The following is a 271,268-nucleotide window of genomic DNA, read 5'->3' on the forward strand; positions in this document are numbered from 1 at the left end:
TAAAAATTATGCAAACTCCTTAAAAGCAAAAAGCAGAAGGAGAGAGATTCCTAAATTGGAGAGTTGGAGGACACTGGAGTGTTTCTTGAGGAATGTGAGAGAGATTCTGCAGTCCTTGGGGAACTGTGCCCTCTCCACTAAAGTGGAATTTCACTGCATCCATTTGACAAGGAAATGCATTTGGCTTAATAAATACATTTAATATTTCTTTGCCATAGTAATCAGAGTAACTGCATATGATTCAGATTTTTCTAAAGCTTGGGCTCACACCTAGATTGTTACCTTGTCCCTTGAGAGTGAAGCCTACAAGGCCCATGGATTCATCCAGGACTTTTGCCCCTATCCTGTGTCCTCAGGATATTGCACTTCTAGGTCCTTCAGTCTGCCTTTTGCATTTTTTTCCTGTTAAATTCTTTTAATCCTTGCTAAACTCAAAGCGACTGCTTCTAGAAACTTCAATGCACACATCCCCTGATCTTTCTTTAACCTATTGCTGCTTGGAAATCAGATAACATTAATTAAAATTAGCTGAAATATGTGAGGCCCCTGGCTGGCTCAGTTGGTTGAGCACACAACTCTTGATCTCAGGGTTGTGAGTTCAAGCCCCATGTTGGGTGTAGAGTTCTGTATATATATATGAAATAATAGAAAAGAAGCCGTGTGAAGGAAACGTTGAGCTCTTTCACAGAGACAGTTTATGATTCTTTAGAGAGGGTTTCTCAACCTCAGGACAAGTCATATTTTGTCGTGGGGGCGCCTTTGCATTGTGGGATGTAGCAGCCTCCCTGGCCTGTGCCCACTGGAGGCCGGTAGCACCCCGCCCTAGTTGTGACAACCCAGGCTATCTCTGCTCACTGCTGAAATGTCCCTGGTGGGCAAATCACTCCTTTAAGGATACTTTCCGTGATACTTGTTTTAGTCACTCCAGTTTTATCTCCTGCATTTGTTTTATTTATTTATTATTTGGTTCTGTGTAGTTGTGATGAATAGACTTATTTGCTGATTACCCTAACATTTCATGATAAGTGTGTGTGCACATGCTCTGGTAACGGAGGCATAGGCTGGACCCCCTTGTGTCAGGATGCACAGGAGGGAAACTGCACAAATGTCCCCCAGCAGGAGCCTCACGCATTCTCCATACCCTCTCTAGCCTGAGGCTGAGCACTGCTGCCAAACACAGAGTGCCGTCACCCCTGAATTAAGCTGTTTGTCCCCTCCCCCAGGTTCCCCCTCAGCTCCAGTTCTTTGTTGAGCCCGCGATACTCTCCAGCCACTCAGTATAACCAAACACTGTCTGTCCTCCCAGGCCTGGCACTGGGCTTTCTCTGGGGCTCTCCTCCCTCCTGGTGCATCTATCATTTTGGCCAGAGCCAGGCCCTTTGGCACCGAGCAGCCTGGCTCTTGTTCCTGGCCAATCTGGTCTGTGCCCCCACGTTTCTCTCCTCACGGGTCATGTCTATTCCTGGAAGGTAGGGCTGACTCAAAGGAGGAAGCCACTTCCACTATACGACTACCCCCCAGCACAGCCTTGTGTCAGGCACCCAACAGCTCCTTAAGCCCTCTATGTTGAACATGGCATCTAATCCCTGCCCAAGGCTGCTCTTCCCATCTGGTTTCCGAATATTATTCCCAACACCCTCTGTCTGGGCATTTCTCCAACCCTTCTCCACCTGCCAGTTAATATCCTCCCAGATTCAGCTCAAAAAGGTGACCCTAAGGTGCGCCTGGGTGGCTCAGTCGGTTGAGCATCTGCCTTTGGCTCAGGTCATGGTCTCGGGGTCCTGGGATCAAGCCCCGAGTGGGGCTCCCTGCTCAGAGGGGAGTCTGCTTCTCCCTCTGCCTCTCCCCTCCTGCCGCTCATGCTCCTTCTCAAATAAATAAATAAAATCTTGAAGAAAAAAGGTGCCCTTAAGGTGGAATTAAATATTTTCCTCCCTGCCCAGAGCCAACCTATCACTTCTGACCTACACACTCACGTCCGTAACAGCTGGCACACGACCTTGCACCTTAAATTAGATTTAACGTGAGCCTGTCTCATCTCTCCACCCACTCACACCCCGCTATGAGCACCCTGAGGAACGCGCCCGAGAGCTATCCTTGCCCTCACAACCCTCCTTCAACCCCCACGGGGCCTGGCTGCACAGCCTGTATTCTGAGTTTGTTGAACAGAGTAGAAACAGGACGCACGAATGTCCCTAATCCAGACGCAGACATCCCGTGAACGCCCTGGAACGCGTCCTGTAAGGGGCAGCTGCCTCGTCCGTCACGGTCCTTGGACAAGGCGATGTCCCATCTCGGGCAAACTACCCGGCGCCCGCAGCCCAGCTGAGCCGGGCCAGGACGTCACATGATTCTCCCATCACATGATCCCGTAAAAAAAAGAGGGGGGAGGGTGGGAAGAGAGACGAAGGCAGGGAGGAAAGAGAATTGAGTAAGAAAAAAAAGCTCAGCTTTCCAGGCTGGCCCCGCCTCTACGTCGACCAGTAGCCAGTAGGAGCGCGACATCCCGGACACCTGGCCAATGGAAACTGAGGTGGGCGGGCCATCGCGCTGCCAGGCCCTAGTCTGTGAGCTTCCCCGGCCGCGGCTACCCAGCGAGCGCGGAGCGGGTCGCAGGTAAGGAGGGCGGCGGCGCAGACCTCTCGCTTCCTCCAGGGGTCTGGCAGGGCGGACGTGAGGGCTTGAGGTTCTTCCGGAGTTTCAGCCGGGAGGCAAGAGAAGGCTGGCTTAGAGAAGCTCCTTTGGGGGTTTCCGATGGCACTGGAGGCAGTTTTACGGGGTGGGGTGGGGGGAGTAAGCAGTGATTGCAGTGACCCCCAGTATAAGGCGGCTGTCTCCCTCTCCAGCGTCCCCGGAAGCTGCAACCCCTTCCCCCAAAGCAGGGACCACTCCATTCTCGAGCCGGCTTCGCGCCGGCCCAGGTGCTGCTGCGGGTGGTGGTGGTGGGTGGTCCCCGGGATGCCTGGGAGCGAGAGAGGCGCCCGCCCTGGTCCCGGAGCTCAGACGGCAGCGAGTGCGCTGGAGACCCTGCCCTCCTCCAAGGCAGCAGGGGCTTGGGAGTAGTGACCGAACGCCTGGGTTGTGTCTGGCTCTCCCTTACTTCCTCTCGTGGGGGGTGGGACCAGCCAACTTCCGCCTCTCCCTGCCACTTTTCCTGCTCACTCGCAGTTGAGTTTGTTCACCTTTTGGGAATCTCTCTCCCAACTCTGATGCTCGGAGTTGGGGGCTGCCACCCAGTGGGAGATGGCAGAGCTGGGGGCTTGAAGAGGCTTCTGTCCCTCTCTCTACGGTGGCAGCGTGGGGTGAGAGTGAGAGAGGCCGCCGCTCAGAACCCTACTGAGAGGAATTGGGTCCCTTCTTCCTTGGTCCCACGTGGGTGTGCGTCTGTACTTCGCTGTTCACTAGAAGCACACGCTATGCTCCGTAACCTTATGACACCAATGATAGGAAAGTATGCATAAATGTCACTAGGGTGCCCTGTGGACCCAGATTTGTGCAGATGGGCACCCCTTCTGGGCCAACCCAGGACAGTCTCTGGAGGGTTGAGGTTTGACTCCCAAGAAGCAGGTGGGACCAACCTTGCCTGGGAGCTGTGGGTGTAGAGGGGAGGGTGAAAGGGGCTAAGGTCCAGGACCAGGCAGTCGGGGGCCTCCTGGTAATGGTCTTTGAGCTGAGAATGGGGCACTGAAGAGAGCCAGGAGAGGGAGAGAAGGATGCTAGTGACTGGGTGGGTGTAAGTCCTCACCACACCTCGTGTCAGTGTCCACACAGAGACTCATGGGGGAACTGAGCCCCAGAGACAGCAATTTCTGAGGCTCTCACCATCAGTGGTGGTGATTTGAGGACTAGCACCCGAGTGCAGTATCCCGGCAGCCCCCAAGCTTCTCCTTTCTGTCCTCCCTTGTCCACCTGCTCAGAAAACGCTTCTGTCTCCCACCTCTGCTTGGACTCCAGGCCTCTACTCTCTCCAGGGTCTGGGGTCCATTCCCGGGCACTGTCCATGGTGCCACTTGAACATGAACATGCCACTGTCACATGAACCCAGGTCCAGTGTGCTTTGGAGCCCTCAAAGCCTGTCATCTCCATGACTGGGTATATGACATGCGGTGTTACTTCTCTGAGCCTCAGTTTCCTTCTTTGAAAAGTAAATGTATTACAACTACTTTGGATGATTGTTGCAAGGAAGGAAGAAGATAGCATTGTAGTTGGGCCAGGAGAAGCTCCACAAACATTACTAGGCAGGGTAACATCTCCTGGGCCCTTCGCATTGAACTAGTAAGTCTGTGTGAGTTGGGGAAGAGTCATTTAAGAAGTGAGAGACTACTCCCCACAAAGCCTCATAATCGGTTCCTTCTGCTGGTGCGGCGGGGTGGGCTTATATGGTCCTCTCCACGTACTGCTGAGTTTTGGCTTCCAGGTAGGGGGAGAGGCAGAGGTTGGGCAGGGGTTGGGGTGGTATGTCTGGGGAATCTGAAAGAGTCTGGTGCTATTGGGGGGCCCTGAGAACACAAGTGTCTCAAAGGCTGTCCCAGCCTGTGCACCCCTTCCCTGGGTGGTTTGGGGACGGTTGGGGGGCAGGTGTGGCTGGCCTCTGGGGATGGCAGCCCAGATTCCACTGGCTACCACACTTCCCTTTTCACAACTTTCTCAACCCCATGATTTCCCATGTCATCATGTGACACCCCTTCCCCCCAACAGGCCTTGGCAGGTGTGAACACAGCATCATCTGGGGAGGGAAGTGCAACCCTGTGTTTTCTTCAAGGGGGACTCCCCCTTTGCTCCCCACCCCAGTCCTGCCATGGCTCCTGAGGCTTCACCCACCCCCTGGAGGTGACCCATATCCCTACAGACCAGACCCACAAAACCCACAAATTCTCCTTTCACACACCTGCATCTTTACACACTCACCCGCAGAGACTGAGGCATTTGGCCACATTTTGGGGACGCGAACTGACACCCGTCCTTGTGTCTGTGCTCATCACTGCCCACGTGTGGGTGCACAAATGAACACACACAGAGGAAACTGAATCTCGGGCCCCACATCTCTTCCTGCCTGGATCAGGAGGCTCGGGTGGTATCCGCACCTGGGGGAGTGACTGGCCCCCGGATCCGGGATCGCATGGGCTTCAGCTCATCGCCAAATGCCTCTTGGTATTTTGCAGGCAGACCATGTGGACCGTGGTGAGCTGGGTGGCCTTAGTGGCAGGGCTGGTGGCTGGAACACAGTGCCCGGATGGTCAGTTCTGCCCTGGGGCCTGCTGCCTGGACCCAGGAGGAGCGAGCTACAGTTGCTGCCATCCTGTTCCGGTGAGCGCCCTGCAGTCCAGGCAAGAGCTGGCTGGGATCTCCCGAAGGGGCATCTTGGTGCGGCCAGAGGAGGGGGTCAGGCTTGGGTCCTTCATTTTGTCATCTCTCACTTTCCAGGGCCAGTGGCCCGCAGTGCTGAGCGGGCAGCTGGGGAGCCCCTGCCGGGTAGATGCCCACTGCTCTCCTGGCTACTCCTGCCTCCTCACCGTCTCTGGGACCTCCAGCTGCTGCCCGTTCCCAGAGGTGAGGGTGCCATGGGCTCAACGGAGGGGCTCAGGTCTGGGTTTGGATTCTCCCCCGACTCACCCCAGGTAAAAGCTGAGCCAGCGTGGGTGTCTCTGTGTCCCACAGGCCGTGTCATGTGCTGATGGCCACCGCTGCTGCCCTCGGGGCTACCACTGCAGCGCCGATGGGCGGTCCTGCTTCCAGAGATCAGGTGTAGTAGGGGTGGAGGTGGAGGGCAGGCAGATGGGCTGCTGGTGGAGGCTGGTCAGCCCAGGAATCCAGCCAGCTGGGTGACCTGGTTCCTGCCCTTGTGCCCTCATTCCTGTGGCATCTGTACTAAGCAACCCCTTTGCTCGGGACAGAGGAAGACCATGAGGCTAGGAAGGAGGAGGAGAGAGAATGCCAGACTCCAGGCCCCAGGCCAAGCTTTGGGAGGGTGGAGAGAGGCCAAGCTGGGCTGGTTCAAGGGCAGCCTAGTCGGTGGAGGCCCCTGCCTTGTGCCATACTGCTGAGGTACTGAGAGTGGGTTAGGGGGGCCTGGCAGAACGCCGAGCCCTAGTGCTGGACCACCAGCCGCCCGCCCCCTCCCCCGTCAGCTGGGCCTGCAGGCCGTGGTGTCAGCAGGTAATGGGGGCGATGGCCTTCGCTAACTGGGTTGACGGAATCCTGGGTCTTCCTGTCCACAGATACCAGCCCCTTGGGTGCCATCCAGTGCCCTGACAGCCGGTTCGAATGCCCCAACTCCTCCACGTGCTGCACTATGCGAGATGGCTCCTGGGGGTGCTGCCCCATGCCCCAGGTACCGGTCTGGGAAGATAGGGGGTGGGGGGAGCAGTCGGGGCAGAGCAGCAGGCTGGAGGGGGCAAAGACAGAGTCGGAAGCTTCTCTCGGCAGGCTTCTTGCTGCGAAGACAAGGTGCACTGCTGTCCCCATGGGACCTCCTGCGACCTGGCTCATGCCCGCTGCCTCACGGCCACAGGCTCCCACCCCCTAGCAAAGAAGATCCCCGCACAGAGGAGTAACAGGGCAGGTAAGGAGGTGGGAGAGCGTCTAGGGTGCAGGTTGGAAAGGAGGTAAGGCCTCTTGCGGCTCCCAGCCTGGGGAAGAGTTCCTCACCGCCCACCTCTCTTCCCTTGCAGTGATCTTATGCCCGGATGGGCAGTCCCAGTGTCCTGATAGTTCTACCTGCTGCCAGCTGCCTAATGGGAAGTATGGCTGCTGCCCGATGCCTAATGTGAGTGAGGGGCTGCGTGGCCACAGCCACCTTGCGGGGACACCTACCTCCAAAGGACTCCCCAGGGTGGGGCGGGCTGGCAGGCGGGTTAGAGCCTGGCTGCTGAGGACTCATGCCGCCCCCTAGTGGGGGATTGGGGCAGTGTCCACTGTCACCGGGCTGCTCAGAGCTCTAAGGAGACTGGAAGTTCTGGAGACCCTCCCCCATGGCCCTCCCTCCCCGCAGGCCATCTGTTGCTCGGACCACCTGCACTGTTGCCCCCAGGACACTGTGTGCGACCTAGTCCAGAGTAAGTGCCTCTCCAAGGAGAATGCTACGGACCTCCTCACCAAGCTGCCCGCAAATGCAGGTACCAGACGCAGGCTGCTGACCCCATCCCAGCGGCTCCGTGTGCAGGAACTCTCCACCGAATAGTTCCAGGAACACAGGCGGGGGTGGGGGACTGAGGGCCGCATGGAGGGGACAGGGCATGTACAACCCCTTTTCCTCCACACTCGTCATTGCTTTCGCGTCACTGCTTGTTGGGGGTGGGGTAGTGCTCAGTATACCGTCCGTCTTTGGCATTGGTTCTGGCTCTGGGGTGGGGTTTCTCAGGGCTCCCCGTGCCACTGCTGACCTGTCCCCTGTGCCTTTCTCACAGTGCAGGAGGTGAAATGTGACATGGAGGTGAGCTGCCCAGACGGCTACACCTGCTGCCGCCTGCAGTCGGGGGCCTGGGGCTGCTGCCCTTTCGCCCAGGTACGCAGGAGTGCTGGGTGGGCTGGGCTGAACAGGAATCTGCAGCCAGCAAGGACCCCGTGCCCACTGTCCCCTGTGCACCCACCCTAGGCTGTGTGCTGTGAAGACCACGTACACTGCTGCCCGGCTGGGTTTAAATGTGACACAGCGAAGGGCACCTGTGAACAGAAGGCCATTCAGATGCCCTGGGTGGTGCGGACCCCAGCCCGCCTTCGCCTGCCAATCCCCCAGGCCGTGGAGAACGATGTCCCCTGTGATAACATCACCAGCTGTTCCTCCTCCAGTACCTGCTGCCGACTGGCATCTGGGGAGTGGGGCTGCTGTCCTGCCCCAGAGGTGTGTGGGAGGGGGGATAGTATGGAGCGGGGTGGGGGGTGGGGGGGAACGACGGTGTCTTGGTCTGGGCAGGTGGTCAGACTCCTGTTGCTTTGCTCTTCAGTCCTCTGCCTGGCCTGCAGCTGGCCCACCGGCTCGGTCAGGTTCATTCCCAGCTGGAGGAGCTGTGAGCAGGAAAGGGCGTCGGGGTAGGCAAGGGCTCAGCTTCTGTCCCACAAAGCAGCTTCCCAGGCCATCGTGTGCTGTCCCCCGCCCCCCCAGGCTGTCTGCTGCTCAGACCACAAGCATTGCTGCCCCCATGGCTACACGTGCTTGGCCGAGGGCCGGTGTCAGAAGGGAAGCAAGACGGTGACTGGGTTGGAGAAGACGCCTGCCCGCCAGGCCTCCCTGTCTCACCACAGAGACATGGGCTGTGACCAGCACACCAGCTGCCCGGTGGGGCAGACCTGCTGCCCCAGCCTGAGTGGGGGCTGGGCCTGCTGCCAGTTGCCTCACGTAAGTGCCCACCCTGCCTCCTCTGGACAGGGGAACCGAGTCCTCTGTGGGGGCTGGGAGGTGGGTTGGGGAGGAGAGACGTGAAGGCCACCCTGTCCCTCGCAGGCCGTGTGCTGTGAGGACCGCCAGCACTGCTGCCCGGCTGGGTACACGTGCAACGTGAAGGCCCGATCCTGCGAGAAGGAGGCGGACTCGGCCCACCTGGCTGCCCGCCTGGCCCGTGGCCCTGGCGTGGCTGTGGGAAACGTGGAGTGTGGGGCAGGGCACTTTTGCCACGATAACCAGACCTGCTGCCGAGACAGCCGAGGGGGCTGGGCCTGCTGTCCCTATCGCCAGGTGAGTGCCCTCCTCCGGCCAGGGACTGGCTGTCTGTGGAAGCCAGGGTCATCCGTGGGAGCCAGGTCCCACCATATCCGACTCTGACTCCCTGCCCTCCCCCTGGCCGTCAGGGTGTCTGCTGTGCAGATCAGCGTCACTGCTGCCCGGCGGGCTTCCGTTGTGGGGTCAAGGGCACCAAGTGTCTTCGGAGGGAGAGCCTGCGCTGGGACATGCCGCTGAGGGACCCAGCCCCGAGACAGCTGCTGTGAGGCGACACTAAGGACTGAAGACAGTCTGCAGCCCTCGGGACCCTGCTCAGAGGGTCCCCACTGCTCAGGCCTCCCCAGCACCTCTCCCCCACCAAATTCTCCTGGAGTCCCCCTTTCTGATGCCCCACCCCCATCATGGGAGGCGGGGCCTCAATCTAAGGCCTTCCCTGTCTCAAGGGGGGCTATGGCGAAAGCCATGTAACAAGCTGCCATCCCCTCCCCCAATTTCCGTGGACCCTGTGGCCAGGTGCTCTTCCCTGTCCACAGGCGTGCGTGTGTGTATGTGCTGCAGTAAAGTTTGTACACTTTCTTAACAGTGTCTGATTTGACCACCCTGCCCGCCCCAATCCGAGCAAGTGGCCCCCAGCCCCACAGAAAGATACACACGCAGTTCATCTCACCAGTTTTATATTTGCTGTTACCCACAGCAATCCCATCACATCCCCTAATCCCCAGAGCCGCCCCAGCCACCAGCCCTGTGACATCCTAGCCCAAAGGTGGGCTAGTCAGCAGGCAGCACCCCCTCCCCTCCCGGAGGGTCCCCAGAGAAGGCCCCTTCCCAGCCCTCACACGAGCAGCTGAGGCCCGGTCGCCCCTCCTGCTTTCCCACAATAGATCTTTGTATGTACAGCCACGTTTATACAGGCACTGCTTCCCGCCCCCCCAGCCCTCCTTCCCCAGCAACTCCCAGTGGGGGTCTGGACCCCTCCCACCTCCCTCTCGGAGGCCAACATGGGTCCCTCCCGAGACATTACCCAGCACATACCACTGGACAGCTCCGCAGCCCCTGGGCCCCTCTCCAGACGGGGGGAGGGGTGGTCTGGGGGGCTAAGAGCGAGGGCCCCCGCCGCTCCCCTGGGCTCGTACCCTGGGGGCGGGCCCGAGCGGAGGGGGTGGGGGCAGACGTGGGGGAGGCGGTGCCAGGCCGGGCTGGGGCGCTACTTGACGTTGAACACCATGAGCGGCCGCTCCTCCCGCCGCTGCCACGGGCTCTTCTTGTCGCCCGCCTCGTCGCCCACCTCCGCCCCCAGCTCGTCCTCCGGGCTGGTGAGCGAGTCGCGCCGCAGCTCGCTCGCGCTGCTGCGGGAACTGTCCCCGCGACTGCGGCCCCGACCTCGGGGTACCGTGGCCGCCCGGCCTTCGGGCGCCGCCACTTCGTCCAGCAGCGGCGTCAGCGAGTTGTCCTCGGGCGAGCAGAGGCCCGTGCGGCTCTCGCTGCTGCTCGGCTCCGTGTCCTCGCTGAGCGCCAGGCGCGGGGGCGCGGGCGGCGGGGGCGGGGCGGCCGGGGGCGCGCGCTCCCGCTCCTCGCGCAGGGGCCGCCGGCGCGCGGGCCGCGCCTCGTGCACGTCGACGCCCGAGTCCAGGCTGGCGTCGGTGCTGCGGCCGCCCCCGCCCGCCTGCAGGTCGATGTAGGAGTGGCGCACCTGCGAGTTGGAGCGCCCGTCCAGGGACACGAACCAGGCGCGCGGGTGAGGCTTCACGCCCAGTTCGAGCAGCTTCTTCTCGGTCAGCGCCTGCAGCTCCCCGTTGAGCTGCGCCATGGTGGACTCGTTGAACAGCACCGGGATGGTGACCGAGCCGCTGACCGGCGCCGAGCGCCCGCCCCCCCAGCCCTCGCCGCCGCCGCCGCCACCGCTGCCACCACCACCGCCGCCGCCCTCACCACCCGCGCCCGAGTGGCCCTGCAGCAGCGGGCGCTGGGGGTCGGCCGGGGGGAAAGGGCGCGCGGGGCCGGGGCCCGTGCCCTCCGGCGGGGCTGGCTCGTCGCCTGGCCCCGCGGCGCCCGCCTCGCCGCCGAGGCGCACGTAGTGCGCGGGGATCACCAGGGTGGGCATGACGTTGCGGTAGACACTGTCCTTGAGATGGTCGATGGAGCCGCAGAAGATGAGCTGCCCGGCCTGGCTGAGCGACGGCGGCCGCGCCAGCTGGTCCACCGACTGCGACAGCAGGAAGTCGGGGGGCTTGCTCTCGGCCGCCCCCTTGTGGCCCAGGTAGTGCTCGAAGGGCGGCGGCGGCGAGGGAGGCTCCTGCAGGAAGGCCGGGGTCGCCGAGGCTCCCCGCCGGTACTCCTCCAGGCCCGGCTCCAGCCCGCCGGGACCCTCGACGGAGCGGGCGCCCTTGAGCCCCGCGCCCTCGCCCCCGCGGGAGCCCCCAGGCTCGGCTGCCGGACGGCTGGCAGAGCGCGGCTTGGCGCGGAAGAAGTCGTCCCTGGAGGCGGCCAAGTCTCGGGAGCTGGAGAAGGCGGAGTGCAGGGGCCCTGGGGGCGGGGCTTCAGGGTCCCCCGACGGGGCGGGCTCCAGGGGTCCCCCACATATGAGGTGGAGCTGGGACATCGAGGTGGCCTGGTCTCGTTTGTTACCGTCAGAGGGCCCGGACAGCTGCAGCTTGCGGTGCTGTTGCCTCGGCTTCAGGCAGCGCCTCCTGGAAGGTGTTGGGGGTGGGGGGGAGCGACCCAGGACCTCAGGAAAGGGTAAGGAGGCCTGAGCAGCTCCCTAACTCCACAGTGGCAAGATAAGGGATGGACAGTGTTGGAGGGATGGGAAGAATGGCTGGGACTCAGGAATGTTGGGGCACCTGGATGGGCCTTGGGAGAGGTTTGTGGAAAGAGCCTTGAGTGTCTGTGGGAGGGTCAGTCCCCCTGAAGGGAGCTGCACTCCTTCGCATGCAGGAGGTGCTGGGAGAGCCTGGGAGGAGCACGTCCAGCCAGGGGTCCCCTGGAGGGGCCTGGCCTGTAGGTCCTGCCTCCTCTCCCCCTACTTCAGCCTCAGTCTCTCGGGTGCCTTGTCAGTGCCTTGAAGACTGGAATTGTACTTTATGCCTCTTTGGGCCTAGCACCCAGCCCCACCCCAGGCCGAGTGTAGGCCTCAGTGTGCAGGGGATGAGCAGAGGCTGGGGGAGGGGTGGGGGGGGCAGGCAGGGGTGAGGCACTCACCGGCAGTAGTAGATGAGCAGACACAGCAGAATGAGCACCAGCAGGGCCAGGGCTGCCAGGATGGTGAGCAGGAAGATGGTGTGGTATGTGCCAATATCCTGGATGCCCGATGTGATGGTGACCAGTCCTGTGCCAGGCAAGGGGTTAGCTCTCTGGGGGTGGCTGCCCTTCCTTCAGGAATCCACACTCCCAGCCTCCCCTTCCCCCACGGCTCCTGGTCCCATCGTCCCCCTGTCTCTCACCAGCAGTGGGGGAAGCCATGGCAGCTGCCCAGTACCCCAGCTGGGGGGCGACGAAGGTCCAGTAGAGCTGCCGGCCTTCCTTCCGAATCACACCAGTGCCGTTGCGTACCCACAGCCCTGGGAGAGGCAGGAGTTTCATGAAACCCAATGTCTCCCGCCCCCATCTAAGTCCCACTTGGTTTCCCCAAACTCCAGCAGCCGCAGCCCCTTGAGGCACTCACCACTCTTGGGGTCAAACCTCCAGGCTGGAATGCTGGTGCCCGCAGTCAGGGCGCGAGGCTCGGAGGGCACAGGCAGGGACAGGTGAATGGGGCCCGAGAGCGGCACTTCTGTTCCATTGCCCGTCAGCAGATGCACGCTCACAGCAGCCAGGGGCATCAGCTCTAGCCAGGAGCCATTGCCTGGGGGAAAGGAGACACAGGGGCTGAGGGCTAAATCCTGGGGGTGGGACGGGGGGGCGGGGCAGGGAAACGTCCCTTCCGTGCTGGACACCCAGCCTACCTGAACTGGAGGCTTCAGTGCCCAGGAAGGTTGGGAAAGCGCGCATTTCCTGCTGGGTGCTGGCAGGTGTGAGGGAGGCCCAGAGCTGGCTGTAGGTGCTGCTGACGGGCAGGCGGGCAGCCCGGCGCTGGAACTGCACCCAGGGCTGGGAGCGTGCACCTGGACGGAAAAGGGGACTGCTGTGGCTTGCCCAGGGACCAGAGCAGAAAGCAAGTATTTGAGGAGAAGGGGGTCACTGGGTCAGGCCACTTGGGAAGGTCAGGGAGCTTGGTGACTTGGGGAGAGGACTGCATTCATAGAATGTTAACATGGAAAAAGGACTTGGACCTGAAATCTAGTGCTGGCCTTCTGACCCTGAGCAAGTTACTTGCTCTCTCTGAAACACCATTTTCTCAATAATCTATAAAATGATGAGGTTCTGGTGCTCAATGACTATTGCCAGCTGTGTGGCGAGCACTGTGTTAGGGGCTGGAGATACAAAGGTGAATAAGACATAGTCCTCAGTTCCCTGCCTTCAAGTTCACAGTCTTGTGCAGGGCTGTCCCTTCTAGTACCCAGCGGAACTTTCTGCTGTGTTGCATGGAAATGTTCTCTCTCTGTGCTGCCCGTTACAGTACCCACTAGACACCCATGGCTGTTAAGCACTTGAAAGGTGGCTAGTGTGACTCAGACACTGGATTTATTTTTAATTTTCCAAAATTTAATGAATTTGGGGGTGCCTGGGGGGCTCAGTCATTAAGCCTCTGCCTTCGACTCAGGTCATGATCCCAGGGTCCTGGGATCGAGCCCCATGTCAGGTTCCTGGTTCAGCAGGAAGCCTGCTTCTCCCTCCGTCACTCCTCCTGCTCGTCTCTCTCTCGCTCTGTCAAATAAATAAAATCTTTAAAAAAATTAATGTAACTTTTAATTTATTTAAAAGTCACGTGTTGCTAGCGGCTGTTGTATTACACAGCTTAGGGTGTGTGTGTGTGTGTGTGTGTGTGTGTGTGTGTGTGTCTTGGGGTGGAGGGGGCGTATAAACAGAATTCTAATACAACATGGTCGTAGCCAACATGTATTAAGCTTTAAGAAACGCCGGACACCATCTAAGTCTTCCTGTGTTATCCCTTGTAATTAGTACAAAGGCCCTGAAGTAGGTGCTCTCATTATCGACCTTATTGTATACACGAAGAAATGGAGGCCAGAGTTGAGCGACTTGCCCAAGGTCACAGTCTGGAGCCCGACCGGAACCCAGGAAGTGCGGTGCTGGCCCATCTTCTCAGCACCTTTCCATCCTACCTTGCTCTTAAAATGGTGGGGCGCCAAGCGTGCGTGGCCCACCCAGCTGGGGAAGGCCCAATGGAGTCTTTTTTTTTTTTTTTTTTAAGATTACTTATTTGACAGAGAGATCACAAGGAGGCAGAGAGGTAGGCAGAGAGAGGAAGGGAAGCAGGCTCCCTGCTGAGCAGAAAGCCCGATGCAGGGCTCAATCCCAGGACCCTGGCATCACGACCTGAGCCAAAGGCAGAGGCTTTAACCCACTGAGCCACCCAGACGCCCCCCAATGGGGTCTTGCAGGATGAGGCTGAGTAAGACTCCCGCAGGAAGGAAGGTGCAAAGGGACCTCCAAGAGAACGGAGAGAAAGGCCCAAAGACACCGGGCAGCGGGCTGGTCCACGGACACGGGTGACTGAGTAGCACACAGACCCCACAGGGTGCGGTCAGCTTTGTGAAGGACTCGAGGCTTTACTCTGAAAGCCGTGGGCGCCATGGGACGGTCGTAAGCCAGGGGCCACAAAAGGATCATTTGGCCTTTTATTATTTATTTACTATTACTTTTGAAAGTAGGTTCCATGCCCCAAAGTGGGGCTTGAACTCACGAGATCAAGAGTTGCACACGCTACTGACTGAGCCAGCCCCGCACTCCTCACTTGGCATTGTAGAAACCTCCAAAGACTGTTTGAAAGCCTCTGGTTCAGGACCAGGGAGATGAAAATAGGCAAACGAGCACCTTGGAGACAACAGCTCAAGCTAAGAATATAAATTGGGGAGGCAGGTTCTCTCTCTCCCAAGCCCACCATGACTCCCTAGTACTAGCCAGATCAACCAGTCTGCACCAGGCACCCCTCCTGCAGGGCCAGTCAGGCGCCCCCCTGCACCCTGGCTGTCCCCTTATCCCCCTGCATCTTGATTTCTCTCCAGTGAAGCTGTCTGTGCCCCCCTTTAATTCTTGAGCCCACAAGTTCCCAGAGCTCCCTTCCCCAAATTCTCTTGCCCTGCTACACTCACAGGTCAGGCTTGTCTCAGTGCTGAAGCCCGCTGCCCTCTACTCCACTGTTCCGCCTGCCATGTAATTAGTTCAGGGTTGGTAACGATGTGTTTGTCTGTCTTCCTACTTGTCCGTGAAGCACACAAGACAGGGAGTGGGTCTGTTCTTCCTTCCCATTGTTCCCCAGCACCAGACACAATGCCTGGTGTGGTTAAGGATTGGTTTGGTGAGACTGAAGCCGTGAGCAGATACTGTGGTGTTGGTCCAGGCCTTGCACTTGAGAATTGCTCAGTTCCTATGGAATGACCCTCCCGTGGCCGCCTAACATTGCCAGGCACCCAGTAGGTGCACAAGTAGTATGTGTAGATTCACTGAGGAAACAGGTGGCAGGGAACAGGAATGCTAATGGTAGGAGTAGAGGGAGAATAGAAACCACGAGAAGCCCCAATAACAAAAACATTTATTGACCACCTTCCGTGCTGTTTTTTCATACTTGATATTTAATCCTTACTTCAATTTGATGATATAGCTCCAATTGATGAGATTATAGATAATATCTGTATCTTACAGATGAACAAACTAAGGCTCAGAGAGGTTAGGTGACTTGCTCAAGGGCACCCAGCACTAATACGTAGAAGAATGGAGCTCTCTGTACCCAGGCCAGAGGGAAGGAAGAGGAATGGGCATGAGTTGGGGGGGGGAAAGAGGAGCCTTACCAGGAGAGCCCAAAAGGATGTGCACCAGGTCCTCATACAGGATGAGGGTGGCCGGCCGCTCGGGGAGCAGGTAGAGGCTGACTGATGCATACACTGTGGGAGGGGTGGCCCATCAACTCCCGAAAAAGCCCTCCCACCCACCCCCTCAACCCCAGGGCCGGGCACTCCCTCCATCTGAATCCCAGTGACTTCATCCTCCTTCAGTCCCCTCTGCGTACCCCAGCCCAGGCAGCAGCTGCTGGAAAGCCTGCCCCCTCCACCCCCAAGGACTATTTTGGGAAGGGGCTGATCGGGTCAGCTGCTGCCCGCCCCCCTCCGCCTACCCCTGCACTCACAGGGCAGCTTGTCAACACGCCAGGGCACAGAGTTGGTGAGGAAGCCAGGGCGGGCGGCAGTGACCAGCACCCAGGTGCCCAAGCGGTAACTGAGGGGCAGTATGGCCACGCCCTCCGAGTCCGTGGTGCCAGCGGCCAGCAGCATCCGGTTCCCAAACACATCCACGGAGGCCCGGGCCAAGGGGAGCAGCTCGCCGCTCACATATACCTGCACCTTGATCAGGATCTCTGTGGACAAGATGGGGTGAGGAGAGTGAGGAGGGAGGGGGGGTGGGGAAGAGAACTGCGGGGCGACCCGAGATCGGAGGAGGAGGCTGTGGGTTGGGAGTGGCTTTGGGGCCCAGGCTAGACAAGGCTCTGGAAGAGTCAGCATTGCTAGCGCCCTCTTCTCAACCCCACATCAGCCTATGAGACAGGTGGTGCTACTACCATATTTCAAGTCTCACTCACGCACTTTCCCACATTTTTACATTTCTGAACTCAGAATATGCTTCTCACTGAGGATATCATCATCAGGATTAGCAGTATTTTTTTTTTTTTCTTTTCTTCCTGGGACATGAAATAATGGTGCGTCTTACAGTCCATGATGCATTAGACCCCATAAAATAAGTTCTGAAGCCCATTTTGCAGATAAAGCAGCTGAGGCTCAGAGTTTAGGTACCCGCACTGCCGCTGGGGGAGGAGAGCTGGGATCCAGACCTGGGAGTCTGCCTCTAGACCCAAATTATTACTATTTTTTTAAGATTTTATTTATTTGGCAGAGAGAGAGAGAGAGAGCGTGTGCGCGCACTTGCATAAGCAGTGGAAACCACAGGCAGAGAGAGAGAGGGAAGCAGGCTCCCCACCGAGTAGGGAGCCCGATGCGGGGCTCGATCCCAGGACCCCAGGATCATGACCTGAGCCGAAGGCAGATGCCCAACCAACTGAGCCACCCAGGTGCCCCTAGGCCCAAATTCTTAACCACCGGACGCCATGGGGCTGGTGGCAGGGAGGGGAGAGGAAAGAGGGCTGAGAAAGGAGGAATAAGCGGAGGACCAAGGGTCTACAGATGGAGAGGAGAGAGGTCAGAATTCAGCCAATGAGAAGGGTTGCAAGGGCCGCTGGGTCAGAGTTTTGGTTCTGAAGAAAAAGCTGAGAAGGGGACACTAGGGAGCTGGTCTTTCCCCTTATTCATCCTCTTCCCAGAATCCTTTGCACAAGCCTGTTTCCTTTCAGATTTAGGGACTCACCCCAACCCCTAAGCCCAACAAGTACCTCCTGACCCCTCCCCCTCACAGGGACTGCCTGCCCCCTCCCAGCTGGTCAGCTACAAGTCAGTCACCATGGCAACGCCCTCATTCCTCCCAGGAGATGGGCAGAGAGCTGGGGCCCCGGCAAGGGGAAGGAGATCTGGGGGGGCCGACCCAGGCCCAAGAGAAACTGGCGTGGAGAGGCCTGGAAAGGGAAGTCCAGCTGTCTCTGCTCCCGGCCCCAGGAGAGCTTGGCCAGGATGGGCGTGCAGGTGTCCTGAGCTCAGATGGGGTGACCAGGCAGGGACCAGGCCTAGAGTTGTTCTCATGGGTTTCCCCAGGCAGCCTCTCTGATCCACAGCACCATCTACTTCTTCCCACTCAGCATGGCCCCTCCCTCAAGAACCTGCCTCACCCCTACCTTGCTGCTAATGATGAGAGTAGGTGTCCATGCCTAGAAAGGTACAGAGGCCTCAGTGCAGGGCCCGGAGGCAGGTGGGGACGCAAACCTGGGGGAGTCCAGGTACAGAAAGAAGAGCCTGGGGCAGCAGGGCATGGGGTGGTCACGGCGTGGGGCGGGGGGCCTCATGTGTGGAGCCTGACACTCAAAGGAGACAGGTGTCTCATCTCAAGCTTCCAACCCCAAGGCCAGCGCCACGCCTGGCCCTGGCATCCCATCCAGCTGTTCGCCTGAACCCACCTCCCTCACCCCTCCCAGGCCAAAGCCCAACTTGGCAGGGTGGGTGCACACACTTGATTCTTTCCTACTCTCTGGTTTTCCCAGGAGCTGGCAATCTTCCTGTCCCTCCTCCCCCACTACCCAGGAGGAATTCTGAGAAGCTAGAGAGGCCTGGCTACTCCCCACCCCTACCCTGGCAAGGAGCAGCTGGATGGAGCAGCTGGAAAGAGGGGACCCAGGAGTCTGGAATACGGTCATTTGAAGGAATGCTTGGGGTTCAAGGGCCAGAGCCTCAAAAGAGGGGAGGGGGCCCAAGGACCAACACAGGGAGGGCAGGTAGGCCCGAAGGACATGTCCGTGGGAAGGGGTAGGCAGGTGCCCAGCAGATTCTTTTCCCTTTCCCTCGACCTGGGCTCTCAGCCAGCGGCCTGGGAGAGCCCTGTCTCCTGGCTCCATTTCAGCTAATTCTCTGGACCCCCTCCCCTGGAGAACAGGACTTGAAGGAAAAGCTTTTTGAGAAACCAGGGCCTTTTTCTACCCATCAAAGCCTCCTCTCCTCCTGCAGAGAGCAGGGAAGACTGAGGCGGGAGGTGAGCCTTCCCCATTTCTCAAGCCTGACATTCCATACTGTATCCGCCTCTCCAGGCTTCAGCTCTGCCTCATTCCAGGAGGAAATCCGACCCCCTCCCTTCATCCGGACCCCACTTCCCTCAACCAGACACCCCCCCACACCCTGCTTTTCCTGTCAGCTCCTTGGTGGAGAGGAGTGGAGAGCACGGCTTCAGGCAGGGATGGGGCCCAGAGGCGACAGAGGGAACGGTAGCTGGGGTGGTGGGCGCAGGGCTGGAGTGGGCGGAGGCCCCCGCGAGAACCCAGGAGTCAGAGTCTACCTCTCCCACCCTCTCCCGCTGCAAGAGCCTCCCCCGCCCCCCCCTCACACACCCACCTGGGCCCGTGAGGCGCCGGGAGGCTCTGCTTCACGGCTACCGAAAGGTTAGATGAGGAGGGGGTGACCGGGGTTTGGGCTGGGGATAGGAGCGGCCGGAGGTCTGCTGGACGGGGACCCAGGCACCTGCCCTCCCAGCCGGCACAGCCCACAGCCAGCTAGCCAGCTCAGCATGGCTCCGCCACCACAGCCCTGCCATGCGCTTTGGCTGGGAATCACCACGTACCCCTTTTTCCAGAGCCCCCCAAACTGCAGCCCCTCCCCCCTCAAGGGCCGACAGCATTTCTTCGGTACACCCCCAATTCTGAACCCGGGGGGAGGCGGCCGGGGGCTGTCAGGCTCCAGGGCGAAGAACCCCATTCGAGCAGTCAATCCGCCCACCGCCTCACCCACTCCCCCTCCCCCCCTTCCCCCTTCCAGCCCAGCACAAGGCGCCCAGCCCCCGTCCGGGTCCAAAGTGGCAGCCGGTGCTGGCGCCCCCACCCAGTCCGGGTCGGGAGCGAGGAACCCGCAGGGGGCTGCGGAGCGGGCGCCCGCCCCAGCCCGCCCCTGGGCGGGTGTCTTCGGTAGACAATGGCTCAGGCAGCAGCGCCTCGCGGACCCGGAGAGAGAAAAACAAGGCGAGAGGGGGCGGCGGCGCGGAGCCCGGGGACCCCCGCTCTCCCCATTGTGTCTCCCCAAGACCCCCGCCCCGGCAGTCGCCCTCTCCCTCCCTCCTCTCCCCCGTAAGCGCCGACCCGAAGTCGCCGGGCTCCCCCCACCCAAACCCAGGGAACAGAGTACCCCCAATTCACGAGCGCCGCGAAGAGGGGGCTGGAGGGCGGGGGCCCGATCGAGGGGGCGCAGGCCCGCGATCGCTGCCCCTCCTGGCCGAGACTCACCCTGCGGGCTGGGGGGCTCTGGCGGCGACTTGCCGGGAGCCCGGGAGGCGCCGCCGAGCAGCAGCCCCAGCAGCGGCAGCAGCCGCGCGAGGACGCTGGGGCCACTCGGCGGCGGCATCGCGGGGCTCGGCCGGGCCCTAGCGGCCCATGGCTCCCGCCCGGCCCCGCTTGGCCGGCCCCGCTCAGCCCCAGCTCTGCGCCGCGCCGCGCCGCTCGGGCTCCCGCTCTGGCTGCGGCGGCAGCTCGGCGCGATTGTCTCCGCCCGGAGCCGCCGCCAGCGCCCCCTGCAGGCGGCGCCCCACCCCGCGGACCTCGGGGCGCCGCCCCCTCACAGCCCTGCTCCGCGCTCCGCGAGCCGGCCCTGCTGGCCCTCCGCCCACCCTGCAGACCCCACCCCGCGCGTCCAGACCCGAGCTGCAAGAGAGTGCAACGGGCTGGGTCTAGTCACCCGGGTTCTTGGAGGTCTGGAGTCCTCGAAATTTGGTGGAAAACTTGGGAGGGAGGAGAGGCTGCTTCTTACAACACACTCAAAGAGGTAGTACGGTCAGGAGCGTCTCCAAAAAGTGTAGGAACTGCCCGGTTCTATCCGCACAAACACCTACGCAGTGGGAATCTGTCAGTCCCAGTTTAGCTTCTGCCTCTTGAGCCGTGAGCAAGTTACTTCGCCTTCTGGTCATCGGCCTTCCTTTCAAGTGAGAACTGTAATAATCTCTACCTCGTGGGGCTGTTGTAACAACGGTTAAATGTGATGATGATATAAAGGATTTGTCATATGCCTGACAGGAGCAGGGACGCCATCAATGGTGTTCCTGTCCGCCCAGGTTGACATGGAGGCTCACCTCTGCTCAGGTAATGAGATCATTGTTGGACGGTCATACTGTTTGGGAATTTCTTCTAGAGATGCAAGTGGCCTTTTCCTTTCCCCGAGAATCAACCGTCGGTCCCACTGGTTCTGGTTCATGAGCGACAGTCTTTTCCTTCTTCCTCCGCCACTGAACCCCACATTTTGAACCCCACATTTGAAGCCTGACCTAGGCCCAGCCAAGCTCACTTGCTTTCCAGTTTCTGGTTGTCATCCTCATTCAGCTTCTGGGCTGCCAAATCCTCATCTAATTTGATATTACGCTCTTGCTTTTCCCTGGCTTTCACCTGCTTCTCACAATGTGCCCCAAAGAGGACTGGATACCTAGAGCAAGGACCTTGTCCCCCAGAAGACAGCAGGCTTCTCTCTTGGTTGGGTCCCCTGGTTGGCTCTTCTGACTTAAGGGGACCTTGTTGTAAGTTTGTGATACCAGATTCTTTTTCTCTTCCTCTCCCTTTTTCCTTTCCTCCTTCCCTTCCTTTCTACTTTCCTTCCCTCCTCCCTCCCTCTCTTTCTTGTCTTTCCCTCTCCCCTTCCCTCCCTCTTTCTCTCTTTCTTTCTCATAAATTTCCATCTAACCAGATTTCCCAGCCCTCTTCTTATGTAACCAAATTTTCACAATCGCAGCACAGGATTTAGCACTCATCCCTGGTGAATTTCATCTTGTTGGTTTCAACCCAACTTCACAATCTGTCCAGGCTGCCTTGAATCGGCTGCAGTCACCCATTGTGTTGGAGTTCCCTCACAGCCAACAGCCATCTGTAGGGTGGGAGAGAGGCTTCCCTGCCTCCATGGAGGGGACTCAGGACAATGCTAGGCAGCTCAGGGCTGGGATAGAGCTTTGGAACAACCTCATAGGGATCTCCTTCAGCTTTATCAAAATTGTTCAGTTTTAAATCCAGCTCATGTTTCTGTTTTGTCTATAAGGGCAAATGCCAAATGCTTTGCTGGATCAAGATCGACTGTCTGGCGCTATCCAGTCGCGATGGTGGGGTGGAGAGGGAGTCTGGCTGGCATGTAAGGATCACAGCAGCTTAATCTTTTCCTAGGAAAAGTCACCCAACTAAAAACCTGTTCTGGAACTTGCCGTGCATGGATGTCAAATTGTTTTCTTTCAAAATTTACCTTTTATCCCTTTGGGTAAAATCAAATACCAGCCGTGCTTGTGAGATAAGTCTGTTCTTCAATGGCCTCCCCCAACACCTGGCATCTAGTCCCAAGTCCTACCCATGGCCAAAAGCTGCTGCCCTTCTGCCCCCACCCCTGACCTCTTCTGGACCGTGCCAGCCTCCAGTCCATGGGTCTCTTCGTTTTCACTTCAACACCTCAAGCCTGCTCCCACCTCAGCGCCTTGTCAGCTATTGCTCTTTCCATCCAGATCACGCTCTTATTCTTGAGCAGCCACGAGGCTCATTCATCCCTCTCTTTGCTCCACTCATCAGAGAGGCCTTCCCTGACTGCTCTCTATCTAAAATGGCAGCCCTCTCCCACGTAGTTCCACCAAAATCTCCTTCCCTTGACTCTTACTCCCAGTACTGACCACCACTGACCACACATTTACGTGCTCATTTATTCTTTTTTTTTAAAAGGTTTTATTTATTTATTTGACAGATAGAAATCACAAGTAGGCAGAGAGGCAGGCAGAGAGAGAGAGGAGGAAGCAGACTCCCTGCAGAGCAGAGAACCCAACGTGGGGCTCAATCCCAGGACCCTGGGATCATGACCCGAGCCAAAGGCAGAGGCTTTAACCCGCTGAGCCACCCAGGCACCCCCATGCTCATTTATTCTTTACCTCTGGTTGAATGTAAGTCTCACAAGGGGCCAGAACTTGGCTCTCTTCACTGTTCTATCTCAGCGCTGGGAGAGTCCCGGGCACATGGGAGGGGCTCAATCAATATTTACTGAACGCATCAATCAACACATTTCTCAGGACTCCAGGTGGACCCCCCTTCCCGTCTATCCTGGGACTCCAGTCTTGGCGGGCAGAGGAGGGAAAGTTGTATTCTGCTCCTAGCACCCCTGCCTGGGGCCCTCTTTCCTAACCGAACAGCCTTCTCCTTGATGGGGAGGAAGGGTAGCTGGACAGCAAAGCCTGCCCTCCTCTTCCTTCCTCAGGCTGAGGGCTTAGTCAGCTTCCCTCTGGCCCCTCCTCACTCTGAAGCTGGCTTTAAAGGCGTTTTGTTTGTTGTTGTTGTTGTTTTAAGATTTTATTTATTTTTTTGACAGACAGAGATCACAACTAGGCAGAGAGGCAGGCAGAGAGAGAGGGAGGAAGTGGGGGCTCGATCCCAGGACCCTGAGATCATGACCTGAGCCGAAGGCAGAGGCGTAACCCACTGAGCCACCCAGGTGCCCCTGTTTGTTTGTTTTTTTAATGGGAGTGGGGAGTGCAGGTTATGTTCCCAAATCCCAGGTCCACTTGAGAATTATCTCTCCAACATCATGAAAAAAAAAAAATACTGTTTAAAGCTGTCCACCAGAGAAATAAATAAATAAACAAACAAACAAATGAAGCTGTCCACCAGGGACCAGCCTGCCTTCTCTGATGCTCCCAGCCTCCGCTGCACCCAGCCACCCTCGGACGCCCCACCCCCCTCCAGTCTCTCTTGGAGGCTCTGCCACCCTTTCTCCTCTGTTCTGCCCCGACTTTTTCCTCCCAGAAACTCCCAAAGGCAGCAATGGACAACTTTTGTCTGTAATGGGCAACTCTCTGCTCACACTTCTGCCAGCCCCAACCCCTCTCTCCAAGTATCACCTGTCCCCGGTCCCCTTCTCTTCACTGACCCAAGAGAAGACAGCATGCTGGGGACTGGGGCTCTTTATTTGGCAGCAGGGAAAGGAGTGGCCAGCTCTCACCAGAGGGGGAGAATACCAGGAGGCCTCCATGAGACAGCTCCAAGCCACGGGTGAGCAGAGCTGGGGGAGGGGGGCGCGGTACACCTTGAAGAAGGGGCAGAGCAGACACAGCTCCCAGCCTTCTTCATAGGACAGGGCATGGGCCGCCCCCTCACTCGTCCTCCTCATCTTCTTCTAGTGGCGGCCGGTTGCGCTTGAAGAAGCCAACCTGGGGGTGGACAGGAGCCGGGGACAGGACGTAAAGATCATCAGTGGGCCCCCGAGCAGAAGCTGTAGAAGCAGGCTAGAAAGCAGCCAGTCACAAGGTCCTCTCCCCGGACCAGCACACTCAGATCCCCCTGCGTGCACAAATGGAGGCCTTCCCCATTCAGAGATAACACATGTCACAAGTTACTTGTTTTTAATTTTTCCCCCCTGAACTTTTTTAAAAGATTACTTATTCGAGAGAGAGAGAGAGAAAGCATGAGCAGGGAGGAAGGGCAGAGGGAGAGGGAGAAGCAGACTCCCTGCTGAGCAGGGAGCCCCATGCAGGGGTCAATGCTAGGACCCCAAGATCATGACCTGAGCTGAAGGCAGACGCTTACCCAACTGAGCCACCCAGGCGCCCTTCCCCTGAATTTTTCTTAAATATTGGCCGTTAGGTCTCTATGTGACTCAAGCTCAGAGTGACATGTATTTGATGACTGTAAGTCTAATGCATGATTTTCCCTAAAAGCACCACGACTTCCCAGGGCATGAGCACTTAAGCGAGTTTGAGAACAGCCCTCTTGGCACAGAGGAGGGAGTGACCCCGCTGGGCCTCCCCAGAGGGTCTGCATCAGATTTAAGGAAGGAGTCTGGAGGTGAGCCCTGTCCTCCTCAGCAACCAGGGAATTCCTGAAGGCAGGGCTCCCTTCCTGGGACTCTTCCTGTCAGTGGGAAACAGGCCGCAAGGCCTTAGGGATTTTAGGTGCCCCTCTCCCAGGGGTCTGTGGCCTGGAAGAGGTTCTCTGGAGAATGGCATTTACTAGCAGAGATGTGGACAGACCCTGGGTCACCATCTCTCTGCCTCCCTGTGAGGTTGGGCAGGGTCAAGCCTGTGCCCACCCAGGGACCCCAAAGTCCTTTCATGCCTCACCTTCCACATGGCCAGGACCAGGAGCGTGAGCAACACCAGGCCGCCGAGCACCCCTACCAGCACCCACCAGATGGGGATGTCCCGCTCCAAGGCGCGAAGCAGGTTCGTCTGCACCTGAGGGCAAACCCACATGTCTTCTCAGTCACCTTGACACCTGCCTCTCCCAAAGACTCAGACTTGCGGGCTGAGGACCCCCAACCGAGCCACCCACCTGTGCCACCCCTCAGACGCGGGGATGCCCCGCCCCCACCCTGTGGGGCACGGACGCTTGGGAAGACAGTGGGTCCCACAGGCTTGTACTCACCAGAGCTTCCCCACTGGGCAGGCTGAGGGCGGGCACAGGGTAAGGAAGGGAGGAGACATTGAACCAAGCTTGCGACTGCAGCACGAACTGATCCAGGGGCCTCTGAACGGGGTGCGGTGAAAGCCATTTACCTGGGCCTGTTGGTCGCAGGAGTCCTGGCCCTGGCCTAATCCCGTCCCCTCAAAAGTAAGCCTTGCGCTCACTCCCTCTTCGCCCCTTGCGTGCCCATCTCGCCCAGAGCAGGCATGGTCCCTGCCCCCATAAAGCCCCGCCCCGGCCCACCCCCATAAAGCCCCGCCCCTGGCATTCTCTCCGCCCCCCCCCGCCCCACCCCCACCTGCTGGAGGCCGGACAGCTGCAGGAAGGCCAGCACCCTGACCATGGCCCGCTGGCCTCGTGCCATCTCCCGCAGCTCACACAGCACCACTGTATGCGGCCCCGAGTCGCAGCTCTAAGAGGATGCGTCATTAGTTCCCAGCCCTTTGCACCCCTCAGCCCTCACCACCCCAAAGACCCAATTGTAGAAAGGGGCAGGGAGGACAGGGAGCTCGGGCCACCCTCCCAGGAAGGGCTTCAGAATCAAGCTTCTGCCGTTATCTCTAAACAGGGCTGCTCACAGGGTTCCAGAGATGCAGGGAAAGGGCGGGAAGAATCATACAGCATTCAACACCCAGAGTTTTTGTAACTCTGCTTTGGCATGTCTTCATTTTTTTTTAACGTACTGGGAATCTTTAAAGATTCAAGGACCCCCCCCCCCCAAGCCGGCCCCAGACACAAGCCCAGTCCCACCCTTCATATTCACCCGCAGTCCACCCTAGGCCTGCCTCACACCGTGGGCCCCTCGCCCTGCCTCCCAGAGCCTCTGCCCCTGTGCCCCAGGGAGGCCCCAGCTGGAGACCACGGAGCCTGCTCACCAGGAGAACTGGATCCTGAGGCCTGGCGGGCTGGTCGGACCCTGGGAGGGACGCGTGTCTGCGCTCCCGCTTGTGACGCCCGGGGGAGGTGGGGGAAGGACTGGGGGTAGGCAACCTCCAGTTCAGCTGGGGAGGCAAGAAGCAGTTGGTCTGAGCTCCACTCACCCCGCCCCCCCAACTCCCAGAGGGGCTCTGGTTGATGGGCTGAGGCCCCACTCACAAGTCTTTCTTTCACCCAGGCTCTCACCTTGGAGGGGTTAGGAGTGGGCTGGGGGGAGCACTGAAGCCCCCCCTGGGGCTGTATGTCCAGGATGTAGAGCAGGTCAGAAGGCTGGGACTGGCCAGGGAGGCAGAGGCTGAGCTGGAGGCCACTCACAGTGCCAGGGCCATTGTTGTGGAGCTGGCGGGTGGTGGTGGTTGGATGTCAGGTGGCGCAGCAGCCACGGCGCAGCTCCTGGGCCCCTCCCCACCCCAGCCTGGGTCCCGGAAGGCTCTTCAGACCTCGTAGGTGTGCTCCACTTTGGGGCCCCAGATGTTGGAGCTGTTCTCCCTATTGTCTTCTTCGGCTATGACCACCAGGGAGGCTGGAAAGGAGTTCCTGCGGGCCCACATCCCTCCGGGTGAGCTTGATCAGCTGAGTCACCTGTAGGGGTTCCCCCAAGGCCCTCTGAAATGAGGGTTCTGCCCACCATCTCCCTGGTCTGTCCCTGGTCTCACCCTCGCAGCTCTACGTGGGCCTCTGCCCGGACCGGGACATCCAGCAGCACAGCCTCGCTATTCGGATTCTGGCTGTTCTTGCTGGAGGGAAAGGGATAAGGAGAAGCAGGTCAGGGACACCAGCCCAGTGGACGTCACAACTCTCTGGGGCGGGGCCAGAATTTCAGGCATTTCGGGAAGCGCTAACTGCACAATCAGCACGCCACACTGAAGTTAGACCTGAGGAAGACCTTCTAGGGCTCCAAGACTCAGAAACAAGTCTCTGGGGAAGAAAGGGAATGGGGAAGTCTGCAGAGCGGAAGTTCCAGAAGATCCTTCTGGAAGGAGCACCTCTGAGTGTCTGCATCAGGATCAACCAGGGGAAGGGTGGTAGGTAGGAATGTTCCCCAGTCCAGTACCTTCTGATCTGCAGCCAGAATGACACATGCTCGCCGGCCTCTTCCAGGTTCTCCACACTCACCAACATTGTGATTCCTATCTGAGAGACGGGGAGGGCCAAAGTCATGGCCCAGATGCCCACTCTGGGCAGCCTTGTCCCATTATCGCAGAAACCCACTGAGAGAGGGAAAGCCAGTAGGCCAAGAACACAGGGAGTGAGAGGACCGGGATTCCCGGTCCTATAGCTCTGGGCGGGATTTCTGCCCAGAGCTACAGGACTCCAAGCCCAGCCCCTAAAACTCGGCTGTGTCTGAGCCCCTGGTGGCGCGGACCCAGCACCCATGCCTTGGGGCCTCACCCGGGCATTCCTCTTCATGGGGTTGCCCAGCTCACACAACACCATCTTGGTCTCATTCTCCTTCTTCTGGTTACAGATGAGTCTCTCAAAGCCCTTCAGGGAGGGAGTTTCAAGAAAGAAGATGGTCGGGATATCATGTATCTGTAAGTGCTCTCAGAAAGCCTAGAGGGGACTTGTGTGCCGGGATGGAGAGGTGCTAACACCTAGTTCCTGAGCCATTTTCGGTTTGGGTTTTAGAACAGCCCTTGGATTTTATGCTATTAACAAATACTCCTTTTCCCAATTAAAAAAAAAAAAAAACCAGGGGCGCCTGGGTGGCTCAGTGGATTAAGCCGCTGCCTTCGGCTCAGGTCATGATCTCAGGGTCCTGGGATCGAGCCCCGCATCAGGCTCTCTGCTCCGCGGGGAGCCTGCTTCCTCCTCTCTCTCTGCCTGCCTCTCTGCCTACTTGTGACCTCTCACTCTGTCAAATAAATAAATAAAAAAAATCTTAAAAAAAAAAAAAACAAAGAAAACCAAAAACAGTTTTTCCAACCATGCCTAAGAGAAGTGGGGGCTCTCAGCTGCGAAAGGAGAGGCAAGGCTCTTGCACCACGCAGGTCCTTGGGAATGCCCCCAAGGTTGGGCCTCACCTTGATGTCGCTGATGGCCCGCATGTAGTGGGCACCTGTGGGCAGGTGCACAGCCAGCTGGGCTTCGTAGGCCCCCTCGCCCTCATTGGCTGCAACCATCCGCAGCTCCAGCACGTTATTGGCTCCGATGAGGAGTGGGGACCCCATCCTATGGGGAGAAAGGAGTAAAGCAGAGGAGGCCTGGCCCGCGGCCCAGGGTCTGGGTCGGGGGACGGGGAGGGGGCGACCCCAGGTGGAGAAGGGGAATCATGGGGCCCACGGCCTCCTCACACGCTGGCAGAGAGCTGGAGCTGGGGCACACACACATCATCTTCCCCACAGTCCAGGATGATGCGGGTCTAAAAGAGGCACAGCGAGGGGTGCGGGTGAGTTGGGGACGTGACTTTGGGGGTCACATCAGGGCCAAGGGAATTAGAAGGTCCGAGCATGAAAAGGAGTTTGGAGCTGACACCACGGCTTCAGGATCTACATCAGGGTTTGGGACAATGTCAGGACAGTGACATCGGGGTTTACGGGTTTGGCGGAGTTGACAGGTGATGTCAACCACACGTGGGGCTTGGAACAGGGTTTAAGGAATTTTGAGACTTGGGGGTTTTCATTAAGGTTTAGAGAAGACATTGGAGATGAATGGTCACATCAAGGTTTTGGGGATCCCGTTAGGAATTGGACACTAACCCTAACCCTGACTTTCTGGAAGAGGTCCTGCCCCTCCACTGCCCGTCCCCCCCTGCCCCGACCTGCTCCTGGACATGGGTGTCTCCATGAAGCACGACAGCAGGGGCTACTCCATCCTTCCTGGGCTGCAAGGACACATTGAAGCTGAGCACGATGGGGCTCAGCTTGTCCCGGAAGTCGGCCTCGTCCTAGGGAGGGGACAAGAGTCAGAGCAGGCACCCTGCCAGACATGTCCCATTAACCACCCCCGTACCCCTAGCCCCAGGCCCACAACCCAGGGCTGGAGGAACAGGCTTGCACACCCAGCCCTTCCCATCCCCCGCCTGGGTGTACTCGGAGGAAGGCCATGGTGGTGTGACAGATGGGGCTCTGTCTCCCGCCCAGGTCCAGACGCAGCATGGTGTCCACCAGTAGAGAATTCAGCAGAAGTACCCGCCGGCCCTGGCGGGGCTTCTGACGGTCCAGCTGCAGCTCAGCGTTTATGGCTGGCAAGGCGAGAGAGGAGGGTCAGGGTCTCCCAGGCCAGCCTCCAGCGGAGCCCAGACACCCCTCCCTTCTGTTCCCATGACGACACTCACGCAGCTGCTGAGGAATATTGTGCCCAGTGGCTCCTACACACATCTGTATGTTAAAGCTGCAAAGATAGGATTTGGGCTCAGGAGCTAGGGCCCCTTAAGGTCCCAGACCTCACCCGGCCCGTCCATGCCTTCTGCCTCCTACCAGGTAACGCGCTTCTGGGTCTGGGGCAGGACACAATTCTTCACAGCAGGATTCAGTGAATCTTGTACCAACAGCTGGACACTGGCCTTCACCACTGGCTGAGCTCTGGCAGAACGGGGGGAGGCTCGCTATTGTGGACCCTCCTGGCCCAGGAGACTTTGATGGTGTGGACCCTCCCCCACGGCCCCCCTGGAGCCAGCACTCACCTGTACACAACCACCTTGTTGGCCCCATAAGCTCCCACCAGTAGGTCTACAGATGGTGGAGGGATCAGAATCACCAGTTAGAGGAGGCTCGGGGTCCTCGGGGGTTCCCACACCATTTCCCCCACTGGAGTTTTCACCTGACTCCCACCCCCAGCCTCCCAGCCTCCCAGCCGGGTCAGAACACTCAGTGAGGCCTAGGCCCCTGACTGTGTCTTTCAGCATCTCCGGCTAATACCCTTCTGAGCTCTTCTGGGCTAGCTGGAGGCACTCCAGGGGCACCTGGGTATCCATTGTCATCGATGTCTGTGGCACCTCGCAGGGAGAAGCCGAAGCCAGAGCCTGCTGGGAAGGGGCTGTCCAGGATCTGGGAGGGGCGTGAGCTCAGCCCCTCACTCCCACCCAGGAACACCAGCACTTGGCCCTGACCACTGGGACCTCCGTAGGGGGCGGCCACTGCAACATCTGGAAGGAGCAACAGAAGGGCAATGGTTGTTTGCTACCATTTTCTGTTTTGTTATCCAGGTGGCCCCAAGCTCCCTCTCCCACAGACTCCAGGAGACCAGCAGAGGGATGCAAAATTCAATGCCAAGGAGGCAGCTGCCCTTCCCTCCAGGAGTTTGCAACTCAGTACAAAAGAGACCCACCAAGTAGGATGATTATAAAAACAGTAGCAGGGCGCCTGGGTGGCTCAGTGGGTTAAGCCGCTGCCTTCGGCTCAGGTCATGATCTCAGGGTCCTGGGATCGAGTCCTGCATCGGGCTCTCTGCTCGGCAGGGAGCCTGCTTCCCTCTCTCTCTCTCTCTCTCTCTGCCTGCCTCTCTACCAACTTGTGATCTCTCTCTGCCAAATAAATAAATAAAATCTTTAAAAAAAAAAAACAAACAGTAGCAGCCCTTGGTATCTATTGAGGAAAACATATTGACATGATTTCATTTAATCTTGAAAATTGGGCACTATTATTCCCAATTTAGATGAAAAAACTGAGTCCCAGAAGATTAAATAACCAAGACCTATTAAGTAGTGGCCCCCTTTTCCCCTAGGGAACTTCATCCATTTCTTTCTCTCCCTCCCTCTCTTCCATTCTTCTTTCCTTCCTTCCTTCTTTCCAGACTTTATTTATTTAGAGAGAGAGAGAATGTGTGTGTGCTAGCAGGAGGGGTAGAGGGAGAGAGAGAATCCCAAGCAGGCTCCACGCCCAGCACAGAGCCCAACTCGGGGCTCTATCCTGTGACCCTGAGTTCATGACCTGAGCCAAAATCAAGAGTCAGATGCTTAACCAACTAAGCCAACTGAAGGCTCCCCCTTCACCCCATTTCAATTCCACCATGCGAACTCAGAGCCACACTAGGGGCTTGTCATCACTAATAACTTTTAAGATCACTCTTGAAAATGTATTTGTTAATCATCATAATCTTATTAATTTGTAAGAATTCTTTACATGTGACAGGGATAAGAACTTTTTTTAAAAATATTTTATTTATTTATTTGACAGAGAGAGAGAGAGGTCACAAGTAGTCAGAGAGGCAGGCAGAGAGAGAGGGAGAAACAGGCTCCTCACTGAGCCGAGAGCCCGATGCGGGGCTCGATCCCAGGACCCTGAGATCATGACTTGAGCTGAAGGCAGAGGCTTAAACCACTGAGCCACCCAGGCGCCCCGGGATAAGAACTTTTATGTATATGTTGTAACTGTCTTTCCTTTGTCTTCTGACTTTGTTTTCTATGGACCTTTTTTCCTTTTAAAAAATCTATTGATTTTTCTGACTGAGTTACATAGAATTCATCCAAATAAGACCACCCTGACCAGTCTCATCCCCAGGCTCTGAGCCTCCCCTCTCTCCTGATCTTTAGCATCTTTTTTTTTTTTTTAAGATTTTATTTATTTATTTGACAGACAGAGATCACAAGTAGACAGAGGCAGGCAGAGAGGGGGGGGGAAGCAGGCTCCCTGCCGAGCAGACAGCCCGATGTGGGGCTTGATCCCAGGACACTGGGATCATGACCTGAGCCGAAGGCAGAGGCTTAACCCACTGAGCCACCCAGGCGCCCTAGCATCTTTAAAAAAAAAAAAATTATTTATGTATTTGACAGAGAGAGACAGTGAGAGAGGGAACACAAGCAGGAGAAGAGGGAGAAGCAGGCTTCCTGCCAAGCAGGCAGCCCAACGTGGGGCTCGATCCCAGGATCTGGTATCATGACCTGAGCTGAAGGCAGACGCTTCATGACGGAGCCACCCAGGCACCCCTGACCTTTAGCATCTTCATCTCTTCCTTATTTCTGACCGTTCGATCACCCCGGTCATATCCTCTGCCACCTTACCCCATTGCCAGTCCTCAGCAAGCCTGGCCAGACCTCGGCAGATGTGGCCCCAGGGATTCCTCGCTGCCCATGGAAACTAGGGATCAAGATGCTGCCCAGCTGTCCTGAGGGGGGTCTGCTCAGCGCCCCCTCCCACTCTGCTCAGCACCTATTTCAAACTTTCTTCGAGCTCCCAGTCCCCTACCTCCTTCACAGAGAGAAGCAGTCCCACTGTTGTGGTATAAATGCAAACCCACTTTCCCCAACTCCTATGCCCCGCCACCAGGCTAAACATCCCAGCCCAGCCTCGCCCGGAGCATCACAGGGACCCTCCTGCAGCTCACTTCCCTCACCACCCTGTTTCCCCACCAGATCACGTCCTCCACATTCAACCTACTTCATATGCTTTGAAATAGAATAAGCTTCTCTCTCTCTCTCTTTTTTAAATTTATTTATCTGACAGAGATCACAAGTAGGCAGAGAGCAGGCAGAGAGAGAGGAAGGGAAGCAGGCTCCCGGCTGAGCAGAGAGCCCGATGTGGGGCTCGATCCCAGGACCCTGGGATCATGACCTGAGCTGAAGGCAGAGGCTTTAACACGCTGAGCCACCCAGGTGCCCCAGAATAACCTTCTCTTGAGCCTCCTCTCCTTTCAGGAATCATTTCTTCCTTCCTTCCTTCCATCCTTCCCTCCCCCTCCTCCTCCTCCTTGTCCTAGTCCTCCCCTTCCTCATTCTCCCCTCCCTTCCCCCTCCTTCTTTTCCTCCCCCCCATCCTCCTTTCTTTTTGTCCTTTCACAAACTGATTGCAAGAGCTGTCTACACTGGCTGCCTCCAGTTCTTCACTTCCATTCCTGACTTTGCCCCACGGCATTCCGACTTCTGTGCCTACCCAGCCCCGAAACCATTTCTTCTCATTGTCACCAATGGCTTCCTTCTTGCTAAAGCCCACAGAGACTTCTCCAAACCCATCTAATGATGTCTTTCAGCGGCATCTGGAGCCGCTGACCCCCTTCCTCCGGCTCAGAGCACTCTCTTCCTTCAGTTCAGGGCCAAGAGATCTCCTGGTTTCCCTCCTACTTCTCTGGACACTCCTGTCTCCTTTCTAGACTCACTTCCTCTAGGAGTCCCCTAAGCACTCTTGCTCCCCAGGGCTTTGTCCGATGCCTTTTCTTACTTCACAGGTGCTGGGGACCTCTGCCACCCTCCTGAAGCCTCCGTCTCTCACTTGGAATTCCCTGGTGCCAGTGGGGAAGGCACACGCGGTATTTCTCTGGATGTCTGCCTAACGCTCCCAAGTCCTTCATGGTCAAACATGCCCAGAGCTGACCTGCTGATCTCTGCCCCCCTGCCCTCCTCTTCCCAGACCTGCTACTTGGCCTGAGTTCCAGGCAGTGAAGGCACCACACCCCCTCAACTTCTGGCTCTCTCTTTGCTCCACATCCAGCCACCCATCAAGTCCTAATAGTCCAGGTACTAAACACCCGTGAAATCAACCCATCTCTAACTCCACCGCCAAACTCCACACCCAGGTGGTCACCTTCTTTTACCTGGATGGATGCAAACAAATCCTAAGTGGTCCCTTTCAACTCTTCTCCCTAAAAGCCCGGTTCCCGGCTCTGGCGGCCCTCCGGTCAAATCCATGATCTTTGTTATGACTGTTAACCATTTCGCAGCAAGTGGGGCTCCTCTCTTCCCTTACCGTTGTAGCCATCCCGGTCGAGGTCGCCCAGGGATGCAATGGCTGAGCCAAATCGCCCGTAGAGCTGAGTGCCGGTCAGCAGGAGGCTGGGGGTGCCCAGCACGTGGTGACCTCGAGGCTGCAGGAACAAGTACACGCGCCCCACCTCGGCCAGTTTGTGGTCAGCGCGGCTCTCCATGTACAGTGGCGCGCCCACCAGCAGGTCGTGCCTCCTGCAGACCAGACGGGCAGCGTAGTGGGGTGGCTTAGGGGGATGCTGCGGGCCTGAGCCAAATCTTGCCCATTCCATTCTCGCCCTCCCGCTCCCCTCGGTGGTTGTCACGTGGGAGTGGGCAAGGAAAGGAGGAGACCAAAAGCAGTCAACACCTCTGACGACTGGGGACCCAAAACGGGTAGGGATGGGGCACCCCTCACCCGTCTCCGTTTACATCAGTGACGGTCACCGAGTGTCCAAAATACGAAGCCATCTGCAGGAAGAGGAGGCGTACTTAATTCTTGCCCCTAGACCGGCAGCCTCTCTTACACATTGCCCTTCCCACTCCTGGAATATTCTAGGGTTCCAATTCCCCAGATTCGGCCACCCCCACCGGGGCGGGCCTCCACCTGCTCTCCATGCAGCTTGTGCAGCGTCTTGTGGTACGAGTTCAAAATTTCCACCTGCACAGAGAACGCAAGGAGCACCTTATTCTTGCTCCCCAGGAGAGCCTCCCATTCCGTTGAGAAAAGGCAGGAGGTTTAGAGGGCTTGTGAGGCTGAGGAGTGGGGTCTGGGACCTTGGGATACCCTGTGGCAGGACAGGGGCACTCACCGCTCCCAGGGTCCAGCTCCAGGTGGGGGCACCGAGGACATACTCTGGGGAGAGCCGGACCCCAGTGAATGAAGTCCTTTGAACCTACCCACCCCACCTCCCACCCGCCATTCTGCAACCCAGGGGAGACTTCGTGCGGGGCTTGTAAATGCTCCTACCCGGGTTGGGGTCCCCAACCTTTGCCCCTAAATGGATTTCTTGCCTGTAGTGTTGAGATCCCCGTCGAACTCTCCCACGGCCACCGAGTACCCTGAAGACACAGCACGAATTACTCTTTCTGAGAGGGCCAAGGGCCAGGAAGAAAGGGTCTCAGGGACCACCCAGGCCAAACCCTGCATTGTGTTGATGGGAAAACTGAGGCCAAGCCCCACCCTAGGCCGCGCTGCGAATCCAGGGTGGGAAAGGTTAAGCACGGGTATATAGGACTTGGCGCGGTGGCGGGGAAGCTCTGGGCGCAGAGGGTGAAGGCGCCTTAGGTGCTGGGTTGGCCAGCAGAGTTGGCCTGAGGGCGCTCCCCCGCAGGGGCAGGACCCAGCCGGCGGAGTGCGCGGCCATAGAAGGGAGGGGCCGGGATTACCCCGGTAGCCGTCCTCGTACTCCGGCTCATAGGAGTCCAAGGTGAAGCTCTGAGAGGCCACGTGCCACAAGAGGGTGCCTGGGCGGTAACTCGAGAAGATAGAGGCAATGGGAGCCCGCGCCACGAGACCTAGGGCGCGAGAGACAGCGGGTGTGGGGACCCAGACTCCTGGAGTCTCCCCAGGCCCAGAGAAGGGAGGGAGGTGTACAGATGGTCAGGTACCTAAGAAAAAATAGCCGCCAGGGGCCCCAAGCACCAGCTCTCCAGCCTGAAAGGGAAGCCCTGGAAGTGAGAGGGAACCCTGCTTGGGAGCCGCCCCCACGCCGCTTGGGCTCCCTTCTCGCCTGAGTAACCACCGAGCTGAAGCCCGCTTCGCAGCAGCGCCGGTCGTCTATTAGGGGAGGGAAGGAGGAGGAGTTAGCGAAGGGGCGGATCCGGGAGTGTGCGCGGGCGTCTGGGCCGGGGCGGGGACGGGGGTGGGGCCTAGGCGTTGGGGCGGAGCTGAGGGGCCGTGAGTGGGCGGAGACCAAATGGAGAGCTGAACTCACTAAAGCCGTTCTTCAGGTAAACCTGGCTCATGGTGTTAGCCCGACAGGGCGAGTACTCCGCGCGGCCGTTGTTCTGGAACTGCGCCAGGAAGCAGCCACCTACGGGCGTCTTCTCAGCCTCTTCGGTCTTTTCTAGGGCGTTCCAGTGCTGCCAGGGGGCGCAGGCCTGGAGCAGGGCCACAGGAGAGTGGGGAACCAGCCGGAGTCGGGACCGCCCCCCACCCCCCGCACGTGTCCCTGCCCCCGACTGCTCTCGGTGCCCCGTTCCGCAGCGCCCACCACAATGTTGTCCTTCCAGCTGACCACCGACGCCCCCAGTCCTTGGCCGGACTTGAAGGTTTGGAAGGTGTAGGAGCCTACGTGTCGGGTTTCATCATCTGGAGGGCACAAGCAGGGTAGGGCGCTGAAGCACGGCTGTCCATGCCCCCTGTAGCCCTTCCTTTTCCCTCCTTGCGCTGGACTCACTGAGGTCGAAGGACATCGAGGTGCACTGGCTGCCCTCGGCCTTCCAGGGGCACAGGAACACGCCGCCTGTCTCCTTCTGGTTGGGGCCTAGGGCCCGTGGGGCGCCCACCACGATGGTCACTCTGCGTAGGAAAGCTGGGTGAGCACGGGGCGAATCCCGAGGTACCACATGCCCTGGGGCCTGCGCTGAGAGCACTACCCAGAAGGGCTGTGTGCCTTGGAAGGCACCGGATCATCTTCCCTCAACTGGACATCACAGACCATGGAGGCCAGCCTGCTGATGTTATGGCCAGGGAAACTGTCTCCCAGTGGGGAAACCACGTGCGTAAAGTAATTTAGCAAGTTAAGGGTAAAGCTGGTACTATAACCGTTTAGTTTGGTTTGAATATGAAGAGTTTGTCATCCTTGCTGAAAAAGATCTCCTAAGGTCTGCACACCACCCACATTCCACGTCCCACACCCTAAGTCAGGGGTTTACATGCTCCCTGGAATTTAAGACTGTTACCAGATACCTTCCTGAGAGCTAGGTTTAATAGTGATTAGGGAAGCTACTGAGCACCTCTAAAGTGGGGTACTGATATAACTGAGGACCTTAATAGATGTAAGTTCAAGTCATAGTTCTACCACATATAAATTGGGGACAATAATGCCATGTTTTCTTTTCTTTCTTTTTTTTTTGTTGTTTTTTTTTTTGTTTGTTTTTGCTTTTGAGCTCACAGGATGTTTAAGTAATGCCTATGAGGTCAATATCTGCAGAAAGAAAGGGAACGGAATGGCTGGGTGGCTCAGTCAGTTGTGTCTGCCTTCAGCTCAGGTCAGGATCCCAGAGTCCTCGGATCAAGTCCCATATCCGGCTCCTTGCTCAGCAGGGAGCCTGCTTTTCCCTCTGCCTGCTGCTCCCCCTGCTTGTGTGCTCTCTCTCTCTTCCTCTCTCTGACAAATAAATAAAATCTTAAAAAAAAAAAAAAGAAAGAAAGGGAAAGGAACAGGAAGGAGTGGGCAGAGAAAGGAGTATGATGCAGATTCAGGCCCAATGACAGGTATGGCTCAACATCCTAGGAGCTCTGGAGCTAGAAGGACCTTTCAGAACCATCCCAAGTTGAGGTGAGAACATCATACCCTTCCACCTCTCTCCTCCCTCCATACTCCTCATTGATCAGCCACTGGTTGTAGGCCACCTTGGAAAGGGGACTTTGGGGGAGGTGACTCTCTTCAGCAGAGAAAATCCCCCAAGAGGCAGGTACTTGAAGACTGTCTGCCATCCCCAGGGGTGGGCAGTCCAGCAGCTACCACAATAAGTCACTCATGCAGGGTACTTACTATAAAGAGAAGGAACCAGGACTCTATTCTTGGAAGTCTGATTTTGCAGCTGACTAATTCCAGCCATGAATGCTCCATTGTTTCTTTTCAAATATTTGTAATTTTGATGGGAACGAGGGGCATGAAGTAGAAAAGCAAGGTGGGAGTGGGTAGACAGTTTTGCAAGTCAATTTAAGACATGTGCTCCTCTCTGTAGGTCATACAACTGAGCCTTGAGGGAAAAATAAGCCATCAACTTTTGTCTTCCCCTTGTTGGTGCCCACCTCTGCATGTGTGCCCCTCTCTGACACTCTAACCTGAGCTAGCTCCTGCCAGTATTCCTCAAAAGAGCTCACTCTGAAATAGAGCCTAAAAGTCTCTTTGCTCAACCTCTAGGTAACAGATGGGGAGCTTGAGGCTCCCAGAAGTGGTGATGGTCTCTCCCGACACCCGACTTCACCCCAGGCTCACCTCCCATGGTTGTCCTTATAGAAGTCCAGTGAAAACCCAAAGTGGCTGCCATTGGGGCCTGTGTACAAGGTGAGTTGCTTTGGGTCCAGGTTCAAGGCCCAGGCCAGAGGGATGGCCCTAGGTCCCAAGAGCAGGTGCACCCACTCCAGAAGCCAGAGGGCATGAAGTGGACACACAGCTCTGGCCATCTTCCTTCTCCCACAACCTCCTCGGCAGGAATGGACTAGCTCCTTCCTCTTCCTTTCGGTCTCCACCGCAGGAAGGCTTTTCTTATCAAACTGGAACCCACTTGCTGAGCAGTAGGCAGAGGAAGGGGCTACAGGCCCTGGAACCATATGGTTTCTTGGATTGCCAGGAAGGGGGTGAGGCCACCCTGGGGGTGGATGCTAATGGCTGAAAGGCATGACTCCTCCCTTTTCCTGAGAGTAGTTTATCACCGAGTCCTGTTGGTTCTGCCTCTTAACTATGTCTCTTGAATCTTCACATTTCCACTACCACCATGCTAGTCGAAGCCACCATTCCTTTCTGCTTGGGGTGGCATAACCATGAACTGGTCCATACACCTCCACTCCAGCCGCTTTACAGCTCTTCGTCCTGCCTCACAGCTGCCTGCCGTGCTGTGGCCCACTGTGACTTGGTCAGCAGTCGAGGAAGGAAAGAGGAATGTTGTCCCCTGATAAGACGTGAGGCTGCTGTATCCTTTTGGATAAGGCATTTACCCACTTCCTCCTTCCAGGGTCTTGGTCAGCCGTATCGGCGCAGCAAGCTGCTTTACTCTCCCTCCATCTCAGGCCAGGTCTTAGTGCCGCCACCACAGTGCAGCCGGCGCTGGCGACGGGGAAAGGAGATGGGGCCAGAGTGCAGTCCAGGCTATTCTGGCTCACAGGCTCTGGGACCAGACACCAGCTATTCAGCTGAAGGCAGACCCTCCACTGTTTCTTGGGTGACGGAGCTCTTGTCCAGTCAAGACTTGATTCTTGTGGGGTCATTGCCTAGGGGAAGCCTCCCTCGATTTCCCCCGGCTGGCACTCTGCAGTCGACACATGTGGGCACAGCCCTGATCACGCTGTTTAGTCATGGTCCATTCATGGTCCATTCTTGTGTCCGTGACTCACTCCCTCGAGAGCAAGTTTCTTTCTGTGGCCGCAGGGCCTGGCCGGGAGTCCAGCACCTAGTAGGCATTGCTGACCGGCGGACTGAATGGGAGCGCGCACCGAGGGTAGACGATACAAACGTAGAGTCACACGGTGGAAAGAGAAGGAATGGTTCTGAGCAGAAAGGCAAGGTGATTTTCTCGGGTTGATAGAAGAGGAGTGCCAGATCTTACCGGCACTGCAGGTCTTCCCCCAGACAACAGGTTCTCAGGAGGGAAATTCAAGAGATCTGCTCGGGGTCAAGGAAGACTGCTGCATCCTCCTTTTCTATTTTGTAACCAAACTTAACCACCATCTTTATCCCGCCCAAGGATCCCCCTTTTTTTTGCCCCCCTAAGATCCTATATGAGAGAGCGAGCATGAGTGAGGAGAGGCAAAGAAGCAGGCTCCCCGTTGAGCAGGGAGCCCAACATGGGGCTCAATCCCAGGAGCCGGGGATCATGACCTGAGCCCAAGGCACACGCCTAACCGACTGAGCCACCCAGGTGCCCCCTGCCCAGCTATCCTGTGCCATCCCGGAATCCTTTCAGCTCCTCTGTTCCCCTCATAATTCACCACCTCAGCAACCCAGCTCAAAATCCTATCCCTTACTCGATTCGTAACTGGATGTGGTAGGGAGGTGCCCAAGTTAATTCAAAGCTTTGGTGCCTGGCTGGCTGGTAGGACAGTGGTACCACCAGCCGAAGTTGGAAATAGGCGAAGGCTCGGATTTGGAAAGGGAGAGAAGTTTGGTATTCGAGAATTCGGTTTCTCATGGGTGTCCCTTCCAAGCCAGGTCTGGGTTGATCTCCCTTCTGAGACGGTAGCCGAGGAGTGTTGATCCGTTGCTCCCACTTTCCCATCCCATCAACCCTGAGTCCTAGAATTCCTCAATGAATCCAAAGTTTTGTTAAGGCTTCATTAAGTGGGTAATTATTGAATTTCTGGAGCCCCTGGGTGGCTCCGTTGATTAAGCATCTGCCTTCAGCTCAGGTCATGATCCCAGGGTCTTGGGTTCAAGCCCCGCCATTGAGCTCCCTGATCAGCAGGAGGAGGCCTGCTTCTTCCTCTTCCTCTGCTGCTCCCCCTGCTTGTGCTTGCTCCCACCCTCCCTGTCAAATAAATAAAATCTTTAAAAAATTATTGCATTTCTATGTGCCTGGCACTGAGCTAGGTGCTGTGGATACATAAAAATCCTTTATCATCTTTGATGCTTCCTTGCTAAATCCTTGCATAGTCCGCAGTTAATATTTTCTTTGTTCATATTTAAAAATACAGTCAAAATGTTTACTATGTGTTCAACTTTATGTAAAACACTCTAAGGGACTTAGAAAGAATAAAAGAATGACTAAAATAAATAAAAAAATAAAAGAATAAAAGAAGTGTAAGAATCAGTTCTTGTCCTCTCTGAACTTACAATTCTACTGGGAAGCAGGAAATATACAATGAATCACACCCAGATTCTTGAAAGCCAGTACATTCACACGGAATGGGGAGTTAGATCCTGGTGAGCCCAGCCAGGAAAATGCTGCAGTAATTCAGACAAAAGCTGACAAAGGGGAGGTGAAGGGATTTCTGGCAAATAATGGAAATGGTTGACAAGACCCAATTTAGTATCAAGGGTGCAGGAGAGGGAGTATGTCTGTGTTCCAGCTCAGGTGGCTGAGGCAGGGAGCTGAAAGAACCCGCACTGGAATCACAGCCGCACGCACATCTCCCCCTACCAGCGTTCTCTGTAGGCCAGTCTACCTCTCTCACCGCACCCTGCCCGCTCAAAGTCACTTTTATTTCCTAACATGCCTTCTTTCTGGGCAGGGATTTTGGTATTTTAGGAAAACAGGCAGATCCCAGCATCCAACCCAAGGTTCAAACTGAACAGCTTCTCTCCGGTCGAGGGGAGCTATATGAGAGAACCCGAAAGAAACAGACATTGTACTACTCCTTCCTGAAAGGGTGAGGGAGAGGGGAAAGCTTCTTACTGTAAATCTATGGTTAGCTTTTGATGCTTAACTTTGTTAGCTTTTTTTTTTTTTTTTAACAGAAGCGTAGATAGAGGCTTTTATCTGCTCTAACAATTACAGCACATTTCCTTTTACAAGCTAGCCTTCAAGCACTGCAGTTACTATTAAAAGGTTAAGGAGAACAGAAAACTGGTAGGGTATACAAAACTCCGTTTGGAAGCAGGCAGCCAGGCAGGTGACTTGTAATCCCATCACCCTGAAGTTCATCCCAAATTCCAAAAATTCAAGCCAGAAATCCCAAACCCATTTAGTGAGCACCTATATGCCCTACGTTCTACCGCACAAAGATTACAGATCTAAACTGAGGAAAAAAGGAGACACGGAAGAGAATTCTGGTAGGAGAGTGGAAAGGAGGTGCACATTCCAAGACACCCACCTAAGACCGAGAAAAAATTAACCGCGATTATTTCCTTCTACAGCAGTTTTCCCCCTTTACTCGGGCAGCCTGTCGTGAGCAGCTCCATCCCAAACATCATAAGCAACTCATTCACAAGAATCGATTTCCTGATCATTTCACAAAATGTTACTGGGGACCCGTAACGCCATCCCTTCCCAGCTTGAGCGGATGGGACAACAATCACCACAGACTCTGCCATGTTTCCACAAATCATTGGTTTATTAGAAAGTTCCTTTCCCTAATTTTACAGCATATATATCTCTATCATATGTGATAAAGTTAGATACAATCTGTAATGTTTGTAAGTAAGGATAAGTTATTATTTTTTTTTTTTTTTAAGTTTTAAAATCACTGTTCTGAAAGTTACAGAAAACTGCCCCCTGGAAGGGAGAGAGGCAGCCAGAGTATGGCTCCATCTACAAGCTAATGGGAAGCAGCACAAAAGTGTTAATACTGTATTATTTAAATATTTACATGGGCTGAAAGCAAAGAAAAATGAGTCCCTTCACTTCAAACAGGTGATTTCATCTTTCCAGTGCTAGTTATCAAGAGTGAGGCTTCTGATCAGACGAGGAGCCTGAACAGGCAGGAGGCTCAGTCACGAGCTTTGTTTGCCCAGCACTTGCTTCTCATAAACTCAAAACCTTTTTTCTACTGGGAATCTGAGAAGAAAGGCAGAACACAGCGCCTCGGGCCAAGTAAGCAGGGTTTGCTTCTTCCTGTCCAGTGACCACCCAACCAATTCTAGCCACAGGAATACGGAGGGAACTGCTAATTGCGCCAAAGATGAGACCTGCAATACAAACGGGTTGGTGTGTTAGGTCTGAGAGCCCAGGTGAAAGGCAAGAGGAGGAAGAGGAACTGAGGTGGTACTTCCTCTGGTAGGTGTCATGGAAGGAAAAAAAAGTCTTCACTGCTTCAGCTAGCCTGGGCAGAAGGCATGGAAACTATGAAGCAAAAGAATCTGCAGTATTTATAAATGTGCTCGCCTCCCCACATGGAAGGAAGAAACTGTCCCAACTCTATCGTCCTCAAGTCTACTTCTACTTCAGTTTCTAGCCAACCCAAAAGGCACATTAAAAAAAAAATTGTTAGAGGGGGCTAAGTACTAGGAAGGCAAACAGACTGCCTGGAGCAAGGCACCCAGGAAACCCAGGAAACCCCCCCCATCCCCGGACAATCACTCTGAATCTCACTGCTTCCGGAGAAAAAAGCTCTCGAATCTCTCCTTCCTCCTCTGTGGGTCTTCCTGTTTCTCTGTACAAAACTGCAAAGCACGAGGGAGATGTCTTAACTGAGGATCCCTCTGACACCCCCAGCTGGCTGCTGCCCATTAGTTCAAAAATCCCAGTGCTGGGGGCACCACTTACTGCAAATTAACTAAACGTTTCGTCCCAGCAAAAGATGTTAAACAATGTTTTTTTGTTTGTTTTAACATTTTTATAGTTCATAACTTCAAAAAATACATGAGCTTGATAAAATATACATGCTTAGTCATTTTTGCATCTAGCAGAAAACAGATACTTTATTTTTTGTTTTCATTTTATAACCTTTAAAGTTTCTTAATTCAACTAGGGCAAACATATTTACACAAAGCCACCAGAACAAGGATCACTTAAAGAGCTGGATGTAAAAAATATTATTGCAGTATACTACAAATATGGAACCTTTTTGAATATGAGCTACAAAAAGCAGCATTTACGTTTATAGAGTTCAGTGCAATTTTTTACATTTAAAAAAAAATCCTATAAATTAAGAAGGAAACATCAACATGACAGAAGAAAATACACCCTTCAGACACATGAGCTCCTCTCTGGGGAAGCACACGGGCGACTTTATGTTTCGCACAGCTTCTATTCATGATAGGGTCTTCTTTTTCTGGGATATGCAGGTATCTCTTCTGGGATGAGGGACATGAGGACAACAGGGCCAAAAGTGTGGCTCTCTGTGTGGGAAGTGGATTGAATAAAGCCTGAGTAGCATCTGGTTCCAGGTCAGACTCCCTTTCCACCTCACCCGGGATAGCACAAGGTCACCAAGGGATGGTCAAAGACACTGAGTGGGCAGGACCAGATGGACAAACTGCCGGCCAGAGAGGAAGAGAATGTTTAAAAATTTACAGAAGGGAAGAGCAGAGGATAAAAAGTAGAGGGAGGAGAGGAGTATCCAAACTTGACAGTTTGGAGATGTTGCCGCAGAGGGGTTAGGAGCACTTACTGGTGTTCCCCAGTTTGGAAACACAGGAGAGGAAGGGACAAACAGAAAGGGGGAAGGGGGAAAAATCCCTGATAGTAAAACCCAAAGCAAACCTCAAATCTAAAACCACCCCTGCAAGCCAAAACTTGATTCTTTGGCTGTCAGACACTGCCCATCCCAGCTGGTACTTGCTGGTATTAATGGCTCAACACCCCCGAGGGAAGATACATGGGTCACCTTCCCTGGCCCTACCTGGGCTCCCATCCCACAACTCATGTGCCATGGCTAGGCGGGTGCTGCAGGTCCTGACCTGAGAAGATGGGGTGAAGTAGTGGGTGAAGGTGGAGGGCGGTGGCAGCTGCCGCAGCAGGCCGGGGAGCAAGCAGGGTAGGGTAGAGGGCAGCATGCGGGACAGGATGGAAGGTGAAGGGCCCAGGATGAATGGCTGAGGCAGGAATGATATGGATGGGATGGCTAGCGAGAAAGGTGGCAGGATGACCAGGGATGATTGAGTGAGTGAGGTGGGACAAGGAAATGGGGGTTAGGTGGGGCTGGGGAATATGATGTACTTGGGCAAGTGGCTGGGGATGAGGGTGGGGGTGGATTCCAATGGCAGCAGCAGCCGCCGCCGCGTGATGCTGCAGGATGGCATGCTGAACAGTTGTGATCGAGGTGGCAGAGGCTGTGGCTGGCTGCTGAATGTGGATGGGCTGCAGGGCCGGAGTGGCTGGGGCCAGGGCAGCCGAGGCGGGGAAGGCCTTTACTTGCTTAGCCAGAAGCTGCTGCTGGATGTGCTGCTGTGCGGCCTGCTGGAGCTTGCTGTACTTCTCCATCTCCTCGGGGGTGAAGGTGATGGGCTGGCTCTCCAGGGGGGCCAGGGAAGCATCCTCAGCCCCATCAGCCGACTCAATACTAGGATCCCCACTGGGAGGTGCGTAACTGGGGAAGTGCTCAAGGTCTGGCGCTATAGGCAGCAAGCTGGATTCCACAGGGCCTGGCTGACTGCCACTATCCAAGGACTCTAGGGTGTCCCCGTCGCTGGGGTCAGGGAGGTAGTTATGGGAGATGGTGGGGTCCCCGGAATAGCAGTCCGAGTGCACTGGGGTGCCTAGTGGAGCCACAGGGTGATCAGCAGTAGCCTCCTCAGACTTTGGCTCTTCTGGGGGTGGGTCTGATAAGGGGCCAGCTGTTTCTTCTGAAGGGAACTGATGTCCAAATGGGGCATCGCTACCCCCTGGAGGCCCTTCTTCTGTCTCTGACTGTTCTTGCTCTTCCCCTCTTTCTAAGCCAGACTCTTCACATTTCTTGGTGTTGGGCTTTCGGGTAGCTGGGAGCTTCCCTATCAGTGGAAGGACAGGCTTATTGCCAAGAGACGGGGGGAGCTTGGGCCCAAAGTAACCTTGCGGGGGGTCCTTGAGCTTGAGCCCGGCTTTGTTAGGGGTGGCCAGCACCTCCTCGCTCACACTGGGTTTCCTCTCTACTTTCCTTGACTGGATCTTCTCCAGCAGCAGCTTGGCAGTGACAGAGTTCTTGTCTTCGGGGCTGCAGTCACCTTCTAACCCCCTTCCTGCACCAACACTGCTGTTCTGGGAGGGTGGGCCTGCCCCTTTCCCATCGTCTCCTCTGCCATCTTCTTTCTTCCCAGGACCTTCTCCCCGGCCTGATCGGAAATAGTGGGGAGACTGGGAGCGGTAGATTTTAGAGCGGATGAAGTCTCGACGACCAGAACGTCTTTCCTCTGGGCTTTCGTGACCCCACGACCCCTTCCTGGAACCCGATCTCTGGGAAGGGCTCCTGGTGCTGCGGCTGCGGTCACGGCTGTAGCTTCGGCTTCGCTGCCAGCTGTGGGCTGTGGTGCTGCGGCTTCTCCGCTTGCTCCGGCTGCGGCTACAGCTGCTGCTGCGGCTGCGGCCCCGGGACCGTGAGCGCTCCCTGGTGTGACTCCGAGAGCGGCTCCGGGACGGGCTGCAACTGAGGCTATAGTCATCATCGGAAGAGGAGTATTTGTGCCGTTTGGACCGGTGCTTGGAGCTGGCGTAGTCAGAGTCGTCAGAGTCATGGGAGCGCTTGGAGTGCCTTCGAGATCGGTCACTATAGTCGCTGTAACTGTCATCAGAGTAGCTGCGCTGTCTACTGTAGCAGCTCTGGTCGGAAGAAGCATCTGAGCTACTGGAGTAAGAACGCCGGGAAGAACGGTGTGAGGAATGGTGTCGGCCGGACCGGGAGCGGCTACGGGAATGCTCACTGCCTGAGTCTTCCTCCTCCTCCTCCTCCTCACTGTACTGGGATGGAGACTTTTGGTGTAGCCGGTGCGATGAAGCGTCATCACTGTCCTCATCTCCACTACTGGGGCGACTCCGGTGGCCGGACCGGCTGCTCCGTTTGGCGCTAGCTCTTCGCTGGCAGGATGCAGTCAGAGGCTCACCTCTGTGTTTCCTGCCACCGTGATCCTGGGAGTCGCCACCACCCCCACCTTCATCCTTCTTGCCACTGCCCCCCTCTTCAGCCGGGAGGGGCCTCCGCTGGGAGGCATCTTGAGCTCGCCGCCGTCGTCTGGGTGGCGCAGGGCTACCACTCCCAGGGGGTTCTGGTTTGGGTCCCCGTTCAGAATCTGCCGGAGCTGATGACTTATTCTTCTTTCGTTTTCGTTTCTTGCGCTTCTTAGACTTCTCCCCAGACTCTGTCTTAGAGCTTTTCTCTTCTGGGTCAGCCTTGTGTTTCCGTTTGTGTTTGCTTGACTTTTTGTGCTTCTTTTTCTTTTTGTGTCGGTGGGACTTCCCAGACCGTTCTTTCTTGCTAGGAAGACTCCTCCCTGTGTCCTCTGTCTCTGACCCATGGCTGCCCCCAGGTTCCTGCTTATTCAGACTGCTACAGCCAGACCCTGAAGCAGGTGCATCCATTCTGCCTCTTGAGGAATGTTCTACATTCTCTCCCCTCTCCTTGGTTTTATTTGGCTCACCAGCATCAAGGCCTTGGAGATGGTCCTTTGAGGAGCCTCCTGTATCCTTTGGTTTTTCCGTCCCTTTAGCTCTGGCATCTTTGTTCCTTGAAAGTTTAAAGTCAAAGTATAAAGGGTTACAACTGTATGAAATGGAGGGTTCTGCCTTGGTAAAAATTAAGAGTTCTGATGGCCACTGGAGGGCAGTGCTTTCATCTTTGCTCAAAACTGGAAAGAAGGGACCAGTAGGATGTTTGGGTCCCTCCTGGCTTTCTTTCCCTGCTGGGATGATCTGACAGGTTTCTTTAGAAGGGTTAGATTCGCATATTTGGTTCTCTGAACCCTTCTGACTTGGACTCTCTACATTCTGCTCACTTACATCCCCTCCTGAGGCCTTCTTTGTCTCAGCTTTGCTTCCAGGCTCTGAGGGCTCTGTGACGCTGGTTGCCATCTGTTGCTCGGGGACTTCATCAACTGTCTTCTCTGCTCCTTGGCCTGCTGCCACCTTGATACAGCCTTTAGGCTTGGGAGAACTGCTTTTTTTGCTCTCTAGGGCATTCTTTGGGTGTATACTATTATCACCTTCCATTTGTTCACTGGCTCTCATAAAGAGTAGGAAGGGGAAATTTGGTTTTACTTTGCAGTGTGCTGGGGGAATGTAGTGGTAATACTCTGGCTCTGCAGCCCCAGCTCCTTCTTCTCGCTTCATTCTTTTTAACTTAGATAACGTTGAGGCAAGGGACCCTCCATCCTGAGGGTCTTCGTCTTCTTTTTTACCATCAAGATTACTGTTACTGTCAGAGTCTCCCATCTTCTGCAGTCCTTGGTCGGAACCCTTCTCATCAGCTTTTGTTCCATCTTCAGAAGTCCCTTCCTCTGCATGGTCCTTGAAAACTGATGCTATTGATTCGAGTTTGACAGGAGCCTTCTTGGCAAAGGAAAATGACACTCCCAATTTTTGTAGTGGAGTCCCTAAATTATTCTTAATGCCAAAGCTGATGCCTTGGGAGGCTAACCCAGGGGCCTGTGCCAGTCCAGCGGTATTAGTGATTTGCACTGCAGTGAAGGGGCCTCCTTTATCTGTGGAGAATTCAGATCCCAGGCCGCAAGTGGCAGCAGCACTTGTGCCACTGTTTGTAGCTGATTCATCTTTATCATCCTCTCCACCTTCTTCATCTACAGCCACCGTGGTTGGTCTGAACATGGGACCACTTCCAGGTGCACTACACAATGGTTTAGAAAAATGAAAAAAAAGTTTAGAGGTACATTTCATACTTCTTATAGAACACTTATCTCTGGGGCACCTGGGTGGCTCAGTGGGTTAAGCCTCTGCCTTCGGCTCAGGTCATGATCCCAGGGTCCTAGGATCGAGCCCTGCATCCGGCTCTCTGCTCAGCAAGGAGCCTGCTTCCCTCCCTCTCTCTGCCTGCCTCTCTGCTTAGTTGTGATTTCTCTCTGTCAAATAAATAAATAAAATCTTAAAAAAACCCCAACACTACTTATCTCTTATGTTCCACCATTCATCCACCACTAAATGGTGGTTGTTTCCTAGCCCTGTGCTATAAAGAGAAGTTGCTCTGTGAGTTTAGGCAAAGTCTCATTCTCTTTTTCTACTAACTAGGTGTATTCCCACCACCAGCCAGTTACTACTATTTCTTCTAATCAGTCTAAAATTTAAAAAGTGAAGCTGTATCACACAGCTTAAATACTCTGTTGTCACCACCTAGTAAAGGTGAGTGCCCTATATCTTTTTTTTTTTTAAATAAGTTTGTTTATTTATTTATTTTTAAGTAATCTCTATACCTAACATAGAGCTTGAACTCGTGACCCTGAGGATCAAGTATTGTGTGCTCTTCCAACTCAGCCAGCCAGGCACCCTTGTTCTTCTTCCTTACTAAAACATCCTACCCATCAGTATGCCATCAAACATATGGCTGAACATCTACTCACAAAGGTTGTTATTTCACTCAGCTAAAAACCCTCTAATTTCCTCCATATTTTTTAAATTTTTTATTTTTAAAAATGTGGATATGGGGGGCCTGGGTGGCTTAGTGGGTTAAAACCTCTGCCTTCGGCTCAGGTCATGATCTCAGGGTGCTGGGATCAAGCCCTGAACAGGGCTCTCTGCACAGCAGGGAGCCTGCTTCTCCCCCTCTCTCTGCTAGATAAGTAAATAAAATCTTTAAAAAAATGAAAAATAAAAAAATAAAAATATGGATACTTTGAGTTTAACACAGTCAGAAACCCCCACCATGCTACTCCATGATGGTCCATGGTTAGTTTATCTGTTTCAGAAACTAAGAGTCTGTGCCTATTTCTTGGGTACCACATTAAAACGTCTGCTTTGGTTTTGTGGTAATTTCTGGGCATTCTGTACAAGGATCATGATGCTATAAACGCTTTCCCAGCTTTGAAAACAGGAACATGGAGGAGCCTCAAAGCCAGTGTTTTAAACTCATGCCGTGTCTGAAATTTTTACAGTGTGTGAACTATTCATCTGAGGTATTTTTCAAGCCAAATTCAAGAAGTGAGGAGAATTACTTATCTGTTTGGATGAATTCTTTTTATCTGATCCCTAGCTACTAGCTATCCTAAACTCAGAGACTAAATATATTTGGATAACGTGGTATCCCTTGCTATCTAGACTCTTGCTAATGGAAGATAGGAACCCAAAAGATTTAAATAGCAAGAGACACTTACACTGTATCACAAAACCTACCCCATGGCAAAGAGACCCTCAAGTTGAATAAAAACAGATTTATTTGTTCTTTTGCTTAGTCTTTGCCATGTTAACTGCTTCAACAACACTTACTATGGGGTCATGAATTAATTCTGGGACAATGAAATACCTGGTGATGGGTCAAAACCTTCTTTTATTCTCTCAAGAGATTACCTGGTCATCTTTTAACTGCTTACTTATAAAACTGAGAACTATAAGTCATCTCTGAAGGAAAACATGTATTAAAATATGTCCCGGGGCGCCTGGGTGGCTCAGTGGATTGGGCCACTGCCTTCGGCTCGGGTCATGATCTCGGGGTCCTGGGATCGAGCCCCACGTCGGGCTCTCTGCTCCGCAGGGAGCCTGCTTCCTCCTCTCTCTCTGCCTGCCTCTCTGCCTAGTTGTGATTTCTCTCTGTTAAATAAATAAAATATTAAAAAAAAAAAAAAAAAGTCCCAAATTAGAAAGTGACCTGGTATACACTTTTTATAGAGGTACCCTTGCCCTCGCAATATGCCCAAGAGGAATGCGTTATGATATAAAAAGCTGCCAAAGAAGAAATCAGAACCAGTTTATAAGCAGCTTAACTCAACATTAGAGCTCACTGGTTAATTGTTTCAAAACTCTGTTTCAAAACTCTTTGTTCTCTCCTCCAAAATGCTAGAGAAGTAAATAAGTTAAAAAAAAAAAAAAGGGATCCTGAGACAAAAATGAACTTAGTAACTTAGTAAGTCCAGGAACTTGGCTGTGAACTTTTGAAGGACACAATCATAGTTTCTCTTTCCCCTATAGCCAGTTCCTTCCTTTGGTCCTGGGCAGCCATTAAAAACAAACATGGGGGCTAAGTCTTTCTGATCAAGGCACATACCTCATGAATCCTCAGATGCTCAAAGACTGGGTCCCCCAAGACTAGTTGCTTGGAAATTCAGCCTTAGGTGGAGTAAATTCCACCAAAGGCTAAATATCAGCCCCAAACTGATAATCATCAAGAATCATGAAGGAAGATTAAAAGAACACTCAAGAATGCAGGAAGCTGCAGGAAATAAACTGATAGAATTCCCTAGGTTTCAGCGTTTAGCACAGACTGTACAGGACTTAAAAGGAAGTTGACTTGAGTCTCTGCCCCATACTGTTAAGTTATAAAACAGAATACTGGGATATATGTCCTTTTCTATAAAACATAGGTTGGAGAATGGGAACAATAATATTTGTATAATTTATTGATTCACTGAACATGTTCTACAAGGCACTTTTTTTTTTTTTAAAGATTTTATTTATTTATTTGACAGAGAGAGAGAGAGATCACAAGTAGGCAGAGAGGCAGGCAGAGAGAGAGGAGGAAGCAGGCTCCCTGCGGAGCAGAGAGCCCGATGCGGGGCTCGATCCCAGGACCCTGAGATCATGACCTGAGCCGAAGGCAGCGGCTCAATCCACTGAGCCACCCAGGCGCCCCTACAAGGCACTTCTGATGTAAAGATAATCACTCCTCAAAACGACTGCAACAAGTAAATTGTTAATTATCATCTCCCATCTTACAGATAAGGACACCGAGGCATAAAGCTTAGATAGCTAAAGTCACACAGACAGGATACGGCCTCAGAAGTGTGTATTTATAAAATCAGTGTATTATACTGTAATAACAGATAGGCTTTCAGTTTGAAAGATTTACTAATAAGGATTATAATTCTTAAATCTTAAGGATTAAAACTATCTGTAGAACCCTCTGAGAGAAAATATCCTCACCATTCAGCTTGTTTCCTCTGTTCTGCCAATTCATGAAGCCGCCGAAGGGCTTTTTCCTGTTTCTTCTCATCTTTACGGGATCTTGAAGAGACATTTCGAGCAAACTCTCTCTGCTTAAGATCTTTCAATCTCTGGGGTAACAAAAAAAAGGAAATAGAGGGTGGGTGATTTAGAATCGCTTGGGGGTCCTGAAAACAAGGCCTTTAGAATATTTACCTCAATCAGTGGTTACAGTGCTAGCGTAGAATACACTGTTATATTCTTATAGTAATTGAAAACACAATGGCTGATTACTTTGGATAAGACACTTGGAGTACCTGCATTTCTAATTAGGACAGCATCCCATTTGCTTTATGGGGCAAAATTAAATGATTTCAGAAGCAACAAGCAAATTTTAGAACACTAGGAGGAAAGAAAAGGGACTATTTAATCACCTGCTCCTCCAGGATGCAAAACTAGACAAACAGAACATGAGATAAACTGTAATAACACAAGCCAAAGAGAACAGAAAGGGGTTAGGCTAGTACAGAAAATTACCCAGGTGTAAGATCTTAAAAAGCAATGTACAGCTTACATGGGGAGGTTATTTGAGTCAAAATAACAAATAGAAAGCATACTTTTATTTCACCATAAAAAGGTGCTGTGATTTCTTTTCAGCATGAACAGTTTTCCTTTGACTATCAAACCAACCATCTTCCAATGCTCGCATGTTCAGAGCTCAGCAGTCTGACCACTTGCGTCTGATCAGTCTGCTGAAATGAGAGAGTAATGTGTATTGCTCTTTCATTCCGTCATGGCCCTGAGAGGAATATCCAGGGGATGAGGAGGGAAAATAGAGATAAGTCAGAGAATTTATTGCTTAAAATCCTGATAAAGAATGGGTTTTTCATTCTCAGAAACTATATATAATTTTCCTTAAAAACAAAACAAAACAAAACAAAACAACAACAACCAAAAAAAGAACAGTGCTATGACACACTGGTGACAAAGTCCGGACATATCTGCAATGAAGACAGAACTAAAATTATTTCCAACACACTAGATAATATAGAAAACAAAACAAAACAAAACACACACATTAGCCTATGCTTTTATAACAGCATTAGGATAAGGAATTTGACCCAATATAAAGTGGACATTGCTTTGTGGAAGGGCATGATGTGCAACAGACAGAGGAATTTTTCTTATCTAATATTTATGAAATGTGTTTTGAAATCTTTTGAATTGGGAGGGGGAAAAGGGTGAAAAGACACACACAAAAAAAGATATACAGCTAAAGACACTAGTAGAAAAACTCACTCTTGTGATCTGGGCTCCCAAATTAGAAGGATTTGCTTTCAATACATCAGCTGAAAATGTCACATCACAAAGAAAAAAAAAAAAGTAAAAATAAAACAAGAGTGAAAGAGAAAAAAAAATAAAGCAAGCATTACTACACAGGCTCTCTTAGTGAATCTGCAAACTATTATACTGAACAATCAGGGACAAAGCCATCAACTCTAAAAGGGTCGGGGAGAAGGGAAGCACCTGTACAACACATATATGTGTACATACACACAGACTGACACAGTAATCATCTCTCCTAGATAAACAGACCTATCTGAATTCAGGAAAAACAGTAATAGAACTTCAGGAAAGATCAATGCTACCTAAAAACAGTCAATCTTATTTTCATTTACCTTTATTTTGGGAATGTTCAAATAACCAACAGCCGGCAAACTATTTTACTAAAGCTGGCTATCCAGAATTAAGACTTTTTAAAAACCTCTTCAAGATGGCGAATCAATTATTTTGAATAAGTATGAATTTCAATTTCCTCCTTTCAAGGGGAATGAGGCAGAAAGAGCCTGTCAGGACTATTATACGATTATTTCGGGCTAGAAACCTAGTTTTTCTCTGCGCCAAACATTTACCAAGTTTTCTAGCCAAAATTTAAATAGAACATGTTTTTCTCATATCTGCCATCTTGTCTCTAGCCACCCCACAGGCCTCCAAAATCTCCCTGAGCCTCACTGTTTCCTTCCTTCTTACAAATATTTCATTACTTTTAGTTAGGAGTTATTTCCCAAACTAAAGGACATTGTTTATTTTTATTATTATTATTTTTATTATTATTTTTTATATAAAAATATATTTAAAAATTATATAAAAATAAAAAATATATTTATTTTTATTTATTATTATTTTTTTGATAGGCAGCAAAGCAAGGTTTATTGAGTGATGACAAAGTGATAGTACAAAGTTCCTGAGAAGGGAGGGGACCCGAGAGGGTTACCCCTAAAGGACACTATGTAAAACAATGAGCATTTTATCAAAGCCTGGAGTTTCAGGCTAAGTCAGACAGAGGTTAGGTTTTCCAGTCATTCAGCAACCATTTGATGCAACCTTGAAGTTGAAGGGATAAAACTATGTCCACATCTTCCTGAAGATGCCCTATCTCAAATTCCTACCACAACATAATTGTAGGGAGGGAAGAAAATGCGATATCAGTAAATCAAATCCGAGTTACAGCCCCATTCCAGACAAAGATACACACCTATATGGGGTATAGCAAACATTCCTAAATCACCTCTATTTATTATCTTTTTTAACTTTATTATTATCTTTTTAAAAAGATTTGGGTAATCTCTACACCCAGTGCAGGATTCAAATTCACAACCACAAGGTCAAGAGCCACATGCTCTACCAACTGAGCCAGCCAGGCACCCCCTACCTTTACAATTTAAAGTCTGATGTCTCAATGTAAAACTAGGAACCCCAGAATTCTAACCCAAACCTTAAACATGGGGCTTGGCAACTCTCCCAAATTCAAAATGTGTATTTGAGGTCTCTCAGATGAGGGCATTTTGATAATAAAAATGGATTCCTAATTCCAAGTCTTTCCTTTCTACCCAAGGTCAAACTAAATTCCCCTCACAAAGTCTCTACTCATACCTTATAAAATTTTCTTCTTTCTGAACTGTCTTAGTACTCACCTAGCAACCAAGATACTTTGTACTAACTTTGCTACCTAAAAACAGCCTCATCTAGCAACCAGCATACTTGGCACTAACTATACTCATTCCTGCCCTTCAGAAAGGCAGTCTGTGTGTAGTTTCAGAGTCAGAAAGACTTGTATCCAAATTCATTCATCACCAGCCAAGTGATTTCATCTCTCTGAGGCTCCAGTTCCCCCATTAGAAAAACAGAGCCATTCTGGCAATAGATTTATGAGGCTAAGTGTCAAAATAAATAAAAAGTACGCTGCATGTCAAAAGTGTTTAATACTGTCTCTTCCTTTTTATCTGGGGCAGAGACTATAGCTGATCTTTTTACATTTTATTTTTAAAGTAATCTCTACATCCAACGTGGAATTCGAACTCACAACCCCGAGATCAAGAGTCCCATGCTCTGCCAATAGAGCTGAGCTCCCACTTTTTTAGATTAAAAAAAAAAAAAAAATTTTTTTTTAAAAGATTTTATTTATTTGACAGGCAGAGATCACGAGTAGGCAGAGAGAGAGGAGGAAGCAGGCTCCCCAGTGAGCAGAGAGCCTGATGCAGGGCTCGATCCCAGGACCCTGGGATCATGACCTGAGCCGAAGGCAGGGGCCTTAACCCACTGAACCACCCAGGTGCCCCTAAATTTAAAAATTTTAAAAAAGATTTATTTGTTTGGAGTGCCTGGGTGGCTCAGTGGGTTAAAGCCTCTGCCTTCGGCTCAGGTCATGATCCCAGGGTCCTGGGATCAAGCCCCGCATTGGGCTCTCTGCTCAGCAGGGAGCCTGCTTCCCCCTCTCTCTCTCTGCCTGCCTCTCTGCCTACTTGTGATCTCTCTCTGTCAAATAAATAAATAAAATCTTAAAAAAAAAAAGATTTATTTGTTTGACAGAGATCACAAGTAGACACAAGGGGCAGGCGGGGGGGGGGGGCAGAACGCAGGCTTTAACCCACTGAGCCACCCAGGCGCCCCTTAAATTTAAATTTTTAAAGTAATCTCTACACTCAACATGAGGCTCAGACAGCTGACATTTATGATCAGCCCTAAAGTGCACAGAACAGTAGTAAGTCTACAGAAAGTGTCTGGTAAATGCCTGGTGAATAATTTGGCTTAAACACTGGATCCTTAATTTTTTCCCCCAAATAACTTGTTTACCATTTGTAGAAAAGTCTGACATGAAATATTCTGTCTTTTTTTTTTTTTAGAGAGGGAGAAAGCAGGGAGAGGGGCAGAAATATTTTCTTTCCTTTTTTTTTAAGAGAGGGAGAGAGAATCTTAAGGAGGTACCATGTCCACCGCATAGCTGGAGGTGGGGCATGATCTGAAAACCCTGAGATCATGATTTGAGCTGAAATCACAAGTTAATATAACATATATGGTTTTCCTAGCTATTACTCTCATCCAGTAAAGAAGTCTCATTCTTTAGAGAATCAAAAAACCTAAAATGTTAAGCCCCTCACTTCCGGACAAAATTAGGCCAGGGGTGATGAGCTGGCTCAGTTGGTAGAGCATGCCACTCTTGATCTGGGGGTCATGGGGTCATGTACCCACGGTGGGTGCAGAGATCAGTTTATTACTATTAATTTTTATTAGCGAGAGAAACAGAGAGGGGTAGAGGGAGAGAGAATCTTAAGCTGGCTAGCACACTGTGCGTGGAGCCTGACTCGGGCTTGATTTCACAACCCTGAGATCAAGACCTGAGCTGAAATCAAGAGTCAGATGTTTTAACTGACTGAGCCACCTAGGTGCCCCTAGAGATTTCTTTAAAAAATAAAAAAATAAATAAAAAATTTTAAAAAAGAATTAGGCCAAATAGGAAAAATTAAAAAAAAAAAAGATACAAATCAGAAAGTTCACAATTCCTATATAAAACGTAATTTTTGTAAAGGTAAAAAGTCCCTAATTCAGAATTAGGTTTTCCAAAGTTGGCTACTGTATTCCAAAAGCCTGGCTCATTTGCAACTGAATGTTTGTATGAAATTCTCTCTGTGTCCTATACTTTTACTTTCCTCTTAAATTCTGAAGAGGAACACAACTTCAGGTAACTTCTTCAAGGTGACAATAGGAGAATAGAGAATACCTGCCTGTCAGAGACAGAGCTCACATAAGGAGACCAAATATTACCCATGTGCCATCAATCCAAAACGTTTTGAAAGGCTGAGCAAATTTCATTCCATGCATAGAAAAAAATTCAAGTTAGAATCCAAACTGGGACACAGACTGATCTGAGGGGACATAATTAATCATCAAAGCTAACTTCAACTATGTCCTTATCTCCGAAAATTATAAAGTACGCTTTCTGAAGTATTGCTAATACCATTGCTTCTTCACTGAACTATACTAGTAAAAATTTAAGCTATGTAATACATTTTTAGCTGGACAATATTTCATTCAAAGAAAAGGGAGACTGAACACCATTCAAAATGAAAGAATCTGAAGATCCTGCTCTGAAAAACCAATAGCATGTTTCCAAAAAAGTACACATTTGCAGCACAGAACAAAATGGCCAATTCTCACTGATTTTCAATACATGGTAGCTGGGGGTTTTCATTAAATTTCCCAAAAGACCAACACTGGGGGAGACAGACCTTAACAAATAATCTAGCTCTTGAAATACCCATCGACATAACCATGGCTCTTTGAGCTGAAGACCACTTCAATGTAAATGACATTCCAGTTCTTAAAACACCGCCTGCATAGCACTGTGTTGGCAGCAAAATGTCCACTACAGACAAACTCTGGCTCCACTGTCCAACTCTGAACAAATTAAACCAGAGAAAATGAGAATCTGGTAAATCTTACCAGGTTTTTAATGTGGGTGATAAATTTGCTTACATTATCAACAATGTGCAGTATAACAGCAAGGAGTGGCACTGTGTTTGACCCAGGAATGAATGACACAAAGATACATCTGCACATAATTTCCCCCAGCAACAAAATATGGGTCTGAATTAATAAAATATTTTTTGTATCTTTTGTTGCTATTTTTTTCTAACAAAAACTGATGCTGTAAGTTTTTTTTTTTTTAATATTTGGGTATAATCTATTAGGAATAAATCTATTGTCTTTCTCAAGTTTTTTTTTTTTTAAAGATTTTATTTTTTTATTTGATAGAGAGAGAGAGCGCAGCAGGCAGAGCAGCAGGGAGAGGGAAAAGCAGGCTCTCCACTGAGCAGGAAGCCTGATGTGGGGCTCAAACCCATTGGATCATGACCTGAGCCAAAGGTAGCCACTTAACTGACTGAGCCACCTAGGCGCCCCTCTCAAGTATTTTAAATCTATTACCTCAATTTAAAGAAAAACAGGCTACCGTTTTCAGATTAAGGGTATTTCAGACATCGGAAAACAGAGAGTATCCTATTGCCACTAAAAATCCCATGTTCTAATATTTACTCAACTCTAAAGAGAAAACCTGATTTTGTCTTGTTAGGGTCAAAAGATTATCCAGTTTTTTCCTCTTACCAAACAACCCCACTCTCCCAGAAGAGGGACCCAAACTTAGTCTTCCATTGTACTAACCCTGCAATCACATACTGTTGTCCACAGCACAAAAGAAATAATCAATAAACATTTACCAAACTGGTTTCAGTTTTAAAATGAATTGTTGAGAAAGGGAATACAAGTACTTTATGTATTATTTGTTGGTTATGAACAGAAACAGGAAACAGCAAAGAAATTGTTCCCACCTCAATCTCTTTTTCTGGCTAACTTTAATCCAGTTGTTTTTTGTTGTTGTTGTTTTTTAAAGAGAATTCTCTACTGAGATCAAGAGTCACATGCTCCACCCACTGAGCCCAATTCAGCTTTTTCTGAACCTCAACCACTCCCTTTCCCCTGTGTCATCAATCCTGCATACTCCAAATCCATGCCCCCTTTTCCCAAGTTTCCTTCCTCTTTCTCATGATACAACATCAATCTCTTCTCCCTTCCCAAAGTGAAGTAATCATGCTAGCTATTACTCGTCCAGGTTTCCCGAATGCAAAGTCTTTTGGTGTTTGATACTTCTGAATGAGACCATCCAGAACATCAATCACTACGTGGTGAGAAAAGAAAAAGACCAGGAAAGAACACAGAAAGCCTCAGTACTAAACTACTCAGGGAAAGAAGACTGTAGCTGAATGATTAAGGAAATCCAAGTTACTGGACATTAGATGTAAATTCTTTCTTTTAGCACATGTTCATCAGTAAGTTATGACAATATATGCTTATTAAGTAACAGAGAAAACCAAATGTTTGGTAACAGAGAAAACTAAACGTTAATGCTGCCTGTAGATACTGAAAACATCAGAAGAAAGCAGAGTAGCACACATTCTTTCTTGCTGGCTAAGAGTAGTCCTAGTTAGTCAGTTATGAAATACTTACCACTTATGCCCAATTATTTTGCAACACAATGACTATTAATATAATTTGGTGAATAACAAATTAATATGTCTTAAAGCTATTATTAAATATTCATTTCAATATGTTCAGGAATTCAGCAAAATGCCTTAAAACGTGATCTATTTCTGCAGAACCAGGGTGCTTGCTTTACCGTTTTTTTCACACACCTATGTATATGTACATATAGTCACCATCACCACCACCAAATTTTAAGCTGCATGAAGTTTTGAGATACAATTCACATAGCATAAAATTCACCCATTTAAACTGTAAAATTTAGTGGGTTTCTCAGAGTTGTGCAACCATTAACACTATCTAATTCTAGAACATTTCCATTACTCCCAAAGGAAGCTCCATGCTCATTAACAGTCACTCACCATTACCCCTTTCTACCCAGTTCCTGGAAACCTAATATATGTTCTCTACAGACATGCTTATTCTAAACTTTTTATATAAATAAAATCATACAACATGGGGGGGGTTGTGACTGGTTTGACTTAGCATAACACTTTTGAGGTTCGTGCCTGCTATATGTATCAGTAAGTCATTCTTTCTTACTGCTGAATAATATTCTATTGTACAGATGTACCACATTTTGTTCATCCATTCATCAGTTGGTACGTATATGGGCTGTTTCCACTTTTTGGATACTATGAACAATCTAATACACATTAAAAAAAAAAAAGAATTTATTTTTTGACAGAGAGACAGAGAGAGAGGGAACACAAGCAGGTGGAATGAGAGAGGGGGGAAAGCAAGCTTTCTGCTGAGTGGGGAGCCCAATGTGGAGCTCAATCCCAGGACCCTGGGATAACAACTCAGCTACCCAGGTGCCCCTCCTACGCACATTTACTTGTGCACATATATTTTCATTTCTCTTGAGTATATGCTGGTCATACGGTAAACTCTATATTTAACACATTTTGACAAACTGCCGAACTGTCTCCCAGAGGGGCTACACCATTTTACAACTCTACTAGCAATGTAGGAGTGTTCCAGTTTTTTCATATCCTCTCCAAGGATATGTGTCTCTCCAAGACACATGGTACTGTGTCTTTTAATTCTGGCTATCCTAATGGGTGTGAAATGGTATGCCATTGTGGTTTTGTGGAATAATGAGTATGAAATATTACTATATATGGCGTGCCTGGGTGGCTCAGTAGGTTGGATGTCCAACTCTTGATTTTGGCTCAGGTCATGATCTCAGGGTTATGGGATTAAGCCCCATGTCAGGCTCTGTGCTCAGTGGAGAGTCTGCTTGAGGTTCTCTCTCTTACTCTCCTTCTGCCTGCACTGCCCACCCCATGCACATGATCTCTCTCTCAAGTAGATAAAAAATTCTTTAAAAAATATATATATCTATATATAGATTGATCTACATCTACATAGCCTTCCAGATCACATCTGGAGGCAAAGGTATGCTCTCACCGTAAAATTTAAAGGAGCATAATTCCTAAGAACAGCTTAGGCTTATAGCAAACAGAACAGCAGCATCTCAGTTCAGAGCTCTCTTTTCAGGACTATCACTCACAGACTTATCATTGTTTCTTAGGCTGCTTTACCTTTTCAGACTACAATAGAACATACAGCCCTCATGCAATAATCTCCACCACAGTGCATAACTCTGATAAATATAAACGTAGAGGGGCAGAAAACAGGCTGAAAAGTACAGAACATAAATAGGGTAGAATCATTTTTATTCATACTGGGAAAGTGTGCCAAGATAAAGAATGGAGTTAGAAATTCCTAGGAAGAAAATATAGGATTTACCAGCAAACTAAGTTCCCAAATGCAGTCTGTTTAGGGTCACCCCTGCCTGCTCACAAAAGCAGACAGTTTCTCTAAAGAGAAACAGTTTTCCAAGGTTAACTAGATTGTGATAGCTGGATGTAAGAAGTCTACCCCCAAGAAAAGCAGTGGTAGTGAGTATATAAGATTCAACAAGTGAAAAGGCTCAAAACATGCCCAGGTTTTGGAAGACTAGCCAAATGATGTCAATTCTCTTATATTAAGCAAAATAGTCCCGAAGAAAATAACATACACAGTGGTACAAACTTTCATCTCCCTGCTACAGGTTATTAAAATAAAACTATAATATGCTCAAATTCTTAGATGCATTCCTCTTATCACACTTGCTTTGCTTCTGTAAGCATAATCTCTTCAGAAGTGACATATGCTATTTAAGTCAACATTTGTGAAGCGTTGGGATTCATAAATACTTCATGGTTTTCCTAATCTATTTCACGACTTTATTTTATTTTTATTTTTTTAAATTTATGTGACAGAGAGAGATCACAAGTAGGCAGAGAGGCAGGCAGAGAGAGAGGAGGAAGCAGGCTCCCTGCGGAGCAGAGAGCCCTATGCAGGGGCTCGATCCCAGGACCCTGGGATCATGACCTGAGCCGAAGGCAGAGGCTTTAACCCACTGAGCCACCCAGGTGTCCCAATTTCATGACTTTACAATTACCAATTTATGGTTTTCTAAGGATAAACATTTCATAAACACATGAAATACAGGTATTAGTGTAGAATATCTTCACTGGCATCTAGTCTTGGTGGTTTCACTTCTTTTCTTAAGTTATTTTAAAAATAAATGCGATGCCCAATGTGAGGCTCAAATTCACAACTCCAAGATCAAGAGTTGTATGCTCTACCAACTGATCTAGCCAGGGGCCCCTGTGGTTCATTTCTTTTAGAAGGATTCATTTTCTTTTTAATTTTAGCCCTAGAATTATTTCTCAATTTTACTTTTTTAAAAATTCTTTTAAAAATTTACTTTCGTGTTTCCCTTGCCCTGAATATCAAAGTAGCACCAAAAAAAGAGAACTCAGTCTGAATTTCCTCAAATCTATAGTGGCTTGCCAGAGGTCCAATTGGTTTTGATACGCTTCCTGTCCTGAGGCCCTATGTACCAAGCATACAGAGGATCAAATGCAGTAAAGATCTTGAGAGGCAAAATGCAACCAGTAAACAGTGAATCTTCAAGTGGAAAGTGACTCCAAACTTGAATGAAGGCCACGTGAAGTCCAAAAATGATTATTCCTTCCATCACCAAGGAATTTCTCAGACCTTATTTCAATTGAGAACCTACTTCATTTTTGAGTAATGAGGAAAACTCTAAAATCTCTGTTCCTTAGTAATACATATTACTTGATATTGTCACAGTCAACTAAAAGTAAGCAATGCTGTCAAAAAGTAATTGTAACAGTTTAGACAAAGTTAACTAAATTATGCAGTAGTAGATTCCATTTTGTAGAGCAGTCACTGATGGCTGTTACAGGCTTACTCTGTTTTAGTTCAGCTATTTAAAGCTCATAAAACCGCTACTTTTACAGTTGACACAGACATGGTACCAAATGAGATTTCAGTGTTTTCAAAAAAACGTAAAAGGAGTCTCACACTGAACTGATTTTAGCAGAAAGAAGAGGCAGGCTGAAAGGATTCTCTCCTCTGACCAAGACACTGATTTTTTGTACAAGTAAAAAGAATTTCTCAAAGCTGCTTTACTGTACCAGATTTTGATAGTTGGATCAGACTACCACAGGTAGTTCTCGAACTGCAAAGCTGGCCCCTTAAAGAGGAAGAAGGAGGCAGCTTTTCAATGTGCTACTTCCCCAGTGTCGATTAGAATGCTGTGGGTGGAAGCCTGTGTGGAGAGAAAAGGAAGGTACAGGCCTGGGTCACAAACCCAAATGTCTAGAGGGATTTGACAGTTAATATAATGAGTCATACAAGTTGACGTAAGAGAAAAGATTATGTGGAACCACAGCTAACTGAAGGTTAGCACGTACCTGTCTGAAGAAATAGCAACTATTCAGCTTTAGCCAATTGTTGTATAAAAATGTAGGCCCGGTGTTCTTAGCTATTTCAATTTTTCAAGGTAAGTATGAATTATGTAAAATCTCATTTTAAAAGCTGGGAACCAACCAAAATTAAAGGGAAAAAAATCTATACTGCAAAGGCCAGACAAAATACATCTATGGGCCAATTTGTGATCTCTGGCTTATGCACTGGAGGCTGGTGAGGAGGACCCTTAGTGCCACAAATAAAAGAGAGTAATAAAAGGAGAATCCTGACTAGGTAACAAGGCACCAAAGAAAGCAAAACAAAAATAACAACAAAAAACAGTGTTAGAAATAAGGCACTATTATTGTGTTGCTACAAATGTACTTTCAAGAAAGAGAATGCTCTTTACAGTTTGAAATTTAGGCCCTATGAAAACTCAAGAAAATGGTTTCCATGGTCATATCCACTAGGAGACATGTTTTTAGATATACAAAATAATGAAAGAGGCGAGGAGGTAGAGAAAGAAGAATGTTTAGTTTCAAAGTAATTTTGACTGTACTATAATTAAGCCAAGAGGGACAGAAGATAGATACTAATATTCATTAAGCACTGAGACATATCAGGACTGAGTTATATAAAAAGGAATCACAGACTGGGCTATCTCTTGAGGAATGGAAGGGCCTTCCCTTCAAAATGTATTGAAATTATCACCTTAAAATGAGGGTTAAACAGCTGACAAGAGCCAAAATGTCTCATGAGCTTTTTCATCTTTGCAGATCTGGCTGGGTCTTAAAATTTGTGGATTAATGACCTTCTTCACAAAAATCTTAGAAAATTTGAGAAAAACTAGAGTAGTGAGCATCATATAACAACCCCCCTCCTCCCAAATCACCACAAATGAGGGTGACTATGTAGCCTTCTTCTGAAGCTTCATGAAGATAAGGGTTACGTTCAGGATCCTGTCTATACTAGTAGTTTACCACTAACATGATAGATTATTTCTCTGGAAATTTTTAATGGTGAAAATCTGACGGAAGATGCAAACTAGGGATTACTCATATAGGGTTGAATATACTTACCCATTATCTCAGATTCATAATAATCCTGTGTGCCTTCCTGGAAGACAAGACAGGGCGTCTTTATGATTTTAGAGCATGAATATGGAAAATGGTAGGTCCATTTGTATGGTAAGTTCATGTCCGTCAAAGAGGAATGAAAAACAGGATGCACCTCCTCTTAGGGATTATTTAGCTGTGTTCTACCAAGGGGATTAAAGGCTCCTTAGATATTCTAAGTACGGGGAAGAGTAGAACTTTAAAAAATTTAGTACTGTGCATTTTCTGGTTTATATATCTATAGCATTGCTTCAAGATTCTAATATTTGCACTAAGAGAGCAGTATAAAGAAAGATGAAAAAGCTTACATTTCAACCAAATAAAGAACACTCCACCAAGAGCAAACAGAACAATAAACTCATATTATTGCTGTTCTTTTTTTAATACCTAGGAAGGCGCTTTTGATCATGGTGAAGAAATAAGCTCACATACATTCATTAATCATACCAGCTAAAGACTTCTTTCTAGACCAAAGATCACAGACATATTTCTATATTCATGGAAAGGTAATCCATAAGTTCCCTATAAGATATCCTCACTTTTGTATTTTCATTTTGATGATAATCTAAAAAGAAAAACAACAACAAAAACAAACAAACCTGGAGTAATAAATATTCAGCATCATCTAGATGAGTATTTTATAAAAGTTTAGAACACAACTGGGGACTTAAAATGATAGTGATCTGTTTGTACCAAGCAAAGGCCAAATGATAGCACAATACCATATGTATTTGATAGTTTTTCAGTAATCCTAACAGAACAGAGTTTCTCAACCTCAGCATTTATTGACATTCTGGGCAAGGTAATTCTTTGTTGCAAGGAACTTTTTAGTGCGTTGTAGGATGTTCAGAAGCACCCCTGACCTCTACCTACTACATGCCTGTAGCACCACCCTCCTAACTGTGGTAATCAAAAATGTCTCCAGGCAGCGTTAAGTGTTCCCTGGAGGACAAAATCTTCCCATGTGGAAAACCACTGTAATAGAGAAAAGCGGAGAGAGAAGTGGGTCATCCCAAAATGCAGAGGAGAATAAACATGCCAAATTCAAAAGAACCAGAGCTGCAACAATTACTACTACTCTCAAAAGTTGAAAGCAACATCACTAAAACTTGTTGTCGACCACATTAATGTTGTCAGTAAGAATTTCACTAGTTCTGTACTTCTGCTCAGATTTAACTTGTAAATCTGTTGTTTTGATAGATTTTTTTTCCCTTTAAAGGGCAATATAAACACTGTTCAAGTTTGAATGACAATTTTCCTGATTTTTTCCTAACAGAAACTTTACTCAAGAGACTTCTCTTTAACTGAAAATGTAACCTTTTAAAATTCCTTTTGGTGCCTAAAGTTTCTTCTGGAGTCTTCTAATTTGTCCCAGACAATTTTTTTTTTTTTTAATTTTAAGTAAGGTCTACGTCCAATGTGGGGCTGGAACTCACGGCCATTAGATCGAATCACATACTTGACCAACTGAGCCAGACAGGCACCCTATCACAGTTAATACATTTTTAAACAGATTTTATTTATTTATTTGACAGACAGAAAGATCACAAGTAGGCAGAGAGGCAGGCTCACCGCTGAGCAGAGAGCCTGATGTGGGGCTTGATCCCAGGACTCTGAGATCATGACCTGAGCCGAAGGCAGAGGCTTAACCCACTAAGCCACCCAGACGCCCCTATCACATGACTGAAGAAATTCTCAAGAGCCCAAAAAGGCATTTATGTGTTTAGATGCTAAATGTCCTTCTTAATTCCATAAAAAATAACCCCCCAAATTTGAATTATATATACACTGAGAAGGTTGAGAAGTTACTGGATAAGCAGTATTTGTTGTTATAACTCTTTCTTTCTTGACACATCATTCTTTGAAAAAGTAAGATAATTGCCAAAATAACTTGGCCATATATATCGCAATTTTTACTTCTTCAAATTAAGCAGAACTGAGAGTATAACAATGTCCAAACGTGTATAAAAAGTTCAAAGCTGTGTTGAATACAACTCTACTAGTGGAAGAATCTTAAATTGGTTAGGTGTGGTTAAATGTGGAAGAAACTATTGCAAAAAGTATAAGAGGCACAAACTATCCTTGTGCCGGTAAAACTTAATAAAGCTTGCCCTTTACCTGTGCACTGAAATGTACGGCTAGTTGAAAGACAAAGCAAAGGTCAAAAAAAAAACCATTGGTTCAACAGATCCACTTAAAGAGAGCATTCTAGCAATGCTCATAAATTTTACAAGTTTAACAAATACAAATACCAAATCTCCAAAGACTTAGCAAGTTCTACTAAAATCATCCCAAATCAAATGGCTCAAAATTCTTTAATAAGCCAGAACTGTACTATAAGAAATTAAAGATTCGTTTCTTCCTTCTAAAATCCCCCCTGGGGAATTACTGCTACCTTCTTTATGTGCGTAACTAGTTAGGTACAATTTTATTTTCTAAACCAATGAAAGAAAAAAGAAAGAAAGAAAGAAAGAAAAGACTGCAAAGAAAGTGTAAACCACTTTTTAGCAAGCTCTTCAACATGCAGCATCAGAGGGTTTTTTTTGTTGTTGTTGTTCAAGTTAAGATAGCATCTAATTCTGTTTTTCTTTTCAAGATTTATCTATCTTCCAAGGCATACCAAATAACAAAACTGACTTACCGATAGGAAACAGTAGCCAATAAAGCATGAATATATATATATATATATATATATATATATATATATATATATACAGAGGATGAAGTGATCAGAATCTGGGATAATTGTTCAAAGATTAACATGTTTGGAAAGAGGGAGAAAGGGAAACAAAGCTCCTAGTGATCCTCAGTTGAACTACCAAATTAAACACAAATACAGAAACCACTCAAAGCCAAAAACTTTATGAAGATTTATAAAGCTCACAATTCTTAACTCTACATAAATTCTCAGAGGTCTGTCAGGACTTCTGTCACTGAAAAAAAACCAGGTAAGTCAGATGGACCTCAGATAAAGACTAGAGATATAAGAAACCATAGTCACAAAGTTTTTTGGGTAAATTTATAAAATTCAATAGTTATAACAAAGTTTTTTTGTTGTTGTTGTTTTCGTTTTTTTTTGTTAGCTAGCAATTTCTCACCTGCTTGTGTGCATGATCGTAGGAGTTGATATGGTTGTCAAATTCCTGATGTTTCTGATACTGCTTATCACAGAGTTCACAGTAGAAGTTGGCTCTGAGGTCTTCCAATGCTTTGGCAATTGCCTTCTCTTTGTCAACATAATCCTATAAAAGCCACAAAATACAAACAAAAAATTAAGTGGGTAGAATTTAAATGAATGTTATAAAGAGGCAGTCTTACCTAAAAAAGAAAAGGGGGCTTATTTAGCAGTTCCAATAAAAGTCAGTGGAACATAGTGGCAATCTGGCAGGGTGATTTGTGTGTGGTTGTACTGATAGATTTCTTTTTTTGTAGACATTGTATTTTATCCAGTAAACTTATACTATTAATTAATCCATGTGTTTATCATGTATGGGATCCCATTAATGATAAAGGATTTCAGGCAACTTACTGTATTATCTAAATCAATAGCTGTCTTCAGGGACATCTGGGTGGCTCAGTCCATTAAGCATCTGCCTTCAGATAAGGTCATGATCTCAAACTGATTGTGGGTGATCTTTTTTTTTTTTCCTGGATATTTTATGGGTCCGGAGATCGAGTCCTGCATCTTGCTCCTCATTTGCTTCTCCCTTTCTTCTGCCCCTCCCTCTACTCATGCTCTCTTTCTCCCCTCCCCTTCTCTCTCAAATAAATAAACTCTTAAAAAATTAGTTGTCTTCAATAGTCTTTTTAAGATATATTTAAGAGAGCGTGCATGTGCACGCACACACATGCATGCACACAAGCAAGGGGAGGGGCAGAGGGAGAGAAGCAGACTCCCTGCCGAGTGAGGAGCCCAAAGACTCAGGGCTTGATCCCAAGACCCTGAGATCATGACTGGAGCAGAAACCAAGAATGAGATGCTTAAGAAACTGAGTCACCCAGATGCCACCAAAAAGAATTTAATTTTTACTTTGCTTTTTGGCATTATGGTGTCATCCCCTACTCCTACTCCTGGAAAACAAACAAACAAATCAGAAATAAACAACACAAATTTTTTTTTTGAAAGTAGGATCCAGGCCCAGCATCAGTAACATCCAATGTTGGGCTTGAACTCACAACCCTGGGATCAACAACTGAGCTGAGATCACAAGTCAGACATTTAACTGATTGAAACAGCCAGGTACCCTAAAAAACACAATTTTTATGGCATTGTAGAAACCATAGAAATAAGTATAATCCCCAAAAGAAGCACTACAAAACAAAACAGAGCAACTTATCATCTGAAACTCAAATCAGGGCTGTGATGTGCAAGGTCTCTTCTTAGGACATGTGGGCAACACTGGAGCTTGGTGTCTCAGCAAGATGGGGGTGCTAGATCAGAAAAGCCTCATTAATAAATGAAAGAACCTATAACTGGGCTGGAGAGTAGCCAAGGACCTCTGCATTTTGGCAGAGGGAATAAAATACACTCTCAGAAAGCATCCTCCAGTTTAGCCCTTTAACATTTTCCTAGATTAAGATCAATAAAACAGGGGTTACAATCAAAGATTACTGGACACACAGAAGAGAAAATAAATCTATCTAAAGGGGCCCTGGGTTGCTAAGATGGTTAAGCATCTGCCTTTGGCTCAGGTCATGATCTTAGGGTCCTGGGATCGAGTACTACATCAGGATCCCTGCTCCTCGGGGAGCCTGGTTCTCTTTCTGCTTCTGTCTCTCTCTCTCTCATGAATAAATAAATAAAATCTTAAAATTTAAAAAAAAAGAAAGAAAAAAAGAAATTTTTTTTTTTAAAGATTTTTATTTATTTATTTGACAGGCAGAGATCGCAAGTAGGCAGAGAAGCAGGCAGAGAGAGAGGAGGAAGCAGGCTCCCCGCGGAGCAGAGAGCCCGACGCGGGGCCCAATCCCAGGACCCCAAGATCACGACCCAAGCCGAAGGCAGCGGCCCAATCCACTGAGCCACCCAGGCGCCCCAGAAAGAAAGAAAATTTAATCTGTCTGTAAGTGAAAGTCACTGGAAACAAGCAACAGATTTAGGCACCCCAAATCTCAGATACTGGAATAGTCTGTTAGAGAATATAAAGCAATGATAAAATGTTTAAAATATAAAATGGAATTAAAACAATGAGCAAACATAAAACATATTTTAAAAACTAGGCAAACTATAGGGGCACCTGGCTGGATCAGTTGGTAAGAGCACATGACTCTCAATCTTGGGCTTGTGAATTCAAGCCCCATGTTGGGTATACAGATTGCTTAATTTTTAAAAATATAATCCTTAAACAAAAAACTGGGGTGCCTGGGTGGCTTAGTTGGTAGAGCGCGTGACTTGATCTCAGGATCACGAGTTAAAGCCCTATGTTGGGTGTGGAGTCTGCTTAAAAACAAAACAAAACAGAAAACAACAACAAAAACCTAGGCAGACAATAGAAAGAACAAAATGAGACTTACATTATAACTGAGAAACCTAACTGTAAAAAATAAACCAAAAAATTAATCAGCTATTTAGAGGATGGATTAAAAAAGCAGACCAGATACAGCTCAAAAAAGAAATTGGGGGGTGGGGGTGGGGTACACAGGGTGGTGCCTGGATGGCTCAGTTGGTTAAGCATTTGTCCAACTTTTGATCTCAGCTCAGGTCTTGATCTCAGGGTCATGAGTTCAAGCCCTGCACTAGGCTCTGTGCTGGGCTTAATAAAAAAAAAAAATTAAAAAACGTAGTAGGGAGGTGAAAATGTTCTGGATTTAGATGGTAGCAATGGTTGCACAAACTTACAAAATATATTAAAAACCAATGGACACCTTAAAAAGGTTGAGTTTTATAGTACGTAAATTATATATCAATTTAAAAAAGATGTAGTAAACAAAAAGAAGTAAGGACTGAAATTACTTAGAATGTGGCAGAGATAAGCAAACAGATAATGTGAAAAAGAGGTCTAGGATTCATGAAGAATATAATAAGAATATTAACACGTGTATAACTGGAATCCCCAAAAAAGAGAACAGACAGCATAGATGGGAAAAATACCTGAAGATTGAAAGGCTAAGGATTTTTTCAAATTAGTAAGACAACTCCAGATACAGGAAGCACAAAGTATACCACAAAGGCTACATAAACAATATGCACCTAGACACGCTGAGTGAGACTACTACAAAGGGAAAAAAGACCATCAAATCATAAAATATCCAGGAAAAAAAAAAGATCACCCACAATTGGTTTGACAGCAGTTTCAAAAGCAACAGAAGGTAAGACAGTGTGCTTCAGCGGGCTGAGAAAAAATACATGTCATTCGTATAACAAATGACCTATTTTTCACAAATGAAGAAATGAAGAGTTTTACCGCCAACAGATTCATTAAAAAGAATGTTTCTAAAGCAGTATTTCTGAAATCACAGATTGTGACTCACCAATGGATCACAGCATTAATTTAGTAGATTGTAACAAGCATGAAAAGGGGAAAAAACAGCAAAACAGAGTGTATTTCACATAAGACTAAATACTATCTTGTAAAACTTTTGTTTCAGGGGCGCCTGGGTGGCTCAGTGGGTTAGGCCTCTGCCTTTGGCTCAGGGCATGATCTCAGGTCCTGGGATCAAGCCCTGCATCAGGCTCTCTGCTCAGCAGGGAGTCTGCCCCCCCCCTGCCCCCACCCCTGCCTCTCTGCCTACTTGTGATCTGTCAAATAAATAAATAAAATTAAAAATAAAAAAAACCTTCTGTTTCAGTTTTAAGTGGTGGCAATAGTAAAGGTATTTCTTACTGTGGGCCTGAAAGTCCCGACTTCCTGAAGCATATGCTTTAGGGAAGGAAAATGATGCCAGTAAAAAGGTCTGAAATCTGAAAGTAAATGTTAAGCAACAAAATATATAGATATAACAACAAAAACAACACCTAGTTTGCAGGACTGAAAAAGGATAAAAGTTAAATGCTAGCTATAATGGCCAAGTATAACAGAAGAGGGCGTTCAAAGTTCAAGTGTTCTAGAGTCTTTCTACTAATTGAGATACAGTTAACTTTGGACTTTGTTAAATTAAGCATATTTACATTAAAATTCCAAGGATAATTATTAGAAGGCTAGAAATAGTAAAGGGGGGAAAAGTAAGAAAACTTCAATTTTATCAAGGTAAACAGGTCAGAAAAATCAGGAAAACAGAAGTTAAAAAGACAGACTGATAAATAATCGCAAGAAACGTAAATGTACTAAGAAGCTTCCAGAAAAACAGAATCCAACTATATGCTGATTAAAAGTGATACCCCTAAAACACAAGGACTTAGAAAGTTGGAAGTTAAGGGATAGAAAAAGATATGCCAGGCAAATACTAACCAAAATAAAGCTAGAGCAACTATATCAATACTCAACTTTTTAACTTGGAAAACATTTTTTTTTCTTTAAGTAATCTCTACACCCAATGTGGGGCTCAGACTCATGATCCAGAGATTGAGAATCGCATGCTCTGCTGACTGAGCCAGTCATGTGCCCCATCTTTTTTAGACTTTAAGGCAAAAAGCATTACTTGAGACCGCAGCCAGTTAGAAGCTATTCTCCAAATAAGTTGCACAGTTAATCTGAAAAGCCAACATAGATACATTGCTTATCCATTGGTCTTTATGAGGTTTTGGCTAAAAACTACAAGACTGACCCAAAAAGGTGGTCCAATTTGCCTTACCAGTTCCATTTAAAAACTAAACATCAAATGACATCTCAAAACAAAGTAAGTACAGCTGAAATTTGAACAACATGGTTTTGAACTGCACAGGTCCACTTACATGATTTTTTCCCAATACAAAGTTTGAGCAATTTGCAAGAATTTAAAAAAAAAGATAAACCACACAGACTAGGAAAAAAAAAAAAAAGAACATTAACAGTTGTTAATGAATAAAATACATGTAGATACCAGTTTATCATTTACTACCATAAAAGATATATAAATCTACTATAAAAAGTTAAAATTTATGGGTGCCTGGGTAGCTCAGTCAGTTAAGCCATCTGACTCTTGATCTCAGGGTTGTGAGTTGAAGCCCTGCATTGGGCTCCACACTGGGCTTGAAGCCTACTTGAAAAGAAAAAGATTTATAATTTATCAAAACGTAGGTGCACACTTACAGACCTTCCATGACACGCTAGCAGAAAGAAATGTAAACGAATATAAAGACAATGTATTAAGTCATAACTACATAAAATTAAAATGTAGTACATGCTGTAATATTATGATTTCATAGGCATCTCTTGTTGCTACTGGGGTGAGCTCAAGTGTTACAAGTATTCACTTATAGCCATGTGCAATGCTAATCATCTCTGCATGAGCAGTTTGGCTCTCGGGCAAGCTCGGTATTGCAGTAAAAAGTGGTATCTCCCAGATCTTGTGTATTTTTCATTATGTTTAGTGCAATATCGTAAACCTTGAAGAACACAACAGGACCCATACAAAGTGCCACTAGTGATGCTTTAAGTGCTCACAAGCAGAGAAAAGTCATGATATTCTAAGGAAAATTTAAACTGCTTGATATAGACCACAGATTCACATCTCCAACAGTGGCTGCTTGCCATGTCAAGATTAATGAATCTTGAAATGTAAGTGTAAGGACCATTGTAAAAAAATAAAAGGAAATCCATGAAGCTGTCACTATAGCTATATTAGAAGGTGCGAAACGGTTTTTATTTTTATTAATCAATTAATTTATTGAGAGTTAGGTGGAGTAGAGGGAGAGGATTTTTTTAAAGTTATTTTTATGTCAGGAGCGAGCCTGTGTGCAGGAGCGAGCATACACACACACAAGCAGGAGGAGTGGCAAGCAGAGGGAGAGGCAGGTTCCTGGCTGAGCAAGGAACCTGCTATGGAATTTGATCTCAGGACCCTGGCGTCCTGACCTGAGCCGATGGCAGGTGCTTAACTGGCTGAGATACCCAGGTGTCCCACAGAGACAGAATCTTAAACAGGATCCATGCCTAGCGCAGAGACGGATGTGGGGCTCAATCTCCCAACTCAGCCAAAACCAAGAGTGGGACGCTTAACCATCTGAGATACCCAGGTGCTCCATTTTGTGCAAAACCTTTTAACCTCACATTGAAAATGTAGTTTTTTAACTACAGAGCGTGGGTGGCTCTGTAGTTAAGCGTCTGCCCTCGGGCTCAGGTCATGATCAGACTCCTTGGTTGGCGGGAAGCCTGCTTCTCTCTCTGCCACCCCCCGCCCCCCCCGCCCGCTTGTATCCCCTCTCTCACGGTCTCTCTCTCTCTGTGTCAAATAAGTAGGTAAAATCTTAAAAAAAAAAAAAAGAAAGAGAAGAAAATGCAATTTTTGTGTGGGTTTAGGATTGCTGTAAGAAAGGAATATGTACAGACTGAACAGTCTGTTTAAAAAAAGGTTCAAAAAAAGCCAAAGGGATTATATGACAACTTAAAGCAAAAGGTGAAGGATCTAAAGCTGGAGAATTAAAAGCCAGCAGAATATCACTTGGTAATTTTTTACAGAGGTTTGGCTAAAAAAATGTCAAGATAACAGGAAAAGTGGCTTCTGCCAACCAAAAGGAACAGACAATGCCTAGACACCATCAAGAAAAACACTGAAGAGAAAGGTTATCTGCCTGAACAAGGTTTGTTTGTTTGTTTTTTTTTTTAAGATTTTATTTATTTATTTGACAGAGAGAGATCACAAGTAGATAGAGAGGCAGGCAGAGAGAGAGAGAGAGAGAGAGAGAGAGGGAAGCAGGCTCCCTGCTGAGCAGAGAGCCCGATGCGGGACTCGATCCCAGGACCCCGAGATCATGACCTGAGCCGAAGGCAGCGGCTTAACCCACTGAGCCACCCAGGCGCCCTGAACAAGGTTTTTTTTTAAGATTTTATTTATTTGACAGACACAGATCACAAGTAGGCAGAGCAGCCGGCAGAGAGAGAGAGAGAGAGAGAGAGAGAGAGAGAGGAGGAAGCAGGCTCCCTGCCGAGCAGACAGCCTGACACGGGGCTCGATTCCAGGACCCTGGGATTATGACCTGAGCCCAAGGCAGAGGCTTTAACCCACTGAGTCACCCAGGCGCCCCCTGAACAAGTTTTTAATGCAAACAAAAGTACCCTATTCTGGGGAGGGGGAAATGTTAAAAGGACATTTATTAGAAAAGAAGAGAAGCAAACACCAGGATTAAGGTAGGAAGGGATAAACTAATACTACTGTTTTATGCAAATGCAGTGGGGTTTATGATTAGGATTGCCATTATCTATAAAACTGACCCCCAAGCCTTGAAGGGAAAAGATAAGCATTAGCTGACAGTCTTTCCGTTACAAGAAGAATGCTTTTTCTTGATTAGTACCATTGATGACTTCAGGGGAAGTCAGGAAGTAGTCCTTTTGATATTTATTTGACAATGCCCTTGGCCACCTAGAACCGGATGAGTTCACAGCAAAGACACTGAAATGGTCTATCTGTCCCCAAATACAATGTCTCTAATTCAGTCTCTAGATCAGGGGGTCATTACACAGTACACTATAGAAAGGACTGTCAACACTATGGAGGAGACCTCAAACGGAGGAGAACCTCAAAAAGGAGGAGTATTCCACTGAAGATGCCACTGTTGTTACAGAAAAAACCATGGAAGCCATAAAAGTTGAAAACAGTAAATTCCTGCTGGAGAAAATGGTGTCCAGAAGTTGTGCATGACTTCACAGGACTTAAAATACAGCCAATCAAGGAAATCACAAAAGAGATTATAGATACGGAGGAAAAAAAAAAAAAGATGGTGGTGGGGAAGGGTTTCAAGATATGGATTTTGAAGAAATTCAAGAGGTGACAGACACCACACCAGAGGAATTAATGGAAGATGAGTGCTTCCCAAACCAGTGCCAGATAATAAGGAAGGAAATGTAGAAGAAGCAATGCCAGAAAACAAACTGATGTTACACTATCTGGAGGAAGGGTTGGGATAATTCAAGACTGCTTCTGACTTTTTACCACACGGACCTATCTATGATATGGGCACTGAAATTAAAGCAAAGGATAGAAGACGATGTATAGAGACTTTTTTTTTTTTTAAGATTTTTATTTATTTATATGAGAGAGACAGAGAAAAAGCATGAGCAGAAAGAGGGAGAAGCCAACTCCCTGACAAGCAGGAAGGTCAACCTGGGGCCAGACCCCAGGAACTTGAGATCACAACCCCAGGACCCCAAGACCACAACCAGAGCCAAAGATGGATGCCCAACCGACTGAGTCACACAGGCGCTCTAGAAACGTTTTCTTAAAAAATGAAAAAGCAAGGAAGTCAGACAGAAATAATGTTATTTCTGTAAAGTTACACTAAGTAACTTCTATTTCCCCTTCTACATCTTCCACCCCTTATAAGAGAAACCAATCTCTCCTCTTCCTTCTCAATGTGATGAAAGTAAGGATGAAGACCTTTCTGATAATCCACTTCCACTTAATGAACAGTATATCATCATTATGCCATATAGTTAATAAACCTATCTCTTGTGTGTGTCTCTTTGTGTGAAAATGTAGTAACTATATGGAAAGACTTGCATGAGACTTTTTGTGTCATAATCATTGCCTAAGTATTCATTATGAAGGACATCACGTATAAGACTAGTATGCAAGTGGGTGGACTATTCTTACATAGGAATAAGGTTAAGTGACATCTGATAGGAAATTAATAATGTATTGGTTTATCTGCGATGGAACTAGAGGGTATTATGCTTAGCGAAATAAGTCAATCAGAGAAAGACAATTATATGATCTCCCTGATATGAGGAAGTTGGGAGGCAACAGGGGAGTTTGGGGGGTGAGAAAGGAATAAATGAAACAAGATGGGATCAGGAGGGAGACAAACCATAAGAGACTCTTAATCTCACAAAACAAACTGAGGGTTTCCAGGGGGAAGGGGGTAGGGAGAGGGTGGTTGGGTTATGGACATTGAGGAAGGTATGTGCTATGGTGAGTGCTGTGAAGTGTAAATCTGGCGATTCACAGACCTGTACCCCTGGGGCTAATAATACATTGTATGTTAATAAAAAAAATTTAAAAAAAAATAATGTATTGGCTTTCTTACTATTTTATAACTTTGCTTTCAAAGAATATTATGGTACGGTATGGCTTTCTCCCTTGTAACTGGAGAAGCTGAGTATAACCTCAGATAAAAATATATGTATTAACGGGTGCCTGGGTGGCTCAGTGGGTTAAGGCCTCTGCCTTCAGCTCGGGTCATGATCCCAGGGTCCTGGGATTGGGCCCTGCATCTGGCTCTCTGCTCGGCGGGGGGCCTGCTTCCCCCTCTCTCTGCCTGCCTCTCTGCCTACTTGTAATCTCTGTCAAATAAACAAATAAATCTTTTTAAAAAGATATGTATTAAATATAACAATGTTTCTACTACTTTATTATGAATATGACTGCTGTATGTCATAAAAACTTCATAACCATTCATTAGTGTATAGGCTAGACTACTGTGAAGCAACTGTATTGATTACATTAGACTAAAATGAAGCAATCATACCATTGCTTCTTCATTATCAATGCATGAACTGTTATACTTATAAATTGTTTCCCATATTATTTTTTCATTTTTGATGTCTAGTATTAGTAATAAGTATAATACCTACAGTGTTTTGTATCATATAAGACAATACTGATGTAGGTACTGACAGATGGTTCATCTTATAAACAGAGGAGGACATGGGACGCCTGGGTGGCTCAGTCAGTTAAGCCTCTGCCTTTGGCTCAGGTCATGATCCCAGAGTCCCAGAACTAAGTTCTATCAGTAGGGAGGCTGTTTATCTCTTTGCCTGATGCTCCCCCTGCTTGTACTCTATTTCTGTCAAATAAATAGATAAAATCTTTTAAAAAATAAAACAAATAATAAAAAATGATAAATAAATTATAAAAAAAATAAGAGGGCATAACATAGTATCAGTAAATACAGTACAGTATTGTAAATATATCTTCTCTTATTTTAATATTTGCTTTTTGCTAGCATACTTTATCATAAGAAACTATATAACACATATACAAAATATGTGCTAAGCAACTGTTTCTGTTATTGGTAAGGCTTTTGGTCAGCAGTGGGCTCTTACTAGATAGTTATTATGCATTTTTGACCACGTAGGAACCCCTGTGTTGTTCAAGGGTCAACTGTGTATACATTTGCTGTAAGGGACTACAGAGGAATGAGAAGAGGAAAGAAATGATAAATGATGACTTGTGAGCCATTTACAGCAGGGTTACATAAATCAGTCTCATAATTAGTAGATCCTTCCAGTTAACAGATCTGAAATTAAGTCTCATTTCCAAGGCTTCTAAAACTGGCTTTTCTTCTATTCAGTTTTGTATTTTCTGGATACACTTTCAGGGCAGTTCTATCATCTACCATTTCTCACATAAGCTATATAATCAGTAAACGAGAAAATGTTGCTGTATTTTGTGGAATGCCAGGATGAACCAGTTTGGATAAATTTATTAAAACTAAAAAGTGATTATACAGCACATGGTAATTTTTGCCATATTCAATCATTCACCTAATTTTTAAAAAGATTTTATTTATTTTAGAGCTAGGGCGAGCACAAGCAGGAGGAGGATCAGAGGAAGGGGACAAGCAGACTGCTCTGAGTGCAGAACCTTGAAATCATGACCTGAGCCAAAAATCAAGAGTCAGACACGCAGGAGCCATTCAGGTGCCTCTCACTCACCATAATTTTTGCTAAGCACCCTGGGCAGTTTCATTTTGTCTGGCTATTAAGTAACTTGTGGATATTCTTATCAGTGCTGGTTTTCTCAAGCTAGAAGTCAGAAAACTCACTTTCTCAACTTCCCTTAAAACCAGGGTTCAGACATGTGATCTTCCCATAAAATGTATCTGCATAAGACTTCGATTTAAAAGTGAGCAGCATATTGGGGCGCCTGGGTGGCTCAGAGGGTTAAGCCTCTGCCTTCAGCTCAGGTCATGGTCTCAGGATCCTGGGATCAAGCCCCCCATCAGGCTCTCTGCTCAGCAGGGAGTCTGCTCCCCCCCTCTACCACCTGCCTCTCTGCCTACTTGTGATCTGTTAAATAAATAAAATCTTAAAAAAAAAAACCCAAAACTTCTCTTATCTTAAAAAAAAACAAAAACTGAGGTTCAAAGAAGCAGAGCTACTAGCATGTCAGATCACAAGGTACATCCTATATCCCCTCATAAAACAGAAATGATAGTATATTAACTGCTATAGGACAGCGTAGGTAGAGACGGCAAATGGGAATTAGAGCTCTGCCTATTACTGCATCTGTAATTAAAGTAACAAGAATTTTATTCAAAACTGAAAATCAAGTAATATAAATACTATACAACTATATTTAATTGTATGCTACATACGAAGTATATTTACTAATATTAGGTGGTAGATGAAATGAAAGGGAATAAGACCTGCCATTTCTAAAGTAAATAATGGACACTAAAAGACAAAGAGCACAAAGGGTTATTTTATTAAGTTAAAGGGAAATACAGTCCCTCTATATCTACCTCTATCCCTATATTAAAAAAGAAAGAAAAAGCACCTAAATAAAATAAACCAAACCTATCTGTCACATAAAACGTAAAAAATTGGGGCACTGGCTGGTTTGGTCAGGTAAGCATGTGACTTTTGATCGTGGGGATGTGAATTTGAGGTTACTTAAAAATATAAATAATTAAATCATTAAAATTTTTTTCATATTGTAATGCAAAGCTAAACCCAACTCCATGAAAATTATAAGATGCACATCCAAAGCAAAGTGATTCAGAAAGATTGAACATAAAAAAACAAAGATGGGGCACCTGGATGGCTCAGTTGGTTAAGCATCTATCTGCCTGCCTTCCCCTCAGGTCATGATCCCAGGGTCCTGGGATGGAGTCCCACATCGGGCTCCCTGCTCAGTAGGGAACCTGCTTCTCCCTCTCCCCTACTTGTGTTCCCTCTCTCCCTATGTCTCTGTCAAGTAAATAAATAAAATCTTTAAAAAAGAAAAAAAATAATATTTAGGATTAAATTTAACAAAAGAAGTACAAAACTTAACAAATATTGAAAGAAATTAAAGAAGATCTAAAGATGGGGTGCCTGGGTGGCTCAGTGGGTTAAAGCCTCTGTCTTCGGCTCAGGTCATGATCTCAGGGTCCTGGGATCAAGCCCCGCATCGGGCTCTCTGCTTGGTAGGGAGCCTGCTTCCTCCTCTCTCTCCACCTGCCTCTCTGCCTACTTGTGATCTGTCAAAAAAATAAATAAAATCTTAAAAAAAAAAAAAAAAAGAGGAAGATCTAAAGAGGGATGCCTGGGTGGCTCAGGTGTTAAGCCGCTGCCCTCAGCTCAGGTCATGATCCCGGGGTCCTGGGATCAATTCCTGCCTCTGACTTCTCCCTCTGACTGTCGCTCCCTCTGCTTGTCCTTTCTCTCCCTCTTTTTCTGAGAAGTAAATGAATAAAATCTACAAAAAAAAAAAAAAAAAAAAGATTTGAAGAAATGGAAAAACATCCTGTATTCCTGTATTCATGGATTGAAAGATTTAACATTGTTAAAATGACAATACTCCCAAAACTGACCTACAGATTCAACATAATCCTTATCAGAATCACAGCTGATTTCTTTGTAGAAATCGATCAACTGATTCTAAGAATTGGGAGAGATCAAGACTAGCCAAAACAATGCTAAAAAGGAATAAAGTAGGAAGGCTCACACTTCCCAATAGCAAACCTTACTACAAAGCAACAATAAGCAAGATCGTGATTTTCTTTCTTTCTTTCTTTTGAGATTTGCTTATTTGAGAGAGAGAGAATCCAAAGCAGACTCCCTGCCAAGCAGGGAGCGAGACAGATGCAGGGCTCAATCTCAGGACCCTAAGCTGAAACTAACAGTTGGACGCTTAACCGGCTATGCCACCCAGGTGCCCAAGACCATGATTTTCAACAAGGTTCTAAGACCATGTGGTGAAGAACAATCTTTTCAACAAATGGCACTGGGACAACTGGGTAGCCATACACAGAAGAATGAACTAGAACACCTACCAAACATGACATACAGGTGGCTCAGTGGGTTAGGCCGCTGCCTTCGGCTCAGGTCATGATCTCAGGGTCCTGGGATTGAGTTCCACATCGGGCTCTCTGCTCGGCAGGGAGCCTGCTTCCCTCTCTCTCTGCCTGCCTCTCTGCCTACCTGTGATCTCTCTCTCTCGCTGTCAAATAAATAAATAAAAATCTTAAAAAAAAAATGTACTTCAAAAAAGAGATCAAGACTTAAATATAAGAACTATAACTTGAACTTCTTAGAAGGAAACACAGGTATAAATTTTCATGGCCGTGGATCGGGCAACGCGTTCTTAAATACAACACCAAAAACACAAGCAACAAAAGGATAATGGACTTCATCAAATTTTTAAAATTTGTGCATCAAAGGACATTTTCAAATGAAAAGACAATAACAAAATGGGAGAAAATATTTGCAAATCATGTATCTGACAAGGGTCTCATTTCCAGAATTAACAGAGAGTTGCTATAACAATAAAGGAACAGCTCAATTTAAAAATGGGCAAAAGATCTGAATAGATATTTCTCCAAAATAATAATAAATGGCCCAGTAAGTGCAAGAAAAGATACTCAACATCATTAGTCAGGAAAATGCAAATAAAAATCATGATCAGATACCATTTCATACCCACTAGGATGGCGATAAAAAAATGTAAGTGAGGATGTAGAGAAATAAACTCTCAAACACTCCTGGTGGGAATGTAAAATGGTGCAACCACTTTGGAACAGTCTGGCACTTCCTCAAAGAGTTACACATAGGAGTTACCATATGCCCAGCAATTCTATTCCTATGTAGATACCCAAGAGAACCAGAAAATATATTTACACAAAAACTTGTACAAGATGGTCACAGCAGCACTATTTATAGTAGCCAAAGAGCAGAAAAAACCCAAATGTCCATTAATTGGTGAATAATTACATAGACTATAATATATTCTTCAATGTAATATTCAGCCATAAAAAGGAAATGAAGTACTTACACATGCTATTAACATGACTGACTCTTGAAAACATGCTTAGTAAAGAAGTCAGATATGAAAAGCCACATATTGAATGATTCAACTTATATGAAATGTCCAGAACAGGCAAACCTAGAGACAGAACGTGGCTTTCAGGGAGAGAAGGCAGGGTGAGGAATGACTGCTGAAGAGTATGGGGTTTCTCTCTGGAGTGATGATAATGTTCTGGAATTAGTACTGATGGTTGTACAACACTGTGAATATGCTAGGGTCTTTAAATTGTATATTACACAATGGTAAATGGTAAATTTTATCTCAGCCAAAAAAAAAAAAAAATCTGAAAAAATGGAAGGGAATGATAAAACACAAAAATACAGTGCTTACCCCGAACAAGGAAGAAATGGAATACAATTATAGAAATCACTGATTATGTTCTTTTTCTTAAACTTAGAAGATGACACACAAGTATCTGTAGTTATTCTTTATTTATTAAAGATTTTCTTTATTGACAGAGGGGGAGAGACAGAGAAAGAGGGAACACAAGCAAGGGGAGTAGGAGAGGGAGAAGCAGGCTTCCTGCTGAGCAGGGAGTCCACCCAAGGAGGGGCTTGATCCTAGGACACTGGGATCACAACCTGAGTCGAAGGCAGATGCCCAATGACTGAGCCACCCAGGCACCCCTGTAGTTATTCTTTATATCTTACACATTTTTTAAAAAGATTTTATTCATCTGAGAGCCAGAGAGAAAGAGAGCATGTGCAAGCAGGAGGGGGAATGGGGAGGAACAGAAGGAGAGGGACAAGCCAACCCCACGCTGAGTGTGGATTCCAATGCGGGGCTTGATCTTAGGACCCTAAGATCATGACCTGAGCCAAAATCAAGATATGGATGCTTAACTGACTGAGCCACCCAGGTGTCCCTTATCTTACACATATTTTTAAAATAGCTTATGGGTATTTAATAAAATACTTAGGGTGTCAAAAATGGGACTGCATTTCTTCCCTGTTAAAATTTAAACCTATTTAAATTTAGAGCCAAACAGCTCTACAACCATCTGCAAATAGAATGGAAGGTGACATAAATGAGGCAGTGAATGTAGAGACTACCCTTTAAGAAGTTTAGTTCTAAAGACCTGTTAAAAGAGAAGATAGTAGCCACAGAGAATGGGAGTCAACAGAGGTTTTTTGTTGTTGTTTTTCCCTTCAGTTAGTGGTTCTCCTCCCCCACAAATGTGTGAGCATGTTTACTGGTGAAAGGAAAAGAATGAATAATGAGAGAGGCTGCCAATGTTAGGCCTTTTTTTTTTTTTTTTTAAGGATTTTATTTATTTATTTGACAGAAAGAGATAGAGAGTCCAAGCAGTAGGAGAGGGTGAAGCAGGCTCCCCGCTGATCAGGGAGCCTGATGTGGGGCTTGATCCAAGGACCCTGGGATCATGACCTGAACTGAAGGCAGGCCTTAACTGACTGAGCCACCCAGATGCCCCAAAGGTTACACCCTTTACAAAGATGTAAAGTTCTTTTATAAGATAGAGAGAGGTCTAAGATCCAGAATTCATAGGTAGGAATTATCCTTTAATGGACAGTGAAAAGGGGAGAAAAATTTAAGGACAGGAATATTTGGGCCCAAGTTTGATGGTGGTTATTACAGGCAGATGAATATACTCTGACCTGATGGTCCACATTTTGTTAAATTTTCTATTAAGAGTAAGGAAAGATGGAGGAAAGACAAGGGCAGTTGAAGAAAGATGAGGGCCTGAGAACCAATGCTTAAGAATGAAAGCTGAGGAGACTAAGCAGGAAATGACATATCAAAGATTACTTGGCAGTTCTGAGCCCAGTGAATCAGAACCACTCTCATACTGCACTACAGTAAAGATGTAGAAATGCAAGTATTTGTATTGACTGGAGATAGGCTTTGGTTAAATAAGTAGCTATAAAGGGGTGCCTGGGTAGCTCAGTGGGTTAAGCCTCTGCCTTCGGCTCAGGTCATGATCCCAGGGCCCTGGGATTGAACCCCACATCAGGCTCTCTGCTCAGCAGGGACCCTGCTTCCCCCCCTCTCTCTGCCTGCCTCTGACTACTTGTGATCTCTCTCTCTGTCAAATAAATAAATTAAAATATTTTTAAAAAACGAAGTAGCCATGACACAAGGATCAGGAAGAAAAGAGTTGGGGTCAAAATGTTGAGGAAGTAAAAATCTGTGGTGCTTGACAGGTACAAATTAAGGAGGGGCTAAGTTACTAAAGCCAAAGTTCCAAGGTCATAGGAAGGTGAAGAACAAATATAGTGAAATAAATGAGTGACAAGCAGGAAGGGGAAAGAGTTTCACAAAGAGTAAAGATCTGACAAGATTTCTGTGCATCTGATCAATAAAATGGGGATAAGTAATTCTTGCTTAACCCAATATGAAGAGTTCAAATGAGAAATAATTTCTTGGGCTGGGGGACAAAAAGAGCCTCAAAATATAATGCATAATATTAAGAGGCTGTGAATTATTCGGCTATTTCATTTATTATTCACTTGATAGTGTAACTGTTACTTGAAAACAATAAAATGTATTCTTCAGAGTATTTTTTCTTTAAGATTTCATTTATTTACTTGAGAGAGACAGACCACAAGCAGGCTGAGGGTCAGAGAGAGAGAGGGAGCAGACCCCCCACTGAGCAGGGAGCCCAACATTGGGATTGATCCCCAGACTCTGGGATCATGACCTGAGCCAAAGGTAGATGCTTAACCGACTGAGCCACCCAGGTGCCCCACTTTAGAATATTTCTATTTCTGACAGTAAAAACAAATAAATCTGGCTCCTCCCCTTATTTCAAAGAGTATGTTTGTTCAATTCATATTTATTGAGCAATTATGTGCCAGGCATTATGCTGGATATAGTATTATTACCAGCAGACAAATAGACACAGTCTCTCTTCTCACTGCCATTTCTGCCCAAACAGCAGTCAGACTATAAACAAGTGAACGAACAAAAATTTATAATTATAAATGATAAAAGACAGTGTTGGAAGAGAATAAGGCAGAGTGGAGGATTTATTTAAACTAGGTGATAAGAGAAGGTTTCAAAGCTAAGTTCTTTTTTTTTTTTAAGATTTTATTTATTTATTTGACAGAGATCACAAGTAGGCAGAGAGGCAGGCAGAGAGGCAGGCAGAGAGGCAGGCAGAGAGAAAGGAAGGGAAGCAGGCTCCCCACTCAGCAGAGAGCCCAATGTGGGGGCTCGATCCCAAGACCCCGGGATCATGACCTGAGCCCAAGGCAGAGGCCTTAACCCACTGAGCCACCCAGGCGCCCCTCAAAGCTAAGTTCTAAAGGATAAAAAAGAACCATGTGAAAGATGATGAAACATAGTATTATAACCATTCAGGGCCTACGGACAACGTTTAGACAGAAAAAGAAGGTCTAGGTCTGAACATGAAGAACTCCAACATCTGAAGTTTAGGCCGAAAAGAAGGGACCAATGAAGGAACCTATACAGAAGCAGCAAGGAAGATAGGAACAACCTAGGAAAGTATGAAATCTTCAAAAGCAAGAGAAAAGAAAATGTTTTAAAGAAAAAAGAATGGTCAATTGTATTCAACAATGCCAAGAAACAGAATATGGAATAAGTTTTAAAAGAGCTACTGGATTTAGCAAACAGAAGTATTCTGTGGCCTTAAATAAAGTCGTTCAGTGGAAAGTGCGAAAGCCAGCCTAACGGGTAGAACAGTGCATTAAAAAAAGGGCAGGGAGAAGAGAACAGGGAAAGAAAAAAGGAACAGAAGGAAGAGGAAAATTTCACTACATTATAATTCTGAACAACAGAAAATAAAAAGGGGCACCTATCTTGGACTCGTGGGATCAAGCCCAGAGTCAGGCTCCTTAGCAGGAGCTGCCTTGTCCCTCACCCTCTACCTCTCTCCCTCACTTGTGTTCTCTCTCATTCTCTCTCAAATAAATAAAATCTTTAAAACACACACACTTTAATATATAGTTGAGCTCAACAAGATAAGGCAATCCCTAGATGCCTGAAGGTGAGCCTTCAGGACCTTGATGACAGAAAGCTAGTAAGCACTCCCTGTGAAAAGTTCAGAGACAGGAAGAGTTGTCTCCATGGAGCCCCTGGCTGGCTCAGTTGGTAGAGCTTACAACTTCTGATCTCAGGGTTGTGAGCTTGAGCCCCATGTTGGGTGTAGAGTTTACTCAAAAAAAAAAAAAAAAAAAAAAAAAAAAGTTGTCTCCATCCTTGAAACAGAAACTAGAAAAACTGCACTACCTCATTACCTTCTATCCATGAAGACACCAAGAAACTCACCATGTATCAGTGTGTAAATAGAGTCATGTATAAGAGGTTGGAACTTCAGACCCGTCATTGGTGGACTTAAAGGATTTACACTTTCCACTCACAGCAGGAACGCTTACTTTAGGTATTAACATTTTAAAAAACCAGTCCATTAGCAGTTAAAGACCCTATATCTTAGCAAGGGCACATATGAAACTACCTCTAAGCACTCCCTCCAAAATCCAGGATGCAAGAAATTTCCACAGAATGATGAGATTACAATCACAACTGTAAGCCACCCAAAGAGACAAACCACTGTGAAAAAGTCAGCAGATGCAACAAACTATAAAAACATATATCATGTACTACAGTTAATAGAAGATTTGAAAGAAATTATAAAATAAAAACATTAAAGTGTTTAGAAAGAAAAAAAGGCACAAACAGCACCCCAAATACAAAACCTAGACATTACTAAAAAGCCAAAAACAAATTAGAAATAGAATAAAAGAGGTATTTCAAGAATTTAGGAAGTAATTTTCAGTGAGGCTGTTTTTTTAAAAAGTCAGACATCTGGGGCATCTCGGTGGCTCAATCAGTAACCGGGTCTTAAGCGTTCAACTCTTGGGTTTCAGCTCAGGTCATAATCTTAGAGGTTTGGGATAGAGCCCCACATCCTCTGCACTCAGTGGAGAGTCTGCTTCAAGATTCTCGCTGTCTGCGCACCCCCCCCAAAACAAATATATCTTTTTAAGATTTTATTTATTTATTTGGCAGAGAGAGAGAGAATGAAGAGCACAAGCAGGAGGAGAAGCTGACAGAAGAAGCAGGCTCCCAGCTGAGCAACCCTGGGATCATGACCTGAGCCGAAGGTAGACACCTAAAAAACTGAGCCACCCAGGCGTCTCTCAAATAAATAAATTGTTTAAAAAAAGTGAGACATGTAATAAAACATATTTACAACATTAATTATGGAGTATAAGTGGTTGGTATATGGGTATTAACTATATAGTTCTTTCCCATTTTTCTGTATGCTCAGTTTTCATAATAAAACATCAAAGAAAGTACCGCTGAAATGAAAAACAAGTACTTATCTAAGTGAGACACAGCTAGAAGAGAGAATCTTCTATAAGCTCTATATTTTTTCCTTTTACACAGATTATTTATGGTATGACTATTGTTATTGTATGGTATGGCATGGCATACATGGTCAAATATATAAGTATCTGCCTTCTAATTCCTAGGTGTTTCATAAAGTTTTTTGCTATTACAAATGCTGAAATTTTTGTAATGTCCATTTTCTCTTTGCTGATATATAGATATCTAATTTTAATTTATGATTCTGAAAATAGCATCCAGCTAAACTTACTAATTTATATAATTTATCTGTAAATTCTTTCAGATATCTGTGTACGTAATCATACCTGCAAACAAAAACAGTTTTGTCTCTTCCTTTCATCTCTTATTTGTTTGTTTGTTTCTGCCTGTCTATCTTAGTGTTGCTTACGACCTCCAGCCCAATACTTAACAGAAACAATGAGAGCAGTCCTCCTTGCTATCTCCACATCCCAAAAGGAGAGTCCTCAAGTTTTAAATATGGTATCTCGTATATGGTTTTTGTAGGCTTTCTATCAGAAGATTCTTTATCAAGATGGACAAGACTTTTCATCATGCATGAATGCAGAACTTTATATAATGCTTTTTTGGCATTTATTGAGATAGTCAAATAGAACTTTTCCTTTATTTTTTTTAAGATTTTATTCATTTATTTGAGAGGAGAGTGAGAGAGAACATGAGAGGGGAGAAGGTCAGAGGGAGAAGACGACTCCCCATGGAGCTGGGAGCCTGATGCAGGACTCCATTACCAGAACTCCAGGATCATGACCTGAGCCGAAGGCAGTCACCCAACCAACTGAGCCACCCAGGCACACCCAGATTTTTTCCCTTTAATCTCTTAATGCGGTTGACTATATGCATTTGTAACATTAAATCAATCTTGCATTGATTTTAAACCACTAGCAAATACCACTGGTATTTGCTAGTGGTTTAAGATTTGCATCTGTGTTTTAAATCAGAGTGTCATTAAGTATCCTTCTTGTCAGTATTTAGAATTAAGGTGGTACTAATCTCTCATGAAATGAGCTGGGAGTTTTTCTTTTCAATTCTCTAGAAGATTAGACATTGTTGGTTAAGATTGAAGTTATTGGGACACCTGGGTGGCTCAGTGGGTTAAGCCTCTGCCTTCGGCTCAAAACATATCTCAGGGTCCTGGGATCAAGCGCTGCACTGGACTCCCTGCTCAGCGGGGAGCCTGCTTCCTCCTCTTTCTCTGTCTGCCTCTCTGCCTACTTGTGATCTCTTTCTCTCTGTGTCAAATAAATAAATAAAATCTTAAGAAAAAAAAAAGTCTGAAGTTATTTATTTTATGAATTTTGATAGAACTCACTAGTGAAGTTATTTGGGCTTTATCGAAAGACTTTTTACTATAGATTCAATTTATATAATAGGTACAGAATTCCTGAAGTTTTCTTTTCTCTTTTTTTCTTTTTTTAAGTATACTTTAGCAAGTTCTATTTCTTAGGAATTTGTCCATTTAAACCTAATTTTTGCATTTGGTGGCATGAGGTTAATCATAAGATTTTTATCTTTTAGTGCTGCCTACTGCACCTACGATGCTATCTTCTCACTACTGACACTAGTTTTCTAAGTTCTTTTCTTCCTTAAGTATTACCATAAGTACCTAACTTTTGGCTTTGTTTTTTGGTTCATTTCTGTTAACCTTAATTATCTTTTATTACTTCTTTTCTTTTGCATTCTTTGGATTTACTTTGCTATTCTTTTCCTAACTTTCTGAGAGAAATGTTTACTTCATTTTCTGCTTTCTCTAAATAGCATTTAAGGATATGTATTTGCTAACACATATGATATTGCTTTAGGTTATCCTACAAGTTTTGATACGTAGTATTTGTATCTTTCAGTCCAAAATATTTTCCAATTAGCATTGTGATTTCTTCTTTCACTTACTGGAAACTAAATTTTCTCATAACTTACAGGGGATTTTTCTATCTTTAATTTAAAAAACTGACTGCTGGGGTGCCTAAGTGGCTGAGTCATTAAGCGTCTGCCTTCAGCTCAGGTCATGATCCCAGGGCCCTGGGATTGAGCCCTGCATCTGGCTCCCTGCTCAGCTGGAAGCCTATTTCTCCCTTTCTCATTTCCCCTGCTTGTGTTCCCTCTCTCGAGGTCTCTCTGTCAAATAAATAAATAAAATCTTTAAAAATAAATTAATTAATTTTTTTAAAAAACCTGCTTTGTGGCTTGATTTCAGTTCTTGAGATTTGTTGATACTTTATGACATGGGTTATTATGGTAGAAAATTTTGTTTAAATTAATGTTTCATATATTTTCAAAATTTCTGATTTTGGGCCACCTGGGTGGCTCAGTTGGTTAAGTAAGCAACTGCTTTTGGCTCAGGTCATGATCCTGGCGCCCCAGAACTGAGTCCCACATTGGGCTCCCAGCTCAGGGGGGAGTCTGCTTCTCCCTCTGACCTTCTCCCCTCTCATGTTCTCTCATACTCCTTCTCAAATAAATAAATAAAATCTTTAAAAAAGAAAAGTTTTCTCATTTTCAAAGTGACTGGATTCACAATTCTATATAACCAGCAGGTGAATGTTAGTCAAATCTTCCAAATGTCTTTGCTGAATGTCTCTTCCACTTTTAAAATCAATTATTGAAAGAGATATATTAAAATCTCCCACTATTGTGGTAGATGTAACATTTTTCCTTATAGTTCTGTCAGTTTTTATATTAGTTTTTTTTTTTTTTACAGTAGAATAGATTTTTAAAAATAAACCCCTTTTCCATCTTCCCACTTTAAGGTTCATGATGAAAATCAGTTTCTATATGATAATCTTAACTAAGCCTATCTGTTACCTTCAAATTTACCTATTTTATAGTAGAGACTGGGCATAGTACGTCTTAAGAGGCATGTTCCCTGGTCAGTCTATTTGAAAGCTAACTTATAACATGGTCTAAAACTGCAGTTTAAATTAATCCCTTAAAAAGGAAAATACCGATGTTCTCTCTCTCTCTCTCTCTTTTTTCTAAAGAGAGAGAGAGCAAGGGGGAAAGGGAGAGGAAGAGAATCTTGAGCAAGCTCCATGCCCAATGCAGAGCCCGACATAGGGCTCAATCTTATGATCTAAGCCAAAATCAAGTGTTGGTTGCTTAACTGACTGAGCTACCGAGGTGCCCCTCAGTTTGTTACTCTTAAAATACCCCATCCACTGAAAACAAAAGTCCTGTCAATAGGTTCAAGTTCCCAAAGGACTCTTAAATAACAATTTTTACTGCTACTACTCCCTACTATGTACAGGCACTGTGTTTCCAAAGACGAATGTGATCATTCCAACAGACTTATGAAGCATTAGCTCTCTAGGTTTTACAACAGCAATACAGGAAACTAACAGAAACCTGAGGCCTACTAGTAATCATCACTGAAGGTTAAACAAATCCTGTCATAAATAGAGATTCTTTTCACCAAAATGAGTACCACTTTCAGTGTGAGCACCCAACACCAAAGAATGGCTTCATTTGGTACCTTGTACTTCTGTCTTAATTCTTCTGTGTCTTCTTTTTCTACTTCTAGGACACGGCGCCGTTCGGTAGCATCTTCAGCATAATCGAGCTTAACAAAAATAGATATAATTAGTTGTAATTCCTAAAGTACCCCAACTAGCTATTAAAAATTATTTACACAACCACAGTATTACATGAAAATAAAAACCTCGCATTATACTCAGCTACCTCTTACTTCATTCTCACCCCACAGAGAAAAATGTGTGCAAAATAGCTAATTAATCCTATCATGCTGGTGGTTCCCAACAGGCATATTTTTTAAATGATAACAGACTTTACTTCAATGTTCAATGCCAAAGAATTAGGAGTAAATGGAGAAAATATTTTAGGCAATGAAAAGAAGGTATCACAGGTGACAGCTGTACACAGGGGCAAGCTTCTACCATGGCAAATATTTTCAGAGTTGAACAACAATGCCTAATGAAATAATCACCAGGATGTGGGTTTTAAGTCTGATCTTGCCTCATGGCATAACCCTGTGCAAAACATTCAACTTCCTTAGGGGCACTGTCTGTCATCTACCTGCCTCAAAGCCAGCAGTAAATGAGAATGTAAAATATATTTTTTAATTTCCTAAGAAAGATATTAAAACTACATTCTATCTGATAAGTGTATTTTTGTACTGGCATCTGAATTTGAATTAATATCGATTTTAAATACACCATTTAAAAAAATTTAGCTAACAAGATCAATTCACCTCCATTTCCATGCGACCCATGCCCATGACATCATACTTGACAACAATCGGAATGGGATCTGTTCTCCCTGTAACAGAAACACATAATCAAGGTAAGAGGCAAAGCTAAGCCAACAGTTCACTTTATACATTGGGTTTGGGTGGTTAGAGATCTTGCCTTGGAGTGCAGAGACCAGAAAGCTACAGTGAACCAAACACAAGCCATTCTCACAGCTTACAACCAAACCTACCTCTCCCAGTTTAAGCCCAACTAACCACCTTAGCTAACATTCCAGTTGGGGAAAATTCCAGATTACTATGACAAAATTAAATAAACAATGCAAAGCATTTCTAAGCAATGGCACCAGGAGATTTAAAATCAAAAACTTTAGAAACTGCTTTTTTAAAATGATCCTCAAATAACTTTCCATCAAGAATCACTCTTTCTGTCGACGGACACCCTCCCATACAGACTTTTTTAAAACTAGTAATAAATCTCAATTGATATGGTTAAATTTTAAAAAATGCACGGTTTCAAACATGATACAGGAAAACTCTGTAATTGCAATTCAGCATGTTTAGTATTTTTTTGTTTTCAAAATTAACTGGGGCTGTGACAATATTTAAATAAAAAGCAACGATTAGTTGCCCTTACGGACAAAAAATCATTTTACTTTAAAAACTGGTGCTCTAAGGTCTCATTTTCCAGAGCGGATTTAACACTGGCTACGGCAATCAGTAAGCTGTGAAAAGGACTAGTTGCGAAGAAAATTGACTTTAAACTAATCAATCTATGCTGGAGATTTTAAAAAATGTATATTTAATCCACTCATAACCAGCCAAACAAAGCAAAATGGGGCAGACAAGCACTTTACTACCACAGCTGTTTTACATCACAACTTGCGCTGTTTATTGTGATGTAAGCCCACTGAAAAGAGGACTGACTTACCTTATCCGTTGTACACCTTTAGTGAAAAAACACAATGTTTACTTCCCTCATCATTTCACTCAGGCTGGTGTAAACAATTGTTTTTTTTAGGGTTTTTTTGTGTTTTTGTTGTTGTTGTTATACACACATATGTATTATACCTTTGGGCTAAAAAGTTGAGTTTTGTCAGGCTAAATCTGAGATATTACCAAAACCAATTAAAAATAAATAAATGCCATATTCATGACTAGGCTTGGTCCTGGAGAAAAAAGAAAAAACTGTTTTCAAAGTGATTGGCAACCACTTATATCCAGTTGCTCCATATGTGTTTAATTTTTGTCTTTAAAACATAATGAAAAACAAATTCAGAAGTTTACTTATCACCAATATCCCATTACAGTTTTCAAACAATAAATAAGGAGATAATTAAGAATAATTATCACAGTGAAAGTTTAAGTTAATAAAGATCTTTTCATGCCAGGAAAAAAAAAAAGGAAAAAAGTTCTAAAATACAGTCTTCTTTTAGAAACTATCAAAAAGACTGCCAGTTAAACAAAATGAAAATGCATACTATCTTATGCCCAATGGTATAATAAATAAGCAGTGACTGCAATCTTTAGCAAAAGGACCAAATTAAAGACAGGTTATAAAAATGACTTCCTAGGTGCAATATCACTTTCATAACGTCTCAATCAGGGATTTACTGGTAAAATACACAAATGTTCCAATGAAAGAATTGAAAAGAAATGTCAAAGGAATTTACTTTTTTTGGTTTTGGTTTCTTTTTTGGTCTGTCAGAATTTGTTTTGCAAGAATCAACGTTTTGGTACAAATTCATTACCTCTGTAAACCCCTGTTCATAAACTCTGCATTAGTACTTTTGCCTTCTAAGGCAGTCAAAGTTTGTTTTAATTTATTTATAAATTGCAGTAGCAAGTGCTAGTGCCCATTACATTGTGGGAAAATCAAGTTTTTGACAGTATTAGAATTTAATGTTTTAACTGATTTTTTTGGCAGTTCTAACACAAACAGATACATCCCTTCTTAACAGTACCCTTTAATGAACAAGGATCAGACAAGTTGCATAAGGAAAGGAAAGGAAAATGAAAAAGACCAAGCAGAAGGATGAAGGCTACAACAGAGAAAGTAAGCCTAACATATTGGTGCACTGATGACAAAAGGAGTAATTCAGTCTGAAAATAAAAAATTACCACTGCTAAGTTTACCATCACCACAACAAGTCCAGGATCATAATGCTGTAAAAAAGAAACACCATTTGTTAGGCAGAAACCATTAGGGTAGGAAACAGGCCTTCTAGCAGGCAGATGGGAAGGGGTAAAGTAACAACTGGTTTGTCCCTCCCCCAATGTCAGCTGAAGAAGAGGAAGGACACTTAGTGCTAGAGCAGTTGTTTTCACATTGGATGGCCCAGGATGTGGGATTTTTGCACTGCTACTTGAGAACATGTACAACCTCCTCTTTAACAATTCGGGGGGGGGGGGGGTTAAAGCAAGAGAACTAGCTCTAGCTTCCAATTTCTAATTTAACTATTCATTCTGGTAAATCAGTATTCAGGGCCCCAGTTGGGACTCCTCCTTAAAGAAATAACATCAAAGACAGATCAACTGGACAGTGATCGTTTCCTTCACTAAAAGAACTCTAAGAGGGTTTGTGGATTGGGAAGGGAGTCATCAAGACTTTTTTTTTTTTTTTTAAATATGTAAGTAAAAGGTCTGGAAAATAACCTTTAACACTAAGTGCTTAGAAAACTTATGTATATTTGAGTTCTGTTGGAACTCAAACTGTTATGAATGAATAAAACCCCTGAAGTAGCTTTCCTTTGTTTCCTTTTAATGAAGTCTTCCAGGGCTTGCCAACATCTTTCTTTCTGTATACAACAAAGCCAAGCTTTGAAGGAGACCAGGAACTCCAGAGAAAGTGGCATCAAAATGGCTGTCCCACTTGTAATTAGTCCACGCAGAGGTAACTCATCACAGAAAATAGTCTGGCTTTAAAAATAATCTGAAGGTACTATAATAACATTTTGGTGACAGAGGGGGACTACACTTATTGTGGTAAGCACCGAGTACTGTAAAGAACTGCTGAATCATGTTGTTCACCTAAAACTAATATTATAACACTGTATGCTAATCATACTTCAATTTAAAAAATATATATATATTATATTATATATAAATATATAGGGGTTCCTGGCTGGCTTAGTTGGTGGAGCACACAACTCTTGATCTTGGGGTTGTGAATTCAAGTCCATCCTTGGGCAAAGAGCTTACTTATAAAATGTATGTATGGCAATAACAACAACAACAACAACAAAACCCAAAGAAAAAACAATCTGAAGATGACATTATTGTCTGGGCAAAGCAGTAATTTCTTTCCATTATTAAAGAGGTTCCAGACAAAGAAAAAATCCTAGTGGAAAAAGATAGAGAACAATATATAATACAGAAGGAGACAGCAGCTTAAAAACAAAACCTCTCAACTTACTCATTTGTGATTAATGATAAAGCCTATCATAAAGACCACTACTGTGGAAAACCTGAATAACAATTTGCAGTGGTGACCTTTTGAAAAGTAGATAGGAACCAAATGTTTGTTAATATGATATTCTCTAGAAAACTCAACTTTTTTTGAAACTAAATTGAACTGGGGTTCCTGGCTGGCTCAGTTGGTAGAGCATGAGACTCCTGATCTCGAGGCTGTCAGTTTGAGCCCCATGTTGGGTACAGAGGTTATTTAAAAATAAAATCTTTAAAAAAATAAAAATTAAAAAAAAAAATAAATAAAGGGGTGCCTGGGTGGCTCAGCAGGCTAAGCGCCAGCCTCTTGATCCCAATTCAGGTCCTGACCTCAGGGTCGTGAGTTCAAGCTGGCCTCCATGCTGGGTGTGCAGCCTACTTAAAAAAATTAAAAATTAGTGGGGCACCTGGGTGGCTCAGTGGGTTAAGTCTCTGCCTTCGGCTCAGGTCATGATCCCAGGATGCTGGGATCGAGCCCCGCATCGGGATCTCTGCTCAGCAGGGAGTCTTCCTCCTCTCTCTCTCTGCCTACTTGTGATCTCTGTCAAATAAATAAATAAAATATTTTTTAAAAAAATTAAAAATTAGGGACGCCTGGGTGGCTCAGTTAGTTAAACATCTGGGTCATGATCCTAGGGTCCTGGGATGGAGCCCCATGTCCAGCTCTCTGCTCAGTGGGAAGACTGCTTCTCCCTTTCCTTCTGTCTGCTGCTTTGCCTGGTTGTGCTGTCTCTGTCAAATAAATAAATAAAATCTTTTTAAAAAATGAAAAATTAAAAAAATCTTTAAAGGGCCACCTGGGTGGCTTAGTGGGTTGGGTGGGTCATGAGCCTCACATCAGGTTCCCTGCCCAGTGGGGAGTCTGCTTCTCTGCCCCTCTCCCTGCTTGTACTCTCTCGCTCCCTCTCTCAAATATTTCTAAAAATTAAATTAAATTAAAATTTAAAAATAAAAATACACAAAAGCCAATTAAAAATAAAATAATAAAATAAAATAAACTGAACTAAATCCAGGTTCCCTAAGTGTTTCCTTTAAAGGAGGAAAATATTTCTTAAAATCCATTAAATTAAGAACATTTTGTTGTTTATTTCACTCCAAAAGACACAACTTCCAAGAGAACACTACACACTTTCCTTAGAAGAAACTGTCCTCCTCAGCCAAAGATTAATAAATACTATGACGGTGATCTAGACAACTGGAGAAGGGGAGGAAAAAAAAAAGAAAACATACCAGATCTAGAATATGCCAATACTGATGTATTCATGTGATGGGAAAAAAAAAACCAAAAACTGGTATTCTTATTTTCTAAATCAAAACCTTAAATATATATACAAATATTGAATCATTATGTACTAAACCTGAAATTAATACTCTGTATGACAATTATACCTCAGCAAAAAATTAGAGTAACTTAAATATTTATTTTATTTGAGAGAGAGAGTGAATGAGCATGAGTGGGAAAGGGGGCGAGTGTGGGACAGGCAGGAGAAGAGGGATAAGGAGGCTCCCCCCTGAGCAGGGAGCCGGGAGCTGGGCTCCATTGGAGGGCCCCTGGTTCATAACCTGAGCTAAAGGCAGATGTTTAACCAACTGAGCAACCCAGATGACCCCCCCAAAATATTTTTCTTAAAAGAGAAGGAAAAAACTTCACATGTTTCATTAACCAACCCAAATTGTACTTGGTATATTTTAAAAGATAGTTCTACTTATACAACAAAAGTACTAACATGTGCGTATATAAATATACATCTCTTGCTAATATGTGAAGCTACTATGACTTATCGTAACTGAAGAGAAAATAAGGCCAAATATAAAAATTCACTGATTACAGCCACCTTGTTTCTGAGAAAATCCCTCATGAATCAGTTTTGATTTGAAAATAGAGATGGACTAATCTAAGAAACTGGCCCAAAGAATTGGACTGAAGAGAAATACTTTTTCGAGAAACATTATTTTTAGAGACAAACTCCAGGAACAGAACAACTGGGAAGGAAATATTTTTAAAAAACCATAATTTGGTAATCAGTGACATGTCGTTCAAAATCATATGATTTCCCCATAGAAGCAGATTAGAAATGAAGCTTCCAAAGTAATTAAAACACTGGTTGGACAGTCAATAGATATAAGAACACCTCGATTTCTTTCTGCTGTCTTCCCCTTACTAAAATTAAGTCAACAAATATTCATTACAAATATTTACTGAACTGCTACTACACTGCTGGAAGGCATTGGGCATATGGCAGTGGTCAATACAAAGTTCTAAACCCCCATTAATTACCAATAATCAGACAAAATAATCTTACCAACTTAAACTTCTGGCATGGGGGTGGGGCAGAACATTTACAGAGCCAATGCATATACCTGAGAACACTTAAAAATATCTGATGTTCTCTTAAGGTGTCTAAAATAGTTTTAAAAGACTGATCATAATAAAGCAGAAATAAATATAAAAGCCATCAAAGTCACAATATCCACTTCCAAAAGTGGCCACTAACTAATTAAGTCCAAGAGCCTGTCCTGGCATCTTTAAATCTGTTTCTTACTTTTAGCAACTCAAATACATGTACGAAATATTCTCTGATTTGCAAAACTACTCAAAGTAGGACTCTCAGTAACCTACACTAGTGCATTAAATATAATTTCATTTATTAAACAGTGATTACACACAACTCGCAGAAACAGAGTAAAAAATGGTACATCTATTTCCAAGCCAAAGTGTCACTTTTGAAAACTTCTCCTGAAAATAAGTCTTCAGTACCATGAAAACAATGATGACTTTCAGCATCATTTAAGTATTTTTTTCTTAGTAACTATAATATGATAAATGAAACACTGACTGAAATGAAACACTAACTGGAAACATCAAGAACATTAACTATTCCCAATAGAGTTTCCAAGTTTTGTTTTGTTTTTTAAGATTTTATTCCCTTATTTGAGAGAGGAGAGAGTGAGAAAGCAAGAGCAGGGGGAAAGGGAGAAGTAGGCTCCCCTTTGAGTAGGGGGCCAGACACGTGGCTCAATCCCAAGACCCCGCTCATGATCTGAGCGAAAGTCATATGGTTAACTGACTGAGCCACTCAGGCATCACCACTGCCCCCGTGCCCCGAGTTCCTAAGGTTTCAAAAAAAAAAAAAAAAGACCTCCTACTCAATAGAATTCAAATTCTCCAGTACAGAACTAACTACATTCTTGCCATAGCCAGTTTAGTAATCTATACAACAGCCTAAATAATTTGATTTTCAAATACAGATGTTTTCTAAGGGCACAGAAATTTGACTGTGACCTAAAGAATTCCCATCCTCCATCTTACCAGGGTATCACATCTGACTTCCTAAGATAAAAAATAGTTCTATTTTAATCACATAGCCTAATATTACTGAACAAGGACAGAGAAGAGGCAAAAAGGCATTACCAATGAACATGTTATAGAATCAGAATGTTAAATCTGAAAAGGATTCAGGGGATTCAAGGGATGACATGAGATACTCAAGCCCTTAGAAGAGAATAATAAAGGGAGTGCATGAGGTGCTTTCAATTAAAAATTTTTAAGAAATCACCAAAAGAAATATACTTTTACTCCAAATAAGATTGTTTTAGCTAAAATTATACCAACTCACTGAAGGCTATCTCATACCATAATGTAAAGATCAATTTATTTTTTAAATGGGAAAACCAATTTAATAAATACAATTTCAGGGGGGCACCTGGGTGCTTCAGTCAGTTTAGCATCAGACTCCTGATTTCGGCTCAGGCTGTGATCTCAGGGTCGTGAGATCAAGCCCCACATCAGGCTCCATGTTAGACAGGAGCCTGCTTGGGGTTCTCTCTCTTCATCTGCCCCTTCCCCTCCCCGTGCCATGCAGGTACACATATTCTCTCTCTCTGAAAACCAAACCAAACCAAACCATGCATACATACAATTTCAGGTTAAAATAACAAAACAAAAACAAAAACAAAAACAAAACAAAAAAACACGGGGCTCAAGGGGTAAGAGAAAAAGAATATTAGGTCCTTAGTTTAAAAAAATGTTGGGTATCACTTCTATGCACTGAGTTTTACTTGTGCTTGTATCCCAAGTAACTGACACAGTATCTGGGATATAGCCATGTTCAATTAAAAAGCATCTGTTGACTCTAAAGAATGAACATGTTCATAGCAGGTCTAGAACTTGTTCAGGTCTATGTATTTGGTCATCATAGTGCCCTCTGCTTCATGCCATGAAACTGTGATAATTTAACTGTCTTGTACATCAAGTAATTATTTCATCAAATAGAACATAGGGCTATATTACCCAGGCCTTCATATCTCAAAAAAATATGTACGTTATCATAAAGAAATATTTGAATTTTGCATTACTTAGAGATTTGTTCAATTGGTTTTATCTACTGTCATTCATTAGCAATCAAGAAGAAGGCATTACATGTTTAAGGAGTTAGACTTAAGACTCGCTTCAATATTTTTTAAGCTTGCTTGCTTATTTATTTATTCTTTCCTTCATTTATGTAATCTCTACACCCAACATGGGGCTCAAATTCATTCATTCGTTCATTTATTCATTCACTCATTTATTCATTCATTCATTCATTCATTCATGTAATCTCTACATCCAACACGGGGCTCAAATTCACAACCCTGAGATCAGTAATTCTGACTGTACCAGTGAGGCGCCCTGGCTCACTTCAATTCTTAGCAAGTGGAAAATATCTGAGTAGACAGTATCTGGAGGAGTTATGTAGATAGTAGCCAGTCCTATGGCATACAACAATCCAACACCTTCTTAGAGCTGTATTCTCGTACTACGGGTTGAGTTTCCCATAACTACACTGAGAATTTTTTACTATTCCAGGATCCCTCAAAAATCCAAAAAAGACTTTCCAGTTTCATTTAAACCATTCTTCCTTTACTTTCAACATTAACCCTCTCCCCAGTTCATCTTTAAATATTTGTTTTCCTGTATTTTTCTAGGAACTCCCTAAAAAGGCCGGGTTATAAAATCTCAGTTCTCCAATAAGAAATAATTTCTAAACCACGATGTCACCTTTGACAGCCAGAGCCTGCATCTCAGTAGGCTCCCCTGCAAAATGGATATTATCCTCACTTTCAGGTTTGGTAGGCAGATTGAAGGTAACAAATAAAAGATGCTTTGGAAACCATAACTCACTATGTAGGATGTTGAACTCTAAACCAATTATCTCCTTAAGGCTTCAGAAATTTTTTAAAAATAAAAAAAAATTTTTTAAAGAAAGAAAAATTTAAAAAACCAATTTTTTTCATTTCCAAATTTTTAAAGAAGGTTCTATTTATTTTTTTGATGAAAAGAGACACAGTGAAAGAGGGAACAGTAGCCGAGGAATGGGAAAGGATGAAGCAGGTTCCGCTGAGAAGGGAGCCCTACTCAAGGTTTGATCCCAGGACCCTGGGATGACAACCTGAGCCAAAGGCAGACCCCTAACAACTGAGCCATCCAGGTGCCCCTCCAAATTTGGTATTTTTAAAATAAAATGAATGATACTCTAAAATAGAAGCTGTGACAAATTATAATGTTTTACATGCAGTTTGGTGATAATGAAACAACTCTATTTGCAAATGGGACAAAGTTATTATCCAGGTTCAATAACCAAAGAATCATCTAAAAATGTTTACCATATACCATTCCATTAACAAAATGAGACTGAGAATGAAAAGCGATGTTACATAAATATTAAATCCAAGCCAAAAGAATGAACCTAAAGGAGCATAATTTTAGGGGTGTCTGGGTGGCTCAGTGAGTTGAGTGTCTGTTTTCAGCCCAGGTCATGATCCCAAAGTCCTGGATCGAGTCCTGAGTCAGGTCCACTACTCAATGAGGAAGCTGCTTCTCTCTCTCCCTCTGCCCCTTTCCCCTGCTCATACTCTCATGCGCTCTCAAATAAATAAATTTTTTTTTTAAATTTTTATTTATTTATTTGACAGAGAGAGAGATCACAAGTAGGTAGAGAGGCAGGCAGAGAGAGAGGAGGAAGCAGGCTCCCCGCGGAGCAGAGAGCCCGATGCGGGGCTCGATCCCAGGACCCTGAGATCATGACCTGAGCCGAAGGCAGTGGCCTAATCCACTGAGCCACCCAGGCGCCCCACAAATAAATAAAATTTTTAAAAAACAAAACGATATTTTAGCAAGACCTTCTCCAAATTAAATATATAGTTCAAATTATCTAAGAAAAAATGTATTTAGGGGCGCCTGGGTGGCTCAGTGGGTTAAAGCCTCTGCCTTTGGCTCAGGTCATGATCCCAGGGTCCTGAGATCGAGCCCCGCATCGGGCTCTCTGCTCCGCAGGGAGCCTGCTTCCTCCTCTCTCTCTGCCTGCCTCTCTGCCTACTTGTGATCTCTGTCAAATAAATAAATAAATATATTTTTTTAAAAAAAGAAATGTATTTAATTGAAGTAAAATTGGATAAATTAAACATTGTCAAGACGTTTACTATTTTACTATTATTGTCACCTGGAAGAAAACAGCAGCTATGTATGTGTACTGGAGAGCAAGATTCTAATCCACTGTGTATCAAATTAGAAATAGATGAAGTCCACACGGAATATACGAATAAATTCAGAATGTCAAGTAGACTGAAACTGAAAAATCCGATTTCCTTCGCAGTGTCTGCTAAGAGTCCAGAGATCCTAGCTCATCCCTAGAATTTCTCTTTTTTTCTTTTTTTTAACAGTGGTAAAAATCTATGATTCCATACAGTTTTGAAAGCAATTTTGTCTCTTCTTAGTTCCTATTTATCAAATACTGGTTCAGTAATGAATTTTTATATTTTCAATTATTTCTACCTGATTGGACTATTTTACTTACAAGAAATCATGATCACTATATACTCTATATTGCTCATTTTAAAAGTTTCTTGGAGGGGCACCTAAGTGGCACAGCCCGTTAGGGGTCAGATTCTTGGTTTCTGGTAGATCATGATCTCAGCGTCCTGAGATCAAGCCCCCAGTCAGGTATCCTTTTTTTTTTTTTTTAATATTTTATTTATTTGACAGAGAGAAATCACAACTAGGCAGAGAGGCAGGTAGAGAGAGAGGAGGAAGCAGGCTCCCTTCGGAGCAGAGAGCCCGATGCGGGGCTTGATCCTTGGACCCTGGAATCATGACCTGAGCCAAAGGCAGAGGCTTCAACCCACTGAGCCACCCAGGCACCCCGCCAGTCAGGTATCCTTAGCGCCAAGTCGGCTTGAGACTCTCTTCTACCCCTAACCTCTCCTGCTGTCTACCTAAAATAAATAAATCCTTAAAAAAAAAAAAAAAAAGTTTCTTGGACACTTTCCTGCCTAAGTTAGAAACCCAGTTTCTACATAAACCAGTTTCATTTTAATAATGCAATTAAAAAAAAATCATATGAATTAACCGAGGGCAAGAAGTCCATAATACAGTAGAGGAAACAATGTAAATCAGGCTAAGACTATTAAGAAAAATAAACAGCATTACACTAATTCAGACCCAATATCACTAATACCTTTTAAATGAGTAAAAGAACCAACTGTCTAACCTACTTGCTATAGTGAAGGTAATTTTCTGAGAAGCCTATTTTATTCACATGGCCCAGAGCAAATTCTTTGGGGGAGCTTGTTCACAATGTAATCTCCTGGGGCACCTGGGTGACTCAGCTGGTTAAGTATCTGATTCTTGATCTTAACTAAGATCTCGATCTCACAGTTTTAAGTTCAAGCCCTGTGTTGGGCTCCACACTGGGTGTGAGGCCTACTTAAAAAAATAAATACAAAATTAAAAAAATAAAAAATAAAATATAATTTCCTGAACCCTATTCCAGACCCGCTGAGTTGTGCTCGTTGGGAACCTACATTTTTAACAAGCACCCAAGTGATTCTGCGGCTCATTAGAGTTTGAAACCATTAAGTTTAATGGAAAAAGTACTGGAATAGAGGTCAAAAGACTTGTGCATTTACAAACACAGCTCTTAGCCTTAGCAGCTGATCATGGATAAAGTTTCCCAACCTACTAAGTGGCATTATCTCCCGCTTCACAAACTGAGGAGGAAAATGAGATTGAATACAGGTATAAAACTTATATACCATCATGTTCAATTCCCTAGACCTCCAAATCTTTTTAAAATACGGTATACTGAGGGTACAGCAAGGAAACACTGCTTACTAGTTACAGAGCTCAAATTCAAACCCAGGTCAAATTTCAAAAGCAATCATAAACTGGTAACCTAAAGTGAGTCAAACTGAGGTCTTCCATATGTTTTGTTATCCCAAATTATTTTAAACTTCGAGGCAATATTTATCAAACAGGGAATTCACCCCCCCCACCCCCCCCCAAAAGAAAGATCTAGATTTCTGGTTCCTTTAAAAAAATTCAGAAGTTCTGGGGTGTCTGGATGGGTCAGTCAATTGAGCTTCTGACTCCTGATTTTGGCTTGGATCGTGATGTCTGCAATCGAGCCTCATGTGGGGCTCTGCTGTCTGTGGGGAGTCTGCTTGAGATCCTCTTTCTCCCCCGCCCAACACGTGTGCACACTCTCTCAATCGCTATAACAAATAAACCTTTATTTAAAAAGGCACCTGGAGGGGCGCCTGGGTGGCTCAGTGGATTAAGCCGCTGCCTTCGGCTCAGGTCATGATCTCGGGGTCCTGGGATCGAGCCCCGCATCGGGCTCTCTGCTCTGCAGGGAGCCTGCTTCCTCCTCTCTCTCTGCCTGCCTCTCTGCCTACTTGTGACCTCTCTCTCTGTCAAATAAATAAATAAAATCTTTAAAAAAAAAATAAATAAATAAAAAAAAAAAATAAAAAGGCACCTGGATGGCTCAGAAGGCTAAGCGCCTGCCTTCAGCTCAGGTTATAATCCCAGGGTCCTAGGATCAAGCCCGACATTGGGTTCCCTGCTGTGCATGGGGCCTGCTTCTCCCTCTTCCTCTGCAGTGTTCTCACTCTCTCTCTCAAATAAATAAAACCTTTAAAAAACCTTAAAGTGGGGCGCCTGGGTGGCTCAGTGGGTTAAGCCGCTGCCTTCGGCTCAGGTCATGATCTCAGGGTCCTGGGATCGAGTCCCACATCAGGCTCTCTGCTCAGCAGGGAGCCTGCTTCCCTCTCTCTCTCTCTGCCTGCCTCTCTGCCTACTTGTGACCTCTCTCTGCCAAATAAATAAATAAAATCTTTAAAAAAAAAAAAAAAAAACTTAAAGTGCCAGCAGAGACATATATAAAGTATGAGGAATAAAAAGGGATGGGGTGCCTGGGTGGCTCAGTTGTTAAGCAGCCGCCTTTGGCTCAGGTCATAATCCAGGGTGCTGGGATGGAGTCCACAGTAGCAGGCTCCCAGCTTAGCGGAGAGCCTACTTCTCCCTCTGCCTGCTGCTTCCCCTACTTGTGCTCTCTCTCTGTGTCAAATAAATAAATAAAATCTTAAAAAAAAAAAAAAGGGAAGAAATTAGAATATAGGACAGAAGTTACAGTATTTCCCCCGCTGTAAGAACTTTGGCCATGTTTTTAGGGATGCTTGGTCCCTAAAGCATCCCTAAAGCATCCCTAAAAACATGGCCAAAGTTCTTACCACTCAATCTAGCCTTAAGTTTCTACTGACTATATACAAATTTGTTATTTATGAATAATATATATAACCACTTTAAGAGCCTTAAAAAAAAAAACCACATTCACAGCTATCTTTAATTTTTTTGGCCAGAGTAACTATTGTGTATTTCAATTCTATAATACTTGCATTTCTCAACACCATCGTATCTTTCCAGAGCAGAGATGTGAGCCGCCACACAAACTTTAGGTACACTACAACATATTGATTAAAAGCATAGTTTTGGTACAAGTATTCTATCACTTATTTGCTATAAGCTCTTGGGCAAAAGCACTACTCATAATGTCAATTTCCTCATCTAAAAAACAGGAATGATATCTACGTGAAAAAAGATTTAAAAGAGATAATCCATTCGCAAGCACTCACTGAACACTTAATAAATGCTAGTGGCTATTATAAAGGATTGACACTAAAGCCATCGAACAAGAGCTTGCCAGTCAGACATATGCATGAAGTAACTATACACTATGCTTCTTGGTTCATTTATCATCCTTCATATCTTTGTCTTCTTTTCCATTTCCACTGCCACCACTCTATTCTTAAAGTCCTCATCAACTCATACCCAGACAACTTCCTAACAGTCTTCCCACTCATCTTCAGACATACTTCGATCACACTAGCATTTAAATTCTACCACAGATGTCACGGCTGGTGTACTGGAAAGAACAAGAGATCACAAATCAGAGAATTTGGGGTGAGGTTTAGGCACTATGACAAAGACATTCTGAAACCATAAACCTAACATTTCTCCATCTGTAAAATTAATTTTATTTTATTATTATTTTTTAAAGACTTTATTTATTTATTTGACAGACAGAGATCACAAGTGGGCAGAGAGGCAGGCAGAGAAGGGAGGTGGGGAAGCAGGCTCCCTGCTAAGCAGAGAGCCAGATGCGGGGCTCAATCCAGGGACTCTGGGATCATGACCTGAGCCAAAGGCAGAGGCTTAACCCACTGAGCCATGCAGGCGCCCCCTAGTGTGTGAGTCCTGGTATAAATCTGACTTTATTTCTTCGCTCCCCAGTTGTCCCAGGATCATATAACGGCCCATCTAATCATTGGTTTCATATACCACTTGTATCATATAAAAAAGTCCTTGTATATATTTAGATCTATTTCTGGATCTTTTGTTTTCTTAAGTTTTTTTTTTTTTTTAACGATTTTTATTTATTTGACACAGCAGGGGAGGGAACACAAGCAGGGGGGGTGGGGGAGGAAGAAGCAGGCTCCCCGCTGAGCAGAGAGCCCAATGCAGGGCTTGATTCCAGGACCCTGAGATCACGACCTGAGCCAAACGCTGAGGCTTAACCCACTGAGTCACCCAGGTATCCCTGTAAAATGAATTTTAGATAAAATTATCTTTAACATCTTTTTGCTATGAAAGTCTCTCCTTTGATCAAAAACTGCCTTTGGCTTACAAAATAAAGCATTAAACTGGAGCAGTATTAAAGCCTTCTGCATTCAGTGTGGGTAGTTAAAGGCAGTTCTGAAATGTGAAAAAAACAAGGTTTGCATTGATACCCTTGTTTACTGGTTGCTTATTCTTGGGCAGCTTACTAAGCTTAAGTTTCAGTTTCTTCTGCAAAATGAGAATAACAGCAATTATCTCACAGACTTGCTGTAAGAACTAAATACTTGTTAAGTGCTTAGCACACAGTAAACAGTAAGTATCTGATTTGTGCCTATTCAAACCAATTTCCCATCACCGCCTTCTACTTATGGTTTCCACACTGCTCTTGGAGACCTAGAACTCTGCTTCAACCAAAATATTGTCCACCAACTCCCACCCCACCTTTCATATATTAAGGTTCAACCTAAAAAAAAATATTTGGAGAGGGTCTTCTAAAAATAGTATGAAAGGTATATGGGGGGATGAGGTAACTGGTGATGGGCACTAAGGAGGGCACGTGATAGAATGAGCAATGGTGTTACATGCAACTGATGAATAACTGAACTCTACCTCTGAAACTAATGATATACTCACTAAATGTTAATTAGCTGCATTTAAATAAAATAAATTATAAAGAAAAGAAAAATAAATAAAACAGTATGAAAGTTCTATGGGTATTCCCTACTCCAGCCAGCCATGGAGTCATCACCTTGTATACATGAGTATCTCCTGTCTTTGGTAATATTCCTTCCTCCCTCCTCAAGACTTCATTGTGTCATTCCTCCTTCTGAGGACTTACACCATTTACTGTAAGAATCCCCCCCTTAACTCCTAAAATGAATAGCAAACACTATTGAGTAAGGGCAGTATCTTATAATACTATGTATACTCTTTATAACGGTCTCTTAAACAAAGTATTCAATAAATGTGCAATAAATGTGCAATTAACTCCATGTAATTCTTCACCAATGTCTCCTTCAAAGTAACCCACCATGATAAAATCCAATCTGCTTCTGTAACTAGTTCACACTCTTTTCTTAGTTAAAAAAGCGGGCGGCGGGGGAAGGGGGGGTGGGCGCTGGCTGGCTCAGTCAGAAGAACACACGACTCTTGGTCTCAGGGTTGTGAGTTGAAGCCCCAGGTTAGGTATAGATATTACTTAACAAATCTTTTAAAAAGATATGTAAATATAATAAAAGTTTACCTAGATTCACTTAAAAAAAAAAAAAGGGTACTAGAATGATAAAATAGCTTTCTGTATTTAACTGTTCCAAATTTTCATTTGAAAAACTTGCCACTTCTTTTCTAGTTATTTTGCCACAAACTTAACACATATTTAATGTCTTCTGATGTATCTTTTAAATGTGATGATCTCTATACTTAGAAACAAGTAGTCCTATACATCTATCCTCCCCCAACTACTCTTATTTCCAGTTACCAGCTTTTTCTGAGAAGAGCAAAGGTATACATATAGGAACATTGATTTCAAAATCATGCTTATACTTGAACGGCAGAGACTCAGTACCTATATGACCTTTCCAAAACTGTTCCTTCATTTATAAAATGATTATACTAATAATATTTCATTAAGTGGAACATACAAAACATTTAGATTCTAAATCAATGTTTGGCACATAATATGCACCAAGCATAATTTCCTTTTCCCAAAGGAAAATAAATTTCAAAGGGAAACTAATATAAAATGACAACAACTTAGATTTTACAAAGACTCTACCCACAAAATTTATCTATGTCATTATACTATTAAAGCTTATTGGGATGCCTGGCTGGCTCAGTCAGCAGAGCATACAACCCCTGATCTTGGGGTTGTGAGTTCGAGCCCTACGTTGAGTACAGAGATTGCTTAAAAATAAAATTTAAAAAAAAAAAAAGGGGGGGGGAAGCTTATTTTTCTCAAACAAAGAATGATTTTTCTTAGAAAGTTAGTGAAGATCAACAATCTAGTTTAACAAAGAAATCTATCTTTTCTCTTCTTTTTCTTTTTCTTATTTTTTAAGGGGGAGGGGGAGAATTTTGAGCAGGCTCCATGCCCAGCACAGAGCCCAATGCTGGGTTTGATCTCACAGCCCTGAGATAATGACCTGAGCTGAAATCAAGAGTCAATGCTTAACTAAGTGATCCACCCAGGCACCCCAAGTCTAAAATGTAATACTACATATTTCTATTCTGTGCTACTGAATCCAAGTCGTTTTCCTTCAGTCATAAAATGTAGTAAGAACATTGTTATTACTGGGGCACCTGGGTGGCTCAGTGGGTTAAAACCTCTGCCTTTGGTTCAGGTCATGATCCCAGGGTCCTGGGATCGAGCCCCACATTGGGCTCTCTGCTCCTCGGGGAGCCTGCTTCCTTCTCTCTCTCTGCCTGCCTCTCTGCCTAGTTGTGATTTCTCTCTGTCAAATAAATAAAATATTTAGAAAAAAAAAAAAAGAACATTGTTATTACTAACTAATACAGACCCTACCCACATATATTCACCATTTATTTGCTAACTGAAAACAGAATAGGGATGGGGGGGGCATATACATGAAAACAAAGAAACACACCCTACTTTTCTACTCTGCTCTAATTTTGCCTACTCCTTTCCAAAATAATTTTCTCTATATACAGATTTTTAAAGTAAGCTCCATGCCTAGAGTGTAGCCCAACATGGAGCTTGAACTCACAACCCTGAGATCAAGACCTGAGCTGAGATCAAGGGTTGGATACTTAACTAACTGAGCTACCTAGGTGCCCCAACTCTTGTATTTCTAAATAGCAGTGTAAGTAGGGGCGCCTGGGTGGCTTAGTCAGTTAAGCATCTGCCGTGGGCTCGGGTCATGATCCCAGGGTCCTGGGATGGAGTCCCACGTAGGGCTATCTGCTCAGCAGGGGGTCTGCTTCTCCTCTCCCTCTGTCGGCTTCTCAGCCTGCTTGTGCTCTCTCATTCTCTGTCAAATAAATTTTAAAAAATCTTAAAATAAATGAATAGCAATGTTAAGTGTATCAATTTTAAAAGGATACAATAAAAAGCAACTCAGTTTCCCTCAGTGTGCCTTTATAAGGATTTTTCTCTGCACAGTCAAGAAAATACAAACATAAATATACATGTGTATGTAATTACCACAAATGGTAGTTTAATATATACCACACATTAGTGCTCGCTTCGGCAGCACATATACTATACCACACATTGTTCTGTACATTGTTTTCTACTTAATGTACCTTGGAAATTGTTCTACATACACCAAATACACACTAGGCTACTTCCATCCCTTTAAAGCAGCATGGTTTCCCTTTATACAATTTTAGTATTCTATTTCTTCAAACCCAAAATGCCATTAACCACAAACACAATATTTTATATGCCTGAAAGAAATTTAACAGCTGCCAATTATAACTATAATGCTATTAATAAAATGCAATTAATTTTACCTTTATTAAAATATGAAAAAAATGTCTTGGAATCAATGCTATGTGGTGGTCTGTTTCCAATCTTTCATTATCACAAAACAACATGATATAATAACCTTGATGAAACATTATTTTGTGCATTTCAAAGATTAAGTGAAGAACAGAAAATCAGGATTGCTGACCTCAAGAAAACACGCATTTTATTTTAAAAGATTTATGTATTTGAGGGGGCGAGGAGTAGAGGGAGACAGAGAACCCCAAGCTGACTTCCCACTGAGGGTGGAGCCCAACACAGGCCTGGATCTCATGACCCCAAGATCACAACCCGAGCTGAAATCAAGAGCCAGACATCCAACTGACTGAGCCACCCAGGTGCCTCAGGATACATGCATTTTAATCTTTAAGTAATTCAGATTGTTCTCTGCAGCGGTTTACCAATTTATTCTTACTGACTATGATGTAAATACCTGTTTTCCCAAATTATGACCAGGTAAATTTTTTTTAACCTTTCCAATGCAAAAGTGAAAAATTATATCTTGTAGTTATTAAAATGCATATTTCTCTTATGACAAGAACAGAGTATTTTCATACACTTAAAGATCATTTGCCAGGCACCTAGGTGGCTCAGTTGTTGAAGTCTGCCTTCAGCTCAGGTCATGATCCCAGGGTCCTGCAATCAAGCCCTGCATCAAGCTCTCTGCTCAGCAGGGAGCCTGCTTCCTCCTCTCTCTCTGCCTGCTTCCTCCTCTTTCTGCTTGCCTCTCTGCCTACTTGTGATCTCTGTCTGTCAAATAAATAAATAAAATCTTTAAAAAAAATCCTTATTCCAACATTATTATTTTTTTTATATATATATTTTTTTAAATTAATGCTTAGGAAACTCTTACCAAGTTGTTAGCACTGGTTTTGGTGAAGCTTTACCCAAAATTATTTCTGAAAATGTTTCCATCATTAAAATTTCTTATAGCCATTTTCAGGGACCTTAAGGACTTCAATGTCTTTAAGGCTCGTAACATGGCATTACTATTGCCAGCATTTTCTAAATTTCTGCAGAAACACATTCAGGTAAGCAGATTAATTGGCTGGCTTCCAACATTATTTTTAAGTAAGCTCTATGCCCAATGTGGGGCTTGAACTCATGACCCCAAGATCAAGAGTTGCATGTGCTACCAACCGACTGAGCCAACCAAGTGCTCCTTCAACATGATTTTTATTTGTTTTTTCAAGATTTTATTTGTCAGAGAGAGAGAGACAGAGACAGAGACAGCACAAGCAGGGAGAGTGGCAGGCAGAGTGAGAAGCAGACTCCCCCCCACTGAGCAAGGAGCCTGATGCAGGACTCTATACCCAGGACCCTAGGATCATGACCCAAGCCAAAGGCAGCCACTAAACCAAATGAGCCACCCAGGCATGACTCCAACATTATTTTTAAAATAATAATTACCAGGGTGCCTATGTGGCTCAGTCGGTTAAATGTCTGTCTTCAGGTTGGGTCATGATCCCAGGGTCCTAGGATGGAGTCCCACATCAGGCTCTCAGCTCAGCCAGGAGTCTGTTTCTCCCTCTCCCTCTGCCCCTCCCTCTCTACTTGTGCTCTCTCTCAAATAAAATCTTTAAAAGTAAATAACGTAAAATAAAATAATTATCCCAGTGCACACCCTAATGATCTTATTATTTTTTTTAACATTTAAATATTTTATCCATCTTAAATGTATGTCAGGGTAAGGCAGCACAGTGAGGACCCAACTTTTTTTTTTTCCTGGGTGGCTCACCAGTTTTCCCAATGCCACTGTTAAGCGATTGGGGCTCTTCTTAGATTGTGCAAATTAGGCTCAGAAGTGGCAATAACTAATGATCTCAGAATTAGTGAAACAGACACCAAAATATGGGGTTCGGAGACCCTAAAATGCACAGAGCACTAAAAATACAGATCCGGGAGTCAATTATCTAGCACATACTGAGGACATTATAGCTACTATACTGTAAATTCTGGGAAATACAACTAGCAAGACAGTGCTGCTCTACTTTTTTTTTTTTTTTAAAGATTTTATTTATTTATTTGATAAAGTGAGTATGGGCAGGGGGAACAGCAGAGGGAGAGTGAGAAGCAGGCTCCCTGCTGAACAAGGGGCCCTATATGGGGCTAAATCCCAGGACCCTGGGATCATGACATGAGCTGAAGGCAGACGCTTAACCGACTGAGCCTCCCAGGTGCCCTTCTTTTTTTTTTTTTTTTTTTTTTAATTATATTTAGGTTTCTGATTAAGACCTAAAGATGGGGGGCACCTGGCTGGCTCAGTCAGTGAGTGTGCAACTCTTGATCTCAGGTTTTGAGTTCAAGCCCTACAACGGGTGTACAGATTACTTAAAGTCGGTAAGAAAAAGGACCTACAGATGGATTATCTCCAATTCAATTTAAACATCTAAATCTATACAGCAGAGGTGTTAACAGCAATCAGCATCTACATAGCATTTTATAGTTTTTATAAAGAGAGTTCATAATTTATATTAATTTACTTCACCCCGTAACTGTGAGTAAATGAGCAAAAACTTTATTGGACTGAAATTTATTGTACCTAAAAAATAACTCCGTGATGGTAACTTGTCCTTTTACTTAAAGTAAGAGGCAGAGCCAAACTCAAACCTAGATCTTGTATTTCGAAATGCTGCTCACACTGCCTTCACATCCTACACCAAGTACTTTTACACCAAACTAGACAAGATTCCCTACACTCAATGAACTTGGAGTAATTTGTCAATTACATATTCAGACTGATCACATATTTAATCCTAAGCATGAAAAGAGTACATAAAAGTATAAAACTCAAGAAACCTTCAAAGATCTACAATAGTTTAAAAGAGCAAGACTTGGGGAACAAGAACAATTTCTTACCTACTTTGTCCCTGGCTTATTCTATTTATAGCCAGTATATCTAGAATACATTATTATCTCAGTAATTATGTGCTGGTTGTCTGTTATTGATTGAGCCTTCTAGACAGGGTGAGCTATGAAACAATATCAGACCCCATGCATTTTTCCCAGGGGCTGAACTTTTGCTTGTGATTTAAAAACAAAAAAAAACAAAAAACCACCAAATAATCAAAAAGCACCTAGACAATGTAACAAAGGGAGTTTAGGTACCTCATGTCTGAGCTACACCCACTGACTACACATTTCACAGCAAAATAAAGATCTGAGCTGCATTCCATTCCATTTTTTTTTTTTTAGAAGACTTTTATTTATTTGACAAAGAGAGAGAGAGAGAGATCCCAAGTAGGCAGAGATACCATTTATTTATCTTGCATCACACTTTTTTTTTTAAACAGCCTCTAGAAAATCTTTTTGTGATAGATTTTCTTTGAGAAAATTAATCTTGCTTCCTCCTGGCCTTATGAAGATTTTTTAAAAATCTTTTTAAAAAGATTTTATTTATTTATTTGACAGAGATCTCAAGAGTCAGGCAAAGAGAGAGGGAGAAGCAGGCTCCCCGCTGAGCAGAGAGCCTGATGCAGGGCTTGATCCCAGGACCCTAAGATCATGACCTGAGCTGAAGGCTGAGGCTTAACCCACTGAGCCACCTAGGCACTCCTCCATTCCATTTTAAAGTTGCCAGAAGGTTATAAAGCAATTTCAAGAAACAAATCTAGTCCAACTGCCAAAAAAATACAACTATCATTCATTCACTATTGCTTTATTCCAAATTAAATACATCCTCTACCTCTACAATAAGCAATTGTCCATAAGAAATTGTCTTTTCTCTGTGTCCCTTCAGACTCCTTGTCAACTTATCTTTTCTACAAGTCTTTTTTAAAAAATACTAGCAATCACTTATCTGCCACATACAATAAAAGTTCTTTTTTTAAACTTCTGAAATATCTTAATACTAAGGGAGAAAAAAAGTGGTAATAAAGGAAATTCGAGTACAAAAATAAACCCAATTTATGAAGTACAAATTTTTTTTTTTTAAAGATTTTATTTATTTATTTGACAGAGAGATCACAAGTAGGCAGAGAGGCAGGCAGAGAGAGTGAGAGGGAAGCAGGCTCCCTGCCGAGCAGAGAGCCCGATGCGGGACTCAATCCCAGGACCCTGAGATCATGACCTGAGCCGAAGGCAGCGGCTTAAACCACTGAGCCACCCAGGCACCCTATGAAGTACAAATTTCTATCCTGCCACAGATAGTCTCATTCCAGAGTCAGCATACCCTATTCCCCAATCTGTCCAGTGACAAGATATTTGTACCGTAACCTCTGAGGATGACACTTTGTAAAAACCTTGGAAGAATAATAAATAATTTTTATTTTTTTTAAAGATTTATTTATTTGAGAGAGAGAGAGAAAAGGAGAGGGGTGGAGGGGCGGGGAAAGAGGGAGGAGCAGACTCTCCACTAAGCCAGGAACCAGACATGGGTTCCATCCTAGGACCATGATATCATGACCTAAGTGGAGGGCAGACACTTAAACAACTGAGTGAGCCACCCAGGCACCTCTGGTATAAATAATTTTTAAATGTTAACAAAATATCCTGAAGAGATCAGGTTTAAATTTTAGTGGATGGCTATTTTTTTTTAAGATTTTATTTATTTGGGGCGCCTGGGTGGCTCAGTGGTTTAAAGCCTCTGCCTTCAGCTCAGGTCATGATCCCAGGATCCTGGGATCGAGCCCCGCATTGGGCTCTCTGCTCAGCAGGGAGTCTGCTTCCCCTCTCTCTCTGCCTACTTTTGATCTCTCTCTCTGTCAAATAAATAAAATTAAAAAAAAAAAAAAAGATTTTATTTATTTGACAGAGAGAGAGATCGTAAGTAGAGAGGCAGGCAGAGAGAGAGGGAGAAGCAGGCTCCCCCGCTCAGCAGAGAGCCCAATGGGGGGCTTAATCCCATTCAAAACAGATGGGCTTTGCACAACAGTTGTGAATTTAGTGAACACTACTGATGGCAGTGTTAAAATGTTTAAGTCACGTTTAAGAAGAGGGGTGCCTGGGTGGCAAAGTCATGATCTCAGGGGCCTGGGAGCCAGCCTGCATTGGGCTCCCTGCTAGGCAGGGAGTCTGCGTCTCCCTCTCCCTGCTCTTAAGCTCTTGCTCACTCATGTGCGCTCTCTCTCCCTCTCAGATAAATAAAATCTTTTAAAAACATAAAAATAATAAAATGGTTAAGACGGAAAAAGAAGGTTAAGATGGTAATTTTATGTTATGTGTATTTTACTAAAATTAGAAAGGAAAAAAGAGATGGGCTTCAAATTCCCTTTGTAATTTAGATGAGTAAGGGACTTAAGATTCATTAAATGTTTACTATATGCCTGCAACCATGAAGATGGGAGTTAAAATATGAATAAAACCTCTTTTCAAGGAGCTCAAAGCTCAAAACACAACCAAAATTCTACAGTTTTTTTTTGTTTGTTTGTTTTTTTAGTACTCATTTACTTGATAGAGCCAGAGAGCACAAACACGGGGAATGGCAGAGGGAGAAGAAACAGGCTCCCCATTGAGCAGGGAGCCCGATGCAGGCTGATCCCAGGATCCTGGGACCATGACGGGAGCGAAGGCAGACACTCAACTGACTAAACCACCCAGGTGCCCCTACAGTATTCTTAAAGTAAAAGTTAAATTTTTCTATCACTGAAAAACAAGTGAGTATTCAATTACCTTCTTTTTCTTAAATTCACTTTTTCTTACTCTTTCTTTTCCTCTGCTAGGTGTACTTTAAAGTCTCTGATGCTTACAAATGAAAAATTCTGGGATTCAAACAGATTTGCTCTTAACTGTATTTTTTGTAGGAACTCATTCTGAACTCATTTTGCAATGAGTTCTTGTGCCACTGGGAAAACAAGTTTAATGGTAATCAAATCTTTCTATCTCACCCCTCAAAACAGATTACTGCTTAGTTATAAATACTAATTTTAATAGAACTACTAGGATTATAATTTAAAAAGCAAAGGTTTTAGGGGGCACCTGGGTAGCTCAGTCAGCTGAGTGTCCAACTCTTGGTTTCAGCTCAGTTCATGATCTCAGGGTTGTGAAATCGAGCCCCTCATCAGGCTCCACGCTCAGTATGGAGTCTGCTTGTCCCTCTCCCTCTGCTCCTCCACCCTACCCCCGCTCTCTCTCAGAAAAATAAAATCTTTAAAAAAAAAAAAAGCAAAGGTTTTAAAGACTAGAACATTCCACTTTATGCCCTATCCTGTGCCCTTAACACACACAAAACTGTGTTGATTAGACTTCCCAAACTGTAAAAATCTATTTCCAAAACTCAAAGAATTAGTCAATAAAAGTACACCTCTCCCCAAAGATCCCTTTATACAATGAGACCCCTCCCCATGACCAGAAGTAGTAGTGCAATGATTCCCATCATTTCTGAAGTAGTGTTCACATCCGCAAAGAATAAACAGTAGCTCATGAACATGAAGGAGCTAAAAAGTGAATGGAGTAGGTTTCCAACTAACAAGTACTCAAAAGCAGAAATGTTAGTATTTTGTTTTTATCCAAATGATTACTATAGTTAAAAGAAAAAGAAATGTAATGGAAATTTTAAGTCATATATTTTCCAGAGCCTGATCTGAACCTGAGAAATTGACCTCTGCTCAGAGAATCTTAGGAAACAAACTTCTGCTTCCATTTTTTGTTTTGTGTGGGTTAATTCTTCTCTCTACTACTATGTGGATTCTGACTGCAGAGAAAAAGGACCATGGGCAATCACCAGCTTCAGGGAGAATTTGGAAAGGCAAAAATTAAATTCTGCTGTTGAATGGCTCCTTTTGTAATACTGAAGCCACAATACAACATCGCTAAATGATACAAAGAAAGCACACTCTGAGACAGTGTGTTTCTTTTATTCCACCCACCCATCACCCATTGCCCCACCAAAAAAATTTAAAACCAGAGCAGCCATACATCCATAATGTTTGACCTGAAAGTATTCACGACACAGCAGTTTACTCTTGCAAACTATCAGCATAGTAGTAACTTAAAATACAGTTATAGGAAAAATATAGACTGTTCTAGGGGAGAAAAGGCAGGGGGGAAAAGCCCAAACACTTAAGAAAAAAAAAAAAAAAGACAATTAATATATTCAAGCATAAGATCAAATCAAAAACACTGTTTTCTTTTTCTTTCTTTCGTTTTGTACATTTAAAGAACTTACCCTGAAGAGATTTTCCCAATCCCTGGCCCAGCTTCCACCCATGTTTCTGGAGTAAGCGATGTCCAATATTATCCTGACAGACAGAACAGAGAGACAAACCAAAAATATTCCAATAATATATTCTTCCCTTCCTAGTGACATTTAAACAGGTGATGAGCAAGAGATAATTCTACATATTGCATGCAAAAAGATGCTAATAATAGAGTAAATGTGCCCAATAAAAGGGGCATTAATGTAAAAAGAAATGCTGGCCAATATTTTATATGGGAAGAACATAGGGGTAAGGGTCCTTTCTGATGGTGTGCAGGGCAACTTTTGTACATAACACTTCAAAAAGGAGAAAAAAGGGAAGGGAAAGGGGGAAGAATACATTTATGAAGTTTAAAACTAACATTAAAAAGCATAAAATCAAGGTACTTATACAATCATATCCACCACCTAGACAGCACCACTGTAAGATTTTTTTTTTTTTAAAGAAAATCTACACTGTGTTTAGTTATTTTGTTTATGTGTCAGGTTTTCATGATACAAAGTAAGTTGTAAGTGTAAGACTGCCCCACCACTAGAAATGAAAACACAATCAGAGCAAAATCCAGGCTAGACTTGATTGGTTTTTTTTAATATATATATATATATATAAAATATATAAATATTTAACTAGCATGCAGCCAATATTAAACTGAAAAAACAGTGAGGTTAGTAAAACAAGAAATTAAACTGATTAAACAGAAAAATAAAATGAGCTCAAGCACAGACTGAGTGATGCATTTCAACATGTAATCTAACAAAAATGCTAAAATGTTAGAATGAAACAGGCCTAGCAATAAGTTAACAGTAAAGAACCATTAGTGCATGTAGGGGGAAAAAATCAATATACATAATGTCTCATCTTCCTAGGAGCACATCAGAAAAGGTATTTTAATGTAAATTGTATGAAAAGACACCAGAAACAACAATTAATGTCAGCTTCTGTGTAAGGGTTCAAGATCTTAGAAACCTCTGCATACCTTTGTCCCGTTTGCTTTTGACAAATATCGTGAAGTATGGAGATGAAACTAATATAACCATTAACTACATCAGCTAAAATGCTCCTAAACTCATGGGAACATTTTCAAATAATAAACACAAAGGGTTCTCTATGCATTAAAATGTAATTTATAGTACTAACCTGGTATCACCATTTGAAAATAATCTATTTCCTAAAAAAAGAAAAAAAACAAAAAACCAAAAACCAACAACAAAAAAAATATACACACACACAAAGACAATAATCTATTTCCTGAATCCATCTAAAAAGTTAAAGCCACAAATTACTGATTTAAAATCAAACATCTCCTGTTAAAACTGTTTTTTATCTTCTAGCTCCATATTCATTGATAAAATGGTCTTTAGAATTATAGAAGAAAAAAAATTATTTTACTGTTTTTTCTCTTCAGACGGTAAATCAGAAGAGAAAGATTAAGCCTCCCCAATGTTCTGTTTAATTTGGGGGCGGTGGGGACAGTTTCCTTCCACAAGTTTATGACATGCAAACTGCGAACAGGAAAACTTGGCTGAGCAACTGATTACTTCAATGATCAGGCTGGTTGTTTTTTTTTTAAACAAAAAAGGAGGCAAACAATAATGGAAAATCTGTTTCAAAAAAAAGAGGAAGAAAATGTTTCTAAAACAAGATACTCTTGTTTTAAACATATAGATACAATATCAATATGGTAAACAAAAGGTCACCAGAAATTACTTTTTGCCAGGAACTAAAAGAATGTGAAAATGCCACAGTTATGTATAATCCCAGTTGATGACTTCCACATTACTAGACTTAAAAAACTTAAAAAAATAATTAAAGTCTTAATACAAGTAGTGTTAGCAGAAAATGAAGAGGTCTTTGTTCTTTGTTATCCTACCATAAATATAAACTTACCTGCACATAAAATCCTTACTTTATATCATAACTCCTACAAGTAAGTAACTATGGAGAGGACAAGGATAGCAGAATGACTCTAAGATTATGTAGCTGACAAAATTATTGTTTAATCTTTTAATCAGCTAATTTTATAACTATAATTTTACAACTATACTTGGCACAGAGCTTTAGGATATTAAACCATGCTGACAAAAATTGCTGCCCCCTTTTTTTATTTAAGAAAACTCAATCTTTGGCTAAGTGGAGATGAGACATTATGCTGACTGTGTTATATTATGAATGCACTAAAATAAACAGACAGATGAAGCAGTATGCTATTTCCAAAAGCAGTGCAAGTGGAGTGAAAGCATTTCCATACGAACCTGGCTTTAAAAACTGGGCTGTCAAAAGAACAGTTAAATGTAACACAAAGTAAGAAACTGTCCAATCACTAATGGTCGTTTTTTTTTTTTTTTGTCTTGTTTTCAATTCACTGCTTGCAATTAATGTATTTATTAAAGAGTGAAAGCATAAGTAAATTCACGAGTCAAGACCAGCTGAGAGATTCAAGAGCAGCGTGTTGTGACTGACAACAGTGAAAGGAAAAGCAAATGTTAAAGGGAGAGGAAGAAAAAAGAAAACTTTAGGGATTATACACATTAGCACCACTTTTACAAAACCACTCAAGATGGCTGTCACCTCAAAAAAAAAAAAAAAGCTATTGATACAAAATGATAGTGGCATTTCCAAACTTTAGGTGAAAACTGTTCTTTAATTAAATTTATATTCCTAATTATTAACAAGGAACAGAATATCAGGGTCTATATTAAAATTACCATGCCACTCTATGTCCTTACGATTACAACAAAAGGCAACAGAAACAATGGACATACCTCTCCCAGAACCTCTTCCCCTTACCAACCTCCTAGATTAAATGAATGACTAATACAGAAAATCTGGACCTTTCCTATCATTCCAGACTACCTGCTTTTGGAGGAAAAAAGGCAGCTCTGTGACTCTGCAGAAAGGGCTAGTATTCAGTATGGTCCCTTTTCCTACCAAAAAAAGAAAAGAAGTTTTATAAACACTTGTCAAAAATCCAACAGACTTAGGGATAATGGATAACACAAGGAAGACTCACCAAAATACCTCATAACAAAGTAGAACAAAGCAGACTTGCCTATCTCTGAAATGATCAAAATGTTCACTGAACATTCACAGTGAAAGAACAAGGGACTCATTCATAAGCCTGAGAAAATAGTAATCTCCTTTCTCTATCTGGAGTTGTGATTTTGCTAATTATTCCCATGGATGCTATTTATGACAATAAATTGGAGTAAGTGATGTAAAGCTCAAACAGGTAACCTAGACATAACAAGGGCAATAAGCACTAAATTTACTTCTAAGTAGTAGCATTTTACTATTTCAGTCACTATAGTAGTGACTAAAAAATCTTTCAAAAATAAAAAAATAAAAAACAAAAAATCTTTCAGTGTTTGATTTTAAAATAAAATACATAATTTGAGGTTTAATTATAATGTCATAGAACCAAAAATAAGTAACAGAATTCTTTTTTTTTATAACACTGTCTGGTTTATAACTAACAAAGGGGCATGACAATAACAGGCTGTTTTAAATTAAATGTGCATGGAAGAACTGCAGGAAAATTCCACCTACCCACCCACCTACCTACTTAAGTAAACTCTGCCCACAACGTGAGGCTCAAGCTTATGACCCCAAGATCAAGAGTTGCATATTCTATGAACTGAGCCAGCCAGGCACATCAAGGCAAATACTAATTCTAAATTAACTGATAATGCAACTGACCTTTGCCCAAGGGCAGCAGGCAAAAAACTGAGTTCCACTTAATTCAGAGTTCCCACAAGCTATTTGTTCCTCTCTCTGCTCAAGACCAAAATGGTGGCAGTGTGGCATTTTCTTTGGTTAGGCATGAATTTCTTAATTCTGGTCAAACCATGAAACTGAACTGAAAACCCAAACTTTTTATACCTACTACCTCAGTTGGCCTTTTTTCTTTTCTATTTCTAAAGTTAAATCTATAACTAAAATGCTATATTTTTACTCTTTGTTCCCTTCTATGATATGTGTAAGAAAGGAGAATATAATTTTTAAATGGGAACATCTCTGAAAGCAAGAAATATAAGTTATCATAAACTATCAACATGCTGAAACACAATACCAGAAAAAACAAAAACAACAAAAAACCTCATTATTGTTTCAGCCATTCCTCAACACTTGTATTTATTATCAAGTAGAAAATTTTCCCAAGAAATTTTCTCTGCTCCATAAACTATATTCCATCATAATAACAATGACCATTTTGGCAACAGCACCACCAATCTGTAAAATGGGACCCTGCCAAAACACAGATAAAAAATTATTTTATTTCAAGAGTCTGATTCCAGTTTTTATAGCAGGAAACAGAGTATCGTGTCTCAAGAGAAAACTATACTACAATTACGTCAGTTTAACTGGATGAGTATTAACTCCACACTTAATTTTCTTTTAGTTGACAGCCACATTCAATTTACACCATTTAGACCATTTTCAAGTGACAAAAATGGTAAGTCTCTTGAGTGGATTGTAAGCTTTGCTGATTGTGTATTAAAAGACTCTATAAGCAAAAACCAAATGCTACTACTAGGTGAACCCATGCAAACAGTAAGTCGTAAAAATTCCCGAAACAAAAAAATCTGTAGCTCACTACAGATGACACAATGAAGACTAGAGAGAAAAGCCATATAGTAATGCTACACCATTCAGCTCCAAGAAGCACATTATTTATAGTGCAGTCCACATATGGTCACTGCTAAATGTCAAATCAGCAGTCTTATAGTTACAGTTTGGAACTAGTGGAGTCCACAGATCTAAAGAGATATGCAACAGACAAAACTCAATTATACATGTACTTCTAAATCCCTACATGAGCAAAGTAAACATCAGCAACTGGAGATTGAAAACTTACATTAATTTTGTAAAACGGCTCAGTCAACCTAAGAACTATAAAGACGGGATTTTTATCAGGTAAAACAAAGACCAACTAATGGCTGATGATAGTTTTACTTCCAACAGCAACTGTGACAATTTTACTATGATGCAGGTATTTTGCCTTCTGTATAGCTTATAATCATGCCCCATCTCATTTCTCATTGTCGATGACAAAGGTAATAAAAAACCATTATATCCTAAATCACACCAACCAGTTCCTGCAACTATATGGAATTCTAGACTGAGCTATGGCTTTAGATTAAGTTTTGTTTTCTAAGTAGTTTATCTTTCTTAAGAATGTAGAGCATATAATTATAATGAGTGGGACTTAAAAAAAAATCATTAAGCAATAACTTAAAATTCAAATCCTAAAAAGTTTTCTTATAATAAAGGTAAAACATTAATACTTTCCATTTTCTCTAATCAAGTTGTCTGGCAATTCTTTCATAATTTTCTTAGAACAAAGTTTTATTCCTGACCAAAAATTTCACTGAAAGATATCTGGTTGGTTGAAATAAAGTAGGGGAAATAAAACTTTTTAACAAAAATTATTAAATACTTTATAAATGCTGGATTTTGAGGTGTTTCCCACACTTCCTGATTGAAAGGAAATACCTGTATCATCTAACAAATCTGGACTTCAGAAGTTTACTAAAAGCATAATGCATTATTGAGTCTTTGTATTGCATTCCCCATCTTGCCAGTTGGCAACAATTTTACCCTATTACCAATGGAAAAGACCTTAATCCTATACTCACAATAACCCTTCACACAGGCATATTTCTTGGCACAAACCTGTGCAGAGACTTCCACGGTTACCAGCTGCTGCAGATTACCTTTGTTTTAAAAAAAAAAAAATGACTAGACCTTTAGCTCCTGCAATGATCTGTAGACTCCCAAAGCTGCATATTTCCAGCCACTTTTGAGTTGCATGCTGTAGCAAAACAGTCAGCACCTCTCAACAGATATTGCTGCAGAGAAAGATTTTAATTCAGCAGAGACTCTATATGTGAGAAGCAATGCCATTTTCCCCTAAGAACAAGAGAGCTCAATATAGCCAACCAGCCATATAACTAAAACATACTTATTTAGTGGGCATTCCTTAGGTGATAGGGCACTTTCTTTTGGGGGAGGGGGTTGGGAGGAGAAGAGAGGAATTGATACCGCACTACCAACTTTCATGCCAATTATTTTAGCAAAAGTTTCTTTAAAACCTTTCTTTTAAAACTTTCAATTTGTTCCCCAGTGATTTGGTAAAAGAAATAAGATCCCTCTTGTTGTGGGTCCCCACTTCTATCTAACATAATGTAGACTAGGAAGCTCCTTCTCTTCCTACCTAAACTACCGCATCAATAATATTTATTTGTTTCAGGAGTAAATTTTCATTAGAAATATAATTTATTAATATACAGCTCTGAACATACACTTATTCATTTCTTTAAAATTAAATATCCAGTTGAGTACTATACCACTCATTATTTTAAGTGAAGATAATACTGCTCAATAAATAGAGCACATATCAATTCCACTCCTACTCTTTGAGATTACTCAACAGTGATTACTCAGACGGTCTTCTGATAGCATTCTTCCTATGACATGTGCTGGAAGAAATCCTGGACAGTGTGAGAGGAAAAACAGCACTAGCCTCACACACCAAAGGAAGGAATTTTCCAAGACTTTAAAATGCAGCCCTAAAATGCTTTAGAAATGTTTATTAGAGTTTTAAAAAAATCTTTGAGTATAGTAATAATGAATACTAAGGTACAAATTTAGTCTAATTAAATTTCCTACTACTGAGAGTACCCACAGAATGTAGCTTATTTAAGAATATTAGCCATGTACCTTGTAGATATGGTACTTGGGTCTTGCTTCTGATAATATCTGTTCTTAAACTATGACCCAAAGAAACATTTAAATAAAATGGAAAAATTAAATTATTTTTCTAGTACAAAATACTAATCTAGCTAGCTTACAGACTTCATTGTAAAATTCTGCCTTATGATAATTCCCTAGATGATATAGAACAAGGCACACACTTCAGTGATTTTTTAACTTAGCAATGTGGACTTGGCATTATATCCTCAAATCAAAACACAAGACTGGGCTTTCAGCACACTATCAGATATGAATTCTCCCTCTGCAGCATTATCACATGCGTCATCAATTACTGCCATGCCTAAGTCTAGCATCATGCCAGCACATTAAGACAGAAGGTACTATATGCAGTGTTCACTGGACCAGAAGAACAGAAATAAGAAGGGGAGGTGGGGGAGAAAGAAACCCTAGAGAAGAAATTAAAAAAAGGCAGACCGTGCAATACAAACCAGATCATGGCTGCTTAGCTAATATGGGCCAACTGCTGTGGAAGAAAAATGTCGAACACCCCAAGTTGTGTAAATTTCTGTAAACATCTAAACATACACACAAACACACACACAACACCAACCTAATCAGGAACATAAATATATGTTGATCCTTTACTATGTTACAGTTTGAAAATAAAAGCTGAAGTTAAAATATCTGTATTCTCTAAACTGCCTTATTTTCCTGAGGAAGGAGGAGAAGCTAATGTTTCTTAAAAGGAGAGGGGATATGTCTTGACTGCTATAAAGATTAAGATTTCCTCTTTGGTCATTTTTGCTCAAGTTTACCAATAACTCACTGAAACCCTTATTAAAATATGTACACTAACCACAAATATTAAATACTGACAATTTTAGACTTTTTTACATTGAACTGTGTAATTTAAAAATAAAGGTCTTTTCAAAATGAAAATAATGTTTAAAAATCCAGATTTTTAAACAAATTAAGTCAGGAAAATAAATCCCTTGTTCTATTACTTTATATCAATATCTAAAACTAAGCCATGTAAAGAGACAGAATCAGCTTTTCACAAAAACCAGACATCTACATAAGCTACCAAATTTGTCATTTTTCACAAGCGTCTGGTAACTATATTAGTCCTTAACTATTCCTAATGGAATATCTCATACGTGATTGTGTTTCCCAAGAAAGGTGAAGCTTTTCAAGGATCAAAATACATTTTACTCCTTTATTCAATTTACAAAAATACTAAACTTTAACTTTCTATCTTTAACAGAATATCACTAAGGGCCAAAATGATATTTTTCCATCAAATGCTAAGCTGTTTCTAGATTTTTCAGACCGATTTCCCAAAACATTAAATATTAGATTACATCCCAAACTCTATTTGATTATTGTAGGGCATGCAAAAAAAAAAAAACCACTCTAAACTGTACTGTAAATTAATAAATTTAAATTCATTCACATCAAGTGTCACACGAACACTACCTAACTCTGACCCAAAATTAAGCACTGATCATCTTACCGATTCTATAGGCTTGTCAAGTGATGCCTGTTCAATTTCCAAATGTCCTTCTTCATACTGATCAAAGTGATTACCCTGAAAGAACAAGACTACAGTTATTTTTCAAAAGTAATAAATACTGAAATTATTAATAAGCTAATCAAACTGTTATTTTTAACTTTCATTCTTTTTCAGCAATCAAAACTGTGTCACAAATTCAGACTTTTCTAAATCTACAAAAATAATTTATTAGAGGAGTCTAGGCCTAGTAATATGAATTCTTCCTATACAGCAAACACTGAAATTGCTAACTAAAATACTATTAAAAGCATTTGGATTATCAACTTCTTCTCAGACTGACTATATTACGAAGACTGTAGGATCTTAAAAACAAAGATCCATGTTTAACTTTTCATAAGCAATCCTGTACTAAAGAAAATAAGTAACAGAAGAATGAAAACAAAACCTATAATACTGTCCAATGCTGGTTAACATTGCTTTTAACTAAAACTGCTAAAACATTCAACTTTAAGTGCTAACTCCCAAATTTCAAGGAATTCGAACACACAATCTCTTGACACGTTATTCTAAACACAGCTATTCCTCAAATGATCTGCCAAGAGAGATAAACAAGTCTGTGTAATGCCATATTTGACCATAATCAAGCAAGGAGTCACTGCAACCAAATAAGTCAAAACAGTTCAACTGCGGATAGGTGCAGACAACTAGGAAGTTCTCTCTAATCATGGTTTTTCTCTCATCTCCCTGCCTCATTAGAAAAGAAGAGCTCATAATTTGGCATTAAATCAGAATACCAATTTTCTGATTCCCTTTTTGTTACAGAAGCGGGCATGATGGTTTGTTGAGTCCTGAACTGACCTAATTCAAAAGACTGAAGAGCCTACATTAATTCAGTATGTGGAGTGGTAGGGCACCATTTTTCAAGGTAAAATTTTGGTTGAATAAAACTTAATGATAGAGATACAAAACATTTAATCTGCCACACTGTATCATAAACACTAGGTTACTTGTTTCTCTCATCAGACTGTAAAGTCCTTAAGAACAAAACTAAATCTTTTTTTTTTTTTAAGATTTTTATTTATTTATTTGACAGACAGAGATCACAAGTAGGCAGAGAGGCAGGCAGAGAGAGAGGAAGGGAAGAAGGCTCCCTGCTGAGCAGAGAGCCTGATGCGGGACTCAATCCCAGGACCCTGGGACCACGACCTGAGCTGAAGGCAGAGGCTCTAACCCACTGAGCCACGAAGGTGCCCCAAGAACAAAACTAAATCTTATTTATCTCTTATAACCCTAAAAATGTGGTGGCTAAACATCACAGAACAATTAGGTGCTAAAATTGTGTGGTACTGATGAAAAAAATCCTGGAATTAGACAATGGTGATGATAACAGTCACACAACACTGTTAATGTACTTAATGCCACTGAACTGTATACTTTAAAGTACTTAAAATGGTACTTTTCTATTGCATTTTACTACAACAAAATGATAAAAATAAAAATAAAATTGTGCAGGAGAATCTATCCAAAAGAAAAGAGTGACAGGAATGGGTTTTCCAAAGAAAAAAAGCAAATCCTAAAAACTGAAGAGCTGACATTCCAAGAATGAGGAAAAGCAATAATCAACAAATACTAAAAATGAAAAAAAATATAGCTATAAACCCGGAAAGGATTTATCTCCAGTACTTTGTCCGACAATCTCTTTAAAATTAACATTTCCCGGGGCGCCTGGGTGGCTCAGTGGGTTAAGCCGCTGCCTTCGGCTCAGGTCATGATCTCAGGTCCTGGGATCGAGTCCCGCATCGGGCTCTCTGCTTGGCAGGGAGCCTGCTTCCCTCTCTCTCTCTCTCTGCCTGCCTCTCTATCTACCTGTGATCTCTCTCTGTCAAATAAATAAATAAAAAATCTTTAAAATTAACATTTCCCTCTTCTTTTAACTTCTAAAACAGCATATAAAAGATTAGAAACAGTTACTACAAGGCATTAATTGCAAGGTGCTTCAAAATTCCCAAAGAGTAAACATCCAAATACTTAGATTAACTCAAAAACCTCACATTACAGAGCAATGTCCCATTAAATCTAGTAACTCTTTCACTCCACAGCTCTATAGGATTTAAAAATAAAATCTTATCCTATCAACAATAACTGGATACTATTTTGAAAGTTACTTTAGAGTAACTTAGGACAACCATGTTTTAAATCAAAAGAGAACTGCCCCCAAATTTATCACTATCAAAGATGATATAATAAAAGCACAAACACTTGCAGATATTGAGAGAACTACCAAGTAACTCCATAAAAAAAGAATATGGACATCTAAGTTCATCCTTACTGCACAAGAAATCACTCAAATTTTTCCAAACAGACAATGAATCATTAGCAAAATTCTTTCATCTGTAGACTTAAAATCATTTTAAAGATTTTATTTATTTTTTAATTAATCTCTGTACCCAATGTGGGGCTCAAACTTACAACCCTGAGATCAAGAGTTGCGTGCTCTACTGAATGAATCAGCCAGGTGCCCCAGACTTAGTCATTTAGAAAATCCTTCTGTAGATTACAAACATGTTCCAAATGAGATGCTTAACAAATTTCTAAACACAGCCAGCTAAGTTTTTTTAAACCTTAGGAACTCTTGGGTGCCTGAGTGGCTCAACGTCATGATTCGGGGGTCCAGGGATGGAGCGCCACGGCTGGCTCCCTGCTCAGCAGGGAGTCTGCTTCTCCCTCTTCCTCTGCTCCTCCCCCAACTTCTGCGTGCTCACTCTCTCTCTCTCAATAAAAAATCATTAAAAATAAATAAATAAAACAAACTAAAAAACATGCACAGACAACTTTAGAATACATCTACAAGCTGATACTAGAGATTAACTCTGAGAACTGAGTGCCTAAGAGACAAGAGATGTGAGGGAGGCCCTGTTTTTAACTCCATGTTTTTTCCTTTTGAATCTTATACTTAATACCCTAAGACTCAAATACTCTAATCAAATCACAACCATTCTGTGTTTATCTTTGAATGCTTAGTCAACACCACTTGAAATAAATTTCTGATGACATTATTTTAAAATTTTAAAGTCGTGTTGATTCAAAAATATGTAATTTTCACTTTTTGAAATATAAAAAGAAAATAAAATCATGATTTGTTAGGACATTTGAAACTTTTCCTAAAAAGCATATACATAAGACATAAAGGTCACAAGCTCAGTTAATTTTTTTTGCCAGTATTCTCAATAACTGACACCAGAGTTGCTCCTTTGCTGCTGAGAGGTTGACTATTCAAAAACAAACCAAAAAAAGGCATCTAAGAATCATCCATAACATAATCCCAACTTTAATAAATTTCAATTATGGCATGGTATAGTTGGTTAATCATCCAACTCTTGGTTTCAGCTCAGGTGGTGATCTCCAGTAGTGAGATAGAGCCACGTGTAGTCTGCTTAAGACTCTTCCTCTCCCTCCGTCCCTCCTCCCAGGCAATTGGGAGATGGGGGGCTCTCACATTCTCTCTCAAATAAATCTTATTTAAAAATAAATAAATAAAAGCAGCAGCAGGAAATGTCCAATAGGGGAAGAGTTTAATACTATTTTATTAACACAACAATCAGGGAGTTACAATAAAAACTTTAAAACTATACAGAAACAGGTTAAGTTACACAGAAGGGGAAAAAATAAAAAAGGTAGTTAACAAAAGGTAGTTAATTACAACTGTGTAAGATTCTTTATATGGACAAAAACTGAGAGGTATTCTGAAAATGTGACAGGACCTGATTTGAAGAAATACATCTAACAAACACCTGAAGTTTAATTTTTTAAAATTTAAATATAATTTTAGGGGCGCCTAGGGCTCAGTCAGTTAAGCATCTGCCTGTGGCTCTGGTCATGATCAGGATCCTGGGATTGAGCCCCACATTGAGGGGGGGTATCCCTGCTCAGCAGGGTGTCTGCTTTGCCTTCTCTCTCCCTCTGCCCCTCCCACACCACCCCCTCAATCTCTCTTTCAAGTAATTTTTTAAAAAATATGATTTTAGTGATAGAAGATGACTTTAAACAGCCTGAAAAAGAAATATTCCACAACTCACCATAACTGAATTAGTGAACTGAGATTACTTCTTAACATGAGTATCTGCTTGATTTGCCATAATAAACCAGCCAATTAGTTGCAACATTTGAAAAGTATAAAAACTGCTTGTATTTTTTAACTGTCTTAGAACTTACCCTTTTAAATATTAGGACTACAATACCAAGTCACAAACAATAAAAAGCACCTACCAAACAAAAAATACTTTCCACACAAGAGAAATTATCATTACAAGCTTCATCTTCGTAATTTAAACTGGTTATCACCAATTCTAAGTCCTATAGATATTTGCTGAATGACTTCAAACAATCATGCTACATTTCGCATCCACTGTGTACTCATTTACAAAATGAAGAACTTTAACCGGAAACTCTTTTACGTCATTTCTTGGTCTAAAATTTCACAAATTTGTAAATTTAAGCTAAATTAAATTTAGCCTCTAGAAAATGGTTAATTAAGTCATTTAAAATTTGTTAATACAAAAACATATGCCATCAATTCCTACAAAAGAAAAATATTAACCACAATGGCAATAATCCTTGGTGGAAAAGCGTAAAACATTTTTCACCTACCACCAAAATAATGTAGTCTTATTCCATGACATGTAAACCAAGTAAAAGCAAACAAATGACCTTGGTTTGGTGATGACTTTTTAGATTCAACACCAAAGGCATGAGTCATAAACAAAATAATAAGCTGAACTTTGTTAAGATTTTAAACTTCTACTCTGGAAAAGACACTGTGAAGAAAATGAGAACACAAACCACAAACTAGGAAAAAATAGTTCCAAAAGTTACATCTGATAAAAAAACTTTTCCAAAATATACAAAGAACTATTAAATATTAAAATTAAATAAGAAACAAAGAACTCAATTTAAAACTGGGCAAAGGATCTGAAATGATACCTCACCAAAGAAAAAATACAGATGACAAATCAGCATAAGAAAAGATGATCAACATCATACATCATTAAGAAATTGCAAATTAAAATGAAATACCACTACATATAAAACAAAATGGCTAAAATCCAAGACACTGGGGTGCCTGGGTGGCTCAAGTCAGTTAAGTGTCTGCCTTTGGCTTAGGTCATGACCCCAGGATCCTGGGATCAAGCCCCACGCTGGGCTCCCGGCTCAGATGGGAGTCTGCTTCTCCCTCTCCCTCTGTTCCTGCTCTCCTCTCTCAAATGAATAAATAACATCTTTAAAAAAAAAAAAAAAATTCAGTGGTTGCCTGGAACTTCAGGGAATAAGAATGGATGAATAGGTTGGGTGCAGGACATTTTTAGGGCAGTAAAACTATTCTGTATAATACTCTAATGGTGGATACATGTCATACATCTGTCAAAACCAACAGAACTACACCAACAGTAACAAACATACCACTCTGGTATGAGATATTGATGATGGGGACACTGTGTGTGAAGGGAGAACAGATATATGGGAACTCTACTTTCAGTTCCATTTTGCTGTGAATCTAATAGTGCTCTAAAAAATAAAGTCTATATGTTAAAAAAAAAAAGTAAACAACAAAAAAGAGGTCGTAATTTGAGTATACCCATGGTCAACATTTTCAAAACATTTCTTCCCCAAAATATGTCCATTTAAAAATTTTGCTACAAAACTATAAAGTTGGTAAGTGATTACTTCTAAGAAATAAAACAATGGGTGCCCGGGTGGCTCAGTCATTAAGTGTCTGCCTTTGGCTCAAGTCATGATCCTGGGCGTCCTGAGATCCAGCCCTGCATCAGGCTCCCTGCTCATCGGGGAGCCTGCTTCTCCCTCTGCTTGCTGCTCCCCTTGCTTGTGCACGCTCTCTCTCTCTAAAAAATAAATATTTTCATTTGAAAATATAAAGAAAAGAAAGAAGTAGGGCTTTCCTTCACTTTCTACTGTTATGATACATCCTGCATTTTAACAATATTCACTTTTGGGCGCCCGGGTGGCTCAGTCGGTTAAGCCTCTACCTTCGGCTCAGGTCATGATCTCAGGGTCCTGGGATCAAGGCCCGCATTGGGCTCTCTGCTCGGCGGGGAGCCTGCTTCCCCTCTCTCTCTCTCTCTCTGCCTGCCTCTCTGCCTACTCGTGATCTGTCTGTCAAATAAATGAATTTAAAAAAAAAATCTTTAAATAAATAAAAATAAAAAATAAAAAAAAGACAAAACAGCAACATATATAGGTACTTAAGACAAACTGAAATATTAAATTATACCCAAAATTAATGGCAATTACAACATTAACTAAATTTTTGCCCTTTAAAAACTTATCACAAAGAGACACAGCCAAAAAGGTTCTAAAGAGACATGATAGCTAAATGTAATGAGGTATCCTGTATGGGACCCTGGAACCAAAAAGGACATGAGGGGAGTACAAAGGATACAGATACGGACTTGAATTAATAATAATATATCAATATCCATTGGTAAAGATTATTAGTCTGTTAGTATGGTAACAAACGTGCAAACACTAATGTAAGATGTTAAGAAGGGAAACTAGGTTTCCCTTATTGGGACCTCTTACTATCTTAACATTCTTTTTGTAAATCTAAAACTGTTTCAGATTTAAAACAGAGTTTTGAGAAAGGTCGGTACCACTCCATACACACAGACATGCACAGATTCTTTCAGCTTTATAAAATACCTTCAGAAACCTTATCCTCACAAACTTAGGTAATACAGGATGTGGCAATCAGTTAAACTTAGAGGACCTTTTTTTTTTTTCCTTTTAAGAGTGACCAAGAGTGCATGTGAGCAGGGTGGAGAGGGACAGAGAGAATCTTTTTAAAGTTTTATTTATTTTACAGAGAGAGCATGCGTGTAGGGGGGAGGGCAAAGAGAGAGACAGATTCTAAAGCAGACTCCCCACTGAGCACAGAGACCCATGCAGGGCTTGATCCCAAGACCCTGAGATCTTGACCTGAGCCAAAATCAAGAGTCAGCCACTTAACTGACTGACTCGTCCAGGCACCCCAATAGAGAGAATCTTCATAAGCAGGCTCCACACTCAGCACGGAGCCCCAAGCAAGGCTCAATCTCATGACCTTGAGATCATGACCTAGCTAAAATCAAGTCAGACACATAACTGACTGAGCCACCCAGGTACCCCTTAATCATCCTTACTTCACAAATAAGAAAACTAACACAGACTGTCCCAAATTCACAAAGCCTTCTGATTCTTTGGGTCAGGGATAGGGTATATGGTAGGAATAAATGTAATTTCATTTTTGTTGAAATTTTTGTTGAAATTTTATTTATTTATTTATTTTTTAGATTTTATTTATTTATTTGACTGAGAGAGAGATCACAAGTAGGCAGAGAAGCAGGCAGAGAGAGAGGAGGAAGCAGGCTCCCCACGGAGCAGAGAGCCCGATGCGGGGCTCAATCCCAGGACCCTGAGATCATGACCTGAGCCGAAGGCAGCGGCTTAATCCACTGAGCCACCCAGGCGCCCCTATTTATTTTTTTTTTTAAAGATTTTATTTATTTATTTGACAGGCAGAGATCACAAGTAGGCAGAAAGGCAGGCAGAGAGAGAGAGAGAGAGGGAAGCAGGCTTCATGCTAAGCAGAGAGCCCGATGTGGGGCTCTATCCCAGGATCCTGAGATCATGACCTGAGCTGAAGGCAGAGGCTTTAACCCACTGACCCACCCAGGTGCCCCGAAATTTTATTTATTTATAGTTGAAACACAGTGTTACATCAACTTTAAGTTGTAACAGGTATACAATTTAGCATTGTGGGTCTTGATTCTTAGCCCCATGTTTCTACCATTGTAAACTATATAAAACTCAAAACATTAAAAAAAAAAAAGCAGTAACTATGACCATAATTCTTAAACAGTATTTCATATAGAAAAGTTAGTTAAAACCTGCTAGTTAGCACCAAAGACATGGAAAGACCAAGGAAATGTTACAGACAGAGGACACAACGAAGAAATAACTACATGTGATTAATTTAGAATCCTGGGTGGAATCCTGAAACAGAAAAAGAATATTAGTGGATAAAAGTGGTAAAATTCAAATAAGGCTTATGGTTTAGTTAATATTACTGTACCAGTGCTAGGGCGCGTGGGTAGCTCAGTAGTCTTATCCTACAAACTCTAAGAACAGTAGTAGTAGTGGTAGTGGTGCGGGTGGTGGTGATTGTGATGATAGTAGTAAGTATTTCTTATTTTTCCTCACACATACAATTTCCATCATCCTGATGAACTTAGACTTATTAAGATCATTCTTTCCAGGGGCTCCTGGCTGGCTCCTGCTTAGAACCTGCAACTCCTGATCTCGGGGTCCTAAGTCCAAGCCCCACACCGGGAGCAGAGTTTACCTTAAAAAGGGGAGGGTGCCTGGGTGGCTCAGAGGATTAAGCCTTTGCCTTCGGCTCAGGTCAGGCTCAGGTCATGATCTCAGGGACCTGGGATCCAGCCCTGCATGAGGCTCTCTGCTCAGCAGGGAGTCTACTTCCCCCTCTCTCCCCATCTGCCTCTCTGCCTACTTGTGATCTCTCTGTCAAAAAAATAAAATCTTTAAAAAAAAAAAAATTCTTTCCAAAAATAGGCAATATGGCATTTGATTATGTGCAGGCCTCAACAGGGATATTAAGAGGAGTTTGTTTTTTTTTTTTTCCTGCTTTACCCTGCTTTCAAATCTCATTTAGACCTCTCCAATCCCATTAGAATTAGGATGATCACACAATGTATCTTACAAACCAGGGCACTTTGAGAGTAGAAGGGAAGGCTACGGGTAAACATGTCATGACCAAAGGCATAAACTACAACATATGGTCGTCCTAAGGAAAATTTACAAATCCTTATTAGCATATTTTTTTTATTTTTTTTAAAGATTTTATTTATTTATTTGACAGACAGAGAGATCACGAGTAGGCAGAGAGGCAGGCAGAGAGAGAGGAGGAAGCAGGCTCCCTGCAGAGCAGAGAGCCCGATGTGGGGCTTGATCCCAGAACCCTGAGATCATGACCTGAGCCGAAGGCAGCGGCTTAATCCACTGAGCCACCCAGGCGCTCCCTATATTAGCATATTCTTAAAATTTAGTTTTAATGATGACAAACCATAAAAGACTCAATCTCAAAAAACAGACTGAGGGTTGCTGGGGGGAGTGGGGACGGGAGACGGTGGTGGGGATATGGACATTGGGGAGGGTATGTGCTATGATGAGTGCTGTGAAATATGTAAACCTGGCGAGTCACAGACCTGTACCCCTGGGGATAAAAACACTTTATATGTTTATTTAAAAAATTTTTTAAAAATTTAGTTTTAATGATGACTGCTTGAAACACTTATTCCAATGCCTAAATCAACTCTTCCTATTCATATACAATCTGCTTTCAGAACTGAAATATTATTTTTCATTTATGCTGATCAGAAATTTAAGTTCAAAGGGACCAGACTAGAAGCAATTTCACTTTTCAAAAAAAAAACTGTTTTAAAACACACACACATACATATAACACCCTACAGACTTTCTTTCAACTGCCTCTCTCAACAAAAGCTTCCACTTGTGGCAGGTCTAATTATAAATGAACAGAACCTGGGTGACCTGTATGTCATTACAATACACAGTAGCCTTAATTCCTTATAGGTCAAGGATTCTGCTTCCAAGCACAGGACAAATGTGGAAACTTCTCTCTTACAAATTTAGCTGTGATGATCATTTAAATATAAATAGAGACAAGGACTGCCCTAAATTTACCCATATAAGTGGAATCGTATTTGCTAACCAGTGCTGATTTTGGACTTTACACAATACTGTACCTGTACCCTTTCCAGTGGTTAAATATGGTAATTAATAGGGAAAATTAAAACTAGAGAAGAGGATAAATTATTGGGACAATTCTTTAAAGATCACAACCAAAAGACCATAATCTCAAATAGTAAAACACCATATTCAAGACCCTGAAGAGGTGATATTCTCCTCTATCTTCCTATGACTATTAAAGTTTAACATGGTTTCCCCCCAAAGTTAATGAAAAAACGTTACTCATAGTCATAGTCATAGTCAAAGTCATTGGATTCAAGCTCTCTGACAGTCAAATCAATTATTTAACACAAAGATTATAGAGACTAAACTTTTAAATCCTTTCTGGTTTTTCCCATTTAAACTAGGTATGAGCCAAATTTAAGTAATTTTATCATTGGTAGTATATTGTACCACTCATGCACCTGGCTCTGGCTATTAAGCTGCATATTATGGACATTCCTATCTCTCTTCTTCAAATCTCCCCAACCAAAATTTATCTTTTGTACTATATTTACCATTATTCCCTTAGAGATTGTCTAATGTCACTAAGGGGATATATTAATCACTGCCCTACCTTACAACTCAAGTAACAGACTTGTTTATAATTTGGACTTTCTAAATTCAAAACATTTAATGATGCTGATTTTACCTGCCATAGACAAAAATTGATATGTTTATCAGATAAAGCTATATAGGATAGAGTCATATTCCATCGTGAACAAAACCAGTCCTCCTCTGTCACCAAATAAATGAGAGACTTTCATCTCTGTTCCCCTCTCCCTTACTTACTTCAAATAAACTAATTCTAGTATTATCCTAAATAATTCAGAAAGAAAATGTCTCAGGAGCAAAAAACCCTATCCAAAAAGAAATGAACATTCTAGGGGATTACCGCATCATTTTATTATATACTTAAAATTTATTTCCACTTAGAAAGTGGACAGAAACATCAGTGTGGTCAACTATTCAAAAACCCCAATTCTTCGCTATTTTCGTAATCATACAGTCTGATTTACAATGACTTTCAGTATACTATTATAAAAACCAAAGATCTCTGAAGTGAGAGATACCTGAAATCAAATCACAACCATCTGCTAGCTGTATAACCTTGGGCAAATTATCAAAACTGTCTAGGCCTACGCCTGTGTCTTCAGCTGTTAAATCCAGATTATTACACTACAGCATTACTGCATAGCCTGGGTGGCTCAGAGGGTTAATAAGCACATACTTTCCACTCAGGTTATGATCCTCAGGGTCCTGGGATCAAGTCCCACAACCACTCCCTGCTCAGAAGGGAGTCTGCTTCTTCCTCTCCCTCTGCCCCTCCCTCCCAATTGTGCTCTCTCTCTCTCTCAAAAAAATAAAATATTTTTCAAAAAAATAAAGAGGTACAAAATAATAAATTATTATTTTAAAGCACTGTTGAAACCAGTCAATACCCAGAGGAAAAATTCATTTATTAAATTTACTTCTATGTAAATTACCAGGAAAGATAATTGGCTCAATTTGCAATCTCGGCAAATCATTAAGAACTTGAAAAACATTATGCTGGGTCAAGGGTATGAGGATATCACATACTAGTCTAAAAATACATGCACACCTGTTTGACATATCAAATTTTCTGAATAATTTGACTAGAAAAAGAAAGAACTGGTTTCCAATAAAAGGCCTACATTGAAAAATTAGCAACTTTAAAAACCCCATAGGAAAAATAAACCTTTTTCAGAAATGCATGAAAATATAGCAAACAATTCTTGAGGCATTCAGAAAGACAGGAAGACAACAGTTTAATTCATCTGGGGGTGCCTGAGTGGCTCAGTCAGTTAAGCTTCCAACTCCTGATTTCAGGGTTGTGAGATCAAACCCCACACTGGGCTCTGTGCTCAGTGCGGAATCTGCTTGGGATTCTCTCTCACCTTTTCCCTTTGCCCCCACCCCTCCCCCATTGCTCTCTCTCTAAATAAATAAAATCTCAAAAAAAAAAAAAAAAAAAAGAATTAATCTGAAACCCATAGTAACATATTTCTTTTACCACTGGTTGGTTATGATAGATCTTTATTCAGAGGTCTGACAAAACTTCTGCACTAGTTCACAGGTAAAAAAGTGTATGTATAACATTCCACACAAAAGGAAACACAACTAAAAGATGACTGCTGTAATTATACTTACTATATAATAATGTAAAATTATAACCAGCCACTAATACAGACCCCAAATCTGAAATATCCCTCAACTGGCTTTATAGTTTATCACAAAAAGTAATAGCCCAACCTAGATAATCCACAGTACAGCAGGAAGCTGAGTCCCCAAATCTATATATATTCTTCCCAGGCTCTACTAAGCCTCTCCTTACATACCTGGCTTTCCTTAACTGTTAATTCAAATATCTAAGCAACTTCTAGGTGCCAGACCCCGGCTGTGCTAGAAAAATGAATAAAACAAAAGACTTGGCATCCAAGGAGTTCTAAGTCCAGTATGAGGAGATAAACTATAAGGAAGTACACGGTAAGAGAGGTAAAAACACAGTGGTTAAGGGCTAACACTGGTCTGAAATACCTGAAAGCTACCTCTTCAACTGGCTAGCTATGTGGATCTGGGTAAGTTTTTCATTGTAAAATAGGGATAACAGAACCTGCCTTACTGGAAGATTACATGAAATAATGGTGCACGCAACAAAGTAATAAGCACTCTATACTGTGATCTGCTACTATTACCAGTAAAAGGGCTATTACTGAAATACGACCAAAGTGCTATGGGAGCACAATGAACTAATTCAACTTAGGAAGATGTCAGAGGTGACACCAAAACTTTTATATTGAAGACTATAAAAGCACAGTAGCAGGAATTCAAGACAGCTAAGAGCATATGCAAAACCAAGAATAATAAAAGAGCCTAGCAAGGCACCCGGGTGGCTCAATCAGTTAAGTGTTGGCCTTTGGCTCAGGTCATGATCTGTCAGGGTCTTGGGATCAAGCCCCACTCTGCTTCCCTGCTCAGTAGTGAGTCTTCTCCCTCTGTCCCTCCCCTTGCTCGTTTTCTCTCTCAAATAAGTAAAATCCTTAAAAGTTTTTAATTAAAAAAAATAATAAAAGAAATGAAAGAGCCTGGCATGTCCAGGTTAACAAAAGAAAACTAAAGGATGGCAGGACAATGAAGTGAAAAGAAAAGAGATACACCTTTTACAATGGCACCAGATGCTCCAGTCTTTTTTTTTTTTTTTTCCCAAGATTTTATTTTTGGGGCACCTGGATGGCTCAGTCATTAAGCGGCTACCTTCGGCTCTGGCCAGGGTCGGGGATCGAGCCTCACATTGGGCTCCCTGCTCAGTGGAGAGCCTGCTTCTCCCTCTCCCTCTGCTGCTAACCCTGCTTGTGTGCATGCATGCTCTCTCTCTCTCATGTCTTTGTCAAATAAATAAACGAATGAATGAAATCTTTAAAAATATAATAAAGTTATTAAAAAGAAAAAAAGATTTTATTTTTAGGGGCACCCGGATGGCTCAGTTGGTTAAGTGTCTGACTTCAGCTCAGGTTATAATCCCTAGGTCTTGGGATGGAGCCCTGCATCAGGCTCCCCGCTCAGCGGAGAGCCTGCTTCTCTCGCTCCCACTCCTCCTGCTTATGTTCCCCCTCTCATTAAAAAAAAAAAAAAAAAAAAGCTACTTGGATTAGATAAATATCTCCAAAATATCCTGGCACAGGGCCCATACCAACAAACAGTAGCTGATAGTATCATGACTAGGTATCACAGCAGTCAACTTCTGATGCTGCAAGAGTCAAGGGTGAGTTTATAGTACCTGAATTTGACAACATCCAGTAGAAGTACCAACTTCTCTCCCATCTACCTTTTTACCTACACAAATGAAAATGGATTGATTTTATCTTATTTCTTATCCTTTATGATGCCATGCTAATACATGGGCACTCAATAAAATGTTTGGGAAATGGAACTGTCTAAACCTATGCACAGTGAAAAGGCCAGCAACAAGTCATAACTAAGTAAGTTTATAACACCAAGATGTTACCAGAAAACAAAAATGATAAACATACCATTTCCTACCAGATAGTTAACTGGTAGAAAATGCTGCCATGTATTAAAGGGAAACAATGCTTTGCATACTGAAGATAATACACTCATCTCCTCAAAAAGAGGCCAATCCATACACCACAGCAAAAAGAACACTACCAAAAAAAAAAGATAAATAAAAAAATAAATCAGAAGATAAGTTCAAACCCCTGCTCTGAATTAGGCAAAGTAATTTATCTGGGCCTCAGTTTCACCATCTCTAAAATAGAGTTCCTACCTAATCTATCTACCTCACTGAGCTACTGGAAGAAATCAGACAAGAATATATCTAAGTGCACTTACTACACAATGTTACCATTCTTATATCCAGGTTAGATGATTTTACAACACCCTGATGTCTTAGTTCCCTAACTTCCTTTCTTATGATCTTGTCCTCCATGCTACTTTAGCCATTTCACTATCACGTCATTACCAATAATCTCAACCCTTCCATAATCGCTATTTCAAGCACTGAGCTCTACCAACCGTAACAGTTCATTCCCTCTAGTACCTCCAACTCCAATAATTCTTTTGTTTTTAACTGAAGTGTAATTAACAATGCTATATTAGGGGCGCCTGGGTGGCTCAGGTCATGATCTCAGGGTAGTTGGATGGAGCCCTGCACCAGGCTCTCGGCTCAGCAGGGAGCCTGCTCCCCCCTTTCTCTCTGCCTGCTGCTCTGCCTGCTTGTGATCACTCTCTGTCAAATAAATAAAATCTTTGGGGGGAAAAATGTTATATTAGTTTCAGGTGCACAGCACAATGATTCAACAAGTGTACACATTACTCAGTGCTCATTACAGTAAGAATACTCTTAATCCTTTTTATACTTCTCCTCATCCCCCACCCACCTCCCATCACTCCAACAATTCTTAAACCCCATTGATCCAACTTTTCCCTCCACCCCAAAGTCCTTACTTATCTCCCCCCCACCAAGCTTACAATCACAGTCCATTATTATAATCCCTCTCTTGCTCCCACTCACGTTAACTCTGGTTAATGGGGACTGGTTATCACAGGTTTAACTGTATATGCAGCACATCTAACAATTGTATCTGAATTAATATTCCAATAAGAAAAACTGTGTTGATGTCTGTACCCTGTTTAAACACCTTAAATATAACTAGGACAAAGGCACGTGGGTGGCTCAGTTGTTTAAGCTTCTGCCTTTGGCTCAAGTATGATCTCAGGGTCCTGGGATAAGCCCCATATCCTCTGGCTCCCGCTCAGTGAGCAATCTGCTTCTCCCTCTCCCCATGCCCCTCCCCTTGCTTGTGCTAGTGCTGTCAAATAAATAAAATCTTAAAAAAAAAATTAATTAAAAATAGCTAGGACATTCCTGCTTAGAGCAGTAAAATAAAACTTATTGTTGTAGCCTCAGCTTTCACTTTTTCTCTATGTTCAATGGCTTAATCATTGTTCAAAAAGAAAAAGAAAAACAAACAACAATTCTGCTTGTTCCACTTCTACACTTTTACCCTGGCTATTTTCTCCAACTGAATGCCTCCCTTCCTTTTCCTTGCAAAGATACATCCTATCAGGGTACCTGGGTGACTCAGTGGGTTAAGCAGCTGTCTTCAGCTCAGGTCACGATATCAGGGTCCTGGGATTAAGCCCCACATCTGGCTCCTTGCTCAGCAGGGACTCTGCTTCTCCCTCAGCCTCCCTCCCCTGCTCCTGCTCCAGAGTGCCCATGCTTGCGCACGCGCTCTCTCTCTCTCTCTCTCTAATGAATAAACAAAATCTTTAAAAAAAGATGTAGTCTTAGCTTTCAAGATCCAGCTTAAATGCTACTTTCTTCATAAAGGCATGCCCAACCATTCCACTTCAAGAGTTTTCTCATTTACTTTGAATTCTGTATTTACTGACTATGCTATTGACCTGACAATCCGCTGATTTTGAGTAGTAAATACTATTGTTACTTTTATGTCTCAATCTAGGACAAAAGCTCCTTTTCTTAGCCTCAATTTTTCTCTACACACACACACTTCTTAGTACAACTACTATTCAAATATTATTTTAACAACCTTTTTAAAAATAAGTTTAGGGGCATCTGGGTGGGCTCAGTGGGTTAAAGCCTCTGCCTTCCGCTCAGGTCATGATCCCAGGGTTCTGGGATCGAGCCCCACATCAGGCTCTCTGCTCGGCAGGGAGCCTGCTTCCTCCTCTCTCTCTGCCTGCCTGTCTACTTGTGATCTCTGTTAAATAAATTTAAAAAATTAAAAATTAAAAAAAATAAGTTTAGTACACCTGGGTGGCTTGGTTAGTTGGGCGACTGCCTTTGGCTCGGGTCATGATCCCTGGGTCCTAGGATCAAGTCTCCCATCATGCTCCCAGCTCAGCAGGGAGCCTGCTTTTCCCTCTCCCTCTGCCCCCCCCCTTGTACTCTCCCTCCCTCTCTCTCTGTGTCAAATAAATAAATAAAATCTTCTAAAAAAAAAATAAGTTTATGTACTAGAAAATATTCTGAAGGTAAATATATCCCTTGGTATCTCTTATGCAGATACCCTAAAGCAGTTATTAAGACAATTAAATTTTTAACCATTTTTGCTCCTTCTTCTATGATACCTCATAATTTTACTTATAGCTTTAGTCACAGCAATAAGGCAAATTACTGACACTACAGCATATAAATCCACAAGCATTAGCTTAAGCTTCTTGTATAGTCAAGATCTAAATTATCCAATTAATTTCTTGATTTTTGATCAGTATTATCTACAAAAGGTTGAAAAAGCAAGCTACTTCTCCCTCATCAACACTGGAAAATATTACTTGAACCGTAAGATAAAAGTACTAACTTTTCCAACAATCATTATCTAAAATATCAGTCACAAAACATGATCGATGATTTCTTCTATTATAACTAAATCTAAAGCGCTGTTTTGTATTTCAATTCCATAAAACAGAGAAATAAAATGAATTCCTCTTTGAAATCAACTGTCAGAGAAGGATGATAACAAATAATTGAAACCTAATGAGATGGGCGCCTGGGTGGCTCAGTGGGTTAAGCCACTGCCTTCAGCTCAGGTCATGATCTCAGGGTCCTGGGATCGAGTCCTGCATCGGGCTCTCTGCTCGGCAGGGAGCCTGCTTCCTCCTCTCTCTCTGCCTGCCTCTCTGCCTGCTTGTGATCTTTCTTGTCAAATAAATAAACAAAATCTTTAAAAAAAAAAAAATTGAAACCTAATGAGACCAAATTAATATTACAAAGACATCTTCTGCTTGTTTGAATGATGCACAGCTCAAGATTTATCTTACCTCGATACTATTGGTAAAAATTAAAATTAAGTTACAGGAAACTACAATTTTGGCCCTAACTTTAATTTCTTACTATCTAGGGCACTTACTGAAATATTATATGCTATTAACCTATGTACAATGCCAAAATAACTGTGGCTACTTTTTCTTCCATAAATTCCTATGTGTAATATATTAAATGCATCTATTAAATCACAAAGAAATCATTTAGTATAAGTATGACAATACAGTATATTCTTTCAGCTGCATATATTTAAATTTTTGCACTGATTAATACAATGCATTAAGCACATTCAGATAGATTTCCACAGTTAAATGGACAATTCACTTTTTATAACTGGAAAATCATTACAACATCTTCTGGTATCCACTGCAATATCAAATCAATGACTTCTTTCAGTATTTGTGGTGGTCATCTGAATTCCTTTGGTAATTATAACTATGAGTCAGCTCTCGCTTAATGCTAAATGGCGATGCTAATATGAAAAGGGATTTAATGCCAGACATACAAGCAAAAGTACCAAACTGTTTCAGGGAAGGAATGTTAATAGAATTCAAGAACTGGATGTCTACTTCAAGTTGGAACCCATTTACATTAATAAAATATTAGAAACTTATTAAGTCACAAGAAAAAAAATTATATCTCCACATGGGTTTCAAATCCATAATTCAAGATCTCATGAACTCCTAATCCTTTCCAGAAAATGATAATTTTTTTTTTTAAAGCAAACTGCACCATTCAACGTGGGGCTCAAACTCGTGACCCTGAGATCGAGTTGCATGCTGCACTAACTGAGCCAGTCAGATACCCCAGAAAATGGTCATCTTGGCCATAAGAGAACACTGTCCTTTTTTCATTTTATCATATACCTAAAGAGATGGAAATTATATGGAAATACATCTCAGCTATGAAGCAGGAGAATCAGCATGACTAATTATATATGGGTCTAAAATTTTTTAAGTCACGGGGCGCCTGCGTGGCTCAGTGGGTTAAAGCCTCTGCCTTCGGCTCAGGTCATGATTCCAGGGTCCTGGGATTGAGCCCCGCATCGGGCTCTCTGCTCAGCAGGGAGCCTGCTTCCTCCTCTCTCTCTGCCTGCCACTCTGCCTACTTGTGATTTCTGTCTGTCAAATTAAAAAAAAATATATATATATATATATATTTAAAAATTTTTAAGTCACAAATTTTAGTTCTGGTTGTATAACTTATCATAAAGATCTAAGAAAATGTGAAAAAAGAGTTTCTGTAGTACTCTAATGGGAATTGTGATACAGATAGAAAAAAAAAATGGAATGAATACAACAGGGTCACCTATTTTTCTGTAATGCTGATAGCACTAGAACAGCCCTGTAAATAATCAGCCTAATAATGAATCTGTCTAGATCTGTTTCTTCTTGGTCTCAATGCCTACTTTGAAAACAAATAAGCATACTGTCACATGAAGCCCTGTGATCGCAATTCTTGCCAACCCCACTGTCCCTCCAATGCAACTTAAGTTTTTCTCTGTGATGTTATTCCTTAACTGTCCCTTTTCCAGTACCCTTTACCTTGAATATTTACTTTAATCCTTCAAATAACCACCAGAGAACTTTCCCTTATGCTAACCTTACACGGTAACTCTTGAACACCTGAAAATATACTAACCAATAATTTTGCATGTTAATAATCATGCCAATTTATCATCAGTATTTTGAGTCGGTACAGCCTTGGTTCCAACTCTTTCCACCTATAGATATGTATGGGAAAGGGAGTAGTAATGATTTTGCATAAGTTTCAGTATCCCAAGCAAAGTGCACACTGATTTCCACAACTAGTGGCATCTCTTCCAGATGATGGGAGACCCTGGAAACAGATTAGAACACCTGCCCATGTGTCATCTCCAGCACGTCTGCATTAGAATGCCAACTTTATTGCAAGATACCACACAGAAAATATACTAACATGCTTCTGTGATCAAAGTATTTTAAAACTGTAACCTTCTCATTTAATGGTCTCAACTAAGAATTATCTGAAGGTCACATCCTGGTATCATACATGAAGTACCAGGACTCTTACATACTACATAAAGTAACACAGGACTTACTACTATTTACTATGATGATTACTTACATAGAGTATAGAAAACCCTTGGGTAATTTTATTTTTATTATGAACTTTAAGACTTTTTTTCTCTTATTTTATTACTCATTGATTATCATAACTTTTTTATTAGAAATGTAATGCAAAACATATTCAGAACAAGAATGAAAGGCTACTTTAAATCACCAGTTCTCTGCAGGAACACGAATTGAAGAACATATTTCCTCATAGCATTCAGGAGCATCACCATTAATAGCTGCACAACCACTAAATGCTGAGCAGTGTATCTTAACACCTTACAGTTGTACATCTCTGTACAAACAAAACTTTCTTTGGGAACTTGTAATTCAAAGTACTGAATACATCTATATCTTTTTTTTTTTTTTTTAGATTTTATTTATTTATTTATTTGACAGCGAGTGAGAGAGATCACAAGTAGGCAGAGAGGCAGGCAGAGAGAGAGAGAGAGGGAAGCAGGCTCCCTGCCAAGCAGAGAGCAGAGAGCCCGATGTGGGACTCGATCCCAGGACCCTGAGATCATGACCTGAGCTGAAGGCAGCGGCCTAACCCACTGAGTCACCCAGGCGCCCTGAATACATCTATATCTTAAGTTATATATACTACGTATTTTCCATTAGTTTGTGTAACATTTTAATCTGTGAGCAAATATGCCTTAATCTGGTAAATGTAGGCAGAAGTTGTGTCTCATTCAGAAATTAAGGTCAGATTCTTAAAGTAGTAGTCAGAATTTAAAACATTAAAAAAAAAATAAATACATGAGTCTAAACCGCAAAGATCCCCAAAGATAAAAAAAAATCACTTAAAAAGATCACACAAGGGACACCTGGGTGGCTCAGTCGGTTAAGCTGCTGCCTTCGACTCAGGTCATGATCCCAGGGTCCTGGGATGGTACCGAATGGGGCTCCTTGCTTGGCGGGGAGCCTGCTTCTCCCTCTACTTGCTCTGCCTGCCACTCCCTCTGCTTGTGTGCAAGCGCTCTCTCTCTCTCTGACAAAAAAATAAATAAAAAATATTTAACAACCAAAAAAAACATACAAAACAGTGTCTAAACTAACAGTTAACAGTATGTCCTCTATGACAGTGTAACTCATCACTGTCAGAAGTCTCCTTCTAAGTCCTTGGGAGAACAAGAAACCATTCTGGACAAAGGGGACACAGTAAAAACTAATTGTCTAACCTCTCTAAAAGCTCACTTATTCTTCATAATTTGTAAGTTTATCCTCCGTATTTGATGACTCAATTACAGTTATGTAAAATATGTAAGTGGCAGTAGAGATAATGGTCATGAGCATAGGTTCAAGAGTCTTAAGAGCCAGGGTGTGACTCTAGGTGCTGCCATCTACCAGCTGTATATACCTGGCCAAGTTATTTAACTCTCTGTGCCTCAGCTGCCTCATCTGAAAATGAGCATTAACAGTACCTACCTCATAGGGTTATTGCAAAGACTATGAGAAAATACACATATAGTGTGTAGAATGGTGCCTATTTATTGTTAAAATGAAATTAGTGAAAATGTTTCAATGTATGTCCTTAATAATGATTACTCTTTATATTCATAAGTGCTTCAGATGGCATGCCACCGTTAATTAAGCTCCTCACCATATTACAGAAAACACCTTTGAAACTTCAGGTGTTCCCAAATAAGTGAACCCACCTCTGACTCAATACTAAGTTCAAAATACCACAAACTCTCCAAAATTTGCAAGTGATGGTAAATTGGCAAAGAGTGAAATTTTATCATTTTTAGTTATCTTGCCAATTTAAAGCCAAAAAATGACAGTCATCTAGAACTTACTGGAGAAGATATACAGAAAAATTTCTAGTGCTGTAAGAAGATCTTTTTAAAGCAACAGGATCCATTCACTGTTCGGAAACCTACTTTGGATTTGTTTTCAAGTGTACTCAATGGTTTCACCTCATTTATCACTCAAAATCTTAAAAGGAGGCCACATTTAATTTTAATAACCCAACCTTAAAATGGTTTAGATATACTCTATACAGGAGCACATTATTACATTTTCTCTCTAATAACTTTAAATTAAAGGATATCATTAATGAAAATCAGTATTTTTTCTCTTATTAAAACATCCGGAAGAAATACTACTTTAAGTATTTTTTTTTAATTTATTTATTGTAGTTGACTATTTTAAATGGATGCTTTTTAGAAATGTTAGTACAGGGGCGTCTGGGTGGCTTAGTCAGTTAAGCATCTGCCTTTGGCTCACATCAGGATCCCAGCGTCCTGGGATCGAGCCCCACATCCGTCTCCCTCTCCTCCCTGCTTGTGCTCTCTTGCTACTTCTGTCACTATGTGTCTCTATCAAATAAATAAATAAAATCTTAAAAAAAAATAAAAAGAGGGGCGCCTGGGTGGCTCAGTGGGTTAAAGCCTCTGCCTTTGGCTCAGGTGATGATCCCAGGGTCCTGGGATCGAGCCCCGACCTGCTTCCCCTCCTTTCTCTCTTTGCCTGCCTCTCTGCCTACTTGCGATCTCTGTCAAATAAACAAATAAAATCTTAAAAAAATAATAAAATAAAAAATAAAAAGAAATAGAAATGTTAGGGGTGCCTGGGTGGCTCAGTTGTTAAGCATCTGCCTTCAGCTCAGGTCATGATCCCAGGGTCCTGGGATCCAGCCCCACCTTGGGCTCCCTGCTCAGCAGAAGTCTGCTTCTCCCTCTCCTACTCCCCTGTTTATGTTCACTCTCTCACTGTGTCTCTGTCAAATAAGTAAATAAATCTTAAAAAAAAAAAAAAAGAAAGAATAGAAATGTTAGTAAAATAATTTACGAAAGTTTTAACATCTTTTAGTTGTCTAAAAGGTTTTCATTCCCAACACCCTATTTTACCCATAATATTAGGAGATCTGAATATTAGAAAACCAACATTTTCCTAGCTGCAGGAGTTGGTTATTCCAACATACAAGCAGGAAATAAACTTAAAATACACGTACTATCTTCAAAGAACATCAGGTTTCAGATAAACCCAACTAGAGCCATCAGAAGGGAAAGTCACCTTACTTTTAAAGGTAGAGGCTTTCTCAATTTTTTCAGGTGACAGCATTCCCAATCTGCTATCCAGTTGTCAAATTCTTTCAAGGCCCTGCAAATCTGTTTAAGTCGGCTGAAATTCTGTGGTTGACAGCCATTTTCCCTCATCACTTAATTGTCCATGTTATTTATTTTCAATTTTATTAGGTCACCTTGAAATTTTCTCCTCTGAAAAGCACTTGAGGATTTTAGTTAACAGATCTCTTTAAATATTACCAATAAAAGCCCACACATCTTGTAGCCTACTCACGTCTTACCGGGCTGGCTTAAAAAAAACAAAAAAACAAAAAAAAAACTCAGGGATCAAATAGCTATATAAGAACTGCTTCAACTTCCCTGCACCTGCACTATATTCTTAAACACCTTGAGATCCTGTATTGTGCTGCAGTTAGACAGCAGGAGCATGATCACAAGGTTTTCAACAGCCCCTTGATCCCTTACTGCCGCAAAACTTCTCACAAGCGTTCCATGCACTAGACTGTTGTTTAACTGCTTTACCTGTTTATTTAACAACTCCATCATCTCAGGGAATGCAAACCCTTCAAACTGCCTTCTGAAACGTATCTAGAGTATCCCATGTTACTCGGAGGAAGATCTGCAGCGGGATAAAAACTTGAGTTCTGATGTTCATTCTCCTGACCCAAATTGCTGTTGCCAGGATATGCGGTAGTAATGCAGTGGTTTCTTTGAGACTCTGAGGATGTATTTTACCCTAGAAACAGCCAATCTCTACTAAATCCCTCTTAGTCGCCGAGATTTCTGCGATAACAATGCTCAACAGGAAGGTATTTTAAAACAACTGAAAGACGCGTTATTCTAATTTGGCCTTTATTTTCCCCTCGATAATAACCTGTCATCACAAGGACATTTTTCCATATAGCATCTGCAACTAAAGAAAGGAAAAAAGGAGCTTCTGGAGCTAGTTATCACGCGCTAAGGAAGTCCCTTATCATTACGCTTCTTAAAATCTTTCAAGGGAGGATTTGGGGCTAAGCTTACAGTGACCACAGTCCTGTAACTTACTCTTTTCCAAGCAAGATGAACGGCCTAATAACAGCAACATTTACGCCCAGGGAAATCTCAATGTTTGACCAACCAAGGAGGCGGCTGATAACTCAAGGATCCTTTTTCCATGGGAAGAAATGGAAAGCCACACAATGAAAGGGTTTTATCACACTGAGGATAGACGAAGGACGACCCGAAGAAGAGCCCTGCGAGCAAAACCCAGAGATTCGGAAGCCCTGGTCTCAGCAACACCCGCCCGAAGCCCTCCCAACCCATCCCTCTTTTCCCCCCGGGAGCCCGCCCGGCGCCTTCACAGGCCCGGCGCACCCGAGGGGAGCACCGTCCCCAGTCTGCGGCCCAACCAGGCTTCCGAAACCCGCCCGAGCAGGCCGAAGCTGCAACCCCGGCGGCCTGAGCTTAACAGGTAAGAGAATACGAGGTGAGAGGAGATGCGGCCTCGCCTCAAGCTGGGAGGCCCCTGGAGGAGGAATTGGAGGCGGGAGAAGAGCAAGCCAGTTCGTAAGCCGGAGCAGAGCTTGAAAGGAAAAGAACTAGGAGCGGGGAATGAGGACGTCCCGGCTCCGCCAGCGCCTTCCCGGATTCTCGGCGACGCCCGTGTTTACCTGAAAGTCTCGATCCTCGTTGAAGCGGGAGAAGCGGTCCGCCATTTTGCCGCCTTCACTCCTCTCAGGACGACGCTCTCCGGTTCGCTCCTTCCCTCCCGCGACACCCGCCCCCTCGCTCTCCTCCCCAATTCCCCGCCTCCTCCCACGCCCACCCGGCGCGCGCAGGCGAGGGAGGGAGAAAGCGAGAAAGCGCGTCTAGAAGAGCCCCGTCGGCGCAGGCGCCTTTCAGCCCTGGAGGCGGAACCTTCCCTTAAATCCCCTCTCCGCTCGCGGCCCAGAGCGACCCCGACGGCAGCGCGTGCGCACTCACGCCAGAGAACGGCAAGCGCTTCCGGAGAGAAAGGTCACAAGGGCGCAATATGCTTAGGTCCGGATGTTTTTCCAACTGCTGGTTTCCCCAAGTAGGCTGTATTTTCTTGCCCTCTCGTCTCCGTGTGTGTGCAGAACTCCATCCTCTGCTTTATTCATTAAATAGCAATATAATGCAGTGGTTGAAAGCGCGGATTTTGGAGCCAGACTACTTCGATTCGCAGTTTGCTCTGAGGATTAAATGGCAGACGAGACAGGAAAGACCCCTTCTCTCATGGGGCTTACGTTCCGGTGGGGGGAAGTCAGACACATAGTAAAAATAATTACATAATTTTAAATGTTGACGAGTGTTAACAAAAAATAAAACAGTACAGTTATGAGACCTCTGTAATGACCTTTGGTCTTTGAGGAAAAGCAAGGGGCAAGGCTCCCCACCCCACCAAATCCCTGCTGCTTTCAAGCAAACGGAACTTTAGACCCACACGCCCCTCAACTGCCAAGAGTTTCCATTTTTAGGATATTATTAAGAGTATTTTTCAAGAGACCGAAGTTGATCCAAATCAACTAAAGCTCTCTGACTTTCAGTTTCCTTTTATAAAATAAGGAAATTGAATTTGGTAATCTCTACTGTCACAGCCCCAACAATGACTGTGGGTTATGATTCAGACTTTTCCATCCTATGGTTTTCCTGAGGACCCCATCCAGCCCTCCAGCACCCTCAGCCAAAATACATAAAACAGGTAGGAGGGGGTATGAGGACTTCCCTGCTTTTGAAAAGAGTAGTTGACAGAAATCACAAAATGGAAAATAGCCCTTACCCTACCCTGAGAGAGTCAAGTGGAATGTAAATTTGGGGAAGGATGTGTATCTTCTATTCCATTGTTACCCTTTGCCTCACCAGACCACAGTCCAAGCAGAATACAATTGTAAGCAGTGAAAAGAACTCTGAGATGAAGAACATAGACTGTAAACATTGTAAAGAGATTGAGGGTAAATGTGGCAGATTGAATCAACATGGATACACATGACACATTTACCTCTTCTCCCTCTCTCAGCCCTACGAAGATGACAGTAAAAGGATGAGAAGGGTGAACACCTGGGTGGCTCCGTTGAGGGCCTGACTTCTGCTCAGGTCATGATCCCCCGGCCTGGGATCAAGCCCCCATCAGCCTCCCTGCCCGGCCAGGGGTCTGTTTCTCTCTCTTCTGTATTCCCCCTGCTTGTGCTCTCTGGCTCTATCTCTGGCAAATAAATAAATAAAATCTTTTAAAAATAAATAAAAATAAAATCTTAAACAAAACAAAAAATCTTGGGGGCGCGTGGGTGGCTCAGTGGGTTAAGGAATGCTGTAAATGGGAAGGTTTGGTAAAAGCTAACATTCTGGTCGGAGGCAGGCTTCTTCCAGCCTAGTGGGGAAAAACCTACACATACCAAAAATAGGACTGGAGTCTCCCCAACATACAAAGGTCACGTTCCAGCCCAGATATCCCACAGAAAAGTCCATCATTCCAGAGCCCCAACCACACGCAGCTTCCACTCAGCTTCCACTCAGCTCTTAGTATGAATGGATGCCAAAAATAACCAGACATTGGTAGAAACCTGTGAGACAGAAACACCCTGCCCCAAAACAAAGCAAAAAAAAAAAAAAAAAACAAAACAAAACAAAACAAAACAAAACCAAAAAACAAAAACAAAAAAAAACCAGCAAGTGGAATTCAGAGAAACCAGAAATAATGGAAATAATAGAAGAAGCCATCAAAAGAATTGTAATCAATATCCACAGAGATATGAGATTACCTCAGGAAATAAGGCCAACAGGAAGCATCGGACGACAAAAAAGAGAAAAGAATATCCAGAGATTAAGAAGTAACTTTTGGGGGCACCTGGATGACTGTTGTTAGCATCTGCCTTTGGCTCTGATCATGACCCCAGGGTCCTAGGATTGAGCCCCAGTTCCAGTTGCGTGCTCAGCAGGAAACCTGTTTCTCCCTCTCTCACTCCCCCTGATTGTGTCCCTTCTCTTGCCGTGTCTCCATCAAATAAATAAATAAAATCTTAAAAAAAAAAAACTTTCGAAAGTTAAAATGTCTTAAGCAGAAATGAAAAATTCAATAGAAGAGTTAGGAAATAAAATTGCAAGAAATCTCCCAAAAAAACAATGAAAAGACACCCTGGTCCAAGCCACCTTTACTTTCTCCTTAATCATGGCAAGCTCCTAAGTGTTCTGCTTCCACCCTGACCCCCTACAGTCTTCAGAGGAACTATGGTGATCCTGTTACAAGGTCAGTTAGATTACATAAGTCCTCTACTGCAACCCTCCAGTGGTTTTCCCTATCATTCACACTATAAACCATCATCACCTCACCTCTCAGACCTCATTCCTCTCTGTCCACGGTGTCCCTTCTCTCCGGGCACACTGACCTGCTATACCTTGATCCCACAGGCCTGCTCCTGCGTCAGCCTGCCCCACTTAGGGGCTATGTATATGTTGTTCTTGCTGCCTCGTTCTTTCCCAGATATTCACCCATGTGCCTTGCCCCCTCACCTTCTGGTCTTTCCTTGAATATTAATTTCTCGGTAAGATCTTCCCTGATCACACCTAAAATCATAGAGTTCAGGGGCACTTGGGTGGCTCAGTGGGTTAAGCCTCTGCCTTTGGCTCAGGTTGTGATCTTGGGCTCCTGGGATCGAGCCCCACCTCGAGCCCCACATCAGGCTCTCTGCTCAGCAGGGAGACTGCTTCCCTCCCCACTCTGCCTGCCTCTCTGCCTACTTGTGATCTCTGTCTGTCAAATAAATAAATAAAATCTTTTTTTAAAACCCCCAAATCACAGAGTTCAGTATTCTGAACTTTCTAGCTTCTTTCCCTAATTTTATTTTTCTCCTTAGTACTTACCACTTTCTAAAATGTAACATAAATTCCATGAGAACAGAGATTCTCTCAGTTCTACCCAGTTCTTTTTTTATTTTATTTTTTAAAGATTGTATTTATTTATTTGGCTGAGAGAGACAGTGAGAGAAGGAACACGAGCATGGTGGAGCTGGAGAGGGAGAAGCAGGTTCTCTGCTGAGCAGGGAGCCCCACATGGGGCTCGATCCCAGGACACCAGGATCATGACCTGAACCAAAGGCAGACACTTAACAACTGAGCCACCTAAGCTCCCCCCTATTCCCTTCCATATCCTTAACCCCTAGAATAATAAATGACACATAAGTGGCACTAAATAAGGATTTTTTGAATAGATGAGAAGAAAATGAATAGATGAGAAGAAAAATAAGAAAGAACAGATAAGAAAATAGAAGGATCAATCCAATATCTGAATAGGAGAGTTTCCAGAAAGAACGGGAGGGGGGCGGGGGAATGGAAGAAAGAGCGTATTAAAGAAATAGCATGTAAACCTTTTCTGGTTCTAAGGGCCTAACTGTCCGAACTGAGAGGGCCCAGCACAATGGATGTAAAAAGACCTTGCTGCCAGGTACAGCATTGTGAAATTTCAGGACACAGGGATAAAGAGAAGCTCTTACAGGTTTTCAAAGAAGAAAAATAAGTCACATGTGAAGGATTGGAAATTGGAATAATCCTTTTCTCCAAAACACCAGAGTAAGAGGTAAAGCCCTGAAAATTCTGAAAATTGAACCTAGAAATCTATATCCAGGGCGCCTGGGTGGCTCAGTGGGTTAAGCCGCTGCCTTCGGCTCAGGTCATGATCTCGGGGTCCTGGGATCGAGTCCCACATCGGGCTCTCTGCTCAACAGGGAGCCTGCTTCCCTATCTCTCTCTGCCTGCCTCTCTATCTACTTGTGATCTCTCTCTGTCAAATAAATAAATTAAAAAAAATACCTTTAAAAAAAAAAAGAAATCTATATCCACCCAAATTATAACTCAGCCATGAAAGAGGAAAATGACATTTAGACCTGCAAGCTCTCACAAAAGTCTATTTTCCAAAGATGCTTTCCTGGAAGCCACCCAAAAATGCTCTGCAGCAAAATGAGAGAGTAAAACAGGAAAACGGGAGACTTGAGATTCAGAAATCAGACATCCAGCCTGAGAAAGAAGTGAAGACATTTCCCAGGGTGAGCGTGTAGAGTCGTTTCAGGATGACAGCTATGCAACAGACGTAAGATCACCCAATCCAGATGAAACACAGGAGGACACAGGAGAAAAGAGGCCCCAGGAAGGTTGTTGCCAAGCCAGAAAGAAACCTGATGGAATACTAGTGCCTCTGAAAGAGACTTGTACACTTCTCCAAAGTGTTTGCAGGGGAAAAAGCAGTGACAAGAATATAAAAAACCAAGGATGGATGGCTCAGGGGTCAATCATCTGCCTTCTTCTGCTCAGGTCCTGATCTGAGGGTCCTGATCCCAGGGTCCTGGGGTCTAGCCCCCTGCTCAGAAGGGAGTCTGCCTCTCCCTCTGCACTGCCCCCACTCTCTCTCTCAATTAAATAAATAAAATCTTTTTTTTTTAAAGAATATAGAAAACCAAGTAAAGAAGGAAGGAAGGAATGGGGGGGAAGGGAGGGAAAGAAAATTTACCTCAACGGACAAAATTATAAGAGAAAATATTTTTTAAGATTCTATTTTTGCGGGCTGCCTGGGTGGCTCAGTGAGTTAAAGCCTCTGCTTTCGGCTCACGTCATGATCTCAGGGTCCTGGGATCAAACCCACCCCCCCACCCCCGCATCAGGCTCTCTGCTCAGCAGGGAGCCTGCTTCCCTTCCTCTCTCTCTGCCTGCTTCTCTGCCTACTTGTGATTGTGATCTCTGTCTGTCAAATAAATAAAATCTTTTAAAAAAAAAGATTCTATTTTTGGGGGGACACCTGGGTGGCTCAGGTGGTTAAACATCTGCCTTTGGCTCAGGTCATAATCTCCTGGTCCTGGGATTGAGCCCCACATTGGGCTCCCTGCTCAGGGAAGAGTCTGCTTCTCTCTCTCCCTCTGCCTCTCCCTACCCCTTGTTTGTATTCTCTCTCTTTAATGAATAAATAAAGCCTTTAAAAATATAAAATAAAGGGGCGCCTGGGTGGCTCAGTGGGTTGAAGCCTCTGCCTTCAGCTCAGGTCATGATCCCGGGCTCCTGGGATCGAGCCCCACATCGGGCTCTCTGCTCCGCGGGAAGCCTGCTTTCTCCTCTCTCTCTGCCTGCTTGTGATCTCTGTCTGTCAAATAAATAAATAAAATCTTTAAAAAAAAAAGAGAGAGAGACATATTAGTATGAGCATACTATTTAGAACTAAGAAATATTGGAAATAGACATAATTAAAAATAAAGAAGAAAGAGCTAGAGGTGAAAGCAGTTACCTCCAAATAATAAGGATTAGGGGTGAGATGAACTAAGGAAGGGGACTGCCATGTTTCACAAAAAGCCATGTAGAACAGTTTGACTTTTAGTCTGTGGATATCTATTACTTCAATTAAAAGCAGAAATCCAATTTGGTGACTTAAAAAAATATCCACACCAGTCAATTCTCTGTTCTTTCACTTATTGGAGGGATAAGACAACATAGAAAAGACCAAAACAATTTGGGACTCAGATTGTTCTATATTTGGCCAAGAAGAAAAGTTCTTAGATATTTTAAAAGTTGATCCCTATTTAGTAACCTTGGAGGGGGGCAGTTACTACGTATCATGCCTCTACCACGCGAACAGCTTCACATCCATGATCTCGTCTGATGCTCACAGCCACCCTCTGAAGTAGGTACTATGATTAGCTTTTTTTCTCACTTCCCAAGTGAAGAAACTGAGGCTTATATGAATTTACGCGAGGCCTAGTAAGAAGTACTAGACTCCTAGTAAGAAGTGGAGTCTGAATTCAAACAGGGTCAGCCTGAGTCAAGAGCCCCACCTCTAAACCTCCACTCCTTGACCTCAGACTAGACATTTATCCAGTGGGAACTGGTATAGGGAAAGCCCAGCACTGGGAACGTTGAAGCTGATGGCTGATGAGAGCCGGAGGAAGGCAGGGCACTGAAGACCAAGGAGGAAAGAGCTAGGGCAGGCTTAGGAGGCCCTCCTTCCCTCCAGACCTCCACAACCCCAACCTCACCCAAGGTCAGACCAAGTAACCAAATGGCTAGAGTGGGATTGATTGATGAGCTCCCACAGCCTACAAGGGTGTAGGGTCAGTAAATATGGATAGAGGGCTGTGTAGGAGTAGGAAAATACCTTTTCCTCTATCATCTTTTTTTTATATTGTTTCCTTTTCTTTTTTTTTAATTAAGATTTTTTTTTTATTTGACAGAGGGAGAGAGATCACAAGTAGGCAGAGAGGCAGGCAGAGAGAGAGGGGGAAGCAGGCTCCCTGCTGAGCAGAGAGCCCAATGTAGGGCTCGATCCCAGGACCCTGAGATCATGATCTGAGCCGAAGGGAGAGGCTTAACCCACTGAGCCACCCAGGCGCCCCTCCTCTATCTTTTCAAGTTCTCCACTAGGAACCCCTGTAATAAAAGGCAGATTAATGAGACAAAAAGCATACAGATTTATTTAAGGTGAGTTGTAAGTGGCATGGGAGCCTGCAGGAGGAAATGAAGACCCAAAGAAATTGTTAAACCTGGTACACCTGGGTGGCTCAGTCAGTTGGGCATCTGCCTTCGGCTCAGGTCATGGTCCCAGAATTCTGGGACCGAGTTCCACATCGGGCTCTCTTTTTGGCGGAGAGTCTGCTTCTCCCTCTGCCTGCCACTCCCCCTGATTGTGCTCTCTCTCTCTGACAAATATATTTTAAAAAGAAAGAAAGGAAGGGCGCCTAGGTGGCTCAGTGGGTTAAAGCCTATGCCTTCGGCTCAGGTCATGGTCTCAGGTCATGGGGCTCTCTGCTCAGTGGGGAGCCTGCTTCCTCCTCTCTCTCTCTGCCTGCCTCTCTGATTACTTGTGATCTGTCTGTCAAGTATATAAATAAAAATCTTTTAAAAAATAAAATAAAAAGAAAGAAAGGAAGGAAGAAAGAAATAGTTAAACCTGAGTGGCTTTCTGCTAGGTTTGATGAAGAGTAGAAAGCTGTAGAGAGATATGATAGGATAAAGAGTACCAGGTAAATATCGTCAACTGAGAGAAATGTAGCAAGGTCTGTTCATTTAGCTTCTTCCCAGTATCCCTCAGTCTTCAGAGATAAGGGTGTTTCTTTCCAGCAGGTTCAGAGGGCACTTCTCACGTGGCAGTTTTATGAACTGCTTCAGGGCATTGGAAAACCCTTTGTGTACCTGTCATGTTTTGAATTCCTTTAACTTGAAATATTCAATATGTCCCGGTGCCATATTTGGGGGTAGCCGTCCCGGACTCTATCCGCTGGAGCCTGCATCCTGTGGAAGGCACAAATGTGGGTTACTGGTTTATTTATTTGGTTTGGTTTGCATGGTTGGGGGAAGGTGACTTGCTTATCTGTGAAATCAGATTTTTGTTCCTTTCTCATCTGGAGGGACATTTGGGACGGTGAAACCAAGAGCTGTCTCTGTTTGGGCCCTGTGGGCCCAGTTGTGTCTCCTGAGGAGTCCTGGGTACAACTTGATGGGGAGCAAGTCTCTGGTGGCTATGTGAGGGACTGTCCCTGGGCCCCTCCTATGGCTCCCTCCCACTGCTCCTATAGGGAGAGATAAGAATAACCCAAACCTTCATCTCAAATTTGCTCTGATAATCCCACCAATACTGTCAAAGAGCTGTCACTGTATAGCTTCCACCATTTTGTGGAAGAGGACATGGAGGCTAAGGCAGGTAGAGTCACTTGGCCAAAGTCATACATGTAGTAGGTGAAGAGCTAGAACCAGAACCCCATGGCCTTCCCAAGCCTCTCTTAAACTAACAACAAGGGGCACCTGGGTGGCTCAGTGGGTTAAGCCTCTGCCTTCGGCTCAGATCATGATCCCAGGGTTCTGGGATCGAGCCCCACATTGGGCTCTCTGCTCAGTGGGGGGCCTGCTTCCCCCTCCGCCTGCCTCTCTGCCTACTTGTGATCTCTCTCTCTGTCAAATAAGTAAATAAGATCTTTTCAAAAAAACTAATAACAGGGGCACCTGGGTGGCTCAGTGGATTAAGCCGCTGCCTTCGGCTCAGGCCATGATCTCAGGGTCCTGGGATCGAGCCCCACATCGGGCTCTCTGCTCAGCAGGGAGCCTGCTTCCCCCTCTCTCTCTGCCTGCCTCTCTGCCTACTTGTGATCTCTCTCTCTGTCAAATAAATAAATAAATAAATCTTTAAAAAAAAAAAAACAAAACTAATAACAGTAGTACTTACTGCACATTTTAGTATTTACATGCAATTTATGGGTATCATTTCATTAATCTAAAAATAAACCAACTAGTTGATAACATCATTATCTTCATTGGGCAGATGAAGAGGAAAGGCTCAGAGAGGTCAAATAATTTGTTCTTGGTCACACAGCTACTAAAATTCAAATGCGATGTGTTCATCCCAGCTCACACGTAGCAAAGACAGGAGCTCAAGTGTGTCAATTGGGATGGAATTTAGGACAGTGGGAAGAAAGCAGCCTATGGTATCTGTAATCCCCAAAGGCATTCAAATGCAACTCAAATTAAAAAACAGGCGGGCCTGGCTGGCTCAGTTAGAGGAGTACATGACTCTTGATCTCAGGGTTGTGAGTTCAGACCCTACAAGAGGTAGAATTTACTTAATTAAAAAAAAAAAATGAAGAGGTGCTTGGGTGGTTCAGTCTGTTAAGCATTTGCCTTTGGCTCAGGTCATGATCCCAGAGTCTAGGGATCGAGCCCCACCTCGGGCTGCCTGCTCAGCGGGGAGTCTGCTTCTTCCTCTCCCTCTGTGTCCCACACCCCGTGCTCTCTCTCTCTCTCTCTCTCTAATAAATAAATAAAATACTTTAAAATTTTTTTAAATTTTAATCTTTAAAAAATGAATTTAAATAATTAAACAAACAAACAACCCCCGCCCTCCTGCCCGCTGCAGGACTCCTCTACACTACACCAGTTCCTGGAGGACAGTCTTCAGCCTATATATTCCTCTACTCATGAAACATTTATTGTGTGCCTAGTCTGAAGCTCTGGGTGCTGGAGATACTGAAGTGACTTGGCAGAAGGGGTCCTGCATTGAGTTTATGTTCTGGCAGTGGGGGAAAGTGGGGAGAGACACAATACACAAGTAAACAAGTGAGATCATTTCAGAGACGGCCAGGTGCAGAGAGAGGAACACCCAGTGCTGTGATACAGGGAGACGGGACTGAGAGGAGCTAGGTGAAACTACTTCAAATTCAGCCACAGTTCTGCAGAGGTGACATTTGAGCTGAGAGCCGGGTCTGATAAACTGGGGCAGACAGTTCCAGGCAGAGGCAGGGCGGAGAGCAGAAGGCTCTGTACTCAGAAAGGGCCCCACCCTTGGGTTAACACACCCGGGGGGGGGGGGGGTTAACGGTTACATCTTGACATTCTTAATGTGCTCCACATTTCATTTTCTACTGGGCCCTGTAGCCAGTCCAAGCGAGAGGGACCACAAGGAGTGGGGGAAGAGGATTTAGAGGTAAAGCCGGGACCACCCCTCCCTCCCCCCCGGGAGCCAGAGCTTACTCCACACACAAGGGAAGTCTTTCACAGATCCCATCAGGGCACCTGTCTGACTCAGTTGCTAGAGCGTGTGACTCATGTGACTCTTGATCTCAGGGTTGTGAATTCAAGCCCCAAGCTGAGTGTAGAGCTTACTTTAAAAATAAATAAATAGGGGCGCCTGGGTGGCTCAATGGGTTAAAGGCTCTGCCTTTGGCTCAGGTCATGGTCCCAGGGTTCTGGGATGGAGTCTCTCATCGGGCTCTCTGCTCCGCAGCGAGCCTGCTTCCCTTCCTCTCTCTCTGCCTGCCTCTCTGCCTACTTGTGATCTCTGTCTGTCAAATAAATAATAAATAAAATCCTAAAAAAAAAAAAAAAATGACTTCCAGGGGGTACCTGCCAGCTCAGTTGGTTGAGCAAGGGTCTATTGATCTCAGGGTCATGAGTTTGAGCCCCACCTCATCAGGTGTACAGTTTCCCTTAAAAAAAAAAAAAAAAAAAAAAGACTTCCGGGTTCCCGGTGTGAGTCACTAGGTGGAATATGGAATCATTCACTGAGATTGGGAAAGTTGTGTGGGCAGTGGACAAATTCGGGAGGGTATCAAGAGTTGCACTTTCTGAATTTTCTATTTATTTAAAGCTTTTAATTTTTAAGTCATCTCTGCACTCACCATGGAGCTTGAACCCACAGCCCTGAGATCAGGAGTCACAAACGCCACTGACTGTACCAGCCAGGTGCCCCAAGAGTTGCACTTTAGACATGCTAAGTCTGAGATGTCTCTGAGAATTTAAATGGAGAGGAAAGAAAATCAATTGTCTATATGGATATTTTAAAAGATTTTATTTATTTATTTGACAGAGAGAGAGACCACAAGTAGGCAGAGAGAGAGGGGGAAGCAGGCTCCCCGCTGAGCAGACAGCCCGATGTGGGGCTCAATCCCAGGAGCCCAAGATCACAATCTGAGCCGAAGGCAGAGGCTTAACCCACTGAGCCACCCAGGCGCCCCATCTATATGGATCTTGACTTCAGAGGAGATTCTCAAAATGGGGTCAGAATAACATAGAGTGCTTGTTAAAAATGCAAACTATGGTGCCTCACCCCAGTTCTGCCAAATCAAGAAGGAGCCTGTAAGAAGCACAGTGTTGGGAGGGCACCTGGCTGGGTCCCAGTTGGTTGGCCATCTGACTCTTGGTTTCCTCTTGATCTCAGGGTTGTGGGATCGAGCCCCGCATTTACCACCGCATTAAGCCCGATGTGGGGCTGGGAACTCAGCCCGGAGTCGGCTTAAGACTCTCTCCACCCCTCTTCCCTGCTCTGGCTTGTGTATGTGCACGCATGCTCGCGCTCTTTCTCGCAAATAAATAAATCTTAAAAAAAAAAAAAAAAAAAAAAGCACAGTATGGGTTCAGACTTTTCTTGGCGCTCATTGTCATATATAAAGTTTAAAAGGCGAAAGAGTTATTTGATCTGAAGAGAAACCAGAGTATATGTGCATATCTAAAGTTTAAGATCACTGTAACCGATTCAAAAAAATTTTTTTGAGCTGAGGACAGTTACGAGAGCGATGGAAAGGGGGAGCATTTGAAAAGGTGGTACACCACGGGCGGAAACTAAGTAGACAAGAAACACTGGACTGGAAACCGGACTTTGGTGGGTATCGAGGTAGCAGGGGACCCAGAGGGAGAGGGAACAAGGAGAGGGTTAGAAGGGAGGTTGTTTACCATATCCTGTTTTGGCCCTTGTGTAGTGCCCAGCTTGGGTCAATCACACGCCCCAGTGCCCAGTTCGCCCGGCGGACCAGGAAGTGAACAAACAGCTCCTAGAGCTGCAATGGGTATGTGTGTGCTGCCACCTACCGACCGACTTAGGTAATGCAGGCGCCTTCGAGCCTCCTGGTCCACCCCAAGATCTCAGATCCTGGGTTTCCAAGCTGGGAATCTCCCTCTCCAAGCAGCCTCCTGCTCTGAGCAGGAGGTCCGTTAGCGCCAACAGGGATTTAATGAAGCAGTTTCGGGGAGGAGTCTTAAACTGCACCCCCGAATGCCTGGTCAGAATCAGAAACTACTTCCTGAACCTGAATTCCTCCCATCCCCACTACACCCCACTGATTTGCCAGGATTTGGAGCCTCTGCTCAGGGCTATTCCTGCCTTTCCTGAGCTGATCATCTAGTGTGGGGGCCAATAAATCAACCCATACATTTACTTGATAAGTAAACAATGCAAGAGAAGTCCCAAGGTGCTGCCACCGGAGGGGAGATGATCAGTTCTAGTTCTGGGGTAGGAAGGTTCAAAAGGGTAAGAAGGAACAGCGGAGGTGGAAAGGTGGAAGTGGAGGCTGTCTTTGGAGAATGGCTCCAGTTTGGCTCAGCAGGGAAGGGAGAATATATACCAAGCAGAGGAAATGAGAAGGATGGTGGGACTTCCAATTCCAGTAAGTTATTCTAGATAGTTATTCAGACCAACCTCCCCACTGAAAGCAACTGCAAATGCTTTATAAAAAATAATAAACATCTCCTTAACAATATCGGAAATAGGGGCGCCTAGGTGGCTCAGTTAAAGCCTCTGCCTTCAGCTCAGGGCATGATCCCAGGGTCCTGGGGTCGAGTGCCACATCAGGCTCTCTGCTCGGCAGGGAGCCTGCTTCCCTTCCTCTCTCTCTGCCTGCTTCTGTGCCTACTTGTGATCTCTGTCTGCCAAATAAATAAATAAAATCTTTAAAAAATCAGAAATATATGACAACAGAGTTATAAATTAGGCCAAAGCCTAAGGGAAAATGGAATCCCAGAAAGGCACTGGAATATGGAAATGAAGTGACCCAGAATGCAGAAAAGAGGGGCAAAAAAGACAAAAGAGGTTGAGAAACATGGAGGATACACGGGAACTGTCTAACATAGCTTCATCAGAGTTCTAGGAGGAAATGACCAGAGAGTGTGGCAAGGGCGAGATTTGAAAGATAATGGTTAAGAATTTCCCAGTACTGGTGAGGCATCAGTCCACAAGTTCTGGAAGCCCAGAGAATCCCAAGCAAATTAAATAAAATAAAATTCACATGTAGGGATGCCTGGGTGGCTGAGTTGGTTAAGCATCTGCCTTCAGCTCAGGTCATAATCCCAGGGGCCTGGGTTTGAATCCCCCATCGTGCTCCCTACTCAGAGGGGATCCTGCTTCTCCCTCTGCCTGCTGCTTCCCCTGCTTGTGCACTCTCTCTCTCTGACAAATTAATTAATTAACTAATTTTAAAAAGAATCCACATATAGCTATATTACAATGAAACTTTAGAGTGACAAGTCTAGAAAGAAAATCTTTTTTTTTATTTTTTATTTTTTTTTTAAGATTTTATTTATTTATTTGACAGAGAGATCACAAGTAGGCAGAGAAGCAGGCAGAGAGAGAGGAGGAAGCAGGCTCCCTGCTGAGCAGAGAGCCCGATGTGGGCCTCGATCCCAGGACCCTGGGATCATGACCTGAGCCGAAGGCAGAGGCTTTAACCCACTGAGCCATCCAGGCACCCAAGAAAATCTTTTTTTAAAAAGATGGTATTTATTCCTTCGGCTCAGGTCATGATCCCAGGGTCCTGGGATGGAGTCTCACATTGGGCTCCTTGCTTGGCAGGGAAACTGCTTCTCTCTCCGCCTCTGCCTGCCACTCTGCCTGCTTGTGTGTACTCTCTCTCTCTCTCTCTCTCTCCCCCTCCCTCTCTGACAAATAAATAAATATAATCTTTTTAAAAAAGATTATTTAAATATTTAAATATATATTTATTATTATATTTAAATATATATTAAATATATTTAAATATAATCTTTTTTTAAAAGATTATATTTATTTATTTGAGTCAGAGAGGGAGAGAAAGAGAGCATGAGTGGTGGGGAGGGGCAGAGGGAGAGGGAGAAGGAGACTCCCTGCTGAGCAAGAAGCCTGATGTGGGGCTTGATCCCAAGACCCTGACATCATAACCTGAGCTGAAGACAGACGCTTAACCGACTGAGCCACCCAGGTGGCCCTAGAAATAAAAGAGCAGTCTTCTCATCGGCAGTAATGGAAACTAGAAGACAGTGGAATGATATCTTGAACATGATGAAAGAAAATAATTTCTGGGGGACGTTGGGTGGCTCAGTTGGTTAAAGGGTCTGCCTTCAACTCAGATCATAATCCCAGGGTCCTGGGATCAGGCCCCTCTTTGGGATCCCTTCTCAGTGAGGAGTCTGCTTCTCCCTCTGCCCCTCTACCCCCACTCGTGCTCTCTCTCACTCTCAAATGAATAAGTAAAATCTTAAAAAAAGAAAAAAAAAAAAAAAGAATTTCTGGGGTACCTGGCTGGCTCCATTGGTAGAGCATGTGACTCTTGATCTCAGGGTCATGAGTTCCAGTCCCATGTTGGCATAGAAATTACTCAAAAAATAACTTCTAAAAAAATCAAATAACTTCTGACCTAGAGTTCAAGAGCAAATTTTCAAACAAGAAAAACTAAGAGAGTTTGCCATTAGCAGAGCTTCACTCTGCTAATTCTGGAAGGAAATTCTAAAGGATGCAACTCAGACAGAAGGAAAGTGATCAGACACAGAAGGTCTGAGCTGCGAGAAGGAATGAACTCTTGTGCATGAATGTTCATAACAGCATTACTCATAATAACCAAAAAGTGAAAACAACCCAAATGCCCATAAACTGATGAATACAAAAACAAACTGTGGTCTGTCCATACAATGGAATCGGTCACAAAAAGAAATAAGTATTGAGACATGTTAGGACATGGAGGAACCTTGAAAGCATTGTATTCAGTGAAAGAAGCCAAACACAAAGGTCCACATGTTGTGTGATTCCATGTACAAGAAATGTCCAGAATAGGCAAATCCATAGACATAGGCAGAAGGTAGATTCGTGGCTGCCAGGGGCTTCCGGAAGAAAAGAATGGGGAGTGGCCGCCAAAGAGTACGGGATCTCTTTTTAAAGATTTTATTTATTTATTTGACAGAGAGAGAGATCACAAGTAGGCAGAGAGGCAGGCAGAGGGAGAGGGGGAAGCAGGCTCCCCTGCGGAGCAGAGAGCCGGATGTGGGCCTCGATCCCAGGACCCTGAAACCATGACCTGAGCTGAAGGCAGAGGCTTAACCCACTAAGCCACCCAGGCGCCCCAAGTGATTCCTTTTCATAAGGGAATGTTTTCACGTGCGTAAAGTTTACACAAATTGTCCTTTTGACATAACGTGGAAGAATCCTGGCATCATTATGGAGGCAGGTGGAAGGTAAGTAAAGGTATTGGTCAGCTTTGGACTTTGATGCACATTGTAGCTGTTAGCGTACAGGCCTGTACGTAAATGTGGGACGTCATTCGTAGCACAATCCTTAAGGAATAGAAACACAAGTGCAGGAATGACAGGAAGGCCTAGTGTGGCGCTTGGGGGATCCAGTTCAATCCCGTCACCGTAACCCCTGCTGCCTGAGATTAGGGTTATCGGAGGAAGAAGACAGAGGTTAGAAGAACCACAAGCAGGACCTTAAGGGTCGCCTGATTCACTCTACTCCTTCACACAGCACTTGCTGTCATTTATCTGGTAGGTGCTGGCTCCTCCTGGGGGCCACGGTGGGCCACAGTCTCTGCCTTCGTGAAACTGTGTGGCCAGGAAGGGAGGCCGGAGGTGTGACCCAGACCATACTGCACAGGGACCTGCGGCTCAGACTGAGAAACTCACCGTGGATGCCGAGAGCTGGGGAAAGTCCCTGAAGAGTTTCCAGGAGGGGATGACGTGATCATTCCAGCTGCGGAGCAGAATGGATTGGAAGGAGACGGGAGTGGGAACACAGAGCTGCTCCGGGATTCTCGCCTACAGACAGGGAGGCCGGAGTGTGGTGGGCAGATGGGGGAGAGAGTAAACGGAAAGGCCTGGAAGTGGGGGTGTGGGAAGGGAGGAGCCCAGGAATCTTGGGGTTCAGGCAGAGGTCCAGGGACTTGCCAGGGTCCTCGCAGAGCTGGTGGCTGAGCCAAAGCTGAGAGCGGACCAGGGTCTTTCCACCGCACGGCTGGGGACATGCCCACATCCTAGAAGAAATCCGGGCAGATGAGAACCAGACATTCTGGAACAGGGAGGCCCAGATCCGGGATCCTGAGCCTGTATGTGATGGTTAAACGTAAGAGAGTCCAGGTCCGAGGCCCAGATAAGAACCTGGGCTCAGCACCAGAGCTCACACACAGAAATGGGGTCGGCAAAGAGTAGAGCAGACGGCTGTCAGCAGAGCCACTGACCGGCCCCCCACTTCACCGCTGCCTTATCCTAGGCCTTTCCCCAACCTCCCTGAGTCTTAGCTTCTGCGGTGGACAGATTCTCAGACAGCCTCCCCCTCCTCATGTTCACACCCTGGTGGGATCCTCTTCCCTCGACTGTGGACACGACCCACGACCTGCTTCTAACTCTGTAGAATATGGCAAAGGGGAGGAGATGTCACTCACATGCTTAATCTCATCGTAGAAGACGGCCTCCGGCTCATCAACCCACTCCAGAGACACTCTTGGCTGGCTTGGTGAAGCAAATGGTCACGTTAGGTGGGACGGTGAGTGTCGTGTGTCAGCTGGGCGAGGCTGTCTGGCACACAGTCATTCCATCGCAGGCGGAGCTAGGTGGAGGTAATTTGTAGGTGTGGTTAGCATCTACAAGCCGTTGACATTAAGTAACGATTCTTCTTGGTAATGTGGGTGGGCTCATCCAGTCGATTGAAAAATCCTTAAAAATGAAACCAAAGTTTCCCTGAGAAATAAAGAAGAAATTCTGTCTCAAGACAACAGCATCAGTTCCTGTCTGAGAGTTTCCAGTGTGCCAGTCGGCCTGATGGATTTCAGACTTGCCAGCCCCCACAGTTATGGAAGCCAATTTCTTGGAATAAATATCTTTAGACACACACACATCCTACTGGTGAAATTTCTCTGGAAGACACTGACTGATACATGGGGAAAGCCCAGGTGGAAAGGAAATGCCTTCAGCCAACAGCCAGCAAGAAGCTGGACCCCGCAATCTTGTCCCCTGGAGGAAATGGGTTTTGCCAACAATCTGGTCGAATTTGGAAATAATCTCTTCTCCAGTCAAACCTCCAGATAAGAAAACAATTCAGAAGACATCTCCAACCTTGACCCAATAAGCTGCATCTGGACCTCTAGCCCATAGAAACTATGAAATAATAAATGCGTGTTGCAGGGCGCCTGGGTGGCTCAATGGGTTAAGCCTCTGCCTTTGGCTCAGGTCATGATCTCTGGGTCCTGGGATTGAGCCCCGTGTTGGGCTCTCTGCTCAGTGGGGAGTCGGCTTCTCCTCCTCTCTCTGCTCCTCCCCCTGCTTATGCTCACTCTCTCTCTGTCAAATAAATAAAATATTTTTAAAAGATTTTATTTATTTATTTGACAGAAAGAGAGATCACAAGTAGGCAGAGAAGCAGACAGAGAAGGGGGAGGGGAAGCAGTCCTCTCATGGGGCTATTCTGGGGCTTCAGAGAACTAATCCAACAGTATGCTTTTTTCTTTTTTTTTAAGATTTTATTTATTTATTTGACAGAGAGAGGGAACACAGAGGGAGTGGGAGAGGGAGAAGCAGTCTTCCTGCTGAGATGCGGGGCTCGATCCCAGGACCCTGGGATCATGACCTGAGCTTAAAGCCGACGCTTAACGACTGAGCCCCCCCAGGCGCCCCTAATCCAACAGTATGCTTCTCAGAGTGCCTACATTCAGTGCACAACAAATCAATAAATGTTAGCCCTAATTTTTCCAAAATTATTCAGCAGCAAAGAAGCAGAAACAGAAATAAGAAATGTCCAGATTCCTGAAGCACCTGGACTCACCATATCTCACATGAGTGGAAAAAGAGGGTTGATTATTTCAGAGAAGCAGGAGGTTACGTGACAGTTCCGTGCACACACCCTGGTGTCACACGGGCGCACTCCAGTCGGCTCTGCCATCTGTCACCTGTGTCCAAGAATAGCCCCTGCCCCATAGTAGGGCTAGATGAGTCTTAGCTGCAAGGTTAATAATGATATCGTTAGGGTTTTGGCATGATGATGGTTTTATTATTATTACTATCACCATTATTATATCTGTCTCTAACTCCTAGGCCTAGAAATTAATATAGTACATGTTTATACCAAGGGAACAGATAAAGAATGGATACGAACCCACGCTTCAGAGATTCAGAATTTACTCATTCTGAATAAACTTCCTACATCCTTGTCAAGAGATTCCGATTGTGTGATCTCCTCGGGGGTGTCTGGGGATCTGGAAGGACCACATCCAGCACAGAACTTGCCCGCACACAGTTCTGTTACCCCCCTCCCCTAACTTAGGCACCCTTCACTCCTGCCGCCGCCCCAGGCGCCCACGTCCGGCAGAGGGCGCTGTGGCCTCAAAATGCAGCCCGCAGCCGGTTCCCGCCTCCCTCTCCTAGAGGCCAGAAGCTCGGGAGGGAGGGTACCCGCAAGGGGGTGGGCCTGACTCCCATCAGACCATTTGTCCTAACTAGTCCCTTTCTCCAAGCACTCAGCAAACTCCCTGTCACCACTGCTGGCTGCTTTTCCTAACCTCGCCCTGCTCTTTGAAGGCTCCAGAACTCTAGACCTCCCTTCCTAGAGCCTCAGAAACTGCATTTCAGCAATGAATCATACCGGCCTTATGCTGTTCTGTTACTGTTTCCAAATTCCATGGCAGCACAGCTATAAACCTCCGTCTGGCCCTCTGAAGAGCCTTCTGCCAGCCACCCACAGCCTTCTCTTCTCCAGTCCCGTTCCAGCTTCTCCAGACAAAACTCACTCACCCCACCCAGCTCACTTCTGCTCCTATCCGCTGCAGGGGGAGGACTATTTCTTTCATTCAGTCTTTCAGCTAACAATTGTATGGGGCCAAGGTTAGCATCACGCAGAGACAAAGACAGCCAACCTTTACTGAGCACTACTGCTATGTGCCAAATGTTGTCCTAAGCACTTCACATACTCTTCACGGTACCCCCATGAGGCTCGATAGACCCATTTTACAGATGAGACAACTAAGGCACAGAGTGGTTAAGGGACATAAAGGTCATACAGTTAGTGACTGAGCTAGTATTCAAAGCCAGGCTGTCTGGCTCCAACAACTGGGCTTCTTAAACAACATGGCATCTGGACTCTCCATACAGACGCAGGGCTCTATCCCTGATCCTCAGAACCTCACTGTCCAATATGGCCACCACTAACTACGTGACTGCTGAGCACATGACTAATCAGTTACTGAGAGGCGCTGTAAGTGTAAAATACCCACTGAATTCCAAAGACTTCGTCTGAAAAAATCTATATAAAATACAGCAATAAAGGGGTGCCCTTCTAGCTCAGTTGGAAGAACGTGCAACTCTTCATCTTGGGGGTATGAGTTCGGGCCCCACGTAGGGCGTAGAGATTACTCAAAAAAAAAAAAACTTTAAATACATACATATTTATGTATATATATATAGCAATGTACACATATATAATTAATAATTCTTACATTGATTACATGTAGAAGTGATATTTTTTATATATTCAGTTAAAAAATATATCATCAAAATTAACATCACTTTTTCTTTTTTTTTTTTTAAGATTTTATTTACTTACTTGAGAAAGAGAATGGGAGAGACAGAACTTGATCCAAGAGGGGGGGTAGAGGGAGAGGGAAAAGCAGACACTCCTCGCGGAGCAGGGAGCCCAATGTGGGGGTCGATCCCAGGACCCTGGGATCATGACCTGAGCCAAAGGCAGACATTCAACCAAGTGAGCCACCCAGACGCCCCTCTTTTTACTTTTGAACACATGGTCACTAATAGAACATTCAAATGGCATAGATGCCTCACCTTCTATTTCTGGAGGACAGAGTTCTAGGAGCTCTCAGCCCAGTGAGAGAGACAGGATCTCCAGTAATTCTAAACCAAGCAAAAATGTGGTGTGTGTCCTGAGAAGTGAGACTAAGGTGGTACAGGAGCCCAGGGAAGCTTTCAGCATGGACTCAGAACTCCAGAGTTCTGCAGGATTCCACCCTGGAGAGAGAAGCAATGGGGACAGCCAATGCCAAAGCTACAAAACAGAGGGAACCCCAAGTCAACCGGGAGATGGGACATGGAGTGCTTCTGGGACGATTGGAGGGAGCCAAGGCTGGTGGGCCCTCAGACTGTGGGGTGGGAGGTAGGGGGCTCTGACTGTGGCATGGAAAGCTCTTGGCAGGTTGGAGTTCCAGGAACCCAAGGCTGGGAAGGGCCCTAGGGACTGGAGAAGTTGCCAGCTCAGGCTCCAGCAGGGGTGGGGAGGGAGAAAGGGGAAGTGGGTGGGGCAATGAGTGGCAGGTGGGCCCTCCCTCTCCTCCTCCTCCCTGCCACTCCCAGAGGGGAGTACAAGGACCAAACTCCTCAGAGGAGGTTGCTGTGAGAGGATAACTTGTGAGGAGCATTTCCTGCCTCTGGCTCACAACTGCTTCCTGCCCAGAGCTCCCAACACTTGACCCCCATTAAATTCTTTCCTCCCAGGGGAGGTGGGTGGCCAGGAAGGCCTCACCACCTCTGCAGGTCCAGGGATCCAAGCCCCTCAGCAGCCAAAGGAGGGAGGATCCCAGGTGTCCAGAGGCTGAGCCTTCACCAGCCCTTCTAAGAATCTGGACTCCAGGCCTCATGGTGAAACTTCTGGACAGGGAGTCACCCTGCCTCCCTCCCCTCGCGGAGAGGACTCAGCTTTTCTGTGTTCTAGCCTCTCTACTCCTTTGAGCCCCTCAGCTCTGGGCGGGAACTCTTTTTCATTTATGGGGCATATTTTTTTCCCAAACAGAAGTTAGGGGTTTCTAAAGGGAAAGGGGGGATGGCGGTTATGTGCAAATCCCACAGGAAATAATCCTAAGTGATTCCTTCTCTAGAACCACCTGGGGTCTCCCTCTGCAGTTTCCTCCCTGGTTGTGCGGTGAGACCAGGTTCCCAGGAAGTGAATTTTGAGAGTCCACTGGCGGTTGGTGAAAGAGGTCAGAACTTTCTTTCTTACTTCCCAAGCCTAAACCATGCCCTCCCACACTTGTGGGGGTAGTGTAATATCAATACTTAAAATGGGTAGAGGATCCCCCCAAAAAACCCCAGCTCAGCTCAGTTCAAACCTCAGGTTCTGCCTCTAAGTCACACCTGTCTTATTGCTTTCATACATCCTGGAGCCCCCTAGAAGCCCACCGTACCAGCCAGGAATCCTGGATTCCTCCAAAAATGCTGCACTGAGAGCTGAGATGAGCCCTGGGGAGACTTAGCCCCTTGACCTGACCTTGTCCCTGGATCACCAGCTGAGTCACAGTTTGGGACATCTCGCCCCATCCTCCACATACTCTTTAGAGCCGGGGCAGAATTCCCTTAGAGGGGGCGCCTGAGTGGCTCAGTGGGTTAAGCCTCTGCCTTCGGCTCAGGTCATGATCTCAGGGTCCTGGGGCTCCAGGGTCCTGGGATCGAGCCCCACATCCAGCTCTCTGCTCAGAGGGAGCCTGCTTCCCCCTCTCCCTACCTGCCTCTCTGCCTACTTGTGATCTCTGTCAAATAAACAAATAAAATATTTAAAAAAAAAAAAAAAGAATTCCCTTAGAGGATGGGATCTCCGCTTCCAGGTATGCTCAGCCTGGGTACAAGGAGAAAGGAAGGCCCTGTGGGAGCGACAGGCCTAGAGGGCAGACCCATTAGGGTAGCCCTGCAACCCAGAGCCCCTTCTGTACCTAGGGCTCCCCCTGGTGGCGACGGTAAGAGACGACCAGAGACCTGGACAGAAGAAGAAGCGGACCCTGGAGGAAACTACTAATGGGGATCATACTTTTTTCCCCTTCCCTCACTCGTACGTACCCCTACCCCACCCTCCACAGGGACCAGACGCCAAGGAGTGGATTTGTGTGAGCCTGAAAAGGGCCCTGGAGTTCTTTCTCCACTTTCATTTTTCAGGCTGTACCACATTGGCCCTGCCTGGCTGGAGTGGAATCCAGGCTCTAGGTTCCCAGACCTACCCTGAGACACCGTCAGTGAAGAGGGAGCCCACACTGCGGCGGCAAAGGTCTGGTCAGCCAGAGGAGACTCCTCCCCGCCCTCAGCACCCCGTGCCCTACACCACCAGCTCACCCTCTCCCCGTCCTAAAACCTTCTCTTCCTTCCATCTCGCCCCTCCTACGGATCCAAAACCTAAGCCACATTTGGAGAGGAGGTTGCAAGTGGAAAGAGAGGAAGGAAGGGGCAGAGAAGGGGGTCCTCCGGCCTGTGCAAGCTCTGTCCCTCCCCAAGCCGCCCAGGTTTGGCCCTTCTGGGTGCTCTAAGGAAGCCGGCTGACTAACCCAGAGCTGGGGGTGGGGCAGTGAGGAGGGGAGGGTGCAGGGAGGAGGAAGAGGGAGGAGGGGAAGGGAGCCCAGGCGTGGAGGCCGGGTTTGGGAGGTGAGGGGCTCTTCCCCCTCAGCCCCGTGGGTTGCAAAGAATTGCTAATTGCAACTAAACGAGGCCTCGGTATGGGGGAAGGGGCAGTCGCTCGGCTGTCAGGGGCTGCCGCCTCTTTGAGTGCCGGGGGAAGGCCAGGCCAGCCTGCTCTTCTCATGTAAAGCAGCTTTTTGTCTGGGGGAGCCAGGGCTGGGGCCAGGGGCTGGGGAAGGGGCCCAAGCCATTAGCAAGCTTCTTGTTCCCCAGAAAGGGAGCCGGGCGCCGGTGACTTCTCGGAGTGAGGACACCCCCTCCGCCGCCGCTGCCTCCGAGCTTTTTTATGATGGGGCTTGATGGGGTGCTGCCCAGCAGGAGGGGGGTGGGCCCGGGATCCCAGCACCCCCCTTGCGGGGCTGTGGGAAAAAACTGAGCACAAAGAAGGGGGCTGGCCCAGCCGAGTTGGGAGACAGGGCAGCTCTGATCCTGCGCTGCCCTGAGCTTGAAGTACCCCTTGCTGGAACCCCTTCCCAGAAAATGGACTCGGTAGCCACGCGGACCTTATCTGGTCAGCCCGGCCCCGGTTTCAGACTTCCTCATCCACTTTGCCAACCTTCTGAATGTTTTGTACTATGGGGAGTGGGAAAGGTCTGGAAGATCTAAGCCTGAGCCCAACCAGGGAGGAGAAGGAATCGAACCTCTGGAGAAATCCTCTAAACACAGGACCCTGGGGCCACGGTAACTTTTTAAAAAGACTGGAGAGTGCTGCCTTCTAATTTGGATGCGCAATTTTGTGAGTGTCTATAAACTTGGACAAGAGATTACATAACCTTGAGCCTCAGTTTTCTCATCTATAAAATGGGGGCAAGAGCAACCATGCACTCAAAGTTCTCACGAAGATACAGACAGGCAAAGTACCCGGCAGGGCGGGCGCTAGTTCTCAGTGTGTTCCCTTCCCTTCTGGAAACATCCATCCTTCTACAAGCACACATGTTCCAAGGATAATGAGGTCTGGGCACTTCACACTTGTATAACACTTTACAGTTTCCAGAATGCACGTGTCAGCTCTCAGACAATAACCATAAGTGGAACAGGTCTTTGCCCCCTACATTGGTGGGGTGGAGAATATTCCGAGAGGAGAAGTCAGATCCCCTGACTCTCCCCACCTCCCCACCCCCCACCTCCACCCTGGCTCCTCCCACTCACTCCTGTGAGCCCAGCTCGAAGATGGGGCAATGGAGCCCAGGGCTGGCCGGGGAGGCCAGCTTGCCTTGGTGGCCACCTTTCATCCAGGGGGGCTGCCTCCCCTTCCTTCCTGTCTTTATATTTTGGAGACCCCGCGGTATCTCCGCATCCCAGTGTGTTGCCCTTGCTGGAGCCCTGCCGGCTAGACACCCACCCAGAGGATCCTGATCCCAGAGGGCCTTCGGCCAAGGGGTTCTGGCTTTGGGCCAGGGCCTTTCTCATTGCCTGGCTCCCTCCCCACAGGCCCCTAATCCCTCTCACCCAGCAGGAAGCCCTTAAGCTGCCTTTTCAGCGGCCTTCCCCAGCCCGCTGCGGGCTCTGGGCCTTTCTATACCACCCTGGGCAGAAGCTATGTTGTACAAGCTGGAGGGAGCACCCCCGCAAAGAGGTCAAGGTGCCCACGGGAGTTTCCAGCTCTAGCAGCCTCTCCTCCTGGTCACCTCTTCGGGCTTACCCCCCTCTAGTCCACTCCCTGGGCTTCCGTGGCACAGACAGCCCTGGCTAACTTGCATCAAAGTCACAGGCTGGGTCCAGGTGGGGGTAGGGATGCTAGGGGGACAGTGGGCAGGAGGCCAGGGCCTGGGAAGTGTGGCAGGCAGGAGAGGCCCCTTTGGCTCTGTGCCTTTGGTCCTTTTGGCAGGTCCCTCCATCTTTCCTCTGATTCCAGCCTCTGCCCTCAAGCTCTCAAAGTTCATTCACAGCCTCCTCAGACTCACTACACAGCCCAGACTGAGGAGTGGAGAGCCTAGCCCCTGGAAGGCCCATGAGACCCACTCTGGCCCACCCTGGCTGAGAGGGAAGCCAAGTGAAGGGAAGAGAGCCCTGGGGGGAGAGGAGAGACTGGATTCTTTTTCTCCTCCAGCGTTATATTGGGGTGACTAGGCTGGGGATCTCAGAGCTTGGATTATGCTGGGACAGGCTTGGCTTCAAACCCCCAGTCCCTCTGGCCTTTGCAAGCCTCCTCGTCCTGATTCTGATTTTTGGTTTGGAAAATATAGTCCTTGTATGGCCTAGTCCCTACCCTGCCCTCACGACCCTTTCCTCCCCTCCTTCTCCAGGAAAAAAGTAACACTCCCCACCCACCCCCCCACCAACCTTGGCCCCCTTCTCTGTAGCTCAGACCCCAGCCCTGCCTCTCAGTCAGCCTCCCACTCCAGGAAGCCAGGCTTTGGCTGGCTTGGAGTGGTTAGAGGAGAGTTGGGGTGCCTCTGGGAGGTCTGTTTGTAGTTCAGATTCTTCTCATTCCATGCTCAGCAGGCTCTCTCTAAGGGAAGGGCCAGGGGTGGAGAGGCGGAGGGAATCCTTGGGGCACCAGCTGCGGGGAAGGGAAGCTTCCTGGAGAGAGGAGGGAAGTGTTTGCTTCTCCTCCCAATGACCCCCATCCACAAGGTAGGACCTACCTCTCCCAATTCCATCCTTGGGGTCCCCCCCACTCCAAGCTGCCTCAACATTAAAGCCCCTCCCAAAAAAGGAGACATTGAGAGGGCTTGGCTGAGGTCTGATCTCTTTCTTTGTTTCCTAAGGAGTTTCTTGCCTTCTGGGGTGCTTAACTTTCTGGAGGAGCTGGGAGGGTATCAAAAGAGGGATGCCTGGAGAGAGACTGGGTCAGTACCAGCTTCAACGAGGACTTGTCACTCTGTCCCCCAAACTGAAGTCTCCTATAGATTTTTCTTTGAACCCAGCATCAGCAGATCTGTCCCTCTATACTGCTAGACCCCAGGCCACAGAATTTCTCCCGGGTTGATCAGAGTGACCCAGCCGCGGGGGCAAAAGCATCCTGAATCCCTCAGGCCTTAGAAGTCTGACATCAGCCCCAATTTCCTGTGAAACCTCACCCTTGGCTGCTTCTACCTGATCTAAGGAGAAGAGGAAAATGAGTACTGAAGACTTGAGTGTCCGTTAACTGCTCACTGACAACTTCACCTGGTCCTCCCCACCCAGCGAGAGAGCAGATTCACATCCCTACCTTATAGATGAAGAGTCTGAGCTCCAGAGAGCTCAGAGTGACCCGTCCTGGGAAGGTAGTAATGAACTAGAGAGCAGAGATTCAAACTGCCTCTCTCTGCCCTAGCACACTGTCTCATTAGCGGGTCTGTCCCGGTGCCTGTGTTCAGGGGTCTCTCCGGGTGACCTGTGGTTGACAATCTGCTTCCACATTACAAAACAGCATGCACCACCCTAAACCTCTTCTCCCAAAGCAATTCTTCAAATCTGTTTTCTTGGTCCATCCTCACTTCAAGGGGGAAAGTAGAGATGTATTGTACCATTCTGCAGATGGAGAAACTGATACTCGGAAAAGCAAAATGATTCACTGAAGGTCGGAGAACTAGTAACTACTAAGGCCGGGACCTAAGCACTTCTGTTTCCTGGGGCCACTTCATGAGTTCCCACCATTGTATCAAATTTGTTTTTCCCTTTACGCTACAGATTGGGGACCAAAACATATTTGCAATTAAGTAGGGCTTCAAGGCGTACCTGGATGTCTTAGTGGGTTAAAGCCTCTGCCTTGGGCTCAGGTCATGATCCCAGGGTCATGGGATCGAGCCTCGCATTGGGCTCTCTGCTTGGCCGGAAGCCTGCTTCCTCCTCTCTCTCTGCCTGCCTCCCTACCTACTTGTGATATCTGTCTGTCAAATAAATAAATAAAATCTTTTAAATAAATAAATAAGGCTTCAAGAAATTGGATAATTTGGGGGTGCCTGGGTGGCTCAGTGGGTTAAGCCTCTGCCTTCTGCTCAGGTCATGATCTCAGGGTCCTGGGATCAAGCCCCGCATCAGGCTTTCCGCTCAGCAGGGAGCCTGCTTCCCCCTCTCTCTCTGCCTGCCTTTCTTCCAACTTGTGATCTCTCTGAACTAATAAATAAATAAAATCTTTAAAAACCAAGAAATTGGATAATGTGAAAACTGGAGGATGGAAACCTGGACCTTAGAAACCTAGCTTGCTTACTTCTCAGAGCTTGGCTTCTTGCCTCCCTAACTTGGGCTCCAGAGGTGGGCAAAGCCATCAGGGTAAGGGCATTAGACGGAGTGTGTAGGCAGGACGCTTGGATCTCTGGATTGCCCACGCTAGAGAGTTCTTCAGGCCCTGTCCTATTTATAGAGGGCATTGATTCACTTAACAAATGTTTACTGAGCACCTACTATATACCACCTATTAATAAGCGCTAAAGTATGCACAGAAACTAAGACACAGCCTCTGTTCTCAAGAGACTATCTTGTTGAGAGCTGGGGGCATTAGACATACCAAGTACAAAATGTCACCAGATAAGCACACACCCAAAGAAAGGAGTGTGAGGGTAATGTCAGGAAAGCACCACGGGACCAGTCTTTACAATGGTGGAAGGGCTTTTTTGGAAGGACCCAGTGAGGCAAGGACATAAAGTATGAAAATACCAAGGGTTCTGCTCTGTGTAGTTCATAAGTGAAGTTGTCGGGGATTTGGTGTAGAAACAAAGATCACTCTGGGGGCTTTACATAAATGGGTACTTAAGGTGCTAGAACTGAATCGTGCTCCCACATTCCTATGCGGAAGCCTGAACCCTCAAAGTGAATGTATTTAGAGGGGCGCCTGGGTGGCTCAGTTAAGCATCTGCCTGTCTTTGGCTCAGGTCATGATCTTAAGGTCTTGGGATCGATCCCCTCATCGGGCTCCCTGCTCAGTGGGGACTCTGCCTTTCCTCCTACCCTTCCCCACTGGCTTATGCTCTCATAAGTAGACAAATAAATAAATTTTTTTATAAATTTTTTTAAAGATTTTATTTATTTATTTGACAGACAGAGATCACAAGTAGGCAGAGAGGCAGGCTCCCTGCTGAGCAGAAAGCCCAATGCAGGGCTCGATCCCAGGACCCTGGGATCATGACCTGAGCTGAAGGCAGAGGCTTAACCCATTGAGCCACCCAGGCGCCCTGCAAATAAATAAATTATTTTAAAAAAATTGTTAGGTGGAGCAGAAGAACAGACTTTATAATGAAGACACAGAAATGAGCCTCCAGGAGGAGTTGCCGCCTTTGCCACATCAGGTAGGGGGAATCATGAGCCCAGCTTCTACTCCTGCCACAGACGCTGAACACGGGGCACACCTCGTCTCCAGGATCTCGCCTGCCAGCTGAAATAGAGCAGCGAGATCATGGCCTCATCTCCCTTCCAAGTCCCAAAGGAATGAAGGAATGCATTCTGTATCTGGACCTCTAGCTGCAAGGGAGGCTAAGCGATGAGGTTTTTGTTTGTTTGTTTGTTTTTGTTTTCGCTTTCTAACCTCTGTGGCACAGGAAGGTACCTAGAAGGAGGTGGGAATGGATGCTGGAGGCCAGTCCATCTCGTCCACCGCACTGGAAATTAACGCGGGGAAAGCAACACTGGGGTTTGAGTTTGAACAGTTGTTGAATGAGGTTGGAGTGGGGGATAGAGCAAGACTGGGTAGCTGCCAAGATGACCCATGGCTCAGAAAGCTAATTGAGTGCTCTGGAAAGCAGAGAGCTCTGGAGGGTGCATAAGAATCGCTGGAGGATTATGAATTCTGATTATTGGGAGGCCCCAGGAATCTGGTTTTTTGTTTTTTTTTTAAGATTTTATTTATTTGACAGAGATCACAAGCAGGCAGAGAGGCAGGCAGAGAGAGAGAGAGAGGAGGAAGCAGGCTCCCTGCCGAGCAGAGAGCCTGATGCGGGGCTCGATCCCAGGACCCTGAGATCATGACCTGAGCCGAAGGCAGAGGCTTTAGCCCACTGAGCCACCCAGGCGCCCCTGTTTTTTTTTTTTTTTAAGATTTTATTTATTTATTTGACAGACAGAGATCACAAGTAGGCAGGGAGGCAGGCAGAGAAAGAGGGAGAAGCAGGCTCCCCGCTGAGCAGAAAGCCCAATGTGGGACTCGATCCCAGGATCCTGGGATCATGACCTGAGCTGAAGGCAGAGGCTTTAACCCACTGAGCTGCCCAGGCGCCCCAGGAATCTGTATTTCTAATAGGCAACTCCTGCCTCAGGTCCCCTTCTTCCGTGATTCTGAGGCCTGCAGACTTCAGGCTTTCAGGAATATGGTCCTGGGGCAGGAGCTCCAATAGCGCATAGTACTGTGAGCTCTGCAAACGTTCAGTTTGTCAGGGGTACGATGAGCCAAGTTAGCCTCTTGCTCTCCTTCCTGAGAGCTGGTTCTGAAGATTGGATGCTTAAACCCTGAAAAAGGCCAGTGAGGAGGGGGTGCAGGGGAAGGGGGCCTGCTGGAACCCAGGAGTCTAGGGATTTAAGGCCCCCACCAATAGGACCAGCACCTAGGAAAACTAGGTGATCCCTCAGTGACAGGCACAAAAACTTCTTGGAACTGTGACTCACTGTGTCCTTTCTTCCAGCCCTGGCCCTGATGTTCAGGACCCTTGGGACCCTACTTTGATTACAGCGGTGAGAGAGCACCTTAAACCTTGGGGAGTTTAAGGATTTGATAGACAAGGAGCAAGGTCAAACAGAAACAGGGGTAAGGGGGCGCCTGGGTGGCTCAGTGGATTAAAGCCTCTGCCTTCGGCTCAGGTCATGATCCCCAGGACCTGGGCTCGAGCCCCGCATCGGGCTCTCTGCTCGGCAGGGACCCTGCTTCCTCCTCTCTCTCTGCCTGCTTCTCTGCCTACTTGTACTCTCTGTCTGTCAAATAAATAAATAAAATCTTTCAAAAAAAAAAAAAAAGGAAAGAAAGAAAGAAACAGGGGGCAGGAGAGGACAGGCACTGCCATCCAGAGTGACCTTGAGTCCCCATGGGAAGCCAGCGATGTCCGGAGCCCACACTGAATGACAACACAAAATAATGTCCAAACGGATTTTTTTTTTCCTTTTCTTTCTCAGTAATGTTGTTTTCCTGGTTCTTATTCCCCAGCCCCAGCCCCCCAGCCCCCAGTTCTGAGAGCAAGCCCTGGCCTTCTCCCTGCAGCACACCCCAGCCCAGCCCCACATCTCAGGGAGGTCATCACTTCAAGTCAGGGCAGGGCCAAGTCCACAGGGCTAGGCAGCCTGGGCTGAGGACCTATCCTTCTCCCCAGGGGTCCCCTTCCACACCCAGCTCCAGACTCCCAGGGTCCCCTCAAGAAACTTCTGCAGTCCTGCTTAGCCAGGATCCCCTGTGCCTGCCTCCTGGGGCTGGTTCTCCCAGGAGAAGAACAAGTTTTGGGGCTGGGGGAGGGAGTCAGACACCCACCCCCAGCCCCCAGTTATCACCACAAAGCAAAGTCCAGGGAAAGGGGGGTGGGTGGTTGTTAGAGAGCCAGGTCCTCACTAGTAAATCAAAGTTGGTTTCCCAGATGGAGCTGCAGCCGCTTTGATTTCTCAAACCGCCCCCTCCCCCTCTGCCTCCCCTCACCCCCAGCTCCATGGTTTCAATTCCTCCCTGAAAAGCAGTGGGGCCTCCTTTCAAAGCAGCCCAGCGCCTCCAACTCCCAACTACAGCTTAAGTTACAGGAAAGAGAAAGGGGAGGGGGTGAGGTGGCCCAGCCTGGAGGAAAATGAGAGAAATTCTGGGAGAAGTGAAGGGGGACAAGGGAGAGTGAAAAGAAAGGAAGAAGGAGGGGAAATAGAGAGCAAGTTGGGAGATGGGGTACAGATAGTAGCAGAAAGAGGTCGTCTGCGGGAGCAGGAGGGAACCCCACTGGGGAAGCAAACCTATCTGGCTCATCCTTCCCCAAGTGAGCATTCCCCCACCCCCATCAGCCCTGAGGACTCCTCCACATCTACAAGCCTATGATTCCGCTCTCCTGTTCCTCTCCTCTTGGCATTAGTTTCTAGAACTTTCCAGGAGACAAAATATCTGATTCATTCACTCCCAGAGATACTTATTCCGGGACTGAGATGGCCGGAGTCACCCCCATGAACCTCATTAACCAAACTCAACACTGATTTTTCGGCTTTGTTTTCCCCAGTCTGCTCTGAGCAGCCCACACCTTGCTCTTGCTTGGCCTAGGCCTGGGCTAATTAAAGTCCTTAATTAATAGATCATCTGTTATATCTGTTTAATCCTTTTATGGCCCATTTTGCCATCCAGAGACCTTGGGGAAGGGTGGTAGTGAGATAAAGGGCCTAACAGCTGTACTTTCTGCCAAGTCCCCCCCTCCCTCCCACTCGGTCCCCACTGCGGGGGGGCAGACTTGGAACTTGGCGGGGAGTGGGACGAGGTGCACTGAAAGGGACCTACTAGTGGATAGGGAGTGGGGGCTCTGAGAAGCCTAGACCTGATGATTCTGCGGCCCATTTCTAAGGGCTGGTTCCCTGAAAGCTGAATGGAGGACCAAGTTCGGGGAGAGGAAATTCAACATCCCACCTGAGTTAATTCCAGGGCTTAGTGGCCAGGCTGGGGAGAGAAGAGGAAAAGGAAGATTCTTGCCCAGACAGAGAGAGATACCTTGTGGGCTAGGGGAGGGGTAGCCAGGTAGTCCAGTAGATTCTCTGAAGGCTCAAACCTGTTTTCCCCATTGAGAGTATTTTCTTTCACTTAGAGAATAAAAACTGAAGATTCCAAGCATCTGACATTAAGTTCTCTTCCTTAGCCCTCCCCTCCTAAACAGATACACACCCCTTTTCCTTTAGGGTGGAGGGTGCTTCAGGAGGGAAAGAATGCTGACCCAGGATTGAGGAAAGGAAGAAAGGGTGTGTAACTTTGCTGGGGGTTGGGGGCAGGGGATGATTTCTCCAGAAGGCAGGGGTTCTAATGGGAAAGAAACAAGGAAATAAGGATGCAGGCAATTATCCAGAGTCTTTCCCCTGGCAAAATGAAAGGCCAGAGACAAGAGGATTTTTGTTTGATAAGGGGGAGCCCTGGGAAGAGCCCCTCAGGTTTCCTTAGCCAGAGCAATTTCCCTGTGCTGTCTCTGAGCAGGCTCATGGTGTTCAGGATATTGCTGCCAAGCTGTCTTTTCGCTTATCTGTAACACACAACCCTTCCGAACAAGGAGTTTCCAAGATCCAAACACACAATTCTCACAGCTCCCTTTATCTGGCCCAAAGGTAAAAATCAATAAATGTTTTCATGATCCCCTTCTACAGACGAGGGAGCTGCAGCGAGGGAAAGCAAATTGACTTGCCCAAGGTCACTCAGCAGGTGCGGGGTGGAGCCAAGCCAGTGCCAGAACATTCTGAGCCCCAGACCAGGTTTCTTTCCTCTCTACCAGCTCTTTGCTCTGTTCTGCAGGGTTGAGAGTTCTGTTCTAACAGACCATCCCGTGAAACGGAGTGCAAACTGTCATTACAATGTGCTCTCAACAATTATTCCAGATATCGGGTTTGTAACTTGAGAGATGACTGACAGCCATGCCTCGAGATTTAGAGAAGCGGCACTGTCACTGTGCACTGGGGACATCTGGGCTCCCATCCTACCGCAGAAGCCCAAGCCCAACCAGAAATGTTCCTCAGGGCTGAACAGCAGCTGCGCTCTGAAGCAGATGGCAGACGATCACCCCCCCTTAGACCCAAAGTTTCCTGAAGCTGGAGCCCAGGTCTCTATAGACTTCGTCTGCTTTGCATATCGTAGGTACTCAAAACCTTGTTGAATTAAAAACAATAGCTATTATTTTTCAAGCTTTTAGCCTAGCATCAGGTCAAGTGAGTGCCATACTCTACCTCATTGAATTGTCACAACTGAAACAAGTCGTGTTCAGCTGTTCAAGTTCAACCAACTTGAGGCTCTCAGTGTCCGGGAGAAGCAAGCCTGTGATGTTCACATGTGGGCTAGACTCTTTTCTTCTGGCCCCACCACTCCTTCTCAGTCTCCCTCCTCCTCGACCCATTGTCCTCAATGTTGGTATCTCCAAAGCTCTGATTTTCCCCCCCAATCCACCTTCCCTGGGTGATCTTAAGCACTCCCATAACAACACCCATAGCCTAAAGTTACCAGATCTGAATCCAGCCTAGAGCCCCCTCCTGGCCCCTGGCTTAGAATAGCCACCTGTTTTCTGGGCACCCTCCACTGGATGTACCATCAGCTTGGACCAGCTCGCCTGTGTTCATTAACATCCCATTCCGCATTTCCTAGCTTCGTTAATGACATCAGGGCATCTTGGTCAGAAACCTTGGTTGGCCTCCTCCCTTACTCTCTCTCTTCTCCAACTACACGGCCTCTGTTCGTTGGACGCCCTCACCATCTCTGCGCGGACTCTTGTAATCTATCCCTAACTGGTATCTCTGACTCAGCCAAGTCATGTTGCCCACGACTCCCCAAATGCACCAGCTAAATCTTGGACATGACTCTTTCCCTTCCCCACACTCCAGCATATCTCCGATGGCCGGAATCCAGATTGGGTGCACGATATCTAGGGTCCCTGCTGATTTAAAAGCTCCTCTGCCATCATTCTCCTACACAGGGCTCTAGCAGGCCCAAATTCGTGTATTCTTGGGCTTCCTGCCCACTCCATCCATTTGACCCCACCATACCCTTGCATGTGCTGTTCCCTCAGTCTGGAATGCCCATCCCCACCTTGAGATGGGGAGTTCATATTTCTATACCTAGCGCCTCACACATGGTCTACAAGGCCCTGTAGATCTGGGTTCTCTTTACCTCACTCTATTTTATTCCTCACTACAACTACACAATCTTTCACTGCCCTCCCCAACCGAGTCTGATTCCCTCTTGTATTACGCTGCCTCAGCATAGGCTTTCCCTCTATACTGCTGAATCCTGTGGCAATTTTGCATCCATTTAAGTGACTATGTGATAAGTGTGAGTGTCTCCCTCTTCCACTAGAATGTAAGCTCCCCAGGAACGGGGTCGTGTCTGATGATCAATACCTAGTTAAGTGCATAAAAGCACACAATTCTTGGGGCACCCGGGTGGCTCAGTGGGTTAAAGCTTCTGCCTTCGGCTCAGGTCATGATCCCAGGGTCCTGGGTTGGAGGCCCACATGGAGACCCGCATCGGGCTCTCTGCTCATCGGGGAGCCTGCTTCCCCCTCTCTCTCTACCTGCCTCTCTGCCTATTTGTGATCCCTCTCTCTCTCTCTGTCAAATAAATAAATAAAATCTTAAAAAAAAAAAAAAAAGAAATGGTAATAGTTACCCTTTGTATCCAAGGGTGTTTGCCGAATAAATATTTAATTCAGGTCACTTCATGTTTTGAAAGGTTCTTCATGATTGTAAAATGTATTCCTGTCATTGTAAAATTACTCTGGATGTGTAATCTCAGATTTTAAAAATCTGCAGGCTCATTGCCACTTTGCAGATGGCGAACCTAAGGTACAAAGAACTGGAATGACTACCCGAGTTAGGGATCAGGCCCAGGTTGGTGCTCAAGCTAATTAAAAAAAAAAATCAGAATTAAGTGTTGGACCTATCAAATGATATAATCTAGTGTTTAAACTAAGAGAATCTGTTCATTTCCTTTAGTTACAGATGTCCTGCCATTGAAAGGCGGGTTTGTGGCGTGGAAAGTGTGGTGGATAGACCTGAAACCTGAAGATGTAGATTCTGTTCCTGTTCACAGTCCAGATCCTCACACGAAAAGGCAAGAGTAACGGAGAAATATGGTGATTTCACCCAGGCGTGATTTCTTATTTCATGTAGAAATGCTAGATAAGGGGCACCTGGGTGGGTCAGTCCTTGAGCGCCTGCCTTCGGCTCAGGCTCAGGTCATGATCCCAGGGTCCTGCGATGGAGCCCTGCATTGGGCTCCCTGCAGAGGGAAGCCTGTTTCTCCCTCTCCCAGTCTCCCTTCTTGTATACCCTTTCTCGCTGTCTCTGTCAAATAAATAAAATCTTAAAAAAAAAGAAGAAAGAAATGCTAGATAAGTGCAAGGTTTCAGTGGAATGACTATTCTTCCGGGATACCACAAACTCTTGAAGGTCCCATCCCTCCCTACCCCCGCCCTCCCCAGCACCTACCACAGTGGTTTGAAATGAGAAGACTCAATAAAAGTCTGTCGAAGGAATGAACACTTTTCTGAGTGAATGAAAGAAGGCCTGTGACTTCTTTTTTCCACCTCCAGCTCCCCCTTTGTGGGGATGGTTGTGGAAGGGATAACTGTCACTCAAAACTGGCCCCAGGGCAGGAAAACAGGTTTGTCACGGAAGGAAATTGAAGATGCTGCATTTCTATTGGAGATTGACTCTCAATTTCCCATCAGATGGTGAGCTTCCTGAATGGAGAGTAGGAGCCTGTCTCACTCATTTTTGTTTTCCCTGCTCAGCTCAGTGGCTTGGTCCCAGCTCTAGGGACCAAGAGTGTATCCTAGCACAGGGATACACTGGGAGGGGGAGATCTGAAGGAGGAGCCCTCAGGTGTGGTTCGCCACCCCCCCCCCCCCCAGAGTACAACTCTGCTGTCCCTAGACTGTCCCTTAAACACGTGGATTTGGGGGTGAACTGGAAATGGAATGGAGAGCAAAAACCACTTCCCCCTGATTTTGAAGGAAAGTATTCTTCCTAAAGTAGTGAAAAGAAAACTTCTCTGGGATACAATAAGGACCATTTTCACGTTGTAAAGAACTTGAAAATCTGCTTATCATTCAGTTCAAGGGGCGGGAATCAAATCCTGTCCAACCTGGATCTGTTGTATTTATCTACTTAGAATTTTTTTCTTCTTCTGCCCATTCCATTCTTCTTTCTTTCTTTCAAATCTCTTTTGTTGTTTCTGTTTGGTTTGCAAAGCAATCCTTTTCTAGATCAGAGCAGGAAACACCTCCCAGGCTGGGAGGACCTATTGTACTGAGAATTAAAGGGTTTTCAAAACTCAATTTTCTTTCTTCTTTTTAAGTTATCCTCCGCGCGCAACCCCTTTCTCTTGGAAGACACGGTAGAGGTAATTGATCCATCACCCAGTATCAGGCCCTGGAGATTTACACGCAAATCCCTCCTATCCTCCCCGCCCCCAAACCCCTTCCCAAATTTAAAATCCTAGGAGGGGAAAAATAGAAGACCGTTCTAAACTAGTAGGAACTCTTCTGGCCATCCCCCACCAGGTGAGAGATGGGGGTAGGGGGTAGGTAATCCGCCACAACCCCCCAGCCTCTCCCTCGCCACACAGGCCACCTCTTTCTGGTGTGGAATCACTTAAGGTTTGGGTAAAACTCCCCTCTCTTCCAGGAGACGGTATCTGGAAGCTTTTAGGGGACGGAGGCAGAGGTGGGAAGAGAGGAGGAATATGCCCCCAACGGCCTAAGAGAGTCATCTCTTCACTCAAAACTGCCCGTCACCCCCCCCACCCCCCACCATTAACTTTCGATTAAGACCTCCCCGTTATGGCAACTAAACTTTACTTTGCATAATTAAGATTTGCCTCGGAAGAAGGGGGAGGGAGAAGCCGCCGCTCATGGCCATTCTCCTTCACCTCTCCCCCTACCACCCCCGCCCCAACCCTCCAGCTCTGGGCCTCTAAGTTCCTGAGTTTTCTCACTTTGAGGTGCCACCGAACACAAAGAACCATAATGGGCTCCTTTGTGCTCGCTACGGGGCAATTACGCCCCGGAGTCCAGGCCCCTTTAAGAGCCTCTTAAAGAGACAGGCTCTCATTTTTCAGAGGGTTATTTAAGGGTGTGTTTAAGGGGGAGGGGCGAGGCAAACTCCTAGGGGTCTACGTACTGGGTGAGGTGAAACTTTTTGTCTGCGCTCCTTGAGAAGGAGCTGAGAGAAATGTCTTTGTGAGCCGCTCGTTTTTTAAAAAAAAAGAGTGTTTCTCTCTCTTAAACATTTTTTAAAGTTGAGGTTTTTCACTTGATTTGAAAAACTGGACTGGAATAGGTGGGGTGTTAGGAGCAGGGGCGGAGGCAAGGATTTAAAGAGGCCGTACCAGCGAGAGCGCCTTAGCCCCCCAGGAGAAGAGTGATCCAGGGCCGAGTGGCTTGGGTCTGCCGCAATTCTGGGGCCTGTGTGTCTCCGGATCTCGCCGCCGCGACTCCAGAGAAATCCCGTGCTGGGCAAACAGCCTTTAATATAATAATAGCTTGTCTCTTTAAAAAGCAAAAGAGGGGGGGAAAGTTTTGTTGGCATCTGGTTTCTGATCTCATTATGTTGTGGTCGACCAATCCAGCCCTCGGGGCTGGTCCTGGGGTTTAAATCTGATTGGCCAAGAGCACATTTTGGGATGGTGCTTAGAGCTCGACGGGGCGGTTTCAAGGATCCCTTTTTTGGGGGGCTGAGAGGAGGGCGGGGCCGCCGGCGGGGGCCCCCTTGAAACCGACTAATTGGGATCGGAGAGGCCGAGGTGAGGGCTGGAGGAACGCACAAAGGAGTCGCTGGGCGGAGAAGGGAGGGGAGAGGCGAGAGGAGGAGAAAGAAGAGGAGAGAGGGCAAGCAGCGCGCGGTGTCTCGGGCGGCTCAGTCGGACCGCGGCGAGCTAGCCGGCAGGCGCGCCGCCCCCCTCCCCCGCCCGGCCTCCCCAACTCTGCGGCTGCCAGCAAACTTTGCAAAGAAGCGCGGGAGGCGGCGGCGAGGCGGCGGCGGGGAAGGCGCGCGGTCTCGGGCCTGGGGGCGGGGGCGGGGGGGCGCCCGGGAGCCGAGTGGGGGGCGGCGGCCAGCATGCGGCCCCGCAGCGCCCTGCCCCGCCTGCTCCTGCCGCTGCTGCTGCTGCCGGCCGCCGGGCCGGCCCAGTTCCACGGGGAGAAGGGCATCTCCATCCCAGACCACGGCTTCTGCCAACCCATCTCCATCCCGCTGTGCACGGACATCGCCTACAACCAGACCATCATGCCCAACCTTCTGGGCCACACGAACCAGGAGGACGCGGGCTTGGAGGTGCACCAGTTCTACCCGTTGGTGAAGGTTCAGTGCTCCCCCGAACTGCGCTTCTTCTTGTGCTCCATGTACGCGCCCGTGTGCACCGTGCTGGAGCAGGCCATCCCGCCGTGCCGCTCCATCTGCGAGCGCGCGCGCCAGGGCTGCGAGGCGCTCATGAACAAGTTCGGCTTCCAGTGGCCCGAGCGCCTGCGCTGCGAGCACTTTCCGCGCCACGGCGCCGAGCAGATCTGCGTGGGCCAGAACCACTCCGAGGACGGCACGCCGGCGCTGCTCACCACCGCGCCTCCACCGGGCCTGCAGCCGGGGGCCGGGGGCACCCCGGGCGGCCCGGGCGGCGGCGGCGGCTCTCCCCCGCGCTACGCCACGCTGGAGCACCCGTTCCACTGCCCGCGCGTCCTCAAGGTGCCGTCCTATCTCAGCTACAAGTTCCTGGGCGAGCGCGACTGCGCGGCGCCCTGCGAGCCCGCGCGGCCCGACGGCTCCATGTTCTTCTCGCAGGAGGAGACGCGCTTCGCGCGCCTCTGGATCCTCACCTGGTCGGTGCTCTGCTGCGCCTCCACCTTCTTCACCGTCACCACCTACCTGGTGGACATGCAGCGTTTCCGCTACCCGGAGCGGCCCATCATCTTTCTGTCCGGCTGCTACACTATGGTTTCGGTGGCCTACATCGCGGGCTTCGTGCTCCAGGAGCGCGTCGTGTGCAACGAGCGCTTTTCCGAGGACGGCTACCGCACGGTCGTGCAGGGCACCAAGAAGGAGGGCTGCACCATCCTCTTCATGATGCTCTACTTTTTCAGCATGGCCAGTTCCATCTGGTGGGTCATCCTGTCGCTCACTTGGTTCCTGGCGGCGGGCATGAAGTGGGGCCACGAGGCCATCGAGGCCAACTCGCAGTACTTCCACCTGGCCGCGTGGGCCGTGCCGGCGGTCAAGACCATCACGATCCTGGCCATGGGCCAGATTGACGGCGACCTGCTGAGCGGCGTGTGCTTCGTGGGCCTCAACAGCCTGGACCCGCTGCGGGGCTTCGTGCTGGCGCCGCTCTTCGTGTACCTGTTCATCGGCACGTCCTTCCTCCTGGCCGGCTTCGTGTCCCTCTTTCGCATCCGCACCATCATGAAGCACGACGGCACCAAGACCGAGAAGCTGGAGCGGCTGATGGTGCGCATCGGCGTCTTTTCGGTGCTCTACACCGTGCCCGCCACCATCGTCATCGCCTGCTACTTCTACGAGCAGGCCTTTCGAGAGCACTGGGAGCGCTCGTGGGTGAGCCAGCACTGCAAAAGCCTGGCCATCCCGTGCCCGGCGCACTACACGCCGCGCATGTCGCCCGACTTCACCGTCTACATGATCAAATACCTCATGACGCTCATCGTGGGCATCACGTCGGGCTTCTGGATCTGGTCCGGCAAGACGTTGCACTCGTGGAGAAAGTTCTACACCCGGCTCACCAACAGCCGGCACGGCGAGACCACCGTGTGAGGGGCTGCCCCAGCGGCCGCGTCCCCAGGCGGGCCTCCCTCCCCACCCCACACCCCCCACCCCCTGCACGGGGGTGGGGGGGCGCTTTGCCTCTGCGGGGGGGTGGGGGGGCCTCCTACAGACTCCTTATTTTATTTTTTTAAATAAAGAACAATCGAAACCATTTCTCTTTTAGGTTGCTTTTTAAAGAGAACTCTGTTCGACGCCCCCCGCAGGTTTGTAATTAAAACTGTAAATAGTCTGGTAAATTTAATTATATATTTTCTATTTAAAAGAAAAGCGGAAAAAAAGGGGGGGGAGCGCCAAGGGGCTCCGAGGCTGAGGAATGACAGGAGGGGGCGTCGGTGGGGGGGGTCCTCTCCTTCAGTGCCCTTTTTAAACACCATCCCCTACTTTGGTTCGAATTTTTTGGTGTTTTGGCAAGGCTGGGCCTGCTGGAAGAGGTGTTTGTGGGAGGAGGTAGAAGGGGGGGTTGGATTCAACTCCCAGAGCCAAATTTGTGAGCCTTCTCCCTGGGCCTGTGGAAGCCGTTGGGTGTTTCTGAACAAGACTTGGCTTTTTCTTGTTTTATTCCCTTTCTCTCCGCACATGTCCTCCTGTCTCTTTCACTCGATCTTTGGAGCATTCCCCAAAGAGATCGGGCTATCCCCGCGAGTGGAATGGGGGGACAGGGCGTGATGGGGTGCGGAATGGTCGCCTCCCCCCCCCCCCCCCCCCACAGGCTGGAAGATCTTTCTTCTCTTTGACTTTTTTCTTTCAGCTTGCTGCCCCAAGTGCTTGGAGTGGGCAGAAAGTGCTTTGTAGTGCTTTGTGAAATGTGTTCTGAAACAAAACCGCCCCCACCCCACCTCCGCTACTACCTTGAGTACCAATCCTGACTGTCTCCATTTTTAGGGAGAGCATTAGCTCACAAATGTTGGGGTTCTGAGATGCCCTTGTGTCTCTCCCCTTCCCCTGTACTTGGCTCGCTGCCACTTCCCAACCGAAGATCTTCTGTGGCATTCAGATAAGAAGTTTGCAGGTTGGTTTGTGTGTTACGTGTGGGTTTTTGTTATTGGGTTCCCCCCAACCCCCGCCAAAAAAAGGCAATAAAAATGGGTTGGGTTGGAGGGAGGGGACTGATGGGCTGGTGGGATTTTTAGTTTAACTTTGAGAAAAGACTTGTTTCTTTACAAACTTGTCCAGAAAGGGAAACGGGGGGGGGGGGGGGGGGGTATCTTTGCTTTGGAAGAAGGCTCTAGGCAGTCTCTTTGTGACTGTGGGGGTGGGGGTGGGTGTTTACAGGACATTCTATATCTCAAGATTGATAGAATGTTTATAACAGATGTTTCTTATCTTCCCCCTAAACCCCCCAAAATAAAAGGCAAGACTTTTCTTAAAGTATCTTTCACGCTGGTATGAGAATTGGAATTTCCAATACACATCATTTCCCTCAACTATTTGGAATATTTTAGAATTTTAACTCTAAAAGATTGATTTGAAGACCAGGGGTGGGGTGGAACCAGTATGGCACAGAACCCAATTTTTCACCATCTCCTGTTTCTTGATAATAGTGCAAATTAAAAGCTAATAATCATAATAAAGCGCATTTAATTATCTTCTAGAGATCTAGCCCTTTAATTGTATTTAACAGGGTTGTAACATTTTATTAGTTTAACCAAACCACACCCCCCCTTTCCCTCTCCCCCTACCTACTTGTTTGGGGGTTGGGGTGGAGAAGAGTTTCCCTGCCCCAGACCTTGCTTTTTTTTAGCTAAAAGATGGGGGAAAGGGTGCCTTACCACCCTTTGTTGTCAGTCTTTGGGACAAGGGAGAAAGTAAGTTAGAACCCCTACTTCGATTTGTTTGTGTGTGTTAGTTTATGTTGGGGGAGGGGACCTGGAAATGTTTGGTGGTAATTGAAGTCATATGTGGGGCTTTGTTTGGAATTGTATGAAGCCTGGGGATTTCAGCAGAGCCCCCTTCTCAAAATATGTAACCTTCCCCCAAATGATTTCTGCGGGGAAGGGGGGGGGGGTCAACGTTATAAGTTAAAACTAGCTTGTTTTCAACTGATGGTGTGTACCAAGTCCCAATATGAGATGATATCAACTATCAAAGCAGCAGGCAGGGGAGCCACTCCCCTGTAGCTCCATTTGTTGCAGAATTCTAAAGGAACCCCACAAGGCCTGGAGGAAAGAGTTAAATTACAAATTGTGAGTGCCTCTCCGGGAAAGAATGGTGAAAGCCTGGGGGTGGGGGGAGGGGTTCCAGTGGTGGAGATGGAGCCTGGTGGGGAGAGCTGGTCTCTTGAAGATTCGCAGAAGAGCCCGCCCTGCACCCGTCCTCCTGCTTCGAAGCCCCCAGGAGCCCAGCTCTGCCTGCTTTGGGTACATCTGTCAGTGGGCCCTCATGCTGATAGCAGGAGCACATGGTGGACTGCCCGCAACGATCTTTCCTTCCCTGAGCCCCGGTGAGAGGGAGGGAATTTGGGTAAAGATTGTTCTTCCTTCTTAACCCCCCCCCTCCCTGAAAGTCACCAGCCAGTGGAGGGGAAGAGGGCCCAAGAAAATGGAAAAAAATCGGTTTTATGGTGGGGTGTGTTGGGGGAGAGGATACATGATAATTGCCTCTTTGGGAAAGGACAGTTCTAGATGCCCTCCCCTTCCCCAATGTGGGGGGGGGGTGTACAAAGGGCTAATTACCTGATAGAAAGTAGTGGGGGACCTCCTGCCTGGCTGTTGTCACCGCTTTAAGGAACCAGCTCTCAGAGGAAGAGAAGTGTTAGCCCAAAGTGCAGGAAATTTTCGGAGAGCCTGAGCCTGGAACAGAGACCCAGAGGCAAACTGCCTGAGCTCTGCCACAGCTGGAGAGGGGTCTCTATGTCTTTATGATAAACACCTGGGCTTGGGGGGTCTACTTTTGCAGATTTCTGGGTAGTCCTAAAGGGGCTTAGGGAGGCTTTGGTGGATGGTCCATGGCCCAAAGGAAAGCCTTTCACCTGAGACCAGCCTTTGGTCTCACAGGGCTTCCTACCTGTTCTCCGTCCTCCCCCCAGACCACAAAGGAGCAGCTGGCTGTCTAGGTTCTAGGCTTAGGGCATTTTTTCCTCCAGACTCCTCCCTCCTCCCTTGATCAGACTTTGGCTTTTCCACCCCGCACCCCCAACTCTCCTCCTGAAAATGGTTCCATTAGTTGCAAACTCTGTCCTTTAAGAACCAGCCCCAGAAGAGGACCCTCAGGTTTTCCCCAACAAAATTCTTCTGAACATACCCAAAGAGCGAGGATCACTAGAATCTGGTGCTGGTGACTTCTGTATTCTAGGGTGTTGGAGCCCTAGATCTGGGCTGGATTCCAGAAACGGAGAGATGCTGTCCCAGTGTGCTGTGGGGCCCATGTCTGGGCAACCCGAGCCCAGATTCTGCCAACTCTAGGGCATCGTGCTTCTGGTCATCTCCCTCCCTGCTCACAGAAGCACAGTCCCGTCCTTCCCTACACTCACCTTCCTTTCCTCAAGCTGGATTTTAAACTGGGGCTACTGACCCATCTAAGAACCTGAAAAACCTTTAGAGGTTCTCCTGGGAGAAAATGGCCAGACTCCTGTGAACACACAATTTTGCATGAATTTTCGGGGGTCAATGAATTCTCTATCTGTGCCCCCTGCCCCACCGCCAAGCTAGTTTTCCAGCTCCTGGTTTAGACATTTCCTCCTCCTGAGGAGTGGGTCTCTCCACCTCTCCGATGGGCATCCTTTATAACTTCCCTGGGGGGGACTCCGAGCCACAAGTGTCTAATCACTTCTGCTATGGAAAGGGGGATCAGGAGGGAAAACCATCAGGTCTAAAAAACCAGGAACACTCCCCAACCCAGATTATTCCCTCAACCCTGCCTCTCTGAAAGGTAACAGATTATTGAGGGAATGAGTAATATTTTTGGAGTCGAGGGGAAAAAAACAGGCAAAAGACAGACACACATAGGCCAGTCATGGTTGTGAGTGCAGACCTGGGCACGAGACAGTGTCCGCTTCGAGCCTGACCTCCGAGTCCCTGTCCTCATCCGTAAAAAGGCCGCGGGAGCTTGCGTGAGGATTAGATGGCAGGGTGGGCAGGGTGCGGGTACAGAGCCAGCACATTAAAGTTCCGTATGTTGTGGCCCTCTTCCCATTACTTAGGTTAATTCCTAAAAGAATCTGCATCAAAGGACATACATTTCTTCAGGGCTTTTTACCCTATTGTTGCTGGTGGTTTTAACAAAATAGAGTGATTTCCTGTGCTCCCGGGTTTTGCACCTGACTCTGGGTGCCAGCTCACAGTCCAGAGGCTCTTGGGGGTGGTTGGGCCGTGTTTTTCTCTCCCTCTCTCCTGATTAGGACAGAAATGTCTTACCCGCCTGAGTGAGCAGGGCACACACGCGGGCGGGCTCTCTCTCCAGCCAGCTTTGAAGCCGGCTAATTAGGGCTAGGGCTGTCACAGCTGGCTTCCCCTGCACCTCCCCTCCACCCCTCCGCCCTCCTGCTCAGTCCCTAGTCCCAGCCTCACAGCCTGCGAGCCCCTCCTTACTTGCCTTGCCTTGCCCTCCACAGGCCGGGCGGCTTGTGGCCCTTCCAAACTGCCTGATCAGGGCTGGGATCTGATGCCTAGAGAAAGGACAAGACGGGACTTGGGACGTGGAATAAACCCAGGAACAACTGATTGGGTTCAGAGAGGACTGCCTATGGCCCAGGACCCTCCTGATTCCTAATGAAGCCTGGAGAGGAGCCGGCCTGGGCTGCGGGCTGAGCCCTGGGCCCTTTGTTTGAGAGCCAAGCTTTCTGAAGGCTCCAGCCTCCCAACCTGGCCCTTATAATTAGCCCCAATCAGAGTGTTTATGTAGGGGCCTCCTGCGGAACTCAGAGCCCCGAGATTTCATTCCAAACCTGGAGGAGGAGGGGCAGGAAAGGGATTTGTGTGGGGACAGGAGAAAAAGGAGGATGGGGTTAGCTAGTGTGGAGAAGGAGGCCTGGGGGGAGGGGAGGGGAGGAGGTCTTGGAGCTGGGAGGACCACCACCCTCCCCATTTGGAGCTGGGGTCAGGACCCCTCCCAGGGTAGCAGGCGCCCTGCCATCCTGACCCGGGCTGGGCCTGCACGCCTTCTGGGCAGGCTCTGTGGGTGGGTGGGCTTGTGCCAATCGGAAATGGTTTGGATATAATTAACCCAGCTAATCACCAGCCTCAGCCCGCTGGGAGGGGAGGGCACAGCCCAGCGCCCCAGCTCCCCCAGGAAGCTCCGGTCTCCTGTTCTTCCTCCGATGGGGGGCCAGGGTGTGCCAAGCCCTGCAGCTGCTGAGGGTGGTGGAGTCAGAGGGCGGGCAGGGAAGGGACGGAGGAAGGGAGGGCGCCTGATTCTCCTCTCTGGCCTCACCCTCAAGGGGGAATGCGACAGCAGGGAGTGGGCCTAGAGTGGCCACGCTGTGAGGGTGGGGGCAGGGCACAACAGCAGGAATTGTGGGTGGGAGAGACAGAGGGAGGGGGAGAGGATTCCCAGCCACTGCTTCCAGGTGGCACTGGGTGTGTCCCTAACCCCTACTGCCTTTCCCTCTGGGTCTAGGCCTCCCAGGGAACTCTGTGGGGTGGGACCTGGCTTGAAGGGAATTCTGCCTACTGGGTTGAATGTCTTTTGGTCATAGTCTTGCAAGGCCTCCAAAGAGTGTCCCAACCCCCTCCCTCCCTCAACATGTAAGGCTTTCCAAGGTCTGGATCTGGCTTCTCACTTTCCAGTCTCACTTCCCACTCTCCATCCCTATACTCCTTTGTGCCATTCTCCAGATCTCTGATGTTCTCAGACCCACCAGGCTCCGTGACTTCGCATGTACTGTTCCCTGTGGCTCAAATGTCCTTCCCTTTCTTTAGCCTAGATATTAACTCTTATTGCCTCAGAATGTGCCTGAAGTCGGGTGGCCCCTCTGCAGATAACCGTACCCCTGGCCAATCCTGTCTCCACACTGTTCTCGATGGTCCCAGCACATCACCATTATTGTTCATCTCCTTTCATGACTATGACCCCCTTGAGGGGGAGCCTGTGTTTGGTCTTTCATCTCTGTATCCCTGAGCCTAGCGATACGCCTGGCACATAGCAGGCGCCCAAGATCACAGGCTCTGGAGACAGACTACTTGGGCTTGAATCTGCCTAGTCCCTTGCTAGGTGTTGACCTTGGGCAAGTAAACTTCTCTCTACATTATCTGTAAATGGGAATAGTAATAATACTTACCTTTCAAGACTGGTTTGAGGATTAAACAGTCTGATTCAAGTAAAATGTTTAAAGCAGTGGCTGGCACATACTAAATGCTTATTTATTGTGTTGGCTCGGTATCAGTGTGTAGTTAATATAAGCCCACCATGGCTCAGGAGCTTGCCAAACTATGCAGAAGCACAAATTCACTCCCCACCCACATGGAGACCGCCATCTAGTTTAAGCGAATGAATGAATGAGTGGGACTTCTGAGTTTTTATGTTTTGTTAAATAAGCTCACTATATAAGTGTTTGAGAATATATCTATGTTCAAATATGGAATCATGATGTATCTATTTGGATAGTATAAAGCATGCAATAAAATTGTGTGTAATCCCTTATAAAACTGACATATGTAATCAGTTTTTTTGAGCATGCGAGGCATGCTTCTAGGACAGAAGTACTAGGACAGAAGTTTCTGGAAGCCTCCTGCTCAGTCTGCACTGCTAAGGGGAATGTTGAAAAAAATTTTTTTCTACCAGACAGAATAATTACTCTTATACAAATACACACAATAAACACATCAACATTTTCATTTAACTCATCAGTTAATGAAGGAATCTGTAAGATGTTCAGGAGACTCTGAAGAATGGAAAGATATCGAGGCGTTCGATATATGAACGTTGACGTAGATTTGCTTCATGGACAACTAGGCAATACTCACTGGGTGATATCAACTGTGTCTTCACCAGACACGATTCACATCTTACGGCCAAAAATCATTTCCATTATTATCAGTCCCCCGAGTTGGAAAATAACTGAACGATAATAAGACTCAGAGATAACCTGCCAGGAGACACAGTAATCCCCCCCTCCAGAATCATCATTTTAACCATTTCCAAGTCATTCACAATTTTCCTTAACAAGACTTTCTGAGCTTAGAACTCCCAAGATGACAAGTGCCAGGCACCCCTTCCCCTCTAACAGCTTTCATGGTGGTAGGAGGCCTAGTTCCATCCAGAGTGAGCTAGATATCTTCCAGCCATCCCCTCAGGTTGGCACGGTCTTTGTCAACCTCTTCTTCCCCACTCTTAGCTCTGGCTTTTCTCCCTCACCTTCCTCTTTCCCACCCCACCCCTCTCATGCCCTCCAATTATGCAGCCCACCCATTCATCCTTTGTGGTAGCCATAATTTATTGAGTCCTTTCTATGGGCGAGACGCCGTGTTAAGCACTATACTTTCATAATAGCATTTAATGTTCACAAGAGCCATGAAATGAGTGCCGTCTTTACCTCAAATTACAGCATATTAAAGTCACCGGATTTCATGGAAACAGCTGTTTAGAGGGCATCTAGCCAGTCCGAGAAGAGGGAAAGCAGTCAGACTCTTAACCACAATACTGGAAGTAGCAAATAGGGTCATTCCTCATGCCAGCTGTCATGAATTGGTAGTGGAGCCCCGGAGTACTGTGTTAAGATGGATTCTGAGGCATTCTCTCGGTTGGATGGAAGAGAGTGCTGGAATCCACTAGTGATGTCTGTCACGGTCAGAGAATCAGAGAATGTAAAGGTTCGCAAGTACATCAGATGAGTGTCAGGCTGGCTTTATACTGCATTGTCTCATGATCTCCGCAACATTTTTGTAACATTGCTGATGGCTGCCTCTCCAACTAAGGCCTGAGCCTCAGGGTCTGGATCTTAACGCCAGTTTTCTAGGTCTTTCTTTTTTTTTTTTTTTTAAGATTTTATTTATTTATTTGACAGAGACCACAAGTAGGCAGAGAGGCAGGCAGAGAGAGAGGAAGGGAAGCAGGCTCCCTGCTGAGCAGAGAGCCTGACGTGGGGGCCCAATCCCAGGACTCTTGGATCATGACCTGAGCCGAAGGCAGAGGCTTTAACCCACTGAGCCACCCAGGCGCCCCTTCTAGGTCTTTCTAATTCAAAGTGTGATTCCATCTGCGTTCTGCCCTGTCTTCCCCTCCACCCCTCCCCCTCCCCTGCCCACCCCCTAGGAGTACCATCACCTGGGAGCTTGCTAGAAAAGCAGAATCTTGGATCTGACCTCATACCTACCGAATCAGAAGCTTCATTTTAACAAGATGCCCTGGGGGATTTTTTTGCACGTTGGAGTGAAAGGAGCGCTGGTCCCGGGGACCTCTTCTCTCAGCTGCACCTGCCCCCGCCCCTGCCGCCAGAATCCTGTTCTTCCTGGAAGGTGCTGGCTCAGGTCCAGGTCTGAGTATTCCCGACAGACCCTAATACTTAACCCAGCAGAACCAGGTGTGTTTACGGACAATTTCACCTGAGGCTTGAAAACTTTAAGACATCCTCCCCCACCCTGGAAAAACCTTGCAGGATCCTCTGGCTTTTCCCATTAGGAGTGTGAGTGCCTCTGGGTCTGCAGGCCGCACCCCTACAACTCAGCGCCGCATCCTGTCCTGTTTTCTGAGACTCTGCAGAGTCTCCCTAGGGTCTCGAGAATCCAGTCCAAACTTTCCACGCTGGCTTTTGAGACCTTTGCCCCTTCTCGTAGGGGCCCAGGGAGTTGGGGTGGAGCTGGGCAGCACAGAGATGTGGAGGAGAAATAGTTGCTAAATCTGGGAGCAGTTGCTTCTTATTGGTTCAGCCATTGGTTCAACCAACGTTGACCACTGTTCTTTCCCGGGCACGGGGAGACAGCGATGACTAGAGCATGGTCTCTGTTCTTGATGAAAGTGGACGTATTGGGGCGCCTGGGTGGCTCAGTGGATTAAGCCGCTGCCTTCGGCTCAGGTCATGATCTCAGGGTCCTGAGATCGAGCCCCGCATCAGGCTCTCTGCTCCACAGGGAGCCTGCTTCCTCCTCTCTCTCTGCCTGCTTCTCTGCCTACTTGTGATCTCTCTCTGTCAAATAAATAAAATAAAAAATCTTTAAAAAAAAAAAAAAAGAAAGAAAGTGGACGTATGAGCAGATGATGGCCGTATCATGTGATACAAAAGGCAAACACTGGGGTTGTTAGGGAAAAAAACAAGGGCCTTCAAGGCAAAGGGAACCCCACGGGCAAAGCCGTGGGAGAACATGGCATAATCAGGGAACAATGAGAAGGAGAGCGTGCCTGGAGCATAGGATGAGTGTGGAGGAGAGTGGCAGGGCTGATCTAAGTGAGGATTTGGGCTGAGCCCCAGCAAAATTTCAATCTCACGCTGGCTTGGCCGCACAGCACACATCTGAGCCACCCCTGCCTGCTCACAATGGCAGATCTCATTTCTTTACTGACTTGAACCAATCAGAACTGAGTGATACACGTGCGCGTGCGTGCGCTCAAACACACACACACACACACACACACACACACACCGCAGAGGACATGTGAAAGCCAAACGTTAGTGGGTTTTGGATCTATGCCCTCTCTCTAATCAATGACTTAATTCCATCCCTACCAACACCCTCTTTTCGTGCCAACAGGAGCAGGAATGGCCAGTGAATTTGAACTTCCTGGTAAAGAACTCTGGGGCAGGACTTTGGGTCTCCCTGACCTGAGACATGGCTACAGATGGGAGAAGCGTTGGCTCTACGTATGTACCAGATCTGATTGTGCGACTATGTCTGTGTGTGTGTAGACAAATATATATGTGTGAATTGGTTGCCTTGACGTCTCAGGAGACATAATCCCAGTGCCTTGTCAGAGAAAGGATAGATTGGTCTATTGACATCCCAGTAAGATTCACCTGGGAAACTTCCTTGGGGGTCAGAAAGTGAGATGGCTATAATACCTTGTTTCAAAGTATTTGACTCTCCTGTAGAAAGGCAGAACATATGTCTCCTCACCTTGACTATGTCTCCTCACCTTGACTCCTCACCTTTGACCAGTTGGCCTATGGTGGAAGTGATGTCATGGGATGTATAAGTCTGGGTCATGAAAACCCATGCAGTTTCGACCTTGTTCACAGGAACCCTCACCCTCGGGCTGCCCGAGCTGCCAAATAAGAAGTTAGACTATCTAGAGACCACCATGCTAGAGAGGCCCCATATACATGCTCTGGTTAATAGTTCTAGCTGGACTCCCCCCCCCCTTTCAACCATCCCTACTAACACACTAGACAGATAGGTAAAATCATCTTAATTTCCCAGACCAGCCCATCCATCAGCTGAATATCATTAGGTGTCCTCAGCGATGCCTGTGGAACAGAAGAATCAAGCCTTACCTAACCAAGCCTTACCCAATTTCCTGACCCATAAATTGTGGGATATAATAAAATGGCTGTTGTTTTAAGCTACTCGGTTTCAGGCTACTTTGTCACGCAGCAGTAGATTACTGAAACGTAACTAAGGTCTTTAAGTACTTACTATGTATCTGGAATTGTTCTAAGTATCTGAAATGCATTAATTTTTTAAAAGATTTTATTTATTTATTTGAGAGAGAGAGAGAGCACAAGCAGGGGGTCACCAGGCAGAGCGAGAAGCAGGCTCCCCACTGAGCAAGGAGCCCTATATGGGACTAGATCCCGGGACCCTGGCATTATGACCTGAACCGAAGGCAGAGGCTTAACTCACTGAGCCACCCAGGTGCCCTGACATGCATTAATTCATTTATTCCTCAGAATGGGTTCCAGAGAGGTGCCTGGGTGGCTCAGTGGGTTAAGCCTCTGCCTTTGGCTCATCATGGTCTCAAGGTCCTGGATCAAGCCCTGCATTGGGCTCTCTGCTCAGTGGGGAGTCTGCTTCCCCCGCCTCCCGCCTGCCTCTCTGCCCTCTTGTAATCTCACTCTGTCAAATAAATAAATAAAATCTTTAAAAAAAAAAATCTTTAAAAAAAAAATGGGTTGCAGAAACGAAAGCAGTCAAGTAATCCCTTCAAGTTAACAGCTTGTAACTGTGATCACCTAGAACCTGAACCCAGGTTGTCTGACACCAGAGCCCGTGCTATTAACCCCCTCCCTTAGAGAGCAGAATAATAGAGATGAAAAGGATCTTAAAGATCACATGACAGGGGTGCCTGGCTGGCTCAGTCGGTGGAACATGTAACTCTTGGTCTCACTGTTGCAAGTGTGAGCCCCACACTGGGTGTAGAGATTACTGAAAAATAAAATCTTTTTTTTTTTTCTTTTTTTAAGAGGGGGATAAGGACAGAGGGAGAGGGACAGAAAGAGACTCCCAAACAGGCTCCACAGGAGCATGAAGCCCAATACGGGGCTCAATCGCACAACCCTGAGATCATGACCTGAGCCAAAATCAAGAGTTGGGTGTTTAACCAGCTGAGCCAGCCAGGTGCCCCAAAAGTAAAATCTTAAAATCAATTAATAACATCTTTAGAAGAAACGGAGAACCAGGAGGATTCAATGAATAACCCTAGGACCCCACAGTCTCTTTGCACCAAGTCAAGTCCAGATCCCAAGTTTGCTGACTCTCGACCTAGAGGGAAAAACAGAATGGAACGTTCTTCTATCTCAACATACCCTTCCTTGTGGACCACCATACACACCTTCTATCTCAAGGTCACCATACAAAATCCTTGGTTTGAATCTCTGCTTTTTACTGTAGATGTGCAGGAGTGACTGGCTCCTTCTCGGGACTTCTGGACGCACAAATGCTTCTGTGCGTGCTCACCCAACCCCCACCCCCCGCAAACACACACACACACACACACACACACACACACACATTCATTTTCACCAGAGCTAGGTGAGCTTTTTGTTGCTACCACCTCAGGGATCAGGATTTTTGCTTTCAAAGGTATTAACCTGGGGCGTCTGGGTGGCTCAGTGGGTTAAAGCCTCTGCCTTCAGCTTAGGTCAGGATCCCAGGGTCCTGGGAGCCCTGCATGGAGCTCTCTGCTCAGCAGGGAGCCTGCTTCCCCTCCTCTCTCTGCCTGCTTCTATGCCTACTTGTGATCTCTGTCTGTCAAATAAATAAATAAAATCTTAAAAAAAAAAAAGGAAAAATGACATGACTACATGTGGTAGGCAGCTTCTCAGTTGGTCTCCAGTGATCCCTGCTTCCTGGTGTTCTTGGTATAATCTCCTCCCTGCGTGGTGAGGGATCCAGGCCTGCCAACACCCCTGTGAGTGAGCTTGGAAGCAGATTTCCTTCCCCCCACCCTCTTCTAGTCAAGTCTTTGGCTGAGACTTAACTGCGGCCTCGTGAGATTTGGGGGTCCAAAACGCCCACCTAAGCTCCGCCTGACGTTATGACCCACAGAAACTGCTAGATGATAAGTATTTGTTGTTTAAAAATATTTAATTTGGGAGTAACTTTTTTTATACAGCAATAGCTAACCAAAACACTGCGTACTGAGGAAATTCTGGGCTCCAATGGTGTATGCAGTGAGTTAGAAACAGATAGAAGAAAATTCTTTCCTTGATTCATCCATTCATTTACTCATGCTTCCAATACATGTCTGCCTGCTTTGCCCCTTGGAATACAAAAATGAATGACACTATTTCTATAGCTGAAGAGCTCCCAGCCTAGTAGGAAGCGCAAACTTGTAAAGGGATCCCTAAAATTTTATTTATTTATTTTTTTACTTACTCATTTTTTTTTAAGAGTTTATTTATTTATTTGACAGAAAGGGAGAGCAAGAGCACAAGCAGGGGGAACAGCAGAGGGAGAGGGAGAAGCAGGCTGTCCACTGAGCAAGGAGCCCGATGGCAGGACTCGATCCCAGGACCCTGAGATCATGACCTGAGCCGAAGCAGATGCTTAACTGACTGAGTCACCCAAGTGCCCCTGGATTCTTAAAATTTTTGTGAAAAATGCTAGCAGAAGGAAGGTTCAGGGTTCCTGAGCAACACAGAAGAGAGAGAAAATAATTCTGCCTGGTATACGACTAAAGCTCCACAGAGAAGTCATTCAGTTTGGATTTTGGAAAACGGAACAGGAATTTGCCAGGAAGACAAGGGAAGGAAGGGATTTCCAGGTAGTAGGAGCTACATTTGCAGGTACTGAGAGGCCAAGAAAGCCTGGGATATTTGAGGGTTCACTGGGCATCCCATGTGGCTGGATGTTAGAGGACCAGGTGGAAGGGAAGACTGGCCAGGTGGCTTAACCAGGCAGTCAAGGTACTTGGCGCCAGCCTCAGGTTTTTAGCTTTTATCCTATAGAAAATAAAGAACAAGTAGAGGTTTTTAAGCCCATGAGTATTGTGATCAGATCTGTGTTTTTTTATTTTATTTTTTTCAGATCTGTGTTTTAGAAAGAGAACTCTGGAGGCAACGTGGAGGATGGCTGAAGAGAGGCGTCTAAAGGTAGAGAAATCAGGTGGGACACTGATTCTGAGTCCCAGGAGGGTTTGGAGGAGGCCTGGCCCAAGCCCTCTTGGTCAGATCAAGAAGAAAGTGATCGGGGTGCCTGGGTGGTTCAGTGGGTTAAAGCCTCTGCCCTCAGCTCAGGTCATGATCTCAGGGTCCTGGGAGTGAGCCCCTCATTGGTCTCCCTGCTCATGGAGGAGCCTGCTTCCCTTCCTCTCTCTCTGCCTGCCTACTTGTGATCTCTGTCAAATAAATAAATAAAATCTTAAAAAAAAAAAAAAAGAAGAAGAAGAAGAAAGTGATGGAGGAAGCAGCTTGAGGTTTCTAGCTGGGATTATTGGGTGGATGATAAGCCATTCACAAATGGAAGGAATAAAGATAATATGCAGATTTGAGGGTGGAGAATCTATTAAGATCACGTAGGTTATGCTACAGTAATTAAGAACTTCAAAATCTCATTGGTTTAACAAAACAAAGACTTCTTTTGTTTTCTCACTCACACTACAGGTCCAGTGTGGTCAGCGGGAGTCTCTACTCCATACAGAGACTCAGGGATGCAAGCTCACAGAGGCTCTACCAGCTACAATGCATGGCTTCTTCACTCCTGTCCTCAGCTACACAGCAGGAGAAGAGAGAGCTGCTAGAGGACTGTGGGGCCGGGGCGGGGGGGGCTTTTACTACCCCAGCCCGGATACTGTGCGCCTCACTTCCACCCACATTTCACTGGCCAGAACCAGTCTTGTGGCCTTTCCTGCCTACAGAGCGTTGGAAAGTATAGGGGAGCACACGGAATACGCGGTAAGCATGGTTGTCTCCACTACAAGGAGGTAACAAATTCAGTTTTGAGCACATTTACTTTAAGGAGAAGATATTCAGCATGCAGTTGGTGTGGTTCTGATGTTCAGACCCGAGTGGAGAGCTTGAGCTAGAGGTTTGAGCGCTGATCTCGTCTCTGACTTCTGGAGGGTTTATGGGTCAATCAATCTGAGGGACTGAGGTCTGTCTACACCCACGTGAGACATTCTAGACAGGAAGAGAAACATACATAAATAGCTATGATCTGCAGGAGGTCAGGTTACATACTACTTGGCTGTGAGCAAAAGTGCTGTGAAAGGAAAGATGGGGGAGCAATGAATCCCATGATGGTGAGTGGGAGTCTCACAAGCGAAAAGCATAGATAGCCGACCTCTAGATGGATTGGCGAACCTCTGCTGGTAAGGGGTACATGGAAGCAGCACAGGAGGGTGAATCCCGGGAGAGAGGGCATGAGGCAAAAGAGATAAGTCTAGAAGGGGAGGTGGACAGGGGGCAGATGGTGGAATGTTTCTTTGTTTTGTTTTGTTTTTAAAGATTTTATTTATTTATTTGACAGACAGAGATCACAAGTAGGCAGAGAGGCAGGCAGAGAGGGAGAGGGGAAAGCAGACTCCCTGCCGAGCAGAGAGCCCAATGCGGGACTCGATCCCAGGACTCTGGGATCATGACCCGAGCTGAAGGCAGAGGCTCAACCCACTGAGCCACCCAGGCGCCCCAGATGGTGGGATGTTTTAATGCCAAGGAAAGGGGAGGTGGACATGGGGCAGATGGTGGAATGTTTTAATGCCAAGGAGACAAGACTTTATGCCATAGTTACAAGAAACCACTGGAGGCTTGAGGGAGGGAGGGAACAGATAGATGTATAAAGAGTGGATAGACAAATTTTTGGTCTTTTTTTTTTAAGATCATATTTATTTATTTGACAGAGAGAGACAGAGAGAGAGGGACCACAAGCAGGGAGAGCCAGAGAGGGAGAAGCAGGCTCCTACTGAGCAGAGAGCTCAGTGTGGGGCTTGATGTGGGGCTCGATCCCAGGACCCTGGCATCAGGCTCTGAGCTGAAGGCAGACACTTAACGACCGAGCCACCCAGGCGTCCCTAAATTTTTGGTCTTATTTTCCTCCCTTCAATAGAAATCAGCTTCTTTACTCACTTGCCTGCACACATGTACGCACACGCTTTTGCACACACACGCACACACACACACACATTTTTCTGCCCAGATCCCAGTTCTATAATCGGGATCTGCTTTGCCACTATAATCAATGAGGCAATTTATGTGAATATCTCCCCACATAATTCCTTTCCCCCTTTTTCCTTCCTTCCTCCCTCTCTTTCTCTCCCTTCTTTCCTTCCTTCCCATTCTACTGTCTTACTGACATAGAACATAAAGTGAAAGACATAAAGTGCATTTTAATTTTATGTACAGATGAATTAATCTTTTTTTTAAAGATTTTATTTATTTATTAGAGAGAGAGAGAGAGCACAGGCAGACAGAGTGGCAGGCAGAGGCAGAGGGCGAAGCAGGTTCCCTGCCGGGCAAGGAGCCCGATGTGGGACTCGATCCCAGGACGCTAGGATCATGACCCGAGCCGAAGGCAGCCGCTTAACCAACTGAGCCACCCAGGCGTCCCATTGATCTTTTTTTTAATAAAGATTTTACTTATTTATTTGACAGGCAGAGATCACAAGTAGGCAGAGAGGCAGGCAGAGAGAGAGAGGAGGAAGCAGGCTCCCCGCTGAGCAGAGAGCCCGATGTGGGGCTCAATCCCAGGTTCCTGAGATCATGATCTGAGCCAAAGGCAGAGGCCTAACCCACTGAGCCACCCAGGCGCCCCTAGATGAATTAATCTTTACATGTGTCAATACTCAAAAAATCCATAAAATTTATTTATTTATTTATTTGAGAGAGCAAGAGGGAGGGGCGCAGAGGGAGAAGCAGGCTCTGCGCTGAGCAGCAAGCCAGATGCAGGGCTTGATCCCAGGACCCTGAGATCATGACCTGAACTGAAGGCAGACACCTAAGGGCTTAACTGACTGAGCCACCCAGGTGCCCCCGTAAATAAACAAAATCTTAAAAAAAAAAGCTATAGGACGTTTTCTCCCCGCAATCTTCTAGGGAGTTCTGATTTCTATCACAATCAATCATGTCTGTTCTAGAACTTCTAGAAATGGAATAATATAATATGTCTTTTTTTTTTTAAGATTTTATTTATTTGACAGACAGATCACAAGTAGGCAGAGAGGCAGAAAGAGAGAGAGAGGAGGAAGCAGGCTCTCCGCAGAGCAGGGAGCCAACGTGGGCTCGATCCCAGGACCCTGGGATCATGACCTGAGCCGAAGGCAGAGGCTTAACCCACTGAGCCACCCAGGCACCCCTGTCTTTTATATCTAAATTCTATGAGGTCCATCCACATGGTTGAATCCTGGCCTTATCCTGAGATGTTCCAGCTTTTAAATCAACTTATTTTCCTTTTCTCCCCCCTCCTCTTCTTTCTTCCTTCTTTCTTTTCTTTTTAAAAAGATTTTATTTATTTGTCAGAGAGAGAGACCGTGAGAGAGAGAGAAAGCACAAGCAGGGGGAGCAGCAGGCAGAGGCAGAAGCAGGCTCCCCAGTGAGCAAGGAGCCCAATTCTGGACTCGATCCCAGGACCCTGTGATTCTGACTTGAGCCGAAGACAGATGCTTAACTAACTGAGCCACCCAGGTGCCCCTTTCTTTTTTTTTTTTTTTTTATTTATTTGACAGAGAAAGATCACAAGCAGGCAGAGAGGCAGGCAGAGAGAGAGGAGGAAGCAGGCTCCCTGCTGAGCAGAGAGACCGACGCGGGGCTCGATCTCAGGACCCTGAGATCATGACCTGAGCCGAAGGCAGCGGCTTAATCCACTGAGCCACCCAGGCGCCCCTCTTCTTTTTTTTTAATAAGGATTTTATGTATTTATCAGAGAGAGAGCACAGCAGGGGTAATGGCAGGCAGAGCAGAGAAGCAGTCTCCCCACTGAGCAAGGAGCCACATGAGGGACTAGATCCCAGGACCCTGGCATCATGACCTGAGCCAAAGGCAGGTGCTTCACCAACTGAGCCACCCAGACATCCCTCTTGCTCCTTTCTTCTCTTCCTTTCCTCCATCAGTGTGTAGAAAGCTCCTTCAAAGGTGCTAGGGAAGCAGCAGTGAGCAATGCAGACCTGATCCCCTCCTGTTTGAGGGGTGGGCTCTAGTGGGAGGGACAGGGGAAGCGGCAGGAAATGACACTGCAGCCTGATGAGCTTGGAGCTAGTCAAGTCCAGGGTGCTCTGAGAGTTCATAGAAGAGGTGTCAAACCCCAGCTTTACAGATCACGGAAGACTTCCTGGAAGAAACAACATCTGAGCTAAGACCTGAATGATGAATAGAGTGTTGTGAGCAGTCACCTGTGCATAAGCGGTGAGGCAAAAGAAAAAGTGGTGCTTTCCAGGAACTGCAGGAAGGTCAGAGAAGTTCCGCTCAGCTGGAGAGGTAGAGTGCAGAGGAGGAAGGGGTGAGGCTGTGGGGGCTGGGTGGAGCAGCGCCTGAAGGGCTTTGTGAGCTCCATTAGGATGTCTAAGCTTGGGGCCATCGCTGAGGGGTTTTCAGGAGATTGACAAGAGGATTTTTTTTTTTTTAATCTATTAATAAATTTGAGGGGTGCCTGCATGGCTCAGTCCATTAAGCGTCTGCCTTCTGCTCAGGTCATGATCCCAGGGTTCTGGGATCGAGCCCCGCATGGGGTTCTCTGCTCAATTGGGAACCTGTTTCTTCCTTCCTGGAGCCTGCTTCTCCTTCTCCCTCTGCCTACTGCTCTGCCTACTTGTGATCTCTGTCTATCAAATTCTTTTTTAAAAATTAATTAAGTAAATTAAATTAATTAATTACTATTTTTTATTTATTTTATTTTATTTATTTAACAGAGAGAGATCACAAGCAAGCAGAGAGGCAGGCAGAGAGAGAGAGGGAAGCAGGCTCCCCGAGGAGCAGAGAGCCCGATGTAGGGCTCAATCCCAGGACCCTGAGATCATGACCTGAGCAGAAGGCAGAGGCTTAACCCACTGAGCCACCCAGGCACCCGTAATTGTTATTTCTTTAAAGTTTTATTGAACTTAACCTCTATACCCCAGGTGGGGCTCAAACCCATGACCCCCAGATCAAGAATCATATGCTCTACAGACTGAGCCAGCCAGGCTCAGGGGTAAGCCAGGTTAAAGGGGTTAAAAAAACAAAAACAGGGAGGGAGCCGGCATGGCATAGGGCTGTCTGCTCAGCGGGGAGCCTGCTTTCCCCTCTCTCTGCCTGCCTCTCTGCCTACTTGTGATCTCTCTCTGTGTCAATAAATAAAATCTTTAAAAAAATTTTTTTTTAATTAAAAAAATAAAAAAACAAAAACCCTTAAGCTGATCTTTTTTAAGTGGGCTCCATACTGGCCATGGAGCCCAGTGCAGGGCCTGAACTTATGCATGACCTTGAATCCAGACCTGAGCTGAGATCGAGTTAGAATGCTTAACCGACAGAGCTACTCAGGCGCCCCTGGGTGATTTTTTAAGACATTTTGGGTTTTGGATGGTATACGCGGTTGTATAAAAGGGCACATCCTGAACCGCGGGTCTCCCAGGCTCTTCCGTCCCATCTCACGAGCGCCCCCCGCAGGCGATCTGTGTGTCTGCAGTGTGGAAAGCGACAAGGTAATGAAGAGTGGAAGGAGGAGACCTTTCAGGAAGCTATGGAACATTCCAGGTAAGAGAGGACCGTAGGGACTGTGGCAATGATTTGAGAGGCACCGAGGAAGCAGAAACAGCAGACCTTGGGCACTGGTTAGAAGAAGGGGTTAAGGACCTCACCTGAGGGAGGAGGTCTGCCCTGCAGTGAGCCAAGGGGAACAAAGGGGAGCACGAAGAGGGGCACACAGCGGACAGTCTGCAAAGATGACCACCGCAATGCCTTCGCCAGTCGGAGCCTTTCAGCTATTTTCCACTCTCCTTGGATCCACGTGACCTTTGACTGGCTTTGATGGACAGGATGCAGCCAAATCCATGTCCTGACCGTTCAAGTATAGGGCTTGGGAGGCCTGGCGCAGCGCCCACTTCTGCCCTTTGGAAGCCAGCCACCACGCTGCGGGAGAGGGAGAGGCTACCTAGAAAGAGACGGGGAGAGACCCTTTGGAGGGGGGAGAGACCCTTTGGAGAATGGAGAGACTAAGAAGGAGACGGGGAGGCCCCCATCTCGTCCAGCCACATTGGCGGAGGCACCAGACACGGGAGTAAAACCATCCATCCTGGTGCTCCAGGCCCGGCTGAGCCGTCCCAGCCCAGACTGCGCGGCGCGGAGACAAGCTGTCCACACCAAGCCCTGCCCAAATTGCAGAATCATGAGCGAACGAGATTGCTGTTCTTTTAAGCCATCCCGTTTTGGGCGGATTGTTACCCAATAGATAACTGAAAGAAGTAGGGAGGGACAGGAGAGAAATGGTAGAAGTTCAATGTCTTTCCCGTCTATACCTTAGAGCTCCACATCCCTGGTCTGCTGCTTTCCTTCTTCTCGCTTTTAAAAGCCCCAGTATCCCTGCTAAATACCTGCGGCCTTTTTTAAAAAAAAGATTTTATTTATTTAATTGACAGAGAGAGAGAGAGAGAGCAAGACAGGGAACACAGGCAGGGGGAGTGGGAGAGGGAGAAGCAGTCTTCCCCCAGAGCAGGGAACCTGATGCGGGGCTCGATCCCAGGAGCCTCAATGACTGAGCCACCCAGTCACCCCTACCTTCGGCTTTATAATCCAGGGCTCCCGGCCCCAGGCTTCAGGCATCTTGGTCTCCTGTTTCTCCTGGGCCCACATCAACAGCTCTGAAACACAACCGTGTGTTGATTACTGTTTCCTTGGGTCAGCCTAGGGTTGGTTCCAATTCTACCTTTGGTTCTAGGGGAAGCAATTTGTTTTTCCTAACATCACACCCCTGGGGGAAATGTTATTTCTCTGTGTTCCTTGTTTTCTAATGCAGGACGGGCTAACTCTCAAGTAGCTAGGCACCAAATGCCTGACGAATGACTAATGAGGCTCAGTTGGAGAGAATCCTAAATGGGGTTCAGTTCCTCACTTCCTGTCCCAACCAGAGGCCTTCAGTCTCTCCCTTTACCCAAGAAGGTCTCACCTCCCTCCCTGCCACTCAGGAGTGGCTCCCTTAGCTGGGGGAGGAGAGGAGTCAAAGGGCTCAAAAACACTGTCAGAGAGCCACCCCTTCTGTGCCTCCATGGAGAAATGGCAAGCCCAGGAAGAAGCAGGTGCTGGAGGACAGGCGTGGAGACAAAGACCCGGTAAGGTCTGTCAACATTCCTCAACAGGGCCCTGAGGAGGGAGAGCATGTACGTGAGCACAAGAGGGTGACTGACCCCATGCTCCCCGTCTCAGCGGCCCACTTCCCGTCACACAGGTCTGCCACTGAGAGCATCTGGTGGGGAGAATCTGCCATTACTTGCCTCTGGAGATTGGGGTTCCCCAGGGTAAGGACCACCCCCCCCCTCTGGATTGTCTCTCCAGGGAGACTTGAGTAACTTTAATGCAGTCCCCGTTGACTACTCTTGGTGGCCCGTCCAAAGCCCATCTCTACACAGGTCTGAGGAGATGGAACATCTTCCCTGTGCCCCCAAATTTAGTTCTAGTGACAGTGGAATCTAGGAAGGAAATCAGGAGAGACTCTAGTCTAACCTGCCTCCATATTCAAGATAAGGAAACCAAGGCCCAGGTCAAGCCAAGTGACTTGGCCAAAGTCCCCCCTGGTTCATGGCAGAGCTGAGGCCACATTCCTCAACTCCCCAGTCAGCGGCCTCTGCTGCCCACACAGCCTCCTGCAGGGCTCTCCTCACTCTGGTCTCTCTTTTCTTTTACCATTCTTTCTCTTCTCAGCCACTCTCCAGCACCTGTCGCGTGGAGGGGCACTTCCAACCGGGGAGGCAGTGACAGCAGACAGCCTTTCCCAGTGAATGTGTGGGACATACGACTCCTCGCCTAGCCTCAGCCCTTGGTGTCCCACAAACTAGCCTAACTGGGTAAGGACAGTTGAAGGACCTGTTCTGGCCCCGATCCAGAGATGGAAAGAGAACACAGACGGCTTCAGAGCTCTCATCAACATGGCCTCTCTTTGTCTACTTAGAACTCTTGTCTCTGGGTCCCTAAGTGTCCCTCCTTGAGAGGATCATGGGAGGGTGAGGACCCCACTTTCCTTCTTCCTGCTCCCTTTGCTACTCCCACCCACCCGTTTTTGACAAGAATCTGTTTGAATGAAGCTCCTGCCAGGCGTTAGATTCCATCTGAGACACAGCTGGATGTCTTAAAACCCAAGGGGAGATGTTTATCTTTCCTCCCAGCTCTGTCCTGTCCCCTCCTCCTGGGCATTGCCAGTCAAAGGTACTGCCCAGGGAGACAAATCAGGTAACATGGAGCTGGGCCCCTGATACCTACAGCTCAGAGGGTGAGCCATGCTGGGGAAGGGTGGGCGGCAGAGTGGGAAGGGGGTGGCAGGGAGGGCGGGAACTGAGATGTCCCCTCGGAGTTGGTTCACCTCTTCCCTCCTCCCCTGCTCCCCACTCCACCCCACCCCCAGCCCCAGTCATTCCAATATCCCCCACCTCTGGAAAAGTCAGATTGGGATTCGATCCCCAGCCAGTTGCTGGAGTTCCGGAGCAGCTGTCCCGGGCTCCGTGGGGGAGGGGGCCAGGAATGCTGGAGCTGAGGCCTGGGCCGCCCCAGACAGAGCCGGCTCTGAATTCTGGGAATGTTTGTGCAGCTGGAGCCCATTAGGGGAGGGAGCTGCGCCGCTTATTAATCCCAGCCTTGTTCCCCGGGAGGGGCCAGGGCCCTGCACACGAGTGGAGGGGGACGAGTGGAGGGGGACGGGGCTCTTCTGCTATGCGAGGTGGTGGGGGGGAGAGGCTTTCAGCCCCCTGCTTGGTTGAGTCTCCCATCAGGAGCTTGGAGATCTGGGGCCCTGCGCCTGGTTCTCATGGTGCATAGTGTGTGTGGGCAGTGTGTGGGGAGGTGAGTGTGGATGGGTGGGTGTGGGCACAGGTAAGGAGCCTGTGGAGACGTGGGGAGGTTCGACAGAAGCGTTCCTTCTTGGGGAGGCAGGAAGCACACAGCGGTGCTGGGGGGTTGCTGCTGTGTGCTCCTAGGGATCCTTACCTGCACCCCCCCACCCCACCCCTCCACTGCCCACCCCCGCTGAAGCTCCTTGCTGGACGCCACTGTGACCAACGGGAGAAGGTAATGAATTCCTGTTGCCTCAAGTGTTTGAATGTGGCACAAAGAGGGCTGAGCAGTGAGTGGGAAGGCAGCTGCGTGGGTCACATCCTCCAGCAACTCCAGGAGACACTGGGTCCCCTCCTGGAGTGGTGCAGTGTGGGACCTGGGCAACCACACACAGTGCTCCCAGTAGAGGGAGTCTGGGGGCCTGGGTTCAGTTCCAAGCTAGCGCGATGCAATAGGGGCCTGGCCAGGTGTTCCAGTTCTACAGCTGTGGGACCCCGGGTACACCTCTTCGCCTCTCTGAGCCTTGCTTCCTTGACTGGGATAGGGTCTGTCCTATGAATTGTAGAGGGTTGTTGTACAGATCGTGTACCTTTGTCTGTGTATCCATCCACCCAGCCCACAAACCTCTATACCACATATCTTGCTGGTTACCAGGCCGCAAAAGTGAATGAGGACACTGGCCATTAGCAGCTCATCCTTCACAGTAGGGGCTGGGGTGGGGTTAGTCACATCGGCAAATGGCAGATAGAGCCTAATGTGGAAAGTGCTCTAACCCTGTGTCTCTCCAGCTATGGGCAGGGGCTGTTGGATGTTCAGGGGGATGATGCCAGGAAGGTTCTAGAATGAACTCTATCTACTAGGACTTTGGTTGTTTGGGAGCTGTGACAGAAATCCCAGCATCCTCTCTGAGGAGCAGAGAGGAAGGCTCTGATCGATTCCATTGAGAGGAGGTTAGCTTTCTTTTTTTCCTTTGTCCTTTTTTCTTTTCTTTTTTTTTTTTTTAAGAGATGGTTAGCTTGGTGCCCATGCTAAAGTTCATCCTGGGAGATGGTGAGGAGTGGTTGGGACAAGTGAGAGAGAGAGAGTCAATAAGGGGTTGGGGCCTCAGGAGCTTTGGAGAGGGATCATTTGTCTCAGCCATCCCCAGAGGCCTCAGCCAACAGGAAGAAGGAAGGCCTCTCCTCTTACCCCCATCCCCACAACAGTCCTTGAGTTCACAGGGTCTCCAGCTCAGGTAAGCGAGCTCCCTTCAAAACTTCAGAGAATTTCCAGGAGGGCTGCTGGGACAGGAACTATAGGACACAAAGGCTAACAATCCCTCTGACAAAAATTTGGAATCTTGGGATGGGCAAGGAATGGGAGTAGGTGTCTGAGAATTCCCAGGTCGTGCCCCAAAGCATTGGCCCCAGCGGCTCCAAAGGACACCAGGCTTTTCTGGCGTAGTGTCTGAAGTGAATACTCCTGTCCAAGAGGCTCATACCTTTTAGGTTCCAGGCCTCATGTCTGAGGGACTAAACCAGAACTGGCTCTGTGGAACAGAATCGTAGAGGTGAGTGGGAGGCCCACAAAATTCCGGAGGCTCAGTTCTTGCCTTTAAGGAATGCTAGTCTAATAGGGGATACCAGCCCCCACTCTCAGGGAGCTCGTATCCTGGTGGAAGGGAGACATCATTTGTCCTCTGGGAACACCTAGTCTGATGGTAGAGACATAGACTTTGTCCTTAGGAAATGTCCAGTCCAATGGTGGAGGCACACACACTTCTAGGATATAAAAAATTATAGACATGGGGTGAATATGAGGCAAGTTAATGAACCAAGTACCAGTTATGGGCAGTCAGGAGTAGTAGAATGAATGATAGGAGAGAAGAAATATGGAGTTAACTAGAGGAAACTCCTGGAAGAAGATAGTGAACAATAAGGTCGACCACAGTCAGATGGAGGAGAGCCCTTCTCTGTGTCCAGATGCCGCAACCATCTCTCCCGCCTGGGGGAGTCTTGTGAAATGTCCAGACTGCACTAGCTGATCCCTAATATCCCTTCCAGCTTTAACATCCTAGACTTGCTGGCCCCAGCCCTCTCACCCCTGCTTCCTCTCCCTCAGAGCCTCCCCCACCCATGCCCTTCCTCTCGGCCTTCCATTTGGTCTCTCCTGAGGCAGGTGGTGCGGCCAGCTGCTTGGCCTGTGCTGAGATGAGGAGATGAGATCCCACCCACAGAGTGGGATGGCGTTCGGTGGGGGTGGGCTGTGTGTGACCCGAGGAGCCGACAGCTGGGTTTGGGGCTCGGGCAGGGGGCACTGGGGTGAGGACATGGCTTGTGGCAGCTTTTCCCAATACCCTCAACTCAAGTAGGGGAGATTTGTGGGGGAGGGAGAGAAAGGTTCTGAGGCTGTCACAGGTTTGGGCTGTGGTGGGTCTGGGTCCCTTTGTGGAGGTCCGGGAGGGGCCATCGGGGAAGAACAGGTCGAACTCCACTTCTCCTGAGCTGGGGGACCCTGGGGCTAGAGTTGGGCCAGGCTGGGTGGTTCCCGCAGCTGCTGGGTGTGCTCCTTGGGGGGGAGCTGGGAGGTGGGGGGGCAGCGTGGATGGGAAAGGACAGCTGGGTCTGCCAGGAGGTCTGGCCTGACACCCCTCCTGAGACACTTCTCCACCCTCACCCCACACATGTGGATTAGGTTGGGGGGGTACTCTCCACCCCAGCGCAAGAGGTCAGACAATGACCCGGACCCCCGGAGAGTTTAGAGCGGGGGCGGGGCCTAAGGGAGCCATGTTATTTCCATCTTGGCACCCTTCCATCAGAAAGACTTACAGGAAGAGCACTGGGGTCCCGTGGAGCACCCAGGGATAGATGGCGGCCGGATGGCTGAATGTTCCACTCAACTCCTGTTTCCACTGATCCAGCCGAGAGTGCTCCCCACCAACCTTTGCCCTCTGTACCACTGGTTCTTTAACTTTAGCAGTGCCTGAGAGTCACTTGTCAAAACACAAGGCCATGAAGTCTGCCTCACTCCAGAGATTTTGATCGAGCAGGTCTAGAGTGGAGACTGAGAATCTGAAGTTCCTGCAAATTCCCTGGTGATGCCCAAGCTCCCGGTCCACAGGCCACGCTTCGTGTAGTAGTCGTCTACTCCTTCTTGCTCAGCCGTCCCATCCTTCTCCCAGCCCCTGCTGTCTGCCTTCCCCCCGCCCCGCCCAAGTCCAAGCCACGCCAATTGCTGGGGGCTAAGCCCATGGCCAGGGTGGCAGAGCCCAGGGTTGGACCCTCTGGGACCAGAGGGTGTGGAGCTGGGCTCAGCCTGGCTTCTTCTGTGGGACCTAGGCCTGGCAACACACTGGGGTGATTCTCTATCCCCTCCTTTCCTCCCTTCCCCAGCACAGTGACCTTCAACCTTGGGGTCCTTGAGGATTCATGTGTGGACCAGGCATCACCTGTAGATTAGAAAATTTCCCACCTGTCTCCCAGGTCTGTGCGCTAATGGCCTTCAAATATGTATGTCTGCTGTTGTGGTAAGAAAAAGAATTTTTTTTAATTAAAAAAATTAATCATTTAAAAGTCTTAATGCATTTATACTTTCTTAACTTAAAATTATAAAATATAGGAGCACCTGTGTGGCTCAGTCAGTTAAGTATCTGCCTTTGCCTCAGGTCAGGATCCCGGGGTCCTGGGATCAAGCCTGGCATCCCACATCCCGCATCCCCCATCCTGGCTCCTTGCCCAGCAGGGAGCCTGCTTCTCCCTCCCCTTCTGCCCTTTCCCCCTGCTTTTGCTCCCATGTTCTCTCTCTGTCAAATAAATAAATCTTTAAAAAATTACAAACTAGGGTCACATAGGTGGCTCAGTGTGTTAAGTCTCTGCCCTCCGCCCAGGTCATGATCTCAGGGTTCTGGGATCAAACTCCGCATCAGGCTCTCTGGCAGGGAACTTGCTTCCCCCCTCTCTCTGCCTGCTTCTTTGCCTATTTATGCTTTCTCTCTCTGTGTCAAATAAACAAATAAAATATTTTATTTATTTATTTTTTTTAAGATTTTATTTATTTATTTGACAGAGAGAAATCACAAGAGAGGCAGGCAGAGAGAGAGGAAGGGAAGCAGGCTCTCCCCTGAGCAGAAAGCCCGATGTGGGACTCGATCCCAGGACCCTGAGATCATGACCCGAGCCGAAGGCAGCGGCTTAACCCACTGAGCCGCCCAGGCGCCCAACAAATAAAATATTTAAAAAAATAAATAATTACAAACTAGGTCGCACTAATAAAGCATACTGGCATTCTGTCAAGATGAATTTTGTCAAGATGAACGACTGTACAGGCTGTCGCCCCAGGTTCATCCAAGCTCCCTCTCCTCACCACACAGACCTTAGTTCAGTTACACAAACAGACCTAATTCCCTCTGGCTTCAGGGCCTTTGCACATGCAGTTCCCTCTGCTTACAGCAACCCAGTAATCTGTGTCACTTCACAACCTCTTCCACTGCTTGGCCTGATTAACTCTTATTTTGTCCCCAAATCTGGGCTAATCACTTCCTTAGCGAATGTCTCCCATCTCCCTGATCATGTCAGTTCCCTCATTAGAGGCTGTTGCCACACATACATGTAGATGTATTCCTCTGTCTAGTGCCCTCACGTTGTTTTAATTTTATATTATGTGTGTGGCTTTGATTAATTTCTGACTCCCCCATCAGTCTGAAAATTGTGCGAGGCAGAGTCCATTTCTTCCTCTTGCTTCCCTCCCTCTTTTGTAGCTTTGGGGCCAACCACAGGGCCTGGCACTAACCCGGTGCTTAATAAACATATGGTTAAGGGAGCAGTCAGTTAGTCAATCAACAAATAAAAGATTCCCTCCAGAGCTGAAGGCACTAGCCTGGGGGTTTTGCAGCCAATCTGGCACCGAAAGACAAAAGTTAACAACAACCCATAAACAAAACAAAACAACAACAACAACAACAAAAAACCCCCAAAGACCTGTACACCTGTAGTTCTCCTTATGGGGACTTTCTGACCCTTGTTCTCAGAGGTAGCCCATGGTCTGGGCTCCTGTCAGAGAGGTGAGGGAGAAGCAGGGGTGATGGGCAGGCAGCCAGAGTAGTAGGAGTTGGGAGGACCAGAGAAATTTGGAGAAGAGCACATGAAAGAGAAGGGAGAGAAGAAAGCAGGGGGAGAGCTGAGCTCAGAGGAGAAAAAGGGATGTGAAGGGGAGAAAGAGGACAAAGCCCTCCTAGGACAAAGCAAAAGGAAGCCGACTTCCAGAGATCAGAATGGGGTCATAGGTTGGAGCCAAAGGGGTGTCATTCGACCTCCTTGCTTGGGGACCTCCTCCCCCTCGCCACCTTCTCTCTTTCCCCAGCCCCGGCTCCCTCTCCGTCTGCCCCGGGAGCTGGGCTCAGTTTGTTTTCTTTGCGAAGGCTTCCGGAAAGGGGAGCCCGATTTTCCTGACACACGAAAAGTGGCTCAGACTGCCGGCTGACCCTTCCCGCAGCGCCCCAGCTCCAGGGGGTCGGTCGGACTTGCAGTCACGCACGTGGACACGAGCCCAGAACCTGGCACGCGGCACACACCCGTGCGCCCCGGCCCCCGGCGCGGCTCTGCGTCGGGCTTGCAGGAGCTCGAATGTGCGCGCACACACACCCCGCCCCAAAGCTTATCCTCCGCGTGGGTGCCCGCTACCCACGCGCAGCCCGCAGCCTCCCTCAGTCCCATGTAAAACTTTATTCCAAACCCCCACGCGTGCCCATCTCCGTGTTCGCTGTACCGCGCGTGTGGGCGTCGGGGAGACTTAGAGGGATGGTCGCGTGTGGTGTGACTGGCCGCGTGCGTGAGTGGCTGGTGTGGCCCAGGGCCAGCTGCAGCTTCTCCCTGAGTCAGGGGGAGCGCCAGAGAGACCACCCACTGCGTCGCGCTGGGTTCCCCCTCCCCCCACTGCCTGTGGATGGGGGTGGGACGGCTGTGTCCTCAAGCCTCCCTGACTTAAGGCTCTTTTGGAGTCAAGCGTGCGTCTGTCCTTCTCCAGGGTTCTCCAGGGAATCGGAGAGCTGTCCTCTCCTGCCCACACACATGCATCCCCTTCTCAGCCTCAGTAGACCGGATCCTTCCAAGCACACGCGACTGGGCCCGGGGCTCCTGCCCCCTGAGAGGAGCCTTGTTGGGGAGTGGAGAGCTCAGGGGCTGCTCTGCCCCCAACCAGTTATGGGACCTTAGACTGTACGATTAATTGTCATCTCCGCATCTACTACACAACACTTGCCAGGTAGTTCCCACACAATATTTTATTTAAGACCATTTTTTTTAAAGTAAACTATACCCCCAATGTGGGGCTCGAACTTGAGACCCTGAAATCAAAAGTGGCTCGAGCCAGCCAAGCTCCCCTATTTTTTAACGTTTCTAAAAGGACTATGAGGGGCCTTACACCCTTCCTTTAGGGATGGGGAAACTGAAACTTTGGGGGTAGAGAAACATGCCCCATTCATGAGGCTATGAGTTGAGATTTAGTCCCAAGTCTGTCTGGTGCCCCAGTCTATGGTCTTGAACATGGTGCCAAATTGCCTCCAAAGTCCCTTGACTCACCACGTCTTCAGCTGTAAAAATACCTGCCTGAGAAGCTGCCTGGGAAGGAATGGCCATGGTTTTTGTAGAATGGCCTCGCACGATGGCTGACACATAGAGTGTGTTTGAAGATTATATTCTAATACTATTTCTCCTTTGGCTTCCAGTATGGAGGAAAGGGGGGTGTGTGGGCAATGTCCCCCTGATCCATGGGCGGGTCGTTGGGCAGCAAGTGAGTGACGCCTTGCCCCCCACCCCTTGGATGTCTGGAGCCTGAAGCCAAAGAAACCCAGGAATCATCATCCCGTGCCCCCAGCGCTCCCCCACACCCGTCTGCTGTAGAGGGGCGCAGCTGGAGAGGACAAGAATCCTCCACACCCACGGCTTGTCCTCCTTCTCTCTGCCGTCCCCCCTCCCCAGGAAAAGGAGGCATTCCCAGACTCCCAGACAGAAGGGAGGGGAGGAGCTGGGAGTGGAAAGGGAGGAGGGGCCTCAGCACACTGAAGCCTTTGTGGGATTCCCAAGAGTCGAGGTGGAAACACTTCATATATCAAGTGTGTTTGTCCCTCTCTGGGGAATGGGGAGGCGGGGGAGAGGGAGGGCGGATGCGGCGGAGGCTGAGCAGCCGGCAAGGGCTTAGGGTCTGAAATAGGAAACACTGCTGTGTAACCCGAGCGTGGTGAGGGGGGTGGCTGCCCAGAACGTTTCTTGGGGAACTGACCAGTTCTTGGCTTCTGGGATCCCCACTCTGAGGCTTCTACTCCCCTTCCTCCCCTTCTGCAGGCGCCTGGTCACTATGAACAGCGTGCACTTGCCACTCAGTCCAGACTCTGCCCTCTTCCTGCCAGACTCCATAGCTCCCTTCTCTATGTCCCGCTCCTGCTCCTGCTCATTGCCCCCAGCCTGCTCCTCAGCCCTCCTCTGGGAACCAGTTCTTCCCTCCTGGTTCCTTACCCCCATACTCCCACCAGAAGTCTCAATTCCAACCCCCCTTCACCATCTTTGGAACTCTGCTCCGGTTGAGCCTCTGAGACCCCTGGCCACCATCTCTCCTGGCTCTCCTCCTGGGGCTCACTCTCTTCAACCACAGCCTTGCCTGCTGCTGCCCCAAACTGTTCCAGGATCCTGGGTCAGTCTTCTCGAAGTCTTGAGGTCCCCTGCCTCTGTTCCCAGACTCATGGCCCTGACCCAGCCAATATGCCTGTAACAGGGATCTCGCATGGAGTCACTGTACCCCAGCTCACTTGGTAACCTTGTAATGAATAGGACTGTGATGATTCTGGAAAAGTTAGTGCTATTCATGTGCTTATTCAGGAAGTATTTATTGAGGGCCTACTAAAGGTCAGAGGCTCTGCTGGATGCCGGATGGCTTGGGGAACGCACAGGATGCACCACCCTTAGGCTTTAGGCAAGAGGGTTCCCTGCCCTGGGGGCCTCCAGTCACTCCCCACCCCACAGAGCAGAGTCCATGGGGTATGCCTACCCAGAACCTACAGGGTCCCCTCAAGTGAGGGTTCCTGGCCTAGGGCTATGTGGAACCATACTGAAGTCTGAGGCAAAAAAAAAAAAAAAAAAAAAAAGATAAAAACAAAAACCAAAACCCCAACAACCAAAACAGTAATACTGATCCAGTCTTTATTTAAAACGCTGGTATTTTATTATGGATATTTTGCTTTAATTTTGATTTCAAAATATTGCATTAAAATATGACTACTGAGCTTTTCGGTGTCCCTTAAATTTTGCATCTGAGCTGAGGGCCTCACTGATCCCCAAAATTCCCCAGCGAAGTGACCCTAGACTGTTTCCAAGGTCTCTAGAGCTCTTCCCCCACCCATCCTGCTGAGGGCAGCCCGGCGCAAAGGTGCACACCCTCTGGTCAAGGGATGGCTGTCTGTGGGGCTGGGCAGGTGTCCTCACCAGAGCACAGCAGAACCCAGGTGGTGGTGGGAAGAGAAGGGGGGCAGGTGAGAGCATGAGGTTCCGGTTGCAAAGCTCCAAAGGCATTAGGAAAGCAGATTTGTGAAGGTTAAGAGGATAAGTTCTATCTCATTTACCATTGATTTATAACTTGATTTATAACTTTTAAATATTTAGAAAATTTCTTGGTGGCCTTTTATCTGTACTCTTGCCAGAAGCCCCGCAACCATTAAGGGCAGGCCTGTATGGGGGATGGGGAGTGGAGGGACAGAAGTTACGGGGCTGGAGTAAACCAGCCTGATCTATTCACTGCCCCTGAACTTCCACCCTGTGTACCTTGCTCCTGCGTCCCCTGCTACCAACACCTACCCCACCCAGCAAATCCCTCTCCTGTCCCCATAAAGTCTTCAGGGATCCCTGATGCCCTTGGGGGCCCCTCCCGCCTCCAAACTGTGACTTTTACTGCCAGTACCACTCCCTGGGCCCTTGGCCACACTGCCTGGCATCAGCCCGCCAAAGGCTATTTTGTGTCATCATCTAACTTAGCGTGTGTGTGTGTGTGTGTGTGTGTGTGTGTGCGCGCGCGCGCACATGTGCCATGTCCTGGCAGCTTGATTATCAGTGTTTGGTTTTTTTTTTTTTTTTTTTTTTTTTTTTTTTTTAAATATTTTATTTATTTGACAGAGAGAAATCACAAGTAGGCAGAGAGGCAGGCAGAGAGAGAGGAGGAAGCAGGCTCCCTGCGGAGCAGAGAGCCCGATGTGGGGCTCGATCCCAGGACCCTGGGATCATGACCTGAGCCGAAGGCAGAGGCTTTAACCCACTGAGCCACCCAGGCGCCCCTATCAGTGTTTGTTTTAAAGATTTTATTTATTTATTGAAGAGAAAGAGCATGAGCAGGGACCAGTAGAAGGGGTGAGAGAGGGGGAAGGAGAAAGACAAGCAGACTCTATACTGAGCGAGGGAGCCAGCCCTGGGGCTGGATCCCAGAACCCTGAGATCATGACCTGAGCTGAAACCAAGAGTCCAACACTTAACCGACTGAGCCGCCCAGGAGCCCCGGGATTACCAGTGCTTTAATAACACCGTCGGTGTATTATGTTATTCTTCGAGTTCCCTACAGTGTTAGGCTTGGGAAAGAATGGGTCTGAAGTTAGCCAGAGACCTACGGGGGATGCTAGCCCTGCCCTTTATTAGCTCTATGACCTTGAGCAAGTTAACCACTTTGAGTCTCAGACTTCTCATATATCAAACAGGATAATAAGGCCTGCTTGGCAGGGTGTTATGAACATAAGAGGTAATATATATAAAGGGCCAGACAAAGGAGGCAGTCAGTAAAATGTTAATCATCATAATTATATTATTGCACATAATATATTAATATATAGTTTACATGTATTATATGCCTATTTTATTGTTCCTTTAACAATTATAATTATGTATTATTAAAAGCATTACATAAATTCAGCAATTGAATGGGATGATCAGGAGGCCCGAGAAACCTGAAGGCGTGGAAATGGAACCCTTCTGACTTAAGGCCTTTCTGGCTGGGAGAGACTGAAAGAGAAGCCGGGCTGCTTTGGTGAGGGGATCTTCGGGACCCCTGGTTCCTCCCTGGGCATTGGACTCAGGAGTGCACAATACAGGGCTCAGAATTAATCCTTCCACGTGGCTAAGGGCTCTTGACCCTGGGCTCTTCATTTAGCCATGTGGGCCACACCCTTGGCACAGTCCCGTCCCTGCCCTATTGGCGGAGGCAGCTGTGCCCCAGGCCCCACATCCCCATCTGCTGCAGAGTTGGCCAGTCTTCCCAAGTGGTTCCCCTGCTCCAACACATCCCAGAGTGCCTGCCTAAGAGAAACCATGGGAACCGAGGACTGGGGGAATAGGAGGCATAGGATCCCAGTTCCCAGGACCACCCACCCTGACCTCCCCTATGATTATTAAAAACATATTTCCGAGGGATTAACAACTATGCCAGGGATGTTGATTGCTAAGTCTCAGTCAAACCAATGGTTTTAATCACTAGCTGCAGCCACGTTAACATTATTAACTAATGGGCAGTCTGTTGAGGTGGGGGTGGGTACAGAGTGGGGGGATGGGGTGGAGAGGGAGGCACCTGCTGTAGGACTGAGCCAAGGGGCCACTCTGGGAGAGAGTGGTTCAAAACGGCATCCCGCCCCCCACCAAAACTAGGAGACAAGCTCCTTAGAAGACAAGCATTGAAGACACTGGTTTGAGGATGGGGAGCCTGTGTCCAGGCATTCTGAACTACCACATCTTGGGGGAACCCCCGATTAGGTTCCCCGTGGGAAACTCCATGGAGCAAGGAGCTCACCTGTGCGTGGCCAAGTTTCTAGGCTGGGGCTCCCTGTAAAGACCTTGCTGTTGGCTGGCAACTGTGGGCCAAAGTGCAGGAGATTCAGACTCAGGGCCTCCCGTCCTCCTCCGGGGGCAGAGCTGATTGCGAAGTTCACTCCCAGTCTTACCTCGGTCTCTCCCAGCAGGGCTCCTGTTTTTTAGCAAGCCACTGTAAATTATTAGCCAATGGGAGAGGCTGAAAATGGCCACTGGTGCCCTCAGGTCCCTCTGCCTGGGCACACTGAGACAGCAGATGGGAAGTTAAGAAGGCGGGAAGGGCACAGCCCAAGAAAATGATCAGAGGGAAAAACAGGCCGCTGAGGTGGTGGAGGGAGAGTAGAAACTGGGGAGAGTCTGGAGACCCCTCTGGCTCCTAGGGACGCCCTGGGAAAGAAGGGTGGCCAACCCAGAGAGGCTCTGTCCTTACAGATCATGGTTGGAACCTGTTGTGCTTAACAACTGGCGACAGAAGACTCGGGCCCCTTACCTATCCTCACTCCTGTCCCCTGCTCTCGCTCGCTCTCCCCTCTTTCTGGTGTTTCTTTCCTTCTTCGTCTGTTCCTACTCCAACGAATGGCTAAGGCCTGGAATTGGCTTCTGCTTCACCCAGCGCTGATTTTTTGCCCCAGGGAGACTCCTAGTAATTCTGCCTCCCGCCAGGCCACCAGCTCTGCTAACAGCCCCTAAGGAAGAAGCGCCTCCCTCCACCTGCTTGGTGAGAACTTCTCCTTTTTGCTGGGTGCACACCTAGTCTGGGCACTGAGGAGCAAATCACAGGAAAGAGGGGGCCTACCAGAAGCGAGAAAGGAACACATTCCAGAGCCAAACGGAGCCCAGGGTAAGTTCGATAGCGGAGCGCACATGCGGCCAATCAGAGTAAAGGGAAAGGGGGCGGGGCTCTCAGGAAGGAGGTCCAGGCCCAGAGAGGCGAGGATGGGGAGGTGGTCAGTGGAGAGTTGCCTGCTTGGAGTGAGCCATGGTTTCTAAGATGTGGACAGGGATGGGCGGAGGGGGAATGGGTCCTCGAGACTTGACCCCTGGAAGTCCCAGTGAAAACGTCCTGCCTAAATGTGAGGGGAATGGCGGCTCCTCTGTGGGGCCCTGGGCGGGGAAGAAGCAGCCTCTCTCTGGGTACCCCGGTGCACCAGGTAGAGGCAGGCATAGGAGAGAGAGTGTCCCTGGGGCAGCTGCCATGAAAACCGCCCTGTCACCCTCCCCCAGGCAACCTGATGTCTCTGAAACCCAAAGGCCCCAGCAGCCCCTCCGGCCCTACCCTGCTCAGGCACAGTCAGGGACAGAGAAGCCTCTCTGAAATAAACACCATATAAGAACAACAACCCCCAGAAACTCCAGAGGGCTTTGATGTTGGGGCCAAGGGTTTTGACTAAACAAACTGGAAGCGATTTAGGCCTGAGCGCTGGTGGCCTGCTGAGGCGGCTGCACTGGGGAGTTGATCAGGCCACCAGGAGCTAGCAGGGGACTCTACCCTCCCCGTCCCCCAAATCAGCCCCCTGGGAATCTCAGAGACCGGTCCAGAGAGGCACAGGTGTGAGCATCGTCCCCTCTTCCATCCTTCCTCCTGCCAGAAGGCCTGGGCCGCCTAAGGACCCTATGTCCACCCAGCAAATGCTGGGCTATGAAGAGCACGTGAGGGCAGGCAGGCGAGATGTCCTCCCCGTCCCATCCCACTCAAGCCCCAGAGCATACATCCACTGCTCTCCATTTCCGCCATGTCTTCTCCTCTGCAGCTAGGCCTTATTTCCAGTGTCTTTACAAGGAACAACTCATCCTGGGACTAAACCTTGGCCCAGTCTGAAAGGTCCTCAGCCCTGTCCCCACCACCTTGCTCTGGCACCGACAGGGATAAATTCAATCCAACAACAGCAACATTGATTTCCTCCCTAGAGGGCATCCTCGGTGAGGGCAGGAACTGTGTCTCGCTCATCTCTGTCCCCACCCCTACCCCCAAAGTCAACCATGTGTCTAATGAAGGGAGTGAGGAAGCACATGTTTGTTGAATGGACAAATGAATTACCATTTGGGGGAATCATGGTGGGTTAAAGTCCTTGTTCTGTTGCAAGCCTCATTTCCTCTCCAAAACGGCAATTTCAAGCTCAGAACTGGTGTTTTTTTTTTGTTTTGTTTTGTTTTTAGATTTACTTATTTATTTGAGAGAGAGAGAGAAAGAGAGCGAGCAAGCAGAGGGAGAGGGAGAGAAGCAGATTCCCTGCTGAGCACGGAGCCCTAAGCAGGACTTGATCCCACATCTCTAAGATCAGGACCTAAGCATCAAGACTCAGGTGCATAGCTGATGAGCTACCCAGGTGCCCTCATAAGTGGTTTCATACCCATCCATCCATCTATACTGTTGATAGAAAATGTATGTGAAGGGCCCAGCTCAGGGCGGAGTGTGCGGCCAGGATACCACGACTGGCCACAAGTGTTAGGATTCAGACTGCGTCCCAACTGGTCTGTATCTCATTTGTAGAACGTACATTTGTGAATATGCACAGAGGGGCTTAGAAGAAAGAGGCTCAGTTTTCCTTGTGCGGTCACCATTCAGGCAGGAAGGCAAGGCAAGAACAGCTCCCTCCCCAGCCCAGCCTTCAAGTGTGGACAAAGCAGAATCCTTCTGGAACCATGTGGTGCCTTTCTCCATTAGAGAGGGGGGGGCTTCATCTGAACCCCTCCAAAAGAGACCCTGTGCTCTGTAAGTAGGTCCCTCCTCACTCTCTCCTCTGACTGCACTCTGGCTGTTTCCATCCCTCATATCCTCTAGCTGAAGGCCATCTGCCTTCCTGCCTTTTTTTTTTTTAATCTTAATTACTGTTTTACATTTAATCACTAAGTCTTGGGTAATAAGATCCAAAAAGAACCAGTGAGATCTCTCTGGGCTGGACTGACTCTTACAAAGGAAAACAAAACAAAACAAAAAACAAGGGAGCCCCTCACAGAGACCCAGACACATGCTTACACACTTCCTTACACAGACATACATGCGAGGTCCTGGACGCTAACAAAGAAGTACAAGGAACACGGGCGTGCCACACACACACACGCACGCACACACACACAGATATACGCACATGCTGTCTCAAACACAAACGTCTACACACACAAAGTACCAACAAAGAAACCGACATGGACCCACGGGAGGGCCCGATGACTGGACTTTAAGCTTCACCTCCCAACCTAAGCCCAAAAATCTGTCTCCAATTATCTGGCCCGTGTTGGGAGCAACAGGAAATCCAGAGTTGCCTCTGTCTTCTGGGGGAGATGCCGGGATTTCAGCCATTTCTCCACCGCTGGAAAACAAAAGCCTCTGGCCTTGTGTCCTTCTCCCTGCTTCCAAGTCAGCTGGGGCTAGGAGGGTGTGGGTGGGAGCTGGACGGGGTGTAAAATGGAGCCTAAGAACATCTTGACTAAGAACGGCTTGACGAACCTGGGAAAAGGGCCAGGGGCCTCAGCCCTGAGCAGGAGCCTCTCCAGCTTCACCCAAAATACTGAATAGGGCAGGGACTTGGGTCAGGAATAAGGGCTTGCAGTGGAGACCTTGGAATTGGTAATGACCCTAGACATCGGCCTCATAAGGTGAGAAACACAGCGTAGTGGAACCACCATCAGACTTGCAATCAGAGCTGGGCTCGGGTCCCAAATCTGCAGTGAACCAGCTGCCAGGGATCTCACTTTTCAGAGCCTCACTTAGAAAATGGAGGGAGCACCAGCGGCACACCCGTAGAGAACGTGCGTTGGGCCAAGTGCGTGTGTAGCTGGGGAAAGTGACCACGCAGGTGTCCTCACTGTCTATGGGAGGGTCTCCCAACAAGCCAATCTCCCCCCAAAATTGGGAGTTCTCCTTGTCTCCTTCAGATGTACTTGCTATTTCCACGGAAGAGAAAAGAAAATACTGGGGACGCCTGGGTGGCTCAGCCGGTTAAGCATCTGACCCTTGGTTTTGGCTCAGGTCATGATCTCAGGGTTGTGAGAGATTCTCTCTCCCCATCTCCCTCTGGATGCCCCCCTCAAAAAAAAGAGAGAAAATATTGTTTTGAGAAAGTGGGTCCACTCCTTCATTCCCCTTCCCTTAGTAGATGGAGCAGCCCTTGCCATCTTGCAGCTTTCCTCCTTGGCTGCACAGCCCACGCCCCAACATGCCCATCCCCGTGTGCCTTATGTTAGTGGAAGTGGCATGAGGTGGTGGAAAGACCACTGAATTTGGGGGTCTTTACGGTTTTTAAAGGCAGCTACCCCTAATTCAGCCCAGCTTTAACTTTCATGGGCAATGGACATTCTCCACCCAACTTTGCAGGAGTGTTAGAAATTGTGGGGCAGGGGCACCTGGGTGGCTCAGTGGGTTAAAGCCACTGCCTTCAGCTCAGGTCATGATCTCAGGGTCCTGGGATCAAGGCCCTCATTGGGCTCTCTGCTCGGCGGGTAGCCTGCTTCCTCCTCTCTCTCTGCCTGCCTCTCTGCCTACTTGGGATCTCTGTCTGTCAAATAAATAAATAAAATCTTAAAAAAAAAAAAAAAAAAAGAAATTGTAGGTCACCTGGGTGGCTCAGTCAGTTAGGTGTCTGCTTTTGGCTCACATCAGGATTCCAGGGTTTTGAGATTGAACCCTTGCTCAGTGGGGAGCCTGCTTCTCCCTCTCTCTCTGCCGCTGCCCCCAGCTTATGCTCTCTCTCTCTCATTGTCTCTTTTGCTCCAAAAAAAATCTTTAAAGAAATTGTGACCACAGGGGCACCTGGCTGGCCGGATCAGAAGAGCATACAACTTTTGATCTCGGGGTGGTGGGTTTCCACCCCATGCTGGGTGTGGAGATTAGTTAAAAGTTAAAATCTTAAGGGGCTCCTGGGTGGCTCAGTTGTTTAAGCATCTGACTTTAGCTCAGGCCATGATCTCTGGGTCCTGGGATCGAGCCCTACGTGGAGCCCTGTGCTGGGGCTCTGTCCTCAGTGGGGAGTGTGTCTCTCCCTCTGACCCCCACCTCATGCTTGTGTGCTCTCTCTCTCTCAAATAAAGTCTTAAAAAATAAAATAAAATCCTAAAAAAGAAAAGAAAAGAAAAGAAACTGTGATCACCCACATGGGATGGTTCCCACAAGGGCTTTAAGGAAGGAGATTCGGACTCTTTTTTTTTTTTTAAGATTTTATTTATTTATTTGACAGACAGAGATCCCAAGTAGGCAGAGAGGCAGGCAGAGACAGAGAGAGGGAGAAGCAGTCTCCCTACTGAGCAGACAGCCCGATGCGGGGCTCGATCCCAGGACCCTGGGATCATGACCTGAGCTGAAGGCAGAGGCTTAACCCACTGAGCCACCCAGGCGCCCCTCGGAAAGACGCTTGACAGAACCCCAGCCCCTCTCTGTGGCTTTAGCCCTTTGTAGGATTTGCAACTGGGAACATACTGCTCTATGAAATAGTGTTTAACTGTTTAGGTCTAAGTTCCTCCACCAGACGGGAGTTTCCAGAGACCAAACTCTGTCCTCCCCCATCAGACAGGGGGTTCCGGGTAGCGCTCTCAACATTCCAGTCAGGTTCTGGCCCGAGCAAGCGCATGAGAGGAGAGCAGGATCCTGCGCTGTGTGGGAAGGGCACGGGGTCTGGATTGGGCAGCCCCTCCCCGGGGTGTAGAAAGGGACCAGTTTAATCCAGACTTCCGTGGGCGCTTGAAACAGAGGGACGTTAAGCCAGTAGAGTAAGCTGGAAAAGAAGGTTCCCCCGTCTCCCCTATATGTGAAAGATCTGGGATGGGCCAATAGTGTGGATGGGGAAACAACAGAAAGATGGGGTGAAGGAGAAGGGAACAAGAAGAAAGAAATGTGAGTGCCGTGGGATCCAAGAACAGTCTGGCACTGTGGGGAATTTGGGGAGGAAAGGGTCCCTGAGGGGGCCAACTGCCCGGCTGGGGCTTGGGTCTCCACTACCAGTTAGCAGAGCCCAAATCCCTGACCAGGCTCGGGAGCTCCGATGACTCCCTCTTCTCTCTGGGAAAGTACAGAGAGGACCCCTTTCCGGCTCCCAACATATGACTTTTTAACAGAGGATTTTTCACATGGGATTCTTGATGTGGGGTCAAGAGACATGAAACAGGCCAGCTCTGGAATTAATAGGTCCCCGCTCTGCCCGTGCAACCTGGCCCTGGGAGCACTGCTCTGAGGGTCCACCCGCAGTCCGGGCAGCCCTCCTTTGAAGGCCAGGCGGAGAGCCTCCACTTTCCAGACTGCGGGCGGGAGTGAGTCACGGTCTAACAATGTGATCTGACAAGGGCTGCCGCTCCCTGGCCTGTCTTGCCCACAGCCTCTTGCCGCCCGCCCGCCGGGTTTCTCCCTGGGCGTTCCTCAAGCTCACAGAATGTGCAGATCATGCTGGTGGCTTTTCTGTGCACTCCCCGCCAACCCCAGAGCCAGTTTACTTTTAGTAAGGCAGAGCTCATTGGGGGCACCCTGCCAAAGGGATGGGTCCGAGGTGTAAAATGGCAGAATGACGGGGCACCTTTTCCAGAACTGAGTCCAGGCCCAGAGAGTAAAGAATTAGGGGCAGAGGGAGAGAGCAAGAAAAGAAACTGAGGTCTGTGTGGCAAGGAAAATCAGGTGGGCATGGTATTCAGCATGGGAGATCAAGAGTGTTTCTATACTCAGAACCATTGGGGCGCCTGGAGGGCTCAGTCCTAAAGTGTCTGCCTTCGGCTCCCAGGGTCCTGGGATTGAGCTCCTCATCGAGCCCCGCATTGAGCCCTGCACTGGAGTCCCTGCTCATTGAGGAGTATGCTTCTCCCTCTCTCACTTCCCCTGCTTGTGTTCTTTCTCTGTCAAATAAATAAATAAAATCTTAAAAAAAAAAAAAAAGCTGTTGAGCAGTACACTTTAAAAGGGTCCCGAGTGGCTCAGTTGGTTGGGCATTAGCGAACCTGGAGTCCTGGGATGGAGTCCAGAGTTGGGCTCCCTGCTCAGCGGGGAGTCTGCTTCTCCCTCTGCCCTTTAGCCCACTTGTGCTCTCACCGTCTCTCCCAAATAAATAAATCTTTTTTTAAAAGGGTGAACTTTCGGGGCGCCTGGGTGGCTCAGTGGGTTAAGCTGCTGCCTTCGGCTCAGGTCATGATCTCAGGGTCCTGGGATCGAGTCCCACACCAGGCTCTCTGCTCAGCAGGGAGCCTGCTTCCCTCTCTCTCTCTGCCTCCCTCTCTATCTACTTATGATCTCTGTCTGTCAAATAAACAAATAAAATCTTAAAAAAAAAAGAGTGAACTTTCTGATATGTATATTATAAATATTAATGAAGCTGGTTTGTAGGTTTTGTAAAGATTGTGAAGATGAATGTCTGAGTGGACTGGAGGTGGGTTGTCCCCACAGAGAGGTCATGCTCTGATGCAGGGTGGGTGGGGCAAGGATAAGCTGTTTAGAAGGGGGACACCTGGGTGGTTCGGTGGGTTGGGTATCTGCCTTCAACTCAGGTCATTATTCCAGTGTCCTGGGGTTGAGTCCTGCGTCAGGCTCCTTGTTCAGGGGGGACCTGCTGCTCCCTCCTCCTGTGCCTGCTACTCCCCCTGCTTGTGCGCTCTCTCTCTCTTTCTTTCTTTGGCAAATAAATAAATAAAATAGTAAAGAAAAAAAAAAAAAGATGTTTAGAAGGACCTGGCTGCCTTCAGGTTCGAGTGGATCTGGGTTGGACGGAAGCGATGCACACTATGGGGAGGGTGAGGTTGGGACAGGTCCCTGTCCATGGAGATCCAAGGCCCATCCAGAATTTGCTAGCCCTGTTATGAGCCTTCATCGTCTACACTGGACAATCCTGAAACACCACCACCCAAGTGACCCCTTCCACTGATTCAGATAACGGCATGCATTTCCCAGCAACCTCGAGCCCCACCCACAGCAAACAGGGTACACATTTAGTTGCATCTAGAGCTCATTACGTCCTCATTCCTTTTGGCCGATGCTTTTAACTCTCGCTTTTAATTTACGTTCTCCTATATCTTAGGTATCTCATAAGCCTCTGTAAACCCACTGCACTACAAGGCAAGCTGTAAGTAACATTTTTAAAATAAAATCTGCAAAACACTCTCATGTATATTTTCTCTTCTGGTGCTCAGAACGGCCCATGTGGAAGGTAAAGATAAAGCTATTCCTATTTTGAGGCTGAACCAGATTAAGGAAGCTGGTCAAGGTACCTGGATATTGAATGGTGGAGTAAGAACCAAAATTCGTATCCAAACTCTGAAATACCACTCCTTCCTCTGCAGAAGGTACCAGAAGCAAGCCCTGGAGGAGGACCAGGTTGTCTTCCTGCAGCCTGGCCAGTGTACACGTCACCACCCAACAATGCAGACGGGACTTTCAATGGAGAAGTGTCTGTGCCCATCCGCTCAGTGGGGGAGACCAGGGCCGCAGGGGAAGGAGAGAGATGGCTTTTCCACTTCTCTTTCCAAGAACTCAAAGTGAACAAATGTTGCTCCTTCCAGTCAGTCAGACATGTTAACTGTGGTACCTTCCCTCAGAAAAAGGGCAAATAGGACACTCTTCTCCCAAGCCCGAGGCACAGGTCCCTGCTGTTCTCTGGAGGGCTGCTGGCATCTCCTGATTTGACTGGGACAGCTCTGCCTTAAAACCCCTCCCAGTGGGGCGCCTGAGTGGCTCAGGTCATGATCCCAGGGACCATGGGATCGAGTCCTGCATTGGACTCCCTGCTCAGTGGGGAGTCTGCTTCCTCCCTCTCCCTCTGCCTGCTGCTCCCCCGCTTGTGCTCTCTTTCTCTTCGTCAAATAAATAAATAAAAAACAAAACACGGGCACCTGGGTGGCTCAGTGGGTTAAAGCCTCTGCCTTGGGCTCAGGTCATGATTCCGGGGTCCTGGGATCAAGTCCCGCATCGGGCTCTCTGCTCTGTGGGGAGCCTGCTTCTCTCTCTCTCTCCCTGCCTGCCTCTCTGCCTACTTGTGATCTCTGTCAAAATAATAAATAAAAATAAATAAATAAAATAAAAAACAAAACAAAAAAAACCATCTCAGAGGAGCATCTGCAGGGATGGCTGCCACAGTCATGGTCCTGGGTCCCAGACTCTTCCCATTTCTTGAACTCAGAGTGGGGAATAAAATGGGCCACACAGCAAGGAGAGTCTCTTCACTAACACACATTGATCACAACGGTGACACAGAGACGGGTCACATACCCTCTGCTTTCCAGTCTTCTGTCTGAGGTGTCGCAGGAATGAGGATGCAAGATAGAGCAGACATGATTCATGAGAGAAGCTGACACCACAGAGCCTGACTGGGAAACTAAGCGGGAAATCTGGGGGATCTGAATAGGAGGCTCTGGGGCCAATTACATTTGGGAAGGACCCAGAAGGATATGTAAAGTCTATCTTTGGGACGCCTGGGTGGCTCAGTCGGTTAAGCATCTGCCTCCGCTCAGGTCATGATTCCACGGTCCTGGGATCAAGACACGCATTGGGCGCCTTGCTCAGGGGGGAGCCTGCTTCTCCCTTTGCCTCCACTCACCATGCTTGTGCTCTTCTCTCTCTCTCTGATAAATAGATAAAATCTTTAAAAAATAAAGTTTGTCTTCTTTATAAAACCTTATGACTCTTCCCTTTTTAAACAAAGGATGGGGTGGGAAGAGAGAGAGCAAGAGAGAGACCAAAAGCAGACATCAGTGATGGAAGGAGAGCAGAGAGGAAGGTGTTCTAGGCACAGGAGGCCCAGCAGGGGGCAAAGGCACACTTGAGAAGCATTGAGTAATTCCGTTTGATTGGAGCATGAGGTAGTGGAAAGAAGGACTGGAAAGGTAGACCTGAGCCGTATCACCACGGGGGCCCCTAAATTCCAAGCTTAGGAATTTGCACTTCATTTAGTAGGCCACAGGGAACCTCCACAAGTGACTGCATTACGAGTGTGCTTTAAGAGGAGGAAAGCTCCAGCAGCCATGCTTGGGATGAACTAGAGGTAAAGGTCCCATTAGTTAAGTGACTAGAGAATGACGTGAGGCATACAGACACCGTTCCTGGAAGGCAGGAAGATATTCATTCAAAGCTCCCATGTCTTGATCCTGTCTTTAGTCTGAGGACAGATACAGAGATGAACAAAGATGCCAGCCCTAGCTGATTCCGACATAGCCTCGCGCAGAGCCAAGTGAAGGAGAAGTTACCCTGCAACAGGGTCAAGTACGCAACGGAGTCAAATGCTCGGGACTGCCATAAGGTGGGGTGGGTAGGAAATACTCCAGAGGTTTCCCATGTAGAAAAGAACATTGATCTTCAAGTCTTTCCTTCCCTGCTTTAATCTAAACAGTGCTCCTCATAGATGCATTTCTGTTTAGCTGGCATCGAATATGAGGCAGTTTTGACCAGCCAGTCACAGAGCAAACACCACCACTGAAGATGGACAAGTATCCAGATACCTGCTCTCTGTTCACTTTCCTGACACCTAGAGGGGAAGGGACGGGAAAACTGAGGCAGCGACTGACCCACTGGACCGGGTGGTTTGAGAAGCCCAAAGACCCAGTGCTAATTCTGACCTTAAGACACATGTCCCCACCTCTCAGCTTTGCTTAATTGGGTTACAGGAATTAGTCTTGAGAACAGAGAAAAGGCAAGAAACCACATTCTCCTCACTCTTAAGCCTCTAAAGAAGAGGTCAAGTGAGGTCGCCCCTGCTTGACCTGGTGAGGACGGCCAAGCAAGGAAAATGGCTTCTTGGGAGACATCACAAAGCAGGCGGGAAAAGACAATGACAGTCAGACCAGGGGACAGCTGGGGCAGGACACCCTGGCCCCGAGAAGATACCTGCTAATTACTTACAGATTGCGCAAATGAATCCCAGAGGTCAGCAGGCACTCGTTTTAGGAGAAACAATTAAAACTGCAGTAAGAAACTATCTTTCGGGGGCGCCTGGGTGGCTCAGTGGATTAAGCCGCTGCCTTCGGCTCAGGTCATGATCTCAGGGTCCTGGGATCGAGCCCCGCGTCGGGCTCTCTGCTCCGCAGGAAGCCTGCTTCCTCCTCTCTCTCTGCCTGCTTCTCTGCCTACTTGTGATCTCTCTCTCTGTCAAATAAATAAATAAAATTTAAAAAAAAAGATTAAAAAAAAAAAGAAACTATCTTTCACCGATGGGATAGGCAAAGATCAGAAGTCTTGTAAGATTCTGTATCAGTGAGGGTATAGGAAACATACCCCCCAGAGCCCTTCTGAGGTAGCCATAAATGGGCAGCTTCTGTGCAAGGGCAATTCGGCTGTATCAATCAACATTACAAATGTGTGTAATTTGCAGGCAAGCAATCTCACTTCTGGGAATTTATCCTGCAGATAGGCACACATGCAGAGAGATCTAGGAACAGTGTATTTATTTGCAGCTCTGCTTGTAATGGTACAAGATAGAAAAATAATCGGGGGCTCGCAAAATCGATTATGGCTTATCACTCAATTAAATATAGGTATTATGAATTGCCACGCGGACTGATGTGCATGATCAGTTATCCCAAAAATCAGTGGGAAGAGGAGTATGTATAGGATGGCCCCCATTTGAGCAATAAAAACCAACACGTACATGTTTGTATGCCGTCCTGAGCCCATGGGAAGAAAAATACATATTGGCTTAAAGAAGCACAGACTCTCTCTAGAAAGAAACACTGATATGTGGAATTTAAGAACAGTTCTTGGGGGGGTGCCTGGGTGGCTCAGTGGATTAAGCCACTGCCTTCAGCTCAGGTCATGATCTCAGGGTCCTGGGATTGAGCCCCACATCGGGCTCTCTGCTCCACAGGGAGCCTGCTTCCTCCTCTCTCTCTCTGCCTGCCTCTCTGCCTACTTGTGATCTCTCTCTCTCTCTCTGTCAAATAAATAAAAAAAATAGTTTAAAAAAAAAAAAAAAAGAACAGTTCTTGGGCTTGCCCCCCAGAAGGATGAACTGGGTAACTGGGGCGCAGGTACACTGTATATTCATTTGTACCTTTCAAATGTTGTGCTATGTACAAGGAGTACTTACCAAAAACATTTTTTAGTGGAAACAAATTAAAAAGAAGAAAATAGGCAGGGAGGCTTACAGCTGTGTCCTCCAACGAAGGCTCCCAGGGCAGGCCGGTCCTTGTGTGCTGGTCTATAGCGCCCCCTGCTGCTTCTTGTGAGCATGCGCGGCGTAAAGGCGGGGTGGGGGTGACAGGGCAGGGGATCCTTTGAGGGAACCCTGGGGTCTCTTTAAAGAGAGAGAGAGGAAAGGATGGTGTGCAGTATTAGAGCTGGAGGAGACTCAGAAAGCACACGATGTGCCCTGTGGTTTCAGAGGTACAGCAGGAGGGGTGCTGGGAATGAGTGGTCCTGGGTTCGAGTCCCGTGCTCGTCCTCCCTGGCTCAGTGCCCTTGGACACATTACCCTCTTAAAACTCTCAATACTTTTTTTTTTTTTTAATTTATTTACTAAGTTGTTGTTTTTTTTTTTTTTAAGATAGTGCAAGAGCAAGTGAGACAGACAGCAGGACCGAAAGAGCACAAGCAGGGGGAGCAGCAGCAGAAGAGGGAAAAGAATCAGGCTCTCCACTGAGCAGGGAGCCTCAGGGGGAGCTCAATTCCAGGACGCTGGGATCATGACCCAGCTGAAGGCAAACGCTTCACCGACTGAGCCACCCAGGCGCCCCAAGTCTCAGTTCTTACCCTGTAAATTGCTCTAATAATATCTACCTCTAGGGTCGTTTTGAAGATTTGAGAGGGTACGGAGTGTGAACAGTGCTTTAGAATCAGAAAAGAGCTATAAAAATCTAGGGGATTATTTTTAACTAGCCCCTCTCATTTTATAAGGAAATCCAAGGTAGTATAGGGTAGTGGTTAAGACAGGGGACTCTGCAGCCAGAACTGCCAGACTTGGAAGGCCAGTTTTAACCACCCATGTGCTGGGGTGATCTAGGGTCAACTACTTAATTTGGAGACTGATTTCTCCTCTCTGAAATAGGGCTAATAATAACATTTCCATACGCCGCTGTGAAGATTAAGTCATAAATACCTGTAAATAAAGCACTTGGAATAGCGTCTGGCACACCTGAAATGCTGAAAAGCATCTGCTATTACTGATTTCTTATAATATATACAATGCTTATGTACCTTATGTAGGCCTTGATAAATGTGAGTGAATCTTAACCATTTTGTATGCAAAGAAATTGAATCATGGATAAAATTAACAAATCAGGAAATGACAGATGTTGGCGAGGATGTGTAGAAAGTGGAACCCCCCCCCCTTACTCTTGGTGAGAATGCAAGCTGGTGCAACCACTCTGGAAAACAGCATAGAGATTCCTCAAAAAGTTGAAAATAGAGCTACCCTATGACCCAGCAATTGCACTACTGGGTATTTACCCAAAGATACAAATGTAGTGATCTGAAGGGGTACCTGCACCCCAGTGTTTACAGCAGCAATGTCCACAATAGCCATACTATGGAAAGAGCCCAGACACACACACACACACACACACACACACACACACACAGGAATATTACCCAGCCATCAAAAATAAAATCTTGCTATTTGCGATGATGTGGATGGAATTACAGGATATCACGCTAAGTGAAATCAGAGAGTCAGAGAGAGACAATTATCATATGATTTCACTGATATGTGGAATTTAAGAAACAAGGCAAAGGATCATAGGGGAAGAGAGGAAAAAAATGAAACAAGATGAAACCAGTGAGGGAGACAAACCATAAGAGACTTTTTTTTTTTTAAATTTTATTTGTTTATTTGACAGAGAGAGAGAGATCACAGGTAGGCAGACAGGCAGGATGGGGGGGCCGGAAGCAGGCTCCCTACTGAGCAGAGAGCCCGACGTGGGGCTTGATCCCAGGACCCTGGGATCATGACCTGAGCTGAAGGCAGAGGCTTAACCCACTGAGCCATCCAGGTGCCCCTCCCCTTGTTTCTTGCTATGTGTTTTATTTTTTATTTTTTTAAGATTTTATTTATTTATTTGACAGAGACAGCAAGAGAGGGAACAGAAGCAGGTGGAGTGGGAGAGGGAGAAGCAGGCTTCCCGCGGAGCAGAGAGCCCCATGCGGGGCTCGATTCCAGGACCCTGGGATCATGACCTGAGTCGAAGGCCAACGCTTAACAACTGAGCCACCCAGGCGCCCTCTTGCTGTGTGTTTTAATTTGACTTAATATACCATGTGATTTGAGCATTAACATGACTTTTTCTATTATTTTTTTTTTAAAGATTTTATTTATTTGACAGAGAGAAAAGAGAGCCAAGCAAGGGGAGCGGGAGATGAAGAAGCAGGCTCCCCGCCCAGCAGGGAGCCTGATGAGGGCTCGATCCCGGGACCCTGGGATCATCACCTGAGATGCCCAACCAACTGAGCCACCCAGGCATCCCTATGCTGCAACCTTAGGGATAGCTCACCCGATCGTGAACGCAACTGAAGGCTACCATCAGAGTATGATGATTTCCCACACAACAGAAGTCATGGGATATTTTTTTGCAGTAAGGCAGCATGTTTAAAGATGTTTGGAAACATGATACAGCAGCTGAGTGTGGCACGGGTTGACCCACGGAGACTGACAGTAGAACTGAGGTAAGTCCTGGTTAGATGCTCTGGGACCCTAACTCAGTGTGGGAGCACTAGGAATAAAAGGAGGGGTGGATTTGAAGAAACATTCTAAAGGAAACATCAGCAGGACTTGCAGTGTGCTGGATTTAAGGAAGACCTTGTGGATAGAGTCAAAGACCTTTCAGAACTTCAAAAGTGGAGAGTGAAGGGAGTATTAGATCTACTGAATGAAATGGGGAGAAACAGAGGAAGAACTGGCTTGGAGATGAAAACTGTTAGATTTTAGACCAGGTAGTTGGTCAGTTCTAACAATGGCCTTGGCATTGACTGATCCTTCTCTCTACTCCCTACGTCCCTGTAGTCTCCAAGTCCTCTTGCTCTTTCTCTGAAAAAACGGTCTCTTGCTTTCTCTTCATACTGCCATGTCTCCAGTTCAGGTTCTTGTCCTTCTATCTCAGGTTCTTACAATAACCCTCTAGCTGGTGCCCTCTCAGAAACATCTTGACATTGAAACTTTCTGCTTCGGCAAAGCAAAGAGTGTCATGGTGGGGGAAAGTTTAACTATTGTTCTTTTTTTTTTAAGATTTTATTTATTTATTTGAGAGAGAGACAGAATGAGAGAGAGCATGAGGGGAAAGAGGTCGGTGGGAGAAGCAGACTTCCTGCCGAGCAGGGACCCCCGATGTGGGACTCGATCCTGGGACTCCAGGATCATGACCTGAGCCGAAGGCAGTCGCTTAACCAACTGAGCCACCAGGTGCCCTAATTATTGTTCTAAATATACCACATGGCTTATGAGAGATGGGCAAGATCCTGCAGCCACAGCCCATTTAAGGACACCACATGACCCTGGGGGATGATAATGAAGGCAGGGTACCGGGCAAATACTTGTCTCATGTTCTTGTCCATTTGGGGCTTAGGCATGGAGAATGTTAGATTCAGTGTGGTAGGGAAGAGTCACCCCAGCAATGGAGTAGTAATGAGGTTCCGTTGTAGAAGGGGTGAGAGTTAAGGGCAGGCAGGGAAGGCAGCTGAGTCAGTTATGGGAACAAAAACTCATATCCTGAGTAGAGAGTAAAGGATGGAAGGAGCAGGCATGAATGAACCATGGGTTAGGCAAGCAAGAGGTCAAATCCAGGGGTCCTAGGGCAGAAAGAAAAGAGCAGGGGTAGACACACCAAGTATAGTCTGAGAAATCACGTGTCAAGGAGCAGGAACCCAGGCTGGGAAACTGGACAGCGACAGGTGAGGCACCAGGCAGAGAGCTGCACCTCAAGGGTCAAGAAGTCCCCCGAACAGAAAAGAACAGCAAAATGCAGCCAAAACTATTTTAAGCCAAGGGGGAGGGAGCCTCAATTTTCCAATCAGGACCAGACCCATTTCAAGGTGCGAGTTTCTTATAACTTGACAATGGTTTTTCCATTATCATTCTATCTCTTGCCTGGCCAGGGATGTTTTTAAGGCTTACAGAAATAACCATGAACAGATTCCTACTATTTACGCCTAGGCTGGTCTGAGTCCAAGGATCGCTTCCTTAGTCATTCCTCTGGGAATGAAATCAGCCTGCACATCTCCCAGGCTGAAAGGACGGGGAAGAGACATTTGCAACTACCTGGGCACAGGGTTCACTGCAGATGACCAGTTCCAACACTTTGTTATCAAGAGCTTGAGATCTGAGAAATGCTTCCATGCGAGCGAGACAACTGGTAGCCTTAAAGAGGGCTGATGAGGGTCTTGTGGGAGCCAAGTCTTCCCTAACCTGCCAATCAGGCATCAGCTATCTCTGTATTACCTGAGAAGAGAAGAGAAATGGCTGCAAAGTGACCCGTCTTTGATAGTGTTTTCAAAGCATTCTTCAATTAGTTTATTTTCAGTATTCTTTCATCACATCACCAGAGTTTAAGAACCAAAAGCTGAGGATGAGCCCCAGCTCAGCCATTAGCTGAGTGGCCTCAGGCTAATTGCCTTGTCTCTCCAGGCCTCATTCTGTTTATGAGGAAATTGGATGAATGACTCTTAAGCTTCCTCCCAGCATTAAGGGCTTTTCTATTTTTTTTTTTAAGATTTTTATTTTATTTTTATTTTATTTATTTATTTGTCAGAGAGAGCGAGAGCTCAAGCAGGCAGAGCTGCAGATAGAGGGAGAAGCAGAGTCCCTGCCGAACAGGGAACCCGAGTAGGATTCGATCCCAGGACCCTGGGATCATGATCTGAGCCAAAGGCAGCGGCTTAACCAACTGAGCCACCCAGGTGTCCCATTAAGGGCTTTTAGCTCATTACTATCCCTGGTGCTCTACACATACCCCCATGGCCCAGAACTCCATACTCAGCATGGAGAACTGGGTTCTGTTATTACCCAATGAATGACTAGGTCACCTAGGAATCCAGGCTGAGAAAGGGCCATCTAATAAAAATAGTTATTGATGTGGGTTCTTATCTAACATCCCCTTAAAGGTCTTATAGCAGTTTTAAAAATTGTCAGTCCACTTGACCTAAGTTGTTAATTATCATCACTTATTGTCTCTCTAAAGTCTTTATTATACATCTAAATGATGATAATGGCTTACTAGTTTACAGCAAGTTGGAACCGTGATGTCACAAAGCCATACAAGGGGTAGCTAAGATGCTGTCAAGAAATAAGCCCTTGCTTTTTTTAAACAAATGACAAAATATACAAGGACCGAGTGTTTTGTCCAGTCACAAAGTCACACATCTTCAATGGCATTGCTGAATCAAGAATCTACTCCTTCCATTTCCAAATGCAGAGTCTCTGTCCTCTGAGAACACAGATCCACACCTCCACCATCCCTGAGGCGGCTGTCTTTCTGCAGCTGTGAGAGGCAGGTTGGGGTGCGGTGCCCAACAGATTAGAATTTGCTGAAATAGCCCAACCCTGCCATGTCATCCTTAAAAGCCTACCTGGTCCTTTGTCCCAAATATTCTCCTTTCTGCTTTAAAATGTGAGTCTCCTCTGCAGTAAAGCCAATCTATATGTTTCTGATTTCATTCACACTACATTTCTCCAAAGTGCTCTCTGACATCCCGAGCTTTACACATTTTCTAGAAGTAAAGAAGAAGATGTCACCTGCGGGAAGACTGGGATGAGACTGAGCTTCCAGGCACCCACTGGGATTGTCCCCTTTAGGAAAATGATATCTCCCATCCTTACGGTGGTTGCTGTGCCTGGCTTCAACTCCACATACCACCTCCAGCTCTAGCCAAGGTGACAGTTATAATACCTGGGCTAGCCAGCATGGGACCCCATCCAGAACACAGAGCATAATAAAGCAAGGAATGAACTTGATCCTTGACAGCTGGGCCAGGGCATGAAGTAAGATTGTGAGAGATGTAATGATTCTTTGGGGCTTCCTGAGTATTTCATCTTATGCTTCAGCAGGAGAGCTTAGATATTCCCTCAGGGCAAACCTGACTATAACAATGAGAGTAAAAGCATGAACCGGACAAGGTGATGGGTAGCCCTTGGCAGAGAGAGGACATGGAGACGATGAAGCATGGTAGAAGGTGCTGTGTAGCATGCAACCCGGGTTCAAAGCCTGGATCTGACATTAAGCCCAGAGACTCTAAGCAAATTACTTAACCTCAGTGACTATCACCAGAAAACCTCCACCCCAGAAGACTGTTGTACGAATTTTCAATGAGGCAATGTGTATGACAGGACAATTAATAGGCACTTAATAAATGGCAGTGAGTAGTATATTATCTGAAAGCAAAATGCTGTGTGTTGAATTCCCTCTTAATTCCCATTTACATCACCCTCCAGGCAGTCTCCTGACACCCCACGGAGTCCAATATGGAAGTTTTGATAACAATCAGTCAACAATAATTTAATGAGCCTGTGACTGCATAAAGTCAGTGCCAGATGTTATGAGGGGGGACCGGAGGGGGAAAAAAGGAGCAGGTTTACAAGGTTGTTGAGGAGACATAACACAAGCTGCAGATGCTTGAGAAAAATCACAAAGCAATTTAGCAGTAGATTAAAAGAATCCAAGTTAAGTCTTGGGCTACTGGGGATACAGAAGTAAGCGTGGGGGATAGAGGCATGCTGGAGAATGGTCTTAATCAGGAAATGCTTCTCTAGAATTCTGAACTGGGACTTGAATTTTAATCTTCCTTAATACATGCCAGATCTGAAGCCTGCGATTTTATAATAAAAGTACAATATTTTGTGTTCAAAATTTGTGTGCAGGGGCGCCTGGGTGGCTAGTTGGTTAAGCATCGACTCTCGATTTTGGCTCAGGTCATGATCTCAGTGTCGTGGGACTGGGCCTCACATGGGGCTCCACGTTCAGCGGGAAGTCCGCTGGAAAGTCTCTTGCCCTCTCCCCTTTCCCCCTTTCTCTAAAATGAATAAATAAAAATTTTTTCTAAGATTTTATTTATTTGACAGACAGAGATCACAAGTAGGCAGAGGCAGGCAGAGAGAGAAGAGCAAGCAGGCCCCCGCTGAGCAGAGAGCCCGATGCGTGGCTCGATCCCAGAACCCTGGGATCATGACCGGAGCTGAAGGCAGAGGCTTTAACTCACTGAACCACCCAGGCACCCCATGAATAAATAAATCTTTTAAAAAAAATTGTGTGTTGGGGCGCCTGGCTGGCTCATTGGGTTAAAGCCTCTGCCTTTGGCTCAGGTCATGATCTCATGGTCCTGGGATCAAGCCCCGCATTGGGCTCTGTGCTCAGCAGAGAGCCTGCTTCCTCCTCTCTCTGTCTGCCTCTCTGCCTACTTGTGATCTCTGTCTGTCAAACAAATACATAAAATCTTTAAAAAAAACAAACAAAACAAAATTTGTGTGTTGGGGAGGGAATGGGGAAACCTGCTTAGTGGATATGATGTTTCCTTTTAGGGTAATGTTTTGGAACCAAATAGAAGTAATGGTTGTACAACAAAGTGAATGTACTAAATGCCACTGAATTGTTCATTATAAAATGGTTAACTTTAGGGGCACCTGGGGGGCTCAGTCAGTTAAGCGTCTGACTCTAGATTTTGGCTCAGGTCATGATTTCAGGGTTATGACATTGAGCCCTGCGTTGGTCTCATGCTCATGGTGGAGTCTGCTTCAGATTCTCTCTCCCTTTCCTTCTGCCTTCCCACTCAATCTCTCTTTCCCTCTAAACAAATAAATAAATCTTAAAAATTCTTTCTCTCCGGGGCGCCTGGGTGGCTCAGTGGGTTAAAGCCTCTGCTTTCGCCTTAGCCTTAGCCCCTCTAAGCACTTTTGGTAAAAATATAAAATAGTATAACTGTCCTAGAGGGCATTTTGTCTCATGTATCAACATAGTAAATGAACTTACTCTTCATAAGACAAGTAAACAAAAATAATAGATAAAAATGGGGGGGGACCTTAAATGTTAATCAATGAAAGATAGGTCCAGGACTGGGTGACTCAGTCAGTTGGGCATCTGCATTCAGCTAGGGTTGTTGTCCCAGGGTCCTAGGATCGAGCCCCACATTGGGCTCCCTGCTCAGTGGGGAGCCTGCTTCTCCCTCTCCCTCTGCTCCTCTGTACCCTGTTCACGCTTTCTCTCTCTCTCTCAAATAAATAAATATAATCTTAAAAGAAAAAAAAGAGGGGCACCTGGGTGTCTCAGTGGGTTAAGCCTCTGCCTTCAGGTCAGGTCATGATCCCAGGGTCCTGGGATCAAGCCCCACATCGGGCTCTCTGTTCAGCGGGGGGCCTGCTTCCTCCTCTCTCTCTGCCTGCCTCTCTGCCTACCTGTGATCTCTGTCTATCAAATAAATAAATAAAATCTTAAAAAAAAAAAAAAGATTGGTCCATTCTACTGGAATACTATGCAGTCATTTTTAAAAATACATACTTTGGGTGCACCTGGCTGGCATAGTCAGTTAGGTGTCCTACTCTTGGTTGCAGCTCAGGTCACTAACTGAGAGTCGTGAGATGGAGCCCCGTGTCCGACTCCATGCTGGGCATAAAGCCTGCTTCAGATTCTCTTTGTCCCAAACCCCATTTCTAAAAATATACATACTTTTTTTTTTTTAAAGATTTTATTTATTTATTTGACAGACAGAGATCACAAGTAGGCAGAGAGGCAGGCAGAGAGAGAGAAGGAAGCAGGCTCCCTCCTGAGCAGAGAGCCTGAAGCGGAGCTCGATCCCAGAACCCTGGGATCATGACCTGAGCTGAAGGCAGAGGCTTTAACCCACTGAGCCACCCAGGTGCCCCTAAAAATATACATACTTTGATAATGTATCATGGTATATTGTTGGTTGAAAAGAGTGTTGCAGAACCATATATACTATAGTATGACCTCATTTTTACAAAAAAAATTAAAAACTATATTGCTGGGGCACCTGGGTGGCTCGATCTGTCAAGGTCTGCCTTCAGCTCAGGTCATGAGCTCAGAGTCCTGGAATCAAGCCCCACAGCAGGAAGTCTACTTCTCCCTTTGCCCTTCACCCCACTCATGCTTTCTCTCTTGCTCTCTTTCAAATAAATAAATAAATAAATTGGAAAAAAAATAAAAATAAAAACCATATTGCTTACTTCTGTTTGTACCAAAAGTAAAAAGTCTGGCAGGATATATACCAAATATTAATAGCAGATACGCTTAGAAGGGAGTAGAGAAAATAGGGGGAAGAAACTTATATTTTACTGTGTATATTTCTGCAGTGGTTTATTTCATTTTATTTTTTAATTTAAATTCAATTAGTCAACATAGAGTACACCATTAGTTTCAGATGTAGAGTTCAATAATTCATCAGTCATTGGGGTGCCTGGGTGGCTCAGTGGATTAAGCCGCTGCCTTCGGCTCAGGTCATGATCTCAGGGTCCTGGGATCGAGCCCCGCATCGGGCTCTCTGCTCAGCGGGGAGCCTGCTTCCTCCTCTCTCTCTGCCTGCCTCTCTGCCTACCTGTGATCTCTGTCTGTCAAATAAATAAATAAATAAATAAATAAATAAAAATAATTCATCAGTCACTCTTTTTTTCCTAAGATTTTACTTATTTATTTATTTGTCAGATAGAGAGAGAGAGAGAGAAACAGAGAGACAAAGAGCCAGTACACAAGCAGGGGGAGTGGCGGATAGAGGAAGACCAGGCTCCCCACTGAGCAAGGAGGCCAACATGGGACTTGATCCCAGGACCCTGGGATCATGACTTGAGCCAAAAGCAGACACTTAACCAACTGAACCACCCAGGCGTCCCTCATCAGTTGCTCTGTAGTGGTTTAAAATGTTTTAAAGCAAACAAATATTACTTTTACAATCAAATACAACAAACTGGAAGATAATAAATTACAAAACATCTGTATAAGGGAATACGTCAAAGGAATATACATTATATCATACGTATTATTATATACTGTATTATATTAATATATACATAATCTCCTAAGTCTACAGACAGATCTCCAAAGAATATTGTCTGCTGAAAATGGCAGGTACACATCATAATGTATCCCCCATCACTTATATAATATTTTCCTTTTTAAAAAAATTTTTTGAAGATTTTATTTATTTAGTTGACAGAAAGAGAGATAGTGAGAGAGGGAACGCAAGCAGGGAGAGTGAGAGAGGGAGAAGAAGGATCCCTGGCCAGCGGGGAGCCCGATGCAGGGCTCCATCCCAGGACCCTGGGATCATGACCTGAGCTGAAGGCAGATACTTAACCACTGAGCCACCCAGGCACCCCTTATAATATTCCCCCCCAAAAAATGTAATAACCAGAAGCCCCCAAAGGGGGGAAATTTTTATAACCACCCTGAGTGTAATAGAGACAGGCATACAAAGATGTACATGGATACGATAGTGCATGAACTCATCTCTAGAACTATAATTTCCAACTGTCAGGACAGAAATTAAAACTAAAAATCTGGGGCGCCTGGGTGGCTCAGTGGATTAAGCCGCTGCCTTCCGCTCAGGTCATGATCTCAGAGTCCTGGGATCGAGCCCCGCATCGGGCTCTCTGCTCCGCAGGGAGCCTGCTTCCTCCTCTCTCTCTGCCTGCCTCTTTGCCTACTTGTGATCTCTCTCTCTCTGTCAAATAAATAAATAAAATCTTTAAAAAATAAAAAAATAAAAAAAATAAAACTAAAAATCTTTGAGCACCATTTAATATTTACCACTATCATGTTAAATTATACCCCAGAGTTTTTATTTTGATGTGGGAAGAAAATCAGTTATGGCATGTGCTTCCCATTATGCTCCTGCATGTGTATATACATATACATAGAAGAGAGAGACTGGAGTCTGACAACATGGTGAGATTTCAAGGGACTTTTTCTTTTTTCTTTAACCTATTCTAAATTGTTTAACCTCTCCACAAGCAGTACTATCTTTGCAAACAAAAGAAAAATTTAAGAAGTGAAAATTCACATAAAATGTATATATTTTTTTAAGTTGGGTTTTTTTTTTTTAAGTAACTGCTCCCAGCATGAGGAATTCCTAAAAATGTTTTCTAATAGACCACTGGTCAAAGAATATGTCAAAGTCGTGACCCAAGCAACACTCCTTCCCTCAACGTTTGACATTTTCCTAAAGCCAAAAAGAAAGCTCAAACAACAAAACATAAATAATCAAGATGGGGGGTATATGAGGCTGGGAGTACTGGGTAAACAGAAACAGTTGAACTCTCCGGGCATGGTTTGACTTTAATATCCAGTTAGGTGACCTATAGAGTACATCACTACAATCCCTGAACTCCTTCTGAAGATCATGGAGCATCTCTGACAAGGACAGAACACAGCTTCCCCCAGGGGCTAATCAGATGAAATCCTCCCTTCTCCTCAGTTAGGGAAGTGCAAAAACCATACATAGGACCAGACAAAACCAGACCACGCAAGTCCTCTCCAACTACTGTTTATTTGGGGATTTTATCTGTACAACACCCAAACAACTCCATAATTGGTAGAATTTACTCAACTGACAAAAATAAGGTCAGTATTAGGGATGTCAGTAAAATATCAACCTATTAGGGGCACCTGGGTGGCTCAGTGGTTTAAGCCTCTGCCTTCGGCTCAGGTCATGATCCCAGGGTCCTGGGATGGAGTCCCGCATCGGGCTCTCTGCTTGGCAGGGAGCCTGCTTCCTCCTCTCTCTCTGCCTGCCTCTCTGCCTACTTGTGATCTCTGTCAAATAAATAAGTAAAATCTTAAAAAAAAAAAAAATCAACCCATTAAAAAGTGGAAAAGTTCCAGGGGACAATGAAAGAGAGTGAAAACATGGAAAGAAAAAGAATGTTCTCCTTTAAAAAAAAAAAAAAAGTGGGCAATTTTGGTACCAGTATCTTGGTCTATGCTACTATTATAATACCAAATAACTGACTTTGATTTTCAGTTTAAGAGGTTGTTATTTTTCTTTTTTCTTTTTTTTTTTAAGATTTTATTTATTTATTTGACAGAGAGAGATCACAAGTAGATATAGAGGCAGGCAGAGAGAGAGAGGGAAGCAGGCTCCCTGCTGAGCAGAGAGCCCGATGCGGGACTCGATCCCAGGACCCCGAGATCATGACCTGAGCCGAAGGCAGCAGCTTAACCCACTGAGCCACCCAGGCGCCCCTGTTATTTTTCTTCTAGTAAACCTAACTAGGTTTCTTAAGTCAAACAGTTGTTTTTCTGTATTATATGCACATATATTTGGTGGGGACAAAAAACCCAACAGTTTATAAAAAGTATGTTGTTTCAGAGCCATACTCATGGCTGTGTTCTCAGGTGGCTCTTGTTAGCATTAATGCAAGGTTCTCACCATTGGTCGGTACTGCATTAGGAAGTATGATCCCCCTACTCTGGTTTCTCTTCAGATCTCGTAAATATTTCACCTTTTACTAAAGATTTCCATGGAGAGAAACAATTCTGAGTCTTCAACCAATTTTTTGAGAACTTGCTTAGGGAAAAAAAAATAAAAAGGATAATCTCCAGCAAATCTAAAAACAAAAACAAAAAAACAATAGAAGACTCCACTCTTAACCATATTGTCCCCATATATGAAGACTTTAGGTCTATTCTCCGTCCCTCTTTGACCCAATTCCACTCAGCCTCAAAGCCACGCCACCTCCTCTCAGGTGCTCCGGCATCACCAGTCCTGTGGTTTGCACTCCTCTGAGTCTCATTTGGACATTTGAGGGTTGGGCCAAATGATCCCCAATGGTACCTCTGGATCAAAAATCCCTTAATTCCATGGCTCTACTAGCTTGAACTTTTCTATATTCTTTTTTTTTTTTTATGATAAGCGTGTCAGTATTTTTTTTAAGTATTTTATTTATTTGACAGAGAGAAATCACAACTAGGCAGAGAGGCAGGCAGAGAGAGAGGAGGAAGCAGGCTCCCTGCAGAGCAGAAAGCCCCATGTGGGGCTCGATCCCAGGACCCTGGGATCATGACCCGAGCTGAAGGCAGAGGCTTCAACCCACTGAGCCACCCAGGCGCCCCTAACTTTTCTATATTCTAAACCAGAACAATTTAGAGTTGGAAGGAACTTCGCAGGTTGACTTATCAAACCTGTTATTTTACAGAGAAAAGTGAAGCTCAGCCAAGGTAAAGGCCAGAAATCTAAAGATCATCTGGATAAGAGCTGGAGAAAACACTAGGTCACCTGATCCCCCAGCTTATTTTCTAAGAGACACCCCCGAGAGACTTCCCTCTTGGTGTCCAATATTTAAGATGAGCTCAACTGGAAAAGCCAGGTTTGTTTATGGTTTCCCTATGCGAAAGCGTTCCTGCCTCTTCCCACTCCCAGCCTAGGGTCTAAATTCAACTCAACTACAGAATTTAAAGACAACTGTCCAGGGGCACCTGGGTGACTCAGGGGGTTGAGCCTCTGCTTTCAGCTTAGGTCATGATCTGAGGGTCCTGGGATCAAGCTCAGCAGGGAGCCTGCTTCCCCCCCTCTCTCTGCCTGCCACTTTGCCTCCTTGTGATCTCTCTTCCTGTCAAATAAATAAATAAAATCTTAAAAATAAATAAATAAAAATAAAGACAACTGTCCAGAGCAGAGAGTTCTTAGATGAATAGAGATGGAAGACCTCTCCTTAACTTTGACGGTGAAGTGTGGTTGAAATAGGAAGCAACACCTCTCAATGAGACCCCTTTTAATCATGAATATTCACATTATTACAATGTCCAGGGAATTTGCAACAAACTAGCTTCTATTAGAAAGTTAAACAGTCCTTGGTATTTTCAGTAGAACAAGGAAAAAAGGAATGAAGGGCCTGTGTGTGTTGGGGGAATAGGGGAGAAACAGAAAGAGAGAGAGGGAGGGAGAGAAAGAAAGAGAGGGAGAGAGAAAAGGAGAGAAACTCGAGACTGGTGCCAGTCTAAGGAATGATGTTATTATTATGGGTGGAAAGAGCAGGTTAAAGAGGGAAAGCCAGGAAGGGCACTGTTGCCAAGAACTGTTATCAATTAACATTCTGGAAACCACGGCCATACTTCTCTTCTTTGGGAATCCTATAAAATGAGACCATAAAGATTCATTGAGCCAACAAGACTTCGGTTGCATACTGGTGCGGGTGGTAGAGAATAAGGAAACAGGCTCAACGGGCTCCAGACGTCTGCTTCACTGGAGTGGAAAAAAACCACCATAACGATTTCCCCAATATATCTGGCAGAATGAGGTACTGCAGAAGCCAACTAATCTGGCTGAGAGTAGGCACCAGCTCGCAGAGAGAGTGAGAGTTTTAATTCAAGAGGTGTTGCTGAGTTATGAAAGAAAGGGACCAGTCCTCAATTTGCTGACTTCGGTTTAGCTTACCTCTCGATTCGATGGGACAGTTAATCCTGGGTTCTCTTATCCTTAAGAAGGAAGGCCCCACGGGTGCCCGGGTGGCTCAGCTGGTCAAGAGTCCAACTCTTTTCTGCTCTCAGTGCAGAGTCTGCTTGAGATTCTCTCTCTCTCCCTCTTCCTCTGCCCCATTCCTGCAGCCAAATAAGTAAAATCTTAAAAAAAAAAAAAAATAGGGTACCTGGTGCTCGGTCAGTTAAGTGTCTGCCCTCAGCTCAAGTCATGATCTCAAGGTCCTGGGATGGAGCCACATATCAGGCTCCCTGCTTAGCTGGGAGCCTGCTTCTCTCTCTCCCTCTGCTCCTTCCCCCACCTCTGCTTGTTCTCTCTCTCAAATAAATAGATTAAGCAATAAACGAACAAACAAATAAAAGAAGGAAGTTCCCGTGTGTGTAGAAGAAGCTATTGAACATTTATCTTTTCCTTTTTGCTGGGTTCATAGTTTCTTGAGCAGTTTTGGAAGGCAAGGACATTTTTGCCCTATCTTTTATACCCTAAATAACGCAGAGATCAAATCTTGTAACTCCAGGGGGCACCTGGGTGGCTCAGTCAGTTAAGTATCTGACTCTTGGTATCACCTCAGGTCTTGATCTCAGGGTCATGAGTTCAAGCCCTGTGTTGGGCTCAAAAAAAACAAAACAAAACAAAACAAAACACACAAAAAACCCAAACCAGGTTTCTGTGCAAAATCTTGCAACTCTGAAATAATACTGAGATTTGGGTTGTAGGGGTCAAGGAGTTGAGCCTAAAAGTTAAGCAAAGTTTGGGAACAAAGTGTAGGGACAAGGGGTGCCTGGGTGGCTCAGTGGGTTAAAGCCTCTGCTTTCAGCTCACGTCATGATCCCAGGGTCCTGGGATTGAGCCCCACATGGGGCTCTCTGCTCCACGGAGAGCCTGCTTCCTCCTCTCTCTCCCTGCCTGCCTCTCTTGCCTACTTGTAATCCCTGTCAAATAAATAAATAAAATAAAATAAAAGAGTAGGAACAAGTTAAAAGTTAGTATGTAGAAGATGACAGCCTAGAACAGGGTTTAGCCAATATTTTCTCTAAAGGGCCAGATAGTAAATATTTCACACTTTAAGGCCATAGGGTTCTTGCCACAGCTAGTTTTCTGCTGCTATACAGGAATAGCAACCATAGACAATACAAAAATAAAGGAGTGTGCCTGTGTTTCAATAAAACTTTATTTATGGACAATGAAACTTAAATATCGTATAATTTTCACATGTCCTGGAATATTCTTTTGTAAAATGTATTTTCAACCATTTAAAAATTTAAAACCATTCTTTTTTTAAATTTTTTTTATTTTTTTAAAGATTTATTTATTTATTTATTTATTTATTTATTTATTTGACAGAGATTACAAGTAGGCAGAGAGGCAGGCAGAGAGAGAGAGAGGAGGAAGCAGGCTCCCCGCTGAGCAGAGATCCTGATGTGGGGCTTGATCCCAGGACTCTGGGATCATGACCTGAGCCAAAGGCAGAGGCTTTAACCCACTGAGCCACCCAGGCACCCCTAAAAATTTAAAACCATTCTTAATGCATGGGCCATATAAAAACAGGTAGTAGGCCAGATGTAGCCCACAGGCTATAGTTTGCAGACTCACAGTCTAAAATGATGGTGATTAACATAACAGAAATATGATGAGAGCTACAAATGTTAACTCAAAATTTTCTAGTACCCCTATGTCAAAACTGAAAAAAAAAACCAGGTGAAATTAATTTGAATAATGTATTTTCTTTGACTCAATATATCCAAAATATTTTAATTTCAATGTTGTCAATATAAACATTATGAATGAGATATTTTACTTTTTCTTTTTTTCACACTAAAGTTTTCAAAATCCAGGGTGTATTTTACAATTGTAGGATATCGTAATTCATTCTAACCATATTTCAAGAGTTCAATAACTATGTATGTCTGGAGACTATCATGTTGAAGATGAAGGTCTAGAATAGTGTTTTCAAATTTTAGCTTATATTAGAATCACTTAGAAGGCTATTAAAATACAGATCTTTCATTCAGTAGGTTTGGGCAAGGCCCCCAAATTCCATTTCTTTTTTTTTTTAATTTTTAGAAAAGATTTTATTTATTTGAGAGAGAGAGAGAGAGCAGGAGTGGGATGGAGAGGCAGAGGGAGAGGAAGCAGCAGGCTCCCCACTGAGCAGGGAGCCTCCATCCCAGGACCCTGGGATCATGATCTGAGCTGAAAGCAGATGCTTAACCCACTGAGCCATCCAGATGCCCCCTCCAAACTCCATTTCTAACAAGTTCCTAGGTGGTGCCGATGTTGTTGATCTGGGGACCACGCTTTGAGAGCAACATATCTAGAAGCTGAGCAGTAAGAAAAAGTGGAGAAGCAGGGTGCCTGAGTGGCTCAGTTAATTAAGCACCTGTCTTGGGCTCAGGTCATGATCCCAGGGTCCTGGGATCGAGTTCTGTGTCAGGCTCCCAGCTCAGTGGGGAGCCTGCTTCTCCCTCTGCTTGTGTTATTTTGCACTCTCTCTCTAAAATAAATAATAAAAACAAGAATCTTAAAAGAAAAAATAGAGAAACAATTAGGAACCAAGAATATGTACAAGCAAGAGATTTTTAAAAAAGTAAAACAATGAGGTACCATTACACACCTATTAAAATGGCCAAAATTAAAAACACTGACAACACCAAATGCTGTTGAGGATGCTGAGCAACAGGAACTCCTATTCATTGCTGGTGGGAATGCAAAATGGCACAGCCACCTTGGAAGACAGTTTGGCTATTTCTTACAATACTAAACATACTTTTACTACGTAATCCAGCAATCAAGCTCCTTGATTCTTTTTTAAGATTTTATTTATTTATTTGACAGACAGAGATCATAAGTAGGCAGAAAGGCAGGTAGAGAGAGAGAGAGAGAGGAGGGGAAGCAGGTTTCCTGTTGAGCAGAGAGCCCAATGCGGGGCTAGATCCCAGAACCCTGAGATAATGACCTGAGCCGAAGGCAGAGGCTTTAACCCACTGAGCCACCCAGTCGCCCCAATCATGCTTCTTGATATTTATTCAAATGAGTTGAAGACATTTATACACGAAAAGCTGCACGTGAGTGCTTACAGCAGCTTTATTCATAACTTAGAAGCAACCAAGATATCTTCAGTAGATGAATGTATAAACCGTGGCACATCCAGACATGGAATATTACTCAGTGCTAAAAAGAAATGAGCTCTCAAGCCATGAAAAGATATGGAGGAACCTAAATACATATTACTAAGTGAAAGAAGCCACTCTGAAAAGGCTACTATTGAATGATTCCAAATATATGACATTGTGGAAAAAGCAAAATATGGAGACAGTAAAAACACCAGTGGTCACCAGGAGTTAGGAGAGAGGGAGGAATGAATAAGTAGAACACAGAGTATTTTTAGGGCAGTGAAACTTTTCTGTATGATACTATGATGGTAAATACACAACATTATACATTTGTCAAAATTCACAGAGTACACAACAGTAAGAGTGAATCCTCCTGTAAACTATGGGTTTTGATTGATAATGTTGTGTCAATGTAGGTTCATCAATTGTAACAAATGAACCACTGTGGTGCAGGATACTGATCATGGGGAAGGCTGTACATGTGTGGGGGCAGGGAATGTATGGGGACTCTGTCCTTTCCATTCAATTTTCTTGTGAATCTAAATGTGGCCTAAAAAATAAAGTCTATTTAAAAAGGGGGGGGGCGCCTGGGTGGCTCAGTGGGTTAAAGCCTTTGCCTTCAGCTCAGGTCATGATCCCAAGGTCCTGGGGTCAAGCCCCTCATCGGGCTCTCTGCTCAGCAGGGAGCCTGTTCCCTCCTCTCTCTCTCTGCCTACTTGTGATCTCTGTCTGTCAAATAAATAAATAAAATCCTTAAAGAAAAAAAAAAGGGGGGGGAGAGCAAGCACCAGCTCATCCAGCTAGATAAGTAGTAGGACTCCAGATCGAGGTAAGGACCCTGAAAGAGGGATAGAACCTTATAACTGGCTATATCTCCCATACTCTGCTCTCCCCGAGCCAGTGAAGTAGCTTCTCCAGGTTTCAACTTTGTAGGTGTCCTGGGGATGGGCAGCCCGTAGAACCCTGCCTGATTAGGGGCCAGCTCAAAACCTAGGCAGGTTTTAAAAGATTTTGCAATGAAAACAGCTATCTCCAGGCTCTGACAATCCGATAAAAACGAAGAATCCCAGTATTTAGTACAAGGATTTATAAAACGACCAAACTTTCAGACTCAACCTATAGGTAGACCCTCTCATAGTATCTTTTAAGACTGCTCAAATAGAAAATAAGGCAGGTAAAATAATACAGAAATTTGGGCTGGTTAAAGATTGCAACAGTTAGGTGAGCTGTGAGTTTTCAGGAAGATTCTATAAATACAGAATTTATTTCCCACCTTAAGGGCAAATAATCATCCAGTTTGGAAACCATACCTTTCATGAATGTTCTTTTAACTTAATTACCCTTGGGAAGGAAGTTTATGTTTAGTGGTATGTCACAAAACACAAAGTTTTGATAGAACTTAAAAAATGGACCCGTTCATAACTTCTTGAACTCTGTGGCCTAAATTAAAACTCTGGATCTTAATTTCTTTTAAGAAGCTGTTTTCTGGTCCATTGTGTCAGAAGACCCTTCATTATACAGTCTGGGGATCCCTCAAATTCAGGAGAAATTTAAAGGCCTAAAGGAAATTTCAAAAGACATCTTTAAAAGATGTCTTTTCCTGGTGGTGCTCTTCTATGAACCTTTTCTAACATCTGGTTCCAATCAAATATTGAGAAATAGAAACTCAGTTTTGGAGGGCAGTGAAACAGAGATGCAGAATTTTTCATTCTATAGTGAAAGCCCTAGTTCAATGTCAATTCATCAGTTCAAATATCAAATACACACTCTATCCTATTTAAGAAATAAAGTTTTACATAGATAAAATCAAAATACAAAAAAGATGACAAAGAACGTTATCTTTGAAGGGATGGAAGAATTTGCCATAGAAAATGCACATTAAAATTACGTTTGATAAATATTAATCAACTCAAGAATCTCCCCACCCCCCCCATGCAGAAACATTTATTCAGCAAAGGTAAATGCATGAATTTTTCGGGGCCTCGTCTCAAGCTAAGTGGAAACCTACAAGTTTCCTGGAACACAAATCCAACTAGAAAGGTTAAAGCAGAAACGGGTTTACTTCCTACCTACCTTAAATAAATAAGCAATCAAGCAGTAATACAATGCTAGAGAACCAGAAAAACACTAATTTGAGTACTGAAAAAGGGAGCAATTTCAAAGATCTCTAATAAAGAGCATTTTGTAAGGCTTCTGTCAACCTTTTTAAAAGAAAAAGGTAAGCAATTCAGCCAGGAAAATAGAGTTTTCCGGTGGGGATGGGAGAGCAGAAAAACTGCAATTCAGGACAAGCAACGTATGGCCAACCACAGGCAAGTCCTGGCAACAAAGTGGGAGAGGTCTTTCTACAGAGGTAAAGAGGAAGTTTGAAGGGATTTGTTTTGTTTTGTTTTTTAAGATTTTATTTATTCAGGGGCACCTGGGTGGCTCAGTGGGTTAAGCCTCTGCCTTCGGCTCAGGTCGTGATCTCAGAGTCCTGGGATCGAGCCCCGCATAGGGCTCTCTGCTCAGCGGGGAGCCTGCTTGTCCCTCTCTCTCTGCCTGCCTCTCTGCCTACTTGAGATCTCTCTCTCTCTGTCCAATAAATAAATAAATAAAACCTTTAAAAAAAAAGATTTTATTTATTCATTTGAGAGAGAGAGAGAGAGCACACAAGGCAGGGGGAGGGGCTGACGGAGGGGGAGAAGCAGGCTTCCCGCTGGGCAGGGAGCCCCACATGGGGCTCAACCCCAGGACCCCAGATCATGACTTGAGGCAAAGTCAGTCAACTGACTGAGCCACACCGGCACCCTGTTGAGAGGTATGTTTTGAACAAAAGTTCATTGGAGGAAAATGAGAGTTTGAAGTGGTGGCAGCCTCTCATTGGCTGCAGGTGAGGGCAGCTTGCTGTTGCTGGTCTGAGAGGAAATCTTCCTTCTTGCTGGAGGAGGCAAGCCAGGAGGACTGGGAGTACAGGTGTGAAAGCCTTCCCTTCGTATTTTCCCAACTCCAATTTTGAGTTAAATTTCCTTAATACATTGCCACTCTTCCAACAATCTATGAGAGGTAGAGAACCCATATATGGAAGCCCAGTAAATTTCAGAAGGTATAATTAAGATAATTGAATCCCTCAAGTCAGAGAAGCCTATAAAGAATTTCATGGCTTGAACTGAGGTAGGTTTGCAGCCCATTTAAGTTGTTGGACCACTAGTCCATTAGGAAACTGGAAAAACAACTCATTTAACATAGATGTGAGCATATACAATAATCTTGCAGTGATTTAATTATATACTGACTCGGAATTATATGATTGCTTTCTATGAAGAATTAATTCAGAGTTCTCTCTGGCATTGAGACTTTGCCCCGATACACTTTGAACTTTTGAAAATACGTATTTTATTTGCACTTGAAGTTTTAGTTGAAATCCTATTTTATCACACAAAACACTTCTTGGGAGCAGGCTGATATTTTTCAATACAACTGATTATTTTTATTATAAAACAAAATGTTTAAGCGTGGGTAAAAGTATAAAAATGGTTTCACTAATGTAACTGAAGAGTACCACATTGTACATTGTCTTCCAGAGTTACAAACCAAAAACAAAAAAACCTAACCTTATATATTTTGGAGTAAAGTGCATTCTGCACTAATTCTTAAGAATGGAATAGGTTTAAATTGTTCCTAGTTATATAAAAGAATGCTCTTATTTAAAAGAGTTTAGTTATTTGAGAGAGAGCACATGCTGGGGGAGAAAAAGAGGGAGAAGCAGACTCCCTGCTGAGCATGCCCTGAGCTGAAAGAAGAGGCTTAACCAACTCAGCCATCCAGATGCCCCTCAAAGAATATTCTTTTCTTTTTTTAATAGAATGGAGATTTCTTTTTTTTTAAGATTTTGATTTATTGATATATTGATTATTGATTTATTTATTTGACAGAGCTCACAAGTAGGCAGAGAGACAGGCAGAGAGAGAGGAAGGGAAGCAGGCTCCCCACCGAGCAGAGAGCCCGATGCGGGGCTTGATCCCAGGACCCTGGATCATGACCTGAGCCGAAGGCAGAGGTTTTAACCCACTGAGCCACCCAGGTGCCCCTCAAAGAATATTTTTAACTATTTAAAAAAATCCAATCATAGGGGTGCCTGGGTGGCTCAGTTGTTGGGGGTCTGTCTTCGGCTCCAGTCATGGTCCTGGGTCTTGGGATGGAGCCCCGCATTGGGCTCTCTGCTCAGCGGAAGGCCTGCTTCTTCCTCTCCCACTGCCCCTACTTGTGTTCCTTCTCTTGCTGTGTCTCTCTCTGTTACATAAATAAAATCTTTAAAAAATATATACAGGGGCGCCGGAGTAGCTCAGTGGGTTAAGCCTCTGCCTTCGGCTCAGGTCATGATCTCAGGGTCCTGGGATGAAGCCCGCATCAGGCTCTCTGTTCAGCAGGGAGCCTACTTCCCTCTCCCTTCTCTCTCTGCCTGCCTCTCTGTCTACTGGTGATCCCTCTGTCAAATAAATAAATAAAATCTTAAAAAAAAATATATATATATATGCACAAATGGCCAATACGCGTATGAAGAGATGCTTCAAATCATTAGTTATAGGGAAATACAAATCAAAAGCACAGCGAGACACTGCATCATACCTTCTATAATGGCTACTATTCAAAAAGAAAAGGAAAACAAAAAGTGCAGAAATTGGAACCATGATGCATTGCTGATGGGACTATAAATGGTGCAGCTGCTCTGGAAAGTTTGGTGTTCCTCAAAATGTTAAAAAGAATTCCTATTTGACCCACTCCGCTCTAAGGTATATACCCTAAAGAATTAAAAAAAAAAAGACATCAGATACTTGTACACTGGTATTCAGAGCAGCATTATTCACAATAGTGAAAAAGTGAAAACATTCCAAGTGTCCATCAACTGATAAATGGATGAACAAAATGTGGTATACACGTACAGTGGAATAAGATTCAGCCAAGGAAAGGAATGAAATTCTGACACATGCAACAATACTGATGAACCTTAACATTGCTAATGAATAAGACAGCCAGAAAGGGACAAATATTTTATGATTCCATTTATGTGAGGTACCTAGAATAGGCAAAATCTTAGTAACATAAATTAGAATTGAGGTTATCAGTAGATGGGGGAGAGGCAATAGAGAGTTATTGTTAATAACAGTACAGAATTTCTGTTTGAGATAATGAAAATCAACAGCGGTGATGGCTGCACAACCCCACTGAACTGTAAACTTGAAAATGACTAAAATGGTAAATTAAATGTGTATCTTACTACAACAAAAAAGATACATAAGAGGATTCATACTTTTTCAAAATTCTTTTGGACACAGTGGGGGAGGGAAGGGGGTACAGAGCTCCATCAAGCAAGGGGAGAATGAGTTCCACATCAGCAACTTTAAGGGTGACGTAGGGAAAGAAATTTAATTGATACAGCCACCTCACCTGGTCAGCTTTCTTTCTTTTTTTTTTTTTTTTAAAGACTTTATTTATTTGACAGAGATCACAAGTAGGCAGAGAGGTAGGCAGAGAGAGAGAGAGGAAGGGAAGCAGGCTCCCCGCTGAGTGGAGAGCCCGATGCGGGGGCTCGATCCCAGGATCCTGAGATCATGACCTGAGCCGAAGGCAGAGGTTTTAACCCACTGAGCCACCCATGCGCCCCCCTGGTCAGCTTTCTTAAATCAAATCTGGGTAGGCATCCAAAATAACTCCCGGGACAGAATGGGCCAATAAAACTTGTCCCCCTATACTATCTCCATTTGCTTTTGAATTAAAAGAACATCTTCCGGGATGCTTGGGTGGCTCAGTTGGTCAAGCCGCTGCCTTTGGCTCAGGTCATGATTCCAGGGGCTTGGGATCGAGTCCCACATCCGGCTCCTCACTCAGCCGGGAGCCTGCTACTCTCTCCGCCTCTGCCTGCTTGTGCGCTTGCTCTCTCTCTGATAAATAAATAAAATCTTTTTTTTTTTTAAAGATTTATTTATTTGACAGAGAGAAATCACAAGAGAGGCAGGAAGAGAGAGAGGAAGGGAAGCAGGCTCTCCGCTGAGCAGAGAGCCCGATGTGGGACTCGATCCCAGGACCCCGAGATCATGACCCGAGCTGAAGGCAGCGGCTTAACCCACTGAGCCACCCAGGCGCCCCAATAAATAAAATCTTAAAAAGAAAAAAAATCTTCCACTTCATTGAGCGTTTCTCAAGTTTTGATTTTAAACAAACACCTTATAGGCGTTTGCAGGGTTTATGATTCTCATCTTCAATATTTCAATGCCCACAACACTTAGCATTTCTCTATCGTATCTCCAAATGGGACTGCCCATGTAAATGGCTTCTGTGGTGCAAGTAAGCATGAACTTTGTTCAAGAGTTACATTAACACCAAAACGCCTTCACCCTCGTTGTGGCCTCAGGCCTAGAACAGAGCGCGGCTCTCCCTCGTAAAGGGGGAAGTCCCAACAACACTCAACTCCTTAATGGGGTTCCTCACCTTCAGAAAATGAGCACGCCTATTATTCTCTTGGCTGCTCCAAAGGATTCTGGGAGTTAGGGGAGGGACCAAGGGACAAATATGAAATACGTAAGGTGCACAGCGATAGGTGAAGGATTATCAACCAGTTGCTGAGCGACTTCTCATATCTTCCTACCACCTACATCACTTCTCCCATCCGGTAGGCCCGGGCTCCTTCCCCACCTTCTACGCCCCGCCTTTTGCTGCCCCACTGGCCAATCATCGGGCTGCTGTTTGCCAGTCAGGGCCAATCCCGAACAGGTTTACTTTGAGCGGGAAAGGCTCTGAAGCTGCGGAAGAACGAAGTCAGCTAACGGCCCCCTCTTGGCCTGTCTCTGGGTGGAGTGGGGAGGTAACAGGCCCTGGAGGCGGTTGCCCATTGGTTGGGCAGCGGGCCAATGAGGAGGTGCGAAGCGGGGGGCGGGCCTCACAGGAGGGGGTAGGGTGGGGTGGGGCAGGCGGGTGCGGGGTCGAGTGCAGGGTCGCGAGCCTGGGGGTAGGCAATGTAACGGCCTCTCCCCCCTCCCCTCCCTCCCCGTTCCGGGCCCCCCCCCCCCCCCCACAGACCGGCTCCAGGCAGCGCCCGGAGCGGCGGCGGCGGCGGCAGCAGCGGGGTGCGGGCTGAGGGAGCCGGGCCTCGACGCCCCCCCTCACCTCCGTACCCCAGGAGCTGTACCTAGTCCAGGAGGGGCTGGGGGGCCCCATGGAGGTGAGAGGCGGAGACACCTGCCCGACCCCTCACCCCTGCAGGCCCGAGGGAGGGACTTGAGGTAACCGGTGGGGGCGGTCAGGGCCCGGGAGGCTGCCAGGCTTGGAGGATGGTGACGGTGAGGAGCCGAAGTGCGGGCGCGTCCCCAGACGCGGTTCTCTGAGGAGGCCGCGGCCGGGCTGGAGAGGGCAGGTCGCCGGGGAGAGCCCCCGACGGGACACCCGGACCGCGGTCCGGGGGGCGGGGGCGGGGACGGGCGGGGGGTGTGTGTGCACGGCGACCGGTGGCCCCGGTCTGGGGGGCGCAGCGCGGGCTAACTGGACGGACCGGACGGACTGCAGTGGCCGAAACGCCGGAGCAGCAGCCGCCGCCTCCACGTCGGGCGGCAGCAGCGCTGAGGCCGGTCAGAGTGGCCGCCGGCGTGGGCCTGTCAGGGCCGTCGAGGGCCGCCTCCTGGGGTTGGCCCGCCGCTGGCCCGAAGGCAGACAGGGAATTCTGGGGACAGAAGCGCGGGCCCCGGGATCGGTGGCGTCGGGGTGGATTCCGAGTTGAGCGGGGCAAACAGTGGCGGTGCAACAGCCGTCCGTCCGTTCTAGCCCCGGCTTTGCGCTGCGTGACGCCTCTCCCGCTTCCTACCCCTGTCTTGTGCAGCCCAAGGTAGCGTTCCGTGGAGGTGCGAATCGCTGCTGGAACCTCGGTGCCGACCCCAGCAGTAGACTAACGGATGTGTTCAACAGCGTGATGCTGACTGGCTCCACTTCCTTCTATGATTGCTACAAATCGCAGGTCCATCCTTTGTTAAGAGGATTTTTTTCAAAATCAAAGTCGTTTATCCGAGCCCGTTCACTTAGGTGTTTATTTATTTATTTTTTTTTAAAGACAAGAGATCACAAGCAGGCAGAGAGGCAGGAAGGGAAGCAGGCTCCCTGCCAAGCAGAGAGCCCGATGCGGGGCTCGATCCCAGGATCCTGCGGGGCTCGATCCCAGGATCCTGGGATCATGATCTGAGCCGAAGGCAGAGGCTTTAGCCCACTGAGCCACCCAGGCGCCCCCACTTAGGTGCTTACATTGCTCCAAGTTTAGGGGCCAGAAAGCCAGTAACTTTCAAATTTCAAAGCCAGTATCTTTCTTCCCTTTCTTTTTTTCGGGCAGTAACATTTTCAGTAGAGTCTGCACAATACATATTTTGCTTGAAAAAAAGTTAAGGAAGATTCCTTATTGATTCATTGATTCTTGTTATCATTTTGTCCTCAGTGTAACATGAGGCCAGAAATATAAGAAAATCCCTATTAGTAAGACCATAAAATAGTTTTTCCTTCAAGCATTTGTTACAAGTCAGCAGAAGCAAACTTGATCATCTGAAGGTGAAATTTTTCTGCACTCCTTCATTTTCTGGCCTTGGCAGTATCTTAGATTACAAGCTGCCTTTCACCTCACCTAAAACACTCAGTTTTATTAATCATACTAAATTAGGCTTAGGGTAGTGTAAATCATTTTCATTTGAAATTATTTAACCAGGACATCAGTATTGATATTGTTATACTTTGAATTATAACAATATCCCAAAATAAATAAATTTACTTAATCCACATTACAACTTTGTATAGTATTACATCCAGTGTACAGACTGCGAAACTGAGGCTCAGAGAGCTCTTTTTGTGCTTTAAGTGACAAAGCCCAACTGGAACACAGGTCTTTTCACTGCTAAGACCAGCATTCCACTGTTCTCTATAACGTTTATACAGCTCCTAAAATTTACTTAGACTTAATTTCAATCAGTTAAGTATAGCAAGGATATAAATGATATATTTTGCAGTTATTTAGTCTGATTAATATGGCAACCCCAAACATTTGCATATTTAATTCCCATAAATGTTTTAACTAAAAAGGATCTAGATGTTTAAAGTATAATTATGGTCAAATCCACCATGTTACTTTAGCTGTTTATTTTATCCTAGAATACCTAACTTTTCACACCCAGAAGAGAGTTAAGGTGGGCCTATGATAAAGACTTGAGAACTGGGATACCTGGGTGGCTCAGTCTGTTAAGCGGGTGCCTTCGGCTCAGGTCATGATCCCAGCATGAAGTCCTGTATCACGCTCCTTGCTCAGTGAGGAGCCTGCTTCTCTCTCTGCCTCCTCTGCCTGCCACTTGCCTGCTTGTGCTCTCTCTGACAAAAAAATAAATGTAATCTTTAAAAAAGATTCAGAACTAAAGGAATAAAATTCTGAAAGTTTCTAAAGATAAAATCCTTTGTAAAAGTTATTGCTAACTAAGAAGTTCTGGAAAAGTACTTTTTTAGTGACACACGTAGTAAAATTACTTTGGTACCTCGGTTTCCGCAGCTTCAGAATAGGCAGCATGATATATATAAACATTATAATGTGTAGTTTTCAAATAGCAGTCATAACCAGAATTTAAACAAATGGTTGTCAAATATTTGAGATTCTTAAAGTTGGGTGATTGGAAGAGATTTTCATAATTTTTTGCTATAGTATAAACTCTGTTATATGTTTAAAGAGTTGAATTTCAATAATGTCTATGATGAACAAAAATGTAAGAATACTTTTATCTAAGTATGTCTTCTCTCTTTATATAAACTTTGATGAGGAGTATAAAAACAATTAGAAAATATTTTCAGTCAGGATTATATTTATCTGTATTTATAAGAAAATACCATTTCTACTGTGTCTAGATATTTATAGTTATTACATCTCAGGTTTCATTTGGAGAGTTAAAATTTGTGAAACTAAGGGAGACAAACCATAAGAGACACTTAATCTCAGGAAACAAACTGAGGGTTGCTGGAGGGGAGGGGAATGGGAAGGATGGGGTGGCTGGGTGATGGACATTGGGGATGGTATGTGCTATAGTGAGTGCTCTGCATTATGTAAGACTAATGAATCACAGACCTATACCCTTGAAACAAATAATACATTATATGTTAATTTTATTTTTAAAATTTTTATGTATTTTAATATATGTTAATTTTTTAAATTTTGTGAATTTATACTTTCAGTCTTCTTTAAAGAAGCATTTTCTAGAATAAAATACATCTAAGTTTAGTCTTCATTAGTTGTTAAATTCATTCTACTATATATATATATTTTATTTTATTTTAAAAGATTTTATTTATTTATTTGACAGGCAGAGATCACAAGCAGGCAGAGGCAGGCAGAGAGAGAGGAAGGGAAGCAGGCTCCCTGCCGAGCAGAGAGCCCGATGCGGGGCTCGATCCCAGGACCCTGGGATCATGACCTGAGCGGAAGGCAGAGGCTTTAATCCACTGAGCCACCCAGGCACCCCAATTCATTCTACTATATTAAGTATCTAAAATTATTTTCCCTGAACATCAATCCCTTTTGGAAAGAGGCATCATTTTATTTTATTTTTTTTAAAGATTCCATTTATTTATTTGACACAGAGAGAGAGGGAGAGAGCGAGCACAAGCAGGGAGAGCACCAGACAAAGGAGAGGTGCCTGTTGAGCAAGGAGCCCGATATGGGGCTCAATCCCAGACCCTGGGATCATAACCTGAGCCGAAGGCAGGTGCTTAACCAACTGAGCCACCCAGGTGCCCCTTGAGGCAGTATTTTAAATCAATAAAATCTTAAAATTCAAATTTTTTACCTTATTTACTCAAAGTTCATTCTAGTATTCACAAAAAGAGAAAAATGAGGTTGTATTTTTCTTCTAATTGTAGTAATAGCTATTAAATTTCTAAAGAGATCATAAAATTTTATGTGTCATGATTTTTATAATATCTCTTGGAAATAGAAAGTAGGCTGAAAATTGAAGATACTATTTAAAAGGTCCTACAGTAGGAGTAAGGCCTCGAGTTTGGGTGTAGTTTTACCATCTAGCAGCTCAGTAACCTGTAGCCTCAGTTTCCCTCTGTTTAAAATAGAGTACTTATGGTGCTCGCTTCGGCAGCACACATAATAAAATAGAGTACTTATGTCACAGGTTGAATGAATATAATGTTATATGAAATTTCTTTGAAAAGTCTATGTAAATATTCTATATAAATATGAAAAAACATTCACTTTTTTCACAGATTGGGGGTATTAAGACCAAATTTTGTAAATGATTACTTGAAAATAACACTGCTAGTGTCCACACAATTCTCATCTGTTCAGAAAAGTTAAAAGTGTGGTAATTGTAGGTGTTTCATACCAGGGATAAGCAACAAGTACAGATGAGATCTGCCTAGTGCCTGATTGTATAAACAAAATCTTACTGGAACATAGCTATGCCCTTTACATATTGTCTTTTGTTTGCTCTGGTGCTAGAAAAGCAGAGCTAAGGAGTTTCAACAGAGATCTTAACAGATAGGAAAACCTAAAATATTTATTATTTGGCCCTTTACAGAAAAAAGTCGCCAACCCCTAGTAGAAAACAAACTTAAGGGCGCCTGGGTGGCTCAGTGGGTTAAGCCGCTGCCTTCGGCTCAGGTCATGATCTCGGGGTCCTGGGATCGAGTCCTGCATCGGGCTCTCTGCTCAGCAGGGAGCCTGCTTCCCTCTCTCTCTCTCTCTCTCTGCCTGCCTCTCTGTCTACTTGTGATCTCTCTGTCAAATAAATAAATAAAATCTTAAAAAAAAAAAAAGAAAAAAAGAAAACAAACTTAAGTGGCTAAATCTAGATTTTAAGTCTTCCAGCACTTACACATGGGTTATTTCCTCTAATTTCTTATTATTTCACTAATATTTTATAAATGTAATTTTGATGTGTCTGATATGCAAATATGTCTTTAAAATTTCAGAGTGAAGACGGTGTTGATCTAAGGCAGACCTATACTCCACTTTCTTCATCAACAGAATGTTCAAGTTCTGTAGATTCTTCACTTTTCTATGCACCATGGTCTACTTATGGAGATGATATTAAACAGCCTTCTAATTCTCAGATCAATGTAAAGACCAGGTAAATTAATAAATCAGATTTTTCAGGCTAAATGAAGTTCTTTTTAAGTTTGATTACATGGGAACCCAGTTGTATTAGCTCTTTTTTCCCTATATCAGGATTTTAATGTCATGGCATTATAATTTTATGTTTATTAAACTTTTAGAAATCCTGAACTGAGCAGATTGTGTGTATAATTTTTAGCTCATTACTTTTTTTTATTCATTAGAGGCAATCCTTAGTGGGTAAATATTAAATTTTTCTTTCTAAGGATAACTTATATAAATGAGTTATAATTTTTTATCTTTTTTCATCCAGTTCTAAATTTTCAGTAATTATTTTCTTCACAAGTATACAACAAATAGGATTTTATCAAATATAAGATACTTTTAGTTATTATTCAATTCCATTGATAATAAAGGCCTACTCTATGCCAGATCTCTCATACTGGGAATACTAGAATTAACATGGCAAATATTATCCCTACCTTTAGAGATCTTACAATGATGATGATGATGATGACTATGATGACAGTGACTTTCTGGGCACAAGTGTAGTGAAGTTTAAAAAAGTGTAGGATATTTTGGCAGCCTGTTGCAAAAGAAGCCTAAGGGAGTGCCATCTACTGTTATTTTAATTATGTATAAGAGAGCAGTTGATAGAAGTTCATACATCTTTAGTTTAATTGGAAAATAATTATTTTTAAAATCTTACATGTTTATTCTTTTTATGTTTTAAGTAAGTTTTGTGCCTGCCATGGGGCTTGAACTCAGGATCCCGAGATCAAGAGCCACATGCTTCACTGACTGAGTCAGCCAGGCTCCCCAATTTTTATTATTCTTTAATAAAATTTTAAGTGGCTCAATCAGTAGAGCATGCGACTCTTGATCTTAGGGTTGTGAGTTCAAGCCTCATGTTGGATGTAGAAATTACTTTTTTAAAAAAGATTTATTTATTTATTTTAGAGAAAGAGCATAAGCGGAGGGGCAGAGGGAGAGGGAGAGAATCTTAAGCGGGCTCTGTGCTCCAAGCCCCATCATGGGGCTTGACCTCACCACTCTGAGATCACCACCTGAGGTGAAACCAAGAGTTGGTCTCCTAACCCACTGCATCATCTAGGTACCCCTAGAGATTACTCTAAAATTCTTTTTTAAATTAAAAATGTTAAAGTTTTAGTAAGTTCTATAAAATAGTGATTTTATTAGAAAGACATATATAATTCTATAAAAATATTTTTAAGTTGATCTATGTTAATTGAAAAAATTCAGACTTTACAGAAATATACAAAAGAAAGCAGTTGTTCACCTTAACCTTTAACACTTCCCAATAATAACTATTAGGAGTTTAGTACATATTACATTGAATTTTTTAGATAGATACTAATATATTAATATACAAAAAACTTCACATTGAATCTTTTTGAAATAATACAACACAGTGGAGGGGCGCCTGGTGGCTCAGGGGGTTAAGCTTCTGCCTTCGGCTCAGATCATGGTCTCAGGGTCCTGGGATTGAGCCCCGCATCGGGGTCTCTGCTCAGCAGGGAGCCTGCTTCCCCCTCTCTCTCTGCCTGCCTCTCTGCCTACTTGTGATCTCTGTCTCTCTGTCAAATAAATAAATAAAATATTTAAAAAATAAAATGAATTTAAAAAAATACAACATAGTGGAGAAAACATTAGACTTGTAGGCAGACCACTTGTTCAGCAAGTGTACAGTTTGGCAAATCAAATACACTTGCAAAATACGAGTTTCTTAAAATCTCAAATCCTCATTCTTCAATAGCTTAATGATTACTAATACTTGCCCATCCTGTGTTAAGAAGATCAGTGAAATGTTTGAGTGTTATCCAAATATAAGGTATTTTTATTTCTAAAATACCTAACATTATGAAGTGTTAGAAATAAAATGTGAGAAAACAAGAAGTTACAACCTAAGGCAACATACTACTTCTAGGAACAAATTACTTTAAATACATAGGAGGCAAAAAGGACTAATTTTGATCTCCTTGTGGTTTTTACATTTTGTGTTATTTAGTGTTAGTCACAAGGTACAATTTCAGGTACATGGAGCTCCAGTTACTTTAGTAAGGATTTGGGATAGTCCACAAATCTGTTATATTTAAGGGACAACTGCAATATTGATGTGGTATCTAGGATGACCATATCACATTTCACTTTTTAAATCCAACATTTGGTCTAAAGAGTCACAAAAATAGAGCAGCAGTTTCATATGGTTTTCAAATCACAGGTGAAGAAACTGAGCAAGTGTTGATGGAATAATGTATAATGGGACCAGATATGCTTTTAGAAGCAGCCATGGAGCCAAGCCTGTCTAAAACATCATAGGTCAGAGATTTAGCTCTTGGAACCTAAAATGAATAGCATGTGTTTTGGAGAAATAGGAGTTAAGCATACATTGTGAATTAGACGTAGGATTTGAAATGAAGGAGAAACACTTACGTAGCATAGGCACTGTGCTAAAGTGGAAAGTATTCTTGAGTTCCTGTTCCCTCTTTACTTGAAATGATGGTATAAATCCAATCCAAATATCTTATAGAAAAATAATGATATAATAAGTCTGGAAATAGAAATCAATATATTGAATTTCAGTATGAGGAAAAGAATTTACATGTGATATTCATTTATTTTTAGGATTCAAACAGAAAGAAATGACTATGGCAGTGAAACAGACTTATATGGACTTGTGTCCAATATTTTGGAAGAACAAGATAAGTCACAGCCATATTTTGCTGAGGGGTTAGTATATTATATAAGCCATATGGTAAATAGTAAGCTTTTAAATTCACATATACTAGATTACTGTATTTATTAGCTTTTATTCTTATTTAATAAAGGATCATCTGATGATAGACATCTTAATTCACATATTTATATCTAGCAGCCTTGATTTTTCTGAGGTACTTGCCATACAATTAGAAGTTTCATACTAAAGTGTAATTTGATATTAAGAACTTTCATTTGGAAAATTATTCTTGCATAATTCAGAGCTTTTCCCCTCAAGTTTATGAGCTAAATTTTGGCTTAAATAGATTCCAAAGAGCTTTTATAGATATATCCCAAAGAACAAAACTATCATTAGTGCTGTGTAGAAATATGTATGGACTTTATTCATATGGTAAAAAATTTTTAAATACACTTTGTTTTTTGGGGTGTGGAAGCCATATTACCCAAATGCCCTATTTCATAGATAGGGAAATGTGCAGCACACATGTAACCAATTAAAATATTTTAATTTCAGTAATAATTTCAGCAAAGTACATCTTTTTCACTTAAAAAGTTGCCATCAACTTTTTTGTATTGTATAATAACTTAATTAAAAGAGAAACTTACTTTGCTTTCTGCCTACTATAGATAAACAATTCATGTAAGATCATGCAGTCACCAGCCTCAGGCCTTAGTTAATGCCTCTTGGGAAAGTATACTGTAGACATATTGAGATTAAAATGCATATTTATATAGCATGTGACATTTCAAGTGATAGAAAATTATTTGGATGTAACTAGTTTATAAGGCAAAATTAGAAAGGATTAGATAGATAGTGGGGCAGTGAGGTGATATAAATGTTTTGAAAACCTGTCCTACCTTCTCCACTAAGGCAATAAAGTCATTTAAAACCTAAGTTGTAATTAAATATATTTACTTGTTCTAGGACCTGCTCCTCCAATTTAAAGTCAGTTTGGCCAATGAACACAAGCAGATTTGCAGATCACCATGACCTCTTAACAGAAACCAAAAGGCCAATAGATACAGCCATCTCTCAGCAAGCTTTTTATAGTGGTGAATCTGTGCCAGCAGTGGAAAAGCAATACCTGCATAATAGTAATCTAACACCACAACAAAAAATAGATGAACTTTATCATGGATTTACTGGTTTAGACCTTGAAGAACAATGGATGTACCCCTCACGAAGTGATCATTCTTACTGTTACAATATCCAGACAAATGATACAGCTAAGACAACATTCCAAGATTATCCATTTGTCAAAAACTGTTTTACATCACAAACTGGTCTGTCTGACATCATGAAAGAATCAGGAGTTGATACTTACCCTTATGGAAGAGAGAAAATATGTGCTAAAGGTCTTGAAGCACCATTACAGCAGAAAAGGGCAGAGATGTTTCTTTCTCAATTTAACAGATACAATGAAAACACAGATTATTGCAGATACCCAGAATATGTTCATCCTAATAAGGCTAAGCTTAATAAGTGTTCGAATTTTAGTGTCCAAGATAGTAAAAAATTAGCCAACGGCGCACCTGAAACACCAACTGTAGAAGCAGACACCTACACAAAGTTATTTCAGGTTAAACCAGCAAATCAGAAAAAAATGGAGGAGACAATACCTGACCAGCAGAATTTCACATTTCCAAAAACCACACCACATCTGACAGAAAAGCAGTTTGCAAAGGAAGCAGCATTCACTGCTGATTTTGGCTTAAAATCAGAATTTGGACTAAAACCTCACACAGCTTGTCCAGCTAATAATGATTTTGCTAATGTCACAGAAAAACAACAGTTTACAAAACCTGACCCCCCAAATTCTGAGTATTTTAAATCTGTGAATTTATTACCAAACTCAGCAACATCTTCAGGAGGTATCAACTTAAACAGACCAACTTGGATGAATGTCCAAACAAAAAATAACACTCCTATTCCTTATCGGAATCAAGGTAACTTGATGAAATTAAATAGCCACTTAAGTGTAGCTTCAAAAGGTTCTAACCATTCTTCAGATTTCCCCCAACTGTCATCCACAAATTTAACCCCAAATAGCAGTTTATTTCAGAAGTATTGCCAAGAAAACCCTTCAGGATTTTCTGGTTTTGATTTCAGTTACAATGGTGCAGAAAGAATTCAATCTGTCAATCACATGGAAGGACTGACAAAGACTGGAGAAGAAAATCTCTTTGAATCAGTTACTGATAAAAAAATAAAGCAACCAAATGGATTTTGTGATAACTATTCAGCTCAGCAGTATGGGATCATTGAAAATGTAAACAAACATAATTTTCAAGCTAAGCCTCAGAGTGGACATTATGATCCTGAGGAAGGTCCAAAGCATTTAGATAGCTTATCTCAAAATACATATCAAGATCTGTTGGAGTCACAGGGTCATTTTAATAGCCACAGACAGGGAAGTGGAGACAACAATATTAATAGCCGTGTGAATCGCACACAGGCATCATGCTTTTCTAATAATTATATGATGGGAGATTTAAGGCATAATCAGAGTTTTCAACCACTTGGTTCAAATGGGTTTCCCCTAAGATCCACTCACCCATTTGGCCATTCAGTTGTTCCACTGTTGGATTCTTATGATTTGTTTTCTTATGATGACTTAAGCCATTTATACCCTTATTTTAATGATATGATGTATGGTGATAATTCCTTTTCTGGTTTCGTGCCAACTTTTGGATTTCAAAGACCAATTAAAACCCGTAGTGGACCAGCCAGTGAACTTCATATTCGACTAGAAGAGTGCTATGAACAATGGAGAGCACTAGAAAAGGAGAGAAAAAAGGTAACACAAAGCTATCCATATAGGAGTAATTTAGGATGTTCCCTCTGCCTGTCTTCATTTTATTTGAGTAGTTTAAGAGTACTCGCCTCATTTCTAAGCTGAATTCTTCTATAATGTACCGTATTTATTAAGTCCATGACACTAAGGAGTTAATTAGATGACTTAAGCTTGAAACTTAAAAAAAGTAGTTGTTTATGTAAAGTTTATTTTGCCTATGAAGTAGACTTTTTCGTTAATGGGTTAAAAGTATACTTTTGGGGGTACCTGCATGGCTCAGGGTTGTGTTTGAGTAGTAGAAACTACTTTTTTGTTTTTAAAGATTTTATTTATTTGACACAGAGAGAAAGAGATCACAAGTAGGAAGAGAGGCAGGCAGAGAGAGAGGGGGAAGCAGGCTCCCTGCTGAGCAGAGAGCCCGATATGGGCTCAATCCCAGGACCCAGGGATCATGACCTGAGCCAAAGGCAGCCCTTTAACCAACTGAGCCACCCAGGCACCCTTAAGAAGTTCTTTTAATTATTAAACTGTCAGAGCCTTTGGGTATTTTATATGCATTAAATATGACAGAAAAATATGGTGGTATTGTGGTTTGGATTTTTTGCCTTTTAAAACCAAAATGGGAGGCTGGGTGGCTGGGTTGGTTGTGTCTGCCTTCCGTTCAGGCCATGATCTCAGACTCCTGGGATCGTTGAACCGCCCCCCCTCCAAAATCAGGCTCCCTGCTCAGTGGAGAGTCTGCTTCTCCCTCTCCCTTCCTCCACTGGTGCTTGCTTGCTCTCTCTCAAATCTTTTTTTAAAAAAGAGAGAAAGAAATGGAAACAATTTTAAAGCTGTGATTTTCAATTTATTTCTTAGGCCTAGGAGAAATGTTATTCAGTTTTGAGTCATATGTAGAACGTTCAGCATGTAAAAGTTATATAATTTTTTACAGACTGAATTGGCCCTGGCCAAGAATTACCCAGGAAAAAAAGTATCCAGTACTAACAACACTCCAATTCCAAGGCTAACCTCCAACCCATCTCGAGTTGATCGCTTAATTGTGGATGAACTTCGGGAACAAGCCAGAGTAAGCTGTAAAAACACCCAATAATGGATTTTTTAATTGTTCAGTAAAATTTTAAAACCTAGAGTTCTGAAGAATTTTAAATTCACATTTATGCATAACTCTTTAAATATATACTTTTCCAAGTTTGATCCTAGAACTTAGGGAAAGGGAAATAGCACCCCCTTAATCATTTTTAAAGTAGGTTTAGTAACTTAAATGCTTCCTCTTTAAGAAACCCAATTACCATAGAGCTAATCCTCAAGAAAAGAATTCTAAAGTAAAAATAATTTTGAATATTATTTATAAAGAAAGTCCCATTTCTTAGACACATTTTTTCTAGCTTGAAATTATTCTTTCTTGCTCTAGATGAGCAAGCTGATAAATAACAGGTAATTACTGTATTTCATTTTCTTAACCCTGTACTCTTATTTGACAAACACTAAGTATATCTAGCAATGGATTAAATATTGAAAAACTGAAAAAATACTGAAGAATATGGGTATGCATAATTTTATATAACAATCTTGTTTTAGAAAATTTATGTATCACTTCAAATATAAAGAATCTTGATGTTAGATCATTTTGTGATTTAACAAAAGATTATTCCTGTTATTTCCTTTGTAATTTCAGAATTTTCTAGAATTTAATAGAGCAGGCTCTTATTTGCAAAAAACAATGTTAGGTCTTAAATTTGTACTTATTGTCAGTAATGTGGAAATGTTTGAATGTTCAGTTTTTTTAACTGTTGCTTATTCCCAGATTACTCAAACAAGTAGTAGCTTTGTTTTCTCCAGCATGGTATCAGGACACCATAGGCATTCAGTTATTTATTAGATGAATATTATTGCCCCCATCTCTATTCTGCTTCACTGAAGATTTGTTCTTACTTAAAAGACAGGGCAGTATGGTTATATGCCTTATCAAAATTTAAAATGTTTCCCTCAGGTTGTGACTCTACTAGGCAAAATGGAACGTCTTCGAAGCTCTCCCCTTCATGCCAATATCTCTACTGCTCTTGATCGACACTTGGAGTCCATTCACATTGTACAGTCACGTAGAAAGGATGAAATTGTTAATGCTTCAAATAGGCAAAGGCAAGGAGTTCCTAGATGCCAAGATGACAGAGGTATAAGTGTTAATGCATATTCTTTTGATAAGGCAGTGAGGTAATTTGAATGTTGTTAAAATCAGATTCTGAATTAAAAGGTTGGATTTCTAAAATTTACACTTAGCTGAAGAATAAATCGGTAAATGATGCCCATATAATTTACTCTGAAAGTACATTGATCAATTTTGTTAATTTTGCCCATTTAATTATAACTCTTGTCAAAGTCTGTTCTACCCAAAGCATAGTCATTGTCCTACAAGTAAGAAATAGAGTACCAACAATTTTAAATATTAAGTCAAATACTTCAGTCGAGTCAATAGGCATCCTTCTTTTGTAAAAATAATGTTTGAACATATAATAGCACAACATTGGGCTTTTTAAGAGGTAAGGAATATATAAAATTTATCTAATATGAACTGACCCTTAATTTTTTTTACAGATGTTTTTGCCCTTGCTTCAGCAATTAAAGAGATGTGTGTGGCTACTCGGAAAGCACGCACTACCCTATGGTGTGCACTGCAGATGACCTTGCCAAAAACAGCCAGTACAGCTGGCCAAACAGATGTGGAAAAGGCTTTACAAGATATAGTGAACTGTGAAGACAAAGTCCATGAAAACATAAATAGTAGCAATCCAATGAACCAGAGAGGTGAAGCAAACAAACATTAAGGAAATACCAGCAGAAAGAAGAATAAAAAGCTGATAAGTAAATGTATCAAGACATGCTAAAAAATTTTAATGAACTTGTCAAACTTGAAAAATTCAATACATTAATTTTCTTTCAGATTTAAAGTTAATACCTTAATGAAGTCTAACTTCTATTTAAAAATCTTCTATTTGGAATGAATCAGATATAGTTTAAAGTGAACTCAAAGGGAAAGTTGACTACTCTAGGAGTTCTAAGTAGCCAAAACTAACAAGTTTAAGTAAATTAAATATTTCTTAACAGCTAAAATATTGCTTAAGCCCATTCTGCAGTGCAGGTAAATGCAAATGTGAAATTGTTCTAGAAGATAAGTTTCATTTAGGTCTGCCTTAGTAAGTATAATTCTAAATAATGAATCTAAGTGACTGTAACCCAATTATGGCTACAGTCTAGTAACCAAGACAAGTTTTGATTGTGATATAAAAGTGTTTTCCTTACAAAACTGGATAATACCTAGGAAACAAAGGAAAACAAGGATGAACCCAATATTCATGTAAAAATTTAATATTTAAAATACTACCATATTTATAAATTTGAAATCTTAGTGCCTAAGTATATGGAGGGAAATGCATCTGATTCTCCTAAATTAGTGATAAAAGTGCCAGTGTAAAAACCATGCAAGTTACTGAATATAAAACCTGTTCAAATCATTTGTGTATATTCTTTAAAATTTAATTATACTATCAATTATTACATATTTCCAATTTTAAAGTATTTAAACTGAATCAAAAACAAAACATTTCCTTTATATGAATCTTTTAGACTTGATAATAAATAATAATGACTATTGTTTTAATACCCTTAGTTTGCTGCATTTTATGAGGGTATCACGAAGTTCTAAAATGTATTTTTTTAAGGTTAATCTTTAGTTTAGTTTGCAATTGGTTAGTGTATATTTTGTGTAGTTGTGTTCATTAGTTTGCTTCTGTATTTTTTTTAAGAGCTCTTGAAAGCTTGGCTTTTTCTGTTTCTCATCACTTAATATCTTTGTATGAAACCCGAGTAATTTATTCATTAATATGAAATGTTGGTATTATGTGACTCAGAAGATCTTGGGTTTTAACATTTCTAGCATGAGTTAAACTATAATATAATGTACTGATGAAATTCAATTGAACTATCCTTGACTAGAAACACTGATGTTTTAAATGTTGGTGTTTTTCCTAGTTTTAGAAATCTTGGTATTAAAGAGTGTAATCACACCACATAAATTTTCTTTAGATGATGTGCGGAAGAAACTGATTGAGAATGCAGGAGTAACTGTAGGGAGAAACATTTCGATCACTGATATGCTTTAGAACTACCCAAATGAATTACATTGAGGGTAGTCAAATAAAATAGATCACCCCACCACACTCACTGCATAGAAAGTGGTTAAGTTTGACATAAGACATGTTGGATGTTATGAAAACAAATATTGTACTGAATTTAGTCTCTCAGGAAGAAATTAATAAATTTGTTGAAAATATATGGTTTCTTTTTTTTTAATATTTTTGTATTAGTTTCTAACCTTAATTGTCACACAGGTCAGAAAACCAAATTTCATTTCACTGATAAGAACTGGCACTGAGTTTTAAATTTCATTAACATATAAGAAAGAATGTTGGTAGACTAACCAATGCCATTCAGATATCCTTGCATCGAACCTGACCTCTTTGAAGTTGAAGGTTTGGTTTTTGGGTTTTTTTAGGATTTTATTTATTTGAGGGAGAGAGCAAGGGAGAGCATAAGCAGAGAGGCAGAGGGAGAAAGCAGACTCCCCGAAGAGTAGGGAGCCAGGGACCTAGAGATCATGACCTAAGCCAAAGGCAGATGGTTACCTGACTGAACCACCCAGGCACCCCAAAGGTGAAGTTTTTGCTCTGCCTTTATACTAATCCAGGCAAACCAGAATAAAAATTCTGGGGAAGTTTTAACATGACAGTGGTTAGAAATAAAACACTAGTCCATTAACAAAAACCAAACACAAAAATTCTTTGAAATTCTGTTAATCACATCACCCTGTAAATAATTCATACATTAGTTGGTTATTCCTTCTATGGCATACTCTTAATGGATGGTTCATATGTACTGGACTTCTGAATTACAACCTATGAGAACAAAAAAATAACATCACACATAATTTGAAGTGAAACCAATAAAACTGATGCTCTCATTTTTAATCCAGAAGAATTTGGTGTACTTAATTTTTTTTAATAGACAAAGTGATTTATATAAAAGTGGTTAAAAATTATGTATCCTGAATTATATAAGCATCCTTACCACTTGAGTAATCTGCTACTATAAAGTTTTAGAGGCTTGGAAATTAATGACTGAAATTCCTATTTTTTTTTTAAGATTTTATTTATTTGACAGCGATCTCAAGTAGGCAGAGGGAGAGAGAGGGAAGCAGGCTCCCTGCTGAGCAGAGAGCCCGATGTGGGGCTCAGGGCTCGATCCCAGGACCCTGAAGGCAGAGGCTTTAACCCACTGAGCCACCCAGGTGCCCCTGAAATCCCTATTTTGGTCTAAAATGTCAATCATACTACAGAAGATACGGTTTAAAATTTGCCCTTTGCAGTATTGAACATTTTAGACATAAAGGATTTAGCAGCATCTGAATTAAGTGAATAACCTTACTCAAAGCCTAATGAGCTGGTCTTTTTTCCCCATTTAAACATTAGTTCAGGGGTGCATGGGTGGCTCAGTGGGTTAAGCCTTTGCCTTTGGCTTAGGGCACAATCTCAGGTCAAGCCCTCCTATGGGGCTTTCTGCTCAGCAGGGAGTCTTCTTCCCCCTCTCTGTCTGCCCGGCTCTCTGCCTACTTGTGATCTCTCTGTCTCTGTCAATTAAATTAAGTAAATAAACATTAATTCAAGTATACACCTAACTGTAACATACATAATAGAGTCCCAGAAGAACTGGCTACTGTTGGACTAAAACAAGTACCCTTCAGGGGTCCATGGATATAACC

The 271,268-nt window shown here is 45.4% G+C and overlaps 6 protein-coding genes and 2 non-coding genes across 14 annotated transcripts; 4 read left to right on the top strand and 4 right to left on the bottom strand.

The window, feature by feature from the left end:
* Positions 1 to 2,519: 2,519 nt before the first annotated feature.
* On the top strand, positions 2,520 to 9,232 carry GRN (granulin precursor). Its single transcript, XM_045986667.1, has 13 exons — positions 2,520 to 2,616; positions 5,163 to 5,307; positions 5,425 to 5,550; positions 5,659 to 5,743; positions 6,219 to 6,331; positions 6,427 to 6,562; positions 6,672 to 6,766; positions 6,992 to 7,115; positions 7,407 to 7,504; positions 7,595 to 7,840; positions 8,102 to 8,335; positions 8,441 to 8,671; positions 8,785 to 9,232. The coding sequence occupies exons 1-13, from the start codon at positions 2,522 to 2,524 to the stop codon at positions 8,920 to 8,922; spliced, it is 1,866 nt and encodes a 621-aa protein (XP_045842623.1). The 5' UTR covers positions 2,520 to 2,521; the 3' UTR covers positions 8,923 to 9,232.
* Positions 9,233 to 9,313: 81 nt separating this feature from the next.
* FAM171A2 (family with sequence similarity 171 member A2) lies at positions 9,314 to 19,856 on the bottom strand. Its single transcript, XM_045983706.1, has 8 exons — positions 19,632 to 19,856; positions 15,897 to 16,124; positions 15,562 to 15,654; positions 12,598 to 12,756; positions 12,318 to 12,497; positions 12,097 to 12,213; positions 11,855 to 11,981; positions 9,314 to 11,343 (listed from the first exon to the last, which is right to left on the bottom strand). Exons 1-8 carry the CDS (start codon positions 19,747 to 19,749, stop codon positions 9,861 to 9,863), a joined length of 2,505 nt encoding a protein of 834 aa, XP_045839662.1. The 5' UTR covers positions 19,750 to 19,856; the 3' UTR covers positions 9,314 to 9,860.
* A 3,442-nt stretch (positions 19,857 to 23,298) lies between these two features.
* ITGA2B (integrin subunit alpha 2b) lies at positions 23,299 to 37,720 on the bottom strand. Its single transcript, XM_045986270.1, has 30 exons — positions 37,533 to 37,720; positions 35,763 to 35,884; positions 35,577 to 35,674; positions 35,298 to 35,463; positions 35,094 to 35,140; positions 34,972 to 35,017; positions 34,750 to 34,878; positions 34,375 to 34,422; positions 34,173 to 34,216; positions 33,968 to 34,021; positions 33,779 to 33,831; positions 33,365 to 33,576; positions 29,650 to 29,832; positions 29,371 to 29,416; positions 29,165 to 29,269; positions 29,023 to 29,078; positions 28,778 to 28,929; positions 28,507 to 28,632; positions 28,040 to 28,107; positions 27,770 to 27,917; positions 27,138 to 27,230; positions 26,800 to 26,879; positions 26,402 to 26,482; positions 26,186 to 26,282; positions 25,932 to 26,084; positions 25,685 to 25,810; positions 25,108 to 25,221; positions 24,771 to 24,872; positions 24,467 to 24,580; positions 23,299 to 23,557 (listed from the first exon to the last, which is right to left on the bottom strand). Exons 1-30 carry the CDS (start codon positions 37,718 to 37,720, stop codon positions 23,501 to 23,503), a joined length of 3,108 nt encoding a protein of 1,035 aa, XP_045842226.1. The 3' UTR covers positions 23,299 to 23,500.
* A 3,563-nt stretch (positions 37,721 to 41,283) lies between these two features.
* On the bottom strand, positions 41,284 to 146,804 carry GPATCH8 (G-patch domain containing 8). Of its 7 annotated transcripts, none has more exons than XM_045984543.1 (10): positions 146,728 to 146,747; positions 122,802 to 122,876; positions 116,827 to 116,844; positions 114,544 to 114,616; positions 91,693 to 91,737; positions 89,575 to 89,642; positions 88,840 to 88,926; positions 66,038 to 66,181; positions 50,680 to 50,810; positions 41,284 to 47,440 (listed from the first exon to the last, which is right to left on the bottom strand). In XM_045984543.1, exons 6-10 carry the CDS (start codon positions 89,599 to 89,601, stop codon positions 43,552 to 43,554), a joined length of 4,278 nt encoding a protein of 1,425 aa, XP_045840499.1. In that variant the 5' UTR covers positions 89,602 to 89,642; positions 91,693 to 91,737; positions 114,544 to 114,616; positions 116,827 to 116,844; positions 122,802 to 122,876; positions 146,728 to 146,747; the 3' UTR covers positions 41,284 to 43,551. The 7 variants fall into 7 exon arrangements, with proteins under 7 accessions (XP_045840499.1, XP_045840498.1, XP_045840497.1 ...); XM_045984542.1 differs by lacking the exon at positions 146,728 to 146,747 and adding an exon at positions 121,777 to 121,811 and having other exon boundaries at positions 122,802 to 122,867; XM_045984541.1 differs by lacking the exon at positions 91,693 to 91,737.
* LOC123930369 lies at positions 108,364 to 108,493 on the bottom strand. Its single transcript, XR_006816080.1, has one exon. It is a non-coding gene; the product is annotated as a small nucleolar RNA SNORA33 (small nucleolar RNA).
* A 36,729-nt stretch (positions 146,805 to 183,533) lies between the features above and the next one.
* Positions 183,534 to 185,525, top strand: FZD2 (frizzled class receptor 2). Its single transcript, XM_045985412.1, has one exon. The coding sequence runs from the start codon at positions 183,644 to 183,646 to the stop codon at positions 185,342 to 185,344; it is 1,701 nt and encodes a 566-aa protein (XP_045841368.1). The 5' UTR covers positions 183,534 to 183,643; the 3' UTR covers positions 185,345 to 185,525.
* A 57,164-nt stretch (positions 185,526 to 242,689) lies between these two features.
* On the top strand, positions 242,690 to 242,802 carry LOC123930316. Its single transcript, XR_006816037.1, has one exon. It is a non-coding gene; the product is annotated as a U5 spliceosomal RNA (small nuclear RNA).
* Positions 242,803 to 255,005: 12,203 nt separating this feature from the next.
* On the top strand, positions 255,006 to 268,278 carry MEIOC (meiosis specific with coiled-coil domain). Its single transcript, XM_045983920.1, is given in 9 exon segments — positions 255,006 to 255,044; positions 255,046 to 255,072; positions 255,663 to 255,797; positions 259,778 to 259,935; positions 262,566 to 262,670; positions 263,584 to 265,456; positions 266,388 to 266,522; positions 267,447 to 267,627; positions 268,049 to 268,278. Coding segments are annotated over 9 exon segments (2,883 nt in total).
* Positions 268,279 to 271,268: the final 2,990 nt, after the last annotated feature.

Source organism: Meles meles, chromosome 18 (genome assembly GCF_922984935.1).
Source record: "Meles meles chromosome 18, mMelMel3.1 paternal haplotype, whole genome shotgun sequence".
In the NCBI taxonomy this organism is placed as follows: Eukaryota; Metazoa; Chordata; class Mammalia; order Carnivora; family Mustelidae; genus Meles; species Meles meles.

Coding starts and splice junctions, on each gene's coding strand:
- GPATCH8 (XM_045984538.1), bottom strand. CDS start 146,772: ATGGCGGACCGCTTCTCCCGCTTCAACGAGGATCGAGACTTTCAG. Junction 122,877..146,727: donor ACGAGGATCGAGACTTTCAG/GTAAACACGGGC, acceptor TTGTTCTTTCAG/GGTAATCACTTTGATCAGTA. Junction 114,617..122,801: donor TTGACAAGCCTATAGAATCG/GTAAGATGATCA, acceptor TCTGTCTGTCAG/GATAATATTGGACATCGCTT.
- ITGA2B (XM_045986270.1), bottom strand. CDS start 37,720: ATGGCCAGAGCTGTGTGTCCACTTCATGCCCTCTGGCTTCTGGAGTGG. Junction 35,675..35,762: donor CTCGATGTCCTTCGACCTCA/GTGAGTCCAGCG, acceptor TGTGCCCTCCAG/ATGATGAAACCCGACACGTA. Junction 28,108..28,506: donor ACACCCATGTCCAGGAGCAG/GTCGGGGCAGGG, acceptor TGCCTCTTTTAG/ACCCGCATCATCCTGGACTG.
- FZD2 (XM_045985412.1), top strand. CDS start 183,644: ATGCGGCCCCGCAGCGCCCTGCCCCGCCTGCTCCTGCCGCTGCTGCTG.
- GRN (XM_045986667.1), top strand. CDS start 2,522: ATGGAAACTGAGGTGGGCGGGCCATCGCGCTGCCAGGCCCTAGTCTGT. Junction 5,551..5,658: donor GCTGCTGCCCGTTCCCAGAG/GTGAGGGTGCCA, acceptor TGTGTCCCACAG/GCCGTGTCATGTGCTGATGG. Junction 6,332..6,426: donor GGTGCTGCCCCATGCCCCAG/GTACCGGTCTGG, acceptor TTCTCTCGGCAG/GCTTCTTGCTGCGAAGACAA.
- FAM171A2 (XM_045983706.1), bottom strand. CDS start 19,749: ATGCCGCCGCCGAGTGGCCCCAGCGTCCTCGCGCGGCTGCTGCCGCTG. Junction 16,125..19,631: donor AGAGCCCCCCAGCCCGCAGG/GTGAGTCTCGGC, acceptor TCTTGTCCACAG/AGATCCTGATCAAGGTGCAG. Junction 11,982..12,096: donor CATGGCTTCCCCCACTGCTG/GTGAGAGACAGG, acceptor TGCCTGGCACAG/GACTGGTCACCATCACATCG.